The sequence below is a fragment of the Chrysemys picta genome, chromosome 4 (genome assembly GCF_011386835.1).
Source record: "Chrysemys picta bellii isolate R12L10 chromosome 4, ASM1138683v2, whole genome shotgun sequence".
NCBI classification, from domain to species: domain Eukaryota; kingdom Metazoa; phylum Chordata; order Testudines; family Emydidae; genus Chrysemys; species Chrysemys picta.
Window position 1 is genome coordinate 112,080,748 of NC_088794.1, and position 235,189 is coordinate 112,315,936.

General features: G+C 40.8%; 8 protein-coding genes and 1 long non-coding RNA gene across 74 annotated transcripts; 4 read left to right on the plus strand and 5 right to left on the minus strand.

The window, feature by feature from the left end:
* Nucleotides 1-390: 390 nt before the first annotated feature.
* Nucleotides 391-44,575, minus strand: SEC23A (SEC23 homolog A, COPII coat complex component). 2 transcript variants are annotated; one of them, XM_005301547.5, is made up of 20 exons: nt 44,394-44,575; nt 36,339-36,580; nt 33,774-33,831; nt 33,407-33,493; nt 31,713-31,949; nt 31,504-31,583; nt 29,371-29,515; nt 27,921-28,079; nt 27,249-27,364; nt 24,383-24,506; nt 19,717-19,797; nt 18,542-18,631; nt 14,243-14,349; nt 12,998-13,151; nt 11,820-11,897; nt 10,591-10,752; nt 8,502-8,588; nt 6,868-7,023; nt 5,993-6,058; nt 391-1,892 (listed from the first exon to the last, which is right to left on the minus strand). In XM_005301547.5, exons 2-20 carry the CDS (start codon nt 36,557-36,559, stop codon nt 1,803-1,805), a joined length of 2,298 nt encoding a protein of 765 aa, XP_005301604.1. In that variant the 5' UTR covers nt 36,560-36,580; nt 44,394-44,575; the 3' UTR covers nt 391-1,802. The 2 variants fall into 2 exon arrangements, with proteins under 2 accessions (XP_005301604.1, XP_023957771.1); XM_024102003.3 differs by lacking the exon at nt 44,394-44,575 and adding an exon at nt 41,292-41,436.
* A 2,805-nt stretch (nt 44,576-47,380) lies between these two features.
* LOC135983445 (uncharacterized) lies at nt 47,381-49,921 on the minus strand. The gene is made up of 2 exons (XM_065595473.1): nt 48,945-49,921; nt 47,381-47,950 (listed from the first exon to the last, which is right to left on the minus strand). The coding sequence occupies exons 1-2, from the start codon at nt 49,519-49,521 to the stop codon at nt 47,475-47,477; spliced, it is 1,053 nt and encodes a 350-aa protein (XP_065451545.1). The 5' UTR covers nt 49,522-49,921; the 3' UTR covers nt 47,381-47,474.
* A 1,062-nt stretch (nt 49,922-50,983) lies between these two features.
* GEMIN2 (gem nuclear organelle associated protein 2) lies at nt 50,984-74,332 on the plus strand. 3 transcript variants are annotated; one of them, XM_065595530.1, is made up of 11 exons: nt 50,984-51,062; nt 57,708-58,265; nt 60,716-60,800; nt 67,227-67,316; nt 69,233-69,292; nt 69,504-69,617; nt 71,304-71,348; nt 72,476-72,544; nt 72,905-73,015; nt 73,298-73,356; nt 73,816-74,332. In XM_065595530.1, the coding sequence occupies exons 2-11, from the start codon at nt 58,144-58,146 to the stop codon at nt 73,853-73,855; spliced, it is 795 nt and encodes a 264-aa protein (XP_065451602.1). In that variant the 5' UTR covers nt 50,984-51,062; nt 57,708-58,143; the 3' UTR covers nt 73,856-74,332. The 3 variants fall into 3 exon arrangements, with proteins under 3 accessions (XP_065451602.1, XP_065451603.1, XP_042714427.1); XM_065595531.1 differs by lacking the exon at nt 50,984-51,062 and adding an exon at nt 69,963-70,139 and having other exon boundaries at nt 58,020-58,265; XM_042858493.2 differs by lacking the exons at nt 50,984-51,062; nt 67,227-67,316 and having other exon boundaries at nt 58,027-58,265.
* Nucleotides 74,333-74,649: 317 nt separating this feature from the next.
* Nucleotides 74,650-84,087, minus strand: TRAPPC6B (trafficking protein particle complex subunit 6B). Its single transcript, XM_008164396.4, has 6 exons — nt 83,787-84,087; nt 83,252-83,319; nt 80,884-81,001; nt 78,776-78,859; nt 77,517-77,610; nt 74,650-76,961 (listed from the first exon to the last, which is right to left on the minus strand). The coding sequence occupies exons 1-6, from the start codon at nt 83,880-83,882 to the stop codon at nt 76,930-76,932; spliced, it is 492 nt and encodes a 163-aa protein (XP_008162618.1). The 5' UTR covers nt 83,883-84,087; the 3' UTR covers nt 74,650-76,929.
* A 1,839-nt stretch (nt 84,088-85,926) lies between these two features.
* Nucleotides 85,927-97,737, plus strand: PNN (pinin, desmosome associated protein). Of its 4 annotated transcripts, none has more exons than XM_065595507.1 (10): nt 86,084-86,269; nt 87,114-87,185; nt 87,643-87,708; nt 89,227-89,372; nt 90,362-90,434; nt 90,513-90,607; nt 91,926-92,001; nt 93,137-93,292; nt 93,378-93,516; nt 95,324-97,737. In XM_065595507.1, the coding sequence occupies exons 6-10, from the start codon at nt 90,585-90,587 to the stop codon at nt 96,613-96,615; spliced, it is 1,686 nt and encodes a 561-aa protein (XP_065451579.1). In that variant the 5' UTR covers nt 86,084-86,269; nt 87,114-87,185; nt 87,643-87,708; nt 89,227-89,372; nt 90,362-90,434; nt 90,513-90,584; the 3' UTR covers nt 96,616-97,737. The 4 variants fall into 4 exon arrangements, with proteins under 4 accessions (XP_005301607.1, XP_065451579.1, XP_042714428.1 ...); XM_042858494.2 differs by lacking the exon at nt 86,084-86,269 and adding an exon at nt 86,308-86,654; XM_005301550.5 differs by lacking the exon at nt 89,227-89,372 and having other exon boundaries at nt 85,927-86,269.
* Nucleotides 97,738-113,313: 15,576 nt separating this feature from the next.
* MIA2 (MIA SH3 domain ER export factor 2) lies at nt 113,314-173,693 on the plus strand. Of its 50 annotated transcripts, none has more exons than XM_042858495.2 (30): nt 113,314-114,293; nt 115,897-116,030; nt 118,062-118,148; nt 118,534-124,186; nt 128,929-129,156; nt 129,280-129,380; nt 136,690-136,821; nt 143,846-143,867; nt 143,992-144,080; nt 144,572-144,643; nt 145,438-145,548; nt 146,885-146,956; nt 147,289-147,393; nt 151,681-151,803; nt 152,360-152,471; nt 152,957-153,003; nt 153,447-153,537; nt 154,994-155,132; nt 158,148-158,249; nt 159,441-159,501; nt 159,828-159,863; nt 161,471-161,538; nt 162,621-162,703; nt 163,137-163,265; nt 165,768-165,926; nt 167,359-167,490; nt 168,070-168,222; nt 169,475-169,551; nt 170,035-170,266; nt 173,131-173,693. In XM_042858495.2, the coding sequence occupies exons 1-30, from the start codon at nt 114,179-114,181 to the stop codon at nt 173,295-173,297; spliced, it is 8,832 nt and encodes a 2,943-aa protein (XP_042714429.2). In that variant the 5' UTR covers nt 113,314-114,178; the 3' UTR covers nt 173,298-173,693. The 50 variants fall into 50 exon arrangements, 38 of the variants coding, with proteins under 38 accessions (XP_042714429.2, XP_042714432.2, XP_042714430.2 ...); XM_042858498.2 differs by having other exon boundaries at nt 167,431-167,490; XM_042858496.2 differs by having other exon boundaries at nt 152,360-152,459.
* A 7,853-nt stretch (nt 173,694-181,546) lies between these two features.
* On the minus strand, nt 181,547-207,479 carry FBXO33 (F-box protein 33). Of its 3 annotated transcripts, none has more exons than XM_042858507.2 (4): nt 206,914-207,479; nt 193,322-193,432; nt 188,108-188,818; nt 181,547-183,948 (listed from the first exon to the last, which is right to left on the minus strand). In XM_042858507.2, exons 1-3 carry the CDS (start codon nt 207,399-207,401, stop codon nt 188,125-188,127), a joined length of 1,293 nt encoding a protein of 430 aa, XP_042714441.1. In that variant the 5' UTR covers nt 207,402-207,479; the 3' UTR covers nt 181,547-183,948; nt 188,108-188,124. The 3 variants fall into 3 exon arrangements, with proteins under 3 accessions (XP_042714441.1, XP_005301614.2, XP_042714440.1); XM_005301557.4 differs by having other exon boundaries at nt 188,133-188,818; nt 206,914-207,475; XM_042858506.2 differs by lacking the exon at nt 193,322-193,432 and having other exon boundaries at nt 188,133-188,818; nt 206,914-207,476.
* On the plus strand, nt 206,636-234,257 carry ZNF410 (zinc finger protein 410). Of its 9 annotated transcripts, none has more exons than XM_024102066.3 (12): nt 206,636-206,957; nt 215,180-215,367; nt 218,509-218,644; nt 218,845-219,063; nt 219,357-219,548; nt 220,663-220,822; nt 222,116-222,297; nt 223,978-224,067; nt 230,208-230,333; nt 231,008-231,145; nt 231,848-231,983; nt 233,465-234,257. In XM_024102066.3, the coding sequence occupies exons 2-11, from the start codon at nt 215,335-215,337 to the stop codon at nt 231,973-231,975; spliced, it is 1,404 nt and encodes a 467-aa protein (XP_023957834.2). In that variant the 5' UTR covers nt 206,636-206,957; nt 215,180-215,334; the 3' UTR covers nt 231,976-231,983; nt 233,465-234,257. The 9 variants fall into 9 exon arrangements, with proteins under 9 accessions (XP_023957834.2, XP_065451598.1, XP_008162678.2 ...); XM_008164456.4 differs by lacking the exon at nt 206,636-206,957 and adding an exon at nt 207,605-207,918; XM_065595525.1 differs by lacking the exon at nt 206,636-206,957 and adding an exon at nt 207,749-207,856.
* Nucleotides 209,046-213,226, minus strand: LOC135983449 (uncharacterized). Its single transcript, XR_010601103.1, has 3 exons — nt 213,088-213,226; nt 211,391-211,465; nt 209,046-209,184 (listed from the first exon to the last, which is right to left on the minus strand). It is a non-coding gene; the product is annotated as an uncharacterized LOC135983449 (long non-coding RNA).
* Nucleotides 234,258-235,189: the final 932 nt, after the last annotated feature.

Genomic DNA, 235,189 nt, shown 5'->3' on the forward strand with positions numbered 1-235,189 from the left:
TTCGGGGATTGGGGTGCACCTATCGTTAACTTGCAAGGCAAAGGAAGGGCTGGCGGCAGTGTCAGGAAGCTGACACCCAGCTACCACAAGCAAGACACCCTTTTGCTGGAGGCAGGAATAAGAAGTTCATTCAGTCCTGGGTACCCTGAGAACTGTCACAATTCATGCTACCTAAATAGTCAGTGATTTGAGCCCTTTCTGTATTTCTAGAAACTAGGCTGAAAGTTTGATGGCTACAGTAGCAAAATTATACAATTGTGTAAATATACAAAATATGTGACGTTATTATGACTTTCCTTATCTCCATCTTTAGTACCACATCTGCTTTTAGACAAAACAGTTTATCAGATGCAAATATACTCTACCAACAGTTAAGTAAATACAAAACAGTGAGAGAAAAGGTATGCTTTATTTGAGCTTCTTTTGGCCTGGATATAATCTCATTTAAAGAAAAGCAAATTAAGGAAATAAAACTAGGCTATTGATTTCATCAAGTTTTACAGAATTTACAGACAAACAGGAGAAAACTCATGCCTATCTCACGAGCATATAACTGGATTTCTAGGTCAAAATTATCTCTCTTCCTTCAGTCATTGCACAACATGTTCTTATTATCCACTACCAAATTTTACATTTTTGCTTGTCAAAATAGCATCAGCAATGTAAACATCTGTTCCATATGTAAACTTTAAACAGTAAATGTGAACACATTAATTTACAAAAAAAATCAAGAACACAGTATCACCAAATTTATTACAATTATGGCATATAATGCATAATACTGTTTCAACAAAAATTTGCAACCTACTGAATTTATAACAAAAAGGAAGCAGAAACAAAAAAGCATATGTGTAGTGCCACACATCAGAGTATTATTATTATAAGGCTATAACAAAAAAAATCTATGTATCCTAGGGAAAAAGTATATTTTACTGGTTAAGACAAATCAAGACTACATTTCTACTCACTTCACAACTGTAGTGTAGACTTTTTCTTAGAACAATCTAAAATGTATCAGATATTATTCTCCTTCGCCTTGAGTATATTAATGTACATTAGTGTTTGATAGTACTAACTATAATAGGGTTCAATTATTGGCAGAGATTCAACATGTGGATTGTCAGGTTTACACTTTGGACAAGAACTGATTTTTTTAAATTGTGCTCAAATTCTTTAAAAGGAAAGGAGGGAAACAATCTGTTACCAAAAAAAGGAAAGGTAAAAAATAAACATAAAAAAAGTCAATACTTGAAAGAGAATATTTTTTTCTGAATAATCACCACACAAACACAACTGATTATTGAAGAAATTAAACACTCTGTAGACTAAGTCAGAAAGAGTGAGTTTATGTTATTTATTTTATATGCTTTTTCTGTATCTTTGTTTGCTTTTTGTTCAAAATGAGTAAAGAGAAATAGTCACAAGGCAATCTAGAAAGCACAGTGCCACTACAGATTTCCTTTGTAATGTTTAACATGTCTTTGTAGTGCAAGGCAGAGTCACATTCTCAACCATTTAAAAAAATATCACATTTCAAAGTTATCATCAATGGTCTAAAAATAATATATATATATAAATCATCATGGTAACCAAAAAGACTTTTTTCTTTTTCCTCTGATTATATTTCATTAAGACATTTGCTGTTAACAAATGTTTTCTTGAAAACTACACCACTTTGAAATCTAGTTAGGCAGCTTGTGCACATCACAGCATTCTGTTTGCAGACACATTGAAAAAGATAAAGGAAAAAGAAAGCTGAAATACAGTTCAGCTTGTCAATGTCTGTAATGTGTTGCATCATTTTAGGCAGCACTGGAGACGGCAAGTTTCTTCAGATGATCCATAAAGACTTGCAAGCTGACATCATCAGTCAGAATGGGTGCGCCAGACTCCTCCAAGAGAAAGTAAAAACAAGGAGAATTCATTAGATTATATTAATTATGAAGCAAGTGTAGTTGGAAAAAAAAACAATTTTTAATGCACAGTATGTTCTGTAAAATAATCATTTAATATTTTTAAAAGGGCTTTACAAACAACATTTTGACAAAAATGCAAGATTGTAGGTTTACATTTACAAACGCTAAATGACGTTTAATATATTTGCATAAATTCAAGTATAAACCATCACAACTATATTCTTTCCCATCTTAAACAGATTCTGCAACAAGACAATGTGGGGAGATAATTAAATGCATTTGTGGGAAGCCTAAAGTTTTAGATAGTTGACAAATATTGAATACACATTTTATAGAGAAAATAAATAAAAAGTCAAGCCATATTTCCTACACTGTTCCTATCTTAGTGCACTAAATAAGAAAAAATAGAAAGACAGAGGAATGCCTGTTACTACCACCACTAAATTAACTATCATTTAACACACACACCCAAAATATCAATGGGAAACACAAGATAGCAAACCGCCCAGGGCCTGATCCAACGCCCTCTGAAGACTAGGGGTATGTCTACACATTGGCGTTCATGTAGCTCCAATGAATAGATATAGCTAGCTTGGGTACTGAAGCAGTGAAGCCCGAGCAGCACAAGCTTCCATATGAGTAATACATTCCAGGCGGGCTAGTACAGTCCATGCTGAAGCCCGAGCTGCCATGTCTTCATTGCACCAGTACCCAAGCCAGCTCGGGTATGTCAAGATAAGCTGTAATTACACCCCAGGATTCCCCTATAGACATACCCAAATGGAGAAGTCTTTCCATAGACTTCAATGCATGCTGGCTCAGAGCTAAATGACAGTTCCATTCTGTGGTTCTTAAAACTGGTAATGATATCGAAAGGTCATACACCTCGAGTCAGGGGTCAAAAAGATGCTATCTCCCCATTTTTTTTTCTTTGCTCTCTGACCTCAGGGAACAACTTGAAGAATTCCAAGAAGCTCCCTATGAAGTGCTCATGGCAAAATACAAGCTTTAAGAGGACGAAATGAAAAAATTGAGTGTGGATATTAGAGAGACATATCACTTGGGAGAGAGCCTTAGATAGCTAAGAAGTCAAGGAAACAGACAGTAAATTTTCAACATTTTAGCATGAGTGCTATTTTTAAAAACACATACAAGGGGTTCTCTGATTTCATATCAGATCAGCCCATACTAAGCAATGAGCCCAGCATTAGAAAAAAACTGGCAAATTACTCAAGTTTCCAGGTAAAAAGGCCAAAACCTGTAGTACATAAAGAAAAACAACAGACTTGGCAGCCCTGCAAACATTATATAATTAAAGCTCACAAGACCTCTTTTAAGATCAGTGTCATTATCCGCATTTTACGGAGGAGCAGGAGGAGCACCCCATAAACACCAGCAAATTTACCTCATTTTCTTCCAACAACTCCCTCCTTAAAACCTCCTTTGCTGTGATGACTACAAAAAACTTGACAATGGTTAGGCTGTGGTTGTGCTGAGACCACCGTCTCTCATGCTGACCTATACTGTCTTCGTGTACTCCCACATCTATCTATCTGTCCAACTATTATACTTTTTCTTACAAACTGTAAGCTCTTTGAAGCAGGGACCATCTTTTTGTTCTGTGTTTGCACAGTGCCTAGCACAGTGGTGTCCTAGTCCAAGGCCGTGGCCCCTAGGCCCTACAGAAATGCAAATAATAATACAGATAAAGAAAACAGACAGAGCACAGAGGTTAAGGGCCACATTTTCAAAAATGGTCACTATTTTGGGCTACCTGTCTTTGCATGCCCACCTTGACACAACTAAAACTTCATTTCAGAGACATCCATAACTCCAACTAAAGTCAGTGAGCTCAATGGGTGTTCATGACACTTTTCACGAACAGGTAACATGTGTCTAAATTAGGGCACTCAAAATGAATAGACTGTTTTTAGAACTGGCCGAAGCCGCAAAGTGATCAGTGGCAGAGTCGGGTTTAGTAGTTTAGTCTGAATTCGCCTCTTCTTGTGCAAGGAGCAGTAACAGGATTATAAATAGACTGTCATCGAGGAGTCAGAGTGTGACTCACCACTCCACAATTTTTACATTGGAAGAGAGCTCGACATCACCTAATAATTCACCACTAATGTAGCTGAAGACCATCTAGAGAGTAGTTCAGTAAACAACAAATCGAACACTTTGTCTACTGAGAAATCTGGGCTCTGTAGTTTACCAGTGAGAAAACTAAGTACATGAAAATTAGCTTTGTTTTTGCACAGACCGCACAAAGATATAATTTCTATTCATTTAAAAACCTAGCACTGCAGCATGCAAGCATATACAAAATTTAAATTTAACACAGGCAGATATATTGATGCCAAGAAGTTTGGAATTAGTAGAGACTTAAAACATTGTAAACAGCTTTTTCTCTTAAAAACTGTAAAATGCCCAGTCACCACCAAAGAAAAAGTACAGTTGAAAGCAGTGACAATCACAGCTAGATATTATCTTGTATCAAGTTCAAATTAAATTATTACAATAGTTTAAAGAGTAATTTGAAGATGTACTTTCAAGTAAATACAATGAAACTCTCTATTGAAATTTAATTTTTTTTTCTGAATATGTTTTAAATACAGTAAATGCACATACAGGGCCAAAGTTTGAAAAATCTTCACTTACAATATGATATTAAAGGGTAAACTATATGACTCATTGCCTCCTGAAACACTGTTTCAATGGTGTGCAGGTGCCCTCTTCAGGGCAATGTGGAGTATCAAATTTTATTGGTGATTTTCACCAATTCAGACTTCAGCCAGAATTACATGAAACAACCCAAATAACTCAGGGAAAGGTTAAGAGCAAAATTAGTTAAGTTTAAAATTTAGTTTAAAATTGCAAAAAATGGCATATATCATGTGATAAATGGACTACTTTAGTTGGTTGAAGTCAGTTTGCAAAAGCTACTGAAAGCTAACCTTGCAGGAGTTCATGCAGAAATTATATAATACAGTGCCAATGGAAATGTGAAAAATTCTATTTTTACTTTGCAGCTGAGTCTCTGTCAATAACATTGGTAGGGGAAGCTTGCCTTTTCCTTTCTAAATGAAGAAGAGGCTAATTTGTCCAGCCTGAAATACAGTTACTTAGTTTTTAAATTGGGTCAAAGTTTTGTTTTGGTTACATTATAAATTTAACGAGATATCAAAATATTTCTCCAATGTTTCGGACTGGATATGCCCGTCATCAGACTACTTGGCAAAAGCTTCCACTATTTTGGTATCAACAACAGAAGTGCGTACAAACCTAATGTCAGTACATTTTTATTTGACAATGCCACTAACTTGGCATTTATGCTCAGTTATATTTCTTTTCCTGATATGAAGCTCAAAGCTGGAAGGGAGGCTAGGAGATTGGGATGCAGAGCTGTTATGGCTGCAACAGAGTCAGGAAAGTGAATTTCTGTAGGTAGCCCTACTTCCTGAATTTCTGTATATTTAATAAGCTTTCTTCCCGGAGTTAAGACTTGAAAAGCTAATTTTCCTGGTTACCCAATGGCAGCCTGGACCAGGGGAAACCTAGGTATCAATAAAATACCGGTGCACTGCCCAGCCCTTGTTAAACCTTAATCTCAGAGTCTATCAATTTGTAGGACAGTTTTCTGGCACTTTTTGGTGATCAATTCCTGAACTATATTGCTGAGATAAATAACAGATTTTCTGGATGCAAAAAAATTCTTTGCCCAAGGATTAGTGCCCTCTCATCAAATTCTTTACAGTGAAAAGAATTTGAAGACAGTCTCTGATTTGGGAAGACATCTCAACTCAAGCCTAAGAGACGTTTCCAAGCAGCAAACTGGACCAATTTTTTTCAGGGGAAATAAAGCAGCAATGATGCATCTTCTCTTTAATCTTGGTAGTTTTAAGTAGCAGCCAGGAATACTGTATTTTTTCTCATTTTGTATTAACTGTGGCTATTACTGCCAGTATGCAGCTAATACTTCACTGTGTCTAAAGCTGGGAAACTGAAGATAGAAAAAAATATTCCTTCAAGCATATTCACCAATGAAATAAGCTTAGCACAATGTTTTGTATCCTTACCTGTCCCCAGGCATACATGTTGTTGTGAGTCTGAGAGGGATTGACTTTAGAAAGCAGGAAGCGGGCCTTTGAAAACATAAACCAAAGTGGAAATAAATCACTACATTTAAAACAGAAGAAATCTTATAGCCACAGAATTTAGCCTTGATTATCTGAAGCAAAACATGCATGGTTGTCATTTTCTTAGTATTTTGTTTTTGATAAAGTTAAGTTTTTGCAGGGAAAAGTGAGTAACCTCTAAGTGATGGTAAATGTGAACCAAAATGTAAAGATCCCTGGATTCCATAGCTACAACACACAAATATTCTGAGATGTTGACAACTTTTCAAAGTTGTGGAAAATTTAATTAAAAAAAAAAACCCTAGTAAAATAAATGTAAATAATAGAATATTAAGAAATGTTTCAAAATCCAAAAACTAATGCAAGAATAATAGTGTCTAAAAAAGGGACTCAAACATTAAGTAACAAGCAACAGAGGGTCCTGTGGCATCTTTAAGACTAACAGAAGTATTGGGAGCATAAGCTTTCGTGGGTAAGAACCTCACTTCTTCAGATGCAAGACTGCATCTGAAGAAGTGAGGTTCTTACCCACGAAAGCTTATGCTCCCAATACTTCTGTTAGTCTTAAAGGTGCCACAGGACCCTCTGTTGCTTTTTACAGATTCAGACTAACACGGCTACCCCTCTGATATTAAGTAACAAGTTACTTCTACATACTTATTTCTGTCAGAATTTCAACCTTCTAATTGCTAAGTCACCATTTATATATCTATCCACTAAATTTGTTTTAATAATTAAATGAACGTTTATAATATCTTTAATTTAGGCATTAATAATACCTCATTTCTTAAACCTATGTACACAGTTCATCGTACCTGGCTTCCTCCATGCTCTGTATCAATGTACCGGGGCATTGGGAATCTGGAATGGAGAATTTCCTGGGCATCATCTATTGGAGCTTGTAAAAGATGGCGGAAATTTTCATATTCTGGCATGTCTTGGTAGCCTGACTTGCGCCACTGAGCTATAGTCTAGAGAATAAAAAGTTTAAAAAGCATATCATCATCATCATTTGTATTATCATAGTGCCTGGGATCCCCACTCATGGACCAAGACACTATTGTGCAAGGTGCTGTACAAACACAGAACAAAAAGACAGTCATCCATTTTCACAATACAGTTGATATAAATAGGACTTTGAGAGGGGAATGTTCCAATGTTCACCTCTACTCCACCATTCTTGTCCTCTTGCTAGACTTTGCTCCCTCCAACTATTAATACCTATTAACTTATAAAATTGACTCTCTAAACACAAGATCTAACAATATGTGTATGTAACAAAAGCAGGTAATATAATCTTTTACTTGTGTAGCCACTGTCCTTGCCCATACTTTTCCCCACCTTTGTCTGTCAGGCAGAGGTGAAAGTAAGCCAGTACACCGTGCCGGAATGGACTGGCTTCTCCGGTGCTGATTTAAAGGGCCCAGGGCTCCAGCCGCTGCGGGGAGCCCCAGGCCCTTTAAATCACCACCAGAACTCTGGCAGCCGGGCTTGTGCGGGGATTTAAAGGTCCCGGAGCTCCAGCCCCTGCGGGGAGGCCCGGGCCCTCTAAAGGGCCGCCCAAGCCCCGCTGCCAGAGCTCCGGCGGGGATTTAAAGGGCCCAGGGCTCCCCGCAGCGGCCGGAGCCCTGCTGCCGCTACCCCAGCCTGAGCCCTGCCGCCCCGGGGTAGTGGTGGCAGGGCTCCCGCAGTGATTTTAAGGGCCTGGAGCTCCGCGGCGGCCGGAGCCCCGGGCCCTTTAATTCACCCATGTGCCCCGGGGCTCCCAGCCACCTCTGCAGCTGGTAGCTCCGGGGTGATTTAAAGGCCCTGGAGCTCCCAGCCACAGCCAGAGCCCCAGGGTCTCTAAATCTTGAAAGGCCTCGCCTCTTCCGGTTGAGGCCCCGCCTCTTCCAGTTGAGGCCATGCCCTGCTCAGGACTCCGGCGTACCGGTAAGTCCTTTAAGTTATTTTCACCCCTGCTGTCAGGCTTAGCTGTGCTAAATTATAAGCTTGTCAGATCAGGGACCAATCTTATTTCCTGTAAAATTTCATGCACACCTAAGGCACAGAAGAAATAAATATTAATAGGAATAATGTATCCACAAGTACAAAAAAAAACATTTTGCTGTTCTACATAAAAATTTAGCATGCTCATATCATGTAGGACAAGTTTTAGCTTGAGGTGTGTGGAAGAAAATAAACCTTAGCCCCCCCCTTGAAAAACAGCATTTATAGCAGAAATAGCAAATAATACCAGGTGCCACTATATTAAATCACATTAGGCCATAATCCTCCAAACATTTATATACATGTTTAATTTTATGCATACAAGTAGTTCTATCGGGTTCTACTCATGTACACACTGTCGAAGTACTGTAGTAAATGCTTGCAGAATTAGAGCCTTAGTTTGGTAACAGAACATTTCTACAATGAGCAGGATGTATACATAAGAATGACCGGATCTTACCTCTCCATGATAAATAAGGATCTGGAAAAAGGTGTCCATAAGAAGAATGCGATCTGGCAAAATGCTGCTGCTATCAAGAAGAACAGGCTAAGATAAAGGGGAAAAAATTCAGTTGAATATGCAGAACAGTAATCCAAGTATTTTACAAGCCTCTTTGAACAGATCACCAAGCAATGCTTTTCTTTAGACTACTTGATTCCAAATACACAATATTTCATGAACCCGTAATGTAAAAAAGTAAATACAGAAGTCAAGAGCTGGGAGAATTCTTTCATCACTGTGCCCTTGCCTTCTCTTTCAAATACCTCCATTTTATCAATACCATGTCACCAGGCACGCCGACAGCAATTCCGGGCCCTAGGGCAGAACAGTCAATGGGCACCCTAGAAAGGGGTGGCTGAGGTTTGATTCGTGCAGGGTGCGCTGGAGCCGAGCCCCACGCTGCTGCTGGCCCGGCATTGCCACATGGGCGCAGAGCTACCACGTGCAGCGGCTGGTATACACACGCACAAGTCGCAGACACGGTCTGCCTCACATTTGGGTAGTGCTGCGCCTGCGCTGCTGCAGCCCAGCGAGCTGCTGGCTGTGCTGCTGGGCGCACTCTTCCAGCACGGACACGGCTTCCACATGCCAGCCTGGCTGCCTTCACCGCCACCAATACTACCCTGCATGCCTAGGAGCCCTGCGGCCCACCCGAGCAATTTAAAAAAGCCCGGGGCTCCCAGCCACCTCCGCTACCTGAGCAATTGCCCCCTTTGCCCCCTTCTCCCCCACCCTTTAAAGATGCTTCAATGTCTAGAAACATCCTAGAATATATTTTCCTTACAGCCTTACCTTTGCAACTAGATAATAGTACTATAGTATTGTCTTTGCTGCCCTATCCTCTGTAGATTGAATACCTAAGCCTATATGGATTCTGAGATACCATTACTTAAAAAGGCAACTGGAAGGCTTTTAAGGTGGCCACTGTATGTTGGTGTCATGTGAGGTAACAGGATACATCATGATAGCGATACCTAAAAGAACTGAATTTACAAAACAACTGACAAAGAAAATTGTGGCTAGACTGATGTCACTTTGTAGTATGGAGATCTATCCACTGAAAAAGCATGACACCATTATAACTTCAATGAAAAGACAGGGTCAAATTCACTGCTGGCATACATGGGTGCAACTTCATTGACTTCAGTGGAATTGTTTCACACACTAAGACTGAATTTGACTCAGAATTCTTCTAGATTACTAGCTTTCTCGAGCAGAGACTGTTTTGTATCTTATCTGTTCCAAATACACACATGCACCAAATAATTTATAAAAATCATCCAAGTATTATACTCTATGTACAAAAGTTGTTTTAAAATGTTTGCAGAAAGGTTTGTGTTTCATTTGACTATTACTGTAGCTTCTGGTAAATCTATTTAAAAATGGAATGCAGGGCACTCAGGATATGGGATCTGTTAATAGTTTGGGACTAATAAGTACTAAAGCTTTGGAAACTCGCCTACATTATATCTAAACTAGCCAGAATTCTTGGGTTTGCAAAACTGGTTGCAATACAGGCTAATTAACTATAGTCAACTGTATGACAATGGAAGGGGTCAATTCTGAGTGAGATATGTGGTGGGACTATGACATCACCTTTCATAAACAGCCTTGAAACTTTGTTTTTCCTAGTAATTGTGTAAAATCCTTCACACCTATTAAAAAGTAAAACCTAGTGTTAAAAATAGATTTACACCATAGGGAAAATCCTGATGTCATTGGAATCAAAGGCAAAACTCCCATTTGACTTGAAAGGGGCCAGAATTTCATCCCATGTGTCTTGGTTTGGAATGCCATCATACAAAAAAGTGAGTTATGCTCTCAAGGCTATTGTGCAACAATCAGATCTCATTGTTCACATAACTGCCTTGCTCACAATTTTCTGTTTTATATAAAATATATTACACACACACACTTTTACACTTTCACAGGCGATGATGCATAAGGTTGTTTTAATACGTACATAAATATCTGCAACACGGCCATGAATACAAAATCCCACATCTAGTGCACTTTTGCCCTATAGTTGAATTAAACATTGTCATACCTCTGGAGGTCCACTGAAAGAGTAGGCATAGAGGATTGGTTGAATCATGATAAGTGACTGGGTTAGATCTTGACGCATGAAATGATGTCGATAGTATGAACTCTCATCGGGGCTGTTGTTAAAGACTTGCAAGAAAGGAGATCTCCTTAAGTGAAACATAAACTGCAAAACAAAAAGTCCAACAGGGTTGGACAAATAAAGTTGGAAAAAATCTGTTTCCAATAAAATTATCACACTACTAGGTAGTGCAACATTAGAAATGTACCACTCACAAAACTGCTTTCAAATAATTTAACATTGCACTTCTCTATGAAAATAAAGTAAGGTCACTCTCAAAATGGATAGGCACTAAAAGGAGAGTTTAACATCTCTTCTCTCCCCTATATTTATACCTAAAACAGAATATTCTATACTGTTATAATCTTTACTAAAATAGCATGTGTAAATTAACTGTACAGTTTTTAGGAGTTAGTGTACTATGTTTAAACACAGAAACTGGGCAAAGAGCAGTTTTACTATGAGAAGGAATACAATTATTATCAACTGCAAATTTGGACCTTTTAAAAGTTTGGACCTGGAAAGCCCAAACCCTTTTATTGCTGCACCAATCTTTCTTCAGTGCAGACAGTTTACACTGAAGGTGCTTTGAGGTCAATGGAAAATCCAGATGCAACAGGGTTTAACAGTGCTCTGGAAATGGTTATGTACTAAATGCACAATTCCTTTTAAGCTCAACTGCATTAAACTAACAAAATGTCAGTGAAGTGTTTCCTCTCATCAATTTATTATTTTTAAGTAGTACATGAAAGACATCACCAGAGCAATCCTGTATAGCATGAAATTTAAAATATTTGTGAATTTCTTTTTTTAATAGCTGTCCCCAAAATCTATTTAATATTATTATTTGTATTACGATAGTACATAGAGGCCTCATCTAAGAACAGTCCTCCATTATGGTAGGCACTGTATAAACACATTGTAAGAAACAGTCCCTGCCCGGAGGAGCCCTAAACAGACAAGAAGAAAGAGAGTGGGAAGGGAAAGAGAGGCACAGAAAGGTGAACTGACTTGCCCAAGGTCACACAGCAAGTTAGTGGCTGAGCTGGGAAGAGAACCCAGGTCTTCTGATTCAGTCCCAATCCAATGTCCTATCCCCTCCACTGCCTCCTAAATCCATGCTTTTCCCCTAATTATTTACTCTTTACCTTTAACACCTTCTTTCTACTCACCTGTGGATAAAGTGAGAAGGTTTCTGAAAATCTGAAGGAGCTTGGATCATCTTTGTGATATTCTCCAAATTTCTGACACTGAAGGAAAAGAAAAATCAATCTAAATTAGTATGGCAGCTTTGTTTATGCCACTATTCTATTTTCAAATATTTCATTTTATAATCAATATTTTTTCCTTCCCCAAGTTCCCTTTACTGTACAAACGTGGTCCAGGATGAAACATGATACAAATGCTCTTCTTGGCAAGTAATAATTTCCTTCCATATTGGGTTGTGGAGTTGTTTTTTTAAATCCCCAAAGAGGAATTACAAAATTAAATGTTCCCAGAAAAAAATAATTACGACAGTTGTAAATAATTATAATCTACATGTGGGAGGCAAACTTAATAAAACACTGAATAAAGTACTAGCTGAAAAAATTTCACCCACCTCCAGTCACAGTACAGTAAGACTGACATTACTAACAGACAGCTTAGAAAATTACTACAAATTTTAACTTTGGCAAAGGACTTCTCTAAGGATGCATTTATTTGGTGCTTGCATAAGGAGTTAAGTGAAGCTAGAAATAGCTTTTTGCAACTATCTAGATGTAGTTTAACTAGTATACAGGCATTTAGACAATCCATAAGAAACCAATTGGGAAGAGGGAGGCGAAAGAGGGGGAGTTTCAGCCACTGAAGATTCAGAATGTATTTAAGCATATACACTTCTCAATATACTCCCCAAGTGTAATCAATTTCTTTTCATGTCTTATGTGTCCATCCTAACTGTGGTAAGCTACACTTCAGCTTTCTCGGTTGCAAAATTAGGCTGAAATGCATACTTTTCTTCTTTCTCTCCACCCCGACCCAGCTTGACATTTCTACTCCCCAGAGCTAGATCTTTAATCTTATTTTAAACTTCTTGATACTTGGCTGCTTCAGAGCAGTGACTCTGTGCTGAGAGTTGAACACATACTATCTAAAAATCTAACTATACGATACTAACTAAAATCATAACTACTTTAATTATTTAAATAGGAAATCTTCGTAGGCGATGCATTCTTGGTGGTGGTGGTGGTGAAGTATTCAGTCTCTCTGTATATAGTATTTACAGATTGCCACTGGACATATGAATTACTTAACAATGTAAACTTGGAGAGAAAAAGCTGATTTCACACTTTTAGCATGGTCTTCTTACCAGTCGTATCAGCTGTCTGTCCAGCCACCTAAGTACATCAGGTCCTTCTTCTGTCTCTGCCCTATAAACTGCCAATCTGGCCATAAGAATGGCAGCTGCCTCTTGGTCAAAAGAAGCAGCGATGTTTTGGATCTGTGTCTGAGCATCTGCCCAGCTGTAAAAGAAAAACAATCATTTTACCATATCTAAATGAAAAACATCCAGACTCAGGATATTCTATTAAAATTAAGGCAGATAGCCTAGCTGTAGCAATTTCAGAACAGACAAGCCCATGTTGGAATTCCAAGATCTTAGTTCGGGTGGACTCTTTACTTCCCAATTGCCCCTTCTCTTTTCAGAATTCTCCTAATTTTGAATCAAAATGCAGCTCCACCCACAAAAACATAATGTAATGTCACTATTATTATAAGGCATTTACATCAAAAATGCTGAATTATGAAAGGAAGGTTATAGAAAATGTTAAATTGAAAATGAATCACACATTCTGATTCCTAAAATAATAAATTTCCTTGTGCCCCCCATTCTGGGTCTTTGTGTCATTCTGTGCCCTAATTTTGGGCCCTTGCAGATTGTGAAGAATGAGTGTACTGTATGCATACAATGTCTGTTCTACTGAGTACTGAGAAGACGTTAATTAAATATAATAAGTATAAGCCAACCTGGGACTCAGTCACTGCTAACAGTGACTGCCAACACCTCCTTTGATAAGGGGAATCTACCACCAAATTAAGCATGCAATAATCTGCCCAATACTAAAGAAAACACCACTCAGTGTTGCAAACTGCCTTCTTAATGTCTAACCTCCATTTTCTAAGCAAACTAATTGCGACGCTAATTGAACCTATGAAACTGCAGATGAGGGTTTTGGTGGTGGAGGAGCAATTGTATATAACGACCTTCTGACAGATCTAACATTCATATATTTTTAGATCAGAAGGGACCATTATGATCATCTAGTCTGACCACCTGCAAAACACAGGCCATAGAATTTCACCCAGAGATTCTTGCTTCATCTACAAGGATTTGGGTCATTTCCATTCAGCCCTGCAACTTCTTGGAAATAGGATGCTTTATAGCTCTTCATCCAGAAGACATACATAGTATCAGAGGCACAGTCCCATCATTGCCATGTGCACTGTATATCCAAAAGCACTCAATTGGTTAAATAACTGAATAATTCTATTTGAAATGCAACAGATGTGTATCACACCATTGCTAAATTAATTCATCACAATTAAAGCTTACTTTCTGGCAACTGTGGTTACTCTGATACGTCTCTGTCCACTTGAATGCTGGTACTGAGTCACAAACTGGATTGCACCACGTCCACCTTGAGGAATTGGAGCATTGTGCTGTGTTTAAAAAAAAAATTAACAAAATCTCACTAAGATTCTGTAGTATAATCATCATATTAGGATTCCTATCACTGCCAAAATCCATTCTGAAATTAGAAATTATATGAAAGAAGCTACTTTAATAAATCTAATATGCTCAGTAAATGTCTAGTGGATAAAAAATGTAAGCCAGTAAACTCTCTGTCAATCTTGAGCTATAGATTTAAGTCCAAAATTTGTCTAACTTTAAAATTACAGTCATCTAATGGAGAAAGTCCTACTTTACAAAAAATCATCATGCCAGCTGCAAGGTTTTAAAGAGACACTGTTGATTTGAAAAATCCAATTTCGGTATAATTGTTTTTTAACCTACCAATAACACCCAAAATTACTATAATGGAAAGGCGTTAGAAAAGCAATATGCTTTTTTTCCTTTTTGTATACTTGATAGCTTTTGGTGTGTAGTGATAGGATTAGTTCACTTCACCTAAGTTAGGTGCGAGCTGGGGAAAAGATCTGGAAAGAGGATGTATTGTCAACTCATGATTTTATTGCAAGTGTCACAATATTGGGTGGTTTTACTTAAAGTCACAGGTTCCAGGTTTGTGTGATTACATGAAAGTCTCAGCTATCATTAGAAAAAAAAGGTTCTAAACCTCATGTGTACTGTGAAATGCTTAAAAAATGTGACCCAATTGTGCGGTAAAGGCTCAAAAACCAAATGGCATACTCAAAGAACCCAAAACATTTTTTAATTCATAATTTTTAGCTACTTTCGTGATTTTTGGGGATATGGCTCATAATTTTGTTTTTTAACATTTGGAGTTGGCAATACCGAAGACTTCCTCCTTAATATCCTAAGAGGAAACTATTGTAAAATATATACATTCAATATTATTTTGAAACTAGTTAAACTACCCAAATATTTGCATTCCTGAAAGATATAAGGAAGTAACTTTAGTGTTGTTTGTAAATGTTACCATTGTAAAGCACAATATGGTGAATCAATGTCTGATACGAGTAATTCCTTAATGGTACTGTATTCTCTATGTTAAGGGTTTATTGCTTTAAAAGAGTTAAAGCAATTCTATTTTTAAAGATTAAAAACAACTGATAATAAAACAAACAATGTACAATTATTTGTCATTGTCCCTTAAACCAGAAGTAGTGAAAATGCTGAACAATAATTTACAGCACAGTGTCATAGAAACTGGAATTCTGATGCAAACTGAAATTTCAAAGCCCAGATTAGTAGAGTCACAGTACAGTATATAACTGAGTGATATACAGATTTCTGTAAGCTCGAAAGCTTGTCTCTCTCCACCAACAGAAATTGATCCAATAAAAGATATTACCTCTCCCACCTTGTCTCTCTAATATCCTGGGACCAATACAGCAACAACAACGCTGCATATAACTGGTTAAGTGTGACTCTTATACCTTTGAAAGAAGTATCCATCACTTTAGTTTTCAAAATATGCCTGACATTAAGTGGATGCTGAGAAGTGTTAGTTTATTAAATCATCATTTTACACACTCTTCTGTGTAAGGTTGACTTTTTAAAACTATGTTAGCAATTGTTAAATCGCAAAACAATAGATATGATTTACAAAAGATTATATACAAGCACGTACAGAATGATCAATGGCTAATGCTGATTATATGTTCACTTTTCCCCATATCACAGTATCTTCTGGTATGCTAAACTCCTTATTGTTTCTATGAAACTTTTTGTGACAATCATATTTCAGTTGAAAAGGAATGCAGTACGATCAGTGCTGCAAACATCTGGGTTAAATCTATGTTTCAACTCAACTGTACAAAAGAACACAGCATACCAGATATTAATTTATATGCTTAAACAATATGAAATGGGGGAAATACACTGAAAACATCATACTCCGCAACTGAAGGGAAAAAATAGTTTGCCTTTTTCTACAAACTAGGATTTCTCAAATGAACTGCAGTACAAACCTAACAGAAATAGAAGTAAACCATAAAAAGAAGACTACCTTGTTAAATGTAAATGAAGCATACGATACACCTCTAACATACTATAAATTTCTTGGGGGTGGCTGTCTAGTGAAAATTCACAAAGAGGAAGGCAAATTATATCTAATTCACCTTAATGAAGGCTGATATCATCCTAATTTTAAAAACAGAGGCTTAACATTGTATTTATGTGACACCTTTCATGTTGAAGGATTCCCAGAGTGCTTTACCAACTATACATGAATCATTTCACCTACCACTGAAATGCAGCAAAAAATGAGGTATAATGATGAAGCTGTTCAATAGGAAAAGCAATATTACACAACAGTTTCAGACAAGAAGGGAAGAATAATGTATCCAATTGCAAATGCAGGGAGAGTAAGTGGGTAGAATGTAGTTATTCTAATAATTATGCAGGACTTTGGCACTTTTTGCAAGAGTGTAAAAAAATTTAGCTTCACAGGAACTTTAATAAGTAAATTTAAAGTAAATGTAAATCATCAATCACTGAGCCGGTCGCTTTTCAATTTTTATTTCACAAAAGCTGACTGTCATATCTATTCTTCCAATGCTTATAACCACTTACTGAATCTAAAAGATTTTCATACCTTCTCATTTGAATTAATCTTAGCTTTAAAAATGAGGATTGCTACAAGTCTTGCTCAGAACTTATTTTGCATCTCTGTTCTCTCCTACTATATCTGGGTGCAAGATACAGATTGTCATGTTTGAAATCTTTGCCACAATGGCTTGAAGAAACAGCCTCCTCCCTCTTCAGAGATGAAGGGAATAAAACTTATGTTTTCTTCAAGTGTCGAGCATTTCCAATTAATCCATAACCCTTCCAATAATTAGCAATTTAAATATGCTTCAGGAATAACAAATGTAGATTTTCAAAACCCCTATCTAGACTGAAAGAATAACCAGCAGTTTGATAGTAGAATTTCATACAAAGGACCACATTTTCAAAGTTATGTGGGGGCAGCCATTTGTGTACATCTAATTTACACATGTAAATCAGATGTTTGCTCATGCAGATAGCAAGTAATTGGCCAAGTATGTACATAAATCCCTGATTTATATGCATACATCAAGTATTTGTTTAGGTTAGGCACGTACAAATGGATGTGCACAATTGGAGGTGCCTACATTTTAAGGTCAGATCTATAACATTCAATTTGACAACCAAAACAATCCATATTTTAAAACAGAAATACACTATAGAAAAATACATTCAGTTACTACTAAAGAACTACATTATTTTCCAAACTCTCAACATCTATTTGGTAATGCAGAGCTATTACAACTGCTGTTTGTTACATATGGGTATTTTGAGTCAATATTACTAAGGATATTAAAGAGAACATTGTACTTTTGCCTATTAAAAGAAATAAGGAATTATTTTTTCTCTCTCTTCTCAGGAGGTACAGAATAGATTTATCTGCAAATTGAAATAAGTCTTTATTCATCTGGAACAGAGCCCTTTGCCTTCACCTAAAGAGAGAGACTTAAACCTAAAATATCAGCAATTTATTCCAGGAAGTACAACTCTGGTTTCTGTTCACACATGTACTGGAAAATCAAAACCTGGAACTGCTGAATTCAATCCAACAATGCATATTAAAGAATGTTTACAATAGTTTGAAAACTTGCTAAAATATTTATAAAGATCAGAGATTTATTTGGTTGGTTTTGGTGTTTTGTTTTGTTTTTATTTTTGCTTTGTTTTTTTTTTTTTTTTTACTAATTTGAAGAAAAATGCACAACAATGTAAAGCTGCATATTCATATATCTGGTTAGAAGCAATGTACAATCCAATTTTTCCTCCAACTACAGTATACCAATTCTTCTCTCATCACCAGATTATCTGTTCATTGAAGCTTAAATGGCAGCATTTACAATTAGCTAGGTTTTATATATATATATTAAAAAGTAAACATTTTACAGCTAATAAACACTTATTTGTTTTTCTATCTTCTGATATCTGTCATTCAATAAATGGATCGCTGCTGGTGTATGTAATGTAACATTTATAAACAAAGTCAACTCATCACATTGGGTGGATACCAACCAATTTAAAAACTTGACTGAGGATGGTAATAGACTGTGTGGGAATGGTTGAGGGAGTAGTAAAAATAAAATACAGTATTCAAGATTTACATAAAAATAAAACTACTGTGTTTTGAGTTTAATACAAGTGGAGTGAAACTTCTCTTACCTGATTGACCACCTCAAAATACAGCGCAAGTGTTGTATTGGGATTAAGGCCACAGATCTTCCATTGACACGTACCTCCTGTTCCTATCTCCTGTAAATACATTATATAGAATAATTTTTAAAACAGGAATATCTTGTTGTTGTTCACTAATATACTTATAGAGCTATTAAAAATGCTGCACTTCTTGCCTCTGATCACTACAGGCCACTATTTCCTCTCTGTTATGGATCCTCAAGGCTCCCTCTGCTGGCTTCTAGAGGCAGAGAGGCTGCCAACATGAGCAGCAGCTGCAGGCCAGTTCCCTCAGAAAGAGCAGAAGAACAGGCACCAGTTGGGGGCAGAAGAAATCAAAACAACTCCATAGGGAAGGCAATAAGGGACACTCCCAAGATGGCAGAGAGAGAGTATGGAAGGATAGACATCACAGGAAGGGAATGGAAAGGGGAAGAGAAGGTGGTATCCCTCCATCACAAAGGTGGCAGCAGGAAAGTCAGATGGAGGTAACAGGCTACTAAACTTCCTCTAAGAAAGAGGCCAGAGGTATAACTGTATGGGCACAAGGTTGGCTTAAGAGAGAGATGGTGATTGTGCAAGGGAGGTTCTTGGGGCTAGAGAGACGCTACCACTGGGTCAAATAAACTCCTACATACTGGATACTTATCAAACTTCCTAAACGTTGAATTCCCCGTCACTGGTTTAATACTTATTTTTGCTATATTTGTAGTTGGGCTGTGCATGTTTTTTTGTGATTTTATATTATATCATATTGATAGAATATCACATATTGATGCAACATCATGATACAACATAAATGGGTCACAGGATGTAGGGCTTCATGGAACTGTGGTCTTATAAGAGAGCAGAGAACACAGTTAAAAAACCACCTCATTGTTGGTGTCCATCCAAAAACACATCCAATATATTTCAAAAAACCTAACCACCTAAATTCACCAGACTCTGTATATAGCCCTCTGATGACTGAGAGCCTGGAGGCGTGAGTCAGGAGCATATCTGAAAAACTGTTCATGAACAAATTTTAAAATGCTGATAATGATTTATTCAGGGGTTTTGATCCAACAATTAAGTACCAGCACATTCCTTTACAAATCCAGAAAACCTAGGTCTTATTTTCTAGCAATTCAAAATTGCACCTACTTACAACAAAAGTAACTTACATTTTCTGACACACAAGGTCCTTTGGAATTGAGAGAGACACAGGGTCCAATAGCTCCTGAAATCTTGATTTCTCTTGAGGTCTTTATATTTAAAAGAAAAACAGGTTACATATTGAGCTATGCTTACTCATACATTCAACACTGATAAAATAACATTTATTTTTCTTTTAACCAGGCATTCAGTGTTTCATCCACACCTTTAGAAGAGGTTATAAATACATAGGATGTTCAGTATATTTATAATTCTTTCAGCAAACAAAGCCAACTGCTGTTGCAAAGTCTAAAGAGTGAACTCTGCTACATGTGTAGTTTTCTAAGTCTGAAATTGTATTGTTTATGAATTAGAGCATATAAAGAACACCTGCTACTACTTAGACCTCTGAGTGCCCCAGAAAGCATATTATAAGTGATGTGTACATCATACAACAAAAGGCATTTTCTACTGAAGATACAATCGTTAAAATATTCATGAGATGAGGCTCAGATGAGGGGCTGTGGGGTGGGCCATATGATTATACAAATATCATATTAAATTAATATTCTGTATTGGTGTCCTGAAAGAGTTGGGTTTCCCTATTTATCCTTGCCAGTTTCTTCAGCCAAATTCATAGCTATGTACGTACAAAACTAGAAGGTCAGATCATTACTTCCAGTAATAAAATCCTCTTGAGGGGAGCTTTGGGAAAGGAAATACCCATGAGCAGGACCTCTCAGAGGTCCAGAGAGGCCCGGGCCACTTCCAGCTTTTGAGGCCCCTAGCCATAATAAAAATAAAAAATGACGATACATGAAAACAAAATAAGGCATCAAAAAAAGAGTGAGACATAATTTGAATATTTTTTTATTTAACAAATGCTTTTCTAGCCTTTTTCTGTGCTAATTATTGAGGAAAAAATCTAGCTTTTGTGCAATGTCACAGTTGATATTAAGCATAGAGCCCATTCAAACGCTCTTGTCCCATAGTTGAACGGTGATAGTTCTTTACCTGCTTCAACATGTTGAAGGTGTGTTCACCTGAAGCCACTGATGCAGGCAAACTGACAAAAATACGCAATGCAATTGTGATATTAGGAAACATCCCAGAGAGTCCAAGTTCAAGTATTTCTTGAAGCAATTCCTTTGACTTGCAATCCAATTTAAAGTTCGTGGAATATATTCGTTTGAGGAAGATGGCCTCGTCAATGAGATCTTTTGAGATTTCTTTGTTGTGCTGTTGCTGAAATTGTTCAGATGCAAAAAGTAGATCTTCATTACTCAGTCTGTTGAACTGCCAAAGAAACCCAAAAAGGGTACAAATTGGTCACTGTGACTCAAATCAACGTGTAAGACCTGATTGAATAGAGTCGAAGGTGACAAGGAAGACGTTGACCCTATAATGCTGCTCAGCATCGGATTCAGTAGGTAAATTGCGATTGGTGGAGAACTCAGATGAAATGCCAATATTCTGTGCTACTAATTTGGACTCAGTCAGGATCACATCCCATTGTTCACAAATCTGTTGAATGTCATTGATAAGACTTTCAATGTTATCCCTCTCAACATCAAGTGTAGCATTGCGTGCTTCAATTACCAGATTAGTTTGGTGGATCATTGTAAGTAGTTTCATCCACAAAGATGACATCAGAATGGATTAAAATTTAGATATGTGCTTCTGAATAGACTGAAGTTCAGTTCGAGCCTGAGAAGTGAGATTGAGAGATTCAAGCTCATTTAAAGCCTTTCTCCCTGAATTCAAATGCTGCGCAACTGGTTGACAACCGTCAATCCGGGCAGACCATCTAGTTTTGGACATCCCATGCAGTGAAACAGGAAGATATTGCTTCAGAATTTCCCACCTTTGTGGACTGCTCCTGAAGAGATTGTACATTTGCTGAACAGTTCCAAAGTAAGTAATTGCCTCCTTGCATGATTCAGCACAGTCAACACCTACAAGGTTTAGTGTGTGGTTTCCACAACTGGAGAAAATATAGTCTGAATTATGCTCAAGCAGAACTGTTTGTACACATTTGTACTTCCCAGCCATATTAGATCCATTGTCACAGGCTTGACCAATGCAGACTTGAAAATCTAACTTAAAACCTTCTAGAATTGCTAGTACTCGAGCAGCAATTTCTTTTCCAGTTTTTCTTGTGAAATTATCAAACAAAATAAACCTTTCTTCAACTGAAAATGTTGAGCTATCTTAACATATGGAATAACCATAGTAGTCTGTTCCTTGTGAGAACAATCTGCAGTGGAATCAACGATTTAAAAATATTTGGCATTTCAAATCTCATCAAGAATTGTTGTTCGTACGGATGACCCACATAGCTCAATAAACTCATTTGGTATGCGTGTGGAGAGATAATGGACTTGTATGTGCTTTTGACTCTCTTGCGATTCTCGAACACGTTTTTCGTACTCTGATAAAAGTGGGTCATATTTGCTGAGGAGCTCAACTATGCCTAGAAAGTTTCCATTTGCATGATCACCAATACTGGAACCAAAGAAAGCCAATTGCCACTCAGAAAGAAAAAGGATGACATTCAGGATGCGCTCAAGAAGTTCTTTCCAGTTATTAGTTTCTGTAGAGAGTTCAGTCAAGAGTAAATTCTCAACTGAACCTTCAGCTGATTCTGCCCGACTGGCTGATTTCCATGTAACATAGTTTTCTTTGTGTGACGTTGAATTCTCATGTGATGGTATTTAGTCTTTCAACTTCCTCCAACCTCTGTTGATGCTCCATCCTGATTGATCAGAGAGAACTAATGCATTTGCAGCACTTTTGTTCAAAATGAAGCGGGGTGCACAATACAGAGATTGTTTTTCCGTATTCCAGCATAACAAGTCTCTTGTGCACGTCTCACCATTTGGAAGAGTTTTTGTCAGCAGACGAGTAGGGAAAGTATGATCATCATCATCTTGTGGAATGTTACTTGGAATTTCAAAACAACTAATTTGAAGAAAAGATTGCATTTGGGCAGCATTGCTCTTGTCAATAATTCCAATGTCAGTCACAGTCAAACCTGTAGTACTCATGAATTGCTCTTGCTGCGTAAGATCTACATCTTCCTGTTGCTGTTGAGTTTCTTGATCGTACACAGGATCTTCTTCTGCATCTGTTACTGCTGGCACATCTCCTTCTTGAATCTGGGCCTATAGACTACGAAAGCCAATGATGAGCTACCAAGCTAGGGCTCAACCAACCAACCAGTCATATCTTTTAGCTACCATATGAAGATAATAATGAGGAATTCTCACACATAAATCATGCCTTAGTCAACTATAAAACTATAAAAACACTAAAGTGTAACAATTGTCTACCTTTCAACACGCACTTGATCCAGCACCAGCCACTATTCATGGTTTGTTTATATAATCAGCTGATCTGAGAGGACACGTTCATCACGGTCTAATCTTGTGCCATCAGAACTGATATATTATTATACTGATAATATATTATGTTATATTAATATTTACTGATAATATATTATACCTATATTGTATTATATTTTTATTAATATTTATGAACATTTTTAACTCTTTGATAGGACAATCTATATCAGTTAACAAAAAAAGTATGTCTTTTACCAAATCACTTTTCTTATTTGCTTAAATTTGCAGATCTAAGCTGAGTGTGTGTGTCACATTTTGGTCCGATAGCGATGCACATAAAAACAAGTTGCAAAACTTATCAAATGCCAAAAAATTAACACGTGTCTAAATTTGAGGCCCCCTTTGAGCTTGAGACCCAGGCCAAATGGCCCTCCTGGTCCCCCCCTCTCATTGGCCCTGCCCATGACAACCCCACCATTTTCCTGATGGGGCAGGTTCCCCGCCATCGAAAAAGCCCTGGGACCCCACAACTGACCCTCGAGGATCTGTGGGAGGCCAGCGTGCATCTATAATGATGGCCCTTGCACCTCCACACCAACTCTGGGCCCTGGAAGGACACCTCTGTTGAAGACATGCTACAAGGGACTCTCCCTAGTCACAGTTGCTCCCAGGTTTCTGAGCCATACATACAGGAGAGGACAAACAAGCACTGAAAGGTACCAAAGAATCATATGGCCTTTTGAATTCCCACTACAGCAGATCACATTAGTTTTCACATTAGTTAAAATATGCTTCACGCTTCCTCACATTAGCGTACCTAGTATATTATTTTGTTTCCTCTGATATATAACAAAATCTCTCAGGACATTTATCCATGTATATATCTGAATTTAGGATACAGACTCTACTTTCCATTGGATCCTAGCCTCTACTATACAGATGCAATAGTGGGAGGAAGGTTGGGAAGAAAGAATATAGAAAGCCTCTCATCCTAGTGCTAGCAACAGAAAAGGATCTCTCCTTAATGCTCAAAATGTGCTAGGAGTGCTAACTATCATGCCTGTTCACACACTGTAGCCGCCAAGGAGGCATGTTGTGCTGGATATGCATAGCCTCAGCTGACTAGCATGTAAGTGGGATTAAGGATTGTTTTGCCCAAATAAGAGAAATAGGATCCCAAACACTCTTGCCTCAAGACCTTATTTTTATGGTAAAGTAATAAATCCCTAAAAATAAAGGTTTAAAATGAAAGGTTACTGAACCGCTACTACAAGCAATGCAAATACATCACTAGAATTGATTTGTCAGAACTTCTGAATTTCTAACATTCATATTAAGTTTTGACTCTTACCTTTATTTCTAAAGTGCCACCAAATCCCATTTTAAATTGCCCTTGCATATCTTTGGTAAATACTCTCTGAAAGGTTTGTTTGAATAAGGATGTATTGAAAGAGTCTCCCATTACCATGTAGCCTCTGGATGAAAGACCAAAAAAAAATACCAAGATAAAACACACAGAAACACAACTAGAAAGCATCTGGACTACTTATTATGCATTCATTTAGCAAACAGGATATACTTAACTTACCTCTCAAAGAACATTTCTACACTGAAATTAGACACTGGTGGCTGGCCTGTGCCAGCTGACTTGGGCTCCCGGGGCTTGGAGCTGTTTAATCGCACTGTAGACTTCCCTGAGGGTCCTAGAGCCTGGACTCCAGCCCTAGCTGGGAAGTCTACACTACAATTAAACAGTCCCACAGCCTGAGCCCACGGGCCTGCTGCGGGTGTCTAACTGCAGTGTAGATGTACTCTCAGAGTTTAAAGTAAAAACAGTTCATTCGGAAACACTCAAACGTTTTTTTCAAAATCACTTAACAGGGGCTACTTTCAATTATCTCATCATAAAGCACAATGGGGAACTTTGTAAACAGGTTTCTTACAAGATCAACACATCAAGGTCATCAGGCCCTTAATACAAAACAAAAGCTTCAACTGGAGGAAACATTGCACTGGATTTTATCATTACAGCTAGTTTTTAACCCTGCCTTACGGAGATGCAGTCGTTGATTAACTTATCCTAATATTCTGATACTTTCCCATATCATTTTGCCTCTATCAGATAAGTAATCATTTCAAACCTGAATCTATTATCATAAAACACATTTTGTCCGTGAGCTCAGCAGTGATCACTGAAGATGAAATTACTGTGATTACAGATTGCAGTGCAACTACTCGTACTGAACAGTGAAGTATTTTTAAATCCATCTGATTAGCATTTAAGGAATGAGCGTAAAACACGATTAGAGTTTATCCCCAGTAGTGCTCACAGTGTACAAATATAAGGCATCATGTTTTTAATAATACGTTTGATAACAAGTTTTGTGTTAAGTTCTGCCCTCCAACTTTCCCTTTATAAATTAACTAGTTTCTGGTAGTCATCACAGTAGAAGTGAGTCTTCAGGAGTTATTCAAATATGGAGAAAACAACAACTATGGGGACCAGCTCAGAAAGAACAACCCTATGCCTAGCAGGCAACATAGCAGCAGACAGTGAGAGAGGTAGACAAACGGGATGTCAAGGCTGGTATTGTTGGAGGGGCCAGCGTGGGATGGGGCATTGCAGAAAGAGACATAGGAAGGGGCAGAATTACATAGCACCTTGACTCCAAGTACAAGAAGCTGGAACTTGATGTGACAGAGGAACAAGAGCTAGTAGTGGGATTCTAAGAGGGGTTGACATGATCACATTAAGGCATGGAAAATAATCTTAGCAACAGAATTTTGTACTAACTGTAGAGAGGTAGGTAACATGAGAGTCCAGGAGGCCACAAAGCAAGAGGTTACAGTAATCAATATGGGAAATTATGAAAGCCTGAGGAAATTTTAGCTGTTGGGACTGAAAGGGTGGATCTTAGAAAAGTTGTGCAGCAAGAAGTGGCAGGATTTGGATATGTGAGAGGCAGTGCAGACAGATTAACCCCATGCTATGGCCTTGAGTGACAGAAAGGATGAGGGTGGTGTCAACAGAGAGACAGAATGGGGGAGAGCAGAGAGTTTCACCGGAAAGATCAGTATTTGTTTTGACCATGGTAAGCTTTACTGGTGATGCCATCTGGAAGATGTCAGAGATATGACTGAATGGAGACAAGTCAGGAGTGAAGAATTTGAGAATCATCAACACAGAGACTGTAGCTGAAATCTGCATGAGTGAATTAGACTGCCCAGAGAAAGGGTAAGCAAGAAGATGAAGGCTCCAAGGACAGATCTCTGTGATATCCCCATGGGCAGTGGGAAAAGAAGGAAGACAACAGCCCACTCCTTCTCCACCCTCCCTCCACAAACCTCTCAGAACAGCCAGAGAAGGAGAAGAATCAGGAGAGGCCAGTAATATGAAAGGTGAAGGAAGGCAAGACACTCAAGTAGGGTATGACCCACAGTGCAAGGCAGTAGAGAGGTCAAGGATGATAAGGAAGGAGTAAAGAACTGAAGATGTGGCCAAGATGAGGGCTGTTTGAATCCTCGACGAAAGTAGTTTCAGCAGAGTGAATGAGAGGAAGTTGGACTAGAATCAATACAAGATTTAACACATTGTTCTGAAAAATCTTAGTTTTATTACCCAACATAACATCAATAGTAAAGAGAAATGTTTTCAGGGAGGTCAAGAACACACTATACACAGTACATCATGCACCAAGTTATAAATCTTGAAGAGATTCAAGATACTCAAAAAAATGACATCTAGAGAAGTAAGGTTTCCCCCTCAATCAAAGGACAAAAGGAAGAACAAAAATGTAAAAGAAATAAAAGATCACAGTGAAAAAGTTGTGTGCCTGAGCATTACTGAAGCCCAAGATACATATATGGAAAGGAAAAATAGATTATTTGGCAACAGTACACAGGCTAAATGTTCTAAAAAGACATTCACACTATTTATGCCCCAAATATTAATGTTAAAAGTAATGAGAATAAACACCCTCATAATTAAACCCAAAATTATGGTAAAAAATTCTTCTCAGGCTCACAACAATTTAGGTCTATATGCAAACTACCCACAATCACAGTATACAGACATGGAGTCATGATTTTTTCTTCTATCATTTGGAACTAAAACGAAGTCATTAGTATTTTTTGGTAAGGTAATGAGCACTCTATTTTAAATACTTTAAAAAGAAAGTGCACCTTCATACACTACTTTAAACAAATTAGACACATACCCAGTATAGTTGGGACAGCACTTCATCTCCAGAAGACCAGTCTGATCTAGTGCACATGCATATATGTCAATAACATGACCAGTTGTAGCAGCACGATTAGCCAGAGCTTCAAAATGCTAAATACGAGATTAAAATGCATTTATAACAATATGCAAACTGAACTCGTCACACTTTAACGTTAAAACAGAAGCTCTCAGAATTCTTGTACAACAGCTAAATTAAATTGTATCCATATTATACTCTAACATTGGCTAAAATCTTTTTTTGAGAAGGTGAGAAAGGTCTAGAATTTTTTATGACTATTCCCTACTTTTCCCAGCCAGTTTAAAAGATAACTCGGGGTAGGTTGATCAAGGAGGCATTCTACATAAAAATCAATGCTACCATTCTAGATCACTGTGCATTAAGGCCCTGATCCAACTCCTACTGAAGTCAGTGGAAACACTCCCAGTAACTTCAGTTGGAGTTGAATCAGGTTCTCACTCAATGTACTGAAAATCCTTATGCAATTTTGGAAAATATGTAGTTATTCAAGGAACATTCAACAACAACAAAAATGTTTGTAGGTTCTATATCACTTTATTCATATACTAATATCAAATGTCTTATTCTAATTATGTATCAAATAAAAAAAATTTACATCACTCTTCCCCATCTACTGTTAAGTCTTACCTTAGTAGCCTTTTTAACATAATTGGCATTGTCTTTTTCAATGTCGTGCCATGATCTTATAGGTAACTTCAGTTCATCCCCTACAACCATCCCAGGTCCTTGAGTGCCTGGCCCTCCAATGAACATCAATATATGTGCACCAGTGTTAGGGAAAGTACACTGTAGGACAGAAAGAAAATCTCAGAGAGCAACTCTTTCTGCTATAAACAGTTACTACATAATATTAATAGAGGAAACAAAATAGAGGAAACTCAACCAAAATGAGACCCTTCCCATGCTGTAGAGATTAACTGGGGAGAAAAATAAAAAAAAAAAATCATAAAGAAACCTTCTAGGTTACTCCTGTAAGGAAATACAACCTTTAAAGGGAAGTAAAATTATGTAAATTAAACCCCATTAACACAGAAAGAGCACAAGGGTAGGGGAGAACATAGGCAAGATTTCACAGGCCCAGCAGTGAACCATCAGCATCTTGACAAGCTGCCTTCACTACTTTAACTGATATCATCATCTGAACATATGACTACAAAGGCTGCAACGTAACATTACTGGTAAAGAAGGCTGCACTGTTTAGAGACTTGAAGGAAGGAGCTAAGACAAGTATGCTGCCACAATACCATTGGCTTTCAGTATCCAAAGCAAAGGGACAATTCTTAAAGAGAAGGGAATGGGAAGAATAGACTACTGACAAAGGGTAAAAAACTGTAGAAAATAGTGTTAAACAGTAAAGAGTTATAAGCAAACAAAAGTCACAAAAATCAAAATGGGAAATAGTTAAAATAGGAAGGGAATAAAACAACAAAAATAGAAATTAAGGAAAAGGCTAAGATATTACAGAACACTGAAGAATTGAACAAAAATACGTATTAAAAAGAAAAAAGATTTGTAACAAGTAGCAGAGTCAAAGCAAACAGGCATGATTTAAACAACTAAAAGACAAAGGGTAATAAAAATAACTGGGTAAATTAGGCAAGAACTAAGAAAAAAATGCATTTTTAAAAATCTTGGGCTGCATCCCATTTCCTTCTCCCTCTTTGCTCAATACACTTTCAATACAGATTCTTAGCTCTTTGACCGGGATGGTATTCTTGCTTCGTAGAGTGCCCCGCACACTTTTGGGAACAATATAAATATTGAGTTAATATAATAATAAAAGATTGGTGGACTTTCCTTTAATCTAGACTAGAAGGCAAAATGTCACCAAACAAACAAGCATAAAGTAGTAACGTAATTGTTTTGAATATAAAAATAGAATGAGATGCATGCACTCAGATTAAACAGAGGAAAATTCAGGATATGTCATGTTTGTCTGAATCTGAACACAAGACTAATATACATGAATTACAGAGACTGTTATTGTTATGTTTTGATTGCCGCATCCGCCATAGAAGGTTTTATGTAGGACAGTGATCTAGTGACATTTAAAAACAATTTTAGGTAAAACTATTACCTCAAGAAGTCCTACAGCTATAGAAAGAGCCACTCCAGAGGAACGCAAAGGTCTTTTCCCTTGTGGAACAGGCCAAGGATCCCGTTGTAATTCACCCAAAAGATCAGTAAGATTCATATCAATTTTCTGCACTGGCTGTAGGAATCTAAATACAGATAAATGGCATTATGTTAGCTTTAGGATTCTTTTGGCTATATGACCTTTTAAAAGATAATCAGGACTAGTAATTCATTGGCAATGTGTTAGATTGCAATGTCAAAGATCCAAATCTGGGTTTAGACCACAGTCTCTTGCTCAACAGGCTGGCAAGGTCTGGAAGCACTACATACTCGGTATGCTCAGCCTGAAGAGACAGGAAGCTTCACATGGAGCACTGTAGCAAGGCAACCTGTTGAGCTAGAAACAATGCCATGGTCCAAAAGGAACTACATGCAGACAAAAACACATCAGGTCACCATGGGAATTTGAGACAGACACTAAAGGGAAGAGGATAATCTTGGAGAGAAGATAAAATGAAAATGTTAAGGGGTAAAATTTTCAGAATTGTCTAGGAATCTAAATCCCAATGGATTATTTAGCAAATAGATATGATGATAGGCAAAAAAGGCTAAGAGAATGAAAGATCAAATTATATATGGATAAATACTTCTGTTGATATATTTTAAAATATTGGATATATTCATATACGTAGGAAGACAGAAATGGCACTTCTATATAGTCTCAAATGTGCTGAGGCACAGTAAGTTTGTTAAAATACATCTTTGGAAGAAGTCATGATAAACATGTCAAAAGCAATGGAAATAGCAGAAAGGCCACAAATACTGATGTCTGTAAGCAAACTATCCTTGTAGACAGGGATCTTTGAGTACAATCTTTTTGAAGGGTGAATCAAATGCATTCTTAGATGTGGAATCCCTTCTCCTTTTACTCTAATTCTCCTATACCACCTTTACAGCCTAAGATCCCATCTACACTACAAATGTTACCATGTTAGGTGTTCTAGTTATCCCTTTAAATGATTAAAACAATTAGACTATTAGAGACCTGCATAGAATGACCAGTATGTATGGTAAGAGGGGGAGTCTGTTATCTGGGACAGACTTTCCCCATTCTTTGCCAATGGGAAATTCATTACTGTCACAACTCTTCCAGCCTCAGCTTCCAAAGCTACATTCACGGTCTCTAAGGACAGCCAAGCAAAGATTGTGCTCCCCAGAAACCTTCTCAGACAGTCCTTAAACCTGAAAAGCAATTTGCATTAAAAGAGTAGGATAATACACAGCACTCAACCTACTAGAGCAGGGTGGGCAAACTGCAGCCCGGGGGCCACATCCGGCCCTTCAGACATTTTAATCCAGCTCTTGAGCTCCAGCCGGAGAGCGGGGTCCAGGGCTTGCCCCGCTCCACATGTGCTGTGGCTCCGCACGGCTCCCAGAAGCAGTGGCATGTGCCCCCTCCGGCTCCTACACGTAGGGGAAGCCAGGGGGCTCCGCACATTGCCCCCACCCCAAGCACTGCCCCTGCAGTTCCCATTGGCCCGAAACCACAGCCAATGGGAGCTATAGGGGCGGCACCTGTGGACGGGGCAACATGCAGAGCCGCCTGGCCGCGCCTCCACGGAGGTGAAAGAGAGGGGACATGCCACTGCTTCCAGGAGCTGTTTGAGATAAGCGCCACCCGGAGCCTGCACCCCTGACCCCCTCCCGCACCCCAACCCTCAGCCCTGATCCCGCCCTCCGAACCCTTCAGTCCCAACCCAGAGCACCCTCCTGCATCACCAGCCCCACCCCAGAGCCTGCACCCCCAGCTGGAGCCCCCCCACCCCACAACCTCCTGCCCCAGCCCAGAGCCCCTTCCTGTACCCTGAACTCCTCATTTCTCGCCCCACCCCAGAGCTCACACCCCCAGCTGGAGCCCTCACCCCCTCCAACACCCCAACCCCCAATTTTATGAGCATTAATGGCCCAACATACAATTTCCATACCCAGATGTGGCCCTTGGGCCAAAAAGTTTGCCCACCCCTGTACTAGAGCATCCCTCTAGTTGTATCAATCACACAAGAAAAAAAGTCATGAGGTAAAGTTTTCTGGTAAAGCAATTTAACAATGAGATTTTTTTTTTTTTAAATAATACCTGTTAGAAGGTGGTGGCTGCTGTACCTGAGGACCCCGGCCTACTTGTGAAACAGATACTTTAGTAAGCCCCAACATTTCCTGTAAAAAAATGTGGAGAGAGAGAGAGAGAGAGAGAGAGAGAGAATTTGATTACAGATTATCTTGAAGTTCATCACTATGATCATTTTCAGGGTTTGAGGGTTTTTTAATTGTTTTTTTGTCTATTACCTGAAGTTGTTTTGCAGATAGGTCCTTTGTGCCTCTGAAGACATAGCTTTTTGAAATTCCTTCACAACCAAGCTCATGGACCTGCACCATTCTCCCAAATGTAATAAGCCCTACCAAAGCAGTTGGTGGTAAGAGACTTAATGACATTTGCATGGATTCCTTCAGGGCTTGCAAATCTTCATCTTCCATGCATGTGTCCACAACGTAAAGAAATATCAAAGGCATCTGAGGACCACGCTTTAAGAAATAATAATAACTGAGTGAAAAAGCACATTGTGCAGTATATACTGTACAGAAAATAATTAAATTGCAAAAATATACTTTATATTAATTTTAGTAAATATAGAATTTGCCACATTAGCTCAGACCAATGCTCTATCCAATTTGGCAATCCTCCTCAGGCAGTGGCCAATACCTAATGCTGAACAGGAGAGTGAACTCGATATCATAATTAACTCTATCCAAAAGTGCAATGTTGAATATAGATGAAAAAATTCCTTCCAGGTCTAACCAGATAATTTTGAATCATGAGGTAAGGTTATTAACCTTATAAGATAAAAAACAAAGTATTACTCAAAGTGCCGCTAGTGGTCATTAAATTTATCCAAACTTAGAAAAAAAACAGAAACAGTATTAGGTCTTCTGACCTCTGAGACATTTCATTCCATACTTTGACTATAAATTAGCAGTTCCCCTCATTCTTTCTAAATTCATTCCCCTGTAATTTCAGCAAGTGTTCCCTTTTATCTAGTATTACAAATCTAGCCAAAAAGACGGGCTGACAAATGTTAACTTTACCTTTCTTAATTTGAATCCCTCACTGCAGTCCCCTCTAACTCCTTCCTTTTCCAGTCTAATTAATCTTATTTTTCACAGTTTCTTGTTGCATGGCTTTTTTCCTCTACTAATCTCTGCTAAGACACTCCCATGCCCTACCATGATAAAATGGAGATAGATAAATTATGTTACCTATGCCTGCTTGGTGTGGCATTCTGTCCCCCACTAGTGGCACCTAGCCCAGCTTGAGATTGATGAGTCTGCTACATCGTTGGCTAAGGGCCACATAGCTTTTAACTCATGTAATAGAGGCTCATACACTAAGCTTCAGAGGTCCCAAATTCAATCCCACCCACCAACGACCAGGGTCTTTCAGTGTTACAATTAAATAAGAAAATGCAAATTATATTAACTGATCGGCCAAAAAACGGTTATCTGTAAACATAACCAGTTCACTGCTCACCTTCCCCTAGAAATAAATTGGTTCCAATATCAATCCATGATTATTCAGATATAATCTTCACTTCAAAGATCATTCACTAAAACTAGATCTAAATTATGTTGGCAAGCAGCAATAAAATGATTTTCCGAAACAAGCACAAGTGAACTGAACTCCTCATGAAGAAACAAATCCCAACAGAAGATTAAATCTCTAGAATATATAGAACTTCCCTCTCTTATATTGCCCTTAATAATCAGATAATGTTCCTATAATTTTATTATAATCACTATAATCAAAAACAGTACTCTCCATTTCCAATGGATGATACTGGTCGAAGGTCTACAATTGAAAACATGTAGAGTATTCACTGCATTTTAATCACTACTAAATCAAAACAAAAGTCAAATAAGCCATACTCTACATAGCTAGCTTCAATCTAATTTAATGTCAAAGATTTTATTTGGTTTTTTTTTACCTGTACTACATATTCAATACTAGAAAACTGAGGTAAAAGTTCTGCAGGCTGGTTCATCTCTGATATACCAGCGTAAGTAGGAGGAAACTGCAAAAGCAAAAAAACAAACCATATTAAGTACACATTTCAAGTTAGAGAAAAACACTGAAAAATAAACATGTACATATATTATTTGCTTCTGTAAAAAACGATAGCTATCACTACTGTGAAAAGCTCTCAAGTCTAGTGTCTCAGAATGGGCAGACATCCATATGTTTAGCATCCTGTTGGCAATTCCAATTCACAGGTATAATTTTAGGAATGGTGCATTTCATTTTCCTCCTATAAAAGAAGGTCAGTCTGTAGTCTGGATACTTCATTTTCTTACCTGATTTCTTTGATAACAAAAATTGCAAGCCCAGAGTTTTGCTCGATAATCCACTTGGCTATAAAAATAAAATTAGAAAAGTTAATGTATTATGAATAATTTGTTTTACATTACCATGGGGCTTTGACACTAAATACATATGTTGTATGTACGACATGGATTCAACCTTTATCTGTTTATCATCCTTTTTTCCTAATTGTCAAAGAGGTGTGTGCTTCAAACAAGAATATCCCCCTCACAATGCATCATCTCCTTAATGATTCTGCTGTAAATTCACAATAAAGAATGTATAACTTTGTAATTACTTCAGTAGCAGAAGACTGATGTAATTAATACAGTATCGTGGCTATTAGAGAGGAAGGATGATAGTTAAGGCATTGCACTCGGATGTAGGAGACCAGGTTCAGTCCCAGCTCTAACAGACTTCCTGTGTGGTTTTAGGCAAGTCACTCTGTCTCAGTTCTCAACCTGTAAAATGGGGAAAGTAATACTTCCTTTCTCTTACCCTCCATCTATCTTGTCTAGTTAGGCTCTTGGGTTCAGAGACTGTCTCTTACTAAATGTATATACAATGCCCAGAACAATGGGTTCAGGCCTGTCGATGTTACTGTAATACAAATAATAATAAATAATAATAATAATAATAATAATAATGGCTTCACTGCTGGTCCAGACAAAAGGAGAAGTTAGCATGATAAAAGGAAAACTCCTATTCAAAAAGATTCCTTCAGTAATAACGGGTGGTGGAGAGGGTTAATACACTGCTTTTGTATAAATGTTCTTGTTTTCCAAGTATGCCCAAGAGCAAAATTCCCTAATTGAAGGGAAACCAAATACCTATAATTTCTTAAGTCTTCCTAAAAATTAAAATAGATACACGCATTTCAAATTGCACCAACTCTCCTATTTGCAGTAACGTAAACCATGTTAGACTGTGCAAACAGAAAGGGTATATGCCAACTCTGTCTACCACATCCCGAACCAGCTGATCTTCAGAGGCATTATTTTCTCAGCCTTCTTTTTGCAAACAGGATATTAATGCAACAGCTTCCACTTAAAAAGCAACAGAGGGTCCTGTGGCACCTTTGAGACTAACAGAAGTACTGGGAGCATAAGCTTTCGTGGGTAAGAACCTCACTTCTTCAGATGCATGATAAAAAAATAATTAACTGAGTTTAAACACAACAAATTTCTTTAATAGAGGGACACACCCCAAGACAGCTACATCATATATTCACTACATCCAAAATCCAAAAATTTTAGATACAGTTCACCATGTGATTTTTTTTAGTATATAGCATCTTTCATCTGAGGACATAAAATTACAGATGTCAGTAATTATTATTACCCCATAACAATAATAATAAAAGTAAGCAGAACTTGTGCTCCCAAGTCACATAGGTGCTTTTGAAAATCTCACCCATTGTCTTTAGACAAATAAGTAGTATGTGTTTCCTAGTATTTTTTTTAACCTTATTCCTGTCTTCTCCTGACAGCAGCAGTAATAGGGCAGAACAATTAGTGAAAAATGACACTAAAATCTTTGGATCAGATCCTCACCTGCTGTAAATAGGCATAGCTCTACTGAAGTTAATGAAACTGTGCCAATTCATACATTTTAACACCAGAAAGGGTGAGCAAATCATCTCGCCTGACCTCCAGTGTAACACAGGCCACAGAATGTTACCACATTATCCCTGTACTGAGCCCAATCATTTATATTTGACTAAGCATCTCTTCCAAAAAGGCATCCACAGTCTTTATGTGAAGACATCAAGAGAGGGAGAATTCATACTAGCTGAGGATCTGATCCTTCGTTTACAAATTTTGTTTAGCCATACTTTTAATTTTACAAATAAAAAATCTTGAGTGAAATATAATGCTTCTGATAAGGATAAGCGTCCATTAGACCTGACTTCAGCTATAAGCAAGTACTGTTCCAGCTTCAAAACATAACACTGAGACCTCTATCCTGACACACCACTTTACAGCTATTAAAGTCCATCCTTTGTCTCCCAAGCTGGGGACGCTGAATCACATAAAATTGAGCTGATTTTGTGATGTGCACAAACATCTACTACGGTAAGGACTAGCGGACAATAATTAATTTATTTTATAAGGAACATAAGTCAAATAGGATCCAACTACACAAAAGATGAAAACTTGTTACACTAACTCACCTCTTCATATTTATTTTCTAGAGATAAAAAAAAATTTAAAACTGTATCTACTATCTCATGTGAACTTACAGTTACACAAAACTTCAGTCTCTTATAACCTGATTCAAACAAAAGTTAACATAAATCAAGTTAATTAACTGGATAATTTTTTGTGAATGTCTTCCTTCAAAACAACTATGAGCTGGATCCTGAAATCCTTAGTGGTTGCAGGTTTGGGCCCTACATTTGCCAAGAGTATGCAAAATTTTATAAACAACATAATTTATGCATGAAATGCAGTATTTTCAAACCAGCATTATGAAGGAAAGTTTTTGAATAAAAAATGTAAGTATTTTATATATATATTAAATACCAAAGTATTAGCTAAGTTATTTATTAGGATTACCATAAGGGATTCAGAACTGCACGACAGGTGGTCCTACTGCACAGAACTGGCTCATACTGAATGGGAGGCAAATCAGGACGCTCTTTCAGTGGTGTAAAGAGGGAAGCCACTGGGACTACCATTCTTGTGGCTTCAAGGCGACTTGAAGGCCAAACATTCCAGCTGAATCTAACTCCATCTCTGTCTTCATTCTGCTGGATGAATTCCAGGAAGGTTGCCATTGTTAACCTTTTTTCTTATTTCTGAAATAAAAAGGTATAAATTAACAGGATATATGTGGGTTATATTTTAAAAGAATCACAATCAGGAACAAAAGCTTTAATTACAACCAATATTTACTGGTTAAACACATGATAAAATGTCACACATACTGAAATGTTATGTATTCAGTTTAAAAGGAGCTTTCAGAAATTCCCGAAAACTTCTATAATTCTAAATGAATTATATAGAATTCCAAGAGGAAATGAAGAAAAAAAAACTCTTGGTATGCAGCAACATCATGAAAAGTGCCAAATGTTTGCAAAGTTTGCAAAGTTAAAATAAATGTACTGCACTGAGAGATCATTTTAAACTCACGGTTTTACATTTTCTGTTTTGATAGAAAAGTTTATAGGAAGTTGCTAAGAGCACAAACAATATTAAGAGACATAACACACCAGCATTTTTTTTTTAAATAATGCACACTTCTGGGCCCATCCACAAATATAAATGTGTAATAATGCAGTGTTCTACCCTGGTTAGGGAAGTGCATGTTCTGGGACAATAAGATCCTGTTGGGGAATAGCATTATAAATGGTGCATGTAGTACCACCTTATACTTAAGGTTGCCCAAATCTTTCCATTACCAGACCTGGTTTTCAGTTGCTTATAACTTTGCCAAACTTAAATTCAATCCAAACAGTTTCTCCTGGCAGGTGTCTGCTTCAGGTTGATTTTTTTACATTTCAGCTAAAATAGTTTGTTTCAGACAACAAGGCTAGGGGAAAATATGTTGTTTTATTCATGTTAATTCATGTTAAATACATCTGTTTCGTTCACCAGAAACTCTGGTGCCTCCAAGCTTAGCAGCAAGAACTTGAAATTTGGCAAGTGATGGGCACCCTAGTACTAGGGATGTGTAGTTTGCTGTTCCTGTGAATATCTGTCCAAATTTGGCCAAGTTATAAGCCTTCACAAAATCTCAGTTCTCACATGACTTGTTAGAGTACAGCAACTAAAAGCTGACAGCTCTTCTGCACTGAGTGTGCTCCATCCCAAGAGAGGACCTGCATGTTGACCCAGTACTGACTTTCCCTGCAACTGCTACTGCTGGGTGGGCACCACTGTGGCACCACACACCAGAACTGAGAGCAAGAACACTCTCTTCTGTGTTCTCAATGCTCCCCCTGTTTGCACCTAGATAAGGGGGAGGGATAGCTCAGTGATTTGAGCATTGGCCTGCTAAACCCAGGGTTGTGAGTTCAATCCTTGAGGGGGTCACCTAGGGATCTGGGGCAAAAATCAGTACTTGGTCCTGCTAGTGAAGGCAGGGGGCTGGACTCAATGACCTTTTGGGGTCCCTTCCAGTTCTATGAGATAGGTATATCTCCATATATTATTATATTAATGAGAAGGACACAACCTGACTCTAATGCAGAAGGGTAAGGAATAGGAGGAGGGGGAAAGGATACAAGAGGGAGTTGGGAGGACAGGAAAAGGAGCTCAGGGAGACAAGGGATAGCAGCAGGAGGAGGGAAGATGGGCAGTCGCCATAAAATGGATGAAGACAGAAGCAGGGGCAGGAAACCATGGGAAGGAACTGGGGGGAAAGGGAGAGGCACAGTGGGCAACAGAGCAGAATTTAGGCAGTGGGGATGGGATGGGATGGGCAGAGGTCCAGAGATAGCAGCAGGGGAGGGGCCAGGGAGCGGTTGAGGGGACACAGGCAAAAGGTCAGTAGCCACTAGCTCACATTCCCTATAGTGGTTAAAATGCCAGTGGACCAATCTACTCTAGCACTGTCACCATTGATAGCGGTGAGGCAGCACAATGTTAGACTCAACAGCAGAAGAATTCTCTCAAATTCTCAACATAGATAAGCCTAATACAATTACAGAACTAAATATATACAAAAAGAAAAACAAAAAGTCCAGGATCAATCCATGTGGATCCAATTGCAGGACTGGAGCCATAGTGTGGATAGGCCCACAGTTTCATATACTTGCTTAGCCACTCGCGTGATAAGTAAATTGCTTACTTTCTAAGTTATAAAAATACTAATGGTCAGAATCATTCCCATGAGCCCAGCTGCACAGGAAAGAAGAGTTGCCTTGATGGAGGGCAGGCAATGGTACACAGAGGGATAGGGGGTCTCGAAGAGGAGGGAAACTTTAAAATATGATCAATACAAACAATCTAAGCAGAGGTTGCCTCGGAAGATACTATAAGAATCCAATTCAACAAGGTGCTTAAGTACATCTGCAGCTTTAAGAACACAAGTAGCCCCATAGATTTCAGTGGGACTACCCACGTGATTAAAGCTATTCAATTACTTAGATACCTTGCTGAACTGGGGCTTAAATCAGCACATTTCATGGCTAGGCTGGCTCCATACCTATGCTTTAATGGGTGCTTGAAAGCAGTGTGCAACTCTGAGCATGTCTCCTGGCAAACTTCCCATTGGCAGGGATCTGGCTCTCATTTAGAAAAGTTTTAATGTTTTATATATGGCATATACCACTAGTTTACAGTCTTGATGTAGGAGTTCAGATAATACTTAAAGGGACGTCAAGGTTTTTAGTTCTAAAATATCAGTGATGAAAATTATCCAGAAGGTAAATGTAGTATCTAGGTTTTTGTTTCATTGTAAAGTGCTATTATTCCATTATTGGGAAACTTAATAAACAACTACCAATGAAAACTGACAATTTGAAAATGGCCCACAGTAACCATTCCCAAAACTGACTGTGCACATCACAATAAAATGGAGATAGTCTATTTGTCAATGTCTACAGACTGGATCCTTTTCCTTAAACTCTTCCACAGTTGCTACCCCCATCACTGCTCCAGTTCAATGGTGGGAGCACTAGAACAGACTAGCTGCCAGTGTTTTAACAACCATGTCATATAATCCTATTATGAGCAGGTCTACAGGACATGATAATTAAAATGCAGGGAGCTATCAGGAACTCTGTCCACACTAGCACTCCATTCATTGCTACTAATAGTAGAGATACATCAGCAGTAGTCAGGGTGGGAAAATTTAAGAAAAGTAGCCTAGTGTAGACATGGCTATTAGGTACAGAGGGAAAGTGAGGATTGGGGGGTGGGAGCACACAAAAACTAGGATGTATGTGGGGGAAAGAACAGAGAGAGGAGAAAAATAAGTCAATTAAGGAGTGAGGGACAGGCTGGTACTTAAAAGGAACTAAAAAATAAAAGCCTTCTCCCCTAATATTTCAGGAGCCATCACTGTAATGTTGGGAAATAGATAGGTGGGCATGGGTGAGAGTGAGAGAATGTTACCAGAATGAAAAATAAATAAATAGGCAATGTGGATGAAGAAACAACGATATCTGGCATAACCATGGAATCAAATTTGAAGGGAACAGTTTCTTTTGTTAAAATAGTTTACTGAACAGAGATAGGAAATGGCAACTCATTACGAGAGAAGCACTATTTCAAACACTATACATGAAGTTTTAATCAAAAAAGGGGTAAATAGCGAGATGGCAACGTTTGCAGATGATACAAAATTACTCAAGATAGTTAAGTACAAAGCAGACTATGAAGAGTTACAAAGGGATCTCACAAAACTAAGTGACTGGGCAACAAAATGGCAGATGAAATTCAATGCTGATAAATGCAAAATAATGCACAATGGAAAACATAATCCCAACTATACATGTAAAATGATGGGGTCTAAAGTAGCTGTTACCACTCAAGAAAGAGACTTTGGAGTCATTATGGATAATTCTCTGAAAACATCCGTTCATTGTGTAGCAACAGTCAAAAAGATAACAAAATGTTAAAAACCATTAGAAAAGGGATAGATAATATTATAGTAAATATCATAATACACTATATAAATCCATGGTACACCCACACCTTGAATAGTATGTGCAGTTCTGGTTGCCCCATCTCAAAAAAGATATATTAGAATTGGAAAAGGTACAGAAAAGGGCAACAAAAATGATTGGGGGATGGAATAGCTTCCATCTGAGAAGAGATTAAAAAGACTGGGATTGTTCAGGTTGGAAAAGAGATGACTGAGGGGGGGATACGATAGAGGTCTGTAAAATCATGAATAAGGCTGTGAATCATTCACAGATCACGGCTTCCGTGACTTTCCACGACCTCTGTGAATTTTACAGCAATGGTGCGGCTGACCCCAGGACCACCCCCGCAGCTGGGGAAGCCCAGGAGCCAGCAGCACCGGCCACTGCTCTGGCAGCCCCAGGCTGCTGGTCCCCAGCACTGCCCTGAAGCAGTGGTCTGGGACAAGCGGAGGTGGTGGCAGGGCCCTGGGCTGCCCCCCACCCGGAGAAGCAGCGGTAGCAGGGCCACAGGCCGCCCCCCCCCCCCCAGAGCGGCGCCACGGGCCGCCCCCACCCCTACAGCAGTGGCAGGGAGCCCCAGGCCGCCACCGCCCTCTCCAGCGGTGGGGGGCCCCAGACTGCTCCCCCCCCCAGCAGCAGGGGGCCCAGGGCCACCCCCAGCTGCAGCGGCCCCCTCAGCAGAAGGGTCACCCCGTGCTGCCCCCACCCCAGCAGCAGTCTTCAGGAGCGCTCCCCTCCCAGCACGTAAGATTTAGTCACAGGTATTTTTAGTAAAAATCACGGATAGGTCACTGGGCCCTAACTTTTTGTTTATTGCCCATGACCTGTCCATGACTTTTACTAAAAATACCTGTGACTAAAATGTAGCCTTAATCATGCATGGTGTGGAGAAAGTGAATAGGGAAGTGGTATTTACCCTTTCATGTAACATAAGACCCAGGGGTCACCTGATGAAGTTAATAGGCAGTAGGTTCAAAACAAACAAAAGGAAGTACTTCTTCAGACAATGCACAATTTGTGGCACCCGTTTCTAGGAGATGTTGTGAAGGCTGAAACTATAACTGGGGTTCAGAAAAGAATTAGATAAGTTAATGGAGGATATGTTTAACAATGGCTATTAGCCAAGACGGTCAGGGATGCAACCCCATGCTCTGGATGTCCCTGAATCTCTGACTGCCAGACGCTGGGACTTAACAACAGGGGTGGATCACTCAGTAATTGCCCTGTTCTGTTCATTCCCTCTGAAACATCTGGTATTGGCCACTGTCGGAAGGCAGGATACTGGGCTACAAGGACCATTGGTCTGACCAGTATGGCCATTCTTGTGTTCTAATGTAAAAATAGCCCGTCAACTCCAACTCTACTCGAGACATAAGTAAAAATTTGAAATTAAGACAAAGTATTTCAAAGCTAACTCCCTTTTTCTGTACAGTATCTTTTAAAGTCTTATTTCCCCTTCATTTCGCCTCTACTTTGAAGTAGCTCTATGTAGTCTTATTTTTATCCCCTTATTACTTGGTTACGTGCTCTACAGAGGGCAAGGTACGCAAACTCTGTATGGTGACTCATAAAAATGAAGCGCATGCATACAAAGCCCCATAATGTGAAACGAGTTAAATGCAGTTGCATTTCTAAGATAGCATATGCTTCTTGTTTAGATTTAGTTAACATGTTCATGCTAAATTTCCCTCCCTTTCTTTCCATCCTTTCCTTCCCTTCCAAGACCTGACTTGGTTTATAAGTATCACAGTTTAAATTACCAAAATAGGATATAGCTTTTTAAGATATGGGTTTTGCAGTTGAGTTATTGTAGTTATACATACATCTTTCTCACTAAAACAAAGACATTATGCTAGACTTGGAGGGCTTAATTCGGTAAACCCTTACTCATGTAAATTACCCTAAAGTAGTCTCATTGGGATTTGAGGGCACTTAGCACTTTCTAGGATCTTTCCCTTAGTATGTACCAAATATGTTTGTTATATTTCACAAAGATATCCCATAACTGTACAGTTTTAAAACATATGCCGTTAAGTAATCATTCTGGAAACCACTGTTAGTTTGCTGACTGATGCAAACAGGCAGTATATGTTTTTTTCCCAACACAGATTCATTCTTTTAATATCCCCTCCTTTATTACAGCACTTGCAAATACCTTTAAATATTTCTAAACCTCTTTCAGAAACTCATTAATTTATTTCAAAATAAAATCTACTCAACCGTGGTAGAACACCTGAACCCCACCAATACCCTCGAGAGAAACATCTTGTTTTTGTAAGGGTCCCAGTGGGGCAGCAATCATACTTCAATACCATAAAAATATTATAATGTAGTACATACTTCTTCTAAAATAAAATTAAACTAGTAAGCTTGAAATTATAGCAATCACGCTTTAATCAGCCTATTAAATCATTATTAACTTTATTTCTGATTTGATTATTTTCTTTCTAATTTTTACACCAAAAGAAAAAAATCAGACAAATTTATTCCAATTCCAAAATATTTAAATTAGGGGAAATAGTTGGCTCAGATCAGAATTAACTGTAAATTGTCAAAATGACAGAATTTAACCAGACAGTAATAAATGGTCAGCAGCAGCTTCATTAATTCCTCTCTTTTCTGTGACCTTCTTCTTGAACACAGCAGTACACCAGACCTGCTTCCCAAGTCCCCTCCATTAAGGACTGATTTTAAGAGCAGAGTAAGTTATAGCCCATCTGAGGGGAAGACTTTTGCTGCAATGGGCTTACCTAAAAGCAGTTTTTGTACTGCTATGCCTGTAGCTATTTAGGAACTGCTATGGTCCCTCCAATCCCCTAGTGTGGGCACAGTAATACCAGTAAAAGGTGCTTATATCTGATTTCTGAAAAAATTACAGATATAAGCTATACCAGTGGTTCTCAACCTGCAGCCCATAGGCTGCTTGCGGCCCATGTGATATCCTCGGGGCCATACAGGCAATATTGGATGCAGCTCACAATAGTAAATAGTTTGAGAACCACGGAGTTATACCAATATAAGCACCTTTATACTAGTTAGTATAACCACATCTACACCAGGGGCTTGTACCACTTTAACTATTCTTTGCTGTGTCCATAAGACAACTCCTCTTGTCAACATAACTGAGCATCTCCTCTTATACTGTTGATCCCAGTCCTGCAGAGCAGGCCAGAGTATAACATATTAGCAAACTTGGAGACTACTGTTCTTGAATGGCCAGTATCCCAAATTCCAACCTCACAGCCACCGGAGGGGGCTCTGACACTACTGAGCCTGAAGCACAGGCACTTGGGGGGTCATGTGATGCGCTCTCTACGCGCATACCCCCCAGCCCATAGCATAGGGGTGACAAGACTTTAACTCCCTGCACCTCCCAAACCTCACGCACTGGGGGTGGACTCCCCACATACCCCCTCCCCCACGCAGTCTACTAACAAGTCGGGGTGAGCTCCCTGCACCACTCCCCTCAACCCAGAAACAACTACACCGACCCTCCTCTGGCTGAGAGGCTGGAATTTGGGATATTGGCCATTCAAGAACAGCAGAGACAACTGGGGTGGGGGCTCCCTGCACCCACCCACCCACCCTCCCTCCCTCCAACCCACAGACAACTGGGATGGGGGCACCCTGCATCCACTCACACACACACACCCTCCAACCCACAGATAACTGGGGTGGGTGCTCCCTGCACCACCCCCACCCCACACGCACTCCCCAACCCACAGACAATTGGGGTGGGGGACGCACAGACAACTGGGATTAGGGTCTCCCTGCACCACATACAAGCCGCGAGCACCGGGGGTCTCCCTGAAGACACACACCCTCCCCCCATCCACAGGCAGCTGGGGAGGGCTCCCTGCAACACACACAGCCCGAGGGCAGGGGCACTAAGAGATTCTAGCGCCCTGCACTCCCAAACCGCGGTCCCGGGGTGCTGGGCTCCCGCGCCCCCTTACTGCCCAGCTCCCCCCCTCGGCGCAGAGTTGTTATTCAGCTGCCCGGCCTCAGCCCCACTCACCCGCCGGCGTCCCAGCCCCAGCCGCCGCCTGACTCACTCACTCAACCCAGCAACCCCGCGCTGCCGACGCGACAACATGGCTGATGGGAGAGTCCGTGCCACGTCAAGGGGCAGAGAGCGCGGCGCGGCCGGGGGCCGGGGCTGCGCCCGCCCCGCCGCGGGGTCTCCGCGGGAGGAGAGCCGGCACCCCCGCCCATGGCTCCCCCTGCCGATCCGCCCCCGCGCTGCAGGCAGAGCGTCCCGGGGCAGCTCGGGCAGAATTGACTCCCGTGTTGTTCGAGTGTGTCTGGCTGAACCTCAGGGGTGCCCCGAGGCAGCCAGCGGACCACCCTGCCCTGCCGCTGGTGCTGTCGCCTCGCACAGGGCTTCTGACATCCTTCTGCTCCGGGGTTTTGCCACAACCGGCCATGAGGGACTCCCTGCATCCACACCCCAACCCACAGACTACTGGGGTGTGGAACTCCCTGCACCCATACCCCTAGACAACTGTGCATGGGGGACCCCTTGCATCACACTCCAACCCACAGACAACTAGGGTGCAGGGACTCCCTGCCATCCTTCTGCTATAAACAAAGGTTCTCTAGTGTTTCTCCCCCGTACATGGCATCTGCCATCCTTCAGCTACACACCAGGGTTCTGATAAAAGAAGGAGGAGTACTTATGGCACCTTAGGCCTTGTCTACACTACGAGAGTAGTTCGATTTTACTTGCATCGAATTTTTGTAATCGATATTGCAAAGTCGAACGTGTGTGTCCACACTAAGGACAGTAATTCGACTTTGTGCGTCCACACTAACGGTGATAGCGTCGACATTCGAAGCGGTGCACTGTGGTCAGCTATCCCACAGTTCCCGCAGTCCCCTCTGCCCATTGGAATTCTGGGTGTAGCCGGCAATGCCTTCTGGGTAACAAAATGAGTCGAGGGTGCTTTTGGGAAACTGTCGTCATCCGTCCATCACTCCCGCCCTCCCTCCCTGAAAGCGCCGGCGGGAAAACAGTTCGCGCGCTTTTCCAGTCATTGACAGCGCGGACGCCACTGTACTCCGAGCATGGAGCCCGCTGCGACCATCGCTGCAGTTGTGGCCGCTCTCAACGTCTCGCAGCTTATCATAAAGGTTTCCCTGAGGCAGATGCAGAAAAGTCAGGCAAGGAGGCTACGGCACCGCGGTGATGTCCTGAAGTCTGAGAGTAGCACAGACCTGTCAGAAAGCAGGCGACCCAGCGCCGAGGACATCACAGTGGCAATGGGTCATGTTGATGCCGTGGAACGGCGATTCTGGGCACGGGAGACAAGCACTGAGTGGTGGGACCGCATAGTGCTGCAGGTCTGGGATGAATCCCAGTGGCTGCGAAACTTTCGCATGCGGAAGGGAACTTTCCTGGAACTTTGTGAGTTGCTGTCCCCTGCCCTGAAGCGCAGTGACACCCGGTTGCGAGCTGCACTGAGTGTACAGAAGCGAGTGGCCATAGCCCTGTGGAAGCTTGCAACGCCAGACAGCTACCGGTCAGTCGCGAACCAGTTTGGGGTGGGCAAATCTACCGTGGGGGTTGTTGTGATGCAAGTAGCGAAGGCAATCGTTGATGTACTGCTGCCAAAGGTAGTGACCCTGGGAAACGTGGAGGCGATCATAGATGGCTTCGCAGCGATGGGATTCCCAAACTGCGGTGGGGCCATAGATGGAACTCACATCCCTATCCTGGCACCGGACCACCAGGCCACCCAGTACATTAACCGAAAGGGATACTTTTCCATGGTGCTGCAAGCACTGGTGGACCACAGGGGACGTTTTACCAACATCTACGTGGGATGGCCGGGCAAGGTTCATGACGCTCGTGTTTTCAGGAACTCTGGTCTGTTTAGACGGCTGCAACAAGGTATTTACTTCCCGGACCACAAAATAACTGTTGGGGATGTGGAGATGCCTATAGTCATCCTCGGGGACCCAGCCTACCCGCTAATGCCCTGGCTCATGAAGCCCTATACTGGCGCCCTGGACACTGAAAAAGAACTCTTCAACTACCGGCTGAGCAAGTGCAGAATGGTGGTGGAGTGTGCTTTTGGCCGTCTCAAGGGGAGATGGAGAAGCTTACTGACTCGCTGTGATCTCAGCGAAACCAATATCCCCATTGTTATAGCAGCTTGCTGTGTGCTCCACAATCTCTGTGAGAGCAAGGGGGAGACCTTTATGGCGGGGTGGGAGGTTGAGGAAAATAGCCTGGCTGGTGATTACTCACAGCCAGACAGCCGGGCGATTAGAAGAGACCAGCGGGAAGCGCTGTGCATCCGGGAGGCTTTGAAAGCAAAGTTCCTGAGTGAGCAGGGTAACCTGTGATTTTATAGTTTGTGTACTGAGAAGCTAAACCTGCCCCCGTTTCTTTACCCAGGTAATGTTGACTATCCTATCCAGTTACATACCCCCTTCACCCCCCCTCCAACACACGTGTCGAAATAAAAATAGTTCTACTTTGTTAAAGCACACCGTTTTCTTTAATACTGTTTTAGCGGGAATTTTTTAAAACTGGGACGCAGACTGTGGTGCGGGGCGGGTCTAGTGTTGTGATGCGAATGCAGCTTCTAAACTCAAGGATTGACAGGCTCCGCTGCGGTGGGATGCTTGTTTCAACGGAGCCTGTCACCCCTCCTGATCGGGACTGTGTGTATGGGAGGTCTATTTGACTTTGTGGCAGGGGGAGGACGGTTACAGATCCCATGCTGTGTGGCTCTGTGATCCTGTCTAAGGACCGGCGCTTAAGATCTGTAACTGCCCTCCCCCGCCACAAAGTCACAGAGCAACCCACCCCCCCAACATTACATCAAAACAACCTCCCAGACTAACCGGGGCAACTAGTCACTGCATCACTGCACTGTGTATGTGCCCTGCTGCTGTGCCTGCCCCCGACTATGTACCCTGCCAAAGGAGACTGTCCTGTCCAATTTCCAACCCCCTTTCCCCTCCTCCTCCAAAAGAACATGATTGAAACAGTAGTTAACAGAAACGAATTTTTTATTATCAACTACACATGGCATTGGGAGGTGAAACTTGGACGTGGGCTTGTGTCAGGCGGGAAGGAAAGAACTTTTCAAATTTTGGGAAATGAGAGCCTTCTGCTACTAGAGCTCTCTGCAGGGGTGGAGTGAGAGTTAGCAGGGACTCTGCCGCCTCTCCTTCTTTGCACTTTGGGTGAGGTGGGTATGGGACTTGGTGGCGGGGGAGGGCGGTTAGAGATGGACTGCAGCGGGGCTCTGTCCTCCTGCCTCCGTTCCTGCAGAACATCCACAAGGCGCCGGAGCGTGTCCGTTTGCTCCCTCAGTAGTCCAAGCAGCGTTTGAGTCGCCTGCTGGTCTTCCTGCCGCCACCTCTCCTCCCGATCCATGTTGGCTTGGTGCATTCGGGTCAAGTTCTCCCGCCACTGGGTCTGCTGTGCTGCCTGGGCTTGGGAAGAGGCCATAAGCTCAGAGAACATGTCCTCCCGTGTCCTCTTCTTCCTACGCCTAATCCGCGCTAGCCTCTGGGAGTGTGATTCCAGGCTAGGTTGTGAGACAGTCGCAGACGGGGCTGTGGAAATGGGAAAAAGGGAGTGAATTCCTCTGAAAGATAAATGTAGTTGTGAACAAAGAACATAGTCTTTCTCTGTGAACAAGACCATGCACAGCACCTTTCACATGCGCACTCAGCACAAGGTCGAATTCTCGGCCTTCGCATTCTGTGCCTGGGGTCTTGAACAGCACATTTGAGAAGCGAGGCAGCACAACGGAATTTCTGTTGCAGGCAGACATGGTAAGCCGTACACTTGTGGCAGTTTAAAACTTTTATATTACCACTGGCCTCATTTCACATTTAAATCAATGTCAGTCCCTGCTGCCAGCAATCCGGCAAGCGGGAACTCTGCCCCTGTCCCACCCCCTCGCGGCTGTCCCCGGGAATGATCCCTTTCGGCTGCCCCTCTCCCGCCTCCACCGCGTGGCTGCAAACCAGCGGTGACAGTTCTGTAAAGGAACGGGAAAGCAGTCCCAACACTAACATTCCCCTACCTAATTAAAAGCAGGTCACCATGGCCGACATCACCCTGATGAGGATCTCCGAGAGCGACAAAGAGAGAATGCTCCGGGAAAGCCTCCAAAGACCAGGGCCGTATGCCGCCCTGCTGTGCAGAGCAATGATCCCCGAGTACCTGATAATCTCGTGGCGCGGCAACGTGTCGTACTTCGGAGGACCCAATAAGGCCGCTCTCCCCAAGAACCTCATGCAACGGCTTTCAAGTTACCTCCAGGAGAGCTTCATCGAGATGTCCCAGGAGGATTACTGCTCTATCCCCGCACATATAGACCGCATTTTACTGTAGCTGCAGTAGCAGGGAATACACAGTAGAGCGGCTTGTGCAGGACAATCACTGAAAACCGGACATTGCTAGATTTCTTTTCAAAACTTGCACTGCCCCTTACTAAACCGTTAAGCGCCTAGGGCACACTAATCATGAACAACCCATTCTTTTAATTGTTAATATTCCTGTTTTGTTAAAAATAAATGTTTAGATGTTTACAACACTTACTGGCTGATCCTTCACCAGATTCTGTGTCCGGGGTAATGGCTGGGGACGCTTCGTAGGGGATCTCTGTAAGGGTGATGAAGAGATCCTGGCTGTCGGGGAAATCAGCGTTGTGAGAGCTGCCAACTGCCTCGCCCTCCTCATCTCCTTCCTCATCTTCCCCGTCCCCTAACATGTCTGAGGAACCGGCCGTGGACAGTATCCCATCCTCAGAGTCCACGGTCACTGGTGGGGTAGTGGTGGCGGCAGCACCGAGGATGGAATGCAGTGCCTCGTAGAAACGGGATGTCTGGGGATGGGATCCGGAGCGTCCGTTTGCCTCTTTGGTCTTCTGGTAGCCTTGTCTCAGCTCCTTGATTTTCACGCGGCACTGCGTTGCATCCCGGCTGTATCCTCTCTCTGCCATGTCTTTAGAGATCTTCTCGTAGATCTTTGCATTCCTTCTTTTGGATCGCAGCTCGGAAAGCACGGACTCATCGCCCCACACAGCGATGAGATCCAAGACTTCACGATCAGTCCATGCTGGGGCTCTCTTTCTATTCCCAGACTGCACGGCCATCACTGCTGGAGAGCTCTGCATCGTTGCCAGTGCTGCTGTGCTCGCCACGATGTCCAGACAGGAAATGAGATTCAAACTGGCCAGACAGGAAAAGGAATTCAAATTCAAATTTTCCCGGGGCTTTTCCTGTGTGGCTGGTCAGAGCATCCGAGCTCGCACTGCTGTCCAGAGCGTCAACAGAGTGGTGCACTGTGGGATAGCTCCCGGAGCTATTAGCGTCGATTTCCATCCACACCTAGCCTAATTCGACATGGCCATGTCGAATTTAGCGCTACTCCCCTCGTCGGGGAGGAGTACAGAAGTCGAATTAAAGAGACCTCTATGTCGAACTAAATAGCATCGCAGTGTGGACGGGTGCAGGGTTAATTCGATTTAACGGCGCTAACTTCGACATAAACGCCTAGTGTAGACCAGGCCTTAGAGACTAACAAATTTATTTGGGCATAAGGTTTCATGGGCTAAAACCCACTTCATCAGATGCATGTGTGGAAAATACAGTAGGAAGATATATATATACAGAGTACATGAAAAAATGGGGGTTGCCATACCAACTCTAACGAGACTAATCAATTAAGGTGGGCTATTATCAGCAGGAGGAAAAAAACTTTTGTAGTGATAATCAGGATGGCCCATTTCAAGGTTCTGATATGGCATTGCCATTGATTTAAATGAGCTTTGGATCAGGCCCTAAGTGAGTCACAAATCCTCTGAACCCCTGTTATTCATTACACAATATTCATTCTGTCTATGAAGGGCCCAAATGTGCTGTCATTTGCACTTGTGTACATTTGGGTTTACTGCAGATTTACACTGGTAATTGCAAATAGAATCTGGCCAGAAATTAAGGACAGATTCTCAGCACCCTTGTCCCATTCAGTACATACTGCTGACTCATTCAGGCCCCAGTCCATGAAAACACTTTACCACAGGCCTAGCTGAGCATGTCAGTAGTCTCACATACGCAAATATATGCTTAAGGCTTTCGCTGGTTCAGGAAGGGCTTTGTTGCATACAGCGTGAGGCAGAGGTCCTGTGAGAAAAATATATATATTTAAGAAATTAAATCTCTTTATTGAGCTGAATACACTATTAATGTTAGAATTTTTTTTTTTTCCAGGGAGGAGGAAAGTTGTCAATTGCTTGGCTGGAATCCACCTTTTGCAGACTTTTATCGCTTGTAATATCTGGAAGCTCTTCGTAATTAGTCATTTCTAATTATTTTTCTATCTTTCTTTGTTGTATGTTTTTGGGGTTTTCTTATTGTTTTAGAATTTCTAATTCTAAATCTTTGTGTATAATGTTGGTATCACTCTCAAAATAGTTGAAAATTATTTTTTGATCAACAACCACCAGAGGGAGCTTTTACCTTTCTTCACTTTTTCAACTTAGGCTAGGTCTTCAGGCGGGTAGAAATCGATCTCTCGGGGATCGAATTATCGCGTCTCGTCAGGACGCGACAATTGAGCCCCGAATCGATGCTCTTACTCCATCAGCGGAGGTGGGAGTGAACGCCGTCGACAGGGAGCCGCGGAAGTCAATTTTACCGCCGTCCTCACAGTGGGGTATGTCGGCTCCGATAGGTCGAATTCAGCTACGCTATTCACGTAGCTGAATTTGCGTATATTAAATCGACCCCCCCCCCGTAGTGAAGACCTGCCCTTAGCTAACTATGATGTTCTATTGTGATATTTATTTCTACCACAGATTTGATTATATTTCTATAGTTAGATGGTATTGTGAAACCATTATATTACCATTTATTTATTTTATATACATACACATATGCATGTGTGTGTGTATATATGTATGTATTTGTATACATTTTTCTTCTCAATCCTCTTTCTACTCTATGGTACGTTTCAGGTAAAGTCTCTGTACAGAGAAGACAGCTAGAACATTCCCAGGTTCCACAAATTCACTTTGCATGTTGCCTATCTTTTAGGATTTGTACTTAATAGATGTTTTGGGTGCTTTTTATTCTGTAAGGTGGTATGAATGTTTTCTCAGAATTGCTTTTTGTCACTGATTTCAAAATTACTCTCTTTATGATTTGTTTAGGCTGCTTGTCTGTTGTGTAGAAGCAATACTCCTTTTGTTATTTCTAAAAGTATAATACATTATGTTAAGAAAGAATACAGAGTATCCCCGTTTAGATCAATAATTGATCCATGTTCCAAATATCAGTGGTTAGTTTCCACAAATAATCTGCTTTATTTCTTCCAGGCACAATTATTTTGTCTTGTTACAGCTTACCAAAATAAATTTAAAACAGAATACCTATTTGTTATTTTAAATTGGCAAGACTGTATTATTTTAGTTTTAGCATAAGCTTGTATGTGCTATATTTCAATAGATTATTTTATTTCATAAATCTAACTGTCACCTCTTAGTTATGAGAGAAACAAGGTGGGTGAGGTAATATTTTTTTATTGGACCAACTTCTGTTGGTGGAAGAGACAAGCAAACACTTCAAACCTCTCACTTATTTCAGAGTAATGGTACCAGATAGCTTGTATGTATATTTTAATGAAACTTCTGTTATGCATTTGTTAATTTTACCCTATGAATTACTATCGTTTATTTGAAACACAATGTTTAACCATTTTAAATATTTGTATATAGTAATAGAAGTGTATGTCAATAATCATATATAATAATAATGAAATGGTAGAGGGGACCGAGATGCTGAATTTCTGATTTCCTGGGGGATGCTCAACCCACCGCTCCACCCCAGGACCTGCTCCCACTCCACCCCTTCCCCCAAAGCCCCATCCCTGCCCCGCCTCTTCCCACCCCCACTCCGTCCCCACCCTGCCCCTGCCTCTTCCTGCCCCGTTCTCCCCCCACCCCCGAGTGCACCACACCCAGGAGCGCCGCCAGCTTTTCCGCCGTCCTAGGCAGCAGAAGGTCCCACCCCGAAATGCCCCCCCACCACAGAGGCGGCGGAAGGTCCCGCTGCCGAAATACCGCTGCGGTCGCCACCCCCCAAATCGCAGCGCCCTAGGTGACCGCCTAGGTCGCCTAATGGGTTGCACCGGCCCTGACCACACCCTCGCTCTGCTTCTTTCTGCTCCTGATCCTGCCCCCAGCACCTCCTGCCCTCCACTGAACATCTGATCCTTGGTGGATGGGAGGAGCTGCTGATTGGCGAGGCCCTGGAGCACCCATGGAGTCAGCACCTATGGAGGGGACATCAGAAGTGATCGACTAAGTATCCAAGGAGTAAGATTTATATTCAAGGAGATACCTAATAAAACAAGATATTATTACACTTTTCATTTCTTCATATGACCTATCCCTGATTATGTTCCCAAATGAATTTGTTTAAATGCAAATTTTCCAAAATACTTTAGCAAGTAACAATAGCATTTAGCCCTCAATGTATCAGAGTTTTTCTTTAGGCTACAAGCTACTGTATCAGTTTTTGTTTTCTTCCAAGACAAAATTGTTATGGTAATTTGGTTTGCAAAGCAATGTTACCATGCCACAATGATTTTAACCAACAATTCTGAGAAAGAGGATTAAAATGTCCTGGACAAAGCAGTAACTGAAGTCTTTTCTGAGGAATCTTATTAATTGTGGGGAGCAAAACACTTATCATCGCTCTTGCACTTTTTCTCACAGAATCTGAAAATATATGTGTCATGGTAATAACTATCTAGTATCAAGTATCAGAGGGGTAGCCATGTTAGTCTGAAGACATCTGAAGAAATGAGGTTCTTACCCACGAAAGCTTATGCTCCCAATACTTCTGTTAGTCTTAAAGGTGCCACAGGACCCTCTGTTGCTTTATCTAGTATCAGTGAATCAATTATGGGTGACCATGACCTCATTCCTCCATTATTTGTACTTTAACTGTGGTTGTGGTGAAATTCTACACAATTACTATCTTCACTATTATTCACCAGTCATCTTATGGTCTGAATGACCAGGCTGGCTTCATGATTTAAGAGGCTTGCAGACAAAAACAGGGGCCCACGCTGCCTGAATAGAGAGATTCTGAGTTCCCCTACACACACTCTGATCACACTTTTCATAGTAGCAGCCATGTTAGTCTGTATCCGCAAAAAGAACAGGAGTACTTGTGGCACCTTAGAGACTAACAAATTTATTTGAACATAAGCTTTCGTGGGCTATAGCCCACTTCATCGGATGCATAGAATGAAACATAGTAAGGAGATATATATACATACAGAGAACATGAAAACTTTTTTCTCCTGCTGACAATAGCTTATCTTATTTAATTAGCCTCTTAGAGTTGGTTGGGCAACTCCCACCTTTTCATGTTCTCTGTATGTATATATATCTCCTCACTATATGTTTCATTGTATGCATCCGATGAAGTGGGCTGTAGCCCACGAAAGCTTACGCTCAAATAAATGTGTTAGTCTCTAAGGTGCCACAAGTACTCCTGTTCTTTTTTCTGATCACACTGTCAGTTGGAGAAAATAGTGAGCTGTGAGTTGAGGGTATGCAGACTCCCCATCCTGCAAAAAAAAAAGGCTGGAGCCCAAATAGTTCCTTGGCAGGTGCCGTTAAAACAGATGAAAAACTCCCTCAATATTATGGTTTCTGAGAGTGCTCAGATATGGTGATTGCCCAAAGAAAGGGTGTAAAGGGAAAAGAAATGAGGGTCAAGGACAGAGCCCTGGAGTACCCCTGTAGACAGCAGCAGAGAGCAGGATTTGACAACAGAGTCATTGAAAAAATGGTCAGAGATGAAGAAGGAAAATCAGGAGGATACAATATAGTGAAAGCCCAGTGAGGATAAGCGGTATAAAATAGTTTTGTTACCAATCCTTGTACAAATAAATATTTAATTTTATAAGGGCCCAGTCCCACATTTCTTGTGCCCTGAAGAGCCCTTCAGGAAGATGCACAGATTTTATGGTGGTGGGGCCTCAGAGGGAAGCAAAAGTACCTGGATGGACACATAGATACATAGATGGAATGGATAAACGGGTCCAAAACCAGCAAGCACACACAATCAGAAAATCTCTTTTCTGTCATCCCCTGGTGTTACAATATATAGTAATTCTACTTTATTTTTCTTACCTTATTGCAATATATTACAGATTAGTGTGTTAGATTTTGAATTATCAGTTCACATCAACAGGTGGCAACTCACGTCTTCTTCAAGAAATTACTCCTTTATAACTCCTAGGCAGTTGGTAAGGAGAAAGAATATTCAGCTCTGATTGTTTTCTCATCTTCATCCACTGAATCATATTTTGCTCTACCAGATATTGCATGAATTCCGTTGTTAAGTCTTGTTATTTGATACTCTTGATAGTCCTAGGAAAACCACCAGTGTTTCCTGTAACAGTCCGTTTAAAACTAAGTAATTAGTTCAAAGTATGTTATTCACCTTCAAAAAGCAGCATTAGAAATGTTCAGGGAAAAAATCATCTAGATCATTAAAAAGTCATGTAAGTTTACACTTGCTACATCAAAATCCCTGATTCTCTCTTTTTATAATTCTTGTCTTCACACCAGATAAAATCATAGATCCTAAAATCTGAATATTTTCAAGAAATCCATTTATATATTGACAAAGTTAAGGTTTTACCTTTACCACTATGTCAAACTCTCCTAAAATGCCAATGTACTTTTGATTAAGCAGGTCTTATTTCAAGTGATGTTCACACTTGTCACATGCACTAATAGGAAGTTACATCCTGGTTTCAGAGTAAAGCTGCCTGTTACACATAAATGGTTATGAGACACACCTTAAAAGCAAATAAAAATGAATGGAGAGGAAAATTGAAGGTCATTGCTTGTTCAGAACTGCTCAAATATAGAAGAAACAACCAAAAGTGCCTTTCAAATAGTTTTTTTTAAATACAATAAATGCAATGTGTAGTAAAATTTAAAAATCCTTGCACTGACCCTTTAGGAATAAATATATAAGATATTTGTATCATTGCCTAGAGCAAGCACTATGTTTAATTATTAATTATTAATATTATTATTAATACTTAATATCTAGATCGTATAGTGCTTTTTATCCATAGATCTCAAAGAGTTTTGCAGAGGAGGGAAGTATCATTATTATCATTTGACATGGAGGACTGAGAAAGTTTTATGGTCTCTATAACATACATTGTTGTTTGTTTTTTAAATGTCCCTTTGCCTTCATTTAAGATGGCTTGTGTGTATGTGTCATTTGGCTGAAATGTGTACTCACTTGATGGAGGTGTCAGCCTGAAATAAAACAGCTAGTCTGAAGATTTACTAAAGAAGGTTAGTTTATTTCTCTGAGACATGGCGCAAAAGACTGGCAATGGATCCCTGTATATAAAAGTCCAGTTCCTGTCAATCTCCTAGTTACACTGATCTTTCCTTCTGCTTTTACAGAAAGCAAGGGGAGCTGCCAGATGAGGCAAATTTTGAAATCAAGAAATAATTTACTAATGGCAACACTTCCATTGACTTAAATGGAGAAAGATTGAATCTTAAGCACTGGTGCTGAAAGAAACACTTGCTAATGCTGAAATTTAGGTTAGAACTCTGGGTTTGGTCCTTTAAAATAGTTGTTAAAGAGCTAAATAGATTCAATGGCATTTTGGAGATTTAATTGCTTTGTCATTTGTGTATTAACATCAGAGAACTATTTGGGCACAAGTGTGCTTGGTATATACAGTATTGCTTGGTATTTCTGTGTGTTAAGCCAAAGGTTAGCCCTTCAAGAGGTTTTCTCACAGGGATGATGTAGAAACTTCCTCCTTTCTATCTTCAATCCCAATCCATCATTCCACTGTGATACATCAGCCCGCAAAAGGCAATGATGAGACATAAATCTCTTGGCCAACTGTTACATTTCATTCTGCCATTCATTAGTGTCCATAGTGACAGCAAACTCAGTCTGTAGATCTGTACGCCAAGTGTACTAAAGTGTGAAAAGGTGTCTGATCAGGGCTGTTAAAATGAAGGGAAAGCTGTGGTACACCTGGTTCTGGGTTGAAGTGCAGTGGCAAAGTTGCCTTAGTGTGTTTCTGGGTCCAGAAATTATATCAAGAGATGGCCTGTGGTCAGTAAAGAAGTGGGCAAGTGTGCCTCTGAATTATAAAGTTAGTACATGGCAGTTCTCTGCAGATGTGTCTGTCTGTGCACATTTTACTCCCATTCTGTTTCCAGGCTGAGAGCTACATTAGGGTTACCATACGTCCGGATTTTCCCGGACATGTCCGGCTTTTTGGGCTCCAAATCCCCGTCCGGGGGGAAATCCCCAAAAGCCGGACATGTCCGGGAAAATCGGGACATGCGGGGGCTCGGGGGCCGGCGGTGCCGGGCTGGAGGCTCGGGGGCCGGACGTGCCGGGCCGGAGGCTTGGGGGCCGGGCCGGGGGCTCGGGGGCCAGGCCGGCGGCTCGGGTGCCAGGCCAGCGGTGCGGTGCCGGGCTGGGGGCTCGGGCGCGGTGCAGTGCCAGGTCGGGGGCTCGGGGGCCGGGCCGGCGGTGCGGTGCCAGGCCGGGGGCCAGGGATCAGCAGTGCTGGGCGGGCCGGGGGTGCTCGGCCGGGGGCCCGGGGGCCGGGCCGGGGACCAGCAGTGCTGGGCGGGCCAGGGGTGCTGGGCCAGGCCCCAGGCCGGCACCCCAGGGCCCGAGCCGACCCAGGCTGGAGACGCCGGGGGGGCCAGACTGGGCCGCGCCTCCTTCCCCCCCCCCACACCCCTTACCTGCTTCATGCTTCCCGCGAATCAAATGTTCGCGGGAAGCAGGGGAGGGGGCGGAGTTGGGGCAGGGACTTTGGGGAAGGGGCGGAGTTGGGGCATGGGCGGGGCCACGTGGAGTGTCCTCCTTTTGGAGGCTCAAAATATGGTAACCCTAGCTACATACCAAGCTTTTGCTAAGGTTTCATTGTTTCTGAGTTTGTGCATAACAATGTTCACATTGCAATGTTATTTTGGCAGGTCCCATACCAACATGGCAGTGAAAAGCAACAGAGCTTATGCTCCCAGTACTTCTGTTAGTCTCAAAGGTGCCACAGAACCCTCTGTTGCTTTTTACAGATTCAGACTAACACGGCTACCCCTCTGATACTTAACATGGCAGTGGTTCGTTGGGCACCTATTGCATAACAGTGGCCTCCTTTTGTCACAAGAGAGTATGGAACTGCATGGAAAATAAGGCATATTGGTATTTAAAAGAGAATACACCCTGTAGTGTTTTGTTCATGGTACTAAATTATACACTGTATTGGGAGCAGATGGTCCGTCTTGGGCACAATTATTATTACAACAGGAGACAGTGTGTCCTATACTGCCTGGAACAAGGACCACATGGTGTAATGGGATGGCGTTTGCAGGCTCAAAAGGCACTGGGTCCAGTTATGCTTCAATCCAGGCCGGTGGGGTAGAAGCTCCGAGAACGGCGGTCCCAGAAGCATCAGGACAGGGCTGGATGAGATGTGAACGGCAGCTTGGGCGCACCACTAGAGGGCGTCCCAACCTCCACTGAGCCCTGGGAAAGGCAGCGCGCTATTCCGCTTGCACCGACCTCCAGCAGGCGTCGGAAGGGGCGGCCTCCCCAACGCGCATGCGTTGTCTCCTCGACCAGCAGTCCAGGCGGCCGCGGAGTAAGCGGCGTCCCTCAGCGCGCCTGCGCCCTGCGACTCCCCGGGGGGCAACGGCCGTCGCGCGGAGATGGAGTCCGTGGTGGAGGAGTTGATGCCCCGGCTCCTGCCTGTGGGGGACTGTGACCTCGCGGAGGATTTCGACCCCACCATGCCCCCGCGGACGCCCTCGGAGTATTTAAAGCGGGTCCAGTAAGTGGGGGAGGGGTTGGTTGGGGGCTGGGCCTTCTCTGGCCCCGTGGGGGAGCCGAGCTGCGGGCTGGGCCGGGCCTCGCTTCCCCTTGGTGAGGTGCAGGGGCTGCTGAGTCGCCTCTCCCGAGCACGCCCGGCCTGGGAGTCCGTTGGGCGCCCCCTCTGTGAAGGGGCCGGGGGCGCAGGGAGTTGTGCCCTGACCCGTGTCGCTCTCGCGCGCCGAGCGAGCTGCGGCGCTGGCTCCAGCCCACCTTGGTCCCAGCGCGCAGCCTGTGTGGGGGCCGCCCCACCCCCTACATTGCATTGTCAACCTGGGTCTCCCCGCTTGTGGGTCCGCACTGCATCCTGAACCTGGGTTTGCATTTGCTGGACCTGGGTGCAGCCTCAGATCAGACCTCTGGGGATCCAGGCTTGAGCTGTATCCCCGCTGCAAAATGACAGGGCTTGGACCTGAATCACAACAGTGCTCAGACCAGTGGTTCTTAGACCGTGGGTCCTGTGAACTCACTAATCTCACCCCTTAGTCTGAGCCCAGGTTTACAGGGGAGTGTAGAATCATAGGACTGGAAGGGACCTCGAGAGATCATCTAGTGAAGTCCAATCTCCTGCACTCGTGTCAGGACTATATTATCTAAATCAGGGGTGGGCAAATTTTTTGGCCCGAGGGCCACACCTGTGTGGGGAAATTGTATGCAGGGCCATGAATGTAGGCCTGGGGCAGGGGGTTGGAGTGCGGGAAGGAGTGTGGCAAGGGGTGCGGTGTGCAGGAAGGGGCTCAGGGCAGGTGTGGGGTGCAGGAGGGGGCTCAGGGCAGAGGGTTGGGGTGCAGGAGGGGTTCATGGTGCAGGTTCCAGTCCAGTGCCGCTTACCTCAAGTGGCTCCGGAGTGGCAGCAGCGGGACTAAGGCAGGCCCCCTGCCTGCCCTGGCCCTGCACCGCTCCTGGAAGTGACCAGCATGTCCGGTAGTGGCTCCGTGGGGTGGAGCGGGGCAGGCGGCTCTGCCCTCACCTGTGGGTACCACCCCCGAAGTTCACATTGGCTATGGTTCCCCATTCCTAGCCCATGGGAACTGCAGGGGGCAGTGCCCGTAGGCAAGGGCCATGCACGGAGCCCTCTGCCCCCTCCCCCCATGGGGCCACAGGGACATAGTGCCGGCCGCTTCCAGGAGCGTTGCAGGGCCAGGGTAGGCAGGGAGCCTGCCTTAGTCCTGCTGCACCACGGAGCTGGCAATCCCGTGGGCTGGATTGAAAGCCCTAGGCCGGATCCGGCCCGCAGGCCATAGTTTGCCCTCCCCTGATCTAGACCATTCCTGACAGGTGTTTGTCTAATCTGCTCTTAAAAATCTCCAATGATTAGATTCCACAATCTCTCTAGGCATACCCTTAAGAAATAAGTATTGTTCAGGCACTGCACTGGGAATTAAGAGATCCAGGTCCTGTCCCAGACTCTATGCCTAACCCATTTACCAAACACTTTAGCTGTCTTGTCTCTTAGGTCCTGGTCCAGCAATGTGTAAGTGCAAAGACAAACTGCCCTGTTTATGCTCTACATGTTGCAGGATCGGGGCCTTCAACTATAAACTCTCTGGAACGTGAACTATCTCTTCTGTGTTTGGACAGCACCCATCACAAAAGTGCTGTGAACTCATTTGGTTCCTCTAGGTGCTACCATAATACAAGTAATTACAAAGTTTGATATAGTTAATTTAACTTTGTAAATCTTACAAGGTAACATCAGTGTTCAAGGTGCAAATGTTATTTAGCGATATAACTTACTGAGAATTTAAATTAATACCAATATTCAGAACAAGATTATTTTTAACAATACTAAAAATTTAAGCCTAAAATTACCCGACTCTAGGTACAGGTTTTGATATTCATAAGTTTCTCATTTCAGACAGCAACCATATTCTTTATTACTTTCTAAAATTCCACTGCACTCTCTGATCCATCATCACATGTTTTGACAGGCAGATTATGGCATAATCAAATAATAAGAGAAAGTTCTTAGTCTTGACTGTAGTCTGTTTTGCACAGAAGGAATACGATGGTATTTTACTAGCTACAGTTGCTAATAGCTTTGACCTTTACTGATATTTATGATTGAAAGATGTCTTGTGGCTAAAGCACAGAACTAGAAATCAGAAGTCCTGGATTCTGTTCCTGGCTGTGCTACAGACTGGCTCACATGAGGGCACTTGTCTACCATTCATAGCGTACATTGTAAACTCTCAAATCTTTTTAAAACTCTCAACCCGTACCCTTCCATAAGAAATATTTTTCTTTAACTTTTTTTTTCTTTAATAGATACTAATTCATAACTTAAGAATTGTGCAAGTGTTTTGTATTTGATCAGGTACCTCCTCATGCAAACCCAAACCTGTGACAGTTTCTGGTTCTAAGGGACACAGCTGAGGGATTTCAAATATAGCCTTTTATTTCTGTTTGAAGGATTGAAGCAGCACGATGCCCAGATGTTGTTGTGGCACAGATAGACCCTAGAAAGTTGAGAAAGAAGCAGACAGTGAATATTTCAGTAAGTATTGTATATATATTTATGCATATATTTTAAAAATATTTTTTTAGAAAAAGAGTAGACAGTTAAATGGGAAGAAAAGCTTTTGATTTCATATTAAAATGTTTGTCTATTAACATTTTTGGATGCATGGTGTAAGCATCAAACATGTTGTAGAGTAACTGAATTTTAAAGTAATCTGCAGAAGTAAATGGAATCTAGTCTTGCAGATCCAGATTGTGAATTACTGGATAACTGAAGTCTCATTAAAATTCAACTGATCTAACTTCTAACATACAAGACAATATTTTGTGTGACTCCAGCAAAAATAATTGATCATATTTTCTTGCTGCAGATACAACTAAAATAATTTTGTATTTAAAGGCTTATAAAACATTGTTGTCATAAAACTTTTCTACAGTTGAAAGATACGAGGATATCAATGCAGAGTATGTTCTTAGTCTTTTCCTGTTGCTAGTTTAAGATTTTTTTTTGGTAAATCACCCTAGTCCATCTGTTGTGGTCAGCCAAACAGGATTATTCTCTACTGTATGTGTCCTAGGGCTTTGCCCTGTCCCCTTCAAAATGGTTCAAATAATGGAGCTTCTACAATTTCTCTTCTGGAAACTCTGTTCTGATATTTCATGGTGTAAATTTTCATTTGCTCAATTTTACTTCATGATTCCAAGTTGAACAACCTGGGACACTTTCCTCTTTCACTTCCCCTCCCTCAAATTTTTTCTCCTTTCTTGATGGAGTTGTTTTCAAATACATATAGAAAGATATTGTATTATCTTCTTATGATAAGCCTTAAAACTGATTACCTCCCAATGGAGTTACTAATCTTTCAGTTAACTTTGATGATAGGAGTTAAATCAGGCCCTTAGAATGAGAGTATTTTTTTTTTACTTTCTAGAGGGGACACCATCTATTTAATATTCTAACATAAATAATTTTTAAAATCTAATATTACTAAACTATTTAGATGCTTCTATAGCCTTACTCACCTTATTATTTGAGTATCTCACAATCATTAATAGATTTTATCTTCGTAACACCCCAGTGAGATGATATCCCCATTTTGTAGATGGGAAACTGAGGCAGATCAGACTACAATCTTTAAGAGATGGTAGAGGAGAAAGTGTGTTGTCTTAGTTTTAGTTTTGACAGGTTTCCCTTTTGTTTCTGTTGATCACACAACAGAAGAGAGAAATATTTTTGTTTAATGGCATGTCTACACTACAAACTTATGTTGACTCAAGTTACGTTGGTGTACCCCTCTACCCCGATATAATGCGACCTGATATAACACGAATTTGGATATAACGCCGTAAAGCAGCACTCCGGGGGCGGAGGGGGTCTGCGCACTCCGGTGGATCAAAGCAAGTTCGATATAACGCGGTTTCACCTATAACACGGTAAGATTTTTTTGGCTCCCGAGGACAGCGTTATATCGGGGTAGAGGTATATGTCGTTTGTGTGCCTGCATACGTGGCTCCTTGGTTCGGCGGTGTACATACTCATCAGGAGTGCTTGAATCAATGCAGAGTGCTGTGCTGCATGCGTAGGTATCCCACTGTGCAACTCGCCACTCTCGTGTTCACTGTCTTTTGGGAGGCTTTGGCAGTGCATGATGGGGCTGAAACAAGTCCTGAAGGGGTAGCTGGGAGCATGGGGTCAACTTCCCAGTTTGCTACTGTCTCCATTCCATAATGTTATATGTATCCATAACTTTTGCACCTCTTTTTCAAAATCCCACAAACCCACATAGCCCTCCTCGCTGTCTGCCATCTCTGACAGAACCATGGAGCCTGCACAGCTCTGCACTATTGTTATGAACGTTGCAAGCACAGGGTGCACAATCCTGGAGTATTTGCAGAGCCCCAGGAAGAACCGAATGAGTGGGGACCGTGGCAATTCCTTGGAGGACAGATTGCTGTGGAACATAGCAAAAGCCAATTCAAGGTTGTTGGTGGCGTTCACAGAGCAGCTCCAGATGGTGGATTGCCACTTCTGGGCCCAAGAAACAAGCACTGATCTGGTGGGGTTGCATCATATTGCAAGTTTGGGGTGACAAGCAGTGGCTGCATAACTTTCAGATCCACAAGGCCCCATTCCTGGATTTGTGCACTGAGCTCACCCCAGCCCTTCAGTGCAGGGACACCAAAATGAGAGCAGCACTGACAGGGAGAAGTGAGTGGTGATCGCACTGTGGAAACTTGCAACACCAGATTGCTACCAGTCAGTCTGGAATCAATTTCGATTTGGGAAATCCACCGCTGGGACCGTTATCATGCAAGCATGCAGAGCCATTCATCGCCTTCTGCTAAGAGGACTGTGACTCCTGGCAATGTGCAGGACATAGTGGATGGATTTGCAGCAATGGGATTCCCACCTGTGATGGCGTGCTAGATGGCATGCATATCCCTATTTTGGCACCAGACCTCCTTGCCACTGAGAATATCTACAGAAAGGGCTACTCTTCTATGGTTATGCAAGCATTGGTGGATCACCAGGGGTGCTTCACCAACATCAGTTGGTCAGGGAACGTGCATGACGCTCGCATCTTTAAGAGCACAGGACTGTTCAGGAAGCTACAAACAGGGACTTTCTTTCCCGACCAGTCAATTACCATTAGGAATGTTGAAATGCCAATAGCGATCCTGGGTGACCCAATCTTCCTTTTACTCCCTGACTCATGAAGCCGTACGCTGGCCACGTCGACAGCAACAAGGAATGATTCAGCTACTGGCTCAGCGTGTGCCAAATGACGGTTGAATGTGCCTTTGGTCATTTGAAGGGTCGCTGGTGTTGTTTACTCACAAGATTGGACCTCAGTGAGAAAAATATCCCAATGGTTATAACTCCTTGCTGTGTCCTGCATAATATATGTGAAGCAAAGGGGTAAAGTTTCCATGAGAGTGGAGGTAGAGCAGCTGTCTGCTGAATTTGAACAGCCAATTACAAGGGGTATTAGAAGAGCTCAACATGGAGGTATACAGCTCAGGGAGACTTTTAACCAGTTTTTAAGACCAGTTTAACAGCGAGCCAGAGTAGTGTGTGGTGTTGTCCAGGTCCTGCTCTTTTGTAGCCTGGTAGCAATTTTGTGGCAATTACGTGTAGGAATATAACATTGTCATTTCATCTGTTAATTTTGTTTGTGAATGAGCCTATGATTTGTGTGTCGTTGTGCAGTAACTGGTAATTGGTTGCTTTCAGAACTGCTGAGCACTTGGCAGCATATGTTGTGAACTAATAAAGATGAATTATTTTCCAAATAATATAATTTTATTCTGTAACAAAATTAGTTTTAAAAAACCCCCTTGTGCAATTTTAAAACAAATACATACTTAAGTTCTGTTCTCTTAATTTATTATGAAGGGGGGGAAATGTTGATGTCCATTTCAGCTACACATACACCAACCATGGCTTTTACAAGTCAGCGTATGAGAAGCTGTGATTGTCTTTAATGTCCCTTGGGGTGGAGTGGTAGGGGAGTGATGCCACATGGAGTGTTATGTGGGATATAGGGGTGTTCCTGATACTGAGTACTCAATGGATTGTAGAGGGAGGCGAGCCTGGGATTGTTGAACATGCAGGTCCACCAGAGCCTGCAACATCTGTTTGTGCTGCCTGAAAGTCCCTATTATGTCCTAATGCATCTGTCTCTCTCTCCTTTTTCCTGCTGGAACTCCTGGGCCTTTCCCCTCTCCATTCTTTACTTCTCCAGGCTGTCCATAGTGTTCACCCTTCATGCCTTGTGCTCACGATACAATGCAGCACTGGCTTGCAGGGTCCCATTGAACATGTCATCCCAAGTCCTCTTTCTCCTCCTTTTCTGGTTCAGGCGTTCTGCAGGTGTGCAGGGGAAGATCCTGAAGGCTGTAATGGCAGCTGTTTTAAGACAAATCACACAGGGGTAACATTGTCAGCATATTCACTACAGAAAGTGGACCTTAAGATGGTGAACTCGCTCTCCTTGTTCTCCTAAAGTTTTAAGCACTACATTCTCACTTCTGCTTGGGATTGCTTGTGGACAGTGTAAGTCGCAGCACCAGCCATGGTGAGGGTGGCCCACCAGGGATTGCGGTGATTTTAGCTGATATCTCACTCCTGAGGGTAACAAAGGCAGAGAGAGGACAGCTGCTGCTGGTGTCGTGAAGCTGCCTGGGCTTTTATGATGCTAGCCTGTGTGTTGCAGTGGTGCCTGCTGAAGTTATTGCTAGGTGTTGTGGAATGGTGTCCTATGGTGAAGGAATAAGGGAGCCCTCCCTAGAAACTTTTGGCAGAGGATTGCAGAGTACCTCCATGAAAATTTCATTCAGATCTCTCAGGAGGATTCAAGGGACCTCCTTGTGTACATACATAAACTGCTCCACATGATCATATTCTCCACATCTCCTCCCCTCCGCTCCACCTTCCCCCCGCTAACTCTAGAGGGGAATGAAAAACAGATAGCAACTCTACATCTCTTGGTTGTACCACTAGCTCTTCTATCATGAGTAAATTAATGAAAAGTCCAAAGATGTGTCCTGCTACTTTGGGAGTGCCATCCCTGTAATTGAAAATTTATCTACACACTTACCCAGGGTTGGCTGGACTGCAGTGGAGTCAGAAACAGGTCCTAGCTCGATGTGCAGCTGGATCCCTGGTTTCCTGTCCCATACTCCTCCTCTTCCTCATCCACCACCACCAACTCTTCTTCCTCCGTGCTGTTCACACCAAGGGATTGTGACTCTGGGTTCTCAGAGGTTGTAAAAGGGACAGGTCTGTGGCTTGGCACTGGATCGATCGTTAGTCTCCCTGGCATTCTGGTATGCCTGCCACAGCTCCTTGGCTTTCATGCGGCACTGCTGCTGGTCCCTTCTCTTGCATCCCCTGAGCAATGTGCTGGTATATATTGATGTTTCCACAGCTGGTTTGAAACTGTGCCTGCACATCCTCTTCTCCACACAGGCCCAGGAGATCCAATATCTCCTGTCTACTCCAGGCAGGAGTGCATCTGGAGTATGTAGCCAGCATGGTCAGCTGGGCAATTGCACTCAACAATGGAAAGCTGCTAGGTGTGTACATCATGCCAGGCAATCAGGAAACAGAATTTCAAAAATTTGCAAGGCTTTAAATGGGAGTAGGGGTTTCCGGTTTATGCGACCCCTGGGCAGTGAAGTTCACAATGGTGACCAGAGTGGTCAGTGTGGGGCATTATAGGACACCTGCTGGAGGACAGTTAGGATTGCTATAAGTAATGCTGTGTCTATCCTCGCACTGTGTTGACCTAAGTACATGGACTGTGGCTCTGCACCGCTCGGGGAGATGGTATTACTGTGTCAGCATAATGCGGTGCTTACATCTATGGGAGACCAATTTAAGCATAGACATATGCACAAACTTGGTCAACATAAGCTGCTTTGCGTGGACCTAACTTTGTAGTGTAGACCAAATCTAAGGGTTTGTAAAATTAAATTGGGATGTAGTCAAGCAAAATGTGGTACTTAAAAAAATTGAATTAAAATAGTTTCAACATACATTTCAGTTCAGATTAACTTTTCTTTAACTTGTATCTAGTGGAAAAATAGTGGAATTTCCTGCTTGTGTGTCTCTTCCAGTGAATCATTCAGAGCTTGTTTAATGTAATAAAATAGGGAGTTGGCTCAATACTGAACTGTAAAAGTAGTGGATTAGTTTGAGTTTTGGGGTTCACTTTTAATCTAGAGATACATCCTATATTCTTGCTAAATTTTCAGCATCCCACCTGCAAGAAGTCATTAGAGAGGGTTTTCATTATCCCTCCCTCTAAAAGGCACTTAACTACATGCATTTAAAAATTTTCATCTCCGCCTCCTAGATTTTTATTACAAATTCATGGGGTTTTATGTGGAGATCTGGAACAGTAATTCTTCTGTTTCTGCACTGATGCCTTATATGGCTGGCAGATGCCCATTCTTAATTGAAGTGATAGATCTGTTTAGGGCCCTAAAACAATGTATTTTTGTAGATCAGTCTTTTATTCTGTGCAAATCAGGCTATCCACTTGCTTGTGATATGAAGTAAGACAGTCAATGTATCTGATTGAGATTTCTGTAAAATTTGTATTTGTGCAAAATAAGCTATTTAAAGCAACACTCAGAAAAAGAAAAATAATGACCATTCTATTTTAGAGAATTTCCTCTATCATTATGAGAAAACAGTACTTAATAGTAAGAGAATGGGGTACATCTGTCATTTGGCTATCTTCAGCATATCACCAGTTAAAACATGACATTTCTTTTGTCAAATGTGAGAATTGGGTCTGGTTTTGTTTTCTTTCTCAAAGTAGAATTTTCTCTTGTCTTGTCTTTCTAGTTTCACATGTACTTTAAGTGGAAATTCTTAGTTTTAGACTTGATTAGTTTAGGGGTCTGTTTGTTGATTACTTGTTATAAAAAGATCCTACCTATGCTTTCTTAGCTTACAGGATGCCATCCTGCCCCTGAGGGATATTCTCCAACTCTCAAATGGCAGCAGCAGCAAGTGTCTCATTTTTCAGCAGTTCGTCAGGTAAAGAACAGAGTGTTCACAAACTAGTGCAGTTTGGATATGATGGCATCTAATGTGGTGGTGTTGGTTTTTTGGGGTGGAAGAGTGGACTTTACAGTATTCTGGGGAAAGATATAGGATGTAACATTTTATGGTAGAAAATAATAAATAAAGTAGATGACTGCTCTGTCTTTGGAAAACTTGGTTCTTTTGGGGGGTGGGGGGTTGGTAAACCTAATTTATCATGACACTCCAGCACCAAAGAGGTTCTTGGAGAAAACAGGCAATCATACATTTAGCTGGCTGAGAACAAAGTCTTGTAAATGATGATATTTGTGTATTTATAGGGTCTCTGTCAAGTAGTTGAGGGCAAAGCTTAGGGTTTTCTTGTAGCTAACATTAATACTACATTTTGTCATTTTTTTAGGAATGTTTTAATGAACTATTAAGATCAAAATAAAAACATTTGGGTCCCAGTCCAGTAATTGGGCTCATGGACAGTACCTTACACCCATACAAGAACCCATTGACTTCAGTAGGATTCCATCTAGGTAGAAAGGTCCATCTGCACAGATCTGATGGTCATATCTTACATTTTCCATACAGTGCTTGCAAGTTGCCCCATTGTATGAAAACTAGAAAGGGAAACTGAATAGCCTTTCTCTCTCCCCCCCTCCCCCACAATCCAAGCTGAGTAAAATTCAAAAAGTAAACAAATAGTAAACTAGATAGTAAACTTATCACAAAGTTTCAATACTCTAAGATCTTAAGTGACTTAAAACATATAGCATTTCTATTGCAGCGTGTTAAATGCTGACCTCTTTTACCTCTTAACAGAATTAGCATGGAGGGGAAGGAAAAGAATTGGTGTTAGTATCCATGTAAACATGCAAGAGTAGTTAGTGAAGAAGAATCAGAAGGCTAGACCTCTATGCTATCATTATGTTTGTATAAAATCTGTCATGCCTTCTGATTTTTAGCAGAGTTCTGGTCTCATGGTGCCTGCTTAAAAAACAAAACACAACAAAACAAAAAAAACTTTGCTACAATAACAATCACTGGTTGGAAAACATACCTTGAATTCCAAAGGTTTAAACTTCAATCTCCAGAATACTGTCATAGCAGGCCATTTTAGTTTTGGACAAACTTTATACATCTACTTTCAAAGAGGTATTTTGATGCTGTGAAGGTCCTTGACCCATACTGGATTGAGAATCTAAATACATCTAATCTCTTACTCATGGTTGTTTTCTTGCTATACCTAGTGTTTGTGTTGAAACAAGGTTTTGGTTCTCTTCAGCCAGTGTTCCCCTCATTTAGGATACTGCAGTACTTGTTGAGGCTTATTTCTAGGGCAAGATTATCAAACACGTGATAACTCTGCCAGATCCAGAAGAAGGAGAAAGTTGGCTTATGAAGGTGAAAGCTCCTCATTTAAAATCTCAAAACAGAAGCAAGGGCAGTCTTTCAAGAACTGAAAACTCTTTTTCTTAAGATTGCTACCTTAAGATTGTTTACCTTTAGTAAACATTTTAAAGGATTAATAGTGTTAAAATTATGGTTCTAGAGACTGTCAAAGCTATATAAATGAAGGAGTATTTAAAGTAAAATTTTGAGTAGACTAACCAACAAATTTTATTCATATTTCATCTCTCTCTACAGGTTATAAAATAGTAAATTGAAACTTACAACTTGCAATACATTGTTATATTAAAAGAAATACATTAATAATTTGATCAATTATTTACCATATTTTTACAGCAACATGCAATGTACTTTTTCTAAAAGAAAAATAACCATTATAATGGTATTGAATTGGGTTTTTTTATGGTTATGGAGGCCCAATTAAAGCAATTTGGAGATGGAAAGCTACTTTGACTAGAATAAAATCATTATATTATAAACAATAATCAGGCTTAATTATTTTAATCCTACAGAGTTTGAATAAACACCGAAATCATTGGAAGGCACAACATTTGGACAGCAATGTTACAATGGTGAGTGAATTTTATAACACATTTTGTGAACATCTTTCTTTTACTGTTAAATTGTTTTATGCTGATAATGGTGGTGCTTTAGTAATTGTGTTTAACTGCAAATCAGGATTACCAGAGTTATAAATTGTTTGAAAATATATAACTTATGTAATGAAAATACTGAATCATAATATCATATGAAAAGTAGCCCACTCTTATTTACCTTTTTCAGCCAAAATCTGAGGATGAAGAAGGCTGGAAACTGTTTTGTCTGGGTGAAAAGTTATATTCGGAAGCAGCTATTGCAGTGTCTGGTAATGAAAACCTAGGAATTGATTACATTAAGGTAGGTATCACTTTCAATAAGAGTATTCAAGCTCCTTCTTAGTTCTTGGCTGTTATGTCTCATTAGCAGCTTCCAGAAACTGTCCTGATGTGTTGGGCTCAGTGCAGATCCAATCTGAATCCAAAACAGGCTCTGTAATGAACATGCTGCACACCTCCCTGCTATGTTAAGTGGAAACTTGGTGAAGCAGAGAATCTGATTTTATATTTCCATCTGAAAATTATGTATCTACTACTGTAAGTTACTCTTAGGATTACTATTAACTGAAACATGTTAGAGACCATGTTTTATTTTGTGTGTTTAACAGCATTTTCTGCATAGTCTCCATTGTTTGTTGATGGTCAGTTGCAGTTTGTCTCCTGTGCAGACCAGTCTCCGGGGAACTCTTATATGTTATTCCCTAAGCCTTTTAAGAGTGTGCTTACTAGTAGTGGTAGCAGCAAAGCTGAAGCCACGGAGGCATCAGGCATGGGTCTGTACACAGAGGAAGGAGTTCGGGTGAGCATGTCTGTATACAGAGAGGTAGGTGGAGAGGTGTGCTCAGGCATGTTTGTTGTTGCTCTTGGACATGCCCAAAAGGCCCTTAGTAAACATCAGAGAGCCAGAAAACACTTATAAAAATTCAGGACTTATTTAAAGAGTCTATGACTCAAACAATAACTTTTTTTAAAAAATTGCAATTTAAAGAAATTCAAGTTGTCCTTTTAAAATCTGTTGCCTCTCCCAGTATTTGGTAACATTTAGATGAATAGCTATTTTTTACTGCTTATGTTTGCTTTGTTTACTCTTGGGGAATTCTGTGCCACTGCACAATGCAAAATATGCACAGAAGTTAATGTTCTGCACAGAATTTCGTTCCCCCCCCCCCCCCTAGAAATGGGCTACAGAGCTGCTGGCCGCCATTACGGGGCACTGGACATGGCAGAACCCAGCTCACAAATTGAAGACACTGCTGGAGGGGTGGGGGGAGGAGCTGGAGGGTTTCCTGCAGCTGCATTTCCCAGCACGTCCTGCAGGAAGGAGATGGCGTGCAGGAAACTCCACACAAGCCCAGAACCCAGCATCATGCTGTTTCTCTCTCTGGATCCCTGGGCTCTGGAAGAGTAGGGGGTGCATGCGAGTGACTTGGTTGGGGGGCGCCCCGTGGCTAGGCTCTGAGGTGGGGGGGGGGGGTCCCGCAGCTGGGCTCGGGGAGGGGGAGAGGAAGGGGTTATGGGTATCTGGCCCCCTAGCTGGGCTCTGGGGAGTAGGGGGCAGAGAAACAGGAACTGGGTTGTCATAGGGGTTTCTTTAACTCTCTGCTCCTGGGGAAAAAAAATTGTCTGTTTTGTTACAGACATAGTTACTGACAGATATTTTGAAATAATTCAAAAATAATGGAAACTGGTGTGATTATATAGTGTTGTTTTGACAAAATATGCAGAATTTTATAATGTGCACAAAAATTTTTATTTTTTGGTGCAGAATTCCCCCAAGAGTATTTATTGCTCTTCCCATTATTAATTGTAACTGGTATTTTCGAAATTAGTACTTAGTATGCTTTGAAAACCCTTTACAATGAAAAATATGAAGTGGATTTATGTCCTCATTTTCAAACTCGGTTCTAATTTAAATCTTAAAATACAAGGGTATTTGTTGGGAAGTTTACTTTATATATTTCAGTTCCACCATGATTTTTCTTTTCAGATCGGTTTTCCCCCTTTTTTAAGTATTGTTAGCAGAATGAATCAGGTAAGTCTATGTTTCTACTTATGAGAATAAAATATTTCTCACCAAAAATATTTACTTTTTCTATAGTTTTCCTATTAATTCCATGGATATCCCCTCTGAGTGTCACTGTATTAAAGGAAACAATAATTTATACCATAAAACTTGTTTGAGGCATTACTGCTACCTGCCACTAGAGTCTTACTTGGTAAAACTAACACATCAAATCTCTACCCTTTCCTCATTGATAATTAGTGTTTAAATAGAAATGTTTTTTTGTTCACATGAACTACTTTTTATTATTGTTGCTGGTACTGAAGACACATTCTCATGCTTGTGGCTTAAAAAATAATAATAAAAACCCCACCAAAACAATTCACTCCACTGCACATGCTTCTCCTCCTGAAGAGAGGATGAGAGAACAAACACAACAGATGTGATGTTTAATAACATTGCTTACCTCACCACTGCTACTACTACTTCAACACTTAACCAAAGGGTTGGCTGTAGTGATTGTTCACCATTTGGTCCATTCCTGTGTGGCTGCAAGGGCTTGATGGGCAAAAAGTCCGACGTCGGAACAGACTTCATGAACCCTTGTAATAGGGTGTCTGCCTGTAGGCCGTCTCCACTCCTCCGTTGATGGAATTTTATCCCAGATATTACAAGCCACCCAGAGAACAGCATGTGGAATGTTTTGTGGAATTTTGAACAGTCATGGAAGCCCCTCCTCCTCCTCCTCATACTATTATGTCCCCTGTTAATCATCTCTAAACAGTCTGAATTTTTTCAGTGTCTGACATGAAAGTCTTTCTATACCTCTGATTTTAGTTTTAAGTATTGTGGTCCACTTTGGGCATCATTTCCTCCTTTTACTATATATTCACAGTCCTTTCCAATATCAGTAACATCTGTCCTGAAATTTCCTTTCTCCTTTATATCAAGTTTCAGACTGAAATAAATGCGTGTCTAGATGCACCATAGAGAGTGAAATGACACTTGTTTATATCTAATGAAAAGTGAAGTCATGCTTCTGTTTGCTTTTGATATAGTTCTTTGTAAACTATAATCATCAAAAATTGGTGCAATGACTGTTATACGTAGTCATTCTTCCTTTTCAGGTGTTTTTTTCTTTTTTCCTCTTTTAAAAGGCAACAGTAACTAGCGTCCTGGAATATCTGATAAACTGGTTTGGAGAGAAAGAGTTTACTCCAGAACTGGTAATTTTTAATTTATTCTATCTACCTATAAACTAACTTAGTGAAGAGTTGTATATTTAAAATAAATATCAGGAAACTCAAATTTATTTTCATAACAATGGTAACTTGTCTCCGTAGGTATGCCCTAGGGAGCACACACACTGTATTAAAACAGACTTTGAAACTTTTTTCCCTAGCTCCTCTCTATCATGACAATATTTATTAATGCATGTGTGTTCTTGGACCAGATATTGGTCACCACTAGCATTCAGAACAATAGCAATGGATAGCAATGTATGGGACCTTGGTGTGTTACCAATTAATTATGGTAAAAATTGATTTGGAAAATAGCAAGCTGTACTTCTATTTAAATCCACTTAGGGCAGATGGCTTTATGCTTTGTTGGCATGTCTTGAAAAGCCTTTGTTGCCTGAAGCCCACTCCCTAATTCGGCAGTTGGCAAGACGATGTTCTGAAGTCAGAGTACTAGAGGTAAGTAACAATTTAATAGGGGAAAATTCTTACAATTCAGAATAGTGTGGGGAATGACTTGACAGTATTGTTGAGAAATAAAATTCTTAGTTTGCATTTATCCAAGTTATTTGATTTAATAGTATATAGATAGTAGACTCAAGTGAATGAAAAAGCAAAGTATTGAGAATGAACTACTGGATTTTTATGGGAACCCAACAAATTGCATAAGAATGGCAGTCCTTTTCTGCAGCCAAGTAATATTAGACATATGACCTAAGACTTCATATTCCTTTGTTGCAGGAGAACAAGAATGAAGAGAAAGTGTCTGCTCTGAATTTGCTAATCTGTTTAGTTAGCAGGTATTGCAAGCTTCATTTTTATTAAGTAGAATTTAGAGTAATTTATGTACACAGCAAGCACAGATAGCTTGGCTATATGATTAGCTTTTAAGGAATATAGGCTGCAACTGTTTTTGGAAAGACTTTATATATGGTGGTACACATTTGCTTAGTTAAAATGACTTACTTTTAAAACCAGGAGAAAATGAAGCATATACTAATTTCCTCAAGGAGAGGTAAAGTAAAATTTAAAAAAAAAAAACTCATCTGAAGCACGTGATCAATGATGAACCTTTGAATAAATCTAAAATTACTTATATGAAGCCAGAAACATTTTGGGAATAAAAACGAGCGGTAAAAATATACAGCAAATACCCTGTCAATTACTTAATTGGGGGTGGGGGGAGGGGAGAACAATGTCTTAACTCTCTCTCAGACTAACTTTGTCCTCAATATATTCAAATTGTGTTTCTCTGATAGGTATTTTGATCAACGTGATCTGGCTGACGAGCCCTCCTGATCCCAGATCGGGGACATTAAATGTCTCACGTCACTATAAAACCAACACCAGCATCAGTGTTAAACAGCCAGGTGCAATGCAGCTCAAAATGTACCACCTTAGTAGTGAGCTTGAATGGTGTTGAGCAAAAGACTGCTGGTCTCACTGAATAATCCATGACCTGAAAAGGGTCAGCAGTGAAGTGCCTACCCACTCTCTATAAGCCTGTTTCTCTGCAAAAACAAGTGATATTTAAAGCAGTAAGCAAATTGAGTTGTTGTGAGCACCCAAGGGTAGTTAATCCTGAAAAATTACTTCTGGAGAGTAAGCCTTTTTGTTGAAATTGAATTACTCATGTGAATAAAGATTTGCAAGACTGGGCCCCAAGCTTTTTATACATGAAAGCTCGACGCAGTAAGAAACCTTTTTCATGAACCCATCTAAAGAATCAGATATTAAATGGTTTTGTAAAAGTTTACAATAAAATTTTCAAAACTGTTCAGTGTGTGTGTCTTGCTAGAATGTTTCTAAAAATTGCTTCTTGGCATCTATTTTTGCTATTTATAATCTGCAACTTTTCAGAATTGGTGGTCATGTTAGATATACATGGGGACTGGGGTTTTTTATGGTCAATTCAGGTACTGAATTTAAACAGTACTACAAAACTATATTCCTTATTAGTTAGGGACTCCAATATATTTAATAATTAGCTCAGTATACTGGAGATAAAACAAGAGAGGATCTGAAAATGTTAGATGCTAGTACAATAAAACTAGTTTATACTAATTTTAGCAGTAAAATAATTACACATTTACTCAGAGCATAATGAGTATTTATTAGCGTGAACAAGTTTGTACAACTATTTGACCTGGCTTTAATGTAATCTAGACAGAAATACTGTAACGTTAATCCTGTTAACTTTACTGGATTTATAAGAATAGTCAGTCTCATACACTGATCAAGTATGCTTTTTGTACATTTAACCACTTCAAGATTAAATTAGTTTCTCTGTGCTCTGGTAGCAGTTATAAAACAAGAGAGAAACTATCAATATTGGCACTTGTAGTCAAGTCTGGGTATATACAAGAAACTGAAGCTATCCAATGTGTTAAATGCTTAAACATTTCAAATAAATGGCAGGTTACTGTAATATATAGCATTAATGTCATTTCACAATATTTAAATGTAAGAACAAAATTTCTATTCTGTCCAGTTCTCACTACACAATAGACTTGAACATAGCTAATGTAGTACAGCCATTAACTGCTGTTAAACATTCTCCTTTTGATGAACAAAAGGTAGGAATCTACAAAGGGACTTAGATGTTTCAATGCTGAGTGTCACAGTGCCTAACTTTTAGGTACCTAGACAACCACAGGGACAACACTGATCCACACAGCCTGAGTTAGGTGGTTAGGTTCCTTATACACTGAATGGGGAGAGATATTAAGCAGCTAAGAGTGTGATTCACAGAAGCCAGAATAATAGATGGGGAGCCACCTAAGCTAGCCAATGGGAGATGCTGGTGACAGGGATGTGTGCTAAACTCTGCCTCTCTCTGAAATAGGTGCCTAAATCCAGGCTGTGCCTATCTCTGTTTAGCAATCTGTGACAGGTAACCCGGCAGGTGGCCTAGGTGCCTAAGCTATTCCTTGAGGGGATGAGTTAGGTGCCTGCCTCAGCCACACAAAATGGGTGGTGCCAGCAATGGTAGTGCCCACCTTATAACTTTTAGCTGAGTGGTTAGAGCATTTTCCTGGAATGTGGGAGATTCAAATTCAATTCTCCCTTCTGTGCCTGAGGGGGAGAAAGGATTTGAACAGGGGTCTCCCACCTCTGCATGCTTCAACCACTGATCTATCCAATATTCTTATGAGAAATTTCCTTACTTGCTGAAGCTGTTATATTGTGGATAAATAATGAAAAAGTGATGGGAAAAGGGGGACTGGACCTGAGGTTTCCCACATGGCTGCCATAACTACCAGGCCATAGAATCATTCCCTCTCTAGCCCAAACATAAAACTGGCAGTATCAGAACAGACACTGTCTGATTTCTCTCACTGACTCTGCCACAAACTCCACTCTCCAAGCATTCCAAAACATGGCCAGAAACACCATTCCACTGTAACATAATTGTTCTTTACTCAAGTTGGATTGTATGATTGGGGGGAAGGAACAGCAACAGAAGAGTTTGTATACCAAGTAGTGAAGGCTTCAGGGACATCTGTTCTTAGCTGCAGTGGTGGAAGGTCTGCCAGCAGAGAAGGCATCAGGTTCATGGCTGGTGAAGCCCAGCTGAGTGGCGGGAGTTTTGGATGTCTCAGTATGCAAATTGTGGGACATATCTACAACAGCCTAAACGGCTACTAACTTCTACCAACAACATAATTTTTCCCATTCAAAAAACTAGGAAATTGAATGGCAAAAGATCCCTATGTTAATGCAGAGTTAAAGTTGCTTGGTGGTATGTCATCACCTTTCAGAATACTGAATTGAGCAAAATTCAAACTTCTAAAAAACAGGACATTCACAGTTAAGGTTGCCCAAGCAATCTTAACTCTGCCCTCTTTCAGCAATGCCCCCATACATCCCATAAACAAATATACCATTATTCTGTCAACCCCCCATTGCTGAAATGTACAAGCTCTTCACCTCCTTTTACAATCCATTCACTCTCACCCATAGGATCTAACTAACACTATTAAAGAACAAAAAGGGAGGGGGAAAGTTGCCCACGCTACCATACTTCAGGTTTTCAATTCCAACTTTAAAGATTTTTAAAATACATCTGCCTGCAATCTTCATTATTCAGCAATCTAGTAGCTAAAATGCATGTGTTTCTGTTATTTAATCAATTGAATGTGTATTGTGGTGGATATTTAATGTCTTAGTACAGAACTTACTAATTTCATACCAAGATACTAATATAGTGTTAAGCTATTTTTATTAAGTTAATATTTACTTTACATAATACAGGAATTGTGCTGCATGCTACTATAATTTATAACGTATACAGGTGAAGCTAAATTAATCAAGACATCTTTAGTGTACACAGGGTTTTTTAAAAAGGGCAGATACACAGATCTGAACATGTTTTACATCTTCTGTATCATCACCTGAAATTTACCTGCAAAGAAAAGCAGAATCAAATTACAAAATATCAGTATTATCTGTAAATCCTTCCAACGGCAGCAACTTCTCATACTTGCTTTGTTCAAAAGAGCTAGCAGTCCTCTTCTTCACCTTAAAAAAAAATCTAGCTATTCTTTACATTTGTTAAACCCAGTTAAAGGTACCTGGAATTCTACAAAAGTAGTAGTCATTTTCCAAAAGTAGAAGATACTCAAACAGCAATTCTCAACCTCATTTGGTTGGAATCTTCCCCTTCCTAGCCCTACTGCCACACCCTGGCATGATTGCTGCTTCTCATTTTCCCGTCTTTTCTATGAATTTTTCTTGGTTTTGCTTTTCATTTTATAATAATGTTTTTTCTCCGTGCTAACCTTCTCTGCTCTTTCAATAGAACAACCTTCAATAATACTCAAAATAAGCTATTTCCTGACATCCACACTTAGTACAGCTTTAAATTCTAGTCCCAAATTGAACACTTGAACAGTGATGAAGTAGATAAGGAAACCTATTCAATGATCTTACAACAGTTGTCAATCTGAGATGTACTCACATGCAGGCATTGCTGAAACTTCAGCTGTCACAATACTCTTGATTCCCAGATTTGATAAGCCACCTCTGACTAGTCCACAGGTGAACGCCAGATACTAAACATAAAATTATATTTTATTTTATGTCAGCATCATCGAAAATGAAGTTTACAATAAAAGTATACTAGCATTGTATCACAATCTAACTACAAATGCATAAAAACAGCCTATGTGGTAGTTCTGGTTTTGTTTCAACATTTGAGGACATGCCAATGTTTTGCAAGACATTTGGCCAGAGGGTATATAAACTTAATACCAGAATACTCAGGTAGTGATTTTAAACTTGAGACACCTGCTGATAAATCAGAGCTCAGCTTATCCTTAGAAAATGGGTAAATGTTATGAATTTAAAGATATCTCCAAATATTTTTACAGAAAAATGTAGAAAATAGAAAACAGTATCTCAAGCAGACTAGACAGAAAGAGGCAAATCTCACCAGACTCTATCCAGTATTATAAATATCCATAGTCATGTCTTCTGTTAAGAGATCAAAAGCTATCATCTAAGAGATATTTATAGTATATTATAATTTAATTGAGCGCTCCATATCGGACATACACTCTGACCAAAACCACTTCAGAGCAGCAGTCTCCGCTGAGGCACTGATGTAACTTATCTAATCTATTATGTTAGCTACAGTATTTAAATTAATAAAACTCAGAGCTATTTATAAAAATCTGATGGAAGATATTTCTTATAAAAATGTAATATCATTGAAAGTTTGTTTTGAGCATCACTTTAGTATAATCTCACCATCTCTGGGGAATTAGGAGAAAAGGAATGGAAGAGAAAGACAGGGAAGGTTCCTGATAATACCGGCTTTCTACTAAAGGGAAATAAAAAAGTTTTGTGAGGCGAATGGTCACTCCCATTGCAGTATTCCCCATAGAGCAAGGTGTGTTGTTGTCGATGTTCCACTCACAGGCAGAGCAGAAGAGACCCCCATGCAGCCCTTGCTCTATCAGACAAGCCACTCAAACTTGACACTGCTAGGCCTCAAAATGACCATGATTATTTCCTGACCCACCAGTCACATTCACTGTACCTAAATACAATAGAAAACATTACTGATATCTAATTTAACACTTACACAGAAAATGCTCCAAACGCAGTTTTGTACCTTTTCTATCCACACAACTCCAGTCATAAGAATTTTTACAACTGAATCAAGATAATACAGATCTAAAACTGCTAATTTTCCAGGCTACAGCTGAAGAATACCTTAGGTGCATATTCTAAATACTGTTTTCCTGTAGACATCTGAGTCAAGAGACGAAATTTGTTGTCCTGAAGTACATAGATACCCTATAGGAAAAGAATTTTTTCCTTTAGTAGGATATTTAGCAACATATTGTAATCAACCTTTTTGGAGAGAATCAGTTAATCTTTTTGTAAGAGATATTTACAAATACAGTGAAATGTTTCCAGATTGAAACAGAAAACTGAATTTACACTATATATAAAGAATAAAGAGTGGAAAGTTTAAACTGAATTGTTTCTTTAAGTTTTATAAAATAAAATTTAAAAACAGGAACCATAGAAAAGATACTTCAAATTACAAGCTTATACAAAACCAGAATATTGCATTAATACATATTATCAACTTGCTGATAAGAAGTGTATAATATTTTCTTAAGATAATTTCTTTGTATTTAGAATCCTGTAATTACTTTATGTACCCAGGTTCGCAAAGCACATTCATTGTTGTGGTATCTGCATACCTAACTCAGTTTTGGCACAAATCTTTCAAGGGTTAAAGTTGTGAAGCTGAGATGTGCCTGATGACTTGCATGTAATTGGGAGAAGTCTTTCCAGTGCTGAAGAATAATTTTAACAGCAGCTCTGATGTATTCAATTTTGTTTGTTGTTAATATTTGTTCATTTTAATACTTAAGAAACTGTAAATTTTTTCTCCACTACTTTCCCCCCAAAATAATTTAATTATGAAAAATCATTGGAGAGGATATGGACATGAGTACTCCCTGATATGAACAGCATAAAAGCAGATTCTAATAATCCATCTCTGCACATATTAAAAAGGTGCCCACATAAAGTTATGTAACAGGAAGTACAAAAACAGCACAGGCTGATCTAAGCATGCAATGAAAATGTCTCCAAACTTAATTTCTGGCTGTAAGAGGTAAGGATGATTCTATCAATTTATAACCTAACATTACTTGAAATGAATTTAAAGGTATATATAAAACTGACAATGTTTAAGGCTCTGCTATTACAGATCTCAAATATTTTTGGAATATAATAACTATTAGAACAAAGAACAAATTATTAAATTTGAGTATGCAGTTTCTAATCCGCAAGCATTCCTTGTTAAATTGTATTGGTGATAAAATACCCATTGGAAGTTAAATACTTTACAGAGTTTACCTTTTGCAGCCATTTCTCCCCCATACAAGTCTCCCGTCCCCAATTTTATCATGAGAATTGTGCCACATCATGGATTATTGGAAAGAAAAAACAGAGATTTGAGGCTCTAACAATGAAAGCAGACGTTTATATGATTCTGCTATAGCTTTGAGAACTGGCTAGCTCCACAGAGGAAGGGACATAAATACAGTGTCATATCAGTGGGATGCCAATTTGCAGTGAAAGTTTGTCAATTGTTTCATACAAAATGTGTTTAGCAGGGTGGAAGTATTTCAAATGGCAACATCCAAAAGCATACAATAATGACTTCAAAGTAAAAATGGTTCAAGGAACTCATTCTAGAGAAATATTATGCAGGCAGTTTGAGATAAAATGTATGACAAAGTGAAATTGTTTTCTATTAAATGATTCATCAGGTATGTAAAAAAATGTGTTGTAAAACAACAAAACTCAACCACAATTGCCATCTCCATTTCTGGACTGTGTACTTGCATTAGGTCTGTTGGTGCAGCAGTACTACAAAAATGTTTGAGGGACTGCAGGCATTTAGGCTTAGACCCTCAAAGGTATTTAAGCAGCTATTGATTTTAACAGAAGTTAGAAGCCTAAATTCCTTTGATGATCTGCACATTAATCTTTTAAAATGGCAAAAGACTATAACATCACTCTAAGCCTTTATTACAGCCAAGTCTGCATTATAACACCACTCCAATATTTATTATAGTCAAGTCTGCATTGAAAGTAGTATCTAAAACAATTCTTTTTAACTAAGGACAGCTACTTTTTAAAATAAGACCATATAAAGAAAAAGGTTATCCCTGATGGAAAATGTGTATGATTAATTTCAGACCACAACAAACTAAAGCAATATTATTATTCCTTCAAAATAATAAAATGTTTATAACAAGCTCCACAAATTAACTCTTATGCTACAGTATTAATACCTGATGATTGGTCCTTAGATTATCAATTTGCTTTTTGAATACTGTAGTCCAAAAATCTTTGCAGATGAACTTCATAATATCCAACTCATCCTTGAATCTGGCAGTGTCTTTGGTAAACCTAAGAGCAGAGCAGAAATAGTTAGGTTGATTTTGTTCAAGTAAATGCAGGTGTACAGTGACTTTCTCAATTGACCATATGTCAAGTAAATGACACCAAAAAAAAGCTATATGCAACATTGGTTGAGATTTAAGTATAGAACACAGTCAGAACATTCAAATATAGACTCCCTTGACTACTGTCACTCATGTATGCATAGTATTGTGTGTTGCTTTTATGTTATCTTAATACCTACGTATGAAGTGACAAAATTATGGTGGGACCAATATCTTTGAATTTACTAACTTTAATCCTGGGGCATGAATGGCTGACAGGGATGCAGGAAGGATTCAAAGCACTGCGTCCTTGCTCTTCCGCCCACCTCCCAGCGCTTGCCGATGCCAAACAGCTGTAGCAAGCTTCCGGAGGGAAGGGGGAGGAGTGGGAACATGGCGCGCTCAGGGGAGGAGGCGGGGCGGGGATTTGGGGACGGGACTTTGGGGAAGGGGTTGGAATAGGGATGGGGGGCAGGACAGGGGTGGAGTCAGGGCGGGGCCAGGGGGAGAGGAGGGTCAAGCACCCACCGGCACCAGTAGAAGTCGGCACCTATGGGTTCCCGGCAGTAAACACACTCCTGCCTGGACTTCAGGGAAGGAGGTGGATCTCCTTGGTCTGTGGGGAGAGGAGGCTGTGGGAGAATTCAGAGGGAATCACTGAATCAAAACATTAATGCAGAATCCTGCTCTCCCTGGCACTAGGACCACAGCGGCAGGCAGGCAGGGTGGGCTGCTGCTATTGGGGGGTGGGGGAAAAGACTTGTGCTGTGTTGAGCCAGGGAGTGAGGCAGGGGCTAATGTCAGGGTGTCCTCTTCCCCTTGTCGGCATACTGGTCTCCGCTGAGCTGGGAGATAAGGGGACACCAGCTGTCTGTGCACCACCAGCTTCTACCTCAGGATTGGTTGCTTCTAGCTGCTGTCTGAACTTAAATAGACAGCATGCCAACACACTCATTCTCCCCCAACACACACACACACACTTCCCCAACACACACACTGTCTCTCTCTCACATCCACACTCCCCCAACACATACTCTGTCTCTCGCTCTCATATACACACTTCCCCCCCCACACACACACACACATGAGTTTCTGTGAGTTTCTTGTGTTAGTGTTTAGCAATGTCATTTACTTTTCGGGCACACAGAATTAGACGGTTCATAGAAAGGTGCAAACAAACAATGCCAGGCTCAGCACACTACAGCAATACATATTACTGTGGATCAATGTTAACATGCTCCTTCAAGGCGTCCCCCAGCCAAATAGCCCCCATCTGGGCTCCTCTTATAGCCTCGTGTTCAGAACACACAGCACAATACTGAACAGCAGCGCAGGATCCATGCTTTCTGACAGAGATGGCTAGGTTGCAGGTTACCAGGGCAATTGAAAAGCTGTTAGCAATCTAGTAGGATGCCCACGGAACAATGGGATTGAGAAACTTTCATTATGTGACGCTGTACCTGCCCCCATGAGGCATTGCAAACCCTTCGCAAAACACCCTGCGGCCAGCTGCACAGTGGAATAGCTACCCACAGTGCTTTACTCTCTGTATCGATGCAAGAGCTGCTATTGTGGATGCGCTCAACTGACACAAGGAGTGTAGTGTGGACATGCCACAGCAGTTTAATTACAGCAATGGCTGTATGTTGGCGTAACTTGCGTCGACAAAACTCTGTAGTGTAGAAAAGGCCTAAAAGGCACAATTCATGAGGAAAAAGGACATTAGTGTAACTACGTAATTTGTTTGCCTCAGTCTTTATCACATAGTTATCTCTCCCCCCTCCCCCCGCATCCTATCTTCAGGTAATAAATATGAAACATAAGAGAATGAGGTGTCAAAAGTGAAGGTGCTAGAACAAGTGACAATTAAAGAACTATAAATCACCTGTACTAGATTGCATTCATCCAAGAATTATGGATGATTTTAAAGTGAAGTGGATGGACTGCTAACAAAAGTATTCAATCGCCAATTAAAGTCAGCTACTCTACCAAGGGTCTGAAGGTGAGCTGATGTTGTCTCTCTCTTAAAAAAGCACTAGAAGTGATGCTATAAAGTACAGTCCTGTAAACTGTACTTCAATAACAAAAATTCATAGAGGGCTCCAGTCCACATGGTATTCCCGGGGAAAGAGTTTGGGGTGGGGGCAGCAAAGTGAGACACAGGGGGTGGGAGCAAGGCTATAGGATGACATTTTTTAAAACTCACTATTCTTACCTTTCGATTAATCCTTGTCCTACTCTAAACCCCATATTTTCCAGTTTAGTGATGCATCGTCCGTTTTCCTAGAAGATACAAAAGTTACTTTTCATATTCTGTTAACGCCAGTCTTGTAGCACGGGTGTATAGGAAAAATAAGAACACATCCATCCCTAATGGCCTCAACCTATAGATATGCTATTTCAGCTCGTGCCCCTCCCCTGCAAACACATGCTAACAGTAAGATCTGGCCAGCCGGCTCTCCTGACAGATTTTACAGAAGAATCAGATATTTTGAGTTCAGGAAATAAACGTGTTCGTGTCTTTCTTTCTCTAGCTTCGGCCAGGACAGCGCCAGGCTGGGCTTTGCCCCACGGTGCTCCTGGCACCCAGAGACCCTGACGGGAGCGGGGTTTGCTCCGGGCACAGGCATCGTGCCAAGCAGGAGCTTAGGGACCAGCTGGATAAGGAACCCCCAGGAGATCGCCGCCAGGCCAATGCGTGCGTGTGCTCGGCAATAGAGGGTCTCCCCCCCCGGTAGTCTCCGCCTCACCCCTTCGCCGTGCTCCGCGGCCCGGTACAGCCCAGACACCATCTCGTTGTGCAGCAGCAGGAACAGCGTCTCGTCCGCCATCTCCGGCCTGGTCATGCCGGTGGCTACAGGACAGGGCCCGGCCTCGCGCTGCCTCCCCGCTCCGGCTCCTTCTGTCCCAGACCGGGCCCCGGCCGCTCCGGGAAGCAGCGCGGCCTCACTGTCAAGGCAACGGGCGACTTCCGGGCAGGGGCGGGGCTCCCCCCTGTCAGACTCCAAGGGCCCCGCCCCCCGGGAAAAAGCGTACGGGGGCGGGGCGACCGCGCTGCGCTCTTCGCAAGGCGGGGCAAAGGATGGTGAGGCGGGGCCAGGGGTTGCAAAGTTAGAGTGAGGGGATGCGGGGCAAGGCCGGGGATGCAATTCCAGGTGGCAGAGGATGCTGGGTGTGAAACTTGGGGACTATTTTAATGTCAGATATTTAAAATATTGACGTCTGCGTGAAATTCAGTAAATTCCCTTTTCTCCATATGGCTTGGGTATAATCGCTGCTCTTTACACCCTACCCTGCCCCTGGTCTCACTCATGTTTTAAACTGGCACAGCCAGGAGCTCTACCGGCTCTGAAAGCTGTTATAGACATTCTGCCAATATCGTTTGGACAATGGCATTTTACCTTTTTTTTATTTGTGGCTGACATTCATTATAAAGGGGACAAATCGCAGTCTACAGGAGAAAATCTTCTTGGCAGCTCTAGGGTGTGTGGGGGTTGGGGAGAGGATACAAGCTGGATGTGAGTTTATAATGGCACCCTCTACCTCTGCAGATACATCTGGGATTAAACTAAGGATAATGTTAAAGATAAAAGTAAGTTTCTACTGCCTTTCTTCACATTTATCTTAACACCTCACCCTCACTATTTTAGAATTTAAGGCCAGAAAAGACCAGATCATCTAGGCCAGGCCATCACCACCATCCAGCACCAGCACAATAAACCCATCTTTCATTCAAGTTTCCTTGCTTGTTGACTTTAGATGGCTAATTGGCCCATTTCGTTTGCCTAAACTTTGTACACCACCACAAAGCCAAATCAACATCAAATCCCTACAGAGTATGGAGACAGAGAAAGATGTATTTTCATGCTAATTCTGTAAGTTTAGGGTGACTAGACAGCAAATGTGAAAAATCGGGGTGGGGCGGTAATAGGAGCCTATATAAGAAAAAGACCCCAAAATCAGGACATCTGGTCACCCTATGTAAGTTGCTCATCATGCCGCAGAGCTGGATGCAGTACAAGAACCTAAATTGCAAAAAACCTAGATTAGCAAATAAGAGGAACAAAATGTAACCCCCATCCCAAAGGAATTTTACAGCCAGACCACAAACACTTGGCTACCCGGCTCACTGCACGCTACAAAACAGTGGGCAAAGAACAGGCGGCCTGAGTATGGAGCACTCTGCAGGGCCTGTAGGACTAGAAGAATCATAGCATATCAGGGGTTGGAAGAGACCTCAGAAGGTCATCTAGTCCAATCCCCTGCTCAAAGCAGGACCAACCCCAACTAAATCACAGGAGCCACAGAACTGTGCCGGGGACGATCTGCCCCCTGCCAATCATGCTGCAACCGGCCGGTGAGGGGCCATGTGGATGCAGGGTGGCGTCGCACAGCAGGGCAGGCTGTGGAGTGGCGGCGTTCTGAGCGGCAGCAGGGGAGATACCCGCACTGTGCTAGGCGGATCTCAGCTCCTCTACAGCAAATTCTCCCCATGAGCGAGGCAGCAGAGTAATAGAGCAGGTTCCCAGGAGGAGGCGGCTGCAAGAGGAAGAAGTAAGCAGCGCGCGAGTTGACTGGCTAAACGCCAGACCTTGCGGAATAAATGAAATGCTTTGTTATTGGTTCATTTATAACAAACTAGGAGCTGATTGGCTACTCCCCAGTCCTGTTAGTTCTGCCTCTTAGTCTCTGAGGCGTCTCGGTGGGAAAGTTGGGATTAGTCCAGAGTGGGGTGGAGATAGTAGGTATTACTCCGCTTCTGATTGGTTGACCTGAAGGAAGGAAACTGTGCTGGTTGGCTATGAGTGGTGTCATTTTGTTTGTCCGTTTGGTGATTCGTCGATGTGGTAATAGGCTGTGGGGGGTGTCACTTCGACATGGGCTCTTTAATTGGCAGATGCGTCGGGCGATGCTTGGCTGTGGGAGGTGTCGTTCTTCGTCGGGGTTCGGTGATTGGTGGGCGCAAATAGTCGGTAGTTGTCTATTGGTGTCACTCTGGCTCTGAGCTCTGTGATTGGCGAGGTATAGGGCGGGACGAGTTGTCTGTAGGCGGGGCGTCTCTCTCTGTTACCCAGCGGTGCTTTGCGCTAGGCCCCTGGCTAGGCCGCGCTGCTGGCGGGATGGCGGTGGCGGTGCGCGCGCTGCAGGAGCAGCTGGAAAAGGCCAAGGAGAGCCTCAAGCACGTGGATGAGAATATCCGCAAACTCACGGGCCGGGACCCCAACGATGTGAGGTGAGGTGAGGCCGGGGCTGGGTGGACGCGCGCGCGCCGAGGCTGCGGGGGGGTGGCTGGGCTGGGCCCTGGCGAGCCTTGCGGGCGCCTTTTCTTGGGGAGCGATGGGGCCGCGCATGTCCGACCCTGGCAGCAAACCCTGCCGACTGGTCGCGGGCTTTGGGGGCTCTCCAGGCCACAGCCCTACGCACCTTCTCGCTTCGGGCACCTGGTTCCGACCCGTGAGTGCGGGAGATTCCCCCCCCCCCCGGAGCGCCCTGGCCGACGCTGCGGCCTCCCTCTAGCGTGCAGGCGGGGGTGCCCCGCCGCTTTCCTTGTTGCTCCAATGGGGTTGCTGGGCCGGGCGCTGGATCGACTCTCACCACCCCGTGATTGTAGGGACACGGTACGTGTGATTTGCCTGCACGGTCGGTAACGTGTCTAAGGGAGACACAAAGAGCCTCTCTTCTCTAGTCGTCTGTCAGGCGTGATTCAGCCGGGGAGGCCCAGCCGGGTTGGGATGGGGTCATAGTGTTTCCAAAAGTACCTTATTTTTTCATTAGGGTAGGTGAGCGCTGCTGCTGCTGCTTCTTATTATTATTAATTATATTGGGAGGAGGGGTAGGGTGGGAAAACAGCCCCGTATTTAAAAAAAAAATACAATGTTGGCGACCCTAAGTAGCAATCCTGCATCCCTGTGCAGCTTCCCAAGTTTTGTGCTGCTACTTCCTGGCAAGGCTCTGTCTCTGGGCACTTGAGGTTCTGTCACAGATCATGTCTGGTGTGTGAGGCCATGCAGATGTCTAGAGAAAGCATGTATTTGCTTACCCTGCTCAAGTTCTAACACCTAGTACATTTCTTCCAGGCCCGCTCAAGGTAGATTATTGACCATCACAGGCCCTGGTGGAGGTAGAGGGCGTGGTAGCATTTTGCTAAGGTAAGAAACTGCAGAATTAGATGATAAAATAAATTTACTGTATGTTTATGCACATGTTAGCTTTAACTGTGACTACATGAGACACTTATTTATTTTGTGGCTGACTGTCTGCCCGGGCCAAGTGATACTTTCCCATAATAGAATATCAGGTGTTGGAAGGTCAGAATTACAGGGTTATCGTGTACTTCATGCTGCTAATATAGGCCATTTACTTAGCATTTGGAAAAAGCTATATAATTTGGCTGTTACCAAAATATAATTAATTTATTATGGTGGTTATTTCTTGCGATGTAGGCAGGCATTACCCACAAAGACAGGAGGTTTGACTTACCCAGGGTCACAGTTGAGTCAGTGACAGACCTGCATTAGGAACTCCGGAGCTCCAGCTTCCAGGTCTCCGCTCAGACTACTACTTATTTATTGTACTTCCTGTCTTAAGTCTTGTATTTTTTTTTAGGCGTGGATTCTCGGATAGTGGAGGACCCCCAGCCAAACAGAGGGATCTTGAAGGGGCAACCAGTAGGTAGGTACAAAGGTGGACATAAAAACTTTACTGGGGTAAAAGGTCATTATGATTTAGCAAATTTAAATGATCAGAACTGGTAATTGTTAGTCTGGTGGCTTTATAATTACTTGCTTAAAGATTACTCATTCCCAACTTAAGACACTCTTGTCACTAATGTTTTTGGAAGATCACTGTTGCAGCAGTAAGGAAATGATTCTGTCTGTGTTAACATGTCCATTTCACCTCTGATGAAATCTTGTCTCATTCTCCTCACTATAAAATGCAATACAATGGACCTGTAAGGTAGTATTTGCTTTCCATTTTAAGCCACTGGTTCCACTACTGATATGTTCTATAATTGTGAAGGAGTGCGATCAGATGTAGAATTGAGTGGTATATACACACCCTTTAATGGTTCTGAAGTAATATATGAATGTAAACTGTGCCCCCCTCCCCCTCTCACCCCCCGCTCAATGGGGTGGTAACACTGAAATCTAAAATGCTTAATTGTCAACATTAACTGCTGAACATACTAACTGAATGTTTTTGCTAGTATTTTTATCATTGAATACAGCGGTAGAAGTTGAGTATCTGGTTGCTAGGGCAGATAACTAAGGCTTCTTCTACACATTAAAATTGCAATGGTTTAACCAAATTGATTTTAAACTGATTAAGTTAAACCAAGGCAAACCCATATATAGACAAAGCATAAGGTCACAAACCTGTTACTATATCTTTGAGTGGCTTTTACGTGTACCATTCTTGGATTGCAGCTCTGACAGTGGAACTTCATAGCAGTTAGGTTGGAGTGCTCTCATGCTGCCAGCTGCTCCTCCCCTCATTGACTTACATTTCGAGAGTCACTTATCCTGCTAGTGTTCTTTTCCACACCTCATGCACACTCGGGAAAATTAAAAGTCCACAAGTTGGTTGATAAAAGAGCACTGACATTTTATTTAAATCCCCTAATCTCTCCATAGCCTTGAAAGAGAATAGTAAAAGTCAGGTTATTTTCAATGCTTGTCTAAATGGGTTAGGCTCTGTACTGGAGAACTACAAACTACCTTCTGTCCCTCTTCCTGCACATTTCACTAGGCTAAGGCAGCCTCTTTGGCATGTCTTAAATGTGTGCTCATTGAAAACTGCAGAGCTGGAACTTGGAGCTCTGTACACATGTTCTCTAAACGTTACTCCCTTGATTCAGCATCCAGGTGTGCGGCACAGTTCAGTAGAGCTGTACTTCAGTCAGTGTTTAAATAGGACTCTGTGTCCCACTTTCCTCATTTCACAGTACTGTACCACTCATCAGACTGTCCCAAGAGTGTGTGTGTGTAGATGCCACTCAAAGAAGAAACAGAGGTTACTTGCCTGTCACTGGAGTTCAAGATGAACTCTACACTTTCACACTCCCTACCCATTGTCTGTGAAGTCTTTATTACAATCGCAGACCTGAGAAGGTGGTGGAAGGAACTGAGCAGGCCAGAACGCCACACCTCAGAATATTTACCCTCAGAACATTTATAAATTTACCCTCAGAACATTCAGGAACAATGAAGGAGAAGGAGGGGATATTAGGACCCTTGGGTGACACTGAAATGAGCCATTCGACCATTGAACTGCACCAGTAGTGCAACCCAAGAGTGTGAATGTTTAGAGTCCATTTCAAAGAACTCCAGTTATAGGTGAGCATGTCCTCTATTTTTTTCTTTGTAGGTTATCTTTAATAATGTATGGAACACAGCAGTGATTTTATTTCTTAGTCTGTTCAATAGACTTTCTTGCCCCATAATTTAGTATGTATCGCTGCCAAATTCAGTTTGAGGAACTTGCTACTGAGTTCATGGCTCCTGATAGGGACTTTTTCCTCTTGAAATCTTTTCTGTGTGATCATACAGTGCAGATATGGTGTAGAACTTGTCACACTGCAACATTCTGTAGCAACAATTTTACCTAGGTTTGACTTTATAGAAGGCTCAAAGAAACTGGGTTGTGAAAGAGACATCTTAAACACAAGCAACACACAGGAATAGAATCTCATAAAATTTTGTTTAGCTTTGCCCGGGTTTATTCTTGTGTAACTGATTCTCTTTAATCAGAAACACTTCCTATTTGGCTGCAGTTCAGCAATAAGGTCTCAATTGGTTTTGTTTGTGGAGTTTTAAAGGAGTTCCATAGTTGTGTTCATTGTGTACTCTTTTAGAAAAACAAAAATTGCATTTGTTTCAAAAGTATCTTAAAACATCGCATATATGTATGCAGTCTGTCTTGAAGTATGAAGCGTTTATATTTTAGGTTGGCCTTGTGATACAGAAATACCAGGAGATAAAAATTGGGAATAGCTCTGTTGTTAATTTGTAGGCTTGTTGTTCTTTATTAAGACCTGGATTCAGCAAAGCATTTAAACATGTACACCTCTACCCCGATAGAATGCTTTCCTCGGGAGCCAAAAAATCTTACCGCGTTATATCAAACTTGCTTTGATCCGCCGGAGTGCGCCCCGCCCCCCCCAGAGCACTGTTTTACCACGTCCTATCCGAATTCGTGTTATATCAGGTCGCGTTATATCAGGGTAGAGGTGTACTTAAGTGCTGTCTCTGTTAGGATGTAAACTTTCCATTATACTTGTTTCAATCTCAAATAATGATGTTTGACTCTTGTATTTTCTCTTCAGGCTGGGTGGGGAACGTCGGACAAGGAGAGAATCACGCCATGAAAGCGACGCCGAGGATGAAGATGTTAAAAAGGTAACAGTTGAGAGAGTGGGTATTTGGCACAGAAGTGTGTAGATGGAACACAAACTGATGGTTTTGTTGTTCTTGTAGCCGGCGTTGCAATCTTCTGTTGTTGCTACCTCCAAAGAGCGAACACGTCGAGACCTAATTCAGGATCAAACTATGGATGAGAAGGGAAAACAAAGGTACCTATAAATCTATTTTCCTTATGCTTATGTGGTGCCTTCACATGTTCTGTCTCCTAACATGGAACATGGTATGATTTAAAAAAAAAAATCATATGGTTACTGAAAGCAGTATTTATACATGACAGGTGAATTTGGAAGGCTACCTTGAGAGTAAATGTAGCCTAGATACATTTCTTAAAATGGATTACACGATAGAGAGTGCATTGTCCTCAGATCTCACATGCTTCTCCCCTCCCTACAAAGACTTCAGGACTCTGCTCCTGTTTTCTTCCTCCTTCCTGCCTGGCTTTTGCTGCCCCGTGGCTCCATGCTAAGAGGAGTAATTGCTTCTGGTACCCTATCTCCTCGGGTAAATGCCCAAAATGAGTGAGGGGGAGGAACTTTCTGTTGGGGGAGGCAGTAGCCCTTAAAGAGGAGGGGCATAGTTCCTAAAAGTAAGGACAAGGGGGAAAATCCTAAAGGCAGGGAAAAGAGGTATTGGGTGGGGAAGAAGAATATTCAGAAAAAGGCAGTAATGGGAGGCATGGAGGAGTGAGTTTATGGATAGGGGAAGGAAGTAAATGTATTTACTTTAAACAAGTCTTATAATTGTCCAGCACGTCATGCAGCTGGACAAGATCACAACTAGCCTGTGTCAGTGAACTTTTATTCCCAGCCTCTAGAGTCAAGTGAGACAATCAGCCCCTACCACTGACTTTGTGACACTTATCGTATAAGGTTTTGTGCAAACACATAGTGATAGGTGGTCCTTTCCCCAGCTGATAGACAAAGGATGGCTGAGGAAATGGAGGCACAGAGAAGTGAATTGACTTTAAGTTTACACAATAGTCCCATGACAGAACCCAGACTCTTCCAGTACATGGATCCCCCTACTAGACCAAACAGTTTGTTCAGCTTTGGTCTTTCTGCTATTCCCTGCACTTGGAACAGTCTTTTGCTTTTAATTTTTTATGCCCTTTTCTAAATCCTTCCTTAAAATCCACTTTTTCCATGTATGTATTTTACAATGAATTCTTCAGTAGTTATTTTTCCCCACTGTTACCTGAACTGTTTTCTGTTAGCGTGAGATCTTTTGGGCATAGATCATGTCTTAGTTTATTTGGTAAAGCAAAGTGTACACTTATATCGAAGTATGCATTATTAATTATGTTCTACGCTGTTGGCACAGCCCATACCTCTTTCTTGGGGCCTTGGAATGTAAGTGACCCTTTAGAAATAGGTGTCACTAATCTACAATAATTTCCCTCAGTGTTTATGCAAGCAAAATCCCTATGTTTTAAACTGAGTCTCAAAAACTGTTTTGTCTTTTATTCAGGAATCGACGTATATTTGGCTTGTTGATGGGCACTCTTCAGAAATTTAAACAAGAATCCACAGTTGCTACTGAAAGGGTACTTGTTTCTCTTAATATTATATTCTATAACCTGACACAACTAAAGCAAGTGAGGCAAAATTAAGCAGTTACTGCTTCAATGCACGGAGTGAAAAATTCCCATGATATAAGCATTGCTTATAGTGAGACATCCCGACCCCAGGGGCCAAGAGTTTAAGAAGCTTTTAAAGCTGCTTTGAACTGATAAAGCTATAAAAACGAGGTAGGGATTCTTCTTTCTTTTAGGATTTGAAAGTGCTGCAAAACTCTGAGCTTTGTCCCCAGTTGTCATGACACAAGTGATAAATTGTATATGCTCATAGGAAATTTTAAGAAAGCATCATATTCTAAAACACTTGCAGAGCAGGAAAAGGATAACACATTCCTCTTGGTATTGAGTATGTGGAGTAATTTCAAAGTGAATGGCACTTGTAGCCAACTAAAAGGCTGGCTGTGATATCTAACCCGTCAAACAAGTGGTCTATTACTGTGAACAATACAAAACGAAACAGTTGTTAAAGATAATCACTGACTTAAGATGTAGTGATTCTATTTCTGTGTTCTGGTTTTGTAAACCATAGGCAACTGTGCCAAAAGTGCATAAGAACATAATTGTGCTACGCCACTTTTGTGCACAAGTCAGTGATTTTTTCATAACATATTGTAAACCGTCCTATTTTCAGTAAATAGATGTCTCTCCTGTGGTATTGATAAAGCTATTGTTAGTATAGCTGTAACTTATTACTAGATAACCATTTAAACTAGAAAAGCATTTCTGGTGGTTGGTCAGCCTGATCCCAAATGGAATACAAGATTTTTTTTTTTTTTTTTTTTTTTAAGAATAATTGCTTAGGTAAAATTAACTATTTAAAAATTATTGATAAGTTACAGTTCTGAGTTCTTTCCTATTGAGACAACTGTTTGGTCTTCAACTGAGGTCAGAATTTTTCTATAGGTTGAAATTTTTCTACAGCTAGCTTCTGAATTCTATCTTAACTTGTGTTTAAAGGAAGAATATATAAATATTTCACTCCATAGTGTAACTGCATGTAACATTTGTTTGCATAACTCTTATACTTACAAAACTGATCAAGAGTACGATACTTTTTCAACACTAGAAGAAAATGCTAAGACGATACTTTATTTACCTTTAGCAAAAGAGACGTCAAGAAATTGAACAAAAGCTTGAAGTGCAGGCAGAGGAGGAGAGAAAGCAGGTTGAAAATGAGAGGCGAGAATTGTTTGAAGAAAGGCGTGCTAAACAGACAGAACTGCGTCTATTGGAACAAAAGGTTGAACTTGCTCAACTGGTGAGTATTCTGAGTTTTACTCACAGTACTTCTCTTATGTAAAGTATACTCTTGTGTATCTTAAACTTTTTCCTTTGTTTCTCAGCAAGAAGAATGGAATGAACATAATGCCAAAATAATTAAATATATAAGAACCAGGACAAGGCCCCATCTCTTCTACATACCAGGCAGGATGTGTCCCGCTACGCAAAAGCTAATAGATGATTCGCAAAAAAAAATGAATGGTAGGTGGTATGTACAGGAAAAGGAGTATGAGCGTACTCTCCTCCCTCAAGCAAGATATGTATTTTCTTTAACTTTTTGAATTTCAATATCTTAATTCCATTACTAGAACAAATTTTACATTTCTAAACAGTGGTTGGTGGAGAAGTGGGGTGAGATTTTTGTCACTTAACACCTTTTTTTAAAGAAGTCATTATCTAGTACAAAATTAATTGAGAAGTGGTGTATGCATATAGTCTTTTAAAGGTGTGTGAGTTGTATTCTTTGCTTCATGTTATCGCCCGTAGCCATGTCTCACCTGTAAATGCTAATGAGGCAAGAAGGTAAGGAGGCACATTCCATGGAGCGAGCATGTGTGAAAATGTAAGTGTTACCAAGGAGTCAGCAACTTGTGTGTTCTGAGGAACAGAACAAATTAGCTCTTTTGTGATAACTTAAATGGTTTTTAAAAATTATTGATCTTAAAATATATATATATGCGCGCACCCCTTTCCTCAGAATAACTATCTAAGTTTCTTTCAGGAAACAATTTAAAGTAGATCAGTATGTGTGATACTGAGCATATTATGGGTTTTTAAAAGGGGATACTTCCGTTGAGAATTTATTAATTGTAGTATTTTTCCTTGAATCTTCTTAAACATGAGATCTCTCTCCCTCAAAGCCTTTTATTTATATTATTCTGACTGACCTTCCTAGCTGAAAGGAATGCTGTCAAGTTAACTTCAAGTTTAAAACTAGTTCACGTGTACAAATACCTTATTAATAAAATTGATCTTTTTAAACATCTAATTTACTTTATGCCATTTAGGCTCTTACTACTTTCATTTCATCCAGCTTAGACAATGGAACCTAGTCAGTGCCAATAGTATGAGTACCGAAGTGAAAATGCTCAGGTGTTAGTCTTGTAAACGAGTCCAAACTTGACAAGACCCAACTACAAGCATTAGGGTTGAGTTGAAAACAGCCTGACATTCCTGGGTTTAAGGATTACCTCCTCTTGCTCATTGGGTCGGCATGGCAGCAGTTGCATGTCCCTTTCCTGCTGGCCGCCCCTTCACCTCGCTGCCCTGTGTACGCTGCAGAGTGAGTGTGTTGATGAGTTGCAGTGCCTCTCCATAGCACGCACAGTGCAGTGAGGAGGCCGGCAGGAGCTGGGCTCCAAGGATGGGTGTCAGCACTGAGTACAGGTTCAGAACAACGACCCAGGGAGAAGCAGACACCCTTCATTTGCAGGGCACTGGGTTGAGGTGGCCTGAGGGGTCGGTGGTAATTAGCCCTGGTGGCTCCACGGAGGAAACAAAGTAAAGAAAATGGAGTCCAGGTCATTGCTAGACCCTTGTAATCTGACTGGAATACAAGTGTTTCTATCAGGTATGAAAACAACTCAACATGCTCAGGTTGGCTTTGGATTGGCGATGGTCTAGTTTGGTTTGGATCAGGCTTTAAAATTAGGCCCAAGGAAACCTATATTCTGACGTTTGATTTAAACATTAATAGCTTTAAAAATAATAAAAATTCTTCATTGGCATTCTAGAAATGTTGAACATCTGTTGACCAATTTTTTTGGATAGCTTTTCATAAAACCTAAAATTTGGGCTTAAATTCACCTACCTCTGTCCTCTTTTACTTTCTTGGTAAACTATTGCCATCTTTTGGATTACACTTGAATAGCACAACACTTTGGAAAGATAACAGGGACATAGTATTTTACAATTCATAAACCATATTTGGGAATAAGTAAGATTTCAGTATTAACTTTGACAAGTTATTCTGAAATTTACTCTTTCATGTTTGCCTCTTGTTCTCCAGCAATATTTGAAAATAGACGCAATGAGTTTGCAGAACAAATTAACAAAATGGAGGCCAGGCCCAGAAGACAGTCTGTAAAGGAAAAAGAACAGCAGGAGGTGCACAATGAAGAAAAGAAAGAAGAACAGAACAAGGAGCAGGAAGAGGGTAAGGTGGCTCAGCAGGTGGAAGAGATGGAGACAGGTAACCAGAACAATGATGTAGAAATGGAGGAGGCAGGGGAGGAAAAGGTGAAAATAGGGGCAGGGCATAGTGATGCAGAGAAAGAACAGGAGGAGGAGGAGGAGCAGAAACATGAAATGGAGGATAAGGTAGAAGAGAGAGCTGAGGTGAAGGAGAATGACAGGCAGCAGGATAGTCAGCATGAAGAGGTTATGGTTGTAAGAGAGGAAGGTGAGAGTTCTCAGCCAGTGGATAACGAGCAGGATATGATGGAGATGAATGAGGCGGATAGTGCAGAACCATTAGAAAGTGAAAATAGCAAGGAAGTGGAACCAGAAGCTGAGTGTGATGCTCAGCCAGCAAAAGAGCTTAACACTGATTCTCCTGAAAAGGAGAGAGCTAACAAACCAGAAATTGAAGCTGAACCTGAAGAGAAACAGGAAAAGGAGCCTGAAGCCCAGCCAGAGCCTGAGGCAGAGATACAGCCCCAGCCAGAGTCTGTGCCACTGCCACAGCCTCCGCCATTGTCTCAGTCCATTCAAGATCAAGAGCCTCAGGCAGACCAGGAGGAAGTCGCTGTGGTGTCTGTAAAGCTGGGTGAGTTGCAAGCAGATCAGATCCAGGCAACGAGTGTAGAAATTAAGAGTAAAACTAGGAGTAGAAGCAGGGGTAGAACAAGGAACAAGACTAGCAAGAGTCGGAGTCGTAGCAGCAGCACTAGTACGAGTAGTAGTAGCTCAACCAGCAGTAGTAGTGGCAGCAGTTCCAGCAGTGGCAGCAGCAGTAGTCGGAGTAGTTCCAGCAGCAGCAGTAGCACTAGTGGAAGTAGTAGCAGAGACAGTAGCAGCAGTAGCACTAGCAGCAGTGAGAGCAGAAGTCGAAGCAGAGGACGGGGTCATAATAGGGATAGAAAGCGCAGGAGGAGCTCGGATAGGAAGCGAAGGGATGCTTCAGGACTAGACAGAAGTCACAAGTCTTCAAAAGGTAGTAGCAGAGATACAAAAGGATCAAAGGATAAAAGTTCAAGGTCTGACAGAAAGAGGTCTGTGTCAGAAAATAGTCGGTCAGGCAAAAGAACTTCACGGAGTGAAAGAGACCGTAAATCAGACAGGAAAGACAAAAGGCGTTAACAGAAGAGACTAAACTTCCTTAGCCTAATCTTTGCAGCAGAAGATTACTTGATGAGTAAAAGGATTCCTTATGAGGAGGAGAAGGCTGCCTTAACAAATGCATGCTGTAAAAAGTCTTTTGGAAAAATGCAGATCGTTTACCAGGCATCTTGTACTTTTTACATAATTTTGTAAAAGGTTACTTATCAAAATTATGTGAAGTTCCAGAAAACTGTAAAAATAAAAGAATTAAACCCCCCCCCTTTGCATCTTTTTTAAATATCCTGTACTCATTAAGAATCTCTGTATATTTTAATAGGTAAATCTTTAAATTGGTGTGATCACTTCTACTTCTGTATCATACTTTTTTTGTAGAAATAAATGTGCATTTTAAATAAATGGTTTGAGATGTCCTGTTGACACTTAACTTTCCCCTTTCAATCTACATATTTTAGGAGCTTTTATAACATTGTTACCTAGCATAATTACCCTTCTACCTTCTCTCCTCCATCCCTGGTAAGAATTGGAATTCAAAGTTCCACTAAAGACAGCCTCAACTTCCCAAAGCAGGAGAGAGAGAGGGAAGTGAACAGTCTGTTTTCACTTCTTTACTTTCTTCCCCACCCTAACCAATTCTAGCTTGATTTATTTTCCCATTTTACAAATGTGTCTCCAACCCACATTTGAGCAGTAGTTAAATAAAAATGCTAACGTAGACCAAGACAGAGTCAGAGAGTCTGGAATGCTACTCTGTCCTCTGCAGGTGCTCAGGTTATGTTTACAACTGTGTTCTGAAAACAATGTCTGTTTAGTGATGCTCCCTGCTTTGTTGGCCAGTGGTGGAAAAGGCCAAGACTTCTGTTCATTTTTAACTAGGATCTTATATTTGTTTGCCACTGATTAAACTTTGATCCCTATGTGCCACTATGACTATTACGTTGGAGTTATCTGGGACTAATACCAATGTTGTGTGTGTTCAAGGATACTTTTTGAATGTATTTGATACGGAAGTGTGTAAATTCCAAATAAAGCAGTATGGTGTATCAAGGTGACTTTGTTTTTATAAATTTGTATGAAACAATGACATACCTGTTGGCCTGTTCTGTACATGTGCAAATAAATGTGGTTAATTAGACTACTGAATGAATGCTTAAGACTGTTTCTGTTCATATTAATCTGTAAAGGCAAACATTGTGAGAGACAAGGTGGGAGAGGTAATATCTTGTATTAGACCAACTTCTGTTAGTGAAGAGAACAAGCTTTCTAGCGTCACTAAGCTTCACTTCAGGTCTGGAGAAAGGTAACCAGAGTGTCCAAACTAAATGCAAGGTGGGAAAGATGAAGCATAAGGTCTTCACACGGTGTAGGAGACCTCTTAAAACGAAGTGGGCAATTAACACCTCTGTAGTTATAGGACAATGGAGGCAGCCAGGTGTAATCCAGATTGTAGTGGACCATAAAATCAGTGTCTCTTGTTAAATTAATGGTTTTTAGTGTTGTGCGGGTTTCCATAAGTCCTATAACGGCATATCACAATGTGGTATACCTCATCCACTGCATCGTATGCCTTAACAACTGTCTCATTTCACCCACGTAATCACTATGCATTAAACTCGCCCTGAAAAATAAGATGAACACCTGTGGGTGAACACTTTTTACAAAGCGTTCACTTCATATCTGACCTCTCAGTCCTCACCCTCAAAAGAAACTGGTACACCATCTTCAAAAGACAAGCCTGGGAACTTAAATTCATAACTCTGCAGAACACTAGAAAACATTGACTTAACAGATACTATGGTTTTATGGCTGTTACAACAATTTATAAAGTATCCAGCTGCCTACTATATAAATACAGTAAGCTCACATTGCTGCACTGTTTATAGCCAGCTTTACTAAAATGGTCCAGTCTAGTCAGACCCAGACATTTATGTATGATATGGCCAGGAAAAACTAAATTTCCCAAAAGCAAGATGCTTGCAAACCAAACTAAAACAGCCACGTATGTCAGTAGCAGTAAGTTGTGTAGCTTTTTCAGTAACTTCTCTAAAAGCTGAAGTCCCTTCCTCCCTGCAAAACATATTCTGGACCATGTGGCTGTGAGATGTCTAGTCATGATTGATTTATTTTTTTATTTTTTTTAAGATCGGGAAAAGCAATCGCTTCAACCAGTATTGAAAATAGCATCTTAAACTGAATATTTCTATAGTGGTTGCTGGGTCTCCAGAAGTAGAGTGCATGGGGTCATTACACAGCTGCTCTCAGCAGGCATAGGAAGAGTCCAATTTCCTGTCTGGCGATGAGGATTAGAGACAGGGAAAAGTCCAATTCTCTTTCCCGTCTCAACAGCTGTTTGGATAATTTGGCAATGAAACTAAAACACTTTATCTTTTTAGTACTGATCACCGTACTAAGTATATTGTTTGTGTTTTACAGGTGATCAGACTAGATTATTATGATGGTCCATTCTGGCCTTAAAATTATGACTAGAAAATCCTCCTTTAGGGAAATCTGAGGTACATGACATTCATGATCAGTCTGTGAAAGACTGTTGCCAAGTTATACAAACAATCTGACAGAAATAAAGGTTTTATTTAAACAAAAAATGGTATTTACTTGGTGTGGGCATTCATGGATTATAAAGTTAGAAGAGATCATTGTGATCGGCTAGTCTGATCTGCATAATGTAGGCCATAAGACTTCCCTGAAGTAATTCCTGTTTGAAAGAGAGTATATCTTCTAAGGGGAAAAAAATCCAGTTTTGATTTAAAAAGTTTTATGTGAAGAATCTACCATGACCCTGTGTAAACTGTACCAATAGAGAATTACTCTCACTGTTCAAAAGCTGTGCCTTATTGGGTCTGGCAAATCAGAGCAAGGCTTGGCAGACAGGAAAGTTGACAACAAGTCTCTTGGACCTGACTTCTCTAAACTTTGCCAAGTTTTTTTCAGCAATTAGAGGAATGAAGTTGAGAGTCTTTCTTCATTGTCATGTCAGATATACAGGCTCAGGATGTCCTTTATTACCCAGAGAATGTACATACCAGTACATTTTGTATTTCCATCAAAGTAGATCTAGCTGCTACTTGCTTACATTCCTGTTCTCTAAAAAGTAAACAATGCTTACCATGCAGTTTACTCCATACATAGTGTCAGCACGTTGGATATTTCACCAGGGTAATAATGCTGTGACTAAGGCCATGTCTACACTAGGGAGCTTACAGCGGCACAGCTGTGCCAATGCAGCTCTGCCACTAGATCTCTCATGTAGCCGCTCTATGCCGACAGGAGACAGCTCTCCTGTCAACATAAGTCAACTACTCCCAATGACCCGTGGTAGCTATGTTGGTGGAGAGCTACTGGCCATAGTGCTGTGCAGACTACCACTTATGCCGGCAAAACTAACGCCACCCTGAGCGGTGTTTTTTCACGTCCCTGTGCGACAACAGTTTTGCTGACATAATTGCTAGTCTAGACATGGCCTAAGATTAATAGAGTAGATGACAAGAAGGGTTGTTTTTTCTGTATTTTATCATAAAGTGAAGCCCCACAATGACGTCAGTATACAATTTTCCATTGGCCCTGCTTATTGATCAGATTAATCAAATAATAACAGGAAATATAAACTGAACTAAACTTTTTTTTTAAATCTGGTGTCCAACGCCCTTCATCTTCTAATCTGGTGTTTCACAGTAGCTGAGTCCTGGTGCTAAAACCAAAAGTGTGCAGGAAGATTGTTCATGAATGATGTATCGAGCTGCATAGATGAAATGCAGCAAATGTGCACTAATGCCACATCACCCAGAAAAATCCCTGTTATTTACATAGGCTCATGTCTTTGCCATTAACTCTTAAAACTGCTTAACTTTAAAGGAGATTGGAAGTAAATGTTTACAAAATAAAAACCATTGAATTGTAGAAAACCATGCAGAGCAAAATTCCATTCTCAGACTAACAGATTTTCAACTGGCCATCAAGTGATTTCTACACATGTAAAGAGGAAAAAGGATGGTGTTAGGGTTAAGGCATTGGGTTAGAATTCAGAGATCTGGGCTCAATGCTTGGTTCTACCACAACTGTCATGTGTGTTGTGGGCAAATTACTTAGGGCATGTTTACACTGCAGTGTAAGCCTGGGCTCATACTCAGGCTTGAGTCCAAACCTCCCTTCTGTCTACACACACATTTCTCAGGCTCAGACCTAGGCTCCTAATACCCTGCAGGGATGGAGGGTTCGAGTTTGAATCTAGCCAGGGCCCAGGGTTAGAGCCCTATTGTTTTTCAGTGTATACGCAGTCCCCCAGTCTTGGATCCTGGGAGTCCACCAAAAGTATTCCACAATCCCATGGGCCAACTTCCTTTGTCCTGTCTATCCCAAGAATCACCAGTTGACTCAAGGGACACAGAATCAACCCACCTTAGTGTAGTGCAGCAGCTTGGTGAGTCAGTGTTTAACCTTTCCATTGTCTTCTGACCACCAAGCTGCAGGCACACTATCACAAAGCTTTCTGTGTTTCCTGTGGAGACTGAGCAGAAGTCGTCTTTTGCAGAGCATGGTGCTTCATGGTCATGGGAGCACAGCCAGATTTGGGTAAATCTCTGGTGCAAGCCAGCAAAACAGTGGACTTTAGTAAGAGTACCAGGAATGATCATGCATACCAACAAATAACGAAGAAACTGGCAGTGTTGCAAATTTACCAGACTAGTGACCAGTGCAGGGACCAGATTACATTTCTCAAGAATGAGCACCAGAAAACCAGGGACCAGAACCACACTTTGGACAACTTGTTGACATCATGCCTGTTTTATGAAGAGTTTGACTGGGTGCTGAATACTGCACCAAACACAGAGCTAACTGGTGCCTGATGATCCCTGGTCAATCAGGATGGTGACCAGCTCTCCCCAGAGTCTGGTATGGGAACTGATCGGAGCCAGCAGAAGGTGCCAGTGAAGCCAGCGGAGTGACTGTATTTCTGAAACCGGTCCCAGAGGAGGCTTCACTGTAGGAGCTGCAGCAGCACATCCTGGGGCCTTTCTTGGAGGAGTCTTTTGATGCCCCCCTTGAGGAACAGCCCACTACAGAGCCTGCAAGAGACCCAGAAAGGACAGAAGCTGCCCCAGAGCCTGGTAAGTTTCTGGCTCCATTTTAATGTTTATTAACATAGGCGTGGAAGGGATTTCCATTCTATGACCCAATGCAAAAGTTATTAAAAGTCCCATCTAGTTGTGTGTAGCCACTAACGGTGAGTTGTATGCCAGCAGCTTGGCTCCCTCCCTCTTTACCCCCAAATACATGGAGTTCAAAATGGCAACCTAGAAATGCAAACCGTAAAAACTCGTAGAAAGTGATTTTTTACTAGAAAGGTGCAGATTTTTGCTCGTGCATTCCTGTTTCTTACAAATAATAACCTTGCATTGCCATGCCTGTAAATACGCTGCTCTGTAACTGCTCAATAGTGTAATGAACCTCCTGGAAACAATGAACTGTGGCGGGGAGGGTAAAATGTGTTCCATTTACAAATCTAGTCCATTTCAGTTAAATGTAGTCCATATGTGACAAAATAATTTGTCCCAAATTTGACTAGGGTTTGAAATGTTGTCCAGATAAGTGCTGTGGAGTGGGGGAGGATAGGGGAATGGCTGTGATGTGTTTGCATGCAGTCATAATAGGCTAATCCAGGGGTCGGCAACATTCGGCATGCGGCTCGCCAGGGTAAGCACTCTGGCGGGCCGGGCCAGTTTTATTTACCTGCTGACGCGGCAGGTTCGGGCGATTGCGGCCCCCACTGGCCGCGGTTCGCCGTCCCGGGCCAATGGGGGCGGCGAGGGCGAGGGATGTGCTGGCTGCGGCTTCTCGCCGCCCCCATTGGCCCGGGACGGCGAACCGCGGCCAGTGGGGGCCGCGATCGCCCGAACCTGCCGCGTCAGCAGGTAAATAAAACTGGCCCGGCCCGCCAGGGTGCTTACTCTGGCGAGCCGCGTGCCAAACGTTGCCGACCCCTGGGCTAATCCATGTGGAAGCTCATGCAGCATCTTGTTAATTCCCTCATGAACTTTGATCCAATCCCATGTGCTGCTAGCTGCAAATTTTTCCTGAAGCAGGAACTCTAGATAGGTAGTCACATGTTGGGGAAGGTCGTATTTTCCAGGGCTACCTGGGTAGCTGACCAGTCCACTGCACTCCTAGATGTGTTTGTCAGTCACTGTACATTAGAATACTTTGGTTGCATACACCGCAGGTTACCCATCGGCAGCCTGGAATAACACCTCCCTTTCCCAATCAGGGACCAAAAGAAGTGTTATGTCCTCCAAAATATGCAAAAAGAAGAACAGGAGTACTTGTGGCACCTTAGAGACTAACAAATTTGTTAGTCTCTAAGGTGCCACAAGTACTCCTGTTCTTCTTTTTGCGGATACAGACTAACACGGCTGTTACTCTGAAACCTCCAAAATATGGAAGGCCTGAAATGATAGAAAAAGCTTTTTGTAGCATGTCCACTGACATTCAACAACCATTCTGCACCTGCCGAGAGTGTAATTAAACCTTCTTTTGCCAGAGCCTCTAAAATCAGGATATGGATTCATAAGGCAAGACAAAGAGGGTACATAGTGTTTCCCAGAATAACGGTGGGGACAGAAACTCCATGTATGACAATGCCATTTGGTGGGAATAGTGTCCCAGCCTGTCCATGAATGTAGATTTCCAATTGGCAAAAAATCCAGACATCATGAACTTTTCTTGTGCATCCCACATTGACATTCATAAATTGACCTCTATGTCTGCGAGCCTGCATAACAACGGAGTAGTATCCTTTGTGGTTTACGAACTCATGCTCCTTGAGGAGGGCAAACCACAGGGGCCATGAGTCCGATCAATGTCCCTGGTGCAGTTTGGAAACCCCATTCTCTCAAAGCCAGCAATTACTTCAGCAATATTGTTTATGCTCACCGTCTTGGGATAAACCACATGCTTGATTGCCTCAGAAACTCCACCACCACTTTATCCATAGTCAACTTTCCAACACCAGACTGGTTGGCAACGGATCTGTAGTAATCGGGGGTATAGCAACCCACTTCTGTACTGGTGAGGCTGTCCTCATGCAAATGTCTTTATGATGGAGGGTTGGGGCAAGATGCTCATAAAACTCCAGCAATGGAGCTTGCCTCATGCAAAAGTTCTGGACCCACTGCTGGTCATCCCAGGTCTGCATGATGATGTGGTCCCACCAGTCTGTGCTTGGGCCCTGCTCCAAAAGCACTAGTCCACAAGAGAGCATCAGAGGGTATACCAAGTGTCATGAGGAGCATCAGCCAGTTCGAGTCTGCCCTGTCTGTGTCCTTGTCCTCCTGCTCCATCGTAAGCTCTGTCAGGTGCCTTTGGTGGGTGAGAAAATGCTGCCGAAATATCCACCAGCATCTCACAGAAGCTCTGCCTCTCTCGACACAGGAGTGAAAGCACAAGCAAGAGAAGTTCTTCAAAAGGTGCCTCCTCCATATTACTGGCTCTGGTAGCTGGGGGTGCACACACTAAAATGACTGCTCGTCAGGATGTGTTGGTGGGCTGTTCAAACTTTCTGTGACATGGGGGGTGGACAGTCAAGTTTTCCCACAGGGCATTACAGTTAAAGGGCTAGAATGGACACATTTTGGGAGGTTGCTTGGGAGTCTAGGATATGGTTGGTTTGACTTGGGTATGCAGTATGGTTACCAGAGCCCTAGGTTCAAGCCTGGGTAAGAAAAGTCTTAACCTAGGGTTAACAATCAATGTAGATGCTCAAGCCCTGGGTTCTCTAACCCAGAGGCAGCTGACTCAAGTGCTACTAACCCTGGGCTTACACTGCAGTGTAGACATACTGTTAATTTCTATTCCCCATCTATAAAATGAGGATAAAACTTCTCTACCTCACAGAACTGTTTTAAGGATAAATTAAATTGTGTTATGAGGTGTTCAAAGCTGATGGTAATAAGCTGTATAACTACCTAAATACAATACTGGACCACAGGTCTACTGTGTGAATCTGCAAGCACAATTTTGCTCATAATTTACAGAGACTGGAGAGGTTTTTTCCCCCTTATTTTACATGAAAACTTTATTTTCCCAAAGGCTTTCTTCAAGCAACGTCACAATTTTATGTCAGGCTGCAGAGGCTTGTGATATGCATTTGCAGCTAAATCATGTAATCACAGGATTCCAAGATAATTTTTAATTCAGAAATTCTATGAATTTACTATAGCTAATTCCAGAATTTCAGGAAACATGCTGTTAACTATCTTATTTCCGTTATGCCTATTAATGGGGAATCAGTATTCTACAGTTGGCACCCTGCCTGAGAAGGTGCACTTTAAACTGAACAATGAATCATTGTATTATCTGTTTGCTTTATGCATTTTATTGGAGATTATCACCTTCTATAACTGTGATTGATGACCCCATGTACTATGTAAAGCAAAAATAATTGAAGTAAAATGAGTGAAAGTTAATAACCAGCAATTTCTTGTCCATTGTCAGGTTGTGTTGGTAGTTTGGCAAATAATTATGCTTAATTCAAATTCTTTTTCTCTAATTTTATTTCTGACCTTATATTTAAATATTAGTTGTTTTATACCTGATAATCTTTAAATTCTTCAACATAAATGCTTAATGCCACTAGCATAACCCAGGGGTTTGAGGAAGGAGAGCTCTGTGTGACTTGAAAGCTTGTCTCTCTCACCAACAGAAGTTGTTCAAATAAGAGATATTACCTCACCCACCTTGTCTCCCTAATATTCTGGAACCGACACAAATACAACAACTTTGTCCACCACATAATGGGCAGTTACGAAAAATAACAAAATTCAGTAACTTTTTTGTTTTCTATATAATGTATTTAATATTATGTGCAGCTAATAGCACTCAAAATGTCAACCTATGTACAAGAAATCTTTATTGTCTAGCATCTTGTTAAAAATAAGCCATAAGTATATATATTTCTGTATGTCACATGTAAGAAAGATGCACAAATCTTATAAATAAATCTTGAGATTTGTGAGCATGAGTCTCTGGTTTGCATATTGAACATTTCTATAAATAGGTCAATCAATCTACATTTCCTATGTTTTCATTAATATTCCTGTATCTTTGCTTGTATACTAACACAGTCCATGCTTAATTACTGCAAGAATGTGTCTGGTCTTTAACTTGCAAAGTGGAAGTAAAATATACAGCACATTTTATATCTGCTAAAAGTTTTCAACTTTGTCCTTTGGAAGCCTGTTATGATAAACTCCATTAACTATTACCTTTGAGCTCGGTTCAAAGATAACTGAGAATTATGTCTTCATAAAGACTTCAGGTCTGGGACTTAAAATTATAAACAGGAAAAGAGAGTAATTAATCTAAATTTGATTCATTATTGAAATCACACACCAAAAGATAATCCATACAGAAGGGGGATCAGGGTGCTTCCAAACAGCCTTTAACAGTTTCAAATCTAAAAAGTGGATAATGGGATCATAAACTGTACAAGAAGAATAGTCTTGTCATGGATGTCTGTGTTGGGACATTCTTGTTCAACACAGAAGGCTTGAAAATTATGCACCTGGTCTTTTTTTAAAACAATAGTTACTGTTTTTTTGCAGTCTGTCAAAGTCCACAGTAAACGCCAAACAGAAAACTTTGGAAAACTGTAGACAGCATAATTTGAATAGCCATGTTTAGTTAAACCCTTTTAACACATCCATTAGAAGATTCACACGCTGACTCTGGAACTGGTTTATACATGCTTTGGACACAATAGCTCACTATTGGCATGAAGCATAAATCAACCATTTTCAGATAAAGTTTAACACATCTTTAAAGTAACGGTCTAGAGATCTAAGCTTGGATCTCACTATTTGGCTTCTTGATAGAACAACACAGTTGAGCTAATTTTAGCCTAAAGTGGTTGGTTTTACCATTTTTAAGCATAGCAATTGCATGTTGTACTTGGGAATAAAACTCCAGTTTTCCCAGGCCAGACGTTAGTTTCTACCCTCTGGTCCATGCTAGGACTTAGGCATACCACAGAATAGAGGAAGAGAAGCTGGAAAGTGGATCGTTCAAGAGTCCCACTGTTATCCAGATTTAAATCTCTTTGGGACAGATATTCTTGTCTTCCTTTGCACTTCCACAATACAAATAATAATAATTAAAGTCAGGAATATTATCTTCCTAATTTTTTTAAATTGAAATGCTTTATATGCCATTCCCCATCTCCTAAATGGCAGAGAGAAACTGTTACGGTAGGGAGGGGAGAGAATTTAGTGAAGGGGAGGGGATCAGCTCAGAATAAAGTCTCAGATTTTGAGTTTCCTGTTGTAAACTGATATGTTCGGAGGTCTCTTCCTTTGACCTGTTGCGTTGCCTGTGGGGAGTGAGAACAAAAACTGTCTGCAGTTTTCTCCTCCTATCACTAGAGTCTGCATCTCCCTGTCGTAGATCTAGGCCTGGTCTACACTATGTTAGGTTGAATTTAGCCACGTTAGGTCGATTTTATAATGAATGCGTCTACACAACCAACCCCGTTCTGCCGACCTAAAGGGCTCTTAAAATCGACTGCTGTACTCCTCCCCGATGAGCTAAAATTGACCTTCCGGAGTCGAATTTGGGGTAGTGTAGACGCAGCACTGTGCAATTCAATGGTATTAGCCTCTGTGAGCTATCCCAGAGTGCTCCAATGTGACCGCTCTGGACAGCACTTTCAGCTCTGATGCACTAGCCAGGTACACAAGAAAAGCACTGGGAACTTTTGAATTTCATTTCCTGTTTGGTCAGCGTGGCTAGCTCAGCAGAACAGGTGACCATGCCGTCCCAGAATCGCAAACGAGCTCCAGCATGGAGTGAACAGGAGACACTGGATCTGATTGCTGTATGGGGAGAAGAATCTGTGCAGGCAGAACTCCGATCCAGCAGAAGAAATACTGATATATATATGCAAAATCACACCGGGCATGGTGGAGAGAGATTACTTCAGGGATGCACAGCAGTGCTGCATGAAAGTCAAGGAGCTCAGGCAAGCCTTCCAAAAGACAAAGGAGGCAAATGGTCGCTCTGGGTCAGAGCCCCAGACATGCCGCTTCTATGATCAGCTGCATGCCATTCTAGGGGGGGAACCCTACCAATAGCCAGTGAGGGATAGCTCAGTGATTTGAGCATTGGCCTGCTAAACCCAGCGTTGTGAGTTCAGTCCTTGAGTAGGCCACTTAGGGATCTGGGGCAAAATCAGTACTTGGTCCTGCTAGTGAAGGCAGGGGGCTGGACTCAATGACCTTTCAAGGTCCCTTCCAGTTCTATGAGATAGGTATATCTCCATATATTTTTACCCCAACACTTTCTGTGGACACCTGCAAGGTGGCAGCCTCAGGCAACATGGATGAGGATTTTGTGGATGAGGAAGAGGAGGAAGAGGAGGAGAATTCACAGTTGGCAAGTGTTGAATCCGTTCTCTCCGGCAGCCAGGACCTTTTCCTCACCCTGGAGCCAATACTCTCCCAAGACCTATTGTTCCCAGACCCTGAAGGCGGAGAAGACACCTCTGGTGAGTGCACATTTGTAATGATACTATAGGGATTAAAAGCAATTGTGTTTAATGTTTGATTTGCCCTGAACAATTGGGATGCATTCGCGGCCAGTACAGCTAATGGAAAAGTCTGTTAACGTGTCTGGGGTTGGAGCGGGAATCCTCCAGGGACATCTCCATGAAGCTCTCCTGGAGGTACTCAGAAAGCTTTGCAGAAGGTTTCTGGGGAGGGCTGCCTTATTTCGTCCTCCATGGTAGGACACTTTTGTGATGGGTTGAATCACAGAAACCCTCTTGGGAGCTGCCACCTGATGTGCCAAGACTACTTCTGCCCCTGCTTTCTCTGCCAGCTTGGGACCCCAGCACCCTGTCTTGCTGAGCCAGACACACCAGTCTGCTCCAACAGAGACCCAGGATCTGAATTACTTGCCCTGTAGCTGCAGACTTAACTGAAAGCAGCTTACAGAAGTGTATGATGCTCAACTCCCAATGGGGTCTAAACCCCGAATAAATCCGTTTTACCCTGTATAAAGCTTATACAGGGTAAACTCATAAATTGTTCGCCCTCTATAACACCGATAGAGAGATATGCACAGCTGTTTGCCCCCCCAAAGTATTAATACCTACTCTGGGTTAATTAATAAGTAAAAAGTGATTTTATTAAATACAGAAAGTAGAATTTAAGTGGTTCCAAGTACTGTAGTAACAGACAGAACAAATTGAATTACCAAGCAAAATAAAATAAAACATGCAAGTCTATGTCTAGGGTGACCAGATGTCCCGATTTTATAGGGACAGTCCCGATTTTGGGGTCTTTTTCTTATATAGGCTCCTATTACCCCCCATCCCTTGTCCCGATTTTTCACACTTGCTGTCTGGTCACCCTATCTATGTCTAATACAGTAAGAAACTGAATACAGATAAGATCTCACCCTCAGAGATGTTTCAATACATTTTTTTTCCACAGACTGGACGCCTTCCTAGTCTGGGCACAATCCTTTCCCCTGGTACAGCCCTTGTTCCAGTTCAGGTGGTAGCTAGGGGATTCCTCATGATGGCTCTCCGCTTTATCCTGTTCCACCGATTTATATATCTTTTGCATAAGGAGGGAATCCTTTGTCCCTCTGGCCCCCCATGGAAAAGCACTAAGTTAAAGATAGATTCCTGTTCAGGTGACATGATCACATGTCACTGTAAGACTTCATTACCCACTTGCCAGCACACAGTATACAGGAAGACTTACAGTTAAAACAGAGCCATCTGCAGTCAATTGTCCTGGTTAATGGGAGTCATCAAGATTCCAAACCCCCATTAATGGCCCACACTTTGCATAATTACAATAGACCCTCAGAGTTATATTTCTAGGTTCAGATCAGGGCCAGCTCCAGGTTTTTTGCGGCCCCAAGCAAAAAAAAAAAAAAGAAAAAAGCTGAAGTGCCGCCACCAAAGCAAAAAAAAAAAGGGGGGGGGGTGCCGCCCCTTGAAAAGAGCCGCCCCAAAGGGCTGGAATACCACCCCTTGAGAAGAGCCACCCCACTTCTTGGAACGCTGGTGCCTAGAGCCGGCCCTGGTTCAGATACAAGAGTGGTACATTTATACAAATAGGATGATCAGTAGATTATAAGCTTTGTAATGATACCTTACAAGAGACCTTTTGCATGAAGCATATTCGAGTTACATTAGCATATTTTCATAAAACCATATAGAATGCAACATCATGCCAAGTCAGTAGCAAGTGATCTGGAATCATTGCAGCACAAAGCATGGCAGCGAAGGGTCCTGGGTTTTGGTCACATTCATGCAACATTCGGTCTTTATCTTTCTGTGTTAGCCTCAGAAGAGTGATATCATTCATGGTCACCTGGTTGAAATAGGGGAGGTTTTGTAAGGGAACAGTAATCCCCCCTGTTTGGTGATCCCTGAGACATTAGACCTCGGGCATGCTTGCTGGGCTGTTTGCACTTGGCTAAAAGGGATCATCCTGGAGAACAACCACACTGGGGGGGCGGGGGAAGAAGGGGTGTGTGGTTGTTCTATCCCAAAACCACGGCCCCTCCTTCTAAACGGCAAACACAACCAGCATGTGGACACTGTCAGGCTAGAGAGGAACACCATGGGCTGGGAACAGTATGGAGAGGGAAGGGAGACTGGGGTTACCAAACGAGGTGCAGGTGGAAAGCAAGGGTGACACCACAGAAGGGAGACTGGGGCAGACCTTGACAGCAGGGAGGTTGAAAAATGGTAGAAGAGAGGCCCTACAAAGATGCTCCAGGGTACAGTAGAGGGGAAGCACACCTGCTAACTGCCCTGGCTCCCAGACCCACAACACATTGAGATAGCAGCGTCCTAAGAAGATAACAAACAGGTTGTGGGGAAATAGGATTTGTTTAGGGGAGGCATGAGGAAGGGTATGAAACCTGTTGGGGGTTTCAATAGTTGCTGAGTGGTATCCATAGAAGGCTTACCAGAACCTGTCCTAAGTCCTGAATCGTTGGAGTTTTCCTGTCACTGGTTTTATGTCTGTTTTTCCAGTGTTGATGATTGTGGTTTGCATATTGTTAGATACTTTTGCCATGTGGTGTCATTGTGATGGAATATGTACTAATGGCCAAGGAAATACAGGAGAGCTATATCAAAAATGTGAGAGACAGTTTATTTTTCATGAGGTATGTGTGACGGGTTGGATCACAGAAACCCACTTGGGAGCTGCCACCAGATGTGCAAAGACTACCCCTGCTTCTGTTTTCCCTGCCAGCTCAGGACTCCAGCACCCTGTCTTGCTGAGCCAGACACTCCCGTCTGGCTCCAGACACAGATCCAGGGTCTGAATCTCCTGTCCCAAAGCTGCAAGTTACCTGAAAACAGCTTACAGAAGTGCGCTTGTCTTTAGCACTCAGATGCTCAACTCCCAATGGGGTCTAAACCCAAATAAATCCGTTTTACCCTGCATAAAGCTTATGCAGGGCAAACTCATAAATTGTTCGCCCTCTATAACACTGATAGAGAGATATGCACAGTTGTTTGCTCCCCCAGGTATTAATACATACTCTGAGTGAATACTAAATAGAAAGTGATTTTATTAAAGACAGACAGTAGGATTTAAGTGGTTCCAAGTAGTAACAGACAGAACAAAGTAAGTCACAAGCAAAATAAAATAAAATGCGCAAATCTATGCCTAATCAAACTGAATACAGATAATCTCACCCTCAGAGATGCTTCAGTAAGTTTTTCTCAGACTGGACACCTTCCAGGCCTGGGCACAATTCTTTCCCCTGGTACAGCTCTTGTTGCAGCTCAGGTGATAGCTAGGGGATTCTTCATGATGGCTCCTCTCCCTCTCTGTTCTCTTCCCCCCTTTATATATATTTTGCATAAGGCGGGAATCCTTTGTCCCTCTGGGTTTCCACCCCCCCTCACTGGAAAAGCACCAGGTTAAAGATGGATTCCAGTTCAGGTGACATGATCACATGTCACTGCAAAACTTCATTACTCACTTGCCAGCACACACATATACAGGAAGACTCACAGGTAAATACAGCCATCTGCAGACAATGGGAGTCATCAAGATTCCAAACCATCATTAATGGTCCACGCTTTACACAATTACAATAGGCCCTCAGAGTTACATTTTATATTTCTAGTTTTAGATACAAGAGTGGTACATTTATACAAATCAGATGATCATACTCAGTAGATTATAAGCTTTGTAATGATACCTTACAAGAGACCTTTTGCATGAAGCATATCCCAGGTACGTTACATTCACTTATTACCGCATTTTCTCAAAAACTATCTCAGTTACATTATATTGACTTATTATCAAGTTTTTATAAAACCATATAGACTGCACAACGTCACAGTATGGATGGTACAAAATCATACATTTGTAACCCAGGGTTTCAGCCTTTGTACCATTATTGCTTGAAAGCATGCTCTGGCTTACTGGATTTGGGTTGTTAGGCACCAAACAAGGGATCCCCCTTAAAACACAGGACAGGAGGTCACTTTAATATTGATATATCAATATGTAACGTGAGCCAGAGAATGTAGGTTTTTAGTCGTGCGGATTTATGTTTTATCCTCTCAGGATATATCTACACTATATTGTAAACTCAGCTCTGTGGGACTTAGACATGTGGAATTAGTGTTTCTAAGACTGTGTTTGAGCATCCAAATTGCATTGTAAACCTGGGCTCACAATTGCTGGACCTGGGTCTTGTAGCCGTGCTAAACTTCTATACTGCACAACGCAGATCTTCTGACTCAGGTCTGTGTCTTGAGCTGCATCCACACTGCAAAATGACAGGGGTTGGACCTGAATCTCAGTGGGACTCAGGCTAGGACCTGGGTCCTGAGTGCTTGCTGACCTGAGACAGACTGATTTGTGTGTGGATGGAGGGCAGGGTTGGGCTCAAACCTGAGTCAGAGCCTTGGCTTAGTGTGCATTTGTGACAATGTGGGAATTTTCAGTAATATTTGTATGAAGCCTGTGTGTGCCTCAGTTTCCCCTACATGCTGCATTGTTACCTAGTGTCTCAGCCTTAGTTCACATATCAACGGAGTAGCTGAGAAGACAAAGGCAAATACAATCACCAAGACATTGACACCTAGCAACCAACAACCCAGAAGGATATGGATTTCCCTGCTTCTGCTCAAGGTTCCGGGAAGTGGCGCAACAATCCCCAGCCCGAGAACAAAGGACTGGAGTGGTGTGAGGTGTGGAATAAGAGTTGGTAGGGGAAAGGAGTCCAGGCTCACCTGGAGTTTGACCAAGGACTGGAGGTCAGACTGAGAGACAGAACTTGAACAATGGGGTTCACTACATCTTGACTGGCCTCTGGGTTTATCAGAATGATCTAGTCTTTAACCTTCAGTTCTCTCTGCTAACCTAAGGACTTCCTATGCTGTGTTCCAGTTGACTAATAAACCCTACTGTTTTGACAATGTGGTTTGAGTGTCACTGCAAATGCTTGCTGAGGTGCATTAATCCCTGAAGAGTGTACAAGTCTCTACCAAAAGCTTATCTCAGTTGGACTCCGCTGAGATGTGAAGGAAAAGTCCTAAAGGCTCAGAGGTCCAATCCAAGGAGGTGGTGAAACCACATGGCTTACCCTGGAGTGAGATCCCTAGGGGGTCAGGCACTCTGAAAGGATTCCGCCTAGAGACTGTTCCAAAGCTGGAGGCATAGCACCGATCCTGTGGTGACAGCAGTGTAAACATATCCTCAAGGCCTTGATCCTGTGAGGTGTTGAGCACCTCCACTCCCATTAAAGTTAATGGAAGTTGAGAGGCTTAGCCTCCCTTGGGAGGCACTCAGCACCTTGCAGGATCAGGTGCAGCACTTGAGAAGAGCACACTGAAAAAAATGCATTTGCTTTGAGGCCCTGATAATCAATATATTAATGTAAAAATAACCTAAAGTACACCAGCACACACAGAACATTCTGGTGGCTGGGGACAATAAGCCTCACAACCTATGGTTTATTTGAGGAATTTTTTCTGTAAAAAAAAAAAAATGGTTGGCAGCTATAAAGGCAATTGTGCAAATCAGTTTACACAAGAAATTGAGCCAATACATGAGAGACTGAGCTCACAATGTGTTGAAGAGATGTATTGTAAAAATATTCCTTCAACAATCAGGAAAATGAACCATAATTTTCACTAAAACTTTCTACAAATGTTGAATGTTTGCCCCACAATTTCCCATAAGCCACATATAGCACAATATAACCCACTTGCTTATTAGCTTCTAGGAGGTCTAAAATCTTCAGTCTGGATAGAGTTCATTGCTTAGTATTCAAAATACTAGTCCAACTATCAAAACTTAGTTAATTATTAAGCCTATGTGTTTAATCAGGATACCTGACTCTGCAAATTGTGAAATCTAGTGCTCTTCTGCTTAAGCAGATTCTGCAGCCGGAAGGAAAATGGATCTTATTTTCAACATTTGGTTAGGTTAAGTACAATAATATTGGATATTTCTGCTGACTGAATACCAATCCGACTTGCGCAGTTTTGCCAAATTCTAGATTTACGTTTTGCTTTTCTAGTATGGCGAAGTTTTTGGATCACAGAGTTTTGCTGTTAGTAATTTCATTTTTAACAAGTCTGCAGAGTACAAAGCTAATGTCAGAGTGGAAAAAGTGTGGTGATCAGGAATGTGAAAGTAAGTTAAAAGTTTTTTTGTTTTTAATGAGTCTGGTAAATCCATATGCAGTCATTTCAAATCACAATGTAGAAGCCCACAATAAAAATGTGAAAGAAAATTTGGGAAGTGTAAATGCTTTAATGTACTGTTGTCAAAGTATTAGGCTTATGAAAGATACCCCTATATATTTTCAATAAAGGAAAAATATTCCTGGAAAACCCTCTTGTGGGATTGTGTTGTGGAAATATGCAAAAGAGCAAAGTTCAGTAGAAATACTTCTTGTTACCAGTACATTAGAAACTTGGAGCTAACACCTTATAGTTTTTCATGAGTTTCCTCAAAATAGTCTATGTTAAGAAGCATCTAATTTATTTTTTTAATGATTCTTCTCTGTATACTGTAATACTTTTAAAAAAATTCTAAACTGATATATCTGTAAATGTAAAATTAATATAAAAATGTTTACAGAACACATATTCTGGTTTAGCAAAATGTTCTTTTTTTTCCATTATAAGTTCTTCTTGTGAAAGATACTGCTCATTTGCCCTTTATTTATTTTTCCTGCTATGGTGTGAATTAAGGGCAGAAACTAGTTAAAGAATAGGACAGAAAAGCCCTATATAATTTGGGTGAATTGTCTGCATAAATAGCTGTCCAGGCTTGCTGCAGAATCAGAAATGGCAGTGATACAAAATGGATACTTTGTGGAAAAGCCACCTCTCTGATTACCACTGTGAAACCTGTTTGTCACTTATACTTGGAGCCAATTTTTCAGCTGCCTCCTTTGATTTTGCACTTACAAATTTTTGCCCTTTCAAAATTGAGAGCCTATCCACCTTGCAAGCTGACATTTGCACACAGAGTTCCCAATCCTGCAAGTTGCTCTATGCAGATGGATCCTTGCACCCATGTGGAGCCCCACTGACTTCAGGGAGCTCCATGCAGGCTCAGGTGTCTGCTTCTCTGGAGCAGTTTATGGGAGGGATGGGGACTCAAATTGAGTACAGTATTTAAAAAGTTATTGAAAAGGAAATTGAAATGAAAGCCAGCCACCTACACTTTAAATTTCCTGCTTTTGGCAACATGTCTATTCCTTCATGCTTATATTGTTTAAACTTAGCTTGTTTGTCTTTAATATTACGTTCAAAAGACATGACTGAAATAGTTGAAAAATAAGTCAATGAAAATGTGCAATATTTAAAAGTCAAATAATCAAAATACTTGGAAAATGTTGTGTTTGGATCTTGGAGGTGTGTAACACCTTACCCTGCAGCTGCTCCACGTGTATAACTCCTATTGAAGGCACTGGAAGTTTTGTGTGTGCCAATACTGAAAATGGTCTGCACATCTAGGACTGGAATTTGTTCTCACTGATGTCAATAGGATTTTTGCCATTGACTTAAATGAGAGCAGGATAGGGCCTCCAATGTATATTTCATTTTTTAGTAGCTTTCTACTTTAGAATTTAAACAGTGATATTATCATAAAACATATTTTATTCATATATAAACAATGTTTACTGTTTCTTCATATACATCGCATCTACTTTTTCAGAGTGATGAGTGATTTAAGAAAAGTAGTTATTATAGTTGCTTTTTGCTCCCTTTTTACATATATTCAGCTGCAATGATCAGAGTCCAAGGCACTAAAGACTACGTAGGGCCTGACTGCCGATATCTGAAATTCAAAATGGGGGAAGAGATAATCGTGTACTCCAAACTTTCAAGAAAAAGGGAAGATTTGTGGGCAGGAAGTGTAAGTATTTCAGTCTGCAATAATTTCACTATGAGCAAGCCAAGTAAAACAATAATCCAGGGGTGGTCAAGCATAAAACAATCTTCAGAAATCTGAGTGCCACGCCTGGACAGGCACGCCTTGGAGGTCTGAAGCTCTGAGCCCTTCTTCCCTGCTGGAGAAGAAACCAGAGACAACGTGCGGGGGGGAGGGGGGGGCAAACATGCGATGTCATGTACCCCCCAAAGCTTTTTGCCAGGGTTTGCTGGCCCTGTTCGGTCACACGGTGTCACCAGACCCCCTCCCTGCACTGCAGCTGCTGGAGCCAGCAAGTTGAGAGCTGCAGCTATGGGGCGAGGCAGCTTCAAACAGGTGGGAGCTGAAGGGAGAGCCACTGCTTTTGCTGCTGCCTCTCTCCACACAAAGCTAACACATAGGAGCTGCAGGGAGGGACTGGTGAGGGTAAGAGGGGAGGCACGCTGGAGGGCGGGGGGTGACTCAAGCTGTTGGGGGGGCCAAACCTTTAAATTGTGCTCCCCACTCTCAGCAGGCACCAGTCGTCTTTGGCAGAAGCCTCTAGCCCCACCACCCCACTGCAGGGCAGAAGCCCTGAACTCCCCACCCACTCTTGTAGGCAGAAAATGGGGGGGCATAGAGGGCTTCATGAGCTGCACGTTAACTGTAAAAGCTGCACATGTGGCTCACAAGCCATGGTTTGGCCACCCCTGTAATAATACATTTGCACATCTATAATACCTGTCATCTGAGGATCTTACAACACTTGATGAACATTAGCCAATTAAGGCTCACGGCATCTTTGTGAGGTAGGTAGTTACAATTTCCATTTTCCCCAGATAGGGAAAGTTAACCATAGATTTGGCCAAGATCCCACTGGGAGTGGTAGAGCTGAGACTGCAATCCTGGTCTTCAGTCTCACAGTAATTATGCTATAGTCACTACCATATCATCTGTCTTTTAACTACATTGCTTACTTAGAACAATTCAAGTCTATTGGGTCAAGCATTCACAGACTAATTAGAATGAAGGTAAGGAGTGGTTAAAACTATCTAATCAAAAATCCAATTTTGGTGTCTGATCCTGCAATCTTTGTTAAAACAAAACTCCCAAAGAAGAAATTGGGAATTTTTCTTGAGCACCTTCAATAGAATGGTCAAATGGTTAAGACAGAGGTGGACTTAAGATACAATGGACATGTGTTTGCATATAGTTCAAACCCTGTAGGTGCTCAAATACCAGGTGATGGTTACAATAGAAGACCTGATAGCTCTACAAAAAATAAAGTTAACCAACGCAGTGAAATTTTATGCATTTTGAAAATTTGAACGTGTCATAAACTATATATTTACCTAGTAGGGCAGAATAATTTCAAAAGCAGCACAGGTGATCATTGCCTGTAGTCTTTGATAATATAAAAATGTAATGCTTTTCTTTCAGTTAGGAGTTTGGTAGCTCAGATTACTAGATAACCCTGTATCTCCTGTTGACGTGGATCATAACAATTTCTCATCTAGTTCCCTGGCACATCTACAGAGAGAAATAATTTAGGGCTGGTAGTAGGTACCCAGTGTATACATTACATTTGTGAACATAAAATACATGGAGGAGTATGGTTCTCATTTGCTATGAGGGAATGAATTTGGTTTGACTTAAGTCACTGGGAGCTTTGCCACTGATTTCAGTGGGAGTGGGATCAAATCATTAGTGCATATAACAACACCCGAATTGAAGCTGTGTCCAGGTTACTGTTTTGATACTGAACCAACACATGTTCACAATAGTAATGTGCAAGTGTATACTGTAAAAAATAGCATGGGGTATATAGTGTCATACGCTTCAAGAAGTAATGGAGAAAAAATTTTTTGTGAAGGAGAAGGGGTTCCATTGACCAAAATGGGTATCAATATCAACTTTAGAGGGCTCTTCTAATCTAAGTATTTGTTTGATCATAAGTTCTTAACATGCAAAGATACACACACCATCTGTATATATAACAAAATGCTAAATACTCTCCTTCCATTTTTATTTTTATAGAAAGGGAAGGATTTTGGATATTTCCCAAAGAATGCCGTTCAAATTGAAGATGTTTTTATTACAGAAGAAGTAGAAGTGCCAACTAAGGTAAACTAATATCACCAATCTTCCCTGTATACTGATGAACAGCTGAAATTCTGTTCTCCAGGTGATATATGGGTAGAAACTCAGGTGTCATTGCCAGTCTTTTTTGGGGTCATTCAGTATGTGTTTTTCTTGTTATTTTACCATTTGTTTGTGTATAATGCTCAGACACAGAACTCTATTAAGAAGTTTAGATCCACACATTATACCAACTAAGCCAAATAGAGCCATGAGGAATATCCAGATTACCTACATTTCCTCATACAAGGCTATACACACATACTATTGTACATAAGCAAAAAAGTAGATAAAACGGGTATATTATTTTATTACAAAATACTTTAAAACATTCATGCACATAATAAAAAGGTGAATATTATTCTTTTAGGAAACTGATTTCCTTTGTCTTGATGGAGGTGAATACCTTTTGGAAAATAAAGATAGTGTATTGCATGATCATAATGAAGAAAGTGAATATCCATTACCTTACACAGAGCCAGAATCAAAGATGCCCGAAGGTGAGCTCCAAAAACAGACAAGTATTTCCTTCCATCGGGAACATGGAATTGAGTCAGTTCCTGAAAGTGATGAATTAGACAGAAAATTCAAAGATCCTCACACTCAAAAGGAGACTGAGGGCAATAAATTGTTTAGAAAGAACAAAAATGGAAAAGATGATGCTGTCCTGCAAGAAGCTGAAAGCAGTCACCCATTGAAACCAGCTCCAATACAATCTACATGGACTGTTTCTGGCGTTGTAGGATGGCTTGGCCTAGGAAGTAAACAAGATGAGGAAGCTTTTGAAACAGTTACCGAATCTCTAGAAGAAAATACATTCAGAAGCAGAAAAATAGCAATAACTGATGAAAGTGACATGAAAGAACTAAATGATGAGGATAAACCAGATCCTTCTGGCTGGTTTCAGAGTAGACTGACAGATTTACTACGTTTTGGTAGAGAGAATTCAGGCCTTGGTTTGCTGTCCAAAGAAAATAATCCACAAATCCATGATAGTTCTAGTAATGCTGAACATTCTGAGTTTGAACAAAGAAATGCAGCTGCGGAAACATCAACAGAAGAAAAGCAAAAGAGTGACAATGAGGTATCCAAATCAAGCTGGTTTAATTTGGGTTTAAGTGATGTTTTAACATTTGGGCATGCTAAGAAAGAGAACACTATAACAAAAGAGGAGCAAAGCAGAGAAATGAAGGTTGCAACAGATAAGAATGAAGAAATTCAGACTTCGAGCCCACAAGAAACTGAATCTCAGATGGACAGAGAACTGAAAAAGGCAACAGCCGAAGTAATGATAAGTGAAGAACAAAATAACAAGAAAAATAATGTACAAGAAATATTAGATTCTGACAATAAAACACCAACTTCTGGGGAGCCATCAGTAAATGAAGATAATCCTCTCAATTTAAAGAGCATCAAAAATGCAGAAGAGTCATCTTTTACTACAGATGTTGCTGACAAAGACAAACTAATTGAACCTTACAGTTTAGAACAAGACCCAGTATCAGAAACTCAAGTTATGGAAAACACTGAAGTTAAAGAGATAACTCAGGAGTCAGAAAGCATAAATGGCCAGTCAGGTTGGTATGAAAATATATATAGTAACTTCATTACTTTTAATAGGGACACATCAGATAATCAACAGGGTCAGAAATCTGTGGTTGCTCATGGCACACAGGAATCAGTTACATCCCAGCTTCACTCTTTTCCCAGCTCACCTCAGAGCTTAGACTCCACTATTGCTAAAAATTCAGAAGAAGAAAAGCATGACACGTTTGAAGAATCTCGATCTTTCCTCTCACTTAGTCATTTTACAAACATACTGCACTTTCACAGTTTAACAACCAAAGTAAAGGAATCTGTGCAAAGTGCACAGGAGGATTTGAACTTTAGTGAAGAACTCTCCCAATTTGAAAATAATGATGAAATATTACAAGGAAGTAAAGAAACTGCAGTGAAATTACAAGCAAATCAGAGGGTTAGTGAGAATGTGCAAGAGACGGGAGATGTAGCAATGTCCCAAGAAAGTGTTCTGTTGTCCCCATTAGCAGTGCAAAGTAATGAACAAAGTAGTGAAAAAACTATACAAGATACCGGATTAGTAAAAGATAACAATACTTCACCCCTTTTATCTGTAGAATCCCAATTAGAACCTAAAATCTCCCCAGGTCAACATTCACAAATATCTAGATATTCAAACCCCGAGGAACCCATTTCTGATGGTAGTGAAAGACAGGAATTTTCTAATATAAAAGATAACAGTGATGTCCCTATCTCCAAAGACCAGCAGCACGTATCTTTAGATTTAAAGTTAGAAAATACTATAGATTCACCAGTACAACATGAATATTTAAGTGAAGATTTTTATTCTAGTGAACAGCGTGTGTTATCAAAAGAGGAACCAATTGAACATAAAGAGGACAGAACAGATAAGAATGAAGAAATGCATGGTTTAAACCTACAGGAAACTGAAACTTACATAGAGAGGAAATCAAAAAGAGAAATAGCTGAAATGATGCAAGATGAAGGACAAAATAATCTGAAAACAAATAAACAAGAATCAGTAGATTCAGAATATGACACACCAAGTTCTGGGGAGTTGCCAGCAAATTTAGATAGTCTTCTGAACTTCAAGAAAAACCTAAATGAAGCTGAGTCACCTCTTACTCAAGGAATATCAGACAAAACCAAACTAACTGAGCTTTATAGTACAGAACAAAATTCAGCAGCAGAAAGTCAAATAATAGAAAATACTGAAGTAAAAGAGATAACAGAGGAATCAGAGAGCAAAAATGACCAGGCAGGTTGGTATGAATATATCTCTGGCAACATAGATTTTAATATGGACATATCAGATGATCAAAAGGAGCAGGAATCTATAGTTTCTCAAGACACTCAGGAATCAGTTGTATCCCAGCTTTTATCTTCTTCAAGTTTATCTCAGGACTTAGACATAACTGATAATTCTGAGAAAGACAAGCAAAACCAGTTTGAAGAACCACAGTCTGTCTTTTCTTTTAGTCGTTATAAAAACATACTGAGCTTCCAATGTTTTGCAACCAAAGATGAGCATTCTCTGCAAAGGCTACCAGAGACTCTGAGCTTCGATGATGAAAATGGCCAGACTACAGATGGCAAAGAAATTGAACTGAAAGGCCAAACAAATCAGAAGATTAATGAACAAGTACTAGAGAAGAGTGATGTAGACATTTCCAAAGAAAGTGTTCTATTTTCTCCATTGACAGTGCAAAATATTGAACAAGATAGTGAAAACACAATGAAAGATACTAAACTGGTAAAAGATAGCTCACTTCTTTCATTTACAGAATCCCAGTTAGAACACAGAGTAGACCCTTTATTTACATATCCAAAATGCAAGGAACACAATTCTAAAAGTAATGAAAGAGAGGAATTTTCTAATATAAAAGAGAAAAGTGAAGGTTCTATTTTAGAAGATGAGCAGCAGGTATCTTTAGAATCAAAATTAAATATAAAAGATTTACCAGGACAACATGGATACTTTTGTGAAGATTCTTATTCTAGTCAACAAAATATTAATAAAAAGGGAGAAAGGCAGGGTTACTTAGCTGAAAATTTTTCAGAGGATAATGGTCATGAACTTGGCATTGATCACAGTGCTGACACAAAGAAAGTTCAAGTTTCAGACCAGTTATCTTCTCTGGAATTTGATGAATCACTATCAAAACACCATGGAAATAATGAAGTACAGGGACAACATATTACTTTGGATTCTGAAGAAGAAAGAGAACTCACTGATGTGGAATATACTGAAAATTCTTCTGACAAAGGTTTGCATGATGTCTCTCAAGATTCCATAAAAGATAATTTTTCCAACTCAAATGTTGATGATGTTGTGTTAGACAAAATTGTAGTGAATAGCAAAGACATAAATAATTTTTCCCAAGACAGAATAAAACAGCCAGAGAATTTTTCACAACATATTTCAAAGTGTGGTGAAGATAACCTAGAACACAGTGAGCAAATGATAAAAAATTATGAGCCAAATAAACCCCAAAATGAAAAGAGAGCAAATATTTTGGCTAACCAAGAATCATCTTCAGTAGATACGTCTGAGGAAATAATACAAAGTGAGAATATAATTCTTGAGCAAGACAGTCACACATTAAATTATTTACTGGATGGTTTGCAAAACAAAGGCAATGAAGTTCCACAATCTTCTGTGCCATTTCCACAGGAGCAAATAGATGAAGACTACAATAAAAGAGAACATATTTCAAATCCATCTGAACATCATTCTGATAATACTAGAATTAGTGATGATTCATTAACAGTGAATGTTCTTGGGGAACAAGTCCTAAAAGAACAGATTATAGCACCTGATGCTAGTGCTGATACTTTTTCTGAAGAGGAGCTGCAATCTCAACAAATTTCCATGAATATACCACGCCATAAGAAAGAGCCAATAGATATAGAACTGGATGATTCATCTTCCCAACATGAGCCTCTGATATCAGAACATGGGACTGAGGATAATACTAATTCAGATCCTGGAAAGAACTGTAAAAATCAGATGCTACGTAATAAAAGAAAAGAGTCTTCCATATCATCAGATTTAGAAGTGCCTGAGCCCAGCAGTTCAAGTCATCATGAAGATACGGAAAGCATAAATACAGAAAATGAATCTGAATATCAGAAAATATCATCATATCCTCATTCAAATGACAATGTAAAACCAAAGCTACAGGACGTAGCAGAATCACAGAAAATGTCTGAAGAAAGTTTAGTTACAACAAAAACAACTGCAGAATCCAATCATATCCTACTTACTGAACACGAACATTTATTCCAAGAACAATCTAGTGTAGTTGAAAACTCTGAAAAAAGAAAGCTAGCATTACATTTAGAATCTTTTGAGTCTACTGAATTGCAAATCCAGGCACCTCTTAAAAATCGTGGTGGCTGTAATCCTAACAAGCCTTTGTCACATATTCCCCATTATCATGATTCAGCACACAACAACATAGAACGTGTACCTTCGCAAAGTGAGCAGGGCTTGGATACACTCCATTTAAATGCTGTGAAACATAGAGATCTGAATGGTAAAAGACACATTGACAGGGAAGATGCTCTTCCAACTGAAAACATAAATCATATAGAAAAATTAACTTTGTCTGAAAAAGCAAGAGATAGTAAGGAAAAAAGCAAAAAAGATACTGATGATCAGAAAAAAACAGACTCCCAAAATATAAATAATAAAAATGGTGTCATGACAGAGGGGGTGGTGACTAGTATTTTTACAAAAACTTCACAGTTTCTTGGAAGTTTGTTTAGTAAAAATAATAATGGAGACCTAAGAAAAAATTCTGAACACAAAATTCCTGTCCTAGACCCAAATGAAAACAGGGAAGATATTAGGATAAACCAGATAAAGGTAGAATTTAATAATGTGCAAAGGAGAGAGGCTGAGTTAAAGGAAAATGAATCTGAACAAGAGAAAGACACAGTTCAGACTGCAGAAGCTACAAATAATTTAAACATAGATAATTTTAAAATGCTAAAAAATAGATCTGAGGAAGGACAACTTGGCATTCAGGAAAAAAAGATTACATCAGAAACAGGAACAAACAACAAGGAAACTGATAAAACCATAATCTGGGAGACAGAGTCTATGTCCCAGAAAACAAGGAAAGAAGGCCAAAGAGTAATTGAAAGGAACACAGATATATCCAAACCATTCATTGCATACCAACTGCTTTATTCAAAATTGTCTCAGGAAGTGAAGCAACCTTTAAAGAGTCTATGTGAAAAAAACAAACTCTTGGTGCTAGAACAACAGTTTAAAAAAGTTCAGCATGATATCACTACTTTTACATGTGAAGACAGTTTCATGCAGAAGAAACAAGTGACTGCCTCTGTGGAAGAGGAACATAATTTGGACATTGGCTATGAGAAATGTATAAAGGAGAAAATGAATTTTCTTCCAGAGCTACAAGATCTTCTATCAGCCATCAGAACAAAGTGTGAAGACCAAAATGCAGAATCAGGTACTGGACTACTGATTTACTAATTAAAGGTGATAAAACAAGAACAATACTTGCTTTGTGTGAGAAAAATGTAAGACAGGTGTGACACTGTCCACTTTAGTGGTTTAAAATCAACACTAGTGAATTTAGCTAGTAGCTGTTAATTGGTGATTATAGTGTAGCTATTTAACACTTTCTTTGAGGAATATGTAACTCCCTTATGCCACACTACTTATAGGTTATAGACACCATTATGTAATATAAAATATATGGACATGGGTAAAGTACTTGTAAGAATCAATGATAAAGCCAGTAGAAAACCACCTAAAATTGTTAAGCGATAGAGTTCACAATTATTCCAGAGATAGTTCCTCTTCCTTAGGTTCTCTGGCCTGATCCAAAGCTCATTGAAATCAATGAGAGTCTTTCCATTTACTTCAGTGGACATTAGACCGGGCTATCTGTTAGCCTGTTATTTTACTCTGGTGAGTAAGTCCATTGATTTCAAAAGTCAGACTTAAGACTATCTTACCATGATTCTTTTTTATAATCAATCCCATTGTAATCAAACTCTTGATGCCACTGCATATTTTGGTTCCAGTATTCATTGATGGCATCATAAAGTATCAAAGTGTATCATATTTGTGTGACTAGTGTCACCATCATTTAAATTATCATTCTCACAATGTAAGTAAAATAGGAATGTAGTTGGTAAATGTAGTTTTTCTAATGGGAAAAATGTATCCCTGGTATAAATCTACTGAAGCCAGTGAAGTTATACCAGAAATGAATTTGGCTCAAAGGATTAAATATTCTAAATCCTCTAAAATTATGCCCACAGTTTAACACCTACAATATTTCTCAGTCAACAGTGCATACAAACTGGGTAGTTAAAGATATATAACTACATATATACATACAAATCTGAAGTTTTGGGTTGCATAAAAACCTAGGCATAACATGGACATAGGCATGTGCAGTTTCAGTAGCCAAACTGAGGCTTTGAAAATATGGCCCAGTTAGGGTATTTTCTAATAAATAATTTTTTTGCATGAACAGACTTAATTTTAATTAATTGTAACCCTTTTTCTCTAACAAATTGCTAATTCTTTTTAGCTCACTAAATGTAACTAATTGTGACTGTATTGTATTTTTATATAGTAACTGTACTTCCAGAACTGCCATGAAAAATTAATTAATGCTTATTTCCTTTTTGTGGCTGGAAACAATTTGTTTTCTGAAGCCTTCTGCTTGTTTAGTCCAAATCACTGAGCTAATTGAAGAAATCAAAACTTAGGATGGCACAGATAACTCCAGTCGTTTTTGCTCTGTCATCATATATCTGTATATATGCAGAGTGGTGACATACAATAACTTCATAGCTGCTGCACAAGATTATGAAATTTTCCACAAAATTGAGTTAATCTCATATAGTAGCGTTTTTTGTTAATTATATGAGCTCTTGTAATACTCTTCTATATGTGCAGCTGCTGTGTGCTTCCATTCATTACTCACTGACAAACATGTCTATGTTTGTTCTTTGTGCATATAACATTTGCAAGGAAATTTGTTAGTTTATGGAAAGCTGATCATCTTTAGTCCTGTATGAATTATTTTTTTCCTGGCTATTACACTCTCTTACTTGAGTTTTCCTCTCACATATCTGAACATGATTTCATAAAGAGACCTGGCAACCTTGGAAGTGTACTCCAATCAGTACTGATCAAAGACAAAACATAATTTTTTCTAAACAATGAACTATATTCTGGTCTTAATTACATCTGGGCAACACAAATTCTTCTTTGAGTGCTTGCTCATGTTGAATCCATTCTAGGTGTGTGCGTGCCCACATGCATGGTTGTTGGAGATTTTTGCCTTAGCGGTATCAGTAGGGTCGGAAATGGAACCCCCATGAGTGCCGCCCTCATGTGCCGGTATATCAGGCGCCACCAACCCTATGCCCTCTCAATTCCTTCTTACCGCTCGTGGTGGTTAGTCGGAGCATCTTCCCAGTTTTTTTGTCTACTGACTTTGGGCCTTAGTTTTGTTTATAGTGTTAGTGTTAAGTAGTTGTTAAGTGTGGTTACTAGTTAGCAGTTAGGGTCCCAACAGGGACTTTGCCCCAGGCAGGGCATGCCCTGGTCTTCTGGGGTTTAAGCCCTGCACGGACTGCAAAAGGCCTATACCTGTAAGTGATCCCTATAGCAGCTGCCTCAAGTTCTTAGGGGAGTCACATGTTAGAGCAGGGGTGGGCAAACTTTTAGGCCTGAGGGCCACATCTGGGTATGGAAATTGTATGGCGGGCCATGAATGCTCACAAAATTAACAATTCAGAGGTATTCAAATAAACTCTATTTAATAAAGATATATTTTAGTGGAAATAAACATAAAACCTCAAGGGTAGGGCCATAGGAGACCAGGAGGGTCTGGGCTGTGGTGACTGGCTGATGAGGAATGAGGCGAGTCTCTTGGAGGAGCGGTGCCTCATGGATTGGTTGATGAAGGATCTCCTAATTGGCCTCGATTAGGGGCGATATCCTGCGAAGCTGCTGGCCTTGATCATTGGCTAGTTTGGGCGGACACTGGTGCAAGGAGGCTAGCACTTCGGGGATTGGGTGTGCCGCCACATAGAGGTGGGGTTCCGATCCCAGAAACAGCGCAGTGAAGTCTGGGTAAGCAGTGCCAATCGTGCCTGTGCAGAGTGGCTCTGCGTACAGGAAGATGGTGCTCATCAAGGAATTGTGAATCGGGGCTGGGGAGCAGCAGGCGGGCAGAGTGGGGCAAGTCCCCCACCCTGCTCCCCGGAGGGAGCTTGAGGGCTAGATTAAAAGGTCTGATGGGCTGGACGTGGCCCGCGGGCCATAGTTTGCCTCCTACATTAGATACAAGTGCCGAATTTGTAAGAACTTCCGACCCTGCATGCAAAAGGAGCGGGATATTCAGCTATGGGCTCTCCTCATAGAGTCCACCCTGCGTCCAGCCTCCGTGCAGCCCCGCTAGGACTCGCCAAGTACGTCGGCCTTGGTGCACAGTGCGGCCCCGGCACCGGGCTCTGCCCGGCCCCATTCCCCATCACTGGTGCCCAAAAAGAAGACTAAAAAGCACGAGGGCAAGCCAGCCGCTAAGACCCCTCAGGGAGCAGTGGAGTGTTGCTGATCCCCCAAGACAAAGCAGCGCTCTCCACCTCCAGCTGCAGGTCGCTGGAGTTGCAGACCAGACACTCTGAGTCTCATCCTTGGTCACTGGATCGCCTAGAGTAAGAAGCCGGTCTCCGTTCTACCAACACCGTTCGACCTCTTGCCAATCGTCCTGTAGGTGCAGGTCCTGGTAGCCTGCATCATGGGAGTGTTCCCTGTCGCATCTCCAGTCCCTCTGGCACCAGCACCAGTCCCCTTGTTACCAGCACCGATCACCTCGTTCTGGGCAGTGGTCTCCAGTGGTGACAGTCAGAAAGCAGACCCAGGCATCGACGGCCCCATTGTGGTCACCGGAAGGGGATTCCTCCAGCATGGAAGCCCAGTTCAGCCCCTCGCCTAGACTGCACCAGCATGAATGGGCACCCGAGGCTGTGTTGACGTTGACAGCGCCAACTTTGCAGCATGGCCAGTGGCTGGTGCAGTGGCCTTATTGGGGTGCATGGGGAATGCTGGTTGTGGCGATGCCCCCTTCTCACCGCTCATCAGTCGCCGCCTTGGAGCAACAGCTGGCGGCACTGATGGCACCAGGCTCGGTGCACGAGGCACACTCGGTGCTCGAGGCAGAAGGAATAGTGCCCACTCCTAAGCCTCCCTTCCCTGTGGGGGAAGATGCCCTGGAACTTCCCCTTGTGGTGCAATCATCGTCCTCATCCCCGGATGAGACAGTTGCTGGACCCTCGAGGGCCAGCCCGATGGACGATTTAAAGGAACACCAGGCCTTGTTGCATTGGGTGGCCGAGAGCTTGGGCCTGGAAGTGGAGGAAATGGCTGAGCAGGTGGACATCTTGTTTAATGTCCTGTCTGCCTCTACCTCAACCCATGTTAGACTACCCATGCATGACGGTGTCCTTAAGATTGCCAAGGGTCTCTGGCAAACTCCTTCCTCCATTCCTCCCACCTCAGAGAGGGACAAAAAGAAGTATTTTGTCCCGGCCAAGGAGTTTGAGTCTGATATACTGGCGCATGAACGTGGCACTCAAGGGGGCGCCACTGCCGACCCTACGGATACCGCTAAGGCAAAAATCTACAACAATTGTGCATGTGGATGTGCACACACCTAGAATGGAATGGACATGAGCAACACATCTTGAAGAACAACAGTTATGAAAGGTAGGTAACCATATTTTTTGCCTGCAGTTACATCCACGCAACTCCATTCTGAGACCAGAATTTGGCCCAATATATTTTAGAATATAGATTTACAGTGATATAATACACATTATGTAAACAGAATCCTGTCCTAAAAGTATTCTTATATTCCTGCCAGGTCACTTATTATATTGTCTTGTCACATGGTGACATCAGAAGAGTAACCCTTTAAATCAGTTGTCCATTTGTTTAGGGGTTTGGTTTTGGGTTTTTTTGGGGGGAGGGGGATTCCTTTTTTGGCAGTTGCCAGTGAGAGTCTGACTTTGAAAATGACTTTGAAAATGAGGAGGAATTCAGAAACCAAATCAGTGACATAGTGGGAAATAATCTTACAAAATTTCACATGAAAATTTCAATAAAATATTCTTGATGAGAAGGCTGAAAATAAACATGATTCCACTTCACAATTGTTTGCAGATATATCTGATGAGAGAAAATTATCAGACAAAGCTCCAAAAGAAGATCATCACAGGCATACAGTTTTGTATAAAGAACGTAACAGTGGCCAACATTCAAAAGCAATAACAATTGCTCCAGTGAATGCTCAGAAGAAAATGTACAATTCAGCGAAAAATGTTCAGTTAGATGCTAAAAAACCTTTATCACAGATCTTTTTCCTGATTCAAAACTACATTCCCAATAATGGTAAGTGTGAAGTTGTTTGAGCTGAAAAAAAGATTTAAATCTTAAAAAAGTAAAAATAAAAATGGAGCTATTAACAAGATAACTTGATAATGCAAAACATTTTCTTTCCTTATAAATTAACAGAAGAAAACTGGATATATCAGATTCTCCTGCATTTTGATGGTCTTGACGTTGGTGACCTTGTAAAATCTGTATTTTCAGCAATGGCAACTGTTAGCAAAAAGGTAAGATTTTGTTTCTTTAATGTTTTAACACCATCAGAGGGAAATTGAGCCCGATTCTGCTGTTGGTTACATTCTGCAACTCATCTGGAGTTGGAGCTGGAACTGATAGCAAAATCTGGGTAGGTATCGTCAGTGTGGCCTCTGTTTTTATGTTGAGGAAGCATTTAAGGAGACCAGAATTTTCAAACTTGGCTACAGGGAGACCTGATGCTCAACTGGTGAGGGGAGGGGGCAGGAAATGCCACATTAGCTGCTGTTTTCTTCGGCCCCTTGCTGCTCCCATTGCCTCTGCAAAATCCTTCCTTGTGCATTTAGTACATTCAAATGTGTGTTTATAGAACAGCCAAGAAAACACACTTGTCAAACACACCAGCATCTTTTATCTATTTTTTTAAAGGAAACCCATGGCATGCTTCTGCTCCCATTGAAGTCATTGGCAGAATTCCCTTTGATTTAAATGAAAGCTGGGTTGGGCCTGGAATAAAAAAATAAAATAATAAAAAAGGTACTGCAATCTTTTAGTAGTGATTTTACACATACAGTACCAGAATCAAGAAATTTAAACTTTTGGTTCCCACAGCAACATAACATGGTCCTCTTGTGAACATATTAAATGTACAAAAGTTAGTACAATATATAAAATAATATAAAATGCGAGGCACAGTGGGTGTGGGAACTATAATTTTGTATTTGCTGCAAAATCTACAAATGTAAAATCTCCATCAGCAAGTTGTGTTACCATAGATTTTGTTTTCTTCTTTCAATATATAGATTAAGTCAGCTGTTTTCAAACTGTGGTAGAAGTACAACTGAAAGTGCACTGGCCACAGTTAGATGCTGTACAAGATGATTTTAAAAAATTAGTCTTTATAACCCCTCAGTAAAAGGTGCAGTCAGGCAGAAAAGACAAGCTGGGAAGAGGCAGCTGCAGTGCCACTATGTCCCCATGCAGCTAGACTTGGGAGCTGGCTCAGTCTCTTCCCTGCATAGACACCCTCCTCATCTCCTGTCAGTTGGCATAGGGGACAGGCAGGGAGGCACCCATGACCCAGTACCAGCAGCAGCTCGTGCTGTTTCTCCTCCGGGGAGGGAAGAGGGAAGAGAGGCCAGTGGTGGTTGGGGGGGCACAAAGTGGACATTGGTTGGGGAACATGGAAACCTTGAACGGGGGAGGCATCTTGGAGGGGGACTTAGGGAGCTTGGGAGAGCTGGGGAAATGGGTGCGACAGAGAGGAGCTTGGAGAAGGGTACCATGGGGGCAAGGGGGCAGCAGGTACAGGGAGAGACATGGAGATGTTGGGTCTGATCTTTGGAGAGGGAGGGAATGAGGAATTGGGGGACAGGTTTAGGGGGGCTGGGGAGTGGTGACAAGTCCAAGCAGGGCCGCCCAGAGGATTCAGGGGGCCTGGGGCAAAGCAATTTCGGGGGCCCTTTCCATAAAAAATAGTTGCAATACCATAGAATACTATATTCTCATGGGGGCCTCTGTGGGGGCTGGGGCAAATTGCCCCACTTGCCCCCCCCCCCCCGGGCAGCCCTGAGTCCAAGGGGTCCTTGGAGAGAGAGAAACTGGGGGAACAGTGAGGAAGAGGTGATCTGAGGGCTACAGATACAAGAGGGAATTTGCTTGCGGGGGTTGGTACAAGGTAGACTTTGTGGAGCTGATGAGGGAGGCACTGGGAACAGAGGGATCTTGTGGAGCGAGGGAAGGGCACCGATACAGAGAGGAGTGTTGGGAAGGGAAGATGTGAGGAACCAGTACAGGTTGTGCCTTGAGGTGTGGGGACTGGTACTGGAGGGAACAAATACAAGTGAGGGCCCTTGGGGAGATGGAACATGGGAGAAGCAAAGGGGATTGGGGAAGGGAAGAAAGAAAGTATGTGAGAAACTTGCTGTGGTGGAGATGAAGAGAGAAGAGGAGGAGGGAGAGTAGAGGGGAGACTTGGGGGAAGGAAGGTGTGAGAGTAAGGGAAGGCTGTGAGCTTGGTAAGTGAAGGGATCTGTAGTGCAAGATTCTAAAGATAGCAGGGAAAGTGGGGCAGAAACTGGGTGGGAGCGGCTTGAAAAGGGAAGGTGGGAAGGGGTAGGCAGAGACATGGGGCACTTGGAGAGGGATGTTTGAGAGAAACAAAGCAAAGGGAGTGAAGACAAAGATAACTGAAGGGATGAAAAGGGGATCTGAAGAGGCAGAGGAAAGAGGATGTGGGAATTTGACAGGTAAAGGGAGAATATTATGGATTGAAAGATAAATGGGATAGGGTGGGGCAAAGTAAGGAGGACATCATGGATGTAAATTTCTAAGAAACCTTGGTGGCAGAGGGGTGTTGAGGAAGGCAGAGACATTGGAATTCTTGAGGCACAAATACAAGAAGCATATCTGAAGAGGTTATATGCCAAGAACTTTTGAGGTTCAGATGTGGTATAATCAAGGTCTTAAAGTTTGAGACACACTGGGATTAATTATTACATGCTTATAATTTATCCCCGTATGTTCTGGCAAATACATGAACCTTCAGAGAGAAACATGAATAATTTGTTTTCTTTAAAATTAAGACTTTAATGGCTAATTGGGATATATAGAGTATTCAAGCTTTACAGGCTATGTTAAAATTCAGTTTTTTATTGTTCAGTACAAATAAAATGGCTACTTTAAAATTCCCATGTATATCATTAGGTACCAACAGCTACCTTGTATTGCATTTTTCCTTCCTCTTAGATTTTCACAGTAAAAGTTGCAAATTGCATATGTTGCTGCATACAAAGAATGACTGAGTCAACTTTTATAAAAGCTGGGATTTACAAACATAATTATATTGAAAAAAATTCCAGTGGACTGTAGAAATCAAGTTACAGAAATAATGAAATAAATAAAAGTACAATGCCATGTAGCTAGGATATGGCTTATCAATGTTTTCTGCAACCTCTGTGTTTCAGTGTGTAATACCTACACGTGGTATTACAGGCCCACAATATGGTCATTTTTTTTAAAAGGTGTACTTTACCTTTTATAAAAAAATAAGTAATGTATATATTAGACTTCCTAATATAACATTTCTTTGTATTGGAATTTTAAAAACACATAGTGTCAATTAATTTATATTTACAAAAGAAAGGAAACATGATGTGCCATGAAATGAGAAACTTTGTTGTTAGTCGTTAATCCACCTCTGGTCCCCCCTCCCTTGACTGCTGAAATGTCAAAACAGGATCTCTGTCCATTTGGAAACATACCAGTGCAGGATGTCTCTCTGACTGGATCAGGAACTTTCCTTAAGAAACTAGGGATACTTTTATGCTCATAGTTTTTATAGAAATGTTTGTTATGTGATTACAATATTTGATTCACAAATGGAAACATCCAAAACAAAGGAAGGGGTAAGTTTCTGTATAAGTATAAGTAGTTAAAGTCTAGCTAAGAAGAGATTGATTCTGTATCCACTGAGTACTACACGGTACATGTCAAAATGGAATGATTGTGAGATTGCCATGGGAATACTTCTAAACTTGTACTGTTGTGGGATGATCTCTCCTTTATTTCTTTAATTACCTTCTATCTTGTTTTTATTCTGAATTGTATCTCTTTAAACGTTTGAAAGGTGAGTGGGCTATATTAGTTTGTGAGGAAAGGATTCTGTTTACATAGTAAGTTATAAATACCAAGCCAACTGTATTCAAACATTTCCACCTGAAATAGCAGTTTCCAACAATCTCTGGAGTTAAGTGTAGAATCTGTCCATGAAGAGCTCTTCGCACTAGCTTGAGATTTTAACAGTCTAGAGTCAGCATTTGGTAGAGTTTAGCTCCATTAGGGTATGATAAGTGTTTGAAGATGTGCAGTAACTCTGCTGGAAAGGAAATATTTTCAGAATGGGGTGTTCAAATTGGGTCCCTCCATTTCTCCTTTACTTTTGTTCTTAATCCTCACACCCTATTTGCTTAGTTTAATTGTCCCCCCCCCCCCCCGCCTCCTGATTTTTTTCCCTTTCTTTTCTGCTTCCTGTATATATAGTTGCAGTAGGCATTGGGAGAGAATATTCTCCCCAAACTCTCATTGGCTGACACAAGGGTTCATTTCCTGAAGTTCAGCAGGCAAGATGGGTAACAACAGCTTGGATAAAGCAGGGCCTAGACCTTGTTTTGCTTGTGAGGGAATACATTTGTGTGTGTGAAATGTTTAAACGACCAAATTTTAGGGTAGGCTAGCAGTCTAGTTAACAGCACATTGTGCCTCTAAACAGAGGACTGGAGCTCAAGTTCCTACCTTCTCAGGCTAGGAGCACTGGGGGGGGGGGCGAAGTGCCTTTCAGTGCTCTCCAATGATTTATTTTAGAAGAGGCTAAATATTAGTTTGATAAGCTCTAAAGAGAACTGCATGTAGCCTTCCTAAGTTGGCCACTGGGATGTGGGGTTATTGAAGATATTAGTGAGGAGAAAAAAGGACAGAGGGTAAGACCCCCAAAAGCCTGATAAATATATAAATCTAACTCCCTTAGTCCCTGGAAGGAATTTGTTATAGAACAAACTGCAAGTAACTGACATGGGCATCTTGTGAATGACTTAGTGAGTCACAAGGCACTGTTGCAATGGGCCCCCATGACTTGGAGCGAAGACTTGTTACAGGTTGCTTGTGTTTCCCTGGACCTGCCCAGCACAATCCTGCTAACATGACTTGTGCTACTCCAGGGCTGCCAGTGTCTTGCCTGGCCCCAAACGGGGGCACACATTGGCATCTCCTCAGGAGCCTGCCCCAGCGTTCCTAAAATGGAGGATAAAGAGACACCTCTCGTCTGACGTTCAGAGGGGGGTGGCTCCTGGAGTCTGCAGGTCCCGACGTGCGGGGTGTCCTTGTGGCCGTGCCCTGTCTCCCGGTGCGCACAATGGGCGGGGGGTGCAGGGCGCCGGCCGGCTAATGCGGAGAACGTGGGACCCCGCACGCGGAGCTCAGCGGCAACCTCTGCGGCCCACCCCCCTTGTGTCACCCAGTGGTGCCACCAGAGCCGGCTTTAGGAAGTGCGGGGCCCGATTCGAACAGTTTTGACGGGGCCCCGGCAGCGATGACTGAAAAAAAAAAAAAAAAAAACCACGTAAAAAAACATGTGGGGCTTGTACTCACCGGGCGGCACTCGTAGTCTTTGGCGGTTGTCCTTCACTTGCTCCGGGTCTTTGGTGGCACTGAAGGACCTGCTGCCGAAGACCCAGAGCGAGTGAAGGACCCGCCGCTGAAGTGCCGCCAAAGACCCGGAGCGCTGCCGGGTGAGTAAAAATTAAAAAGGAGCCTCTAGCCAGGGAAGGGATTCTCGGCCACTTGCCCCCACCCCGGCGGCCCTGCCACTGGGCCCTCTTAGGGCGCGGGGCCTGATTCAGGGGAATTGGTGGAATTGGCCTAAAGCCGGCCCTGGGTGCCACCCTCCCCTTCTTTCCCGTGGGTTCTTCTGGTCTAGCCGTGCATCCCCGCTGTCCCCCCGGAATGGTGCCGCCTGGCTCCGCCTGTGTTTTTGGGACAGTGGTGCAGTCCCACCTGCTGAGTTCCCACCAGTGGCAGTCGCCTCCCCGCCCCACCCCACCCCACCCCCATCCGAGGCAGCCGTGGTCTCGCCCCACTCCCCTCTCCGGGGCGGTGGTACGGCCCGCTTGGTTGTCAGGCTGGCTCCGGCAGGAAGCTGCGTGGGCGCTTCTGGGGTTGTTGCTCCTGTTGCCGGTGATGGGCCGTGAGCGCCGGTTGCCCCCTCGCCGCTACCTTCTACCGCAGTAAGATGGCTGCCGGGGAGAGCCGGCAGGAGGCTCCGGAGGCTGCAGCCGCGGGCCTGTGGCCCGGCTTCCGAGAGACAGCGCAGCGCTTCTGCGGGCTGGCCCTGGAGCGAGCGCGGAGCGTGAGTGCGGGGCGGCGGCAGCAGCGAGCTCCCCGGCCCGGGAGGCTGGGGCTCTGCCCCCGGTGGGGGTGTCCGGGGCAGGGGAAAGCCGGGGCTGCCCGTCTTGTGGGGCTGGGACCCCGGGGAATCCAGGGACGGTGCTGCTTTGCGGCCTGGTTCTCCTGGACCCTTCAATTGCGAAACTTCCCCAGGTTGCACTAAAAGCCGCCCAGGCAAGTCGGCCCTGGGGTTTCCGCTCTCAACAGACACTGGGGTGGGGGTGAGTTGTGACTAGCTGGAAATCTCTGAGGGTGGGAGGATTTTCGTAACACGAAAGCGGCTTCACTGCGATAAGCAACGTTACTCTGCGCTTCAGTGACCCACTCACCAGAGCCTGCGCTTTGTTACACGAAGCTAATCTGCTGCGAAACTGGTCATCTGATATCTTACATTTTGCTAGAAAAGTCAGGTGTCTGGGTTAGGCCCAATTCGGCAAGCTTGCAGGACCCGGGATCATGACAATGTTTAGGAAAAATCAAGATGAGACGGGCACAATAATGGAATGGAAATATAGTGAGGTTTGGTTGAGAGGAGGCATAGGACTTGTTAATTTCAAAGCATTTTTAATGTCTGTGAAATTAGGAAATACAGTCTCAAATATGGAAGGAAAAGATGCTTATATTGTCCTTTTAATAGTATCAAAGGAGGCTTAATGATGCTCTTTCCAAGTGCAGACCGAGCACCTTCGCTTGAAAGTCTCAAAGCTTAAGACTTTTCTGCTTAGTGAATAAAATATTATACACTAATAGTTGTATATGGAAAGGTGAGCTGCATTAAGCAGGTTGTTTTTTGTTTAGAAAATAATGTATACATATCTATTTACAAATAATGTAGACCACAGATTATGCAAATCACGATCCTTTATGTGGTAAATTACACTAACCATTACTTTTATTTTATAAAACATACTTATGCTCTGTTTTATTCAATCAGAGAAATTATTTGTATCTCTTTAGCTGTCACTTATAAATTGTCCACCAACTATATTGTAAACGTGTTTTATTTTAATGCTGACACTTAGTTGATATGTAAAAAGTATCTCAAGCAGGACCCTTTCCCTAAACATCACGTTCAGAAGGAAAACTTAAAAATCTGTGTCTGTTCTGGTTCAACACACCATATGTGTCTTCAGTTATATTATACACTGATTGCTAAATAAACAAAAGATTAAAAACCAAATAAAAGGCTTCTGACAACATTTGCTACTTCTCAGGGTTTTGAAAAAGTAAATATACGAAGTCTTATAGTCTCACAGTTGACTCAATAAACCATAAGTAATATCTGCATTTGTCAAAAATAACAGGTAATCTGTCCCTTTTTTTTAACCACTCAGACTTTGCTGCTTGTTTTTTTTTTTTTTTAATGTTTTATTTATTTATTTCTTTATTTATTTATTGAAGGTTGTGGCAGCGTTGCCTGAAGATATGAGACCTGGTCCTGATCTTTATGGTTTCCCATGGGAAATAGTGATTTGTGCTGCAGTTGTTGGAGTTTTTACAGTCTTACTGTTTCTGGGTAGAAGTTACCAATCTGTAAGTATCCAAAATGACGTACAGAGTTATGTAGATGGTTTGCATTTAAAAAAAAAAATGGTTAAAATTGTCATTTCATCAGTTTGAATTTTTTAAGTGAAATAGGTGTCACGCTGTCTGGAGTGGCTCACAACTGAGAGTGCCTATCTCAGGGCAGACACCCCAAACTGGTGGTCTGTTCTATAATTAGATTTCACTAAACCAGCAACAAATGTGAACTCTTGGATCACTCTACCTGTCTAACCATCTAGTACAGACAGTCCCCTAGACTCTCCAGTCTGTCTTACACCAAGACAAACTGAACTTGTGATAAAATATTATTTAAACCTAAAATCCCCCCACATCAAGTTTCTCCCAGTCCCAAGAGGCCAGTCACTCACCCCAAATCAATTGGTACTCCAGACCTTAAACCAAAGAAAACGCTGGCAGCCAATTCTGTAGTAAACTAATTATTGGTTTATTAGCTAAGAAAAAAGCATGAGAGTTATTGAGAGGTTAAAGCAGATAAAATATAATGAGTAAATCAGTTTGTCACTCCAAATGGTGTCAGTGATGTAATAAACTGCCAATTTCCCCAAAGTCCTTCAAGGCTACCCAGAATAACTCTGGGATTCTCCATCTTCTTGTTCAGTTATTCTGCCCTGTTAGAATCCAAACATTCCAGAGATGAAGGCTCTTTCCTTGAATCCATCTTTTATATCTCCTTTACTAGATAGCTGACAGTGTCTGGACCCATGGTGGTTCCCCCCACCCCCTTTCTTTCTTTGATGACAGATAGTGAGAAATGCACTTGAAGTCCTTGACTTGCTTTGAAATTAGCATATTCTATTAAAGTCCTTAAGTCCTTCATTAGCATTTCATAAGATTTCTTTGATGTGTATTTTAGTTACGGGGTTATACATACATGTAAATGTTTGCTGTTACATTATAACAGGAATAGATAAGCAAGAACAATAAATAATGACCCATTAATTTTCATGAAGTTTAAATATGAGAATACACATTTACACATTAATAATTGCTTTGATCTACACTAACATACAAGTGAATTGGCCTATGGCCCTGATCTGACCTGGTTTGCCAGTTTCACAATATGACCAGTTGACTTAAAACTCTACAGTTGATGATATTCTCTTTGAAACTGGAGGAAAATTGAATAGTAGCTTTCTTGTCAAGGTCCTTAGTGGTTGGCTGTTTGCTGAAAGAATGTTGCTTTTAATGTGAAATGCATATTCACCTTATAAAAGCAAATTAAATTAAACAGTGATAACATTTCCCCTTTCTACTTTCTCATTTTATGGGACAAATTTTCAAAGCCAGCTTCCAAAATAACATCTGCATGTTTTAGTTTCCCATTTATTCCTTAAGCATTATGGGAGTAAAAATACCCACAAATGTCTTGGTACTTCACTATATTTGGTTATAGCTATACCAGCTAGGATTGTGATATCTTGTCATATCTTGCAGGATAAGTAGGAGCAGGCCCAACTTGGATGGGAGACTGCCTAGAAAAGTTCAGGATGCTTAAGGAAGTGATATTGGTGATTTAGTATGTTGCAGTACTGAACCAATGTCTCAATATGTTGCTGGGGAGCACTGTTCTTTTAGAGGAACATAATATGGAGATTCTTGGCCACACAAACTTATTGAAAATCTAATGACACTTGTGCAAGCTTTGTCCTTTGTGCTGGTCAAATTCCGATCAGAGTAATAACATTCTAAATTATCCCTACAGTTCAAAATGGATTAAATTTTCTTAACTTGCTGACCTAAACTACTGTGTAGTGTCTGTTTGATTTTAAGTAGCTGCAGTATTGTGCATAAGAAGTAGCTGCATTTCAGTGGTAAATGTAGTGATTCCTGTGTTTGAAGATATGGTACAAAGTGTTAATAACTTCCATCATTTGAGCTGCAGCATCTTTTTTTTTTGTTTGAAAATAATTCTAATATCCCTTTGATCCTAAAATGAAATATCATCATTTGATGTTTGTGTGTTACATGTAGGTCTTTTTGTTTTGGCTCAGTGAAGCAGAAATTATATCTGAGAAAGCTCCTGTAGGTGTGCAAAATTACAACATTTTTAATTTTGGACATATTAGTCCATTCAGCATCCTGTCCTGTTTCAGTGATTGACACAATTATCTCCCTGGCCGCCTTAGAAACTTCCTGTGCAGGGTGTTGTGATGTAATAATGGATTGTTTGATTTCTTGTGTTTCCAAAGCGCACATGTCCAATGTCAGTAATCTTCACTGGCCTAGAGCAGTGATACTCAATAGGTGGCATGCGGGCCAAATGTGGCCCACCAAGGTTTCCTGTGTGGCCTGCTAGCTCACCTTAAAAAATGTTTATAATTAAATTCACAAACTGTGATGTGCTGCCTGTCATTTGCCTATGACTTTCTTAGTAACCAGCTCTGAGGGAAGCGCCACTGCCAGCAGCAGCGCAGAAGTAAGGGTGGCATGGTATGCTATTGCAAAGTCAACAGCAAAACCTGAGCTTTTAACCCAAACTGGACAGCGGATTTTTTTTTTTATGCCACCTCATTTAAACACATCAGTGACTGTACAGGAAAAAGCAACAGCTGCTTCTCTTAGAATAATGTTGGTACTAGCTAAAAAGAAGAAGCCTTTCCTGGATGCTGAGTTTGTGAAGAAGTGCACGTTGGAAATACTGGAGGACCTTTTTGCCAGAGATAAAAAAAGATGACATTGTGAACCATGTGAAACTAGTTATCCTGTCTGATTCCATGGCAGTGCGAAGTTTAGAGGTAATCTACAAGGATTGTTTGTCAGCTCTGCTATCTGGTTTAAAAAACACCAAATACATGACTCTTGCAGTGAACAAATCAAGTGATTTAAGTGATACTGCCCAGCTATTGCTGTCTGTTTAAAAATTTCACCATCATGAAATCTAAGGAAGAATTTTTGTGCTTAGTACCATTAGAAACATACACCACAGGAGAGATCACTTTTGAAAAGGTAAAAGGCTTTTTTGAAGAAAGAAAAAAAAATGGCTTAGATCTGCAGAAAGTAAATTTGCTTGTTACGGACTGAAGTCGTTCCATGTCAGGGAAAGAGAAAGGCTTTGCTTCACAGTTGGCAGTGGTACATCTTTCATTAAATACACTTCACTGCATCATTCACCAGTCTGTCCTGTGCGGTAAGGTATCTGGAGACTTGAAGGGGGGAAAAAAAAGAGTATTGTGATGAGATTGGTGAACTACATACGCTCAACTTCTAGCTTGCAACATTTTTTTAAAGCTCTTTTACAAGACATTTCAGCTGAATACAGTCCTGTTGCAGCACAGTGATGTTTGCTGGTTAAGTAGGGGTGTATATTAGAGAGATTTTGTGTGCTTCAAAAAGAAATAATAGAATTTCTTTCAAACCACAAGACCAGTAAGGCTTGTGAGTTCCTGGAATTTATGAATGATGTCCCCTCTATGTCACAGGTAGCTTTTCTGTGTGATATTACTGGTCACTTGAATTCCTTCCAGGGATATGTTTGAAAAAGTGTGTGCCTTTCAGAGGAGTCTTGAAATCTTTGACAGGAAAGATGTTGCAGTTCCCCACATTGTGTGTTGTTGCTACAGATGAAACTTCAATGAAAATGATGCAAGAATTCCTAAGCAGTCTGATCAAAAATTTTAAAATGCAATTTGAGAATTTTAAAATTCCAAAGGATTTGCTTTTGTTTGTGATCCGTTTATTGTCTCTGCCAATGGACTTTGCCCTTCTGAAGCAAAGAACATTCTTGATTCAATTAATGAAACTGCCTTTCAATTAGAAATTGTAAGGCTCCAGAGCTCAGATGTCTCGAAGGCAAAAGTCAGAGAAGTGGGACTTTGTGATTTGTGGACTCAATATGCTGACCCGTTTCAGAATAGTCAGAATCTATCCATCTATCTTTTAACAGTGTTCGGATCAGTGTACCTCTGCAAATCTGGTTTTTCTATCGTGAACGTTATAAAAGGCCAATACCGCAATCACCTGACAGATGAGCTTCTTCACCAATGCATACTCCTTGCCCTGACCTCCTACAAAACACTCTTCACAAATCACGGAGGGGTAGCTGTGTTAGTCTGGATCTGTAAAAAGCAACAAAGAGTCCTGTGGCACCTTATCGACTAACAGATGTATTGGAGCATAAGCTTTCGTGGGTGAATACCCAGTTCGTATTCACCCATGAAAGCTTATGCTCCAATACGTCTGTTTGTGTATAAGGTGCCACAGGACTCTGTCACTCTTCACAAAGCTTGCTAAAGATTGTAACAAACACAGGTAATTGTGCTGATTTATAATTGTTGTTAAAAGATAGAAACACTAATACTTATGTTGCAATCAAAGTCTTTATTGGCAGCTGAAGTGTTCATTTTTTTTTTTTTTTAATTTTATCAGCCTTCTGCGCAAATGGCCCGCCTCTTGTAATAAAATTCTGAAATTGGCCCACTCTAATTGAGTATCACTGGCCTAGGGTCTCTCATCTATCCTTGATCCTAGCTGTCCTACCTGGCTAACAGATTATCAACATAAGGATATTTCTTCTTAGAGTATGTGACAGTATAGTCCCACTGTAGGTGTCAATGAACCTCTTCCATTCAAGTCGCTCCCCCCCCCCCCCCCTTTTTTTTTTTTTTAACAATAGTGTGTGTTTACACTGTGCATGCGTCTTGTGCTCCTGTACAAGGGCATTAAGAGAGAGGATTGCAGTCACTCTGCGTTCCTTCTAATCTGTGACTGTCTAACCCACTAGGTTTCGCTGAACCTTCTCAAAATCTTCTACAAACCTTCAGAACTCTTGATATTTCAACATATGACCACTGTGATCTGTATTGACCCATCTGAACTGAGCATTGGCAGCTAGACCCACCTGTACAGATCTCCCAGTACATTGCCCCATCTAGCCACAAGCGATGCACCAAGAAAAGACCCAGCACTGGTCTCAGCACCTCTAGTACTCAAGTCCAAGGACTGAAAGAGGGCGCTCCAAACACGGAGTTGTGGATTCTGGGCAGAACTCAGTGTCATTCCACAAGCACAGACTCGTACATCTCGTAACCTGTCCAGACATATCATCTCAGAACCAGGGTCAGATACTCAACTCAGATCTGCAGTCATCGCACTTGATGCGTTCGTTGGATGGCTGAGCACTGCTGGCAGAAACTGCTGCCTATAGATTCGAGAAGTCCTCCTACAAAGTGGGAAACCTTCCATTAGGAATACTTGCTCCTCAAAATGGCAAAGATTTTTCATACGGATAGCCCAACTTGATCTAGACCCAGTAGTCAGGGAGCTTCAGTGTCAAGGCCTCTATCTGTTGCACCTGAAACATGCTAGACTAGCATTTATCTCTCTCTCTCAAGTCCATCTTGCAGCAATATTGGTGTGTCACGCTCTGGTACAGTCATTCTGGATCTCACATTTGACAATATCAAAATTTCCTCAAGGGCCTCCTTCATATTTACTCTCTGGTTAGACTGACTCCCACGTAGGCCCTCAACATTGTCCTCCTGAAATTCCTGGAGACTCATAAGAACATAGGTGTGATCCTATATGGCCATTCTTACGGTCCATGTAGCCCAGTATCCTGACTTCAAACAGTGACCAGTGCCAGATGCTTCAGAGGGAATGAACAGAACAGGGCAATTATTGAGTGATCCATCCTCTGTCATCCAGTCCCAGCTTCTGGCAGTCAAAGGTTTAGGGACACATAAAGCATGGGATTTTATCCCTGACCATCTTAGCTAATGATGAACTATCCTCTATGAACTTAGCTAATTTTTTTTTAAACCCAGTTATACTGTTGGCCTTCACTGCATCCCTGGCAATGAGTTCCACAGGTTGACTCCTTTAGAACCACTGTCAGATTGCTCAGTACATTTATTTACCATCAAAACTGTCTTTCTGGTTGCCATCACCTCAGCGTGGGGAGTCACTGAGCTCCAAGCCCTCATGGCCAGACCATCTTACTAGGGTTGCCACCTCCTGAGGTACAAAAATACAGGACATCTGAGATGATCCTTGGCCGATAAAACTGGACAGTTGGTAGCGTATACTCGAGCACTCTTCCAGATTTCCCAGGTCAGCTACCTGAGAAGGGGTGGGGGGGGGAAAGGCAATGATCCTGGGAAAATCTGGACAGGTGGCAACTCTACACTTTGCATATCCTTCCATATAGACAAGGTGGTACTGGCACACCCCAGTTCATCCCTTAGGCAGTTTCGCAATTCCACCTGAAGAATCAGTTACCTTGCCATTCTTTTTTCTGAAACCTCCCTCAACACCTGGAGAAAAAGCTACATGCTCTCCCTCCGAATGTCAAGGCATACTCAACCAGGGAACTGGCAGCATCTTCTGCCTGTCAGTCTCTGAGATCTGCAATATGGAGCAACCCGCTGACTTTTGTTAAACATGCAGTAGGCATGCCAGCTGGGTCAGATACCAAGTTCAGGAGCAGTACTTCAATCACTGTTTGACTGATACAACTGAAACGCCTCACTTCTGTTAGCTAGGGATAATATTGCTCGTGAGTCACCTACAGTGGGATCCACACTGATTAATACTCAAAAAAGAGAGAACATTACCTACCCTGTAGTAACTCTTGTTCTTCAAGATGAATGTAGCGTGGATCCCACAACCCACCTTTCACACCTACTTTTCAGATTCCTCAGCTATCACTGCTTTAAATGGCGAGGGAATTGGCGGGGGGGAGGAGGGAGTTGTGGCGGCCCCACCCTTTATGGACTCGTATGGGAGCGTGAGGAGGCACAGAACTTGTGCGCAGCCCCAACAGACACTGCTATTCAAACACCTTCAGTTTCATATATGTGAGATGGATGCACACCTATGGTGGGATCCACGCTGACTACAACATCACAGAGAACTACAGTTACTGTAGATTAAGTAAACATTGTAATGTTAAGTAAAGAACGCAGAGAAAATGAGGCTAAAAACTGAATAGTGTTATCCTTGCAAGCTGTGTAACGTAATAGACAAATTTCAGTGCTTGTTCTTTTTGTTTTAGGTTAGAAGCAGACTTTATATAGGTAAGTTAACTTTCCTTATTGTTTCTGTGGAGTATGTTTCTAGCTACACTGTTAGTTTTTAATTATTGTTATGATAGTTTTTAATAACTTGAATGTTACAAAATGAAGCTACTGTTCTTCGTAGGAAGGGAAAAACAGCTTGCCAGTAAAGTTGCTGAACTACTTAAAGAGAAATGCGAAGTTCTTGAAAAACTTAGTCTCCACAAGAAAGAGGTAACTCTTATTTTTATTCTCCTTCTCCTCGTCCAATGTATGTTTTTAGCATACTGAGCCGTTGTTGTTTTGAGCAACAGAAGCTTTATTTAAACGTAAATATTAAAAGCTTATATTTATGATCTTGAAATTCTTGGGTTTTTTTCACCCTTAGTTGAAATTCTTTTAAATGTGATACAGATTTTAATGCATTCTGCTCTTAAATCATAATACAGAATGCTGCATTGGAAATACACTCCTAGATGTCTTGCTTTTATGCACTACGTGCTAACCTTCCTAGGGCTAGATTTTTAAAGATACTTAGGCACCTGAAGATGCACGTAGACCCTTCTGAAAATCCCACTAACGCCCATTGGGAATTAACGTCTAGTGTGCCTAAATACTTTTTAAAAATCCATCCCTTAGTGTTTTAAACTTAATCATAAATTAATTTCATTTTTTAAAACAATTTTTGATCTTGCATACATTTTGATATCAAGTATCCCTTTCAGTATGAAGACTTAGAATCATCTCTAAAGGATGCCAGTCTTCTGAAAGAGTCATCAAATACATCACATATTGAGGTAAAAACAGACTAAAAGTGGTGTTTCAGGAAAAACTGAAGGTTTCAGAAGTGGTGGTTTTTTTTTTTTTTTTTTTTTTTTTTAATCTGTGGAATTGTTTTGCTGATCCAGGGTTTCTCAAACCAGCATCAAATGAGCCAGTGAATTAATTATGGAGTGGATCAGTTATGCAGGCAATTTAATTTTGGAGCAAATAATTATGCAGATAGCTTTCTCTGCCTGCTTCCCATAGGTCACATCCTGTAAAATAGTTATGCAAACCCCTCAAATGACTGATGCAGAATGAAATGTGTACGACAATGTTTTGGAAAAAATACATTGTATGATAAATATTGCAGCATAAATTTTCAAAATTGACTAATAGTTCTGATTCAAAAATGCACACTAATAACTTAAAATAGCATGCGTCTTGCATGTTGCTATAATCTAGAAATGAATCAATTTGTAGATCTCAAAAATCGAACTTATTTGATAGAGGATTCCATAAAAGCCTGGTCTCCCCATACTTCTCATGGGGCTGTTAAAATGTGTATATAACTAATAAATTGATAAATTTACTTAAATTCATTCTGTACTTGGAGTAAATGCTGTAAGGCTGGGAATAAGACTATTCATACGTAAGTGATTTAATCCCTACTTTAAACAAGGCTGCATTGAGATCTAACTTCTGAGGCCCTGTTGCCCCTCTGTAGATTATTAAAGTGTTCCATAAAAATACACTATACACACCAGTATTTAATTACTTTAGAACTGTAAAATTTCTATAGGTTAACTATCAAAATTACTTGTTTTAGGCAACCTGTGAAAAACTGAACAGGTCAAACACTGCACTCAAGGATGAAATAGAGAATTTAGAAAAAGAGCTGGAAGAAGAGAAGTCTAAGCGATCAGAACAAGATGACTTGGTAAGGTTCAGAAAAAACACTTCATATTCAGATAACTTGGTTTTAAAAATCTGAACATGTTATGTTTGTGTATAATCAGTTATTTCTCTGAGAAGACATTTACTGAAAAGCAGTTTTTTGTTTGTTTTTATTCCTTTTTTTAATTTGTTTTAAAAATCATTCAAGGGATAATCCCAGGTAGTTAAGGTTCAGGAACTAACATGCAAATATTTAGGGGCTAAAGATACAGCTGTACGTTGAATGTCCTAGATTGCAAGGGTAAGAAAAGACTTGTTTAACAATTAAGTGATATTATTATTATTATTTTACTTTCTTTGCAGTTTATTTAATGCTTCCAAATAAACTTTAGAATGTATGATGTGGAGAAAGTTCTCTGAATTTTAACTTTCTTTTTATTTAGAAAACAAAACATTCTGTGCTGACTGTGGGGAATCATTTTTGTAGAACCTCCAAAAATGCTGGTGGTTTTTTTTGTTTTTTGTTGTTTTTTTTGGCTCATTTATAAACAACTAATCTTGTTTTTTCCCCATTCTCCACCTTCCTCTACAATGTTGTGCTGTTTACCATTGATGATGCTTATTGTCAGCCAAAGTAACTTGCTTCCATCTTGGGGATATTCAGGAAGTGGGGGGCAGTCTTGTCTGGGTAGATAATGCTGAAACCAGCATTTTGTGGTTCCTATCAAGGGAGAAGTACTTCTTCTCAGAATAACTTCTCTAGCTATATAATTAGGGAAGCCCCCAGAACTGCTGTTTATCGGGCTGTATAAAAGCAACCATAGAGCCCTTATGAATTATGGTCTCTTCCTTGCCTGTGATGTTACTTTATGAACTAATTGACAAAGGGATTTGTAAGAGTGCTAAATTCAGTGAACACTTACACTTTTTAAAAAGCTGTAAAAGAATAATAGTTGGAGGCCCACTCAGCAGACATTTTAAATATCCCGCATATGGAAAATCCTTTCCTAAAATACTTTTAGGAAAATGGATTAATTAATGATTCTCCAATATCTCAGACAGTGGATGTAATATACATATTATAAGCATTGTAAAAAGAAACAGTATGTTACAAGAAAGGTAAAAAGAAGGTATTAGTATGTAATCATATGTCACTATCGTACAGTCAAAAAATCTTCCTTAAGGAAAATCTTTGAAAAGAAAACTGGTATTGTCAGGCCTGCACAAGACAATCCTTAAAATTTAAAAAGAGAGATTTTTACAGGAATACATTTTAGTAGCATTTACTGAACATTTATCTAATAAAATTAGTTTTGCTAAAAAGTTTCAACCAAACTTCTGGAAGAACTTGTATGAAAATAAATATTATGGCTTTGCAGATGGCGGAAATACAGAGAAGAATGGAGTCTTTAGAAAATGAAGCAAAATCTATCCAGTCACAAGTGGCAGAAGTAAGTCCAATATCTGAGGTTTTTGTTCAAATTAGGAAAATCAATTACTAAAATAAATTGTTTCATCACAAATAAATACTCCGAGGAATGACTTGACATGAGTATCAATACTCGTCTTCTAGGGCTCAGTCCTACTTTTTGGTATGTGGTAGCTGATTCATTTTACAAAAGAGTGTGGCAGTTACCATTAATTGAAAAGCACAATTACACTTTATTTTGTTAGTACACAATTATAAAACACACATTGCCAAGAAATTTATTGTAAACGGCAACAAGCTTTTGGATCTTCAAATATACTGTTGAAGCAGTTTGCTTTCTTCTATTTCATTTAGGCCAAGACCACATTAAAAGTATTTCACATTAATAAAGAGAGACTTGAGACCTCTGTCCAAGATGCAGTACAGGAAAATTGTCATCTTCAGGAAAGCGAGAAACAGGTAAGTTCTTCCTAGTTATGTAGTATTGTAGGTATGCATGGCACTTTCCACATAACTAAAGATACGATCCCTGCTCTGAGGAGTCCATCATCAAATTGAACATAACGAAATGATCCAGGAGATTGTGTGTGTGTGCGCTCTCTCTTCTCCCACGCCGCCCCCCCCCCCCACTCCAGGAATACTATGTTCTTATATATATTTTTAGAATGTCTTGTTATGTTGGAATAACTTATTTTAAATAATTTCCTTGGATCGATCTCTCTCCCAAAAGGCTATATGGAATGTGTATGAGCGAGAGAAGAAAACTTATTAAGTAATGTGTGAAATACTTGTTCCACCCATAAAGGGCAGCATGAAAAAAAGCAACACACTGATATTGAGAGAAGAATACAAAGGAGATGGGAAAAGTTTTTGCTGAGAAAAAAGAGGTTTTGGAAGAAATGAGAATAAAGATTTAGGCAAGTACATAGTTGAGGTACTCCACAGAAGTGGCCACCAGAAGCTTGAACTTGATACAGATGGCAGAGACAAAGACAGGGTTTAAATAGGAGAATAACTTAGCAGAGTGGCAGGTGAGGAAAGTACTGTTACTGTAGTAGCATTTGGGACAGAATGGAGGAGAGCAGTGTAAGAAGTGGGAAGGCCAGATAGGAGGGTGCTGGAGTAGTTAGGCAAGAGATAAACCAGGCAGTGAACAAGGAGTTTTAGTTGCTGTAAACCAGAAGAGGAATGGTTCATCAGCTTTATGGTGGGGGGGAAAAAAGAGAATAGAGTTCAGAATGACACAGAAGTTGCAGGCCTGGGTAGGATGTTGGAATGATCAACTAGAGCTGGTCAGAAATGTTCCAACAAAACATTTTTCTATCTGAAAATGCCAATTAGTCAAAACTGAAATGCTCTGCTGAAATATGTAGACTTTGACAGAAACCAGTTTGCCAGAAACTTACCTGGTTTCCTGCTCAGCTGCCCAGCTCCTTGGCAGCTTGCCTGGTGGGGAGCTTGAGAGCCAGGGCTTCTTGGCAGTCAGCCTGGTTAGCTGCTGGGGAACCTGGTCTTCCAGGACTTCCTGGCTTCACCACAACATGCCAGGTGGGCTTCTGCAGAGCTGGGATCCTCGGATTGCCGGGACCATTTTAAAAAATTCCGTTTTGGTTCGTTTGAAAATTGTTCCACCGAAAACTTTTCATATCAGATTTTCTCTTTTAATTCAGAACAGTATTTTTGGAAATGTGAAATTTTCCCGGGGAGGGAAATTCTGCTTCTCATAAAGCTCTGTTATCAACAGTGAGAGTGGAACTGTGGTGGTGGTAGAAGATGAGATTCATTTTTTGATATGTTAAGTTGTTGGCAAAACAGACAAACGTCGTATGCAAGAGTGAACAGAGTAGTAGTTGATTGAAAGTAATAATTGTAGAGAGGATAGTGGATCAGGTAACTTGGTTATAAGGAGAAGAGGAAACCATTGGAAGAAAGTTAAAGCAAATAAAGTATATGAGAATAAGTCCATTCCTTTGGTCTTTATTCCTAATTGCACCCTTTACAATACTTGAAATAATGTACTAAGGTCAGAGAAGCAGTGCCTAATTAAAAAAGTGAACAGAGCAGTGTCTCTTATCTTTGTGACGTGAATACCTTGTTGCTGTTTCAATTTTTTGAACCCAAGAGGACTTTGAATGAGGATGTTCTTTTGCTGCTTCTCCTCTGTAAAAAGGGACCTTTAAGCAAGACCATACTAAATGCTGAAAATCATGTAACTTTATATTTAATCATTTTACACACATCAAAAACTGTTTTCAGCAGTTTTCATACGGTCATAATTGACTCCTTTACAGTAATCGTTTTGGAATTCCTTCTAGGTAAAATAAACTTGAATGACACACTGAAGACCAGGACATCTAGTGTACTTAGAGATTTGTGTTGAAATTTTTAATGAATAGTGCATGCCTCAACTTCTTTCACTCTTGTATCATATTTAGTATACTCCCTGTTGGGGGAAAAAAGACCTTACTAATAGACCAATCAGAAAAGGAAATGAAAATTGTCTGCCTTGCTTGTTTTTTTTTTCCCTAATGAAAACATTGTAAGCAAATAATTTGGTTTTCTTTGGTATAACATACACGTCCCTTTTAGTTCTCTGTGTGTGTCTTTTTTTTTTTTTTTTTTAAAGATGGAATTTCATTTTCACTCAAAAGGTAACAAAAATGTGTGTTTTGTTCATGGAAATCGGTGTACTTTCTTCCTTGGACCTTTTACACAGATGGGTCATAATCCTCTGGCACATCATCTTCATAACTATAACAGATCTGCTACCCTCTGAATAGATTAATGATCTGCCAAAGACAGGATTAAACATCTTAGTTTGAACAGGACAAATGTTTATAAACATTTATTACACTATTTTTTTCTAATTAGAACGCTAGGAAAGCATACTGCTTTACCTCACTGCAGAATCCTTGTCCTTTCCGTCTGCTGTAATCCTTATGGTGTACAAGAATCTGCTTTGGTTCACTGTTTCTTTTGACTCGTATAGAAGGTATTTTTAAAGTTTAGTTGCTTATCGGTGAAGGGGATTTAGTAGTAACAGCTGTGTTGGAATAATGAAAACTTTCTCTTCATTTTTCACTTCTCTAGTTTGACTAGCATATGACTTATTACTTGAAAGGGCACATGCTGTGTCAGGTGACTTATCATTCACTTTATTTTATGACATAAATGGGCATGGCAGAATTAATTTTTTTTTTAATTTTGATGGACAATATCAATGGTTATTTTTAAGCATTTTTTTCTATTTTCCCACAGGTGTGATAATTTAAATGGGGGGAATCAGACAATATCTAATGAAAGCAGATGTTAAGATTAAAAAAGTTTAAAAGCTTTAACTGTTAAAATATAAATTGTCAACATCACGTGTCAAGATATACAAAGTAAATAACCTTAAATCAAACTCTGTTCTCAACCAACAGTTTTCTTTCTTTGGCTTTCTGTAAATTTCTGTTATCTATGGGAATATCTTCTTTGCTTTGTGTGTATAGTGAAATGGACATTTACTGATTCTGATAAAAATCGAATCCTTCCAAATTTACACACCACCTCTGTTTTATTATGTCTTTTGAATTGCTTATCTTTGGCAAGCTGAAATTTAGACTTGCTTGTATTCTTGCATGAGGGTTCCCCATTTAACTGCCAGCTACATAGAATCAAATGTTCTTTTGTCCGATTAAAATGGATTAGTCACTCCACTCTGTAAACCTGGTATGTTTAAAGATTCCAGCTGAGGATGAACAATAGGCAAATGAATCTTTTGAAAAATTCTGAGAAATAGTTTCTTGAGGTTTTTATATTGAATATGCTGTTCTTAAAGAACAAATTTGCTTCAGTTCTTATAATATATGCAGGTGTGGTTTAATTAGCTGACATTGCAATCCTAGTTTGTTAAAATAAATGTAAAGTCTATTCCTTGTTTTTTGTAGGACACTTCTGAAAATGAAATATTCCTGTAAAATTGTTAATGTAGTCCCAAAACCTTCACAACCTGGCTGCCCTTCTAATTAACAAAAGGCTAGTTACAGTATTTTTAGCATTCAGTGTCTGCTTACATAGAGTACTCATGACTTTGATTAGCAGCAACATGTCCCTTAAAATATATTTTCACCATATGGTATTAAGTGGAAAAAATAATTGTTAGGAAAAAATCTGTGGGTTACGTGGTAAATTAAATAGCTACCCCATTTATTTTATTCAATAGAGAACTTCCAAAATATAAATAAAAACATTAATGATACACTTCCCTCTCACAGTTCCCTTAGGCTGAAAAGGGAACAAGTGCTGTAGCTTAAGGAGAGAGTGTGGGAAATTAATGTCTTTTCTCTTCAACCTATTCCCAGGAATCTGGGTGATTATTAGCCAAAAATTCAATATTTTATTTTGATTGGCTTCTTTACATTCTGTATGTTTTATCTAAAATATTGATTGAAGTATTCAGCTAAACTTGTTTTTAGATATCCTAGTAACTAATTAGACAGCTGCACTAGCTGTCTAGTGTAATTAGTTAGAGAACAGTACAATAATATAAAATGTTTCACTGTTAAGCTCTTCAACATTACACTTTTGTTTAGTTCTCATGGACATGTGGTGGTGGGGTTTCAAGACACTCACGCCAGATATGCTGCCTATGAGTACAATGTACATATGGCTAATTATTGTTGAAATGTGAAAAACACTGGGTGATTACTCTTGATTTGCAACTTGTGATAGATTGTCTTATTGATCTGGTACACTTTTTTTTAGCTTTTACAAGAAGCTGAAGGATGGGGTGAACGATTTAGTGAACTTAATGAACAAACAAAAATGTTTGAATCATCTAAAGCAGATATGGAAGAAGCTCTGAAAAACAAGGAAAGTCAAGTCAAGGTAAACTGCTGTATTTAACATTGACTTTGTGTTTATAGGAGATGCTAAATATTAGGATGAGAACATGTTAAGCTGTCTCAGTTTGCTTCTTGCATTAACTTATTTTTAGTTTTTCTTATTCTCCTCCTCTTTCTCTATTTCCCCCCCCCCCCCCCCCCCCGGGGCAGCAAACAAAGCTGCTTAGGTTGAGGTTTGAATTCATTGAGTCCACTGTCCAAAGGCTACAGACTCCTAGAATCTAAAATTTGAAATAAATAGGAATACTTGCAGTCTAAAAGATTCTTCACTTTGCAGACACTTTATATGTATAAAAAATACAGAACTCTTCGGATATCCCAGTGAGCATCATTAAGAGCCTTTAGTGGTGCCCCCCTGTTGTCCTGCTTCTTGCCTGTGTTTTAATGGGTAAGTAGTGGAACATGTAGAATCCTAGATAGCTAGCAGGCTAATTTAATACATTAATGAGAAAGTAATAAAGTACAGCAAAAGGTTGAAAAATTTCACTGCCTATATTTCATTTTGGATTTTAATTTTATTTATTTTTGGTAATATCTAGTCATTGACAGAATGTTTATTGAAGATGAAAGACTGGAGCATAGCAATAGGAGAAGACAACACTGAAGATAACCATTGGGATGTTGATATAACAGAAAATGGTGAGCTTTTAGGTACAATCAGGACAACTTCTTATCTAAGCCCTCCTCCCTCTTCTCTTCTCCCTCCCCCCCCCCCATATATAGGTTAATTGGGAAAAGAAAATAACTAGACCTCACACAAAGCTTGTAATTATATTAATTTGTTAAAGGTAGAAGGTGGATTTCTTAACCCTGCATGCTAATATGGTTTGCAGATGTGCTCCTCCAGAATACTAAACGCATCCTGCATTGCCATTTTTTCCTCAGTCAGCTCAGTTGATGCTTAGTCAGCTGGGGAAGAAGTCAGCCTGTGTTAATGTCTCAGAAGAGAGTCAACTTTAATTTTTCTTTTCCACACGGAGTATGTCACATTGTATTTAGTGTGGTGGAAGCCAAAGCTAATTTTTATGAAAAATATATTCAGTAATTAGGAGTAGTAAGTGTACATTCCAGTCAAAACATATCACAGTGCTGTTTGTGATTTCACTGTTCTTCTTTCTGTTTATGCTCTTAATTAGATGATCAGCAAAAACGAACTATAAAGAAGTTGATCTATGCTGCTAAGGTATGTAGTAACACCTTATGATGTACTGATTTTAAAAGTTTGGAGGGAAGAGGTCAGAGAAAAAATGAAGAATAAAGAAAACTGCTATTTAAAGTATATGCCATGTTATGTCTAGTAATGGACATAAATAATTGTATCAATGTAAACAAAGTTTAGGGTATTTTTTTTTTCCTAAATTTTTTTTATCATACTTTAAAAATCTTAATTGACACTTTTTTTTTTTCTTTGCCAGGGTCTAGAATGAATGCAACCTGCCCTGTCCTCCTGAAATAGGGTATTAGCTGATTGCATTTCCAAGCATCAGTCAATTAATGTTACAGCCATAACATAACATTCTTACTTTAGTATTGTATTATCTGAGAAATGCAGTCAAGTAGCATTGAGTCTTTTTCCTGCAGTAATGTTCTCACACTTAATTTCCCTTTTATTTTGTTTTAATATAGTTAAATGCTTGTTTAAAAACCCTGGAAGCAGAAAGAAATCAAGTATATTTAAAACTGGCAGATGAAGATAAAGCTAAAGAAGAACTTAAACGTAATTACATTATTTTGTTTTAAAAGTAACTGATATTTTTAAATAAGAGAAGCTATTCATGTCCCTAAATAACTCTGGCTTATTCATTCAATTTTTGTGGAAAAAATATTAAGTTTACACTAACAGCTTTATTCAGTTAGATAAAAATCCATTACATTTGAATTGAAGTGACTTAACCAGTTCTAAAAATTTGGTCTTAAAAGGTTAAGTGGCTAAAACTACAGCAATAATATAGACTGCTAAGATGCCATTTTTAATTTGTTACCCCACTTCAACTGGAAATGCAACAGTTGTCACTCAAAATAAATATACTGAAAATCTATTTTCAATATTGCTATTGAAAATATGTCTAATGACTTTCATTATAAAATATTTAGATATAAACAATGGGATGTTTAATTGTGAAATAAATTTCTAATCAAGTAGTGATTAGTTAATTATATTTAGTTGAAAAACAACATTACTTTCTTCTAAAAAATACTCTTGCCTGGAAAGTACATAGTCTCCTCTTTTCCTTTGGACAAATTCTACAAAGACTTCGTTCTAAGGAAATATATTTTTAAAATAAAATTAGTGCAGTTTTATACAACTTGCATCTAATTAGCCAATGCCTGTAACCTAAATAACACTATCAGCAGAAAATTGGACTCCGTTTTAAATGCCTTATGCCTGGTGGACTTTTGGATGATTCTATCCTCTAATGCAGCAATTTTTCCCCTATAACTTTTAAGGATCTCCTATGCCGACCCATCAGATAGATGTCCTTCTAGACTGACTGTAGCCTTTTTCCCCATTCGGGCCTTTGAAATTCAGAGGCTTAAATATATTGAAAGGAAGCACGGTTTGCAACTGAATAAATAAGGAGATTGATATTTAAATTATCTCCTTGCTCCATGTTGTTAACTATCATGATGCTTCAGGGTTAACCCCAACTGGGATGAATGGTGCATTTCTACACTTCTGTGAACTATTGTTCATGCTGCTTGTCGTCTTGAGCACACTTAAACAAATAATAATAATAGAAAACCTGAAAGTTTAGACTATGGATTTCAAAATGGCATCCTCCAGAGAAAAGTACTGGCTTTCTGAGCCATTCCAACCACAGATGGGGAAACAGAGCTTAAGTAACTAAGCCAAAGTCATACCAAGTATGTGTTAAATCTGGAAGAAGTATTCAGAACTCCTGACTCCCTGTCCTGTACTAAGACCAGTAAGCAATACTACTTCTCAATTGTGCAGTCTGTGGAAATCGATCACAATGCAAAAAACCAAACAGTATTCTATGGACTGTAGGTAGGAAGATGTCTCCCTGTGTTACTTCCCAAATGTCAAACAGGCCTTCATTAATAAAACTTTAAGGTCCTTGACTTGCAGTGTTTATACTTTCTAAGATATTATGATTTTGTTTTAACTTCATAAACTATGCGCATTATTCAGCTTTCTCTAACTTTGACAGAACGCATTGAAAACCTCCAAAGTGAGCAAGTCTCCTTGCATTCTGAAAACGCACATTTTGAAAGTGAACTTCAAAAGCTTCAGCAAAAGCTTAAAGTAATGACCGAGCTATATCAAGAAAATGAAATGAAACTACACAGGTACTGATACCATTATGTTTTTACATTAAGCATTTAATGATTGATTAAGAGAAGATTGGGAAATCATTTGACTTTTCAGTTTAAACATAAACAAATTTGAGAACTTGTTGAAAGATAATTGTCATATTAACTGTAGTTTATATCAACCAGATTCCTTATAATTTGGCTGAAAGTACAGTATACATATGAAAACCTGAGCGTTTGTGGTAAACTGATATGTAGCTGAATAAACAAACAGATTTTTTTTACATGTTTTTTAGATATGGGTGTGATTATTATTAATTTTTGAAGTGATGGATGAAATATATCAGGAACGTCCATGATACTAATCTTGAAATGCTTGGATAAGAAGGGACTGTATACCTCTTGTGTATTTATCACTGTAACTGTTTTATGGGAACAGTTGAGGGGGTATTATTTTTAAATGTGCTTGTGTGCAAAAGTGTGTTGTACCAAATTATAGCCTATTTCAGCCGGTTAAAGAGCTGACCGTTACAGTATAACCTTAGAGTTAGAAACTGACCAGTCAACCACACACCTCATTTGGAACTGGAAGTACACAATCGGGCAGCAGCAGGGATGGGGGTGAGGGAGGAAAGGCAATTTCAGTATAGTACTGTTAAACTACTAGAAAATAAAGGAAAAACAGCATTTTTCTTCCGCATAGTAAAGTTTCAAAGCTGTATTAAATCAATGTTCAGTTGTAAACTTTTGAAAGAACAGCCATACATTTTGTTCAGTTTTATGAACATTTCAGAGTTATGAATAACCTCCATTCCTGAGGTGGTTGTAACTCTGAGGTTTTCCGTTGTAGGTAAATACAGGCTGAAGCAACTTTGGGCAGGCAAAAACCAGCATACTGAGAAGTACAATACATTTTAAAAGTTGTAATTATGGATAAACTGGCCTTTGGTTTAGAGAAGAGGGAAAGGTAAAATTTCAAAGGCACTTAAGTGCCTTTTGAAACTTAAATAGGCCTATTAACCCTGTCAATTGGCTAGGACAGTCATTCAATAGTGAAATGGTTTGCAACTGTCACCATCCTATACTGACATTTTTCAGAAAAAAAATAAAATATGCATCAGTCATTTTTGTATAAACAAAGGATGTTGTCACAGTATCAGTGGTTGCCGATTTGAACATATACAATATTACAGCAAAGCAAATAAGTTTAAGTACCATGGCACTAAGATGTGATTATCCACTGACAGTCTATTCATCCCATGCTATATCAAAGGTGAAATTCTCTCTCACATAATTGGAGTAAATGGGTTTTGTTCTAGATACTTAAAAATATTTTAAAGAATTAGGAAAGAGACAAAAGCAACCCTCCAATCCATAGCTTCTTAAGAAGAACCAAATAGCAAATAAAACTGTTTGGTTGTATTCACAACAGCAGATGTGGACACAGTGGTGAAATGAGGACAGACACATGCATGGAATTAAGAGGCAGGCTGCAACTTTTTTAATAAACTTTAGCACAGAGGAGGGGAGCTACCTGCCCATCACCCAAGCTTGCCTATACTAAGCATTTAATTGATTCCAGTGCAGGGGTTACAGGGCTCCTTACAATAGAACAACTAACTTGGGATAGGCTCTCCTCAGACTACCGCCCAGAATTTAGCTCTCTGAGTGCTAGCACCTGCCTGCTGCCCCCACCCCCCCATCGGGACAGAGCATGCAGAAGGGTGGGGACCTTGGCCTTATTCCATGAGTTCAAGGCCTATCACCAAATTTCAGGACGTTTACTTCCTGGGAACAGTTCATTTTATTCTTTTAACTTACTGCAAGTTGCAAATAATTAATAACACAAACCAATTACCTCAGTTAGATTCTAAACACTTTCCTACATAATCTGCTGTGGTTTTGAAGGTGCTGTGAGGAAGATGGGGAAAAAACTCCCTGGTCCCTTGCAAGCTGTTCCAAGGGGGAAAAAATTACTTCTGATATCCAGACAGGTGGTTGGCTAGACCCACAGCATCTGTCATGCCGCTTCTCATTCCTAGTTCAGGGTGGGTAGGGTGGGGCTGCTGGAATGGAGCTGAAAGAGGTTCCACATGCTCCCTATTCCAGGTTAAATCCTGGGAGCTGGGGAATGCTGGCTAATTAACACTCCTCCCCCAGCTGGCCAGTTGATGCCAGAGACTCCCAAGTGGGGAGGAGCTACCTGGTGTTCCTAAGCGAGTGTCTCCTCTCTTGCTGCTGAGACTATTCCCCTTCACCACTGGCCCCATCAAGTTCCCCCCCTTGTTGAGGCAGGTGGGTGGCATTTGTTGCTTTTTTTATCCCCCCTGGGCAATTGACTGTGCATTAAGGGTGAAGTTCACCACTTCTAGCAGGGACTGGGGAAACCCCAGTGCACTACAGAGGGCGTGGCTGAAAACAGATACAGAGGGGAATGGAAAACTCAGGGTGCGCACACTAGGAAAAGTGTCTTTTTGTTTAACCATGTGGCAACTAACGCATGATAAAATCTTAGTGTGGATGAGAACATTTGCAGTTGTCACACATGGTAGCTAGTTAACATAAATGCACGCAGGGAGCGTGGGGTCGTCTTAGTGATGACAAGTCCGTTGGAGGAGAGGCGAGAAGGCTGGGCTCTGCATTGGTTTGAATAGCCCACTATATAAGTGGATTTGGGGAGAGGCTAGGGCATGACTAGTAGGTCCACGTTTATGCAGCCTAGTGGCCAAGAACCCATGTGTAGGGGAGAATGATTAATGGTTCCTATTCTAGCCTATGGGCTGGACTAATCGTTATGGATGTTCTGCAGAGCTGCCTTGTGTGCATCGGAGTTATTTGAGTGCAGTGATAGTCCTGATATTATCTTACTGTTCCAGATTTTAATAATTAATGACTAATGAGCTATGTAAACAAATATAAAAACACTATAGTTACACACCACAACCTCTTTCTGCTACTGTGGGTGAATATCACACTAAATAATCTCTTTGAGAGAGTAACTGTGAAATTATTATTTGAGGTACAGCTAACCATACTGTCTGTGTGTTAAAGGAAACTAACAGTAGAAGAGAGAGAACGGTTACAGAAAGAAGAAAAACTGTCTAAAGTAGATGAGAAAATTAATCATGCTGCTGAAGAACTAAACATTTACAGGTATTTACAAATTTTTATTTACTGTTGGCATTTGCTCTAAAGTTTACAAAATCCACAAGAGAATTAGTAAATTTACTTATTATAATGCATTGTTAAGGAATATATTCTGTCTCTCACACTCACCCCCCCCCCCCAATTTTGATGCTTTCTATAGTTATGCTAGCTTATACAAATGAACTAGTGTGTGTGTGTGTGTGTGTGTGTGTGTGATGATAAATACACATGACACTCAAGTGCCTAGTGGCAGGCTCTCTTCTTCCATCAGTGTGTAGAATCTTAAAATTTTGTTATAATTAAAGTAGGATAGTTTGTCTTTGAGGTTACCAAAGAATGGCATGATTCTTGAACCTTTACTCCCCTTGGAAGTTGGTGCCTTTTTGAGCACAATTTGATGACTGATTCTTTAGAACAGGGGTTTCTCAACCTTGTTCTTTTTGAGCCCCCCCCCCCCCCCAACATGCTATAAAAACTCCATGGCCCACCTGTTCCACAATAACTGCATATAAAAGCCAGGGTTGGCATCAAGGGGTAGCAAAACACAATCTGTCCTTTCGTATTTAGGCAAAATATGAAGTAGTAGGGAAATTTTATTTTAAAGTTTCTAAGAGGATATTGCAAGTAGTGGAACATAATTAAAATCTGTGCTTACTTTGGGCTTAATCTTTGGGTGTGGCTGAGCTGTGTTTAACACAGGGTCTGAAGGAGGATGGAGGTGTGGGTGGGGGGTTGAAGAAAGATGGCCTTATATTACCTTTTATGTTCCCTTTTCCTGGGTCATTTTGGTCCTTAGTGCAACTTGTAGCAGCCCTCAAGTCTCTAATGACCCTCAAGGGACAACTCTGGCAGCTGGTAACTGCAGGTATGCAAAAATACCTACTTTAGCAGAGCGCAGCAAAGAGTAGGGCAGACTCTGCTGGCTCTACATCACTGGAGGATTTCCCTTATGCCAGAGAAATCTTCAGCTTGCCACTTAGACCACCTTTTCCAGTCTTCTTTGCACCACTTTAACAGGGCCTCGGATCTCTCTCTCCTCCCCACTCCCCTCTTTTTATTATTCCTTTTTTAATTAGGCCTTGGTCATAGGTAACAATAGTGTTGTTTGTGTATAAACTCAGAGTTATTTATTTGCAGTGTCGCTATCTGTGGTGGTATTCATATTTAAAATTGTATTCTGTAACATTTTTATTACAGACAACGAGCAAAAGATCTAGAAGAAGAGCTAGACAGAACCATTCATTCTTATCAGAGTCAGGTATATACTTTTATTGACTTAACTGGCATTTTGCCATACTCAGGAATGTAACAGTTGACTTTCAACTTGAAACTACTACTTTAAAGCTGCTTGCAGTACTGCATTTAGCTTTATTTGGGTAATTTTATCTGACATACCTTGATATAAATTACAATTAGCAAAGACTACTATGTGGGTGGTATTTTTGAGTCAGAGTATAACTTCTCAATTTAAACTCTGGGGGCCTGTTCATGTATCAGAAAACAGCCTTGAAGTCTTAATTTATTTTTTTGTGTCAGTTGAATAAGTTATTTTAAAGGTATTCTATGCATGTCTCTCTTTAATAGATTAATTCACATGAGAAAAAAGCTCACGATAACTGGGTAAGTTCCAAATATTAAAATTTCTCAGCTCTGTCATTGAAGAGCACTGTAATTTTTCTAACTGTCTGCTGAACAGACTGCATTATACCTTGACTTTAGTGGGGTGTTTACAGACAAAAAACCTAAAGACTTGTCTGTCATTCAGAAACCTACTAACAAAAATATTTAATGAATAGTTTTATCAGATAAAATAGCTGTAGTAATTAAACCAAGTCTGTAACATTCTGGCAGAATTAAAGAAAATCACTTGCTATATATATAAATCCACTGGAACAAGATGTTTAATAATTTTGATGTTTTTGTAAATAAACTTTTTGGCCTTGTTTCAATGGCATTTTAATAAATTCCCTGGCTGTACTGTTCTGCCTTTATCTAATAGTAAAAGACATTTTGTCCTGTGATAACATTCTGCTCCATTGCTTTTTTTGTAAAAATATTATTGCAAAATCCATTTATCTCTTCTCTTAAACTAGAAAATGAAAATCTCTCACTACTAATAAATAATTCAATCTTGCAAAGGGGTCTACATAGGAGAGAATCCTATTGATGTGTTAATGGGACTCTTATGCTAGGATACTCCCCATACCGCCCTAGCCAGGGTACTTTTTGCAAGTTTTCAAATAGATCTTATTTAGGTCTTAAAACTTGCTTATAATTTTGAATGGTGTGGGTTTTTTGTTTGTTTTCCCCATGGCCAATTTTAATGTGTGCCTCAAAGAATCTATAAGTCAGGATAGGTAAGGTTAGATTCTGCCATCGGATATTCACAGGCAGCTTCCATTGAAGTCAGAGTTGTGTGCATGTAACTGTGGGAATAGTTTGGCCCTAAAGTAAGTGTGTTTTATTCAAGAAAAGAACAAAAGACCGTATTTCATCCCCTCTTCCCTTCACTGTTAGATACAAACTTTGATTTTTTTCATTTGCGTGCTCTTTATTTGAAATTCATCCACTATCACTTACTTCTGAAACAAAGAATCTTTTCAGGATTTTTTCATTAATTGTTATTGTACCGTTCTTCTGAAGACATTAAAAAGAATAATTAACATCTAACATTATTTGATCTTGTTTTAACTTGAGATCTTACTTAAGTTTACACATTTGCTGTTTGTTAAGATTACAATCAGTTTATAATGCTTGTTTTGGATTCTGTAAGGTCAATAGTATTAGTAACTTTACTACTTGGCTTCCTTTGATTTGCACTATTTTTAAATACGGCAAAAATCTGATGTGGGGTGTAGCCTCTTAAAATTCCACATAAGACTGATTCTGATCATGTTAGTTTTAACTATTAACTTCAGTGGAACTGCTAATAACTTACACTGATTGTGGAAAAATATCTAGGAGTTTCAACCTCCTCTAAGTCAGAATTTCCTAGTATTTTTTTTCTATGTGGATGGTTATTAAAAATATTTTGTTGGTGAAATCCAGTATATGTAATTTTTGCACTTTCCTAAAAAGTACATGTGATAATTTCCCGTATACTTTGTAGACCTGTTTTATGTTATGAGCAACGGGCCTACAAATGATCAGTTAGAAATACTTACTGGAAATCCAGGAGGTGTACTAGTTATGAAATACTTAATTGAATAGGGTTTTTTTTCCTAAAGCTGACATCCCGGGCAGCGGAAAGACATCTCAATGATCTGAGAAAAGAAAATGCACACAACAGACAAAAGCAAGTATTGTACTGGATAGATTCTGAACAGTATAATTTAGCTGTAATTTTGCTCTTTCTGAAAGAGCTAGTGGAAAAGCATAAAACCATAACTGCCACAGCTACAAATGGGTGTGGATAAATTATTTTTCAGATTGTGCATGACTTAATGTGTCATGGTCATTCATGTATTTTCAGTACTAATGAGTCCACAGGTTTGTAGAAATGCAGCTGTTAGCCCTGTTTTTCTTCCGTGTGTTAGTAATGTTCTGTGATAATGGAAAACCTTGGATGGGTGGTGGAAACATTTCCGAGTGACTGATACTTGTAGAAATGGAGAACTGTTGAGAATCTAGACTGAGCAGGAGTGATTTCTTAGCCACACTACAGTACAAATTGTGCCAGCAACAATCAGGTTGCATAATGTTAGTAGCATGGTACACCTTCAGTCTCCTCTCCATAGTTAAAATGGTAGAAGGAACATTAGTCCATCTTGGCATAGATACTGATGGAGAGAACGTTATTCTGTTTGGGTAATGAAAGAAGGGGACAAATGAAATGTAACCAGGGTTATAGTATGTGAATGTAAAATCTGATTAAAAATATTGAAATTAAATACCTATTTTGAGAAAGATAACACCAGGAATTTGTTAAATGATCTCCTATATTAACCAGGAACATGGATTACTGAATGTTTGTACCCTTAAAATTGAGTACTGTTTACTTATTTAATAGACCATTTAAAAATACTTGAAAGGAGGTTTACAGTAACTGAGGATTATGTGATATTGGGGCTTGTAACATTTGTTCCATTTTTAATGTGTGAATTACAATTTTTACCTTTCAGTATAAAGGTAGATGAGTATTTTGAGGAATACTTAAATTGATAACTTGTTCTATGTTTACAAAGAATAATTGTCAATTTATTTCACTAGCTAATGTAATATCTTTGATACCACCTAGGAAATGGAATTCTAGATTAATTTTATATTTCAGTAGAAATGTTGGTGGAGAATGATGGATTTCCAGGAAACTGGTATGATATTTTTTTTATATATATAGTTAGTGACTTTTTGTTTGTTTTGTTCTTCCCGTATTTACAGATTAACTGAAATGGAATTTAGATTTGACCTTTTAGAAAAAGATCCTCATGCTCTTGATGTCCCAGTTAGACCATTTGGCAGAGGTACAGTGGAGTTTTTAAAACTCATTATTTTTTCATTATTTTTTTTTTGGATTGTAAAATACTACAGGTGTGGTGGTGATGTTTTGGCTTTCTCCCCCCTCCAAAACAGCATATTCATAACTGTTGTAAGCACAGCAAGCATTTTTGCATGCAAATATCACCAAAAAAAAAAAAAAAAAGCTGACCCTGAGTGAATAAATTATTCTAGATCACTTACATTTTTCTACTAGGTATTTAGTCTAAAATAAGAATTTTGAAATGCCTTTGAAATTAGACTGAAAGCATGACACATGGTGGTTTCATTCTAGAACACATAACAAAACCACCTGATTCATTTCACTTGTGACCCAAGTTTTGAATTTAAATAGTGAAAAGTAAACTACTTGCGTAGTTTTTAACACGGAATTTTAATATTTTGTTTTAACTGTTCCAGAGCATTCCCCATATGGACCCTCACCCATGGGCCGGCCTTCATCTGAAACAAGAGCTTTTCTTTCCCCGCCAACCTTATTGGAGGGCCCTTTAAGACTTTCACCTATGCTTCCAGGTGGTGGAGGAAGAGGTACAATTCTTCAATTTCAAATAATCTCTGTTCTGAATTTCATTCTCTATTAATCTCTCACCTTTTTCTCTTGATGGTGACCAGCAAAAGTATTTAAAAACAGTCAATTCAGTATAAAATGAAATCAAATTTTTTGCTCATTTTTAAAGCAGTTCATTATGTAATACTGGACCACTAAACTATGGTTTTACTCACTGTGGCATCACTTTCTACAGAAGTGTAGGGAAACAAGCAAACTTGGTCTCTCTTGGACAGACAGGGATGCTGCCTAAGCCTTTTCTCCTTTACAGAGGTAGAATTCCTGCTCAGTCTCGTTCCAGGATCAGCAACAAGAGTTGGTCAGTGACATCATTAGTTTCCTGAAGAGAGTGCTGCTGCTCCCAGCTCAAAAAATAGTGGTCTGAAGATGGCAAAGGGAGGGGAGTGCACCTATGCAACCAAACAGTGTGCAACAATCCTAATGGGGCTGGCAAGAAATATGTTTCTCTGGGAAGTGAGGTAGGGCTTGAAGGAAGGAGTACCTTCCTCTTCTCTCCCCTCCTCCCCCAAATAAAATTAAAATAAAATCTGTGGCAGCCTTTGTTCAGGAGAACACCACTGTCCTACAGATGGGGGGCGGGCGGGGGAGACTCTGTGACTCCCTTCACCTCTATCTCCCACAGATTCTGTGGTACTCTTTGCAAACATAAGAGAACTGGAGGAATGGGGATAAGGTGAAGTGTTGCAAGGGAGCTTAGCAGTTTGTTACAATGCAGTGGGAGTGGAAGTTTCTGGCTCATTCTTTGCAGAAGCTGCTTCTCCAATTACTACTATTGTCGTCTGCCCCTAATGACATATTCAGACCCAGCTTGCTTGGAGATGAGATCCTTCTACTTGTGAGGAGGAGGAGGAGGAGCAGCAGATCAGCTTAGGACCCTAAATAATCAAAATTCATTTAAAAATAGCATTTTAAAATTAAAAATTGAGGCCAGTTGCACTTTAAGGTTAACAATCAAAGTTCTTAGAACTTTGAAAATGCAGACTGAAGATGGAAAGTTTGGACTTAGCTATGCCGCATTTAAAAAATTGTCTCTTAATTAGTAATTTATTATATAAACAATAGAGAAACTGGAATCTTGTATACACCTTTTCAAATTTGAAGGTATTTGTAATGTAGAGAAACAGTACAGTAGTTATTAACAGTTGAATGGTCTCCAGGATGATTTGGTTCTCCGTGGGGGACAGGAGGAAGGAATGAAAGTTTCAACTTGTTCACTTTAAAGTGCAATTCTACTGTGAAAAGAGACCATGTATGCATAGTCCTGCCTATTTATTTTAGTGACAGAAATAAGTATCTACTATTCATTTCATGCTGCAGAGCGAGCAAGATATTTAAAAAAAATTTGGTAACTAAGTTCTGATTTGTTTCAGAGTAGCAGCCGTGTTAGTCTGTATCCGCAAAAAAAACAGGAGTACTTGTGGCACCTTAGAGACTAACAAATTTATTAGAGCATAAGCTTTCGTGGACTACAGCCCACTTCTTCGGATCACAGTAAATATTCTTGATTCTATATGTTCCATTCTATATGCATCCGAAGAAGTGGGCTGTAGTCCACGAAAGCTTATGCTCTAATAAATTTGTTAGTCTCTAAGGTGCCACAAGTACTCCTGTTCTTCTTTTTGTAAGTTCTGATTTGTATAATCTTTTTGTAATTTTGTGTAAGACAGAAAATAGCTTGACTTTCAGATTCCAGGCTGTTTGAGGTGCTGACAGTTAAGAAAAGTAATTGAAACTCAAAATGACATCATGGAGTTTCATATTTGTCATTTTTTTCAGAGCAAAACATGCTTTTTTTTTTTTTTTTTAAAAGGGAAACCGACAACTTACAAGAGTATTTTATAAAAGAATAAAGTAGTTTCACCTACTACACCGCTCCTGAGTTTTCCTTCCCATTTTTTGTGGTCTTACCACACTTACAATAAAACATACTTTCCCTATTTCTTCTGAACTGTGAAACCAACTTTAAATGCTCTAATCTCGTTTGATTCTCTTCTCTTCCTTTTTTTGAAAGTGTTGCTCACTAGAATGGTAGGTTAAAAAATTCAGTGAGTTCTTTTAATTTGACCATGCCCCTTTAAGCTGCAGGGGACTGACTGAAGAACTTTTAACAAGAAGGTACCAGCTTCACTGATTGGAATGATAGGAGGATTTATAATATACTTTTTAAAAAGAAGAGGAATCTGAATATATATTCTAGATTCAACTTTTAAGGAATTAAGCTTTTATTTCTTTAAGCAAACCTTTTAAACACTTTCAGTAAACATGACAACTAAGCTGATGCAGCAATTATGGTGACTCATGACAATTCACCTGGTAAATTGTCCTGCTTTAGCTATGCTTCTACCACATATTTAAAGCACTGGCACTCTGAGTTTTTTTTCTTACTATTGACAGACAGTGAAGATTGCTGCAAAACATTATTAAAATGTTTGAATAAACTGATATCTTATTTCTTTAATAAGGATCAAGAGGAGCAGGGAACCCTGCCATGTATGAAGCTGCTAATGAAAGAGGAGAATTGAGCTCTGATAGGTTATCTGATCCCCACAGAGCACCTTCAGACACTGGGTCCCTATCTCCTCCATGGGATAGAGATCATAGGATAATGCTCCCATCATCAGGTAAATATCCTGGGCCATTAGATATTTGTAAAAATGTAATTATAAGAATATTGGAAACTGATGTGTGTTCAGATACTAGCTACATTTAAAAAAAAAATTTATAGTCATTGCTTTCTACCTAACTTTGACATGTAACCCTACTTTCTGTGCACAAGGGAGAATATGCTGCAACACGTGAAGGGTATAATAGTAGGTTCATTTCCCCTTCTGCACTGGTGAGTCCCAGGAGGAGTTTAGATTTCTCCTGGAGCTCCTCTCCGGAGATGCATGGCTCTGCGATGCACCAAGCATAGGATTGTATATATAATGTATAACTGAGCATCTGGGGATTAAATTAAATGCAAATATTTTATTAGAGGCTTGTTCTAGGCATTAGAAATTCAAGCCGTGTCTAGCCTGGAAGATTCTGTGATCACTGGAGGAATGGTGAGATCTCAAGAGCTAAGAGAGCAGAAGCTGACCCATAGAGGGTATGTCTGCACTAGGAAATGGTGTTTTTTTTACAAAGAGATAGTTTAACACGTAAAATCCTGTATCTTTGTGAAAACACAGCTTTTTTCCTAGTGTAGATATTCAGACTGTTTAAAACATATGTGCTAAGTCATTGAAGTTAAACAGGTTTTACTTTTTAATTAAAGGAATGCTCTGTTAGAGGTTGATTTCACCCTTGCCCCTTCAATTAAATTATTAACGCTCACAGTAAATATTCTTGATCTCCCATGTGTTCTTCAGCAAAACCAGGGACAACCAAACTTGACATTCCTGATATGTCCAAGTTACAACATAAGCATGGGAGAAATGAGGGGGACACAACCTTTCAGGCCATCTACATACATAATAAAACAGTCAAGGGCCCAAGCTCAATTTAAAAAAAATCCAGTTTCAGGTCACCTTTTAGAACGTGACATGAATATGCCTTGAATGTAGGTATTCCAGATTCAATGAAGTAGGACAGTCTCTATAGCATGGCCTGGTACAGTACATGTTAATGTAGTCTTAAAAAAAAAAATCAAACTTCATTTATATTGAACATACTGCATATTTTAAAACATATGGTAATTATTCCTGTCTTAGGCCCTGATCCAGCATGTAGGTCAACTGCTGCATCCGTCATGTTGGGTTCAATTTGCATAGTAGGATTTTTCTGGTATTGTATTCGTAAGCAGCAGTTGAGATCTTATTTTAAATCTGTGGTAGAATTTGATGTTTTATTTACCAGAAGTGCAAGTAGTAAGAATGCCCTGCTGGAGACTTATCTTCATTTCTTAGTGTATAATATAGGACAATTGTCTTAAAATAAAATATCTAATTTTAGATGTTTTGTGAGATTTTAAGAAATCCAAAGAGAAACAGATAGACGTCTAACTTAATTAACAAAAAACCTGAGACACTCTGCTAAATAGACTGCCTCTTGTGATTAATTGAATGGTAGGTCAGCCATATAATGATCCAACTCTCCCCCCTCGAAGACAAGAAAGATTTTATTCTAATCCTCCAAATTCAGGAAGACTTTCTGGACCAGCAGAACTACGAAGTTATAACATGCAGTCTTTTGATAAAGCAGGTAAGAATTGCTTTAATCTGCTGCCATTATGTGACTGACTGAATGAAAGATCTTACGATTATATAATTATGTAATAAGATACGGTAGAAGATGAACTTTTTAGTTACCATGGCCCAAACCTGTAACGAGATTCTTCTGTTCAGAAACTTATTTCAACATTTGCTAGCCCAGATACTACTTTCCCGATTATCAGCATAGCAATCTATTCCACAGGATGGATTGTGCTCACTGAATGGTAGCTATTCAATGTTTTCTTTGTATCCTCCTCATTCAGTGTGTGGTCCTATGCCTATTTACAGCATTCAAACTCTGCACTGAATGCAACATTAATCAGTTCCTCATGGGCTTTCCTATGGGACTCATCACTGTAGCATCAAAGTGCTTCACAAATGTTCCCACAACACTCTTGTGCGCTAAAATGTTATCCCCTCTGGAAAATGGGAAACTGAGGCACAGAGAGATTAAGGCTAAAACTATCAAGTATCCACTAACTTTGGGTGCCCAAATTGAGACCTTTAGCGTCTGATTTTTTTCAGAGTACTTACTATTTTTATACCCCCTTATATGTTCAAAGCACAGGACCCACTGACTCAGTTACAGCTGTGAGTGCTCCGCACTCCTGCAAATCAGGTCTTGGATGTTTCAAGTTGAACATCCAGAAAATGAGGAACGCACTGGGTATGCTTATGCTGCAGCTGGGGATGAGCCTCTCAGCCCAGGTCCAGACTTGTGGTAATGAGGTTTGCACTAGCATGCTAAAAATAATTGTATAGACCTTGCTTTGGGGTTGTGACTTGAGCTGGAGCTCGGGCTGTCAACCCCACCCTAGCTCCTAGGTTTGACAGCTCGAGCGCTACCCTGCTGGTGCTCAGTAAAGATTCCCTAGGGTGCTTTAATGTAGTACTGTTTCAAGTGGTGCTGTGTTGAAGTACACTGTCTACATGGAGCAGTTAAATCACACCTCAGTAGAGTGTACCCCACTGAGTAGATGATCCAGAAAAGGACCTCTATAATCTATTTGTTGATTGAGGAAAAACTTCTCCTCTGTGCTATGGAAGAAGCAAACCAAATATAAAGTGCAAATAGAGGTCCAGCATTACTTGCCTGGTGGCATAAGTAGCTGTCCTGGCTCACTCTCTTTTCATTTAAATGCTTTTTGCTCATGTAAAAGGAGATGCTAAAGCATCAAAAATCAATTCCCTAAGTGTGTGGTTTTCATTTGTTTTTTTATTGTAGGGAGGGCCACAGTCAGTGACAATACAATCTGTCAGATTCCCTTCTGGCATCCACTCCTCTTCTCTCCAACTCTTTTCATTTTGTTTTTGAGAACAGTTTAATTCTTATGAAAGGTGCCAGATTAATACACTGGAGATAAATTTAATCTTTGTTTACAAAACAGATCTAACACAAGTAGCAACAAGGCATTGTGGAGAAACTTACACTATGATTCTTTCTCAGCCCTGATCCAGGTTTGATATGGGGTGTGAGAGAATATTTCAGTCTCCTTGAAGATTTTGTTGAGATTGCTGCCATGTGTCAGTTGTGATGGTGGCCATCTTTGTAGGCCTTCAGACTGAAGGATAGACCACAGAAATTTAGTTGGGACAAAAGTAGCAAACCTTAGTGGTGTGGAATATACTAAGATGCATGTTCCCAAGCAAGGAAGATCATTCATGTTATAACTGAGAAATATAATATCCAGGACAAAAGTTTTTGGCCAACAGCAACTTGGAAAAACTGCAGCTAGGTTGTAGTGCTAACATGGGATGTTTATCCTCTTCCTAAATGGATATGATAACGTTCAGGCCCAGATACATGATCCTTAATTGCCTCTGAGCACATATCCAACACCCCTCTCCCCCCCCCCCCTTTTTTTTTTTTTTTTTTTGGGCAAATTGTTATTTTGCAGTAAGTTATCTTGTTTGGGGAAGAAGTGGTGGGAAAACTTATCAGTGCTACTTTACTTCGTTACTTTTCAACACAGATGGGCAAGCATCTCCAGAAAATAGTTTGAGGACAGAGCCAAGTGGAAATGGAACTAAAGACCATCCCAGTTTTAGTGTAAGTAATGGATGAACAAAAACTTGGAAAACTTATTTTCCAACAAACTGTTTTTGTGCAAGGATATTTTTTTAATCTAGTTCGTTCTAACATTTTTAAGGTAAGGTTTTTTTTTGTATATACTAGATCAGTTATGTTCCGGTTTGTTCCTCTTTTATCACTTTAAAAAGACACACATCTGTGTATAGATTGTGATAGCACCCACAATGTATCTAAGCACATATATGACAACAGTCCCTGTCCCAAATTAATTGACCATCTGAAAAACTAAAAAGACAAAAGGATGTGAGGAAGGGGATACAACATATAGTGATCAGGGTGATAGCTTGTGCACACTCATTTCCCCCCCCCCCCCCCCAACTGCATTCTGTGAGATTAACGGGCAGAGCCAGGAATAGAACCCAGGCTTTGTAGCTCAGGCCTCAGGATACAGGAGACCTCTTTCGGAAAGCTAATTTACCAGTTTGATTTTTTTTGTTACAGAATTTCCTAAATGTGTCTGATCAATCACTTGCCTCTGAAAGTGAAGCAATTGGATCAGGGTTTGCCCCCCCACCACTCCCTCCTGTGAGAGCTCCTCTGCTGCCAGTGGATCCTAGAGGAGCTTTTATTAGAAGAGGACCTCCTTTCCCCCCTCCTCCTCCTATTGGCATGTATGGACCTCGTGAATATTTTCCAAGGGATTTTGCTGGTCTACAACATCCTTCAGGGGCAAGTATGTAATTTCTCTTTGCATTTGTTTTCTTAATTAGTTTAAATTCCCTAAAACTACCATCCTCAAGGTGTATATGTAAATTATGTTCCTGAGCTTACTGTATTTAACCAAGACCTCTTTTGGTGTTGGTACAATCTTTCTTGTTCTGGGCACCCTCTTTTCCTCTCCTCCAAATCAAGCTAAGGTGAAGGGCATGACAAAGTAGCTAGTTTTTCATAAAGATACAGTTAGGACTTCAATTTTATCCCAAATCTATCCATCCTAAGATTTACAAATAGTGATTTTACAGGTTAAGGAAACTAGGCCAGAGGCTCTAGCCCATCCGTTTCCCAGCAGGCGTAGAGCTGGTATAACCAGTTCCTATGCCAGCACCCCCTCAGCACAGACAAGCTGTTTGGTGGGAGGAGGCGGGGGGGGGTATTGGCGGAGTGCACTGCACTCTAACTGTTGAGGCTCCCCCTCCCTCCCTGCACTTCCCGATCAGCTGTTTTGTGGTGTGCAGGAAGCTCTGGGAGGGGGTGGAGTGGGGGCAGGGCCTGTGGCAGAGCCAGGGGTTGAGCAGTGAGCACTCCCCAGCACACTGGAAAGGAGCCGCATATTCACTTCTGAAGAGCTGCATGTGGCTCTGGACCTGCAGGTTGGCCACCCCTGCACTATAGTTTCTTTATCTACTTACACTAGCTCTTCACTTTTAACAATATTTACAAGCCATTAGACAGCAATGTGAACGAAATCACGCGCCAGCTTTAGTTTTGAACTGGAAGCTATGTAAATGAAAAGTTAAATCTTCCACAACTGGATAGCTAAAATAAAAGCTAAAGGAAATAAACTGTTATCCTGTCAAGTTCTAGTCTTCTACAATACACAGGTGACATAGGTGTTTAGAATCTACCAAATTAAGTACAGACCAAGAATAGTAGAGAAGATCTGAAGGGATGTGGGCACTTGATAATTCAGTAAGGGCAATAGGAAAATGCCTCACCACCATGACAGGAAGGCTGAGTGCTAGTATAATGCTGCTGTTTCTGTTTCTCTATTTCCACTGCTCAGAAGACCCTGTAATGGGCAAACCACTAACTGCCCCCAGACTGAAATGAGGGCTTGTCTTTGCCTCTATTAAGACTCAACCTATTTCATTGGCCTACCTATGAAGTAGAATTGAGTATTGCTCACTGTAAGATACTAATTCTACTTAATGCACAAGATTGTTCTGATGTGGTAGCCTCTTTGGTGACAGAACTGTGGCAGGAGAGGAGAAGCATTGTTTGGAATTTTGACAAGTTCTAGCCTCTGAAGGCTGGTCTACACTATACAGTAAGGTTGACATAAGTCATCTTATGTCTACCCAATGAGGTCAGTGTCTATACTACAGCCTTCCTCCACCGACAAAACTTCACCTCAACAAGAGGCGTGGGGCTTACGTCAAAGTAGTTAAGGTGATGCAGTGTCTGTGTAGACACCACATCTTACATCGCCTGTTGGCTGTCTCGTCAATTTCACAGAAGAAAGCTGGGCAGCTAGAGCCCAGCTGTCCCCTGCTCTGCTGCCTGCCCTCCCTCCAAGCCATGAAATTGATAAGCCAGCCTGGCTCCTGGCAGGGAGAAGGAGGGGGTTGAAAAGCTGGACCCTGTTCCCCTGGGGTGAGAGGCCCCAGGAAGCAGGGGAGGGAACCCCACCAGGAGCCTATGGGGCAGCCAGGCTCCCAGTAGGGAGCTGAGAGACCAGCCTCTCAGCTTCCCACACTGCCAATCTTAGGTTGGTGGAAGCACTCCTGGTGAGGACACACTTACTGCCGTGGCTGTATATCATAATATAGGTCAACTTACATTTCTAGTGTAGACATTCCCATAGCACATCTGTGTACTGAGGGTAAGTGGAACAGAGTTTGACCAATGCCTCTCAGAGTTGACAAAAGCATCAGGTCACTTAATACTTGCTAATAAGAGGATGGAGATCAGCTTTCCTCAAACAAGCTTCCATGCTCAAGCCACTATCTCACTCAAATGATCCCACATACCCCAAGCAGGCTCTGCAAAAGGCAATAAAATCTCATGATCAAATGTATTGGTGCAATTTAAAAATATATGGGCCCAGGGACAGTTGTGTTGTACACACTTTATAAATTCATATACTAGCTCTGTAGGAGGGACAAGATAGTGCCAGAGCTGAGTGCAGCACAACTTTTATAGTGAGATGATGAGAGTTTGATCTTCACTTTTGACAAAAACATTTAAGGATATTTTTAAAAGGCCTTAAGGGACTACTTACTTAAGCTTTTGTTGGTAGAAAATGGAAAAAAAAAAACCCAACATCCTCAAACTTTTAAAAGGGCTGATGTGGGGCTTTATAAACAAAATCCTTAAATAATGTACTGTAATAAAGTCCCTGTTAACAACCATCACAGTTGTTCATACTCCACTGATTGTCTCTTCCAGAAACACAGGCCTTTACAAATTGAGTAAAAGGAGAACCTTGCAGAATGCCATACCTCACATACATATGACTATTTGAGATGGCAGTGGCATACACATACCTATGTTAGCCCTCATTATATTGCAGTACCCTGTAATTAGATACCATTGAGAGGTGTAATAAGATGGTTTGGTGCATCTTCCACCTCTCTTCCCATCCTAGACTATAGCATTGGGAATTTCTTAACACCTAGTACAAGTCTTGGGTTTTCTGGCATCACATCTTTTTGGTTGTTTACAGACACAGGCCACTGTTAAGTTGTAAATTATTAAACTGCTAGAAGATTGATTGGCACAGTGAGAAGAGAGTAGCCAATACCCAGTCTGTATTTTTTGGGGTATAATGAAGCTTTAAAAATGTAACTCGCTAAATACTTTAATATCTTTAAACAGTGAGAAATCCATTTCCACTGAGGCCTTTTTCTCAATATCCACCACAAAGAGCGGGATCTTTTCCACCTCCTCTGCCTTCACTTGAAAATAGGAGTGAGCCTCCTGGGTTAATTCATCAATCAAATACTCCAGCTACAGGACATCCAGAGCCACAGCAAGACACCTGATACTGTTGTCTGACATCTTGGTAATTAGCCTGCTGTACTGTTTCTATACCTGTAAAATCATCTTCAGTAAGTAACTTCGGTTACTTAAGGGATTCTATATAAATACTTTGCTCAAATTGAAGCTTAATAGAATAATTCTCAAGATACTGTTTTGTAAATAAGGATAAATTAAATGGCCTCCATTGTACAGTAGTCATATTTTAAATTAAGTATTTTTAATTTGAGTCACCTGTTCTGAAGGTGTACAAAACTAAACTAGAGTAACATTGAGAACTGTCCAGCTATTGTGTGTCAGCTGCATAGGAAAACTCTGCATGCTAAGAGCTGTGCTTGCTGTAGGAGTAAGACAAAATGTGAAAATAAATGTTTCAATTAATAAAATACAGTCACTAAAAACTTGTGTGGTGGTAATGTTAAGCAAACTGTTCAATTTCTGTATAAACTATTTCTGACTCTCTCTTCTCCAATCAACTCTTAACATGTGAACCTACTGCAATGCTTGTAGTCTCTAAAGTTTCAGTTGTTAAATTGCCCAAAACCATTCAGCTCAAATGATTTGTATTAGTTTACAATACTACACTAGACAAGTATAAATTTCACTTGAATGCAATTATGCATTTATATTGTTTAGCTTACCCATTGAGAGAAGAAAAACTGAAAGGGAAGAGGGACTTAAGCCATTCTCCATGCTTGACACTGAGTGGAGTAAAGACAAGTGATATGTCAGTGACCTGTTACAAACATGTTTGTTGAAAGCAAGACCTGGTGCACGAAGGCAAGCTGAACTTACCATGACTGCTTTGCTTCTGTTTTGAAAAATGTGGGAGTTTTAATTATGAAATTGGTACACTTTCTCTAGTGTAAGTTCCATTTACACTTAGTTTGAGAACTAAAACTGTAGGGAGAGGGGGTGGAATCCATGAGGCTAATAAGGCACCTAACTTGTTTTTAGGTACTGTTGTGAGCCACAAAAATCCCACTCAGCTGCTGCCTAATGCTGTAGGAACCTATGCTCATTCAATGCTTAAGTTTCTTCTCCCCCTGCCTTCCCCTCTCTGGGCATGCACACTGCAGCTTCCCTCTAGGCACCTGGGTGTTTATCTCCTGCCTGAGCATGCACACTACTGATTTGAGGTAAGCAGCCAGCTACCTTAGTTCTACTTACTGCTGCCAAGAGGGACTCTCAAACTAGGAAAGAGAGAGATGTTCAGCTATCTGCAAGGGTGGTGGGGGGGAAGAAAGGGGCAGAGGACCACCTACCGTACAATCTTTACCTTACCTGATAGGGTTAGCACACATCCCTCTCATAGGTATCTCCCACTGGTTCACATGCTGGTTTTGTGGATCACACCATTGTTCCTGTGATTTTCTAGGTGCCATGCTATTAACTGTTGCAACAGCACTTCATGGTTTACACCCAAAAGACTTTTGTAGTGACAGCTTAAGTGCACTACAGAACTGTCAGTAGTGAAGGCAGGTTCATGGGGAGGTTGGGATACATGCATTAGCAGAAACATTCAGTAGTGAACTAGTTAATACTGAAATTTTAAATTGTCATTTCCCCCACTGCAGTAAGTGGGGCAATTCTTCCCTCCCAAGCTTACGGTTTCAGGTGGGTTACAGGCTCAGGAAGACCAGACTCAGTTCATGTTTCCATTGTTTTTGCATTCAAAGGCTGGAATTATTTTTAAATTAAAATATTAGGACAGCTTTGCATCACTGGGTGGATTCAACAGCTCATAGGAGGCCTAAGTTACAAACAAACTGATTGTATTGGGGAAGGGGCATGTGATGATCAAAATTCTGAGCAATCTTCCTCCATTTAATTTACCAGAAAGCCAGACTGCTCTGGCTGGATGCTTCATGAAACAAGCATGTGCAAAAAAGATTCACCAGTGCTGTATGTATACTAGGGCAGTGTGCCAGTTTGAAAAGAGTAACAACTATAGGCCCAGTAAAGGTGGTGTCAAATATGCTGGATCCTGTGGATCTTTAGGGGCAAAGGAGACAGCAGCAATAGTAAGGAAAAGTGTTCAAGTGAAAATCTAATGAGAATGGACAAAGTGGGCCTAGGACCACTTGAACATGGATTGAGCTAAATTAAAAAATTTGGGATTAGTAAATGGCAAGAGGTTTCTTTAAAAACATTGCTACTATACAAGCGAGCACAGGCTGACATGATAAGGCCATAGCTAGTGTAGGCAGGGGTGCACCCCATTTCAAATGACTAGTGGTGCTTGCTTCTACTTAAGAGTAGGCAGGAACCTGCAGGTAGAGGCACTGCCTACTGTTCTAAATCAATAAAATATGTGGGTAGGGTAGTTGTCTGAATCAAGTGCTAGCTGGGGCAGGATCACTTGAAATTGATTCAGTATGTTACTAGGAAGCCTCTGAAGTCTTAATTGTGCCCACCCTTTGTGGAACCTCTACTTGTGCTTACAGAGAGGCCTATGGCCTGGGAAAGTGGTCCTGGCTGTTGACAGTTGATAAATGAGTAATGCAGCTCACTGATGCACTTGATTGCACATGGGAGCTAGTCTTAAGAGAGGGCCACCATGTTCTATGCTGTACTGATAGTTGCTGTAGGTTAAACAGCTATTCTTGAACCTATCCTGACATTCCAGTCCCCATGGGCTACTCTTTTTTTTGCATATGTTTAAATTAGAAGACTGGACCTTAGGCTGTTCATCTACTCAATCACCTCTGAGCTAGAAGATGTATTTCATAGGAAGTCAGTGCTGTATCATGTAATTAAAATCATATGCAGTTGCTGCCACTATGATTGGGACTCTAACAATCCCTTTGGCTAGTAGTTTGTCACAGTGGGTATTCAGGAAACGTTTTATTTGAATCAAGCAATATCATCATGGGAATCACTCTTGGAGCTAAAGGTTGCCCCATCTTACATGCTTTTGAAGTGTCCCAAGGTCTAGATATGAGGAAGATGCATAGTTAGTATGACAACACCCATTTTTTCATGGTGTGTGTATCACTGCATGCATCCGATGAAGTGGCTTTTAGGTGCCACGAAAGCTTATGCTCAAATAAATTTGTTAGTCTCTAAGGTGCCACAAGTACTCCTCATTCTCTTGGACAATGCAAACCTCGCTTCTAGAGCAGCATATGGGAAACTTAGTTAGGCCAAGGCAATTTGTTAGCTCAGCCTCTGGTATACTTTAAACTTTAGAAATGTATAATCTCACACCGATGCAGTTATCCCCTTCTTGCTCACCTTTGGTTAGTTATGCTGTAGCATACTGAATGTAAGCAGCAACAACAACAAAAAATCAGCCAAGTGTCTATTTAAAAATGGAGTAGAGAATAATTCAACTACATTTTCTCATTGTCCTTTAAAAACCTTTGACTGAAAAAAAAAATATCTTCAACCTTAACATACATATAAAAATTAGTAAGTAATGCTGAAGCCTGATATAGAGCGGCTACCACAACCCCTCCTTAAAAACACCAAACCCAAACACACCCATCCAAAGACCAAAAGAGCACTTAGAAAATAGTCTTCTCTAATTACCAAGATCTCCCATTATACCTTCCCATCCTCTCCTCCCAGAGCTTGATACCAGCTGCAAACCCTTTACAACTCAACTCTGCTACTTCCCCCAACAGCCACATTCTTTTATATTCTGCCTTCCACCCCAAGCATCCAATCCTGACTTCAATGTATTTAAGTTGCTAAAAACTATTAATCTGGAAGTTAACCACATGGAGGGTTTATGCAGGAATCATTCAGAAAATCAGTTTCTCGCAGTGTACATTAGAAAAGGGACATGCCACTTTGGAATTTGAAACTTTTTAGAACTCAGTTCTTGTTAATTCTGAGAATGCCTGGTGTCCTACAGAAATGACTTTTGGGCATGCTCAAGAACACCTCCACCAAAACTTCACAGGCCCCCATTTTGTCTATCCTTTATTACCTGATCAGTTTCAGAGTTCTAGCTGTGATTACTGGCTATCATTCTACAGTAGAACCTCAGAATTATGAACACCCAGTTATGAACTGAATTTGACCAGTCAACCATACACCTCATTTGGAGCTGGAAATACACAATCAGGCAGCAGAGACAAAAAAAGCAAGTACAGTACAGAGCTGTGTTCAACTAATAAAAAAAGAACTTGTTTCTGTGCTTGTTTCATTTAAATTAAGACGGTTAAAAAGCAGCATTTTTCTTCTGCACAGTCAAGTTTCAAAGCTGCATTAAGTCAATGTTCAGTTGTAAACTTTTGAAAGAACCATATGAACCACCTCCATTCCCGAGGGGTTCATAACTCAGATTCTACTGTACTATAAAACCAAAGGCGGGGGGGGGGGGGGGGGAGGGGGAAGTGGAGAAAGAAGCACACTATATCAAAACTAATGAATCTGAGTTTACACCCATTGTTAAATACAAAGCCACACGCAGAGGCTATAGCTTCTGCTAACTTAATTGGTCCTAGCTTGCTAGAGCAAGTCTGCTTTTGACTATTCCATAAAGATGAACAAAGGGGAAAATTAAAAGTATTTTTCCACTTAAAGAGATTTTCCCCAAAGTTTTGCTTGCACAACACCAGCAACTTTTTTAGAAACAAATTTAAATCACCTCAGATTTGTATAAGGGAAGACCATACACATTAATGCCACATGGTTAATTTTAGATATTCCTGAGAAGTGAGAATTGTCCATATCCAAATTATCTGGACATTTCTGTTACAGCAAACTTGGTATCAGTACCTGCTAACTAGTGACCACCACACTTTACACAGTAGAAGAATGCAAAATCATTTTAACTCGGTTGGAGAACTTTAGAGCCCAATCTAACCCCACTGAGCTGAAGTTCCTAAAGCTTTGAGACCCAAACTTAGAGCACAGATGTTGGGTAAACCTCACTCCTTTGCAAAATCCTTAGTGGGACTTTCTACCATCATGAAACTATTATCTTACAATACCATTCCTAGCAACCTCTGTGACTGTAGAAATATATTTTCTACAAGGGGGTAGTGGGGGAGGGAAGTCATGATTTTTAAAAAAAATCAGATAACATTTCCAAGTTCTAGTACTTCACTTTCTTCCCATTTTATAGTCTTAAATTGGGAAAGGATACTTTGCACTTTTTTAGTTTCCTCATTATTTAAAGTCTGTTTCTACTGAACAGAGTTTCTGAGAAGTTTCACACTTAAAACACTCACCTATGGCAAGGCAGACAAGTCCAGGGCTCCATTAATAGCCTTACCATGAGAATACAAAACACAAAACTGATGAGCAAAGAGCCTGTGATACATTTGCAACCACCCCCACATTTCAATACAATGAGCTGCCATGAGTCAAGAAAGATGAAATGTTTTCACTAACCTATTTGCTCCTCCATCAGGGTTTGAAGTCAATCCTCCCAAGGGTAAGATTTTCAAACTCTGAAACCTAAACAACTTCATAGCACAACTTTAGGCTCCTGCATACACCTACTGATTTTTTTTTGGGGGGGGGGGGGGGGAGTTCTAACTGTATTGAACATCTAAACTTTTCATGGTTAACAATGAAGCAATTTTATTTTTCAGTGACAGCTTTTATGATACTAAAAAGTTTAATAAACAATTCTAGCCCCTATGCTGCAAACACTTTTTGTGCTTAAATGTAAGGATACACTGAAGTCAATAAGAGCAAAGTTCTGCATCAGTGTTTGCAGGATCAAAGGCTTATAAGCAAAATATTTTTGGAAAGTTAACTCTTTAGTAAGGTTCAGATAAGATACCCCACCAGTAATGGCATTTTAAACTCCCCACCCAGCATTTATAGTTTAGTTCATTATAAATTTAAATCTAAAGTTACAATAGCACACATTTTCAAATTAATTTTATAGTAGCTCAACCTTTTTTGTTTTTTAAACAGAAAAATTCAAATTCTTCCACTTTGATACCCACACTCCGTTTATTAGATTATAAATATGAAGCTATTACTCTGATTTACACTTATGGAAACTAGGAGAGCTAGATCATGTATATTTCCCTAGCATTGTCCAAACTACAAGGTATTTTAATAACACTTTATCCACATTCCTTATTGAATTTTCCAATTTGGAGGAATCTAAGATTTGCAATATCAGTTCAGACTAATCATGTTTCCCCTAGGGTGCAACATTCCACACATGTTCAGAGGTTAAATAACGATGATTACTGATCAAAGGAAGATCTGTAAAATTCAAATACAATTGTGTAAGTAGATATCCATTATCAAAATGTACTTCAACTGTACATGATTATTTTAAGTTTAAATATTCTAGCTATTTATGTACAAACCTTTAAAAAACACAGAATTGGTAGGTAAGGTCCCATGAGAAGAACATCTAAGGGAAAAAGGAATTCAGGAGAGCTGGCAGTTTCCAAGGAGACAATATTAAAAGGCAAAACTGAACTATTCTCATGGAAAAGAAAGATAGGAAGAATAGGAAGAGGCCAACATGGCTCCACCAGGAGCTCTTTAATAACCTGAAAATCAAAAAGGAAACATACAAAAATGGAAACATGGTCAAACTGATATGGAGGAGTACAAAAAGAACAGCACAAATATGTAGGGACAAAATCAGAAAGGCTAAGGCACAAAATGAGTTTTATACTGGGAAAGGGACATAAAAGGCAATGAGACTTCATTCTTTAAATACATGAAGAGCAAGAGAAAGACAAGGAAAGTGCAGGTCCTCTATGTAGGTGGGAAGGAGAGCTAATAACTGATGACATCAAGAAAGCAGAGGTGCTTCAATTCCTATTTTGCTTTAGTCTTCACTAAAAAGGTTAATAATGCCTGGATGACAAGATACTCAACACAATTACTATTGACAACCAGGGGGAAGGAATACAAGCCAAAGTAGGGGAAGAACAGGTTAAAGAATATTTAGATAAATTAGATGCATTTAAATCAGCAGGGCAAGATGAAATTCATCGTAGGGTACTTAAGGAACTAGCTGAAGCAATCTCTGAGCCAGTAGCAATGATGTCTGAGAACTCCTAGAGGACTGGAGAACTGACGGGCAACCTGATAGTCTTCCAATATGTTAAGGGCTGTTAAAGAGGATGGTCATCAATTGTTTTCCAGGTCTATAGAAGGTAGGACAAGTAGTAACTGGCTTAATCTGCAGCAAGGGAGATTTAGGTTCTATATTAGGGAAAACTTTCTAACTATAAGGGTAGTTAAGCTCTGGAATAGGCTTCCGGGGGGGGGGGGGGTGTCTTGGAGTCCCCACCACTAGAAGCTTCTAAAACAAGTTGGACAAACACCTGTCAGGGATGGTCTAGTTTTAGTTGGTCCTGCCACAGCACAAGGGGCTGGACTTGACTTCTTTCCAGTCCTACATCTCTATGATTCCAATAGTTAAGAGAAAGAACATGCATTCCTTTGCATTAGTCGAGAAAATGAACCATTTGTTCTGCTGTTCTAGGTCATTCTTACCCTTAAGTCTGGGAAATTGGTTAAAAGCAAACAAAAGGAATGGTTTAGAAAGAGAAACAATATTTGCCACTAGTTTTAAGAACAAACAAATTTGATGCAGAGTAGCACCTCTCTCTAGGGCTTACAATCTAGTCGCACAAAACACTGGATATTAACATGGTTGGGGATTTTGTTTGTTTTTTAAGCAAAGGAACACTTATCCTCTTCATTAAGTTCTACTTGATCTTAGCTTCATCCTGGACAACTGGAGACTTTAACCTTAAATTTTAGTTAAATAATGGTAGCACCCCTTCTACTGCAAGCCGCTTTATAGGCAGTACTGGGCTTACACCCTAACTGAGTCCTGGATCTGAACCCACAATACTAGTGCTCAAAGGCAATAGAGTCATAATGACACTTGTGCATTTCTGCCTTTCATCTGAGGTTACTGTAATAAAACAGGCTATAGTTCTGTTTCCCCTCTCACCTCTACTACGCACACCTAAAGCAACTTTCCTTTTCAAAAGAGGATGGGTTAAATTGTTTTGTAGACTTAATAAAAGAAATTAAGGAGACCCTGTAACACATGTTAGTAAGCAGCATGGTTTATATGATTAGTAGTAGTTTGTTATCCTAAACTTTCATCTTCAATAATCAGGATTAAACTAATATTTGGCACACAAGCACACTGTAAACAGCCACTTGACAGTTCTCATGGCAGAGCTAGTCACTGCTATGGTGTGGCAGTTCTTTATACCAGTTTACCAAACGTGCAATTTTCATCCACAATATGTAATTAGATTGATAAAAATAGATAAAATGTCAAACTGAAGCATTGTAGGTATTCATAATCTATTTAATAGTGGGACACTGACATGAATACTACAGTTTTCTAGAGCACATTAGATTTTGAGTTAAGCAGTTGCAACTGGTGCAGGAATTTCTCAGTCAGTCTTCTATATTCTACAATCTACGATTTACTGTATCAGACTAGTAAGCCATATCAAATGTGCAATATTCGGTCTGTGCTAGCTGGTCTAATTTTTGTTAAGTACTTTATCAACATTTTTGCAAAATATCAGCCAACTAAGAATTTACTGTATGATTTACTTTAGACTTTAAGCTTTGCTGCATTTCAACACAATGGGAACTAACAATTATACACAATTTATGAATGATTGCTGCAGCTTAATGCTAAAAATCCTCATGCTGATACAATAAAATATTTTACAATGATCAGTTTTTAATGCTTTATTCATTGATTAAAAGAATATACATTTAACATAAACCATACAACATCAGTCATCAGTTCAAACATTCAGCTGGTTTCCTTACATTTTCTGTCAGGAGTTTTTTAGTCTGATCACATTTATAAGATAAAATCTCACCACATCTGGCATATACACACACACTGTGCCAGTGGATTCACTCTACTGATGTACATATAAAATCCGCATGGTATGTGCTCACTGGAGACAAAACAGCGCACACCTGTCAAAAGGTCATTTTAATATAAGATGGTAAAACCATTTGTAAAACACATATAAACTTTTTCCATAAATAGAATCATATCTGGACATCTGTTGCATAAATTGTGTTTTCCAAAGCTTACAATATAGCAGCCAGGTCTCAGCACTGCTGGGCACCCACGTTGGCCACTTACTTTAATTATTGCAGACTGTCCTTTAACATTAAATGCACAACATTCGTACCACTTAAAACTGGGGTCAGGTGGAAGTCTCACAGAGACCACGTCTGTACCGCGGTTGCCCTGAAACAGTTAAATCGGCTTTTAAAGCCTCTCAGATATAACAAGATTTTAAAACATACTTCATGGAATGTTCTTCATGCATCATAGCAGCTCATACCTGTGATAGAACAAGCTTTGTATTTATTTCCTTTCCTTCCTTTACATTCACTATTCACAGTGAAACAGGTGCATGTTTGTTTAAGAGTTCTGAGGTTGCTGACTGAGCCACAGCACAGCTGTGTACCACAGGTCGAAATTCGACCTTATATATTACAATCTAGCAGTATCTGGCAGACCAACAGTTGGCCTGCCCCTGCCAGCATGTGGGCACTTCATTTTTAATCTATTCTTTGGCAGCTGACACAGGCGCTGACAGAGAAAGTCCAGTGACTTGGTTGCTAGGGATTTCACGACTAATGTTTGTTTGCAAGAATGTACATTTAAATTTATAGCTTCATTGTTATGGTTTTACCCCATCGGAATGTGTAAACTTATATTTCCTTTTAAATCTGGGCCCAAAGCTAACTCGTATGGAGAAACTGACAGATCATGAGAATAAGAAGCTATGACGAATTTACGAAGGATCAGAAATCCTACAATTTATAGTCTAAGAGCTCGCAAATTCAGGTGAGTAACTGAAAAAAGCTACACAGTGCTACAGACCACTGCTTAATAAATGAGAAAAAATTTAGAGAGTAGTAGTAATTCATGCTTCAGAAACTGCATGTGAAATTAAAGTGAAAGTTTACAGTGAACTGGCATTGGGTAGTCTTCTCTTTCTTCTATTTTTTAAAGCCTAATAAGTAGCATACTACCAGATTATATGACAATGATTGCATACAAATCCACTGGGCTATGGATATTTAAAAATTGGCTCCTGAGCACTAAACTCCGACATAATAGTAAAATAATAGAAGATGCAGTTACTCAGTAAAAAAATATATAGTTAGCCGGCAACCTCAGACAACCTTCGGCTGTATCTCTATAAGGTTTGGTAGACAAGTCCATTAACCGTGAAAGCCCTAAACGTTGCCACTTTCAGCTTCTAAACCAATACCCGACTACGTTCTTTGATCAAGAAGTAGAATACACATATATAATTCTATATATCTAATACTGATTAAACACAGCACAAAAGGGGTTAATTCACACTACTGAAAAACATAATAGGATCCTACTTGCATATGTAACCACAGGAATTGTAAATAAAAAAAAGAGCTAAATGCCTTCACTGAAGCTTTGCATCTCTCTATAAAAATGACGAGTTGGCTCGGTGAAGACACTGAGTAATTCTAGGTCCATGACTGCATGCCAAGGTCGACCCAATCCAAGGGATACCTGCTCAATGAGGTTATGTACTGGATCCACATCCTGATCAGCCAGTTCACCTTGGTCGAAATCAATGCTTTCTTCTGTGACTTCAAGCACTTTCAAATCAGAGCCACGAAGACGAGCGATTGCAATGAGGTTATGGGCCCACACTGTGTAACCTGGGAGGGTGGGGGAAAAAAAGCTGTCACTTCATTGCAGAACTGCTTTATTAAAGTGTTTAAAACTTGAGAACCCTGACTAGAATGTCTTTTCCCCAACTGATTTTGCCCCTTTTCCATTTGGCAACCTTTTTTTCCTGCATTTCTTAAAAGTTACAAGCCATAAGGCTCAAATTTATTCTTATCAAGAGAGGAAAAAAAATTCAAAACACTGTAAGTAGTTCTCCCTCCCGTCAAACTTTGTTGGATCTGCCCCCTCCCCCTATAAAGAATGGACTCTGGGACAAACCAAATATTTTAGACCTAAATTACTTGACAGTTTATAGGTGTCATGTGCAAGGAAGAGTGCATGATTAATCATCTTAAGTGAAAGTATAGGTGTAAGAACTGCATTAAAACTGTGTTTGTAGTACAGAGGAATTCTGAAGAGCTTTGATTTTGCTGTGTTACAGTTAGACCTATTTTCAATTACCAGATTCCATTTTCGCAGTGTTTATGATCTTTCCTCACAGATCATGGCACTTTTCATGAAAATCAAGTCCCTTTAATGCTGAAAACTTTTTCACTCAATTGCAAAATTATCTTAATTTTATAATTGTCATATTTAATTTCAGTTGTCTTTGGTACCTATTAGAAGTTCATATTTTATTTCCCCCAGAAAGTGAAGAAAAAGGCAAATTATATTCTCAATTACTTGCGAACTTGCTTTCTGTAGGTTGGCTGAGAAAACATGCTGGGTTCCTCCTACCTCACTGATACCACTAAGCACAATTTCCTTCTTCTTTAGGGTGCCCTCCCCTTTGCTTCTCCAGTTTCTTCCTTCTAGTATGAAGTAGCTATAAGCTTACTCTTCTTCCCACCTAAGATGCAAATTCTCTTGTTGAAGTCTGGACTTGGAAAGCCCAGTAAAGCGGATGAAACTACAGTCTCATCCAAGCCACAGAAAGTTATCTGGTAAAAACAAACAGGTTTGACTCTCTCGGGAATGGTCTTCAATGTAGATAGTGGATTCTGTATAGCAGGCAACCTATGAGAAAACATCTCAATGGGGAGGAGAGAAGACAGTGGAGGCTGAATTAAATGAGCGAGTATGATGAAGAAAGGGGAATGAGAATCTTTCACCTGCTGCACCTGAAGCTTCCCACAGAAGCACTGCTCAAAGCACTCCGCAGTACAGGACATATGCAGATGCTGATATGATCAGTGGTAATGCCTAATGAAAGAGCAAAAAACTCCAAGAGGCAACTTTGTAATGTTCACGTCCCCTGTCTAGTACAGTGGGCTGGAAGTCTCAATGTACAAGGAACATCAGGAGGCCTAGAAGGCTGTAGGATACCAAACCCAATCAAGAACTCCACTTTTAGGTACTACTTTCCCGAAGAATCTTGAATGAGCTTAGCCAGTCCACTATATAATTCAGAATGAATAGGTCCTTACTGAGAGAAGGAACAAGAACACTCACAAGAACAAAGGAGGCAGCCAAACAAGGGTGATTCAGGTACATGATTTGGAGGAACGCTATTCCCTGGATTAGCCTTCTGAATACTAAGGCGGCTATCATGACCCCTATAGCTTTTCATGTTAACTTCTGGAAGGAATGACTATCCTTCTGGTAAGATTTTAGGAGCCAGAAAGGACCCCAATCCAACCAAACACTTCACAAGGGGGGGCTTGTAGAGATCCCTTACATCATGAAATCTTGAAGCATCTCTTCCCCAAAGTCTAAGGCTGCCTCAGGGAGTGCCTTTGCCCCACAGGGAAGATTCTCCCTCCTTTTCATGCAAGCTAGGTGGGCTTGCTTTTCAGCCCCAGAGACTGCCTCGGTACTTCCTCACTCTTATTGCTTCAGGAAGATTCACTCTAAGGTAGGTAGCAGATGTTTCTCTGTAAAGCAGAAAAAAATCTTAAGGCCCCAGTGAGAAAGCACTTTTGCATGAGGCACTAGTGAGGTAGATTTCTTTTAGCCTTACCTGATCTAGTGACAAACAGACAGTCAGACAGATGCAGATCAAGTAAATCCTAGTAACTGACTAGTTACCATTCTCTGAGCTGTCACAGCTAAGCTACAGAATAGTTCATTCTGGCTCGAAGGCTGTTTACAGCCTTTTTTGGGGGAAAGGGTATCAGATAGAAGGGGATTAAATTGTTAGTGGGTGGCACTAAAACCCGGTGTTTGGTTTTTGTTTTAAAAAAACAAATTGCTGTGTTGAGCTTAAAAGGGGTTTTTTTTTTGGTAATTATTACATACAAGTACTTAGACAAATTGCAAGAGGAGGGGACAGGTATAAATAGATTTCATTAACTTCTTCTGAGAGTACAGGGAATGGATGCAAGAGAAAATTCTCTTCCCCTGCCTCTCCTCTAGCTGCTACAACATTAGATGTAGTTATCAACAAGTCAGACTCCCTTAAAAATTGTCTCAATGTTAACTTTAGAAGTGGGTTTTTTTTGTTTTTGTTTTGTTTTTTACTGTCAATCAGGACCTAACAGGATAGAACTTGTGATTTCTGAATTGTAAAAAAGTTTAGAAGCTGTCCTGTTTATAAGAACAATAAAAACAATGCTTCCTTAAAAAGCAGTAGAAATTATGGAGAACAGAGCATCCAATATGAATATTTTAGCCTTTTCTGAAAAACCTAAAATTGATTCTTAAGATAAACTGCTGCATTTGGAACCTGTTACAGCAAAAATGCAGTGTTAGCTTAAAATATTTAAGAACTTGGAAGTGAACACAGAACTTAGATGTTATTTTTATTCCAGCTGACAAAATAACTTCCAGGCAGCCTGGTAGCATAAGGAAGAAAAAGAGCATATTTTCCCAATTTAGGCAAGTTACGAGAAGCACAACTGAAAGTATTTCATCTTGAGATCTGATTTTACCTATCTGGGCATCTGTCTTTTCTCCCACTTAATAGACAATAAGAAGTTACACTAAGTTACTGTCTTTTAAAGAATTAAAGTTTGTCATCTGAAGACTCTTTCTTGCAAGTATCTGACTCCCCCCCACTTTGGGGAAAACAGTGGCATTTGAACCCATGCCCTTTGGTGCTAAAAACATGACCCTCTGCTACTTGAGCTAAAGCAAGCTGTTTGAAGGAGCAGCAGGGGTCCACGCCTATAGAGCAGATCACAGGATTGAGGCCGAAGTCCCTTACCTATAAGCACCAGCAGACTCAAACCTCCTGTGGCTGGTCCACATAAGATATGAAGAGCCACACTACTAGTGTTACATTAGTATTTCATTTCCCTGTATTTGTTAATTGAATATTACCTACTTTTGTCTGCTGTAGGTCACTAGTTGAAGTCAGATAATACATAAGAGTAAATCCCTCTCTCTCTGAGCCTAAATTCAGAATGGATTAGAGGTTTACAGTAATAAAATATTAGTACAGACAATTTATGACTAGTGTATGGTGGCATTTGGCCAGGCACTCACCTAAAACTATTTCAGGGGATGAGAAATGCAGTTTATGCTACTCTCCCTCCTGCAAATAGATCAAACTGAGAGAATATATTCCAAACTTTGTCAGCCAACACTTCAGGCTGTTAGCTGCTGCTAGATCCTCACTAGATTGGTAATACACATCTCTTCACCCTAGCTTCATTGTGGGCCATGCATATTTACAACCAGGAAGTAAAATCACATAACACCTCACTGGAAAATGAACTAATAGTAAGCAGCAAACATTTCCAATTCTCATATCCACAAGCATAGATACTCTCTGGATAATACATAGTTTAATGTAATAAAGATCCTCCACACACTCAAAATAAGCTCTCTCGAGCATAGAATATTATATACCACCTTTTTTTTTGGACCCTTAGAAGAAAAATTCTCACTCATCCTCATTTACACAAGCAACCTAGTAAACTCCAAGTGAGAGCAGAGTTGCATAGGTAAATTTGTTTACAATCAGTAACTTACTAGTTACGTGATTTGTTATGCAATAACTGTAACTATAGTATGTGGAATGACTTTACACTTTCAAGTTTGATGGTATGAGAATGCGTTTTTTCAGTACCTTTATAAAACAGCTTCTACAATTAACATCTCCTGCAGGATTTTTTAGGGCAGTAACTAATGTTATTAATACAAAGTGTACGATTGTGATTTTTAGAAAAAAGACTAAAGCATAAAAAAAAAGTCAAAGTCACTTACTATATTTGGGCATAGAATTACCTACCATGAACTGCTAGGAGAGAGAGCCTTGTGCACCTCCACGCTAACAAAACCAGTGGATCTTCATTACGGTTGTCACTAAGATCTGGGAAACCAGACATATCTATCACATCATTCATTAATATAAAATGAGTGAGAAACTTGTCATACTGCCTGGATATGAGGTCAACAACAGCCCCTGAAACACAAGTGATGTAGCTGTCAAAGTGAATCCTCTCTAGTGGGATACTGGGCTTAAGAATTCTTAGCATGTCATCATTCTTGATATCAAAAGCCATAATATAGACCCGAAGATTAGTGCTGTTGCGTGTCAGTGCCTTCCAATTCTCATCTTCTGGCATGTTTTCCAAGGACTTGTGCATTATGGAAATTTTGTGGACCAGAAGAGAGAGTCGATGCAAAGGCACATGGTTACTATCAGCCAGGACTCTTGCCATTTCAGCTGTAAAATCACAGAAATCCAAGGCGAGTGAGCGCAGATTCACAAAGCGCTCCAATTCAACTGCAGTGATAAGAGTGGTATTACCAGGGATGTGGTTGTCCAGCAAACTCAGGTGTTCCATGGTGTTGGCAATGGGGTTTGACAAAGATGACAATGATGTGGGAGTGACTATTTGCAGCATAAACCCACAAGACAGCCACTTCAATTGCCTGCTATTGCCCAATATTTCTTCAAATAGCTGTTGTATTCTGCAAGAAAAACATAAGCAACAATGACCCCATTAAATAGGGCTCAATGTGATAATACAACTGCATAGCATTCTATATTTATTCAAGAAAGACTCTTCTCTTCCAGTTAGGATGCGATTCTGTAGCTGAGCTATGTGAAGACCTCCTTGAGTAGTCAGTGAAAGTTCTGTATGTACGGCACCTGCAAAATCAGGCTCTAAACTACTTTAACTTCTACCAAAGTCAAATGATGCCACAATTGTGATTTATCTTGGGAAGGGAATATATGTATTGATTGCTCTTGTGGAAAATGTTGCCCTTTGAAGGTAAGTATCCCATATTTCTCAGCGCCAAACTTTTTTAAAACAAAAGTTTAAGGGAATCCATTCAGCCATTTTGGGGTCATACAGATATGAGTAACTACTACTTTAAAAAGCCTCTGATGCCTCATGCTCTGACACCTCTAATGCAGTCCCTGCCCCACCCAGCCCAACAGCAAGCTTGGTATGTACAGTATATAGCCCTAAAGCACATTAATGCTTTTTGCCAGATTTGGAGAAATTTGGTTTTGAAATATTTGAAACTGGTTAGCTGACCACATTCATTACACCTCTCTCAAATGCATATAATAGTGAGGTTCTTAAAATATTTTCATGTGTGCATACTGGATCATTCCTACAATTATCAGCAATTATAAGAGTTTAAGTTGGGATGAGCATGATTTGGGCCCGGCAATATTTTAAAATTAGATATCCAAGTATCAGATTGATGTGCCTTTTTGGAGAAAAATAAAAGTGGCCCACACTCACCACACAGGAGGAGTATCCTGCATCTATCCTGACCATCTGTCCCATCCCTGTAACATTTTATGAACAGATCTTTAAGTTATATATTCAGTTCACATACCATACCTAAGAGAGGAAGGAATTTGATTTGAATGTACAATTGTGAATCACACAACTTCAGCAGTGTAGCTAAATGCTCTGGACTAGCTCTAAATAAATTCTTTGATCACGTCCCCCACAGCTGCTAAAATCCAGCTGGATTTTTCTCTTCCTCACCACTGACAAATGCTCTTCTGAGCACACAGTCACAGTATGTGTTCTAATATACATGCATAAGCACCTTCATGTGCAATCTATAGCACTTGTCACGTAAGAAGGAAAAATATAGTATTTGCAACAGGGGAGCTGGGTCAGGTTAAATATGTTCCTGTTTAAAGGCATCAAGGAATGCAATGCAATGCAAAGATCTGTAACACAAAATTAAAGATAATCATGCCAAAAATCAAGTGGTTCTGAGCTAAATTTCTACAGAGTATACACTGTGTATACAAACAAACACACAGGCAGTAAAGAACATTATGTAAAGGGCATCTAATCTCAGAAGAAAATTAAAAATAAAAAAATTGCCTATGTGCATGTATATCTTTAATAAGGGCTAAAATGGTAAGCTCATCCTATCTTGCAATATTGTATATAGTCATTAATACACATCTAATATTTTAAATTAACTTTATAAGTCTTCCTTCTGCAATAATTATGAACAGTAAATTTGAAATGTGTGCATGTTCAATGTGGTATAACTGTATATGCCTAAAAGTTTTCTTGTACAGTTCTCTCAATTTGATGCCTAATAATTTAAGTTGTGCTTCTCTAATGACTAGATGTATGTTTAACCTTAAAACAACATAGTATTTTAAACTATTTGAGCATTTTGCTTTTGATTACTGTAAACTGTATTGGATTAACCACAATTGCACAGTTGTAGCTTCTAATACTGTTCTGTACTAGAAGTAAGCTTCCAATTAAAGCAGGGATACTGAACATTTAGAAACTCAAGTGTACAGCAGTTTTCCGTGATAATAGTACACAAATCCCTGAATTTAAGCCTAATTAGATTCTGGCCGCAAGACTAGCCATCCATATGTCCACCAAACAACTATACAGCCACTTCATCTAAATTTTTCTAGCTATCTAATGTTGAGCCAACCCTTCTAGTCCCACCCACCCTATTTTAACCTAACTACGTCTCAAATATTTAAACAACTCAACTGAGGGTATTTTATGTTAAACAATAACCATATATTGGGCTAATAAAAATGAGGCCCAATAGGAAGCACAATGAAGTTATCATCCAACTACACTGCCATTCATTTTAACAATGCACTTCCAGGAAGTCCTTTAACTGAATATGGCACCTCTAAACTTGGAGAGCACATGAATTTAACAGTTCAAGCTATGTTCTACAAGTTTAACTACATAGGTACCAATTTCTATTAATTTCATCATCTTATTTTCAGACTGGATGTTTTAATTTCAATTGTCTACACTTTTCTGATGAATAAGCCCTACTTCTATCTTAATACATAGTCTCAGAACAATAGTAACTAAATGTTTCTGAAAGTTGTTCAATAATCTACACAAGATAGTGAGTTAGCAATCAGTCCAGTTTTCTATGGCTACCAGTCCATTGAAAAGCCACCCACAATTAGCACTAAGTGGCATTCTTGTTGAGAGTGTCAGAAGAAAAGCCAAAGACTGAACTCGTATTTTCACCCCGTTGAAAATGGTCCTGAGTCAGGATTGAGTCACACTGGTAGGACTATGCAGGATGCAAATACAATACTGCTGTCCATACTGTTTCTGTTTATTGGATAATGCAGTGTCAATCCAGCATCATTCATAAGCACTATTTAAAATGGCTCAATTGGTATTTTTAGAAAAATTAAGATTAATTAACAACTGTTAGATGACAAAGTAACATCTCAGGCATAAGAGTTTTAAAATAGTTACATTTAATTCAATGGTGGAACATATTTTCTGTAACTGCACAATGTACTGCATTTACATGATGTATTGAACTTCCCCATAGCAATGGTTAAATAAAATGTATTTGTAAAGAGAAAAGTAGTATAGTTATATTTAAAACCGTGAACTGCAAATATAGAGCATAAAAAAAACCTATGTAGGAAGAGCACTAAGCATATTATTAAAAAACAACCACCACCACAACCAGAGTAAAAGCTTTTACTCTGATATCTATAAATTGTGCCTTGGTACCGCAATACAGTATGAATGTCACATAATATTTCCCATTGATCTCAATTTCTGCATTACATAAGCACAACAGGGTAACAGACACAGTAGGAAATACATATCTGAATTTCCACCACGTTGTAAATTAAAGTCAGGACCTACGCATTAGAGAGTTCAATGTTCATGTACATATTAATCCATCTGTGGATATCTAGGATAGTTCCAGAGCTACTTCAGCTGTAAGCACATGGAAGAGGAAAGGGTACCCATTCCCCTCCTAGAATATTGGGATAAGCAGATTCCCCCCCCCCCGTCACCCCCCGGCAATGTAGATTAAAACTATGGCACTCAAGGCTTGTCTACATTGGCAAGTTTTACAGTTATACCAGCAAAACCCACTGTGTGGACATTAGTTCCAGAATAAGAATGGCTTTTTCAGTTTAGTTTACACACTTCCAAAAGGGCATAAAAATTCTAATCCTCCCAAGCCTGCTTGTGGACTGACATCGATTTTAGTATACACACAAGCTGACAAAAATATATTTCTATCGATCATAAAAATGTATAGATAGGCAAAGAAGAAAAAATGCTACTTGAGAACACACAGGTTGATTTAAGCATATTTACTTTGTAGATTTTGACATGTCATGTTGACAATTTGTATTTTAACAGTTATAAAGTTTTAACTTTTTGAATCTCAATGTCTACTGTCATTAAACAATTATTGTCTGAACCCCACCCCCCACAATTTCCCACAATTGTGAAAATTTAAATAGATTAAGATAAAAAAAATCAACGTTTACTTTTTAAGCTATCTGGCAACACTAAAAAAAAAAAAGAAAAAGCCACTCTGATTCTGCAAAAAGAGTGTCCACATTGTTTAAGTTCACCCCTTAGCTTATACCAATATAGCTTTCCTATATGGACATGCCGTGGGAATTATTCTGCAAATAAGTAATTCTCATTTTAAACAGGCATGGAGTCTTATGATAAATCCTTACCTGGAGTTCACTCACGACCTTATTCAAAGTCACTTGTTCCCTAAAATTCATTTTTCTTGTATGTGTGTGTTTAATTTGTCAGGTGACTTCAATTCCTAGTGCAGGTTTCCACTCAGTCTCAGAACAGCAACAGTACATACAGTGCCAATGAAACCCTGCTCCTCTCTCCCTGGCCCCAATACCACTGCATTCTGTTTTAGAGTCATCACTTGGCAAGAGTGAAAGTATTGTGTCTTCATGTATTGTCTGCAGAGACTACCAAAAATGTGACAACTGAAGATGGTTTGTGACACAGACGCTAGGAGCTTAACCAAGATCAACTCTTCTCATATATGTCAACCAATGACCATCAGATAACACAAAAACGGAAACCAGATGAAATCTCACTACCAAGCTGGAGCTTTTTCAACCTAATATCCTGCACTCTCATTATCAGTTCTTTGAACCAGCATGATATTTTTGCTAGTGTGTACAGAAGAACTTACTGCTTAATCTTTTTGCCATCTGGGTCCACCTTGCCGAGGTATGTATTCGATATACTTCCATGTTGCTGCAGAATGCTTATATCCCCAAAAAGACTTAACTTCTGGAGGTTCCTATAAAAATAGGTTTTGTTAGTTTGCACATGAAGGTAAGGCAACAGTGCGGAAATGTTAAGGACAATTCTTGAACACAGGTAGCAAGGGCACACTTATGCACAGGAGGTATCATCCAGGCTGGAAAGAGTTGCACTGTCTATAAGTTTGGGACAACACACAACTTCCAAATAAACTAAAAGCTTAGAGGAGCTTTTCAGGGGGAGCATCTTAAAACGCCAAAATCAAGAGCAGAAGCAAGAAGTCTGATCAGTTTTGAGTCACCCTACTGTAATAGTCTGAATATGTATCTAGTTGTCTAGCAGAATGTTATCAGGAATACTCCTTGTGACATCTAAGTGCATGTTATCCACTTTCATCCTTACAAATTTATTTAAAATCCCATCAGTGACACTGTATACATATCTGCTTTTCATTATATGAAAGCTGCACTTAATGCTGAACACCTAGAACTCTAAGGCTATGTCTGAACTACGGCAGCACAGACAGTGCTGCAGCATTGTAGTATAGACATTTACTTCAGCAATGGAAGGAGGTCTTCTGTCACCATAGTTAATCCACCTCTCTGAGGCAATAGCTAGGTTGAAGGAAAAATTCTGGGGCTTAACTACATCTCTTGGATATGAATCCCCCCCCTCCATTCTCTCCCCCCGACACAACGTAGCTAGGTCCACCTAGGTTTTAGGCGTAGACCAGGCCAAAGATAGTTATGAAGAAAGTCTGAAGAAAATCAGCATTTAATTTACATTGTATCAGACAGCAGATCGTTTTTGTAACATGCTTCATCCAGTGGCCCATCATTCACATTATGCTTTAAAGAGACATCCAAGATTATGATGTCTAACTATATTTTGGGCTATCAATAAATGACAGTTAACTCAATTAACGAAAACAAATTAACTAGATTAAAAAAAGCTCACGATTACAGTTTTAATCTAACGGTTAAACAGAATACCAATGTCAATGTATTATATGGTAGAACCTCAAGAGTTACGAACAGCTCAGGAATGGAGGTTGTTCATAACTAAGGCTATGATTTAATCATGGGTATTTTTAGTAAAAGTCACGAACAGATCATAGGCAAGAAACAAAAAGTCACGGCCCGTGACCTGTCCATGACTTATACCATAAACCCCACTGATTGAATCTTACGGGAAGGCGGGGAGGGGAAGGGAGCCCCAGGCTCCAGAGCAGCGGCCGATGCGGCTGGTGCCGGGGCCATTCCTGCAGCAGCTGGCTGAGGGGCCGCCTAAGTGGCTGATGTGGCTGTCCCCAGGGCCTCCTAAGCAACTCACGCCAGGGTCAGCTGCTTGGGCGGCTCTGGGGTCAGCCACACTGACCACTGCAGAAGTCACAGAAAGTCACTATTCATAACTCTGAAATGTTTGTAACTTTGAACACCACGTCATGTTTGTCCTTTCAAAAGTTCACAACTGAACACTGACTTAACACAGCTTTGAAACTTTACTAGGCAGAAGAAAAATGCTGTTTTTAACTATCTTAATTTAAATGAAAGAAGCACAAAGTTTCCTTACTTTACTAAAAAAAGGGAAAGTTTTAAGAGTTTGACAGTTTCTGATCAACACAGTTCTGTACTGTATTTGCTTTTTGGGAGGAGGACGGGGGGAAGAAAAGGTCTCTGCTGCTGCCTTATTGCATACTTCCGGTTCCAAATGAGGTATGTTCGTAACACTGAGGTTCTACTATAAATATTTTTGGATTTTTTCCTACATTTTCAAATATATTGACTAATTACAACACAGAATACAAAGTGTACAATGCTCACTTTATAATATTGTTGATTACAAATATTTGCACTGTTGTAGCCTGCATAGCCTGCATTGTAAGGTATTTTCATGCCAGGTATGTTAAACAATCATATGCCTCTTCATGATTTGACCACCATACCAGAGGAAATGCTTCCATGCTGATGATACTCTAAAAAAAAAAAAATGCATTAATTAAATTTGTGACTGAACTCCTTGGGGGAGAATTGTATGCCTCCTGCTCCTTGGTTTTGCCCGCATTTTGCCATAGATTTCATGTTATAGCAGTCTTGGATGATGACCCAGCATATATTGTAGATTTAAGAACACTTTCACTGCAGATCTGACAATATGCAAAGAAGGTACCAATATGAGATTTCTGAAAATAGGTGTTGTCAAAAGTCTTAAAAGAGCAACACTCCGATGCGGAAACTACAGAATCCGAAACACCAAAAAGAAAATCAACCTTCTCTTGGTGGCATCTGACTCAGATGATGAAATGAAGGTCCTTCAGTCCACACTGCTTTGGATTGTTATCAAGCAGAACCCACCTGTTCTCACTTTCAAGTTGACATTGTAAATAAGAAACAGGCAGAATTAGTGTAATGTAAACTTGTTTGTCTTGGCAATTGGCTGAACAAGAAGTAGGACTAGGTGGACTTGTAGGCTCTAAAGTTTTACATTGTTTTGTTTCTGAGAGCAGTTATGTAAAAATAATTCTACATCTGTAAGTCGCACTTTCATGATAAAGAGATTGCACTAATACTTGTAGGAGGTGAACTGAAAAATACTATTTCTTTTATCTTTTTACCGTGCAAATATTTGTAATAAAAATATAAAGCAAGCACTGTACACTTCGTATTCTGTGTAATTGAAATCAATGCATTTCAAAATGTAGAAAAACATCCAAAAATATTTATAATAAATTTAAATTGGTATTCTATTATTTAACAGTGCAATTAAAACTGAATAATCATGACTTTTTAAAATCTTGCAATTAATTGCGATATTTTAAAAATATAACAGCCCTAATAAAAATATACATAAATATATAAATTCATTCATGTTAAGCATGTGTGAGCACATTGGTCAGTTTCACTTTCCCCTATACAGACAATTTCTCCCACTTGTGTGCCCCCTGCCCTCCAACTATCAGTGAGGGAAAGACATTAAAAACATGATGGTAAAACCACAAAAGCAAGTATAGGAGGCTCCAATGCAGGTGTGCCACCTGACATAGTTTTAACACGCATGTCATTTTTCAAAAGTTAACAGGATTCCTTTAAATATTTACATATTCAATAGGTATAATTTATTCCTAGGACTCTAAAAACATGTTATTTTGGTAGTGTAACATTCCAGGAATCCTGGTGAAAATTTGGAGGATTGCAAGAGTTCAAACCATCTGTTTATTTTGGTCACTATAATTTAATCTATAGTTTACATAGAAGAATGTACAAAATTAACTCCTATTCCTGCTGTTTTACAGGTAACATGTTGCTACTTCATCACCACAGCAATTCCTAGAGGCAGCACGATCAGTGCCAGCGTAGACATCAAGAACCATGAGGCTTTAGTACTGTGCTGGTGCATCATCTCCCACATGTAATTCTGATATGTATAAAAAATTAGAACAGTTGCACTGGTCCAATGTGTGGCGTGAGGAAGAAAGGGTTGATTGCAGAAAGTTGTAAATAATATGGCCATGAACAATCCTAGACAAAGGCACATTCTCAGACCCTTTTTTCAATCATTTAATGCTCCTACTGGCACCATCAAATGTGATGAGGAGCAGCACAACTCCCTTATGCATGCTTCAACGAAAAGTCACCACATCTCCAGGACTTAAAACTTTACAGGTGCTACATCCAAAAATCTGTTCACAAGTTTACTATGTGAATATCAGCAACACTAGAGCCCATGCTCCAGCGCCAGGGAACCTTCCCTGGGCTCTTCACTGCACTTTACTAGAAGATGACTAAATCTTCATAAGATATTTCACTTGTAGTGGAAACAAGGATACATAGAGGAGATGTCTCACTTCCCTAATTTTTAGGTCCAATCTATCACCCTTTATAATCACTGTGCACTAGCACTACTAGAAATCTCTTGTTTAGTTTGCAATCTGTCATCACTTCCTACTCTGATTTCCTAACAGCTGTCTCCTATAGTTGTATCTGCTATCTATTTCCTCTCCTAAGTGAATGAGGGACTTACTAGCAAGGCCTCAAATACTTCACAGCAAGCTACACCTAAATACTTCAACAACGTTCCTGTATATACAGCTTTGGAAGTTTTAATTAAAATATAAAAATGAGTATGATCAGTAGAGTAGCCCAAGTTATTTGATATTCTATTTTATGCGAACTATTCTCATTTTCAATATAAAAATCTGAGGCATGCTGAAGATGCCTAACTACCTCAAATAAAACTGTTGGGTGAGGGGAAAGCTCAAGCTTTTGGTAGCAGAGAAGGGGAATATTTTGGGCTTTTTGCCCCTAGGATGCAGAGAGTCAGTTTAGTATGATGAAGGAAGTAGGATGGCTGGATGTTTCTGCTAAAATGATTGGCAGCATCTTATGTAATGCTGAGAATGAAACTGTCATCTTTAGATTTCAGAACAAGTCATTGAGATGAATGAGGCAGTTCACATCTTTCAGAGCATCTGCAGACTCAGGAAGACATTACATTATTACACATAAGGGCTAGAAACTACCCTTTTAAAAGCTTTGATCTGGAAAACAGTGCTGTACAAGGGATTAATTATGCAGCCACAGAACTGCAGGGCACAGGGTCTGTTTAATAGTCAGTATCATCTCACTACTTATAGCCCACTGTTTTGCTTCAAGATTACATTAGTAGTAGTAAATTGCTGCAACACTTTGTGCTAGACACTGTACAAACAACTAGAAAGTCTCTGCCTCAAAGAGTTTACTATTTAAGTAAATAATGACAGCTATAGTGCAACTTAGTTCTGTTCTCTTTTGCATTTGCTAGCCACATGATCATTATCACCACCTGTAAGTTTGATCAATGCTGAACTCATATCCCCTATATATCATTAATGAAAATAGTGAAAAGAACAATACTGATCCCTATGGTGTACCATTTGTTTTTTCTGATCCCTGCTTCAGTTTTGCTATTATGATTGATTGAGAAAGGAAAAGAATAATTACTACTGAATAATTTTATTAAAGCAGCAACCAGAGGTCCCAGTTAGGATCAGTGGTGCTGTTCTATGTACTACAAACACATACAGAGACAGTCCCTGTCCCAAAGCATTTACCATTTATGATCCATGAGATTCTACTTTTAAACTATCTTATATTTCTCCAGCTACTTTAGAACTTTATCCTAACATGCCACTGCATTCTCTACTAATTTAGTAATTGCACTAGACTAGATTTGCTTGCTGTGCCCTGTTTTTTTGTGTGCCCGTTACACATTTTTCAACCACATTTCACATAGGCCTTGTTTACAAATAGCAGGATTAGAGAATTGTAAAGTTGCTCATTCATGGTCTATGGTTGCAATTCCACCATTGCTTGCTAAATGAAGTTGCCTTGCTGAAGAGTCTCAGTAAAGATGCGGCCATTCTGACTTCCTTAATATGCTGAATATTTGGCCTATTTAATAATCCTGGAGCCTCATTTAATTTAATTCCTGAAATTCTTTAAGACACATTTTGCTGACATATTGGAGTTTTACTAAAATCTAGATTCTTGCTCTCCACACTGATACAGATCAGGCAGGTCACTGGATGTGCTAGGTCTTCACAGGGGAGAGAAACAAGCAACAGCCATCAACCCCTTCCTACTTTTTCTCAGAATGGCTCCGACAGGGTAAGACTACACTTGTGGATTTCAACACAGCAGAGTAAAAAAATCAAATATTTCTCCTCCACGCCTCCCCCCCTCCCCCCAAAGCATCTTCCTGAAAAAACACCATCAGAATATCTATGCTCTTATTAAGATGACTCATGGAAAGTTTTCCCATACCTGCTACTTACTTAGAATCTTTGTTTTAAGAGATGATCTGTTCCTGTTGCTCATTCCCCCATCAGAAGTCAATCCTCTGTGACCCTCACAATTTGTTGCGATAGATATTGTTACAAAACAGGATTTTGACTTCTGGTTAAAAATAATCAGCAGGAGTAGAACTGTTATCAGAACACCAAGATCCTTTTTAATGCCCAGGTACTCAGTAATAAAGAATGAAGAAACTCTTTTCTAAATACAGTACAAGTTTTGTATTAGCAGACTGTCATTCATAATATTAAATTTGCAGTAATTCTGGATCTGTATGCCTGTAATATCAAACACAAGATTTATAAGATGGCCCTCTGGAATGTAAGTGATTTCCAGCAGCAAGACTGTCAGTATATTTTATGTAAAAAGGAACAGAGTCCTGTGGCACCTTTAAGACTAACAGATGTATTGGAGCATAAGCTTTCGTGGGTGAATGCCCACTTCGTCGGATGCATGGAATGGAAATGTCCAGGGGCAGGTATAAATATGCTGGCAAGAATCAGTCTGGAGATAACGAGGTTAGTGCAATCAGGGAGGATGAGGCCCTCTGCTAGCAGTTGAAGTGTGAAAACCACGGGAGAAGAAACTGCTTCTGTAGTTGGCTAACCATTCACAGTCTTTGTTTAATCCTGATTTGATGGTGTCAAATTTGCAAATGAACTGAAGCTCAGCAGTTTCTCTTTGGAGTCTGGTCCTGAAGATTTTTTGCTGTAAGATGGCTACCTTTACATCTGCTATTGTGTGGCCAGGGAAGTTGAAGTGTTCTCCTACAGGTTTTTGTATATTGCCATTCCTGATATCTGACTTGTGTCCATTTATCCTTTTAGGTAGTGACTGTCCAGTTTGGCCAATGTACATAGCAGAGGGGCACTGCTGGCACATGATGGCATATATAACATTGGTGGACGTGCAGGTGAATGAACCGGTGATGTCATAGCTGATCTCGTTAGGTCCTGTGATGGTGTTGTTGGTGTAGATATGTGGGCAAAGTTGGCATCGCGGTTTGTTGCATGGATTGGTTCCTGAGTTAGAGTTGTTATGGTGCGGTGTGTGGTTGCTAGTGAGAATATGCTTAAGGTTGGCAGGTTGTCTGTAGGCGAGGACTGGCCTGCCTTCCAAGGTCTGTGAAAGAGAGGGATCATTGTCCAGGATGGGTTGTAGATCACTGAAGATGCGTTGGAGAGGTTTAAGCGGAGGTCTGTAGGTGATGGCCAGTGGAGTTCTGTTGGTTTCTTTCTCGGGCTTGTCTTGTAGCAGGAGGCTTCTGGGTACACGTCTGGCTCTGTTGATTTGTTTCCTTATGCGGGTATCGTAGTTTTAAGAATCCTTGGTGAAGATCTTGTAGGTGCTGGTCTCGGTCTGAGGAGTTGGAGCAGATGCGGTTGTACCTCAGCGCTTGGCTGTAGATGATGGATCGTGTGGTGTGTCCGGGGTGGAAGATGGAGACATGAAGGTAGGCGTAGCGGTCGGTGGGTTTTCGGTATAGGGTGGTGTTAATGTGGCCATCATTTATTTGTACGGTGGTGTCTAGGAAGTGGACGTCCTGTGTAGATTGGTCCAGGCTGAGGTTGACGGTGGGGTGGAAGCTGTTGAAATCGTGGCGGAATTCTTCCAGAGTCTCCTTCCCAGGGGGTCCAGATGATGAAGAGGTCATCAATGTAGCATAGGTAGAGAAGGGGCGTGAGTGGACGAGAGCTGAGGAAGCGTTGTTCCAGGTCAGCCATAAAAATGTTGGCATATTGTGGGGCTATGCGGGTGCCCATAGCGGTGCCACTGGTCTGGAGGTATATATTGTCACCAAATTTGAAATAATTGTGCGTGAGGATAAAGTCACAGAGCTCAGCAACAAGTTGTGCTGTGTCATCATCAGGGATACTGTTCCTGACAGCTCGTATTCCACCTGTGTGTGGGATGTTTGTGTAGAGAGCCTCTACATCCATGGTGGCTAGGATGGTGTTTTCTGGGAGGTCACCAATGCATTGTAGTTTTCTCAGGAAATCTGTGGTGTCACGGAGATAGCTGGGAGTGCTGGTGGCGTAGGGTCTGAGTAGGGAGTCCACATATCCAGACAGTCCTTCAGTGAGAGTGCCAATGCCCGAGATGATGGGGCGTCCAGGATTTCCAGGTTTGTGGATCTTGGGTAGTAGATAGAATAACCCCGGTCGGGGCTCTAAGGATATGTTGATTTGTTCCTGTGTTAGTGTAGGGAGTGTCCTGAGTAGATGGTGCAGTTTCTTAGTATATTCCTCAGTGGGATCTGAGGAAAGTGGCCTGTAGAATTTGGTATTGGAGAGTTGTCTGGCAGCCCTCTGTCCGATGACAACAGCACCTCCTTTATCAGCCTCTTTGATGATAATGTCAGGGTTGTTTCTGAGGCTGTGGATGGCATTGCATTCTGCACGACTTAGGTTGTGAGGCAGGCGATGTTGTTTTTCCACAATTTCTGCCTGCGCACGTCGGCGGAAGCATTCTATGTATAGGGTCCAGACTGTCATTTCTACCCTCAGGAGGAGTCCATGTAGAGTTCTTCTTCCTGTGTTGTTGGTGGGAGGGTATCTGTGTATCGGTGCACTGTCCCATGTTATCTTGAGTATATTTTATGTCATTTGTTATCAACTATTAGTAATAGCAATTCATTAAATCCTTCCAGTCTGTGAGAATTAGCAAAGTTCTACATAGAATTTTTTCCAAAGTTTCCCATAATCATCTGCTTTAACATCAGATTTGTTTAAGTCTTCGGCTTTGTTTTGTACAGTGAATGGATAATTTAGCTAGTGGAAGAAGTGTACATCATCATCCAGTAGCCAACAGAGCATAACAATTCTTCACTATTTTTAGTTTTACAGGCTGACATTTGTCTTGCCTCAGGTCCTTTGGTATACATCCTCAAAGAACCATAGTCATCTAAAAGATTTGTTTGCACTTGGAAGTTTTTTGAAAGTTATATTGAACAGTACAGTAATGCAAAGAGTAAGTTTGATTTAGAAGACCACAATAAAGCATGATAGTTTACTTACCAAAATTGAGGTAGTTAGCACTGTATTTTACAAAAACACTTACCCCACGATGGTAAGAAATCAGAGCTGCAGATTCTCTGGTTTCATTGTCAGAATGACATCCAAGAGGCATGAAAGAACCATCTGAGTTTCAATCTTCACTCACTCCCTTTGGTGCCTTTGATATGACTGACATAGAAACTAGAACCTCTGCAACTTATTAAATGTATTTGTGGTATAGCAATGAGTAGAGCTGCTTTCCCAACAGTTGACTTGGGTTCAGTTACCCCACCAACAGAGAAATGTGGCTTTTGCCTGAAGGTATACTGGACTGAATGCACCCAATCTCGTCTGATCTCAGAAGCTGATACTTGGATGGAAGACCAAATGGGCAGGACCAAGCATACATAGATCATTCTTGACTGGTGTCTGTCCAACCTGATCTTAAAAATCCTCAATGACAGAAATACCATAGCCTCCTTTGGAAGCCTATTCCAGTACTTCGAAAGTTTTCCCTTAATATCTAACATAAATCTCCTTGCTGCAGATTAAGCTGATTACTTCTTGTCCTACCTTCAGTAGATATGGAGAACAACTGATCACCATTATCTTTATTACAGCCCTTAACATATTTGAGGGCCTTTATCAGTTTTCTTTTCTCAAGACCAAACACACCCATTTTTTTCAACCTTTCCTCATACATCAGGTTTTCTAAATCTTAACTTTTTGTTGCGCTCCTCTTGACTCTCTCCCGTTTGTCCACATCTTTCTTAAAGTATGACACCAAAAACTGAACACAGTACTCAAGCTGAGGCCCCACCAGTGTCAAATAGAGCAGAACAGTTATCTCCCATGTCTTATATACAACACTCTTTTTAATACACTCTGGAATTATATTAGCTTTTTTGCAACTGCATCATACTGTTGACTCACACTCAATTTGAGAGACACTATAACCTGCAGATGCATTTCCAGCAGTACTACCAAATAGACAGTTATTCTCCATTTTGTAGTTGTGCATTTGATGTCTCTCCTTCCTAACTGCAATACTTTTCACTTGTCTTTAATAAATTCATCTTGCTGATTTCAGACCAATTCTCCAATTAGTCAGGGTTGTTCTGAATTCTAATCCTGTCCTCCAAAGTGCTAGCAACTCCTCTCAGCTTGCTGTTATCTTCAAATTTTATAAGCATAATCTCTCTTCCATTATCCAAATCATTAATATATTGACTATTGCTGGACAAAGGACAGACCCCTGAGAGACTCTACTAGATACATCCCCCCCAGTCTGACAGTAAGCCATTAATAAGTATTCTGAGTAGTTTTTCAACCAGTCTGCACCCACCTTATAGTAATTTCATTTGGACCACATTTCCCTAGCTTGCTTATGAGAATGTCACGTGGGGCTGTGTCAAAAGACTTACTAACAATCAAGATACATCATATCTACAGCTTTCCCCCATCCACTAGGCCAGTAACCCTGTCAAAGAATGTTAGACTGGTTTGGCATGACCATGGGTAAAAGCCAGTGATTTTCTAAAGTAAAGTACGAGAAGCAGAGTTCATTTCCTTAGCAACTCAGAACAAGAACTTGTTTGAGATTAGCTGTCTTCAGCAAATACAGATACTCTGAGGTATTTGGGGTTCTCAATTTGAATTTTTAGTGTCCAAATCACTTAAGACAATGCTATGAAGCTGTCCAGATCTTTTACATACCATATTATTTCTGATTAGTTCTAAATAGCTCTCAAGAACTATGTAGTTCATGAACAGACAAACCCACATGTGCACACAATTTGAGAACTCAAGCATTTTAGCATGAAACTCAAACATGGTCATGGGGATGGAATAAAGGAGGAGCATGTATTATGCTCTGGGTATTTATGGTGGGAAGTATCTATGCATTAGTGAAACTACAGTATAACTGGCTCTACCAGAATAAGCACAATGTTTTTCATCTCCAATTATTTACATACACCTTCCCCCTAACTCCTTTTTGGGTGACGACCCCTACAATTACAACACCGCGAAATTTCAGATTTAAATATCTGAAATCATTATATTTATTATTTTTAAAATACTATGACAGTGAAATTGACCAAAAATAGACTGCGAATTTGGTAGGGCCCTAATTATAAATACCAACCTTACAAAAAGCATCAAGTTCAGACTGTAGTGTTTGCTGTACTCTCACACCTCAGACAGTTTGATAGATCAATATTGATACAGAAGTTTTCACTTATTGGCCGATGTATTTTCAAGTCAGCCAACAACAAGAAAGAACTAGTGAATAGTAAAGCTTGACAACAAAGAACAGGAGTACTTGTGGCACCTTAGAGACTAACAAATTTATTAGAGCATAAGCTTTCGTGGACTACAGCCCACTTTCTTCGGAAGTGGGCTGTAGTCCACGAAAGCTTATGCTCTAATAACTTTGTTAGTCTCTAAGGTGCCACAAGTACTCCTGTTCTTTTTGCGGATACAGACTAACACGGCTGCTACTCTGAAACCTGACAATAAAGAGTTATAGCAGCAGACACAGATGATTGACACAGACAGCCCTAAACCGTTGACAAGTGGAAGAATAGAGAAAAAAATGTACTAAAATATAAAGGTTAGGGTCCTTAGTTCAGAGCTGGAGCAGAACTGAGGTTTTCAGAAAGTAAGCTTTATCAGTGAGATGTCTGAGTGTTATAACATAGGAAGTGTCTCTGAGCTAACTGCAGCAAAGTGGAGGAATTGAAAGGAAGATATTTGGCAGGTGAAAAGTATGTCCTCATTTAAAACCAAGGAGGGATTATATTCATTATTCTCTAGCTACAACTCAGGAAAAAAAGCATGAAAAAACCCAAACAAAAAAGATTTCTCCCCAAAGCCATAGAAGCCCTAACATGTTTTGATTTTGTATATTCACTTTTCTGATTAACTGATTTACCGTTTGTGGAAGACTGTGATACCCAAGTTAACATTTACAGCTTTTTTATTGTGGAATGGTGGGGAGGTAAAGTTCTTAATTTCATCTTGATCACTGGATCCCTTTCCCGCCATACCCTTGCCTAATATTGATGGGGAACCCTGAAGCATCTTAATGGGCCCTTGCTTTTCTGTCTTAGTTGTTTATATGGCTACCATTATCATAGCGAGGTAAGGAAGTAATATTATCACCATTTTACAGAGAGAACTGAGCAACAAGTAGACTAAGAATCCAACATTGTTCAGGAAGACTATGGCAAAGTACAGAATTGTGGCAAAGCACAGAATTGAACGAAGACCTCCTAAGTTCCAAGCTAGCATCTTAACCACTGAACCATCCTTCTCTTTAACATCATCTCCCAAGATCAAAGACAATTAAAGGTCACTCATCATTAACAGTTTCTCTCTGACTAAATAGAAGATTCTTTCTATTAGAGATTAAATTGTTTCAGAAATTACTATCAGGCAACTGAGCTATTATGTCAAGTATCTGAAGAAGTGAGGTTCTTACCCACGAAAGCTTATGCTCCCAGTACTTCTGTTAGTCTCAAAGGTGCCACAGGACCCTCTGAGCTATTATGATAGTTAATATATTTTTCAATACCAAGGTTACATCACAGCTCAGTGGTGGGAGGAACAGCTTAAATTACCAAAAGTGTAACATGTACATTAGTGTTTTCATCACAACTTATCTATTGGGTCTGTTCATGCATGAATAAAGTATGAAGACACATTTGAAATATTTTGAAAGAATGGAGTCTAGATATGCACCAGAATTCAAACTTATAGCGCTAATCCTCCCTACATTTGATTTCGATTTCTTTTTTTCTTGACAAAAAGAATCCTTGTACAGGTCCAATTGTCCTTGCGTCTATCACAGGCCAGTGTAAACTGTCAGCTAATCAATTTCTACACCTTGTGTTATATTTATATTCCACAGCTAACATGATACAATGCAAAATAAGTTTAAGTTACTTTACATATTGTAACCCTAACACTGTTTGATAAATAACTCCAAAGACACTAATTTAACAAATTACTACTATATGTTTTACATATTATTTATGAAATACTCCAGAGTTTGCACGATAAGAAGTGATGGAAATTACATTTCACAGATACCAAATAAAGCTTAATTAAAGAGAGTTTCTTACGTGCTGAATTGTTAAAGCACAGTTGCTATGAATATGGAACGTGATGTGTGCATCAGCAATCAGTTTGCAGGTGCTTCACAATTTATCTTCATGAAGCATCAGCACATACAGTACCTGACCTATTCCTTATTGCGACCTCCACTGTGCCCTTTATTTTAAAATATGCACAGGTGAAATCTAATTGGTTTTCAGGATTTGCTTGAATACACTTTCGGTAAGCAGTTTTACTAAACAAACTCTTTCCCCCAACCTTCCTTTTCTGTTTACAGAGCAAGAGGTTTCTACCAACACATCCCAGAAAGAAGGCCGTGGCCGGGCGGGTGGGCTGGAGAAAGGGCCCCGCCCAGAAGGGTCCCCAAGAAAGGGGCCGGGTAGGAGGGAATCCCCCAGCGGAGGAGGCCAGGTGGCCGGGCTAGGGAAGGGGGCCGGGCTGGAGGAGATCCCCACAGGGAATGGGTCTGGGTCCAAGCGGGCTGGAAGGAGCTGGGCCTGAGAGGTCTCCCCCCACCCCGGATGGCTAGCGCCAGGGAGCGGGCCAGGCTGGGACGGAGAGCCCCGCAGTACCTGTTATTGCGGACGCTGTTCAACACGCACAGCACCAACTCCAGGTAGGTCCTCAGCAGGTCCAGCCAGCGGGGGCAGAGCGGGGTCTCCCCCTCGGCCGCGGCCGCCGCCCCCTCGCAGACCCCGCCGCCGCCGGGGTAGTTGTCGGCGGCGAACTGGACGCGCAACTCCCGCACGAACCAGCCGCACTTGCGCATGAGGAAGTCGAGGCGCGGGCGCTCGGCGGGGGAGACGCGGAGGCTGAGGCGCAGCCGGGGCCACAGGGCCGGGTAGAAGAGGCACTCCCGCCAGTGCGAGCAGGCGGCCGAGGCCCGCAGCCGGTCCGGGCCCGCCAGGAACGAGAAGATGTGAACCACCAGCTCGCTGGGCAGGGAGCCGGCGCCCACCGCCTCCCCGCACACCGCCATGCCTGGCGCCGGCCCGAGCCCCGCTGCTGCAGCCCCAGGCCGCGGCCTCGCCTCCGCCTCCTGCGACAAAAACAACAACATCAATGACTAGGCGGAGGGGGCGGGGGCCGGCCGAGACTCGGCTACTGCCGGGGCAAACCACTGCACCCGGCCGCGGGGGAGGATGGTGCTTACCACCGAGCTCGAGGGGGTGGTGAAGAATGGATCCTACCAATTAACTCGAAGAGGGGGTTGGCACCTCGTCTAGACCCAGCTCTGCGGATTGTGGATGCTACCACTGATCTAGGAATGGGGAGGAAGGAACCTACCACCTCTCTCAGAGTGGGAAATGGAACCTACCTCTAGACTGAGCTGTGGGGGAGGATGGAACATACCACCAAGCCCACCTGTGGGGAGGGGGACAGGCTAACTCCCTCCAGAATCAGGTCTTGAGGGGGAGAGATCATCAGACTTGCACAGTCCACTGTGGACCTGCACGCCAGCCAGAACAACCAGGGCTGATGGCATCATAGCAGGCATCGCAGTGAGATTCCCAGGTCTGGCTCGCTCAATCCTGCAAATCCATGAATCTCTGGGGCAGCCCCACAGGCAATGCCAGGTAGGGTTAAGGTATGAACCCCTTTGCGCATCGAAGGAAAGCATGGTGTGCTTGGGTGTCTTTGTTCATCTGGGAGACATGATGGAAGAGCATGCAATGCTGCTTTTGAATGTAGTGAGTGATTGAAGGAAGGCCAGATATCTGTGAGGTTATGGCATTTTGCACAAAATTGAACCACTTTATGCTCAAGATTTGGTGCTGACAGAGCATATAGAATGCATCTAACTGGTCCAAGTATACTTGTAAGAGAGTCCAGGTTTCTGACCCATGTAGCAATACAGGTGGAACACAGGTTAGATCCTAAAGTTTGTCTCAGTGCAGAGACATTTTTGTTCCCATAAGCAAGACATGGACTTCATGCAGGAAGTATTAAGACCAATTAATCTGAGGACATCAGGTTTACTGCAACCATTTGAACTCTGCTTGCAGCCTAGTTACGTGCTCGACCGCACGTGCACCACGGGTTCTAGTGGTTCAGCTCCGAAGTTGTGGACCTCAGTCTTCTGCATGAGATGTTCAACGCCATAGTGTGGGAAGCATCTTGGAAACCTTGAAAGACAGGGCTGAAATTCTCTTGGTTCACAACAGGCAGGACAACACCATCTTCATAGTCTTGGTCAGTGAACACTTTTTGATCAACCTTGATTCTGATGTTTGGTGTGGCAAGTCCTAATGTCCAGTCAAAAGCTTGACAGAACAGTGCTGGGGCAAGAATACATCCCTGCCACATATCTGAAGTTGTGTAGAAACATGGTGAAAGCTGTGAACCAACACACACTCTTGCACCAGTACCGATGTGAAGATTGTGCACCAGATTTATTAGAACATCTGGGACGCCAACTCTCAGTGTAAGCCAAATTGCTGACCTGTCAGCCAAATAATAAGCTACTTTGATGTTGATATATGCCACGAGAAGTGGGCCAGTAAATTCTCAGTGCAGCTCAGCCAGAAGCTGGAGTGTAAAGACAGCATTCACTGTCAATTGCCCAGCAGTGAAACCTGTTGCTGTGGATGGATAATGTTGCCTTTTAAGAAGAGGCTGCATCCTACCAAGCAGAAAGTTAGCTAAGATCTTTCCAGAGATTGATAGCAATGAGATCAGTCTGTAATTGCAACACTCAGTGCAAGATCCTTTACCTTTGTACAGGGACACTATGATGCCATTTTTCCATTCTGTTCGTAGTCTGCCTGATGCCCACACTTTTAAGAACAGTTGATGTGGGGTCAGTGCTCACTTGTTCCAGCTTGGGTGGAATGCCATCAGGTCTAGCAGAGGGAGAAAGGGAATTATAAAGTCATAGAGTTCAGGGAGGTAAGTTGGTAAAGAACCTGTCATCACACCCATATTGGAGGGACGGGAACTACAATAGAACTCATAAAGGGGAATGGAATCTGTCTTCTGCATGAGGAACCTTATCTCTGACATTCTCTAACTTTTAGGTGCTAGACTTTACAGACTTACCATTCTTTTAACATAGCTTTTTATATCATTTACATATTTATATTGACCAATCACACTCAAAACTGAGTGTATCAAGTACTACTAGCTCCTCACTGATCCCAGAAACAGAACTTAAAATGTATCTCCTAACCATCTTTTTAATTCACACAATCGTCAATGGCATGCCAGGAGGGGAGAAGGAACTGTCAGTACTTGGCTGTTTGTCCTGAAATGTAGGTTGTGGAGGAGATGTGGCTGAGTCTCTTATTTTATCTGGATTGTAGGGGGAACCACCAGAGGGACAGATCTTCCTGTAGAAGAAAGATGTCAGATATGGAACTCCCAATATGAATAATTAATGTCTCATTGGGTATTGGAGGTATTCCATGTATTCACAGGAAAGACTTGGAGCCCCATAAAATACTCAGCCAGGCACCAGCTCTTCACGCTGTTCACAATGCAGATTCTTCTACCAGATGAGTTCTCAGTTCCCTAGCCAGTGAAGTGGTAGGCAGGTAGACAGCTCTGGAGCAGGATAAGAATGGATTCTCCCTCTAATTTTATCAGAAGGGAAACTGTGCTCCCACACACTCCCACTTATTTTAATATCAACTCTAGATTGCTGGGTTGATGTCAAGCCACAGGTCTTTGTAAGGTTACTAATTAATTGACCAAAATGTCAGTCTTGGTGTAATAGTATCTTGATGTAATAGTATCAAAGCAGAAAGCTTTATGAACTTGTTGGCTCAGCTCCTTTAGACTGCTGGGCTGATGTGAAGGCAAAGGTGTGTGTGAGGTTACTGAGTGGGATGCTGGTTACTACTGTGTTGGCATGATGTCAAAGGATAAGCTGTTACATGGCCACTTACTCAGCAACTCTAGTTTACTAAGATGATGTTAAGTCTCAGGCTATTTAACTGAACACCTCCAGCTTGCTGGTCTGATGTAAAGGGGCAGGTCTCTGGGAGGTAAGGTCACTGGCTCAAAAGCTACTGTTTGATGGGCTAATATCAAGGCTCGGACTTCTATGATATGATGGGGCAGCATCTCTAGCTTTCTCCATGTCTGTTGAGGCCCATTCCTTGGTGAGCTAACTGTCCCAGTCCCTCTAGCTGTCTAGTATATCAAGGCAGAAGACTCTCTAAAGCTACTGACTCAGGATCTGTAACTTGCTGGTCTGATAAAGCACAGCTTTCTGAGAGCTCTTGGTTCTTGACATCAACCAGGAGGGTCACTGCCTCAGCTCCACTGATTGGGCTGATTTTGGGTCAGAGGCTTCTGTGAGGGTTACTGACTTAGCAACTACAGATTGCTGGAATGATGACAGGTGAAAAGCTCTGTGAGGCCCTAGCTCAGTATATTTAGCTCAGTTACTTGATGTTAGTGGACAGGCCTTTGTGAGGTTACTGATTCATTTCCTATAGCTCATTGATCTGGTGTCAAGATAGACTGTTTTTGCTGAGCCAGTGAATTCACACTTCTAGCATATTGGGCTGATGTCAAGGCACAGGTGTCCACAAGATCAGTAACTCAGCATGTGAAGCTTGTTGATAAGGCTCAGCCTCTTTGAGATTGGTAGTTCTGCAGCTTTAGCATGCTGAGCTAGTGTCAAGGCTACGAGGGCCATTGTTTCATAAACTCTGTATTACTGGGCTAATGGCAATATGCACGTTTCTATGAGGTTTCATATTCAGTACCTCTAACTTGCTGGGCAAAAGCTAAGTTACGAGCCTTTGCAAGGTTATCTGCTCATCCACTCTAGCTTCGTAGGGCTGTGTGAAGACGTGCATTTTTGAGTTCACTGGCTCAATAACCCTAATTTGGTGAGCTGCTGTAAAACCACAGGTTTCTGTGATTTGCTCACTGCAAGTACTGGCTCAGCATTAGTGGTGAAGGCAGATCAAAATAGGAATGGGAGCGCAACAATTTGTGGTTTCATGTGTGTTAATATGTGGTGAAATGACATTCCATCATAAAAGATGATGTACTGTATGATGAAAGGAAGAATGGTCCAGTAGTTAGAGTACCAACCTGGGATTCAGGAGACCCAGTTTAAATTCTCTATCCTGCTGCAGTCTTCCTGTGACACCTTGGGCAGTTTCTCATCTGTAAAACAGGGATAATAGTACTTCCCTACCTCCCAGCGGTGTGGTGAGGATTAATATATTAAAGACTGTGATGCATATCAAGTAGTAGCTGCCAAACACAAAAATGTATCCTACTGGAAGGGAGGGATAGTGGGAAGCAGCAGGCTTTCTCCGTCCAACAGAGGGGGAGTCCTCAACAGGGACATTTCTTCCTTTAGTAGAAAGGCATACAGGAGACTTCCAGCTTGGACAGTTCTCCCATCAGGCACTGGTGCTAGTGGTATTACTATTCATTATTTGTATTACTGTAGTGCCTAGGAGCCCTATTCATAAACCAGGCCTTTGTGCTAGGCATTGTACAAACACAGAAAAAGACAGCCCCTTCCCCAATCTAAGTAAAAGAGATAGTAAATGGATACAAACAGAATGGAGAGTACAAAGAAACAATGAGATAATATTGGTTACAGGCAGCAGTCACTGGTACGGATAAGACTGCTTGGAGCAGTATAAACTTATGAACAAGGCACCAGCACTATTTTGGATGGCCTGAAGGGGAGCAAGTTGAGTAACGGAGAAGATTGCAAGCACAGAAATGACAAACTGGGTTGGGGGTGGCAGAAGAGAAGAGACTAAGTTTTGGGTCCTTCGGTGTTTCTAGCAGGTGTGTTTATCATGAGTCTTGTGATATTGGGTGACTTTCTTAAAGCCTCTGCTTCTGGAATCACGTGATTATGAGAATCTCAGCTTTAATTTAAACAAAACCACCCAACCCTGAGCCTCTGGCCCTCCTGGTTACAGAGAAAAACTGGAAGATGGGAGCTCTAAAGAACAATGTAAATAAAAGAACCCATCTTGTATTATTTGTTAGCAGCTCATGATTTTGGGGGTTGGGACTCATGACTGTCATACACTGGAGCTGTCTGGGACACTGTCTGACAGGCTGGTGAAAGAGCGCTGGGACAGGTTTGGCAGCAGAGTTCCCGCAGGGCAGGCTGAGTGCAGGCAGCCCATTTCCCAGGCCATGCGGAGCAGGAGGGATCTGGGCTGGGCTACCCGAACCAGGCTGAGAAGGTGGCCGCAGAACCTGGGCTGGCCCCAGGTAGGGTTGCCAGGCCTCCGGTTTTCAACCAGAATGCCCAGTGGAAAAGGGATTCTGGCATCTCCCATGAGCACTGCTGACCGGGCTGTTAAAAATCTGGTCAGCAGCGCAGCGGGGCTAAGGCAGACTCCCTGCCAGCCCTGGCTTTGCGCAGCTCCCAGAAGTGGCCAGCATATTCAGTTCATAGGCGCAGGGGTGGCCACGGGGGCACCACACACTGCTCCCACCCTGAGCACTGGCTCTGCAGCTTCCCAGCTAATGGGAGCTGTGGGGGCAAGGCCCATGGGCACGGGCAGTGTGCAGAGCCCCCTATAGCCCCTCTGGCTCCAATGCTGGCCGCTTCTGGGAGCTGCCTAAGGTTAGCACCATCTGGAACCCGAACCCCCAGCCCTGAGCCCTCTCCCAGAGCCTGCCCCCAAACTTCCTCCCAGAGCCCACACTCCCTCCCAAACTTCAACCCCAGCCCAGAGCCCCCTCCTGCACCCCAAACCCCTCATCCCTGGCCCCACCCCAGAGCCTAGATCCCCAGTCAGAAGCCTCACCCCTTTTGCACACCAATCCCCTGCACTCCCAGCCCAGTGAAAATGAGCGAGCCACAGAGGGAGGTGGAATGGAATGAGCGCGAGCAGGGCCTGGGTGTTCGGTTTTCTGCAATCAGAAAATTGGCAACCCCAGAGTGGAGGGGCAGGGAGACCACGGCGGCGGGAGCAGGGTTAACGGTCCCACCGACACCAGCATTCTTGGTATAGGCAGCACCACAGCCGCGCCCGGGGTGCGTTCTGGGTCACGGGGGCGATGTGATTCCCCCGTAGAAGAGGGGCTGGCCCAGCGCCAGAGCTATGGGGCTCTAGGGCCCCATCCTCGGCTCCCTTTCTCCCGCCCAGTTGGGAACCGGAACCGGATGTGGTACCTCCCCACGGGTCATAGAATTGAGGCCTTAGCCTGCCTGGAAAATCGCCCAAACCATAGAGCTGCGGAACGCCTTGGCATTTCCGGCGAGGGCTCGCGTCACATCCGTGCGGTTCTGAGATGCCGGTAAGAATTGTGGGGGGAGTCAGAAGGGGGTGGGGGGTCCTAAATTGGGGGGGGGGGGGAGTTCACGCGGATCAATCCATTCCCCGGGGCTCTGCTGCTCCCCCGAACCCGGGGGCTCGCGCGGGGCGGTACTGGTCCCTCCCCTTGCTCGGGGGCTGGAGCCCCCCCCCCCGCGGGGCTGAAGCTGGGGGTTGGGGGCTCAGAGGGGAACACACCCGGCAGGCAGCCGCGCTGAGGGGGAGCCTGCCCCGGTGGGGGCGGGGTGGGAGTGCGTGTGTGCCGGGAGCCCCCCATTCCCGGCCACCCAGCTGTGCCTTTGGGTCGTGGGGCCTCCCTCGGTTCCGTCCGGCCTGGCCTCGGGCTCTCCCGGCCTGTCGCTGCCCACCTGTCTGTCTTCATGGCGTTGGCTTATTTCGCCCGCCAGCTGCTCTGGGCTGTGAGACTGGCTGTGGTGCTGGTGTGTGTAACACTGATGCCAGGAAGGGTCATAATGAAATCTCAGACCGCTTTGGAAGGGCTGCAGAGCGGCAGTAGGGACCCGGGCTTCTTCGCTCCTGTAACTTAACCAGTGCAACTTGGTTGGTCCCTGCATCCCTTAGGTCGTAGCTTATTTCACTGGGTGTGATTGCCACTGACCAATGAATGACTCAGCCAAGTCTGCAGTTTGAAAGGCAAAGGGGATCTTAGAACATGAACAAAGTACCAGGAGCCCCCTTGAAGCTTTAATTCCTGTTTTTATTTATTATGATTATTTACTTATTAAGTTCAGAGTGGGCTTGTCACTGTACAGTTAGTACAAGACATGGCCTCTGCCTAGAGCATCATACATCTGGACAGACAACCCATGGGGAGTTCTACAGGAGAGCTCTATCATAATTTCTGTGCTGATCCAACCTAGAATGGGAACTTGTGTTTTTTCAGACCGTTATGTTTTTAGGTCTTGCAGGAAGCTGTAATATTGATGGAGCAGGAGAACTGGAGATAATATTTTCTTGCTGATTCCTATCACTAGTATCTGAGCACTTTCCAGAAATGGGAACAAAAATATATCTAGCTTCCTTCCTAATCTGTAGAAAAAATAGCATGATTAATTTATAGGTGCAGTGTGTATGAGAACTGAGGTGAAATTAAATCAAAACATCTGTGAATATTAGGGACTTTTTGACAATCAGAAAACAGATGACTTTTTGGGAACAGGTGGGCAGAGTTTCTTGATTATGGAATTTCATTCCACCAAAAATCTGAATAAGCCCAGATGTTCTCAACAGCCCCTGAAGAATGGCCCTGGAATGCTTCTCTGTATATAAGCAACAGAAAGTACTGCTTTTTAAATTCTGTGTAGTCTTAAATTAGATAATAAAAGGGAGGCATAGAGACTAGTTTTTTAAAATTGAATTAGGCTTTAGTCTGTTTTGTTAGCATTCCAATACCATTGTGATAGTACTATAAACACCAAGATGGGTAAAAGACAGAACTGCGAGAGACCATCCATATTGACAGCAATTTTGTACTTCTTAACAATACCTATACATTTTTTGACTTTGATTCATGAGCGATAAGTCTCAGCTGTTTACACTTCCATTCTCTTATTTGTTTTAGGTTAAATTGAATATCTGCCTAGCACAGCTTCTTGCAGGAAGACTGCACTGCTTTAAGTCTAGGAGACTATGAGAATAATCAGAGGGGACTGTTCACTCTGAATTCTAAACTTGTGCCTTGCCCAGAACAGCTGCGGGAATCGGAAACTTGAATCAATGTTATCGGATGAGTTAGAATCCAAACCAGAGGTAAGCAGGTCAGAACTGGGTTAATTCCTGACTTGGTTTCTGTTTCATGGTCCAACTCTTAAGTTCAGCAGAAGATGTAGTTTGCCATTTAGATAGTAATTCCTTAAAACTATCTAAACATAGCAGATAATGATAGCACCTCATATATTTAAGATTGCAGAATATTTTCTCTTGTAATCAGACATTATTTTCAGTGGTTTATAATATTGTACAATATTGACTTTTTGGAGATATATTTTAGTTTGAGCAAAGTCTCATCAGCCATTTTTGAATAAAATAACGATGGGTGAGAAAATATATTCCCCCCCCCCCTTTTTTTTTTTTAAATCCTTGTACCAACTTCTTTCCCACCTACCAGAGTGACACTACTAGATTCTGGGGGTTTGGATTATTCCTAAAGTTCCCAAATCTTTGTTGACAGACAGCTGGCTGTTCACATGGTGCTTGTGGCTCCCCTTTCATTCTAGCTGCAAAATTGCATTAAAAGAAACTAAAAAAGCATTACATAGCTTCTTAATGTGACTTTTCCATGCGTTCAATCGCTGTCATTGTCACAGGGATATTATGTGATTGTGAATGGGAAGGGAGGTGTCCCTGAGACTATTTCTCTATTAAGATGTGACAACTTTACGGAAATGTTTGCCTAGCCTTGGATTGTTTGTGGTGGAGGTGGAAGGGGGTCAATTTAATAATGTTTGGGAGAAAGGATTTAAATAAAAAAGCCATTGTGTTGTTTAAGATCATCTCTTTGAGAATGTTTGTAATAAGAGCGATTTGTTATTCTTACCCTTTGCCTCCTGCTTTTATCCTATTGGTTTTGCATACCGGTTTGATATCATTATGCTGGGGAAAACTAAGAGACTCCCTGTTCTAGGAGAGACTTTCTGCTGTTGCTTTTGGTCACATTTAATGGCCTAATGTTAGTACATGTGGACGGATGGTTTGAGCCAAAGCCACCTTGTAGGGGGAGGAAACCTTTTTTTTTTTTAAACGTATCTCTATATGAGAAGCCAGGCCACATTTCATTATGTTAATATATATTTCATAGCAAGGCAGTTTGCAGTAGGGACTATGGATATAATTTAATATTTCATATTTAATCTTTAAACAACCATCCCAATAACTTTGAATGACTAAGCTATCTAGCAATGTAAGTCTGTTAACCACACCCTGTTGTTGCATCTTGTCTTAATCTAAAAAGTAAGATCTCAGGAGAGGGAATATTTTAATATGTGTTTATAGAGCACTTGGCAAAATGGTCCCCAATTTTGATTGAGGCTTCTGGATGTTACTTGTATTATAACTAATAAGAATTGGTGATCTATTAAATTGGGTTATGGATTCTGGCTCAGGTCATCTTGCGTATGGCCATCTGAGTGCCACACCAACTTAAATGATCTTCATAATATCATAGGGAGGTAGGGGAACTGAGCACAGATAAGTTAGGGCCTGAAATTTCAAGGGTCCACTAATTTTGGGTATAATCTAATGCTCAACTTAAGATGCCTAGGATCTAATTTTTCAGAGGTTTAAAACACTGGCAGCTCCCATTGACTTCATTTGGATTTGTGAGTGTCCATCACTTCTGAAAGTCAAGTCCAGAGTGTGTAATTTTGGGTACACAGGAAATGAGGCACCCACAATAGTGACTACTGTCACAGTTTCAGCGTAACTGCACCTGTATTTTCCCCTGCCCCCACTCCAGGAACGGCCAGAATGGTCTTCATCCATCGCCTGTCTCTGGATAGGGATCCATGTCCCATTCCCTCTGACAAAGGGTTTTAAGGCTGCACAGCTCCCTGCCTTACACTGTGATATCCCCAACAAGCCAGTCTGCCTAAAGGCCAGAACCTCGCTTTGCTTTCTCTCTGAGGGCTATGAATATATGTATTGCCAGCAGTTACAAGTTACCACACAGCTCTTTCTAAGCAAGCAATTTTATTCTTAAGATAAAAGCATTATAAAGAAAATGTAATAAAAACGATAAGTAGATTTAAATACACTAACCATATCCGGAGTCGTCCATCAGTCTCCTGGGGCTCAAATAGGCCAAAGACATTCCAACCCTTCCACATTGGTTGGGGCCCCATTGGACAGAAGGTCCTGTCCATTTGCTGGATCCGAAAGAATTCCACAAGTCAGTTCAAGCTCATTCTTTTATATCAGAAACTTTTTCTTTGCTTCATAATGTCTGCAAAACCCACCCTGAACCAGTATATGCAAACTGCCTAGGGCAGGGGTGGGCAAACTACGGCCCGCGGGCCGGATCCAGCCCCTCAGGGCTTTGGATCCGGCCCGCAGGATTGCCCCCCGTGGCGCGGTGGGCCCCATGCCGCTCTCAGAAGCGGCCAGCATCACTTCCCTGCGGCCCCCAGGCGGAGGGTTCTGTGCATTGCCCTTGCCTCCAGGCACCGCCGCCCGTAGCTCTCATTGGCCGGGAACGGGGAACCATGGCCAATGGAAGCTTTGGGGGAGGTACCTGGAGGTGCGCCGAGGGCAGTGCACGCGGAGCCCTCCGTCCCCCAGGGGCCGTGGCACTGACTTCGTGATTAGTTTCTTGTCAAATTTTTGGTTCCTGCTCCAAACCCTTGACACACTAGGGTTATCCAATAATATTTTTTTATATTGACAGCGCTCCCTACTGTTTTACTTCCTACATTCTTGAAAAGGGCTGATCCATTTTCAATTTAAAAAAAAATTTGTTGTTAAATCAGTTTGAGCCAGAGATTAAACATGAAAAATTTTGGATTGAAAGATTAGAGTTTGACAGTGATAAGGGACAGAAAGTGAGGGTTATAATGGCAAGTAATGTGCACCCTTAATAATAGCCTAGCTCACTAAAGGTAGTAATGATGTCTATCTTATTGAATTTCTAAAGAAAAATCAAGATTATCAATCTCATGAAATAATTGGGGATGTCATCCATAAATGGTAATATTTTCAATTATGGGCTCAATCCAGCTCCCATTGAAGTAAGTGGGAAGACTTTCATTGACTTCAAGGAATGTTGGATTGGGTTCTGTGTGTATTACAAGGTAGAGGAAGCCTAACTCAATGTCTTTTGTTATCTCATTGGAACCTTGTGCTATAAACTGGTTTGCTCACTGCTGAATCCTATTTTCAAGATCCTCTCTTTTTCAGCTGCTGGTTCAGTTTGTTCAGAACACATCTATTCCACTGGGGCGGGGGCTGGTGGAATCAGAACCTAAAGGCATCACCTGTCTCTCCCTCCTTCCTGTTACTGAGACCTCAGAATGCAACAGACTGATGTTGCCAGGTAAAATCTATGGTACAGGTTTGTGTGGGAGTGCTATTTATATAGCTGTCTCTACTGTGCCACTACAGCATGTTCTCCCTACCTCTTGCTGAAAAGGGATTCTGGTGGTGGAGGGATAGGTTCAGAAGAGTTATTAGGACTTTTTCATTAATGGTGGAGCTTTGCTACTTAGAGGTCTGTGATCTCATTCTCTTCACTAGATGATTCTCCAAGTCACACTAACGCCTCCAAAGATGTTCCTTCATCTGCTGTCTTGAGAAGCCTTCAAGTAAATGTAGGCCCTGACGGCGAGGAGACAAGGGCACAAACTGTACAGAAACCACCTGAGCTCCTGTCAAGTCCAGAACCTTCCAGTTTATTGCAAGACCTCCAGCCCAGTGACAGCACCTCCTTTATTCTCCTCAACCTAACAAGAGCAGGTAATTCCCCTTCCTGTTGTCGTCATCTGGCTGGATCTGTTTCAGACAGTAGAATGCGGAAGATACAAATGTATCTTTGTCCCAGCTGCTTATAATGGGGAAATATGAAATTTTCTGGGTGTTAGTGGATATTATTCAGGAGCATGTAACAATCAGCAGCTTCCTACAATACAGAGGTCTGTGGAGACTTAGTGCAGATATTATGTCTGTACCATGGATATTAGACTCTGAGAAGCAAGAGAGTCCCCTCTCATTTACTATCTTTCTATCTCATGGAGCTGCTTCTCTTCCAGGCCTGGGCTGTCCAGCAGAGCACCTTGTGTTCGTTCAGGATGAAGCAGAGGATTCTGGGAATGACTTTCTCTCCCATGACAGCACGGACAGCAGTACCCCATGGTTTCTACGAGTGCAGGAATTGGCCCATGACAGTTTGATTGCTGCCACTCGAGCACAGCTCGCAAAGAACGCCAAAGCAAGCAATAATGGTAGGCGATGTGCTGTTACTATCTTAAAGATTTAACCTTCTGTGAAAGGCAACTGGCTGTAGCTTTAGATGTTTATCCTATCTGATTGCAGGATAGTTTCTAAATAGACAAAATCATTATAGAGGCATTGTTAGCATCTCTATAGTTAAGGCTGTATTGAGGTTTTCTGTTAAAGCCAGGTTTCAGTATTTCTTAGGGCTGAAAACATACAGATTTAATTTTCTAAAAAAATATGTTCAGTAGTTTGAGTTCAAAGGGGTTCTTCAACTGTAATACCTCCCCCGAAGGTATCTCCCCAAAATTTTCTGTGATGAAGACTGATGCAAGACAATCATTTAATTTCTTTGCAATGTTCTTACCTCCTTAATTGCTTCCTTCGTTCCTTGGTAATCCAGTTGACCCACCAATTCTCTTGCAGGCTTCCTGCTCCTGATCTGCTTAAAGAATCTTTTGTTGTTTCTTTTTGTCTACAGCTGTTTGCTCTTCAAACTACCTTTTAATCCTCATAATGTCCATTTTTCATATTGCCTGCTTTATTTTATGTGCCTTTCTAGTGGCTTACCTAGGTTTGGTATTCAGTTTTCCGAGGGATACCTGTTTGAACTATTAATTATATTGTGATCACTTAATGGCTCAACTACAATTTTATATCTTGAAATAATTAAGTCAATTAAGTCCTCTTCTGTGCTCTAGAATTAGCTGTTCCAAGAAGTCATCATTTAAGGTGTTGAGAAATTGCTTATCCTGACTGAATCCAGAGGTGACATTTGACTATTTAATATTTGAATAGTTGAAGTAACCTAATTAGTTGATATTTATGGCCTCTGATCTCTCAGCATTACACACTCCCTATCATTATTCTGATCTGGAGGCATCTGATATGATATGGTATCTTGCTGGGAATAGTTTATAGACCTGGAAGGTAGGTAGATATGTATGTGGTCCCTGCAATGGGCTGGGTAGCAATATCTAGTTTGTAGGACTAGCTAAATACATGATAACCAGGAAGACATCTGGTTTATAGGCCTAGATTATACTAGGGGTTATCCTGTCTCTTTCCTCCAGTAATCCATCTCCTCTGTGGACTTTGACAGTGTTTTCTGTTCTGTTCTAGGTGAAAGTGTTCATCTTTGCTCAGGAGATGGGCAGCCAAAAGATTCCAGCCCCATCCCTCACCTGTCCCGCGTAGAGAAGAAGCTGAAGTGCACAGTTGAGGGCTGTGATCGGACATTTGTGTGGCCAGCCCACTTCAAATATCATTTAAAAACTCACAGGTGAGTAGAGCAGAGATCTCTGCTATTGTGACCTTGCAGAAATTCCTGGTCTTTATACAAAACATCGTTATTAATTCCCATTGTGTAAAATCTTTCTTCAAAGCTGAAGGGCAACAGGAAACTCAAAATTGAGTAAAACCCAGATTTAGCTGCTGAATGGTCTCACTAACCAGGGTTATGGTCAGCACACCTGCTGCACGCTCTCAGCCTGGCTGGGAGGGAATACAGTGCAGGAAAAAAAATTATTTTGAAAATTCCCTTTGTCCTCCATGAAATGCACTGTGGCTTAGGGAAAGTTGACATCTTTACAAAAAAAACTCCTAGTTCATAGAAAACACTGTTATTAATGTAAACTTGAAAATGAAATAAAAAAGTGCTGCTGAATAGGTTGGAACTGGCCCAAGTATTTCTGGAAAAATATTGATGATTTTTTTTTTTTTTTTTTTTTTTGGTGGAAGGGAACACACAAGGAAAACACACTGCATATTGCAGCCCAATCTCAAAGTCAGGAAAGCAGGATTGTTGGATTTTGAGCCTCCTCACCATGGCACTGTTTCTCTTATATTCACACCTATCCCAAGAAAGACAAGACTCGGGCATTCATATTAACTTAACAAAATAGAGAAATTGAAAGGAGTAGTAACTGTTTGCCTATCTCTAAATTTGGCTCTCCCCTCAGAAACTAGAGCAGTGTGAATGTATGTGTTAGATTAATCTATATGCCACATAAATTGAAAAAGGTAAGCCAGATTTAGGCTCTTCCTGCTGGTCGTTAATAATATTTTAAAGTGGAGCTATCCTTTAATCTAAAATATCCTGTGTGTTGGACAATGTTAACTCAGCTTCCCCATCTCATGTACATGTAGCACTCCTATCCCACTCCCAGCTATAGTAAGGGTGTTGCTACACTGGTATATAGGGGAATGTTATCACATCTGTGCATTTTGTTGCCTTGCACAAGGTCATCTATCCCGAACAAAGTTGAGGTTGCAAAAAACCTGTGATATAAGCCAAAGAAGCTTAGATTTATTTTCTGTTTTCTTTTTCCAATAGATTTTACAACTTCTGACTATGTGGTAGAAGCTCCTTGATGAGTAATCTAGTTAAATACAGATTTAAGCCACTTACCTGGTTAGGTCACTTAATTTCCTTGTACCTCAATTCATTTCAGTTGAAAAGCGAGTGAAAGGTAGAAACCTTATTTAAAAAACAGGTGTGGCAACAGAGTTGAATGTCCCTGAGAAAATATATTGTTTCGTAACCCGTTGCTGTAGTTCTTTTGTTGCCTCTCAGGAATGATCGTTCCTTCACCTGCCCAGCAGAAGGCTGTGGGAAAAGCTTCTATGTCCTGCAAAGGCTGAAGGTGCACATGCGAACTCACAATGGTGAGAAACCATTTGTCTGCACTGAGGTGGGCTGTGGGAAGCAGTTCACAACGGCTGGGAATCTGAAGAACCACCTGCGGATTCACACTGGTGCGTTTAAATCTCAGATCTTCTTTATTCAGGAAACACTCCCCAAGAAATGGTCCAGGGAGAGCAGTGTCCATATGCACCTTCACTGGTGTCCTCAGCTTCCAATTTACAATTATTTATCAATGTGATTAACCAGCTGTTTACTTGTGCAGTACCCTACATAATTCCTCTCTCTTCTTGGAGTTTACACCCTTCAGATGCTGTATAGTTTTATCATGTTCCTCTTTTAGTTGTCACTTAGCCAAACTATGTTTTCCCTCCTAAATCAGTCCCAGGACCATTTGCTTTGGTATAAATTAAATGAGACTTAAGGAAGTTGGGGGAACCATCCTCATGTACCAGACATGAAGACAGTTCCAAGTTGTGGTTGTGTTCAAACAAACCCACCATCTATTTCTATAGATGAAACTATATGCTGAGCCACTGATTGGGTGTCATCAGTAATAATTTTTCTTCCTAATATTTCTATCTTGAGCAAGATTGCAAAGTTACATAAGTGGCTGATGAGAACCTTATGCTCTCTCTCACTACCACAGCACCGGTCAGAACATGTTACATGAATCCCTTTCATTCAGATATATCAAATACCCCAATAGCTATTAAGCCAAGCAATAAATTGCATGGGAGAAGAGTTAGACAGAGGAAATCACATTAAATACGTAAGCACTCTTTTCACTGATTTACAAAATTACTGGATGAAGGGTATGTGATAGATATAATATACATGGATTTTTTTAATATCATCTGACACAATGTCTCATTAGTCTTGTGTGGAGTATTTCAAATGGCCTTGGCAGTGACTGACGCATAGCATGAAATCTGACTGTAGGGCTGTGATTAAGGGGTAATAATAAGCAGCAGTGTACTGAGTTGTGAGCAGCTCTCTAATGGATGCTGCAGGCATCTATTTGCCCTAATTTTATTTAACATCCTCGTTAGTGACCTTGAAGAGGGTTAAGAACAGGTTAATGAAATTCATAGATGATTATAAATTGGAAGATGAGAACACCGATGAGGTTGGAGAAATACAAAGGGATCTATAAAGATTAGACATATGAGAAGGAAATAGTAATGAGATTCAGCCTAGGAATATGAAAACAAATCCATCTGGGGATTAATAAGCCCAAACACAGATATTTTGTGGGAGGCAGAAAACTAGGAAGCAGTAATAGCTGAAAGAGATCTAAGAGATGATAGTAATCAGAAAATTCAGCTATGGATTTGAAATATTGTATGGCAACAAATGAAGCCCATGTGATTTTAGAGCTGCATAGAGATAAGCATGACATCTCAGAGCAGCCAGGGTTGTAGTCAGTTTCTATGTAGTTCTTATGGAACCACACCTGAAATATTTTGTTGTTTTCTGGGCACATAAATACTGGAAAGATGTTTTTAGAAACAGATGGACAAGCTGAGCCCTGATTGACTTCTTTTTGTGAGTCATAGGCTGGAAATGCTATGGAAGAGTCACATTCAGCCTAGAGGAGGAGGAGGAGTTTCAGCACAGAAGAGGTTGCATGAAATAAATTCATAAGGAGTCTGCCTTTTGGTGAACTTTGGTAGCTGTAATGTAAGGCCAAGGGGGAGGAATGAATGTAAATCAGGGATGTTACAAGAGGTTGGAAGATAAAATGAAGTAAAGGTCTTAATGTCTAAGAACATGTGTTTCATCCAATACAGGGGAAAAGCCCTTCCTGTGTGAGGCACAAGGATGTGGTCGTTCCTTTGCTGAATACTCCAGCCTTCGGAAACACCTGGTTGTCCACTCAGGTAGGGTAGACGAGGCCTATATGCTACATGTCTGTGTTGCAGTATTTTCAGTAGAAAATCCCCTATTTTCTGTGGAACTGTTCTTCATGGTATTATTATTATTATTATTTTTTAAGTACTCCCTTCATGGACAGCATGTGCTCTACCTGGTACCTGTCCTGTCCTGTCCTGGATCTTGTGATCTCCACCGACTGCCAGTCTCTGTCTTTATAGGATCATAGAACCGTAGGCCTGGAAGGGACTTTGAGAGGTCATATAGTTCAGTCCTGTGTACTAAGGCAGGACCAAGTCTACTTAGACTATCCCTGATAGGTGTTTGTCTAACCTGTTTTTAAAAACCTCCAATGACAGGGATTCCACAACCTTCCTTAGAAACCTATGCCAGTGCTTAACTACCCTTATGATTAGAAAGTAATTCTAATATCTAAGTTAAATCTCCCTTGCAGCAGATTAAGCTGATTACTTCTTGCCCTTTAAGTGGACATGGAGAACAGTTGATCGCAGTCCTCTTTATAACGGTCCTGAATGTATTTGAAATCAGGTTCTCTGTTTTCTTTTCTCTAGATTAAACCTATCCATTTTGTTTTTTAACCTCTCATAAGTCAGGTTTCCTAAACCTTTTATCTTTTAATTTCTCTCCTCTGGACTCTCCCCTGTTTGTCCACATCTTTCTTAGAGTGTGGTGTCTACAACTGGACATAGTACTCTAGCTGAGGCCTCATCAGTAGGACAATAGGCTCCCATATCTCACATATGACATTCCTGTTAATATACCCCAGAATATTAGCCCCTTTTGCAGCTGCATAACATTGTTGGCTCTTATGGAATTTGTAGGGTTACCATATTTCTACAAGCAAAAAAGAGGACACTGGAGGGGGAGGAGTCCCGCTCTAGCCCCGCCCCTGCCCCACCTCGTTGTTCCCCTTTTTAAAGATAGATACTATATGTTTGCCCTTCTCCAGTCCTCGGGACCTCATCTGTCCTCCATGAGTTCTTGAAGATAATCACTAATGGTTTTGAGATTGCTTTAGCTAGTTCCTTAGTACCCTAGAGTGAATTTCATTTGGCCCTGCCAACTTGCATACGTCTGACTTTTTATATAAATATTCTTTAACCTGTTCTTACCTTATTCTTATAATTTGTGTTCTTTCCATCTTGTTGTTGTTAATTGTGTTAAGCATCTGGTCACAATTAACCTTTTTTGATAAGACTGAAGCAAAATAGGCATTAAACACCTCAGCCTTCTTGGTGTCATCCGTTATTTGTTCTCCTTCCCTGCTAAGTAGTGGACCTAGACTTTCCTTCATCTTTCTCTTGCTCCTAATGTATTCATAAAACCTCTTTTTATTGTCTTTTATGTCCCTTGCTAGGTGTAACTCAGTCTTTTCTGATTTTGTCCCTACATGCTTGTGCTATTCTGATATTCAGTGTGACGCTGACAGCCCAGCAGATCAGAGCCATAGGCCAATTCACTTCTGTGTGAATATCAAAGAAATGTTAAGTAGTCTAGTATACATAGACCAATTCACTTGTGTTAATAGATATTGTTTTAACCTATCTCTATTCTGTTGATTGCTATCATATTACATTATGTATATTCCTGTACTTAATTAACCCTAGATCAAAAGGTGTATTAGTATTAAGATGAGAATTTACTTGATGTGTAAACTTCATGAAAACTAACGGACTAATGTGTGCTGTTACATTCCAATTTACATAGTATATATCCCGGTAATTACTTTTACCTATCAAACACAATTGGAACCTTGGAAATGTAAATGAAGAAGGCTGCTAACTTTAAAGCATGGGTCATTCTGTTGAACAATGGAAATCTGCAGGCTCAGTATGCATTTAGTCAACAAAGGAGAAGCCCATGCTGTGAATGAAAGCACTTCCCAGATTGCTTTTCATGGAAAGGAGCTATAAGAATGGATCCAGGGAATAATCCTGTATCTCTGAACTATTTGGACACTCACAGGGAAGCGTTCCAGATGCAAGACAGAGATCCCCAAAGTTATTTTGGGTAACCCTGAGAGACTTATAAAAAACTAGCAGATTATCCCATCTCTGCTGTCATTTTGGACTTAAAAACTTATTTTTTTTAATTAATTAAATTATTTATTTAATTTAATCATTTACCTGGTAATGTATTTTACCTGCTTCTAACCTTTCAATAACTCATTTCTTTTTTTTAGCTAATATATCTTTAGTTAGTTTACTAGAGAAATTGGCTGCCAGCGTTTTCTTTGGTTGGAGATTGAGAGTACCCATTGACCTAGGGTAAGTGACTGACCCTTTGGGGTTGGGAGTTGTCACTGTGCCTCAGCGGGTCACAACTGAGAATACCAAATTCAGGACAAACTGCTGAGAAATAGGGCAGACACACCCCAAAACTGGTGGTTATTCTCCCATAAGATATACCAGACCAGCAACAGAAGTAAACTTCTGTTTCACCACACTGGCTAACAAGAAGTCAGAAAAGCAGTCTCCTTAGGTATTCCAGTCCTTGTATCACCACCAAAGACATTAGACTTAATGATGAGTGGTTATTTAAAACCAGTTTCATCAACCAAAAGGTTCTTCTGATCCCAAAGGACCAGCCACATACCCAGGTCAATATATACAGTAATTCAGGTCTTATCTAATAATCATGCTGTTGCCAATCTTTAGTGTCTAAAGATTTATTTATAAAAAGAAAGAACGGTGAGAGTTAAAATTGGTTAAAGGAATCACACACACAAAAATTGCAAGGTTCTTGGATCAAACTTGTAGCAATGATGGAATAAACTGCTGGCTTGTTAACTCCCTGGTTGCTTCCAAATCATTGAAAGGTCCTCTAGTCCTTTTTATTAGAATGCTCCCATTAGTATAAGTTCATAGTCCAGAGGTTTGAGCAGGAAAGAGGCAAAATGGAGGTGCTTCCAGGGCTTTTTATAGCTTCTGCCATGTGGAGGAAAACCCATTGTTTCAAAGAAAGCCCTCCACACAAGTTTGTGGAAAAATACAAGTAACAAAAGATGGAGTTTGGAGTCACATGAGCAAGTCACATGTCCATGCATGCTTTGCTGAGTCATAGCAGAGGGTGTGGTGTCAGGTGTGGATAGGTTTCTTCCATGGTTCATTGTGTTCGTTGATGAGCCATCAACTTGAATACTCCATTCACAATGTGCTGGCCAGACTGGATGCAAATTACCCTGTGGGTGCTACCGCAGGAGCAGACACATTTGAAGTACAGGTACATAGTCAATATTCATAACTTCAGCTACAGAAATGATACATGTATACAAATAAAATTCCCCTTTATTTGGCATTGGTGAGGCCTCATCTGGAGTACTGTGTCCAGTTTTGGGCCCCACACTACAAGAAGGATGTGGAAAAATTGGAAAGAGTCCAGCAGAGGGCAACAAAAATGATTAGGGGGCTGGAGCATATGACTTATGAGGAGAGGCTGAGGGAACTGGGATTATTTAGACTGCAGAAGAGAAGAATTGAGGGGGGATTTGATAGCTGCTTTCAACTACCTGAAAGGGGGTTCCAAAGAGGATGGATCTAGACTGTTCTCAGTGGTACCAGATGACAGAACAAGGAGTAATGGTCTCAAGTTGCAGTGGGGGAGGTTTAGGTTGGATATTAGGAAAAACTTTTTCACTAGGAGAGTGGTAAAGCACTGGACTGGGTTACCTAGGGAGGTGGTGGAATCTCCTTCCTTAGAGGTTTTTAAGGTCAGACTTGACAAAGGCCTGGCTGGGATGATTTAGTTGGGGATTGGTCCTGCTTTGAGCAGGGGTTGAACTAGATGACCTCCTGAGGTCTCTTCCAACCCTAATATTCTATGAAATAGTGTAATCATATTCAGCAAATCAGAACTTTTCCAAAGACATCTTACATGACATACTTTGTACAAGATTTGCTGCAATTATATAACAGGGGTAGGAACAATGATCTATGTGGTCATATTTTAATCCTATAACATCACAGGAGTAACCTAATGTGATGTGATATTTGGCGTAACGACCAGTATCACAAAGTCCAATATCACAAAGTCCAATTGTCTGGATGGTAATATAAGCTGGAGCGTCTAAGGGGGCTATCCGTGACTCCATAGTAAGGCTAATATAGAGAGCCAGGAGTTCACATTTGTTACTGGCTTAGTGAAATCTAATTATAGAACATACCACCACTTTGGGGTGTCTGCCTTGTTTTCTGACAGTCTGATCTGAGAGTGGCACTCACAGTTGTGAGCCATTCCAGACAGCGTGACACTCATCTTTAGCAATTTGTTCCTTTTTGATTTTCAGGCCATTAAAGAGCTTCTGATGCAGCCATGTTTCCATATTATAATTCTTCACACCAGGATAGTCTGCTGTTGTGCCTTGAATACAGTCTCTTTGATAAACTGCCAGCTCTCCTGAACTTGTTTTTCTCTTACATTTTCTTCCTATGGAACTTGCCTACCAGTTCTCTGAGTTTGTTAAAGCTTCCTTTTTGAAGTTTGTTCTCCTTATTCAGCTGCTCTCACTCCTTTCTTTCCTTAGAATCATTACATCTATCATTTTGTGATTACTTCCCCCAAATTGCCTTCAGATTTGCAACTAATTCCTTCCTGTTAGAATCAAGTCTAAAATGACTGTCCCTCTTGTTACTTCCTCCCCCTTTTGAAACAAAAAGTTGTTCTCAACATATTCCAAGAACTCACTGGACATTTTGTGTTTTGCTGTATTGCTTTTCTGACAGATCTCTGTTAAGGTTAAAATCCCCCATTATTACAGGTGTTATGTTTATATTACAGGCATTTCTGTTATTCTAGAATTGCCTCATTCATCTCTCCTTCCTAGTTTGATGTTCTGTAGTAGACCCCTGTCATAATGTCATCCTTTTTTTTTTTCTTCCCCATTTTATCTTTATCAAGAGATTTCAACTGGTCTGCCTCTCACCTCCTTCTGAACCTGAGAACAAGTGTATACATTCTTCATGTATAGTGCAACACTTCCTCCAGCCTGTCCTTCCTGATCAACCTATGCTTCTCTCTACCAATTTTCCAGTCACAATATTTATCCCACCAAGTCTCTGTGATGCCAATTAGGCCATAAGTCAATCTAGTTTCTGTACTCATCTCCTGCATCTCCTTTCTAGCTTATTCCATTTCTAAATTCAAAGGTACAAATATTTCACTGATTTATATAAAATGTTATTGAGCCAGATAGCTATTCCATAGTTAGTTTTAAATAGAATCGGTCTTATAGTAGAAAGCTAACCTCTACCCCCCCCCATAATCAACATCACTCCATCTGAGTTCTCTCTCATGTGATGGTTGGTCAGAGCAGGTTTGGAGGAGTGTGTGTGTTGGTTTTTAATCTGATGGTAATTGGACAAAGTGGGAGACAGGAGTTTGAAATAGCAGAGGTATTTTCACTTTTGTAAAAATTTTTCCATTCTCTTTTGAACATCAAACATGGTCCGCAAACTCCAAATGTGGTTTGTTCTGGTGTCCTCAATGAGGCTGTGTGTGTGTGTGTGTGTGTGTGTTTTTGGTTTGTTTTTTTTGTAATTTTAATAGTTTCTTTGGAACTAAGCTTAACTCCACCCCTTTTCCTTGAACAACATCTCCACTGACCTTCCATCTGTGGGCCATGAACACCGTTGTCCTGGTGAAAACTCTACACACTGGCCTTTAAACAGCAAACCTACCTACTAACTAGAGGCTGGACACCAAACCCTGCCTTGTCTTTATGGTGTGGGCCAGAGACGGCAACATCTTTCAGACTGCACAAGACTGTGCCCCCATCCACTACCCCTCTTTTGGTCCGAGTACATTCTAGGTACAAACTAGAGATCAAATGTTTCCACATCTATCCTGAGTACATAGCTGGACACTGCAAATAACTTACACATCTTCACAAAACAGGGCTGAGAACCTGATAGTCCTCCTCAAGACTTGATTTTTTTCAGCGCTTTGCAACAGTGATCTCTGAAGTGCTTCCCTTCTGCTAGAATTACTTCTCTCTAGAAAACAGGAATGGATTTTAACCTGAATTTCAGTGCCAATGATGTTCTCCTTTTGATGCCTTGCTCCCATTTATTGATTGGGGACTCCCAAATTCAGAAGTATCAACTTTGGTCTGTTTGGTTTTTTTTTTCAGGAGTGAAGCCCCATCAGTGCCAAATTTGTGGGAAGACATTTTCCCAGAGTGGTAGCCGGAATGTGCATATGAGAAAGCACCACTCCAGAATTGGAGCTGCTGGAAGCAGAGAACGAGAGCAACCGGGTGAGAGAGAGGCATCCTCCCTGGGATGGGTGTGTGAGGAGGGTGCTCTGACACATGGGTGAGCAAGTGGGTATATAGGGGAGGAGGAGGAGGTGGTGAGAGAGTGTTCTTACAGGAAGTGATAGGAGAGGACAGGCCGGTGGGGGCAGGCAGGTTGTCCCTCCCTAAGGAGGTTAGGGTAGGATGGAGAAGGGAATTCTTGTTTGGATGGGAGGAAGCCCTTCTTGGGAAAGGAGTAGGTAAGAAAGGTTGAGGGTAAAGGATAGAAGGGCATCTCTGTGTGACAGCCAAGGGACAGGTGGGCCCTTGCTTTGAAAAATCTTGAATCTGATCTTTTTTGAAGTGAAGTTTATGCCCTTCATACATACCTTTCCTCTGTTTTAGGGGGCAGAACCTATTCTTCCTATATAAGTAATTCACCTAACATATCCAGCTCTGCCTGTTTGTATTGCAGGTGTTCTAAGGGCTTAACATTTTAAAACTCTGGGAGTTCCCACCTGGTGGTGTGTTGGAAGCACAGACCCAAGAGTGGGAATTCATAGAAGTGGGGTATCTTTGGAAAATAGACATTTTCACTGGGTCTGTGAGAGACAGAGTAGTCCCTTCCTCTGAGGGTGGTGGGTGGGCAGCAAGGGCAGAGTCTAGATAGTTCACAGCACGTTGTTTATTAACAGAGTCGCTGCTGGGCAGCAGTTTGCTGGAGGAAGCAGCTGTGCATAGTAAGAATCTGATCTCCATGAACTCTCAGCCTCGACTTGGCGTGGAGTCTCTGCACCTGCCAGATACTGAGTCTATTATTGGAGTAGAGGAGGGTGAGACCAGCTGCTCTTTTTTCCGCCCCCTTATATGTGGTGACTGAAGGGGGGTCATTCCTCCAGTCTCACTATGATGCAGAGGGATGATTGAGTGTTGCTTTTACTGTGCACGTAGTGGGATGAGTAGATGGAGAATGAAGTCTAAAGCTGGAGATGGAAAAGAGATGAATTTTTTTAGCCCATGTCCTGGGAAGGTATTGCAATACTGTTCCTGCTGCGCATTCTCTTAAAACCTAAGATGTTTTAAAAGTTTCAAGCAACAGGCCTTCCATCCTTTACCTTGAGAGACTAAGCTAATACATCTCACTATTAGGGCTGACTCTTAATAGCCTAAATAAATGTACTACTTAATATAATTAAATTATACCCACTGTGTTCTCTTCATCCTCCTAACTTAGTCATTTTGTTGAAGGCCGCAATCAAGTTTGTTTTGTGTGTCAAGTTCTTTAAATGGTTCTGGAATCTTTTGGATGTTCAGACTTTTTCTGAGCTAAAATATTCCCCATCTGGATTAGCTCTAGTATAAGTGTGCATAGCATATATATATATATATATATATATATATATATAGGCTCTTGCGTGAAGAGCTCAGAGTTCTTTGATGCACTTAAATTAATAATCCCCAATTAAACATGTCTATTTGCAAATTGCAATCTAAATGTGTGGTGCCACTGTATGTAAATGTGTTGTGATTCACAGAGGTTCTTGCTGAAGCAACACCAGGAGCCCTCCAGTCAGCACCTGATGTGGTTTTGCCACAGTCTCATCACCTGGTCACCATGTCAACAGGGAGACACCCCTATGGGGTGTCTGCTTTACTACAGTAAATCTACAGGTCAGTTGAGCAGGCCCTTTATTCCTTCTTTAAAGTTTAAAAAAAAAAATCTAATGCTGCTGCTAAATTTCAGAATAAAAATGAAAAGTCTGTATTTTCACATTGCTGTTTCTAAGATATTTGTAGACCAAAAAAAAGACCCCTTTCTGGTCTTGGAACACAGCTTGTTTTGTTAGGATGATCAGAGATGGTTTTTAAGTTACTTATTTTGTTGTTTTTACTGTCAAGCATAAATTGAGTTCATGGTTACAATGCCAATATGTGGGTAAATTCGTAGTACACTATATAATATTTAAAACTCAGCTCTTTATTTTAGCAGTACCATTTTCTCCCTTCTCTCCCCTCCCCACCTCCCCCTTTGTAAGGGGTAGTTTAAACTAAAAGGAGAATCTATGTTTGGAAATCTCTTTAAATGGCATCAACTGTTCTTCTTAGAACTGAATCAAAGTTCTTACATTGTTTAAAAGTCCAATCATGTTTGTCTTTAGGACAAGCCAAAACATACACAAAGGCAGAGAGAGTAAAAATAGCAAAAGTGGGGGTGTCTGACTTGCAGTTCATTTGCTGGAAGATCACTAGCACAGTACAGGACCCAACTGCCAAGGTCCTGGGATTTACCAAGATAGGCTGCTCAGGAATTGCATTTAGCTCCCCAACCAGATCTCGCCAAAATATTGCAATGTTAAATCTATTCTGGTTGGTTAAACTGAACTATTATTACATAGAAGGCAACAAGAGAAAGATATAAAATAGATAGGAGCAAACTTACATGCCAGAGATAGCTGGAACCTTAGCAGCTGCTCAGGACATAGCCATGGGGATAATGATGTAGTCTGGGTGGAATAGCTTTTGAATTCAGTCAAATTATCCTATGTGTTCCCCAGAACTGCCTAAAAGGAGTGTAGCAATCTTGTCCAAACAAAACAAGTTTTGATAGTTCACATAGAGACATTTCCATCCCTTTTAAGATTTTTTATGGGAGGTTGCTGTAAAAACTCTGAAAACTGGCCGACAGACAGAGAGACACTCTTATCAGCAATTTCATTCAGTTCAAACAAGCTCACTTTGTGCCACTTTTTTTACTCCAATCTGGGCTTTCTTTCAGTTGCAATTTTACTTACTAGGTTTATAGATTAAGTTGGATCCTCCTGCCATTCTTTCTCCTCCCTCTCTTCCTTCCAGACACTTACAAATTTTAATTCAGAGTGGAGTTCAACATAAGTTTCCAGATGGGTGCCCAGGAAAATGCGTTTTCTGAGAGCTGGGAGGCAGATGCTGGTGACCTGGTCCTGGGACCAGGGATGCCTCCTTTGGCTGAATGTTGTGGCAAGCTGTTTAGAACAGGTTGGGTGTTTGTGGGTCGTAGGACAGTTGTGGGTGATTTGGAAGAATGTAGTAAACAAGTTATGTGTGCAGTATACAGATAATGTTCTGTATGCAGATAAATGTTAATCTGAATTGAGTGTGTGTTGACTTTACAGTTACAAAAGGAAGAAGAAACCAATGATATAGTAAGAGAAGACACAGGATGTAAAGTTAAAGAACAGACTTCTGCGTGCAGATCTCTTAAAGGAGAGATGCAGGACCTGAATCCAGAGTACATGCTGTGCAGGCAGCTTACTTTTCATGACTTGCTGCAACAAAAACTAAACTGTAGTCCAGAATGGGATATGAGATGTAGAACATGAGGGTTACTGAAGCAGATTCCTGAAGCTAAATTCAGGAGCCACTAATCATGTTGGACTGACAAGTGGGACTTTCTAAACCTGCCGTCGGGAGGGATGCAGCACTTCCACCACTGCAACGTCAAACCACTTTCACCTGAAGCTGAAGTTTGTTCACAAGCTCCAGCACGTACAAGGCATTAGTATTGCTTAAGCAACTAATAGGGGCTTTTCTTAGAGGAGAATATTTAGGGTGTTGTGGATTCTAAACCAGAGCATTGCAGTCCATTCTTCTTTCTGAGTTTTGAAGGTTTATTTCCAGAGTGACCCTAACTAGAATCTGAGGCTCTTCGTTGAGGAGCAGGAGCTTCTCCACCACTCTTCCTTTATGAAAATATGTTCCCGAGAGTTCCACCTTGCCCCAGAGTCTGAGGCCAGACACAAGTTAGAGGATTACCTCAGAGCCAGCTCTGCTGCTTGCTTTGCCCCATATTTCTTCATTTCTAAAATGCTTATTAGTATGTTTTTTTTATTTAAAAATCAGAGGTAGAAGATTTTAAGTGTTTACTGTATTGTAAATAAACAGCCTGTTTCGCTCTTTGGCTTCTGATTTGGTTTGGCAGAAAGTGTTTTTATTTAAATTCTGTAAATGTAATACACCTCTACCCTGATGTAACGCGACCCGATATAAGACTAATTCGGATATAACGTGGTAAAGTAGTGCTCCAGGGGGGTCTGCACACTCCGGTGGATCAAAGCAAGTTTGATATAACGCGGTTTCACCTATAATGTGGTAAGATTTTTTTGGCTCCCAAGGACAGTGTTATATCGGGGTAGAGGTGTAATTTGTATATCTTTCTCCCAAAGTGTGGCATAGACAGTATTTGCAGGGGTCACAGTTGAAAACATGCTAGGTAGCAGCCGGGGTGAGCACAGAGGAGGTGGTGCTCTAATCATGTTCCATCAATCCAACTAACTGTGGATCTTTCTGCTGTAATGGTCTGCGGTGAAACAATTAGCTGTGTGGACATTTAAATAATCGTTATTAGACTTCTGAGTTAGCACCCCATTGAGATAAAGGCAGTAGTTTGCATCTTTAGGACGATATGCTACTTCCTGCCACCCTACAGGTACACATCTACAAGCCTGAGTATAAATGGGCTTTACACAGAAAATGATTTGGGGTGGGGGAGGAATTCTGTTCTCCCCATCCCATCCAACCTCGTGGCATGGCACACACTGACAACACAGTCCATTCACTACTACTACTTATGGGTAACAGGAGAGGCCTCTGAGGCCAAATCCTGTCCCATAGAAGGGTCAATGTAGTGCCCTGGCCACCAGACTGCTCACATCCTGAAACCTCTCTGCCCAGAGTACCCCTGCCTAATGGAACAACAGTGGCTCTTTTGCAGGTAGAGACTTTTGCTATAGTGAAGGGACCATATGTGATTCTCAGAGATACATTCTCTCTGTCTGCAGACTCAGGACTTGCATTGGTTCCACATTTAGAAGGTGCTTCAATCAGAAAGGCTAGAAAAC

Excerpts from the sequence above, each read along its gene's own strand:
- SEC23A (XM_005301547.5), bottom strand. The coding sequence starts at position 36,559 with ATGGCAACCTTCCTGGAATTCATCCAGCAGAATGAAGACAGAGATGGA. Across the intron at positions 18,632-19,716 it reads GACCTTGTGTGTCAGAAAAT|GAGATAGGAACAGGAGGTAC; the intron begins GTAAGTTACTTT and ends ATGTATTTACAG. Across the intron at positions 10,753-11,819 it reads CCTTCTCACTTTATCCACAG|TTTATGTTTCACTTAAGGAG; the intron begins GTGAGTAGAAAG and ends TTTGTTTTGCAG.
- LOC135983445 (XM_065595473.1), bottom strand. The coding sequence starts at position 49,521 with ATGCAGAGCTCTCCAGCAGTGATGGCCGTGCAGTCTGGGAATAGAAAG. Across the intron at positions 47,951-48,944 it reads ATCTGGTGAAGGATCAGCCA|CCCCGTCTGCGACTGTCTCA; the intron begins GTAAGTGTTGTA and ends CCATTTCCACAG.
- GEMIN2 (XM_065595531.1), top strand. The coding sequence starts at position 58,144 with ATGGAGTCCGTGGTGGAGGAGTTGATGCCCCGGCTCCTGCCTGTGGGG. Across the intron at positions 69,293-69,503 it reads TGGACAGCAATGTTACAATG|CCAAAATCTGAGGATGAAGA; the intron begins GTGAGTGAATTT and ends TACCTTTTTCAG. Across the intron at positions 71,349-72,475 it reads TTGTTAGCAGAATGAATCAG|GCAACAGTAACTAGCGTCCT; the intron begins GTAAGTCTATGT and ends CTCTTTTAAAAG.
- TRAPPC6B (XM_008164396.4), bottom strand. The coding sequence starts at position 83,882 with ATGACCAGGCCGGAGATGGCGGACGAGACGCTGTTCCTGCTGCTGCAC. Across the intron at positions 83,320-83,786 it reads CCGCGGAGCACGGCGAAGGG|GAAAACGGACGATGCATCAC; the intron begins GTGAGGCGGAGA and ends TGTATCTTCTAG. Across the intron at positions 78,860-80,883 it reads ATCTAAGGACCAATCATCAG|GGTATCTATGTACTTCAGGA; the intron begins GTATTAATACTG and ends CTTTTCCTATAG.
- PNN (XM_005301550.5), top strand. The coding sequence starts at position 86,157 with ATGGCGGTGGCGGTGCGCGCGCTGCAGGAGCAGCTGGAAAAGGCCAAG. Across the intron at positions 87,709-90,361 it reads CTTGAAGGGGCAACCAGTAG|GCTGGGTGGGGAACGTCGGA; the intron begins GTAGGTACAAAG and ends TTTTCTCTTCAG. Across the intron at positions 93,293-93,377 it reads AGGTTGAACTTGCTCAACTG|CAAGAAGAATGGAATGAACA; the intron begins GTGAGTATTCTG and ends TTTGTTTCTCAG.
- MIA2 (XM_042858495.2), top strand. The coding sequence starts at position 114,179 with ATGGCGAAGTTTTTGGATCACAGAGTTTTGCTGTTAGTAATTTCATTT. Across the intron at positions 114,294-115,896 it reads TGGTGATCAGGAATGTGAAA|CTGCAATGATCAGAGTCCAA; the intron begins GTAAGTTAAAAG and ends ACATATATTCAG. Across the intron at positions 168,223-169,474 it reads AGCCCAGGTCCAGACTTGTG|ATGGGCAAGCATCTCCAGAA; the intron begins GTAATGAGGTTT and ends TTTTCAACACAG.
- FBXO33 (XM_005301557.4), bottom strand. The coding sequence starts at position 207,401 with ATGTTGTTGTTTTTGTCGCAGGAGGCGGAGGCGAGGCCGCGGCCTGGG. Across the intron at positions 188,819-193,321 it reads GATGGCAAAAAGATTAAGCA|AATACAACAGCTATTTGAAG; the intron begins GTAAGTTCTTCT and ends TTTTTCTTGCAG. Across the intron at positions 183,949-188,132 it reads CTCTCTCCTAGCAGTTCATG|GTTACACAGTGTGGGCCCAT; the intron begins GTAGGTAATTCT and ends CCACCCTCCCAG.
- ZNF410 (XM_024102066.3), top strand. The coding sequence starts at position 215,335 with ATGTTATCGGATGAGTTAGAATCCAAACCAGAG. Across the intron at positions 222,298-223,977 it reads CCACCTGCGGATTCACACTG|GGGAAAAGCCCTTCCTGTGT; the intron begins GTGCGTTTAAAT and ends CATCCAATACAG. Across the intron at positions 231,146-231,847 it reads TATTATTGGAGTAGAGGAGG|AGGTTCTTGCTGAAGCAACA; the intron begins GTGAGACCAGCT and ends TGTGATTCACAG.